Raw genomic sequence first — 236,939 nt, forward strand, 5'->3', positions numbered from 1 at the left:
CAGATCTTCCTGACTGCAGGTACAGAACCCTATTCACTGTGCCACCTAGTTGCCTGAGAGATCACCTAGCAAGTTTATTTAATAATATAATGTTTCAACCTAGCATAATGAGGTCATCAAACTTCCAGTAACATCAAGTACAGGTGTGATGGTCGCTGGCTGATGTGTTTGGTCACACGCCAACCTCTAAGGTCTAAAGACCACTGTGAAGGAGTCACATTGAGTGAGGAGAGGAGGGGTTAGGGATAGAATAGACAGCTGGGGCTGTAAATAAGTGTAGAAACAGCAGCTGTGCTCAAGACCTGCTCATGAATTCCAGCCCCAAGAATTTCTGACATTATGAATTTCTGCTTGTTGTAAGTGCTAGGGCACTATGTTTGTGTCACAGGCTATACACAGTATTACAGAGGAACCAACAGAAATCTCCAGTCTCCACTGGGACCCTACTGCCATGCAAGGATGTCAATGAGAAAGTCTGTTCTCTTCTGTAAAGGTTATCAATTTTTAATGGCACTGAATGAGCATCAGAAGGAAAAAATGGACACGGTGAATAAACTGAGTCTGTGAAAGGGTATTTTTTTCTCTTATGCAACCCCAAAAGACCTTGGCTTAGAGAACAGACTATACACAGCATCATGGGAAATACAGCAACACAGCCCAATCTCACACTAGCCCTGGCTATTAGGAGCACCATGTTGCTGTGGAAAAGAGACACAGGAATCAGAAGTTGTGGGTTCAAATCCTAGCTTTTCCTCTCGGGTAAACCTAGACCTCTATTTACTCTCCAATAAAATGAAGAGATTGGACCAAATGCCCCTCCGTGTTCTAAATTTAGGATCTCTATTGGTTTTCACCTGATTAGACCTGCTATTGAGAATCCCCAGGCTAGTCTCCATGTGTAAACAATGAAAGACTGTTTCCTCTCTTGCCCTCAGAGCAATTTACTTTGTGGCTGCATCAATCCACAGGTTATTAGATCTGGAGTGGACACTTTGTTAAGGGTAATACTTTCACTAGAGGGCTGAGGGTAGCTATGGTAGCGCATCATTTTTAAGAAGCCATAAGGAGTGGTTTTATGGGAAGAATTTTTGAACCACCCTGTTAAGAAACTTTTAAACTGCTACTCACCCTTTTGTCATCAATGATGAGGCAAAGGCAGGGAGGGCTGAGCAGTTCAACCATGCCTTGAAATCAAAGAGACAATGACCCTTTATAGCTTGCATAGCTCATAGATGTAGAGGTATAGGGGACACTATTTCAATAGACTAGGTGTGTGTAAGGTCAGTGCTACCGAAAGCCAGTTTGTAAGTTAATACTAACAGCTAACATTTACACAGCACTTTAAAGTTGGCAAAGCATTTTACAAATATTCTCATTTTATCTTCCCAACAACCCAGAGAGGTAGATGGTATTATTGTACCCTTTCTACAGATGAGGAGGCTGAGGCTGAGAGGTTAAGTGATTTGCTCAGCATCACACAACTGGCAAGTATCTGAGGTCAAATCTGAACTCAGGTCTTCCTCCCTTCAGACCCAGACCACTACACCACCTATTTGCCTCTGTAGTTACCTATAAATATCTACACTCCTGGAAATTTGGAAATCTCTCTACAGATCAAGCCTCCAAAGTGAAAAACAATCGATTTATCTATGTAAAAGACAGCCATGTAACGATGTCTAAGACAAAAGAGGAAATAATTCACTCACAAGCATTTATTAAGCATCTACCATGAGGTACTTCTGGGCAGTTAAGCAGCTGATAAAAACCCTGAATACCAACTGCTTATGGTACTAATGATTGAAGGAAATGGTGCTTCCCAAATCACTTGGATCAATATTAACTACTCCAACTGACCAACAAATATTTGTTGAGCTCTGTAGGGTAGGTAGGGCAACCAGGTGTGGTAGTGGATAGGGGACCTGGATCGGAGTCAGGAAGACTCACCTTCCTGAGCTCAAATCTGGCCTCAGATACTTACTAGCCATGTGACCCTGGGCAAGTTGCTTAACCCTATTTGCCTCAGTTTCCTCATCTATAAAATGAGCGGAAAAGGAAGTGGCAAACCATTCCAGTATCTTTTGCCAAGAAAACTCCAAATGGAGTCACAAAGAGTCAGAGATGACTGAAGAAATACTGAACATCTCTCTTATCCAGCTACTAGACTATAAACTGCATGAAGGTAGGGACTTTATCTTATATAAACTGTGTATCTCCCTAAGCACCTAGCTCTGGACTTTGCACGCAATCAGTAGGCACTTAAAATGTTTGTTGAATATTAGAAAACTGGTGCTATTACTTAATTTAATTATCATCATTCGTAAACATGTGGGTATGTATAAAACTCCCCCTAGGCAAGGGAATCTTAGCTTGTTATAACATCAAAGCCTGATTTTTTTAAAAAGACAGTGAGACCAATTACAAATGCAAAAGATCAAATCATCTTTTGCTTCAGTCTTTTCCTTGGACAAGTAGGGGAATACAACTGCAGAATGTTTCCTATGTTGGAACTACGTTGCCTGGTTTCATTTAAGTGTTTTTCTTTGTCACAATGGAAGGTTCTATAGGAGGAATTGTGGTGTTGAATATCAGGAAATGATTGTTTTTAAAAGGAACAAAAAAGCATCAATACAGCTTTTTTTTAAGTTCACAGTTCTGCCCCTAAGGGGGAAAAATAGCTACCTTGTTCAAGGAGAAACTTCAAGACCCCTTAACCTTTTGGGTTCCCCTAAAAATTCCAGACCATTACACAAGTAGCCTGTTCCTGGTGGGAGCCTTTCATTTTGCCTGTCTGACGCTGTTGGGCACATTGCACACAGAAAATCCGAGAAGCTAAAATGTCAGGTCTGGAAATCACAGAGACATCAGGTGCCCCAAAGTTGTTGCTCCGGTTCTAAATATTGACACAAGTAATCAGGGTGTGGAGTTGCAAAAGCCTTAGGCATCTGCACTGTCTATGATTTTCCTATTACCAGTGATTTTCCTTAAAGCAATTCTCATGATCACAGAGGGACCCTAAAGATCACCAGGTCTAACTATCCCAGCAGATTAGTAGAACAGCTTCTGGATCCCAGTCCTTCTGACTCCTTCCTCCAGTATTCTTCTAAAGGATGGATGATTTAGAACTGGAAGAGATCACCAAAGGCCCTTTAACCCAAATCTTTCATTTTACAAATGAGGAAACTGAGGCTCAGGAAAGCTATGGGACTTGTTGGATCTAAAGTTAGGATGGCCTGAGTTCAAATCCAGCCTTGGATACTTACTGTGTGACCTTGAGCAAGTCACTTAACCTCTGTTTCCTCAACTGTAAAATGGGGATAATAATAGGACCTACCTCCTGAGGTTATTATGAGGATCATGTGAGATAATATTTGTAAAGCATCTGACATATAGTTGGCACTACACATGTGTGTATGCCCAAAGCCATGAGTTGATTTGCCCAAGAACAAACAAAGAGTAAATAGTAACCAAGACACAAACCCAGGTCCTTTTACTCCAAATTCACTCTTTCCATTATACTGTGCTTCTTCTACTTATTTTATTAAAATAGTTACAAGAAATTGATTCCAGAAGATCAATAGAAATGGAGACCAGGACCCTTGGATACCGTCCAAGTCAACAGGCATTGATTAAACACCTACTATGTACAAAGCATTGAACTGGGTGCTGAGGATCCAAAGACAAAAATGAGACAGTTGCTACCCTCAAAGAGCTTACATTCTCCTTTGAAGATGTAAGACCATTCTCATTTCTTTGTTTCTGTATTTGCCATCTAATCCCAATATGACTGTCCTTCCACATTAGGTGAAGTTACACTAAGTCGGCAAATTAAGTTAGTGTCATAGGAGAGCATCTATTTTATTCAGTCAAGGCTAGTTGCTCCTTAAAAGGTAATGAAACTATCCTCAAGACTTAATGGTGGGGCAGCTAGGTGGCACAGTGGATAGACCTCAGGCCTGGAGTCAGAAGGACAAGAGTTCAAATCAGGCCTCAAACCCTTACTACCTGTGTGACCCTGGACAAGTCACTTAACACCTATTGTCTCTCAAAAAAAGGACATAATTAACGTCCCAAAGAACCAATTAATTGGTTCTTAATTAATAATAGTTGATGGAGGCCTCGGTTATTTAAATACAAAAGTCAGTGCATGAGAAGCCAGGGGATCCTCAGGCTTGATACAGGCAAATGCAGAGGCAGAGAAGTGGGGCCTAAATGGATTGATCTTGTACTTGCTTGTTATCCTTCCCTTGTTACTGTTAAGTAAATTTCTCTTGTTGAATGTTATTTAGAAGTTCTATAAGTGTCTCATTTCACTCCAATCCAAAATGAGCCAGGCCTGACCAAGAATGCACAGTTAGTCATTTGTATTATATTGACTCAGCCCAACCATGAACAGTGAGCATCCCTCCAATCATTTGTCTTCTGCTAACTTTCTATGAACCAGAAATGACTCATGTGTTCACAGGTTTAGAGTTAGAAGAAACTTCAGTTATTGTCTAATAGCATTTCTTATCATTTTAAATTATTTTGTCTATTTTTTTAAATGGGACTGCACTCAATGGTTCAGACGAATTAAACAAGTTGATGTCCTTCACATGCAACATGCCATCTCCCACTCCCATGCCTCTTTATAGGCTGTCCTTTCTATCCAGAATAAACTACCTTCTGACTTCTGAATATTAGAATTCCTAGCCTCCTTCAAAGCATGCCTCAGATTCCATTTCCTACATGAGGCCTTTCCTGACAATCCCACCCTCCCCAGCACTAGTGCTATTTATATTTTTGCGTACATTTGGAAAGGTATTGTTGTTTCCCCCTATTTGAATACAAACTCCTTTCAGGGCAGAAACTATTTCATTTGTCTTTATATCCCCATTACCTAGCACAGTGCCTGGAACACAGCATAGCTTGATTGAATAATTGATTGACTGATGTGCTATGGTGTTCTTTAGGATTCCCTAACATAATGAAAACATGTAGAAACCATAATTCCAAATCTTGGCACTTCTATTTCTGTGCCCACCCTCCTCTCTTAGTCAATAGTTTGAGCTACTTGATTTGAGTACAAGTTCTATTTATTTTCATCTGTGGCTCATTGATGTGTGGGTAGATGCCTCTGCTACGTAGGAATTTCATCATAAAGTTCATATTTATTGAAATCAAAGTTCACAACATTCCCCATCTCCCTCTTCTTTCCATCTTCTCCCCAGTCCTTATCTTTACATAATGCTGCATTTCTCTTTGTCCTCAATCCTCTTAAAATTTGCTTCTTTCAAGGCTTAGTTTCTTAAGTATCTACCTTTGATGGAATAAAGCTGTTTCCTCTGAACTGAGGCTTTAGATATTGTCTGGCATAGTTCAATTCACCTTGGTCAAGACGCAGAACCTTAGATAATGTCCAGGATCTATTTTTTCTAATCCTACCAATTACATTATTTGCACAAAAATTAGATGTCATTTATGTGGTAATATTTATTCATAACTGGTAGCAACAGCACAGCCATAACTAGGCATTTTTGCAGCCAGGATAAGAACCACATATTGTACTTAGGGTGAGAAGCATAAGGTTTGCCTTCATTTGGAGAGGAGGATATGCAGCACAGTGGCTTTGGGGAAGTCCCGGCATGGTGGGAGGGGATCTCATACTAGTTGTTCATCAATCAACCAACAAGCATTTAGTCTACTGTGTGCCAGATACTGTAATAACAATGCTGCTTGCTGCTACTGTGGCTGTGTAAGATGAACAACACCAGCATACAGGAGGGCTGCTAGCACAGGTCCTTTGATCTGTTTTTCTAAGGACAGTAACTTTAACAGGTTAACAATTTCAGTTTAGTTAAACATATATATTATATATACATATAATTCACTTAGTTCAGGGGGAAAATCCAGCATCCTGAACTTTGGAGAGAATACAAACAGAAATTACAAACAGATCAACAGACAGGCTTTGTCTGATCAAGATATCACATACATAGTTGCCAAAAAAAGAAGCACCAGCATATGGGTTTTCAAAGCTAGGGGGCTCTTAGCAATGGCTACCCAGAGTCTCATCTGGTCAAATCACATGACACTCTTCCAGTGAGTGAGAGCCCCAAAACAAAACTCCAGCCTCAGGGTCAGAGAGCATAACAACCATGAGACTCAAACCTATGTGAACTAGGTTTTCTTGTTTCTTAAGCAGGTCAAAGACTCTTGATTCAATCAAAGAAACAAAAGACAACAAAAAGTCCACTTTGCTTGCATTACATTTGAAGGGCAAAACTCATCAAAGGTACTTGATTACCTTACCATTCTAAAAGAGAAAACAAAAGTCCCACCTTAATTACCATAACAAACACTGTAAATACAATAAAAACAGTTTCTGTCCTCAGGAAGCAGAGAAAAGTCAAAAGAAGATAACACAATAAATGGATCTTTGATCTCATAAACTTGGATGCTCCTTCAAGTGTTACAGACAGCAATACATCCAGACCTGTCCAACTCTTATCCATCCTGATTCTTGACCATATCTTTCCAGAAATTCATAGGACATGTGTTTTAGGGATATCAATTTGGCAGCAGTGTGGAGGATGTATGGGAAACAGGAGAGATTAAAAACAAGGAGACCAATGAGGAGGCTGTTCTAATTGCCCATGAGAGGGAAGATAAGGGTCTGAACAATGATGATGGCTATGTAAGTAGAGAGTAGGGGCCAGATGTGAGACAAGGAGCAGAGGTAAAGTCCACAAGACTTCCATCTGATTGGATATGTGAGTGAAAGGGTGGGATAAGCTGAAGAGGAGATGACCACCAGGGGGTGAACCTGGTTGGCCAAAAGGATGGTGGTGCCTTTGACAGAAATGAAGAAGGAGACAGGGGTTTAGGGGGAAAGATGGTGAGTTGGATTTTGGACAAGTTGAGTTCAAGATGTTTACACAACACCCCAGTGTCCCATAAATGTCTGTTGTTTGACTCAGGATATTCTTCCTTTTGACATTAATCAATCAACAAGCATTTATTAATCACTTGCTCTTCATCAGGCATTGTTAAGGTAGTAGGGAGATAAAGGCAAAAAGGAAAGAAAGAAAGGAAGGAAGGAAGAAAGGGAGAAAGAAAGAAAGAAAGAAAGAAAGAAAGAAAGAAAGAAAGAAAGAAAGAAAGAAAGGAAGGAAGAAAGGAAGAAAGGAAGAAAGGAAGAAAGGAAGGAAGGAAGGAAGGAAGGAAGAAAGGAAGAAAGAAAGAAAGAAAGAAAGAAAGAAAGAAAGAAAGAAAGAAAGAAAGAAAGAAAGAAAGAAAGAAAGAAAGGAAGAAGGAAAGAAAGAAAGAAAGAAAGAAAGAAAGAAAGAAAGAAAGAAAGAAAGAAAAAAGAAAAGAAAGAAAGGAAGGAAGAAAGGAAGGAAGGAAGAAAGAAAAAAGAAAAGAAAGAAAGGAAGGAAGAAAGGAAGGAAGGAAGAAAGAAAGAGAGAGAGAAAGAAGCAAAGAAACAAAGAAACAATCTCTACTCTCGAAGAACTTACATTCTATAGGGAGTCAACATATGTATATAAAAGCATATATACATAAATACAAGCATATTAAGTATTAGGTAGTTGGGGAGCAGGGTTGTAGCAAATAATAAGACTGTAGGATGTAGACCGGAAAGGACTCTACAGATGGTCACACTCTAGACCTTACCATTACATACAAGTGGTCCACCTATTTAGAAGTTCTTACCTTCCTCAATCTGACCTCCTATCAATCCACCTCTCCCTGTGACTCATAAGGAGTCATAAACCTATTCTAAACAGACTTTTCACTTAGGATCTCCCTTCCCTCTATCCTTTAGTACCTTGACAGGCTCTAACTTCATTTTCCTACCTTTCCATGGAAAGTTAGACATTTCAACTCCACATTTTCCCCTGTTCTTGGATCCTTTGACCCTTTCCCTATGGTTGCTTATCTCCTGCCAAACCTTAGCCCTGGATTAGTTCCACCCTCAACATCCTCTGCTCCTAATCATGAACTTCTGAACGAAGTTGGAGGAAGTCTCACAACCATGCCAGTCTTAACTGGGCCCTTTTTACACCAAGGAAGTCCTTTTATTTCTCCCTAATTGATTCCTTATTCTCCAAGAACTTAAGAAATCCTGCTGCACAGAAGCTATTCCAGACTTTCCTTCCTTCTACAAGCTCCTTATACTTGTTCCTTTTTTCCCTCTCAGCTAAAGACTTTGCCTCTTACTTTACTGAAAAAAACATCAGGACATTTGACATGAATTTCCTTTTTCCCCATTCTCTTCATCAAAAAGTCCTTTGACTCCCACTCTTTCCTCCTTTCCCTCAGGCTCTGACAGAAAGGTGACTCTTCTCCTTATCAAGGCCAACATCCTTGCTTGATCCATGTTTGCACTAGATCTCATCTCTTCCGGTCTTCTCCAGAAGACTGTGTCCTCAATCATTCCCCTCCCCTTCAAATTGTCAACAGGTCCCTATCAAAATTCCTTCCCTACTGACTTCAAACATGACCAAATGTCTCCATCCTTTATAAAAAAACCTTTACTTAACACTTTGTTGTTGTTGTTCAGTCATGTCTGACTCTTCATCACCCCATTTGGGGTTTTCTTGGCAAAGATACTGGAATGGTTTGCCATTTCCTTCTTCAGCTCATTTTACAGATGAGGAAACTGAGGCAAACAGGGTTAGGTGACTTGCCCAGGATCACATAGCCTGCAAGTGTCTGAGGTCAGATTTGAACTCAGGTCTTCCTGACTCCGGCCTAATGGACACCTAGTTAGTAAACCTACCATCCCCTCAAGCTGTTGTCCTATATCTCTCCCTTTCTCAGCTAGCATCCTTTTTTCCCCCTATACTTACTACTTCCACTTCCTCTCTCACTTCTCAATCCTTTGCAATCTGCCTTTTTCTGACTTTGTCACTCAACTAAAACTGCTCTCTCCAAAGTTATTAAATGCCAAAATAACTTTTCTCACTTTTAATTCTCCTCCATCTATCTGCTGTGTTTGACACTACTGACTACCTTCTCCTCCTGGATACTCTTTGTAACTTCTGTGACACTACACAGGTTTGTCTCCAACCTGTCTGACTGCTCCTTCTCAGTCTCCTTTGTTGGCTCACCAGAGACATTCTTCAGCCCTGAAACTTTCCTTGTCCCTGAATTGTGGGTATTCCTTAAGGTTCTGTCCTGGGATCCCTCATCTTCTCCCTCCAAACTCTCTCAGTAATCTCATAGCACCCATCTCTCTGCAGATGCCACCAACTACTACGTACCAATCTCTCCTCTGAGCTTCAGCCTCATATCACACTTTGTCTGTTGGACATTTTGAACTAGATGTCCTGGAGAAATCTTCATCTCAACATGTCTAAAACTGAACTCATTATCTTTCCCCCAAACCTCCCTTTCTTCCAAATTGCCTTATTTCTGTCAAAGACACACTATCCCTCCAGTGTCTTAAGTTCACAATGTCAGCATTATCCTGGAATCTGCACTCCCCCTCATCCCACATATCCCCTTGCTTTTCCTACCCATCTCTCACATCCAATCCTTTCTTTCCATTCACACAGGTCCTACCTTAGTTCAGGCCCTCATCACCTCTCACCTAAGTTACGGTAACAACCTGCTGACTGGTCTCCCTGTCTCAAGTCTCTCCCTGCCTCCCCCACTCCATCCTACATACCACTAACAAAATCATGTCCCTTAAATGCAGATGTGACTCTATGTCCCCCTTACTCCACAGACTCCATGTGGCTCAGTGGATAGAGTGCTTGGCCTGGAGTCAGGAATACCTGAGTTCAAATTCAACCCTAGCTGTTGGACTCTGGGCAAGTCACTTAGCCACTATTTGTCTCAGTTTCCTCAGCTGTAAAATGGGCAGAATAAAAGCATCTAACTTCCAGGGTTGTTGTGAGGATCCAATGAGATAGTGAAGTGCTTCATACAGCGCCTGGCACATCATAAGCGCTATAGCTATTATTATTACCTTTAGGATACAATAAAAACTCCTCTTTTTAGTTTTTTAAAACCCTTCATAATCTGGCCCCATCCTATCTTTCCGCCCTCACTGGATATTACTCCCTCTCTCTGATATCAACCAAGGTGTGCCTCTCTCTGTTCCTGCCCCCAGATACACCGTCTCCCAGCTCAGTGTCCGCACTAGCCATCCCCCAGGTGGGGGGAAAAGTGCTTCTTTCCTCTTCAAAGAGTACCTTTAAAATGCAACCCGGGCTTCATCTTCTGCATGGTCTTTCCTGATTCCCACAGCTGCTAGTGCACTCACTCACAAGCTACTTTGGGGTGGAGGGAGGACAAAAGTCTTAGTAGAGGTTTTTAAAGATTTAATAGCTTAAGACTCAACTAAGATTTTGAAGGTACCTTGTATTTGACTACTTTGTATGTATTTGTATCTGTTATACACATATGTATATGTGTCGGTGTGTGTTCTCACATTGCAAGAATGGATTGTTTTGTTTTTTGTACTTGGATCCCCTAGCGCAGTGCTTTGCACATAGTAGGTGCTTAATAAATACTCGACTGATTGACCAGAAATTTGTCAAGCATTTGTCCGAGGACACCAAGCTAAAGCAGAGAAAGGTCCAGAGTTTGAATGCAGTCCATAGGCTCCAGATCCACGGTTCACAAGGTTAAAGGAGGGTGCGCAGCCTAAAGTGACAGCCTCCCTTCCCACTCCCCCGCAACTACAAGGCAGACACTCTGCCGAATCTCAGGCCTCCCCAGGTGTGGCCCTCTTCTAGCTCGCCGAGCGGGAGCCGAGAGGGAAGGACTTGGAGTTGGCCCAGCTCGGCTCATTGCGTGGGGCGGGCCTCGACTACGTTCCAGTTTCTCTACAGGCTGGGAAGCTGGGGATCGAATCCTCCTTACCTGTAGGTTCAGCCTCCAGTCACCAGAGCTGCTAGAGGCGGAGACACGTGAGGGCGCCGGGCCACCTGCTGAGACTGAACCGCCGGGGACTCGCCCCCAGCGCCCGGGACTCCTCCCGCTCCAGGAAGCGCCTGGGAGTCCACCCGATCAGCGGAAGGGATTCCGCAGCGAGCCCGCCGCGAGCGCCCCGCAGCCCGGGCGCCCGTCCCGTCCGGGAGCAGCAGGTTTCGCCAGAGAGCGCGGCTGAGCGGCTGCCAGCTGGCTGACCCCGGGATCGAGAGCCCAGGCTCCCAGCCCCCGCGAGCCAGACTAATTTTGAGAGGAGAAGTGGGGGGCGTCAGCGACAAAGCCCGGGATCCCCATCAGGCCTGGCAGAAACCGGAGGGCGGCTCCGGTGCATGTGTCCGTGGCTCCAGGTACCGTAGAGATGGGCTGTGGGGGGCCGCGACCGTGGAGCTAGGGACCGGGAGGAGAGGGAGGCCTGGAGTTTGGAAAGTGAGCCTCGGTAACCCAGGAGACCTGCTATGGGGATGGGGGCGGGGGAAGGGAGGATCTGAGGTTTGGAACTGGGGTGTCTATAAATCCTGGGGATGAGAACGGGGCTGGGGGGAGGGGGTCTGAACAGGAGCTTCGGGGGCGGGAGCCGTGGGGAATGGGGGCGCGGGGCGGTAAATGGAGCTTCAGTAACCCAGGTGATTGGGAGAGATTCGGGGTGGGTGGTGGAGGGACTTGGGGCTGGAGTTTGGAATCGGCCCTTCCTTAACCAGGGGGAAGGCGATGGGGTTGGAGGTGGGGGGTGGGGGTGGGGAGAGAGTTCTGGAACTGGAGTTTTAGTAGCCGCGACGATGGGTACCGGGGCTGCCTTGGAAACCCGGACGGTGGGAAGGGTTGGGGGTGGGGTCCGAAGTTTGGAGTCGGAGCTTCTTTAATCCTGGGGCGGGGGAAGAGTTTGCGGTATTGAACTGGATCCTCTGTCACTTGGGCCGGGGGCGCACGTTAGGTTCCACACGAAGTGGCTTATGTCGGAAAAAGGCGACTTTTAACCTGTCCTTCCGGAGAGAAACTTACCAGGGGGCCATCTCTACGCCTTGAGGCGGAGAGGTGAGCGGTAGGGTGGGGCTGGGGGCCGAGACTGGAACCCTAGCTTCTTGTTTCCCGCTTGCCTCGGGTGGCGGCGGGGGAGCTGGGCTTGGCCGGGAGGGGTGCGCTCCGTGGCCCAGAGTTACCGGTTACCCCGCAGCCACTCCTTGGGGGCGCCTAGGGCTTCCCAAGAAGTGACTGGAGGTTTGATGGTGGGTGTAGAGGGACTGGCATCTACCGAGAATGCCCTGGGGGAAGGTGGGTGGCAGGGTGCCCCAAGAGAGCCTCCGCAGCGACTGTGCCGGGGTATGCGGACCGGCCGGAACGGCCTGAAAACTGGTTTGGGACTGCTCTGCATCTGCGGGTGCTGCTTGGAGGCTCAAGAGGAGAGCGGTTGTAAATGTACCTCTTTTATTCGACAGATGCCAGACTATGTTTGAACTTTTGGTTCTGCTCAGCACTCTGCCTGCTGGTACTTTTGCGTTTCCTCCTTGCCCAAGAAGTCTCCACGAGTCCACGCATGCAGGAAAAAACGGTAATCATCTCTTACTTTTAGAGAAAAAAAAAAAGCCGTCCTGAAATTATAGTCACATCTTATAGTTTTTTTTTTCTGTCAAAAATGAAAAATCTGATGTTTGAATTAAAACACCACGTTTAGGAGAATAATCAGCCAATAGAAGCACTTTGAATTCATATAATAATAATAATTTCTATAATTTGCAAAGCGCTTAACATGTTATCTCATTTGACCCTAACCCTGGGAGGCGGGCTATTTATCTCCATTTTAGATGAAGAAACTGAGGCTGAGAGGTTAAGTAACTTGCCCAAGGTCACACAGCTAGGAAGTGTCTGAGGCAAGTTCGAAGCTCACATCTTCCTGACTACAAGTCCAATACTGTATCCACTATGGCAACCTAGTTTGTTTTTGTTTTGCTTTTTAATTCAAATCAAAGGCTTTTCCCCATGGATTCTAATATGATAAATGTACATTTAAATCCTAGTGAGCATTTGTGATTAATAAAATACAAAATCTCCCTAACTATTGCAAATAGGTTTGTGACATTTCTTTAAGTCAGGTCTATGTGGTAATCATAATGTCAGTCAATAAATATCTATTAAGTACCCACTATGTGCCAAGTACTGTGCTAAGCAATGAGGAGACAAAGGCAAAAGACTCTCAGGGAGCTCCCGTCTAGTTAGGGAGACAACATGCAAACAGCATGTACAAACTGGATATATACAGGATAAATGGGAGGAGGGTTTTCGAAGCTTCTTACTGTAGGTGAGGAAGAAGAGCATTCTGGGCATAGGGGACAAAGGATAGCCATTGAAAATGTCTGGAGTCAGGAGGTATAACTAATAGTTCTTGTTTTAGAACAATTGCAAACTGTTACATGGAAAATTAGGAGATCTGGGTTCTAGTCAGGGCCTGTCTTAATAAATCAGCAAACATATGTTAGGTACCTCCAGTATGTAGAACACTGTATGGGGGGTTAAGGAAGATACTAAGGAAGGAAACGTTTCTGCCCTCAAGGGAAAACGGGGTTCATACCTGGAAAGAGCTTCAGAGGCCATGATGCCTAATCCTCTCATTTTATAGAGGCTTGCAGTATAAATGGCCATAAGTGTCCGAGGTACATGACCTTGGACACACAAACACACACACACACACACACACACACACACATCTTCACCCTTCTAGCCCTCGGCTTCCTCATCTATAAAACTCAAGCATCTGGCAAGATCTCCAAGACATCCTTCCAGATCTAAAATGATGTGGTTACTCTGGTAAACGTGGAGAGTGAAGAAGAAAGCTAGGTTAAGAGATCGATAACTCAGAAGTCTGACATAAATTCTAGGTCCCTAGGAGCATCTGATGCTCATACCTCTGATGGGTGCCCTGAACTAAGACTGACCCTAGGCAAAGTTGAGAAGTAGGTAAAGTTTGTCTGGTGCCTTGCAGTCTCCCACCTAGTCCTGTCCTCTTTGGGTAGTACCTAGGATCTGGACCTGTCTCTTTCTTCTTTCCCTCATCCCTCCATCTAAACTTGTTAGCTAGCCATCATTTGGAAAGAATCCATTGAATGAATCCACACTAACTTTTTAGTAACTGATAAGCTTCTGCCAGAGAGCATAAGCTCCAGAAGGGCCTCCTGCCCAAACTGGAAAGGTATCAAGGAGAGGCATGGAGGTGGAATTATGTCTTTTATTTGGGACTCAACCTAGCTAAATTTGGAGAGACTTAGTGCCAGGAGGTGTATTCTTTTGACTACAGCAACACATGAGCCGTCTACGGAGATGAAGGAGTTGGGAGACGCCTGGGGACAGTGGAAAGAGCACTAGCAATAAAGGCAAAGGACTTTTGTTCATCTCCTTACTCAGACACTGGCTATGTGACCTGGGGCACTTTACTTTGGGTTTTCATTTCCTCAACCATAAAATGAGATTGAACTTAATGGCTTCTGTGAATCCTTCTAGCTCCCACACCAATGAAATTATGACTCCTTCAAAGAGTGGTTCAATACATTACCTTTCCCAGGGCTGTTTCCATTTTAACTGGAGAAGATGCCTTATCTCATGGGAATGTCATTTCAGGTGTTAGAGTGGGAAGTTTTCCTGGCACTGATACAAATCATACCATATAGGCAGCTGAATATGCATAAAGCCGACCAACCCCACCTATAGCCCGTGTAGTAAAATATCTTCTCTTTCTGAGTTTAGGGCTGAGCTCCCCACTCCCTCCTCCCCATACCAAAGGAGGGATCCCTGTCGATGTGATGTTAATCCTTGAATGGCGATACTATAAAGAGAAATATGACGAAAGAAAGAGAAACCTTAGTTGGGCCAGGGGTAGGGGTGAGGGGAAGAAAAGTGTTATGATCCTGGAGGAGTGGAGTTGTTAATCAGCCAATCAATCTGCAAGCATTTATTAAGCACCCGCTCTGTGCCAGGCATTGGGAAAAATTGAATGGAGTTTGTTAGAAGGGAAGGGCAGACAGGAAAGAGAGGAATAGAGGGTCCCAAATTATACATTTCAAGTGTAGGGCTTGGAGACAAAGCTGACTATATAATAACCTAAGGTAATATAAATGTAAACTGAATAGGGAAGGAATTCTGGTTGGGGGATCAAAAGTCTGGTCCAGGGTCATGCTATTAACAATAGCTAATAGTTAAATGAGGCAGCTAGGTGGCTCAGTGGATAGAGAGGTATGGGTCTGGAGTCAGGAGGACCTGAGTTCAAATCCAGCCTCAGAGACTTACTAGCTATGTGATCCTGGGCAAGTCACTTAGCCTCTGTTTGCCTTAATCCACTGGAGAAGGAAATGGCAAACCACTCCAGTATCTTTGCCAAGAAAACCCCATGAACAGTGTGGTCCCCAGGGTCACAAAGAATTGGACACAACTGAACAATAATAGTTGTGTAGCTATATATATATAATCTTATTTATCCTCACAAGAACCCTGTGAGCTAGGTACTGTTCCCTTTTTACAGTTGAGGGACAGGAGGTGAATGGAGATTAAGCGACTTGTCCAAGGTCACATAGCTAGTAAAAGTCTGAGGCTGGATTTGACCTTAGATCTTCTGGACTCCACCTCCAGTACTCTATCCACTGAGCCACCTAGCTACTTGTAAGCCAGAGAGGTTAAAAAAAAGTCTTAAGAGAAGATAGAGGCATTGCTAGTTGAGTTGCTCAGGGACGTTGCCTTCAAATGAGCTCTGTTTCAATCAGAAGCTCAAAACCGGTAGACTGAAGGTTTAAACAAAAAATGACTGTATTCCCTTAGAGACCCCCAAGAGGGATAAAAGGACTAACAATTTGGGCATTTACATATCCCTCTAAAATTCAAAAATGGTTTACTGACATTATCTCATCAGAATGTCATAATAGCCCTGTGAGCCATGTGTTGTAGATATCGGCATCTCATCCCTGTTTTACAAATCAAGTCACTTAATGACTCTGTCCAAGGCAGAATTTGAACCCAGTTCTTCCTGCTGCTGGAACAGAAGAAGTCAGGTAGCCAACATCCAATCTCTGTTCTAGCCTGAGCCACCTTCCATCCTCTGTAGTTTTGTTTAGGAAAAATTAACAAGGAGAAAACCAAGCATTTTAACATCCTATTTCCTGAATATTCTCAATGGATCAGCTGCTCATCTGGTCCTTTCACTGTCACAGGTTTTCTAATCTGGAACAAAATCACTCAACTTTGTCTACCTGACAATAAAAAAAAACAGTTGGGAAAAAATCCAGCTATTTTGTATTTCTCCTCTGGTCCGTTTTACCCTCTGAAAAGTGATTTTGTATGATGCTGTCTCAGAAGTAAAGTGTCGTTATGGATAGAGTACTGGACCAGGAGCCAAGAAGACCAGGCAGCAAACTACCTCTGACACGTACTAACTTTATGGCTGTGGGCAAATCACTTTACCTCTGTGAGCTTTAGTTTCTTCATCTGTAAAATGGGCACATAGTACTCACCTCATGAAGTTGTCGTGTAGCTCAAATGAAATAATATATGTGAAGGTTTTGCTATCCTTGAAGTTTTCTATAAATGACAGCTGTTATTCTCTGCCACATGGGGCCCTCTGTGATGGACTTTATGTCTGTCATCCTCCCAATCAGCCTCCCAGAGAAGTTCGAAGAGATTCCTGGCCAGAAGATTGGCCACAGCTAAGAAAAACCATTTCCTTAGGGGAAGAGATGTTGTGATGGGCACCAGTAGAGGGAGCATTCGCACTGACAAAATCATGGGTCCTCACTATTAACTAGTAATACAGTCTGTAAAAAAACACACACACACACACACACACACACACACACACACACACACACACACGAGAGGGTGATTGGTGCAAAACAAAGAGCTCTGGTCTAAGCCTGGAACCTGAGAAGAGACGAGAAAATGCACCCAGAGGCAGGTGATTGAGTGTAACACTTAATATCATGACTCGGTTGATCTGTTGGTTAGTTCTATTGAACTGAGCTTTTGTTTCTCGTTATTTTTTGTTCCTTTGATTTTGTTCTTTGATAGCTTTCTGGGTATCGAGGGACATATTCGGAGATAAAGATTAGGTGAAAACAAAAAATACCATAAAAATTTTAAAAGAAAAGAAAGAGTAGCCTCTCCTGCTGCTCAAGGAGCCAGCCACCGCCATGAATGACCCTGTAACCATCAGAAGCAGGAAGTTCATGACAAACAGATTTCTTCAGCGTAAACAAATGGTTATAGATGTCCTTCATCCTGGAAAAGCCACAGTGCCCAAGACTGAAATTTGAGAAAAACTGGCCGTGATGTACAAGACAGCTCCAGACATCATTTTTGTCTTTGGATTCAGAACCCATTTTGGTGGTGGCAGAACAACAGACTTTAGCATGATTTATTATTCCCTTGACTATGCAAAGAAAAATGAACCAAAGCACAGATTTGCAAGACATGGCCTATATGAGAAGAAAAAGACATTAAGAAAGCAGCGAAAGGAACACAAGAACAGAATGAAGAAAATCAGGGGCACTGCAAAGGCAAATGCTGGTGCTGGCAAAAAGAAGGAATAAAAGGCATCAGGGATGATGTTTATCCATGAAGATAATAAATTTTCATCAGAGCATAAATATACTATGTAAAAACTTCAAAGAAGAAAAGAAAGAGTATTGGGTCTTAAGAGTCAGAAGAGCTAAGTTCTAGTACTGTTACTAGATACTAGCTTTTTGCCCCTGGTCAATCATTCAACCATTCTATGCTTCAGTTTCCTCATCAGTAAAAATGGAGATAGTATTACCTCCTTTACTTCATAGGATGGTTGTACAGAATGGGGGGAGGATCTCTGCTGTGGAAATTCCAGTAGATTAGTTCTAGGGAGTTGCCTTATGAGATTATATGGTCACGAAGCTATTAAGTACAGTTTAAACTACTAAAACTTGAAGCTTCATTAAGACTTTGGGAAACTGTTAGTTGCAGAATTTGAATTCCCAACTCATAGCCTAGCCCTCTATCCACTATAACATTCCGCTTCCTAATGTGAGAAAGCATTCATAAAAACTTACATAAGATTATTAAGCCCTATCGTATTTGTTAGTCACCATTTCAATGAAGATTCATGGAGAAATTGACTAATAAAATCCTTTGGAAACATCATCCTTTTTTAGGTAGAAGGAGGGGCTGGAATTTCCTGCAAAAATTATTGAAGTTTTGAATTGGAAGAGACCTTAAGGACCCTCTCATCTGACCCTCTCATACTTAGAGATGAGGAAATTGAGACCCAAGGAGATTGTGAGTTTCCCAAGAACACATAGTTGACTGGTGGCAGATCCCAGATCTCCTGACTCTCATTTTAATGATCTTTTATCATGCCACAGTCTAACTTAGTTCTCAATCAAGAAAATGGTGGGGGGGAGGGAGGGAAGGTTTTACCTGTGAACTTCACACCCTTTTGGGTTTGTTTAATTAAATAAGCATCTAAAAACAAAGAATAGGTCTTTAAAACAACTTGCTGGGTTATACAAATGACCAGGGTTGTGCAGGTATGTGTTTACCAACTGGCTCTCAAAAGAAAAGAAAAGAAAAATGTGGACAACATACTTTTAAGTTTATCTGTATTATTAATGTTTACTCCATCACTTTCTTAAGTGAACAGTCAAAAAATAGATCAAGTCTTGATTTATAGCATTTCCTGATTTCTGTAAATGTTCACAATGAAAATTTAACAGTGGACTTTCGGCGGTATGAGCTGGCCCCAGCATACCCCAGCTAGCAAAGTTTGTGTGTATTTGGGGGCAGGGGAAGGACCTCTGTGTACCGAGCAAATTCCCATATATAACCTTCCTCCAGATACAAATGAATGTCTTTCAAATTATTAGTATTTTACCTTTTTGGCTGAAAATATTTTACCACAACAATTCCCTTTTGTCAGAAGTTAGACATCATTTAGCCACAACAAAAATGTTTTTCCCCACTGTGAAACAAAGGTTACCCTAGCTCTGTGACCATGGACAAGTAAGTCACTGAGCTGCTCTGAGCCTTCGCTTCTCTATCTGTAGAGGGGACATAATGATAACTGCACTAATGTTAACTTTTTCTGAAGGGGGAAGGGAGTTTATTCTATAGTTGATTTTAAATGGTCCTCATTTAAAACCTTTTGTTGCTTCACTAGTCTTTACATCGAAAGAAGAAGCCAGTGTCTTCATCCGTAGACGTCTGCTCCACAACAGATTTGACTTGGAACTCTTCACTCCTGGAGATCTGGAAAGAGAGTGTAATGAGGAACTGTGCAACTATGAGGAAGCTAGGGAGATCTTTGGGGATGAAGATAAAACGGTAACGTAGCTGTTTCACGAATTGCTTGGAAGCATTAAGTGGTTAGAACAGGAAAGTCTCTTTTCTCTGGAAATTGTATACATTCTTATCATAAGTCTTAAAATGCTTTTAAACCATCAGCTTGATGTATTTCAATCCCACCTAATATTTTTAGGTACTGGGTCTGTACTAATTACCAAAGTATTGACTCATATGTTTAGGTGGGTTTAACATTTCTTTTACTTAAGGACAATTATGGAATAGAAAGTTGAAAAAATATTTCAGGAGATAACTTGGTCTAGTTGAAGCACATAGGTCTCAGAATGGATAGAACACCTGGGTCTGGAGTCAGGAAGACTGGAGTTCAAATCTGAGCTCAGACATTTACTAGCTGTGTGATCCTGGGCAAGCTATTTAACTTCTGTCTGCCTCAGTTTCTTCAACTGCAAAGTGGGGGGATATTAATAGCACCTACCTCCCAGGGTTGTCTTGAGGATCAAATATTTGTAAAGCACTTAGCACAGAGCCTAGAACGTAGTAGGTACTATACAAATGCTTCTTCCCTTCCCTTAGCCCCGACTAAAGGACATCTCTATTTTAGCATGTGTCGACTTGTGATACTGGTTTTAAAGATTTCCTAGGATTGAGTGGACATTCCCTTGTGCCTCTTATTACCTATATTACCATTCAGTTCCTCATTATAAAAGTTCTTACATCTAATTAAATTATTTCTTGCCCAACCTCTATCCTGTTTGGAAATGAACAACCAGTGAGGGCTCTCCCTGTGCTAATGCATCCCATACCTGACAAGTGTTTTTTACCCTGTAACCTTCTATTTTGCAGATTAATCACATTTCCTTTAATAATTTTGCCTCATGTGATTCTGTTTTTTTCATGAGTCAGGAGTCTTTCTAAATATTCTTGTGCATATGTGGAGACCAGGGACCCCTATCTCTCTGTCTGCCATGATTGTACTTAACCACCATCACTTAGGATTCGTAGCCTGGTTGGGGACACAAAGGTTATATTCTATACTCGTACAATCTTTTCTAATCTTATCCTGGTCATTTGAAGTCCTAGTTCTTTCTTCCAAATAATAATAATCTTAGGAATGCCTTTAAGATATACCTTTCTTGAGTGACCCAGAGGTCCTGATGGCTTCTGTCCGGTTGCAAACCCACTTAGAGCAAATTAGCCTATACTAGGTATAGACCATCCTTCATCAGTCACCTCACCTCTTTTCATTACCTTGGATTAGGATAGTACATAACCACTGCTCCAACCACTAGGTACTTACTGCTTCCTTGCTTCAAGTCTCTCCCTACACCAATCCATCCTTCTAAAAGCCATTAAAATGGTTTTCCTCCTAAAATTCATGTGTAACTATGTCACTCTCTGACTTAATAAATTCCATTGGTTCCTTATTGCCTTTAGGATCAATTGTAAACTACTCTTTGTCTTTTAAAAGCATTTTCACCTCATCCCAATCTTCCTTTCCACCTGTCTTGTACATTACTTCCATTTCCTCATACTGGTCTGTTCTCCATCTCTGTGTCTTTACCCAGGCTCTCCCCCATGTCTGAAATAGACTCTGTCTTCACGTTCTTTTAGAATGTATTTCCTCAAAAACTCAATTCAAGCACCAGCCTCTCTATGAGGGCTTGCTCATTCCTTCTCAGCTGCTGGTAGGCCCTTCTCCCCCAGCTACTTCCTATTCATTTTGGATTTGTCCTATATAAGCTTATATAGGTACATGATGTCTCCCACCAAAGTATATAAGCTCCTTGAAGGCAGGATCTGTTTCATTTGGTTTTTGTATCTCCAGCACCTACAAAGTGCCAGACACATAGTAGGTGCTTAACAAATACCTTTTAATCAATTACATTGGTTATCACTAATGCTTACTCTCCCAAACTGGAGTCAGGGGTGAATGAGAGAAAGGCAGCAGAGGGTGACAGGGGCAGCTCCCACCTGGCCAACAGATGTTAGATTTAGCCCTTAGTTTTTTATGCCATATCTTTCTCCTTGGTTAGTGAGAACGCTAGGCAGCACCAAATAAAATCATTAGCAAATACCTCCCTCACTAAACTTCAACTTACTTTTACAGATGGCATTTTGGCAGGATTATTCAGTGCAAGGACCAAGAACAAGATCAGGTGAGTCAACAACTAATTTAATAGTATTTGTTTTCTCCTTTCTCTTCTTATAATAAACTTCAGTTTTGTGACTAATGATCTATACATTAAGTTTGCTTGTTGCTCAGCGATTTTAGTCTATAGTAGACTTGCCAATTATTTACCCAGATAGCTGAGACAAACAGAGGTAAAGCTCCAATGCCCAGATATTGAAAATCGAGTTTGGTGAGATACTAGGGGTATGAAATAATAGACTTCCTCCCAGCTGGCACCATGTTTCTAAGTGACTCTTGAAGACTACAGAAGGGAAATAGGCAATGTCTAGACTTGTATTAGTACAAATTGAATACTCTCTGCCAGGGTCAAGTGGCTAAATATTTTAATTTTTTTTAACTGCTGCATGCCAGCAAGCTGGATAAAGTAAGATCGTTAGGCTTAGTCTAGAGCCTTTCAGAGAGGGTGATCCTCTTTCTTATCTCAGCTGATTATCTCCAGCTGTTGTTCTCGCCAGGTTTTCTTTCAGTTCCCCTAGGTAGGGCCCCAGACACCTCGTGGACTCTGTTACATTGGCCCCACCCAGAGGGGAATGATCACATTTACCCAAGTCCTTGCTACCCAGTGAAACTGAGCAGGGAAGAAGATGTTTCTATGATTTTCTTCCTCTTTGGGTCACATATTATTGATATACAAGTTGCAGAAGGGTTACGAAACTGCATCAGAAGAGAAAGTTTCCTCACCGATGAAACAGGTCCTATATCAGTGAAATCTTAGACCAAAAAGGCAAAACCAAATTCAAAAAAGATATCTAAATGATAGCTGGGGCTCTGGAGATGCCATTTTAAAATAAATTAAATGTTATGCTAGTAACCAGACCAAGTAGATAGATAGATTTGCCTTTACTAGATTTTTAATAATAATAATAATAGCATTTTTATAGCACTTTAAGGTTTGCAAAGCACTTTACAAATATCATCTTATTCGATCCACACAATGGTATAAGTTCAGACCAGCCTCTGGCCCTTACTAGCTGTGTGACCCTGGACAAGTCACTTAACCCTGTTTGCCGCAGTTTCCTTATCTGCAAAATGAGCTGGAGAAAGAAATGGTGAACCGCTTCAGGATCTTTGCCAAGAAAACCCCAATGGGGTCACAAAGAGTCATACATGACCGAACAGCAACAACCTTGGGAAGTGGATGATATTCTCCCTATTTTTACAGATGAGGAAACTGAGGCAGCAGATATTAATTGATTTGCCCAGGCTCACACAGCTAGTAAATATGCCTGAGGCAGGATTTCAATTTAGGTCTTCCTGACCACTTAGCTGCCTACCTTCAGAAAGACTTACTGTCTAGGTGACTCTGAGCAAATCAGTTTGCCTCTGTGTAGTTTCTTCACCTGTAAACATGGGGATAATAATAGCACCTAACTTACCTGGTTGTTTTGAAGATCAAATAAGGACATTTTTATAAATAGTTGCTACGTGCAAGGCACTGTGTTTGGTGTTGACATTTTTTAATAATATACAGAGTGCAGGCCTGTGCTTAGATTCAGGAGACATTCAAGATTATAGATGTGCTTTGTGGTTGCTATAGGGATATTGACAAAAGCTGATTGAATAATTTCCCTTAAGATGGTGAGAGAGAGAAGATCGATGTTATGGGACTTCTGACTGGATTAATTGCAGCTGGAGTGTTCTTGGTTATCACTGGATTAGTTGGTTACTATCTCTGCATTACCAAGTGCACAAGAAGAAGACAGCCATGGTATGTATCACCAAGAATTTGTTCTCAATAGAACATGACACCGGGTGTATTGTTAGCTGTAGATCGTGTCTCCAATGGCTTGGGATGTGAGACCAGATCACATTATAATACCTGATATTTATATCGCACTTTACAGTTTGTGTGTGGAAGAGGAATTCATACTAATAGCTAGCTTTTCTATAGTGCTTTAAGGCATATGGTCAGCATATAAAAAATGAGTGTCTGGTGAATTACCTTGGATGATGCAGCACATCTGGATGTGCTGTTAATGTGATACAGAGCAAATGGCATCCCTTCTCTGATAACAAGGCACTTGGCTTATCCTATCCCATGTGATCCTGGGAGGTAGGGGCCGTCATCATTCTCGTTTTATAGATGAAGCTGAGTGAGATTCAATGACTTCCTCAGGGACAAGTAATAGTAACCTGAAGCACGATTTGAACCCAGCTCTTCCTGACTCCAAACCCAACATTCTATGCACCATGCCCCGCAGCTCCCTATAAGATTTGTCCCTCTTGGTTCCAGAGGGCAAAACCAGCAGCAGTGAATGGAAGGTGCAAAGAGGCAGATTCAGGTTTGATTGTCAGGAAAAATGGCCTATTAGAGCTGTCCAAGAATGGAATGAACCACCTTGGGAGGTATTGAGTTCCCCTTCATTGGAGGTTTTACAGCTGAGATGGGACAGACGCTTGTCAGGTATGTTGTAGTGGGGATTGCTTTTCAGATATTGATTAGACTAGATGGCTAAAGTCCCTACAAACTTGAAAAAAAATCTTTTTTATTAAGCTTCTGCTGTATGCATGGCACAATGCTAGGTAATAGGAATAAATACAAAGATGAAAAAGTGCCCAGTCCTTGCTTCCGAGGTGCTTACAATCAGAGAAGTGAAGCTCTGTGTCCCATTAACAGCTGATCCAGACCTGCTCTCATCCCAATTAATTCACCAGATATTCAATATATTTAGTGCCTACTACATGCTGATGCAGCTGAGGTCTAAAGACAAAAATGGAGCAGGCCCTGACCTCAGAGAGCTTAAATTCTCAGGGAAAGGGTGATTACAACAAAAAGGAAGTTATGTAAATACAAGAAAATTCCAGGAGAAGGAATTTAATTAACTAACCTCGAGGGGACCAAGAGAGGCTTTGGATCCAGGGGGTCATCGAGAGCTGAGCCTTGAAGGGAGCCAGGGCTACTTTTAGGAGACAGAGGTAAAGAAAAGGAATTTATTCTGGGCATCTGGGGTCAGCCTTAGCAAAGGCTTAGAGAAGAAAGATGGAAGTTCAAGGTCAGGGAATAAATGAGTCAACTTGTTTGGTTAAAAGATAGAGTTTGTGAGGAGAGTAAAATGAAATAAATCTGGAAAGTCAATCAACATTTATTAAGCACCTATTATGTGCCAGTCACTGTGCTAAGTGCTGGGGATACAAAAAGGGGGAAAATTTGGTCCCTGCCCTCAAGGAGCTTACAGTCTAATGGAAAGGTATATGGGAATCTAGACTGGGGAGGGCTTTCAACGTCAGGCTGAGACATTTATGTTTTATACTAGAAGTGATAAGAAGCCAATGAAGATAGAAATCACATTTATTGTATATGAAATGGACTTTTTATAGTGTTATACTTATTGTATGGTATAGAAGCACGTTGTAATGCAGAAGGGTCAAACATGTAGCCTCCTAAGTATGAACCCGCAACCAGATGAAAATGTAATTGGGAAATATTTCTTAGATATACAATAGAATGTAGAGAACATCACATTTTAAAACTAAGTCAACATGTGGCCTGCTAGGATCCTTCTTTGTAGCTGAGTGGCCCCCATGTCTGTTTGAGCTCAACAACACTGGTGAAGTGGACATGGGTTCAAATTCTGTCTATGCTACATTCTAGCTATGTGGCCTGGGGAAGTCAGTTAACCTCTTTGCATCAGATGACTCTCTCAGACTGTAAATTACTGAAAAAGCATTTGGTCCTCATTGGTAGAGTGTCCTTCTCCGGGAACTTCCCTCCTGGAATATATAATATAATATATTTATATTTTATATTATTTATTAATTATATATTATATTTATAATATAAATGTAATATAATAAATATAATAATAATAAATACTCATTGACAAAGTGACATAGCATTTAATGTGCAATATTTACTGCTATCTTCAAAGTCACAGGGCATCATAAAATTAAATGACTACTTAAAATAGACAATAGAAATCCAATGACGAATGCCCACCTGGAGATTCTTGATGGCAGTAATTACTATAGCATGATTCAATCTTCCAAGTGGCATACTCTTGTGAGAACAAATAGGTTCATTTTCATGCTAGTTATTATAGGTTCCTGGAATGACAGTGGATAAGGAGATATCGAACCTTAGTCAAAAGATAGCATGAATTAAATGCACTATGGGAAATTCATTTTTATCCATCCCAGCTCTGATATAAATTGGCTAACAGAGATGACCAGTCAGGCTGTCCTTTTAGGATAGCTTGGAGTCATTTAATCTTAGTGCATTTTGTTTTCAGTTCATTGCAATTAACACTTATTAAGTATCTACGGTGGGGGTGAGGGTGGGGCATAGCTAAGTGCTGGGAATATGAAGGTAAAAAAATGACAGTCTAGATTTGGAGGGATAAGAAGCAGATAACAAATACACAGATATCTATAAAACAATTTATTGAATGAATTGGGGCCTAGAAAAGGAAGACACCAGAGCTTGGCATTTCATATGTCACTGGGTAAAATTACCAGCTTTTCCTCGCTTGTCTCCTCTCTCCCCACTCCAATCCACTGGCTTCTCATCATATGACTTTGGCTTTCTTTCCTCTTTGGTACCCTTTACCCATTAACTTTTTCAACAAAACAAGGACATAATAAATGTTTGTTGAATTAAGTCAACTTACATGAACTTGGTAAATATAAAAAAGGGTCAAGTTTTATCCCAAAGCATAATAATAATAATATTCTTAAGTAAGTAAAATTATCTTTTCTTTCTGTCAGGGAAAGCATTTTTCCCTTTAGGAGATATTTTGGATTTTTATCTCTTTTACCACCTTACATATCAGTATCTTTCTGGTGTCATAGAAGAGATTGCTAAGAGCTTCCTCTTTATAAAAGGCGTAAGTTTTAATAAATCAAATTAATTTCAAATTTACTGTGAATAGCCTAATTAACTTTCCTATTCCATTGAACCTGTTAGAACTTTTAAAAAATAATGATAATCAATATAGAAAGACATGTCTTTTTTAAATGGCCTGAAAAGTTCATGGACCCCAGGTGAAGAATCTCATTAACAGGTCAAGGATTCAGTTTATTCCTATTTCACCGACACAGGAAAGAGAAGCAGAGAGAAAGTAAACAATTCCCCTCCTTGATGTTTCACTCTCTGCCTCAATAGTGCTGTAATCCATTGTTTCCATTAAATTTTGGGTCTAGGAGTAGGAAGATATGGGATGGCCTTCGATAGTTCACATAAATCCCATTCCAAATAATTACAAAATCTATAGAGTGTCTGGGGATCAATCTACTAAAGCATACAAAATATTTGTAGAGATGTAATTACAAAGTCTGAATTCAGATCAAAGTATACTTTTTTTAAAAAATTCTTTATTTTTCTTGGTTTTTTTCCCCTATGGTCTGTTTTCTTTCATAACATGATTAATATGGAAATATGTTTTGCATGACTGCACGTGTATACCCTGTATCAAATTGCTTGCCTTCCCATTGAAAGGGGAGGGGAGGGACGGGAGGATTTGAAACACAAAATTTTTAAAAATGAAATATTAAGAATTGTTTTTACATGTAATTGGAAAAAATAAAATATTTGAAAATAAAACAAAAACGAAGTATGCCTTAAAGAAAGAGAACAATGTAAAGGGCTAGAGGAATGTTCTGTGCTTGTGGCTGGGTCGTGCTATGCCAGTATAATGAAAGGAGTCCATGTAGAGGAAAAGTCAGAAGGATATATCCAGCAAATAAGTTTCTTTCCGCTTACGTGTACCCCCAGACCTGCAGACCTTCAACAGTTTTCTTCAGTCTGTGAAGTTTCCATTGGCCCCCATTTGATAGTCAGCCAACCACCGCTGCCAATAACGCCACTAAGCTGCTATGTTCCTGCCCCGTGTATCGTCTGTCCTACCAGATACAGCCTCGTCGCCAACTTGAGGCATCTTGGCCATAGCAGAACGTCAGCTTCTTTAGGGCAGGGAGCTTTTGTTAGGGGCTTTTTTATCCCTTGAACCCCTGCCCAGGGCTTTGCTAGGAGTGGAGCCTGATAAATGTGTGGCGAACTGAATTGAATGGTATGGCTATTCTAGAAATAGAATGAGATATGGGAGACGTATGGGGAATGGGGAAGTAAACAGCATTCAGAACCTCTTTACTTCATCCTGTCCTTTTTTTTTACGGTATTCTTCTATCCTCATTCATCAAAGTACCTACAATGTTTAATGTTAGATGCTGGGGGAGGGGGAGGGTGACTTCTGTCCTCGTGGAGCTTCCTATCTAGCAAGGAGAACATGGAATATGTCTATGTCCCTCCTTCTTTTCTTCCCTCCTTACTCTTATAAGAAGAAAATATTCTTGTTTTATTTTTTTTTTTGGTTTTTGGAGGGGGGAAGGCAGGGCAATTGGGGTTAAGTAACTTGCCCAAGGTCACACAGCTAGTAAGTGTGTCAAGTGTCTGACAGTGGATTTGAACTCAGGTCCTCCTGAATCCAGGGCCAGTGCTCTACTCACTGCACCCTCTAGCTGCCCTGTGTTTCACTTCTAAAAGCCATACTAGCACATATGGTTCTGTTTCCAACATTTACAATTATTTGAGTCAGATGGTCTAGCTCTGGTTTAATTTGCTACTGCTCATACTCATGCCTGTTATTTTCTTCTTCATTTTACACTTTTTTTCTATTTTCTTCCCTTTTTATCTTTCCCCTTTCTTTTCTTTTCTTTCCTCACTTTTTTTTCCTGAAGTACTCCTTTCCCTTTGCCCCCATATAGGCCAAGAGAGGAAATATGGTACAGTGGTCATGGGTACCTTTATTTCATGTAGATTATAGGATGCATCTGATTAGATGTTTCATCTATCTCGAAAATTATATCCTTTGAGCTTCTGCAGTGTTAGAGTAACTAGATATCTCATTATTCGGGTGGGGTAGTAAGGTGGTTGGATTTGGCATACCAAGGGGCTAGTGCCAACTCTGTACCAGTCGCAGGACCATAGGCAGGTCCCTAAAGCTTTCTAAGCCTCAGGGTCTTCATCTCATCTGTAGACCTCAGGTTAAGAACACCGCCTCCCCCCCAACCTCCAATCTAGAGGAACCTACACTGGTGAAACCGTAGCCCTTTTGTGTTATTAAAGTGTTTGTGTGTGCTAATGGGAGAGAGCCAGAGGAAAGACAGGCAGCCCTCCCTCCTTCTTGGTAACACATGTATTTCGGTCGTGGCCTTCAGGAAACAATGCCCTACTTTGTGTTATCTAACCCAGAGGAGCAACTCAACAGGCCAGACTTTTGACCCAAGGAAGGGGCTGGCCCTAGACCAGGTCTTTGGAAAGCTATGTTAGGAGCCAGTGGTTGTGCTGTTACATTCCTTAAATTAAATCTGAATTTGTCCTGCTTGTTTCTTTGAAGCCTGGCAAGGGACAACCCTGCCTATACCCCCTTTCCTGGGACTGTGGTCAGATATCTGGAGAGGCCTCTGTGTCATTGCACCCAGGCAGGTCCTGCCCCACTCTCTCAATGTGCAGTAATATCCCGCAAGCTCCTATCACCCCAGCTGGGGCTGCAGCCTCCCAACAGGATCTGGGTTTTTGTGGGGTTTCCCAGGGCTGGGGAGATATCGACAGTTTGAGGCTAGAGGCTGAGGTTCTCCAGCTGTCTCTCAGTGGTTTGTTGTGAATGGGTAACGGCCAATATAAATTTTAAGTCCTAACTCCTTCCTGGGTCCCCAGTTAAACTGTTCATTCTTTCATTGCAATCCTGTTTGTGTAGAGTTAGGGCAGAGGATTGCTGTGATATAAAGATTGCCCTGACTTTGAAATCTAAATGTAGGCAAAGTTTAAGGATTAAAAAAAACCCAGAGAGGATAATTGGCAGAAAAGTTTGGGGAAAACTATGGTATTCAATGTCTACTTTTTTTTTTTTCGAAAGTTGAAATCGGAGCATTATTCTTGGCAATAAACACATTCCAGATAAATGGATGATATAAGATCATTTCATTTCTCAGTTGTGTTGGGAAGAAAGTGTCTAATGTGATGTTCTTCATTTCAAGATAGGGTAACTATGAATTCATTTAAATGAGCCCATAATGGTGTTTCTAGAAAATAATATTTAGAATGTTTTTTTTCCCTTCTACTCACAATGGAGATGTGACATTGTACAGAACACTGCAGCCATTCACTGACTTTCTCATATAATTGCTCCCTTGTTCTCACAATGAAAAGGCAGATTGCTTTAAGATGACTTGTAATTAAAGCACAACCTGGAATGTGTTTATGATAAGGACTTGTCACTTGCTTGATCCAGCAGCTTAGGGCAAAGAAGTTCCATTTGTTTGCCTTATCTGACATACCTGAGCCTTGTGGGCAAACAGAGGGCTTGTCTCTCTCCCAAACTGAGGGCAGTTCAGCTCCATTGAGCAGAGGATGAGTATTTATCATCAAGACATTCCAGATTTCCGACAGAAGGGGAACTGTGTGCTAAGCCTTCTCGAACACACTTGTGCTAGCCTCACCGGCCGTCCATTATCAGCTATTCCAGAGAGGATTAGCCAAGCCTTTGCCTCTCTTCTCTGTCTGTCTGTCTCTGTCTCAGTCTCTCTGTTTCCTTCTTCCTCTCCCCATATTTCCCCCTTCTCTCTCCCTCTCCATCTCCTCCTGCTCCTTTTCCCTCTTCTTTTCCCTCCCTCCCTCTTTCTTTTCCTCCTTCCATTCCATCTCTGCATCTCCCCTTTAACAACAGCACTCATCAATTCCTCCCAAAGAAGAATAGCTGATGGTAGATAATGTTTAAGAATTTCCAAAGTGCTTTCCTCACACTATCCTACAGTAGATCTGATACAACTTGTAGTATCTTCATGTTATAGGTGGAGAAAGTGAGACTCACTGAAGTCTAGGACTTGCCTGGGAAGTGGTCAAAAAGGGCTTGAGACCTCAATCATTTTCCTCTGTGTCCACTATTATTTCTTTCCACAATGTCCCCCTGCCTCTCTTGCACTTCAAAGGCAAGAGAAAAAAAACACGTCAGTGAATGTCTTCCTTATTAGATCTAAGAGGAAATTGTACTCATCAGCTGATGTGAGGATTAGAGATTTTCAGTATCCAGTTTCAATAACCATAGTTATGTCATTGATTAGTCCGTAAACATTTATCGGTCAGTCAACAAACTGTACCTACTATGTGCCTACTATTATAGTTCCTACTATGTGCCGGGCAAGGTGCTAAGAACTGGAAATACAAAAAGAGGCAAAAGACATTCCCTGTTCTCAAGGAGCTTACAATCTAATCATTAAATGGAATTATTTTATTTATAAGTAGTTGGGAAGGAGGCTTGAGAGGGAGTGCATGCCCCAGCATTCAGCAAACCACTCATTATGAACTATAAATTGTATGTTTAAAATGTGTACATCAGAATGACTGAGAAAAAATAATTATAATCATAATAATAGCTGATGATAGTTTAGAACACCAGGGCCATGTTTCATATCAACCACTCAATAAGTGCTAATTGCATACCCAATGCATGGCCGAACCCTTTGCTACATACCGGGGGTGGGGCTGGGGCAGATATGAATAAAGATCTCACAGTTTAGACAAAGCTGACACAAGAAACAATAGAAAGTCAAGTGTAAAACTGTATGCTAGTGAAGTCATCCCTGACTACTTCAGACCTTATTTTCCTCTCTTTTCTTTTTATTTTTTTAATTAAATCTCCACCCTGACACATTCTGCTTATGTGCCCTTGGGCAAATCATTAACCCGCATTGGCAGAGGAAGGTTTTTCATTGGGTGGACCCTCTACTAGGCAGCTAAGGTGGTGCAGTGGATAGAGCAGTTGACTTGGAATCAGGAAGACTCATGTTCATGAGTTCAAATCCAGTTTCAGAAACTTATTAGCTGTGTGACTCTGAGCAAGTCACTTAAACCTATCTAATGCAGTTTCCTCATTTGTAAAATGAGCTGGAGAAGGAGATGGCAAACCACTCCAGTATCTTTGCCAAGAAAACCCCAAATGGGATCACAAAGACTCAGATATGGCTGAAAATGACTAAACAAGAACAAATTAACTAATGAAATCATAATTTTGGCCCCAGAATAGTATGATACAAATTATAAGTTCTGTAGGAATTGAAAAGAGGAAGAAAGGAATAAAGAGAGAAGAGATTTTTTTTTATTCATTAAAAATTTTTTAATTTAAAAAAGAAAAGAAGGAGGAAAAATAAAGACTGAAATCATCAAGGAAGACTTCAGGAAGGGGGAGAGACTTGAGGCAGGCTTGAATGGACAGGATTTGGTTTAAGTGGAGTAAGTCTGCAACCAACAATAGTAAATCAAGGAAGGGTTCTTCACTGACAGTGAGAGGACTGACCTGAATTAGAAGGTCTTTCCATTTTAGGGAAGAGAGGGAAATAACTAGGTAGGATGACTGATGTTAGATTATGGAAGGCCTTGAAGGCCAAAGAGTGGAGCTGGAAAAGAGGTTTTGAGAAGGGGAATGACATTCTACAAAGATCTGTAAGAGAGATAGTCCAGGAGCAGTTTACAGATTGAATAAAAGTTGAAAGAAACCAGAGGCAGAGATCTGAGTTGTAAGACCTTTCATCAAGACAGGATTGAGAGTCACTGAGTGATAACAATGGTTGTAGAGGGACTGAATAAAATGAAAGGTTGGTGGAAAAATTATTAAAATTATAGCTAGAGCTGAAAGAGACCTTAGATATCATCTCATCATAGCATCAACATTTGCAGCTAAAATACAACCTTCTCATTTTATAGATGAGGCAACTGTAGCCCAGATAAATTAAGTGACTGGCCCAAAGTTATAAAGCTATTAATTATTCAATATTATATAACTAATTATCATGAATAGTTATAATATTGTTGATATTAGAACTAATTATATTGCAACTAGTTATAAGTAATTAGAATATGAATATTATAATTTATTGTATAAATATTATAATTCATTATAATTAATATTCTATTCATAATTATTATTATAATATTGTTGATATTAGAACTAATTACATTGCAACTAGTTATGTGTAATTATGATATGAATATTATAATTCACTATAATAAATATTGTAATTATAATGATAACGAAACAATAGCTAGCATTTATATAGCACTATGAGGTTTGCAAAGCACTTTACAAATATTTTCTCATTTTATCTTCACAATATCCTGGAAGGTAGGTGTATTATTCTATTTATATATGGGGAAACTGAGGTAGCCTGAGGCTAAGGGACTTGCCCAGGCGCATGCTAATAAATGTCTGGGACAGGACTCAAATTCAGGGGCATTCCCATCTCCAAATCCAATGCTCTATCTATTGTACCTCTGAGCTATCTCCATCTTTTACTATAAAAAACACACTCTTTAATATGAGAGCTAGGTGGCTCAGTGGATAGAACATTGGATTTGGAGTCAGGAGGACCTGCATCCAAATCTGTCCTCAGACACCTAGTAGCTATATAACCCTGGGCAAGTCACTTAAACCTGTTTGCCTCAGTTTCCTCATTCATAAAATGAGCTGGAGGAGAAAATGGCAAACTGCTCCAGTATCTTTGCCAAGAAAACTCCAAATGGAGTCATGAAGAGTCGGACACAACTGAACAATTAAACGAACAAATTGATATTAAAGGACACCCCCAATCCACACTTTCTTGGAAGTGAGCGGTCCACAGCTGTTATACATTGTACATGCTTTCAGACTTTCAATGTATCAATTGGTTGTGCTGGATTTTTTTTCCTTTTTAAAAATACTATTTGTTGTATGGAATGGCTCTCTGGGAAAGAGAAGGGAGCTGGGGATAGCTATGAGGACATAAAAAACAGAAGACATCAATAGAAACTTTTTTAACAGAACATACTCTTTAACCTGTAAATATCATCAACAGTGTCTATTATTATCATGAAAATGAAATCAGTGCTATTGATGTGTCTCTGTTTAGTTCCTCAGCTGTTCATGTAAGAACTGGTCGACATCATCCAACTATTATCTTTAGAAGACAAGAGGAATCTGCCTTAAGCCCATCACCTCTTCCCTTGGAGGACTCAGGACTGCCTTCTTATGAACAAGCTGTGGCATTGACTGGAAAATATGATGTTCCCCCTCCTCCTTATCCTGGGCCAGCAAGAGGGTTTAAGGTGTTTAAAAAGTCTATGTCGCTACCTTCTCACTGAACCCAGCATCAATGTGGGAGATGGACATTTATTTGAAGAAGGCGCCATGACTCGGTTCTCCAGTAGTTTAAAGGGCTGGCTGTTTCACTTCTGTGAAGGTATTAAGAACACATGGTTTTCATGATGACTGTTCATTTGCTCCAGATATCCAGACTTTTGTCTCTGACATCAGAATAATGAGTGAATTGGCTTCATTTTTTTGTGCAGTTAGGAGACAGGCACTAATTTAAACTTAGGAGTCTCCAGATAATCAGCCCAGCTAGATTAGGCAAAAGCTTACTAATTATAATGTTCTGAAGGAAGAGCAACATACCCACCATCACAGAAAGGGTTCTAGACTGGTTGTGTTGAGAACTGAACTAGTGTAATAGAAGAATTTCTTTTGCTCTGAGTCATCTTGGGTCAAGAAACTAAATATTTTGTCCCCTGTGTATTTTAACTCTCCAGAAAAGGAGACCTCAAAAAAGTTTTTAAATCTCATGATGAACCAGTGGCCTTTAAAACATAAAAAGAATCCTGATGACTATTCTACATGAAATAGCACCCAATGTTCTTTCTAGGTATTTGTATTTAGAGATTATCTCAGCTATAAATTAGTTGGGAGAAGGGGAAAACACCTTTTTTCTTCTGATCTTCTGATCAGGCTGCTGCTGTTGGAACTTGGAGGGCAAGGTTACAGTTGAAGATTTGTTGGCTGGCTACTATAATTCTAGTTCCTTCCTATCACCAAAACAAGGCACTATGACCCAGAATCTCTAGATTCTATATGAATCTGCCTGTCCCATGAGGAAATAGATGGATTCTAACTACAGAACTGTATGCTTGGTTCATATGGGATTACTCAGGTTGGAAGTTTTATTCTAGCTCATAATTAATAGTTTAATCCAAAAGGGATAATTTATTTATCCTCTTATCATCTATGTTCCGGTTGAAGATATGTACAATTTTGTCACCAGTGACCCTTTGCATCTCTATGGTATGTTTTCTCAGGCATTAAGTCACACTTAAAATTCTCATTCTGCTCAGTTTCCCTACAATCTTCTGTTGTTACTCTTTCTTTAAAGACTTAAAGGAACTTGGATTCTCTCTATATAGATGTATAGATGTACATATTTTCCCCCTGTGGGGTGAGATCAAATAATAGCATATCCCTGAGATGAGAAATATAAGATTCTATTCCTTAAATATTTGTCAGTTGTTACATTATTTTTTTGTTTTATATGATAATTTACAGTTTTTTAATGGGGGGAGGCTGCAGTCCCTGTCAATTTGATGGTGCATGCTAAACCAAAGTGGTACAGTTAGTTTAGACAATATAAATCACACATAAGTTGGAGGGTTTTGTACTCTTGAATAATAAGACCTTATTCAACATAGGCTAAAGTAAGGTCTTTGCCATTCTCAACTTCACAAGGCTTTGTACTCTAGGCGCCCTTTTCAGCGTCCTTTCCATTTTATGGCCCATTTGTCACTAACCTAGTTACAAACTCACAGAATGTCAGAGGTAGATGTCTCACATCCTTGTTGTACAGGGAAGGAAACCGAGACCTCCAGAAGGGAAAGCACCTGCCTAACATCATCCAACTCATAAGTGACAGAACCAGGAACTTCACATTTAATTTGAGAAAAGTAGCCTTTTCTTTTGACCACACACCGAAAATACCATAAATAATTATGTACTAATTTTACATAACACTTTTTCTTGCTTTAGTATAAAGACTTTTTGTAAAACTTATTTCTCTCCCACAACCTCTGATTTTCTGCCTTTGACAATGGATAAGCTAAGACAAGAGATATCCTGCAGGGAGTTTGTGGCAGGACTGAAATTGTAGCTTTTCTCCAATCCCTCATCTTGCTCACACATTACCCAATAGTATATTAGTGAAAGTGTGTCCTCATCTGAAATTGATGATTAAAAGATGCCTTTCCCCTAAGTGACAGTAGGAGTTTTTCTTCTGAAATTTTTGTGAGTCTTGCCCACTGACACACAAGCTCTAAGTACAAATTAGCTTCAGAGCCTCTAACTCCCTCCCTGCTGTATACAGTTGGAACTTATCATTTATCATAAAACTGAAATTTATTGATATTTAATATGAAATATGAAATAATATGAAATAATCTCTGATTCATCCTCAGAGGAACTGTGAAATCCACGGTGTTTGTAGAGTATCTCTACAATTCATCATAAGGGGGAAGACCCTAATTGACAAATGGCTATAGTAAATGTAACATTTCAACAGTAACTTATAATTTTTAAAATAGTACCCTATTGCTTATTTTTATTCCTTTTTGTTGGAGTTTTTGAGGGGGGAAAGTTAAGGCAATTGGGGTTAACTGACTTGTCCAAGGTTACATAGCTAGTTAATGTCAAGTGTCCGAGGCTGCATTTGAACTCAGGTCCTCCTGACGCCAGGGCCAGTGCTCTATTCACTGCGCCACCTAGCTGCCCTTTTCCTTTTTGTTGTTGCTGTTCTTGGTTAATAATAACTCTGAGATCTCTGTTGTTTCAAAGTACTATCTCCTAGAGCTCCACTGAGCACAAGATTTCACAAATAATTGGGGCTGGGATTTTTTGTTTTGTTTTTCATTTTAAATTAGAGGTTGGATGCAATGAAGACTTTATATCAGTCTGATCTGAAAGAGGCTGATAAATCATAGCAGCATGATAGCTTCAATGTGATGATTCTACCTGGCCAGCCAAGTTTAGGAGATGAGACTTTCATTTTCAGAAAGAAAAACTCTTTAAAAAAAAAGAATTCAATCTAATGTGTATTGGCTTTTCCCAGCTGTCTGTAAATTTCTAATAGAGAGTATAAGAAACTCAAGCTTATTTAGAAAAGTTGAAATGAATAATTGTTGTATCTTCATTGTGTTATTGTTGGTCTAAACTACTGCTGTATATGGGGCTAGGGGAGGGTATGTGAGCTGGAAGGGTCTTGTCCCTTACTTGGGGTTCCTTCAGCCTATCTTGTCTTTGACATCTGCAACAATGTATTCCCCTGCAATAAATTATGAGTGTGTATGCTTTTTTATTTGTGTAGGAAATTGAGTTATTTATTGTTCTAGGTGCTGCACCAGCAGAACTAAAAACACTAACTCCTTGAATTGTTCCCCAGAACTTGTTTCCAGAATTCCATTCCAACTCATTCTTGCATTTTTGACATAGGGCATTAATTTATGGGATAAGAAGCGTGGAAGAAAAACTTATTTCTATGATGGTTTTTACATCTTCATTGAATGTGAACTTATCTATTGTACCAAGCCATTAACTAGATATGAAACAATTTAGAAATACGTGTTTATGTCCGTGTAGAACCATGTATATATATGACGTGTAGTTGGTTCATTTTCTGAGGGATGTTTGTCATTTCTGTGGATAAAAATTCTTTATGATATTTGGCTAAATTGGGTAGTGCGATCTAGATGCTGCTGGATGAGTGGGCAAAAGTCCATCTCTTCTGGGCACTAAGTCAGCCAGTTAAATAATATTTTAAGTGCCTGCCATGTACAAAACCTTGGATCAGACAGTTCTGTTGGATGACAGCACTCCCGTTATACTGTCATAACATGAAACAATAGAGAGAAAGACTGGACCTGTGATTTCATTGATGAGAGACAACTCCCACATGAGGAAAAACAGGAAACAGTAGGTTTACAAAAATTGGTTACGAGGGGGAGGGTGAGCAAAGAATTACAATGAATTTGAAAGTTTTCCAAATGGTTTATTTTAAAAATATGACCCAAAGTGTTACCAATTTTTTCTTCCAGAGACTGTGGGTACTACATATTCAGATACTTTAATGAGGGTATTGAGTAATGCCCATATTACAGGTCAATTGTGTCAATAGAAAACTGAAGACTGACCTTAATTATTGACTCTGCCTCCTCTGTTCCCAGGGGAGTCAATTATTTTCTGGCAGGATTTTGTTTCTACTTTTCAGTGTGTCTATTATTAGAAGAGAGAACCTAGGATGGGGGGAAGGGGAGGGACTAAGGATGGAAAAGCTTCACTTTTGGTGACAATTATATTCAGTTTTTTAAAGGCAGAGATTTCCTTTGCTGGACCTTTTTCAAAACCAGCCTCATGTTCTAAAGACTTCATTCAGGAGAAGGAAAGGGGGGAGAAGATTTAAATATCATGTACTTAAAAATAAAATGTGTAAAATGGTGACAAACCACAAAATCAACTGTTAATAAGAACATTTTAGTTCTCAACTCCTTTAGAACGGATCCATTTGCTATGTTTTCTATTCAGTTGCATTTTGAAAGACTGGATTTCCACATTAGTGTAATCTGATACTATAGAAATTTAATTTTTATACTTTTTTCTAATGTAATGATGTGTTGTGCTGTGTACTTTCCTCAGAAATTTCTGATCATTTTTAAATGTTTCTCTTTGGTTATGTAAGGCAGTCTGCCCAATGTGCAATGTTATTTTTATCCACTAGAACAATCAACTTTTTTAAAAGCATGCCTTCCTTCAAGTCTTCATTGTATCATAAATCACCATTTCTTATTGTGTACATTTTTGTACCTGTACAATAAATTTGATTTGTAATGGCATTTTATACTAAGTAAATATTTATTACTTATTGTAGTATTTTAGTAGCTTTAATTTACTATTCTATCCTTTGCTATTTAAAAAAATTTATTTGGTACAAGTTGTCACTTAAGTTTGAATATTGGGCTCATATTGGACTGTCTGCCACGTACAGCTTCAAATCAGCCTGTGGGGACCAACATGGTGAACACAACTGACTGAGAAGAAGGGATTTAGGAAAAAGGTCTCTTTGAATGGTTTCAAAATTGAATATTGATGCATCATGCATGGAGTACAGGACTTGACATAGAAAGACCTAGATTCAAATCTTTGTTCTGATACATACTAGCTGTGTGACCCAGGGCAAGTCACCTAGCCTCTATGTACTTTTAGCAACTATCAAGTAATAGGCAGGCTGCAATCTGCACGAAAGTTGGTGTTCCCATACTGAGAACTGTCCATGCTGGTAAAATCACAGATTCTCTCCATATTCACGGTATGTTTTAAGATACCACTTCGTTACATCGTTTTTCTTCTGAAAACAGGATTCTTATTCGTAGCCTGCAACTGGGTTTAATTCAATGACAGAGAAAAACACAACAGAACCACATTGCATTCCAATCCACATCTTGTTTATACTTGGAGACTTGGATAAATGCATTTATCATAGTTATAGCAATGCAATGTGCATAAATTCAGGAATGCTGGTCATATTACACATTGATTTGTATACACGTTAAATATTTACTACTTGGAAACGGCTCGTGAGTGGCTTGGGGACGTCAGCTGCAAACAGGAAAATGAGTCCAGTCCCTTCACCTTCCAAATTCTATCAGCATGTCTCTATTAGTACAATCCAAATTCTCTACAACATGAAACAGGCTGATCATCCTGACAGATTTGATGAGTCAAGTAAGTAAAACAAAACATCACAGTTTAGCTAAGCCCCCAAAAGATACTAACCTACTCTCTAAATTTAAAATATTGATTTTTTTTAAATTAAACTGCGGTTAACATATAAATTCTATTTCTATAATGGCCTGTACAAGTCTGCCCTCTCCATGTGGTGGTGGAAAAGATGGTAGAGGCAACTAGCATTGGACCTGGAATAAGGAAGACCTCAATTTGAATCTTGCTTCATACAATAGCCACATGACCCTTGGCAAGTATCTTCCCTTTCCTCATCTGTAAAATGAGTACAATAATGGCATCTACCACGGAAGGGTTTTTTTTTTGGGGGGGGGGAATAATGGCATCTACCACGGGAGGGTTTTTTTGGGGGGGAGGGATTGGAAAAAGTAGGTTATGGAAGGTGCTTTACAAATCTGTCTTTATAAATGCTAGCTATTATTATAAGAGGGGTAGAAAGAAGAGTCTGCCAAAGACAAGACAGACTTCACCACCTTCACATATTTGTCTCAGTTGGCCCTATTCCAAGCCTCCCTTTCTTCACATGTTCCTTGAACTCAAACCCCAAACCTTAACATCATTCATCACATGAAATTTGGAGGAATAGAGAAAAAAATTTTCCCACCCCTGAAAGTAAATTGTATATGACAATTCGTTTTGGAGGATTATTCTTCAGACAGCAAATATTCTAGACACAATTGACATAATGCCTAGCATTTGTGTAGATTTAAAGTTTACAAAGCACTTTACAGATGTGATTTCATTTGATGCTCACAAAAACCCTGGGAGTTAGGAGCTATTATTGTCCCCAGTTTACCAGTGAGGACACTAAGGCAGGCAGGAGTTAGATAATTTGCCCAGAGTCATACAGCTAACGAAGGCTTGATTTGGTCTACCCACTGGACCACTTAGCTGCCTAAATGTATACATAGTTAGAAGAGACCTCAGGTGATCTCATAGTTAATTCCTAAATTAGTTCCTAATGCAGTTGACTTATAAAATTTATCAGCATTGAGATTAAAAACAAATTCTAAGGAATGTCAACAATCTAGTTAATTTACCTCAAAAAGAAAATTACTTCTGCACATAACTTCTTAACACAATTGAACCAAATGATTTGTTAATTTATACAATAATGAATTGTTTTACATGGTCAAAAAAAACCCTGACTTTTTAAAATCTATAACTCTAATGTTTGATATTGTGTAGATAAACCCTAAAACAACTCTTGTTTTAGAGGAAAAAGGAGTTAATGGCATTATGTTAAAGGGCAAGCATAATTAAGAGGTACAGATTTTGAATTGCTTGGTAAAATATTGTATTCAAATGCCAGAGTCGTGTTGATTAGTGTTGGTTAGTGGTTGGTTAGTTGGTTAATGATTAAAGAGACAGGAGAGAGGGAGACAGAGAGAAAGAGAGAGACAGAGAGACAGAGAAATACAAAGAGAGGGAGGAGGGAGAAGGGAGGAAGGGAGAGGGAGGAAGAGAGAGAGAGAGAGAGAGAGAGAGAGAGAGCGCATGTTAGTCTTGTAATCTCAAGGCCTAAATTGGAATCCCCCAATTTCAACTTTAACTCTATTGGCAGGGTGATATTGACAGAGACTACTAGTAGATCCCAAGGCCCCAGCTTTGTATCCCAGCTCTATCATTTATTTCTGTGTGACTGGGGCAAGTCACTTTGGACCTCGGCTACAAAATGAGGGAATGTACTAGACTTCTAAGGTCTCTTTCAGCTTCACTTTTCTGTGCCTCAGTTTCCTTATCTGTAAACCTGAGGGAATTTCCTGAACTTGCAGTCTGGTGACAAGGCCTGTGGAATCTCCAGTGTTACTTCCCATACCACAATAAGGCATCAGAGAATGTCATTAGTGGAGAATTTTCTCATTTGGAATGTAGAAACAAGTCACATAAGCTACAAAGCAGAACACTTTTCAGGAATTATATATGGCTGGTGTAGTAGAAGTACTAGGTGGAACCAGAAGATCTTGTTCCATCTCTACCACTAACTAATCATTTTAATAATTATTATTATAGCTAGAATTTATATAGCACTTTAAGGTTTGCAAAACACTTTACAAGTGTCATCTCATTTGATCCTCACAACAACCCTGGGAGGTAGGTGCTATTATTATCATCCCCATTTTACAGATGACAAAACTAAGACAAACAGAGGATAGATGACTTACCCAAGGGACGCACAGCTAATGTCTGAGACAAGAATTGAACTCAGGTCTTCCTGACTCCAGGTTTAGTGCTTTCAAAAGCTGTGTGGCCTTGAATAGATCACTTAACTTCCCTGGGCATGGGTTTCCTCATCTGTAAAAATGAGAAAAGGGAGTTGACTTAGGTTCTTTCTACCTCTATCAGTCTAACATTAAAAATCTATGTCTAAAGAGTCAAGTGACTTAGAGAATTGTATGTTGGATCAAAGAAGACAATCTGCATGATTAAGACAAATATTATTTAGATCAATAATAGTAATAATAAGTATGAGAAGAAACATGACATGGGGAATTGGAGTCAAGAAATCCCTGCCTCTGGCACATACTAACTCTATGGCCATGGGCTAATTACTTCTCCTCTCAGTGTCCTTAGTCAGATCTTTGATTATACATTACAGATGAGCTTTCCATTTGCAATGGTGGAGGGCATTTCATCCCAGGATGTAGGAGGTCCCTACATTTATGACATTATAATTGTAGACAGAAATTTATAGAGCCCTTTAAAGTTTACAAAGTACTTTTATATACATTAACTATCTTCTTTGATTCTGGGGGGCAGAGGGGGAGGGGAACACATCCTGAGATAGAGGGGAACCTATGATCCCAGAATCATAGATTTGGAGGTTTGAGAAACCATAGAGGCCACCTAGACTAGTTTCAAATAGAAACAGGGCCACTAATCTATACATAAGGATCCCTGGCCACATACTCACTTAGCTTTTAAATGTAATATTATCTATATTTATTGTTTTTTTATTTATTTTGTTAAATATTTTCCAATTACATTTTGATGTGGTTCAGATCTGCACTTGGGCTCTTATCTAGACCCATCTTTTCATTTTTACATTTGGAGAAACTGAGGCCTAGAGAGAGGAAGTGACTTGTCCAAGGTCACCCAGGTAGTAAGCAGCAAAGCTGAGATTAGAACCCAGGTTCTCTGTATATAAATCTAGTATTCTTTCTCTTGTGCTACACTACAGGAAAGGTATGATCCACATTTTTGATAAATATTCATTTTACAGATTAAGGAACATGCTCAATTTTTCAAAATTTTTCTATTCTACTATATTATGGAAATGCTTATCTTATTTCTTAACTTCAGAATAAAGTAAATAAAATTGAAAAAAGTGCTCAAAAGAGTTGAGTTACCCAAGGTCCCATTGCTAATAAGTAGTAGAGCAGTCCCCCGCAAGGGATAATATATGAGGGCAGAAAGAGACCATGAACCCAGACCCTCATGCTCCACAAATTTTTATGTACAACACTCACTATTCACCTTCTTGGCCATTCATCAGTCTTTGCCTGAACTTATTTCCAAATTTCTGTGCTTATCTTTGCTACCATGCTACTCAGTTGCTATTGTTGCAGTGCCACTAGATGCTAATGTTACATAGTATATTACATACATAGAATGTAACAATATTTAGAACAACAAATTGGTTGTGGCCAAACAAGTCTTAGCCGCCATTTGAGATCCCTGAGGAGAGGGATTTATGCTAGAAGTCAATCTGACTAAATAAACTTAGGGGTTTGATCCAGTTTCTAAACCACATATGGAATTCAAAATGAGCTTCAAATTTTTGCCCTCATCTCAGCTAGACCTTCAAACCTCCTTAGTCCTCACATCCACCACACTCTGTCTTCCTCCTCCCTTGTCTCTTCTTTCTCTTGCAAAATTGCCTATGAAAATATGGAAATGGCTTGCTGAAGGTCCTGGGTTGGATCCAATCAGTACAACTCTTTTGGACAGACACTGCAGCCAGGCCTAGAATGGAAGGGGAGGAGCAAAATAGTCTGGATTGCCTTTGGGAAATTGCGGAGGGCCTTTAATAACCCCCAAGTTCCTCCCTGAAATAAAATCCCATCTTTTCCATACCAGTGTTCTTACAGTGATGCACTCTGGCTATAAATTATGAAATACCAGATTCTAAACAATAAAAGTTGTAGGTCACCTAAATGGCAAGAGGGAGATGCGTGTGGGGATGAGGCTGGGAGAGGGAGTTAAATAGGCTGCAGAATATTATCAACAAAGAACAGCCCTCCAGAAGTGGTTGCTAACATATGACAACAACAACATTTATATGCTACCCTGACTCTAGAACAGAGAATCTGGAACCCGGGGATTCCGAGGCACCCCAGGGACCTTTAGAACTCATAAGGTTATGGAGGATCCACTCTCCTCATCTAAAAATGAAAATAACATATGTGGAGTCAAGGATCCAGGATTACCCTTTTACAGGGTCATGTGGCCTCAGAAGGGAGAAGGCTACATTGTGTCTCTCCCTTAAAGTGTTGTTTTTCCTGGACATTGGAAGCTAAAGAGTCCCTAAAGGAAGCCATAAGGGTGTGGCTGAAGCTGAAAGGCCATTTTGAATGCTTCAACAGAAAATCATGATCTTCCTCTTCAGTGAGGAGTCAGCTGACTACAACCAGTTACAGAACGGCTATACATGCCATACTGTCTTGCTGATGCAATGCAATGCCCAGCTGCCATTCCAGAGAACTGATAATGACACTTGACATAGAGGTGATAGACTCAAGATGCAGAAGAAGACATATATTTCTGGATACAGTCACTATAGGAATTTGTTTTTGCTTGACTGTGAGTATTTATTAAAAGGGCTTTTTTAGTTCATTATTATTTTTGTTCTCCCAACAGAAGGGTGGGAGAGTGAAGGATAAAAGGGATAGGATGGCAAAAAAAAAGAAAAGAGGGTCATTGAAGCATTTTTTTTAATGCAGAGAACAGGAAAAAAAAAAGCATGAACAAGCAAGACAGCTTTGAAAGATATAGTTTAAATTTATTATATAGTTCAAAAGAAAAACTAGCTGTGCACATATTGCATACTTAATACACAATCCTCCATATCCTAGCACAGCTCATGCCTTCCTCTGAGATTAACTCTCATTTAGATTTGTATATACTTTGCACACAATAATTATTTGCGTTTTGTTGTGTTCCTTGAGGGTAGGGATGATGTTTTTTTTACTTTCTTTGTAACCTCAGAACTTAGCACAGTGCCTGATACACAGTAAGTGCCTAATAAATGTTTGTTTTATTGCTTATGTTCTATTATGTACATGGAAATGTCCATATTATTTGGTGTTTGTTGAGTTCAGAATAAAAATTTTTTTAAAAGAGAAGGGCCAACCACCACCTCTCACCACTAATAAATGAATTAAACTGAATCGAATTCTCTCATGCTGAGCTGAAGATGGCTGATAAATCAAGATCACTTTCATCTTGGGATGGCCTGATGAAGAGGAGGAATGAGGTTGGAAGATATGGCCATTGTCATCACCCAAATCATGCTTTTCCCAAAGCATAGGTTCTTCCCCCACCAAGTCCTCCTAAATTCAGTAATCTAAACACTCATAATGTTTACACACTATCCTTGTTAAGGACTTGCCCCATTCTCCCTGAGGTTCTAAGAAGATACCCCTTCAACAAAACAGATGTGAGAAGGGGTCAGCCAGTGCACACAAACGCATGCCTGTTTTCCCCATCCAGACTTGTCTACCCGTGGGGATTTACGTTTTCCAGATTCGTCATTGTTCTATGAAACTTTCCTTTTCCCTTGATGAGCCAGTGCAGGGGTGGGGGTCCTCTGACCTGGGGGTAAGGACCTGAAATTCAATGCTTAGGTCACTTTTCTAGTAGTATGAAGTACTAGCTGGTATAGCGGATAAAGTACTGGACATGGAGTCAGAAAAAGCAGGATTCAAAAAGCTGAGCAAATCACTTAGTCCCTCTCAATTTCTTCATCTATAAAACGGGAGTAATAATAAGCTCTAATACCTGCCTTTGAGGGCTCAATGAGGTAATGTGCATTAAGTATTTTGCAAACTGTAAAACAGTATGTAAATATCAGTTATTATTACTAAAAGTTGTTCCTGATGCCTTGTCTCTTAGGGGTTGGTGCAGGAGATTGGGAGGTCAAAGAAGAGGTTAGCAAACATCACCCACTTCGTTTTGCCTGAAATTACTATTTACCTTTATCCGTGGCTATAGCTGGGCAGAGGTATTTTTTTCTGCTTGGCGCGCCACCTTCACTAAAATCCCATTTTGATGCCTTATTGTGGCTTCGGAAAGGTTATGCAATCAGGTGCCAAGCCCTAGTAGGACCTGCAAGAAATTTTAGTGACAGTGTAAGAAAAGGCTGGAGAGGAGAATAGCAGACTTAATAAGCTGGATAGATGTCAAGAGTGGGTTTAGGGATGGACTATATTGTCTGTTGTCTGAAGACCAATTTGACTAGGCTTGGAGGAGCTCATTACTAAGTTGGCCACTGGAAGGATGAATTTTTTATTTACAACTCTCCTAGACTGTCTTTTATAATAGAAGTTTTGCAGTTAGCAACACTGACCAAAAAACACATTAAGTAGAAATCTTGAAGTACAGGTTCTTCACCAACTTTTCAGGGCAGGTGCCTGATACCTGGTCACTGTCATTCTCAAAGTCCTGCTTTTCCCAAAGCACAGACTGCCTGGAGGGAATGGTGCTGGAACTCTGGTCACAAGTTGGCATGTGTCTGAGTGACAAATCAGCGGACCATATGACAGTTGCTAAAAGTTCACAGGAAGGAGGTAATTCACTATGGGATGAAGTGATCAAGGAAGAGGTGAGACTTTAGCTTGTCTTTGAAGTCCACTTGACTTGGTCAAGTGGAAAGGAATGGGAAGACATTCCAGATAGAGAAACAGCAGTCCAGAAAAAGAAATAGGATAACCAAAACATGGAATTTGGGGTATACATGGGGATGACAGCAACCAAATTAATGCAGTCTGGAACAGAATTCATACAGATAAATTCTCTTCATTGATGTTAGAAAGGCAAATTGGGAAGAATATTGTAGATGCCTTGAAGAGCAAAGTTAAAGAATTTGGATTGTATCCTACAGATAATGAGGACTCAGTGAGTATTTTCAGTGTAATAAACACATGTTTTAGGAAGATCCTTCTGCCAATTTTGTGCACAATGAGTAGGAATGGAGAAATCAATTAGGAGGATAGAGCAGCATATAAGATGACGAATGCCTAATCTAAGTTCGTGGAATTGGAAATGGAAAGGACAGATGCCACATACAATAAGTGACTGATTAGATATAAAGAACGAGAAATCAAAGATGAATAACCATGTTGAACCTGGGCAACTAAAATGATGGGACTATGACAGAAACAGGAAAGGCAAGAGCATGAGCCAATTTTATGTTTGTATTTGAACTTAGCTCCTGGCCCATACCCCAAGAAAGACTGAAATCAGGGTTGGTCTTTAGAATTTTGAGATCCAGAGAAAGAGATTACTAATAGGACTGCTTGTATTTCTATTTTATTTTATTTTTTTATGTTTCAGTTTTCTCATGGCAGAGGGAGAAAAGAGGAAATAAATAGAGATCTGCTGCTCTTCATCACATACTGTAGGCTTTCAGCCCAAACCCCTACAGCCTTCCTGATATGTTCAACCACAACAAAGACAAAGCACCTGCACTTTGCCAGATTCTGGGAGAGAGATTTCAGTCGTTTTCAGGGTAGGGCCATATGTTGTTCAAGTTACATTTGGAGAGATTCAGGTTTTAATGAAAAACTAAATATTATGGGGCAGCTATGGGGTGCTGTAGTGGATAGAGTACTGGGCCTAAGTTCAGATCTGGCCTCAGTAACTTACTAGCTGTGTGACCCATGGCAAGTCACAGCCTGTTTGCCTCAGTTTTCTCATCTGTGAATCAGAGATAATAATAACACCTACCTCCCAGGGTGGTTGTGAGGATCAAATGAGATAAATAGCACCTGACACAAAGTAAGTACTATATAAATGCTGGCTATTAGTATTATTATTAGTCCAGTGCCTTGAATATACATAGTAGGAAGTCAATAAATGCTTGTGGGTTGATTAATTGGCTCATTAGGTTGGCCTCAGGATATTGAATTTTGGGGCCATACCAACTTTCAAACACCTTCTACTAAGTCATAGAAGAAATACAATCTGTATCTACTGAGCAGGAAGAGGCAGGGACCCATATTGACAAAATCTCTGTTCTTTGAAGTGTTGAATTATTAAAAGATGGGTAAAATTTCAACAGGTGTTATTGGTCAAAACAAGAAGAGAGAGCATTTAAGACATAGGAGAGAGATGGGGCCAGAGCAACAGGGAATAGCAAGTCATTCAGGTTGAGGGCAATGTAGAGGCTTGGTGGCATATCACGGAGGGCCTAGAAATCCAGGCACGCCAAGGAGTTTGAACTTCATTCAGTAGACAATGAGGAGCTACTGAAGAATTTTGAGTGAAAGAATGACATTACCAGATCTTTGCATAGTAAATATTAATCTGGCAGCCATATAAATGATGGATTAGAAAGGGGAGAATCAAGAGGCTATTATAATAGTCCAGGTGCAGAGCCTGAATGAGAGGGTGTAGCAGTGGGGATGTAAAGGAGGTGATAAATGCAAGAAATGTTATATAATGGAGAGGTGAGTAATTGGTTATGATCAGTGAAGGAGAGGGAAAAATCAAAGAGAATGTCCATAGAAACAGGGAAGTTAGAAGAAAAAGCAGGTTTTAGGGAAAGACAAGATGTTCATTTTGGGAAATACTGAGAATTGGGCAGTTTGACATATAGGATACCTTCAATAAAATCACTAATCTTTTAGCCCAATTCAACTACACCCGCTACATGCACGGAACTGATTATAGAGCTACATAAAGCATAAATTCTAAGGTACATTTTTGTTGAGGGGTAAGATGTTCTCCCCTTGTCCCTTGTCCTAGTCAGAACACAGTAAATTTGAACCCATTTTTTTACTTCACCCAAACCAGAGGCAAGAAGTGCCATGCTGCCAACAGATCCTGTACCATTTAACTCCCATACAAACCTAAACCAGAGGTTTGAGTTCTTGTGCCCCTCCCAAGAGTCCCAGTGACTCACTCTGAATGTCCATGCCTCATCTAATCCTGGCCTCCTTGAATGGCCAAGAACCAAGTGCACATTACATGTATAGGGTATTTTCTCAGTGTACGTCATACTCTACCATCAAGTGAAGCTATGAAGCTAGCACCAATCTAAAGAACCACATCAACAGATACTTACTCACTGAAACATTTGGCCTAAATGCCCTGCCACCTTTGCTCAAGGTAGTTGTGTTTAGAAACAGGAAACACCTGAAGGTGCTGTCCCAATACTGACATGGCACTCCATCATTGTAGGACCCTAAGGGCTCCCATTTGTTCTCTGGTTAACAAACTTCTACATTCTACTTCCTATCCCTAAGTTCATAAAATCATCAATTTAGAGCTGGAAGGAATCTTGGCCATCATTGAGTCCAAGCCCCTCATCTTACAGATAAAGAAATTGAGGCTCAGAGAGATTATGAGATTTGCCCAATCGTACCAGTTCTCAATAATAACCCTTCTTTGTTCTCCTTTTCCATAATGCCTTGTGCTTTCTCATTAACAAACTCTTTATCACAGATCTCTTCTTCCACTTTTCATTTTCTTATGTTCATAGAAACATGGCTCCCTCCGGAAAATACCAGCTTCCCCATTACCCTCTCCAGTACAGGGAGCCCCTTCTCTCTTGCTTTCAATACGTGGCCAGAAGGAGGGGTCTACATAGTCTTGCTCCTCACTGCCATTTCCAGACCTCCCTCTGCCATCATTGTTCTGCACCCTCTTCAGCTTTGAGGCTTATCCCATTTATCTATATCACCCAGTCTAGATCCTTGTTACTGCCATCTGCCAGCTTCCAGTTCATTCTCCCTCCTTTTTTGAGAATTTCAGACGTGGCTCAAAGTCTTTTCCACTATTCCAATACCTGCTCATACTTAAAGATTTCATCAAGGTCCCCCCAAACATAGTGGCTTCTCAGTTGATCAACCTCCTCTGCTCCCATACTTCCATCTTTACTCTGCTTCAGCCACTGTTGCAACAATTAGGCTAGCAGCTACTGCGGGGTGAAAAACCAACATGAGCCCAACCACAAGAATGCTGCAAGCCCGGGTTCTTTTGATCTGCTTTACTAAGGAAAGCAACATTAAGGGATTAAAAATTTTACTTTAATCCAACATACAAATATCATTCAGTCAGCTCAGGGGGAAAAGCCAGCACCCTGAACTTCAGAGCAAATACAAACAAATTACAAACATACATTTATGAACAGACCAAATACAATTCAGCTCGACAAGGCTGGCTCAGAGTCACTCGCCACTCCTGCTGCGGCTGAGAGCTCCAAAAAAAGAAAGCCAACCCCTGGTTTTATATATCTTGTTCAGGGTCAAAGGTGAGTCACCCATGTGACTCACCCATGTGACCTAAAATCATCACAAAAATACAACTTAAACCCACGTGGTCTAAAAGCCTCTGATGTCATAAACATGTCACTCAAACCCATGTAAACTAGGCTTTCCCTTGAGGCAAGGATGTCATCAAAGACTTCTAATTTAATCAAGGAAACGAAGTCCAAACTCTTCAAGGGCACTTGGTTGAATAAGTGCTAAGAGCCCATCTTGATTCCCAATACAGCCACCCCCAGGGATGACCATCATATGTTACTTCCATGATATAGAACTCTGTAGGTAGACTCCCTCTCTCTCTGTCTCTCTCTCTGTCTCTCTCTTTCTCTCTCTCTGTCTCAGTCTCTCTGTCTCTGTCTCTCTCTGTCTCTGTCTCTCTGTCTCTCTCTCTCTGTCTCAGTCTCTCTCTCTGTCTCTCTCTCTCTGTCTCTGTCTCTCTCTTTCTCTCTCTCTGTCTCTGTCTCTCTCTGTCTCTGTGTCTCTGTCTTTGTCTCTCTGTCTCTCTCTCTCTCTCTCTCTTTCACTCCACCCCTCTCCCCAGCCCCACCTCACTGGTTCTAAACCTCTTCTCCTCCTAAATCTCATTATATCCTCTGGATTTGCCATATCTCCTTTTTCTCATAGTCCATCACCCCTGTCTTTGCCTCTGTTTCCCATCTTCACAGCCTTGACCTGTTGCCAAACTATACACCACTTCCCACCCTAGAGTCCCATTTTCCCTTGGCTTATTGCCATTGAGGCTCCTCCAATGTTCATTTTTAAGGTACTTCGCCATTCACCTTCTCAACTACTTAATCCTACTGAACACAGCTAGAAGAAGTAATATTCCCAAGACAAGTGAGGATATATGAAGAGGGCACCTAGCTGCCCGTAATGAATTCAAGTCACCTGGCCCATACAACTATGTCCTCTGATATTCAAAGAACTGGCAGATAGGACTGCTGATCAATTGACAGTGATCTTTAAAAGATCCTGGTGAGTTGGAAAGGTACCTCAGGACTGGAGAAATGCAAATATCCCAATTTTCACAAAAAAAGGAGAGAAAATAGAGTCTGCAGCACATAAGCCAGTGAGTTCAAGTTCGGGAACAATTTTAGAATAGATCTTTGAAGACAGTGAATATGTAAAAATGGAAGTATATGTGACAAAGAGCTAATAAGGTGTCATCCCAGACTAACTTTGCTTCTTTTTTTCTTGTCTCTAACCTAGAAGCAACTAGGGCATGCAGTGAATAGATCACTGGACATGGAGTCAGGAAGACCTGAATTCAAATCCAGCTTTTAGATACATACTAGCTGGGTAACTCTGGGCAAATCACTAAGCATTTCTATATCTCAGTTTCCCCATCTGTAAAAAGGGGCTAATAATAACCCCTACATCCCTGGGTTGTTATGAAGATAAAATGAGATAATATTTGCAAAGTACTTTGCAAATATTAAAGCACGATATAATACTAGCTATTTTTTGGCAGTTACTAAATTGGTCAGTCAGGGGATTACTTAGACTTTAGCAAAGCCCTTGCTATATAGTATTACATGCTATGTTGTGGCAAAGATGGAGAGGCGTTGGCTAGATAATAATACAATTAAGATTTGGAACTGTTTGAATGAACAGACTCAAATGAGTGGTTTGATGTCAGTTTGGCAGGAGGACTCTAGGGGCATGCCCCAGGGACTTCTGTGGGTTCTTTGCTGTTTGACATTTTATCAATGAGTAGGCTAAAGATGCTGTGGCATGCTTATCAGATGTGCAGATGACACCAGACTGGAAGGGCCAGCTAACACCCTGGACAGCAGAGCCAGGATCCAATTATTTTTTGACAGGTTGGAGTACTGAGCTGAATCTAAGAAGATGAAATTCAGAAAGAATAAATAGAAAATTCTCCACAAATGTAGAATGAGAGAGACATTGTTAGACAGCTATTGTCTGAAAAAGATCTGGGGTTTTAATCACATGGAAGCTCAATACAAATCAGCAGTGTGATGTAGCAGTGAAAAAAAGAGCTAATGTTAAGAGAGGTATAGCCTCCAGGAATAAGCCAGTAGTATTCTTAAAGCCTGCCCTGGTCTGGCCACCTCTGGAGGATTAGGTTCAGCTCCAAGGAAGGATGCGGAGAAACCCCAAGGGTATTTGGAAGAAGGGAACCAAGATGTTGAAACACTTTATAAATAATATCATGTAAAGAAAGGAAGGAAACAAGCACTTATCAAGTACTTACTATGTGCCAGGAACTTTGCTAAGCACTTTACAAATATTATCTAATTTTATTCTCACAACTATGGGAGGTGGGTGATATTTTTTTTTCCAATTCAACTGAGGCAGATAGAGATTAAGTGACTTGTCCAGGGTCACACAGGGAGTAAATATCTGAGGCCAGATTTAAACTCAAGTCTTTCTGACTCCTCTATCCACTGTGCTACCAAACTGCCTCCAGCTCTCATATGCAAATTGGTTAAAATAACACAGAAAGAATAAATAATTTCATTAAAGAGAATGACAACAATGTGACAACATGCTAAAATTTATAGGATGCAGCCAAAGCAGTACTTAGGGAAATTTTATATCTCTAAATGCTTATATCAATAAAATAGAGAAAATGCAGATCAACAAACTGGGTACTCAACTAAAAAAGCTAGAAGAAGAACAAACTAAAAATTCCCAAATAAACACCAAATTGAAAATCCTGAAGATCAAAGGAGAGAGTAATGATTTGAAAGTAAGAAAACCATTGAACTAATTAATAAATAAAAATAAGAGCTTATTTTATGGCGGAGGGGACAAAAAAATAGATAAACCATTGGTTAATTTGAATTAAAAAAGAAGAAAACCAAATTACCAATATCAAAAATGAAAAGAGTGAATTTACCACCAATGAAAATGAAATTAAAGCAATTATTAGGAGCTATTTTGCCCAATTATATAGCAATAAATCTGACAATTTAATGACAATGTATATTCACAAAAATATAAATTGTCCACACTAATAGAAGAGGAAATAGAATTCCTAAATAATCTCATCTTTGGAAAAAAAAATTGAACAAGCCATCGATGAGCTCCCAAAAAATAATTCTCCAGAACCAGGTGGATTCATGAACGAATTCTATCAAACATTTAAAGACCAATTAATTCCAATACTATATATAAACTATTAGGAAAAATAAGCAAAGAGTCCTATCAAATTCCTTTTATGAAGCAACTATGAGACAAATATATAATGTTTGCTGAAAGAGCAAAAACAGAGAAAGAAAACTATATACCAATTTCCCTAATGAATATTAATGTAAAAGTTTTAAATAAAATACTAGCAAGGACATTACAGCAATAAATCACAAAGATCATACATTATGATCAGGCAGCATTTATACCAGGAATGCAGGGCTGGTTCAATATTAAGAAAACTCTAGGCATAATTGACCATATCGGTAATAAAAAGAATAAAAATCATATGATTATATCAAGAGATGCAGAAAAAATCTTTTTACAAAATACAACACTCATTCCTACTAAAAACACTAGAAAGCATAGAAATAAATAACGCTTTCCTTAAAATAAGTAGTACCTATCTAAAACCATCAAACAAGCATTATCTGCAATGATAAGCTAGAAGTCTTTCCAATAAGTTCGGGGTGAAGCAAAGATGCCCATTATTACCACTTGTATTCAATATTATACTAGGAATGCTAACTATAGCAATAAGAGAAGAAAAAGAAATTGAAGGAATTAGAATAGGCAATAAGGAAACAAAATTATCACTTTTTTGCTAAAAAAAAAACTAGTTAAAATAATTAACAACTTCAGTAAAATTGCAGGATATAAAATAAACCCAAATAAATCATTAGCATTTCTATATATTATCAACAAAGTTCAGCAGGAAGAAATAGAAAGAGAAATTCCATTTTAAACTACTGCAGACAATATAAAACACTTGGAAGTCTACCCCCTCAGCGGCAGCTAGGTGGTGCAGTGGGTAGAGTACTGGGTTGGTTGGTTGTTGTCTTCCTTTCTCGAAGAGAACCAAAATGACATCACTATGCTTGAGTCAAGATTCAGTGTGTCCGACTGTGGCTGATCAGGCCTGGAATGCTCTATCACAGTGTGGCCAGAGTGGCCTTTGTTTTTCTTGAGTGACTCAGCTTACCTCATTGAGCCTTGCTGGTTGCTGCTGCTTCTCTTCCCAGAAGTGGAGAACTTCCTGTGTGATGAGTCATGGGGCTGGCTGAGGGGAGGTGTTAACTCCAGAGCTACACCCTATTGGGTGTTAACCTGGTCTACGCTAGGGGCAGGGGCCAAGTCAAGAACCAATCGGCCCTGGTCATTCAGGCGGAGCTTGAGGATATCGAAAATTCTATAAGAGGAGAGAGGACAGCTTCAAGCTTCCTTTATTATATTATATTTTATTATATTATTTATTATATTTATTATATTATTATATTTATTTTTATTTTTTATTATTATTCCTTTATTATATTATTCCTTAATATTCTTCAAGATTCCTTTTTTTTCCTTTTCCGGTTGGAGCCAGAGATGCCTATAGTCGAAGCTGAGCTGCCGGTAGCAGAGCTGACCCACGTGGAGCAAGGAGTGCTGAGTGAGGACTGGAGGCCAGTGGGTAATCTTCTTACCGTAGAGGGGAAGCATGTATACCATATTGCGTTATACCATCTCACTTCTCTGTGGCCTCCTGGTTACTCTTGTGAGGCGGACTTATTGGGCCTGGAAGCTTTTGATCAAAATATCAAAATGGGGATGCTGGTTTGTGGGCCTGTTACTGTGGAATGTAAATACATGCTTTAGTTCTCCTGCCTTCTGCCTAGAGAATTCCTTATATCCTGTGGTTCTGAACCTTTCAGGCACATATGAGATTCTCTTTGAAATCATAAATTCTGCCTTCCTAATATACACAGGTTGAGCACAAATAGTCCATGTGAATATTTGGGGTGGATACTCCAAACTTGCACATCCTGTGTTGCCTTCGAGCCGTTTCAATTCTGCTTTGCTCATAGAGCACAGCACCTTCTGTGATGTGGGTATGCCATGCTGAGCAGTCCTGTGCCCATGTCACACAATCAATTCCAGAGTCCTTGAGAGAGACCTTGAGAGTGTCCTTGTATTCTGAGCATCATGTGAACTCTTGCCCTGTGTGAGTTCTCGATAAAATAGTCTCTTTGTCAAGAGTATGTTTTGCATTCAGATAACGTGGCCAGTCCATCAGAGTTGCACTCTCTGAAGCAGAGTTTGAATGCTTGGCAGTTTAGTTCACGTAAGGACCTCAGTGTCTGGTACCTTATCCTGCCAGGTGATCTTCAGAATCTTCCTAAGACAATTCAAATGGAAGTGATTCAGTTTCCTGGCATGGCGCTGGTAGACTGTCCAGGTTTCACAGGCATACACAATGAGGTCAGCATCACAGCTCTGTAGATCTTCAGTCTGGTAATCAGTCTAATACATCTTCTCTCCCATACTTTCCTTTGGAGTCTCCCCAACACTGAGCCAGCTGTAGCATGTGTACATCCATCTCATTATCAATGTGTATATCCCTGGAAAGTACACTACCAAGGTAAGTAAACTTATCCAAAGCCTTCAAAATGCCTCCATTTACTGTAACTGATGGTTCCATGTATGGATGGTGTGGTGGTGGCTGATGGAGTACCTGTGTTTTCTTGGTGTTAATTGTTAGGCCAAAATTAGCACAAGCAGGAGAGAATTGATCCATACTTAGTTGCATTTCAGCTTCAGAGGCTGCATTGAGTACACAATCATCTGCAAATAGAAAATCATGTGCCAACACTCCCTCCTCTTTGCTCTTGGCTTGTAGCCTTTTCAAGTTGAAGAATTTACCAGAAGTGCAGTAGCTGACCTTGATGCTGTGTTCATACTCATTGAAAGCATTTGACAATATGGCTGAAAACATCATGCTAAAAAGCATGGCAGTGAGTACACATACTTGTTTCACTCCATTGGTGACTGGAAAGGCACGAGAGTATTGTCCATTATCTAAAACCCAGGAAAGCATGCCATCATGAAATTGATGTACAATGCTGCCTGGAGTCAGGAATACTCATCCTTATTAGTTCAAATCTAGCCTTAGACACTTACTAGCTGTGTGACCCTGGGCAAGTCATTTAACCCTATTTTCTCAGTTTACTTATCTGAAAAATGAGCTAGAAGTGGAAATGGCAAACCACTCTAGTATCATTGCCAAAAAAAAAACTCAAATGGGGTCACAAAGTGTTGGACGTGACTGAACAACAATAGCAACAAAAACTATCTCCCAAGACAAATCCAGGAACTATATGAATGTAATTACAAAATACTTTTCACCCAAATGAAGTCAGCTCTAAGCAACTAGAGAAATATCCATTGTTCATGGGTGGGCTGCGCTAATATAATAGAAATGACAATTCTAAATTAATTAATTTACCTATTCAGTGTCATGCCACTTAAACTACCAAAATTATTTTATAAAGCTAGAAAAAATAACAAAATTCATCTGGAAGAACAAAAAGTCAAGAATATCAAAGGAAGGTCAAAATGGGTACACAATTTAGACATAAAGGGAGATATCATAAATAAATTAGGGGAACATTACATAAATTAGAGAGCATAACAGGATGTAAAAAGGATAAATTTGATTACATTAAATGTAAAAGTTTTTGCAAAAACAAAACCAATGATACCAAGGTTAGAAGGAAAGCAGGAAACTGGGGAAAAATTTTACAGCAAGTTTCTCTGATAAAGGCTACATTCCTCAAATATACAAAGAATTGAGTCAAATTTATAATAGAAATCATTCCCTGATTGATAAATGATTAAAGGATGTGAACAGGCAGTTTTCAGATAAAGAAATAATAGCAATCTATAGTCTGAAAATTGCTCTAAATCATTATTGATTAGAGAAATGCAAATTAAAACAAGTCTGAGATACCACTTCATACATATCAGATTGGCTAATATTATGGAAAAGGAAAGTGACAAATCTTGGAGGATGTTTCAACTATCCGGCTAGCAGCTTCTGTGGGGGCATAAGATCCTCCCACAGCCAGCACCCAGGAGGCTGCCAGGTATGCCGGGAAAGCACAGGTTCTTTTTATCTGCTTAAACAAGGAAAGCATGGTGAAGGGGTTGACCAGCTTACTTTAATCCAGCATTCAGTTAGTTCAGGGGAGCATACAGGCAACATTCATTTAGTTCAGGGGAAAAAAAAACCAGCACCCTGAACTTCAGACCAAAATGCAAACAAATTACAAGCATAAACAGACAGACCAAATACAGATTCATTCACTTACTTCAAGGGGAAAAGCCAGCACCCTGAAGTTCAGAACATTCATTTAGTTCGGGGGAAAGACCAGCACCCCGAACTTCAGAACAGAATACAAACAAATTACAAATATCAACAGACAGACCCAATATAATTCATAGTTACCAACATCTGGGCTCAGCCCAAGAGCAAGGGCTGGCCCAGAGTCACGCTCGCCACTGCTCCCACGCCAACCAGAAAAGGAAAGAGGAATCTTCAAGCCGTCTTCTCCCCTCTTATAGAGTTTTTAACATCATTAAGTGCCGCCTGAATGACCACGACCAATTGGTTCTTGAGTTGGCCCCTCCCCCTGGCGTAGACTAGGTTAACACCCAATAGGGCATGGCTCTGGAGTCAACACCTCCCCTCAGCCAGCCGCATGAATCATCACACAGGAAGTTCTCTGCTCCCAGGCATGGGCCTCTGGGCTTCCTGCCCCGGAAGAGGTCACACGGGAAGTTCTCTGCTCCCAGGCATGGTCTCTGGGCTTCCTGCCCCGGAAGAGAAGCCGCAGACCCAGCACCCAGCAAGGCTCAATGAGATAAACTGAGTCGCTCAAAGAAAACAAAGGCCACTCTGGCCACAGAGGGGATGTGGGAAAATTGGAAGAGTAATGCACTATTGGTGGAGTTGTGAACTGATCCAACTATTTGGGAGAACAATTTGGAACTATGCCCAAAGGGCTGTAAAACTGCATACCCTTTGACCTAGAAATGCCACTATTAGGTCTGTATCCCACAGAGATTAAAAGAAAAGAAAAGGACCTATAGGTACAAAAAATATTTATAGCAGCTCTTTTTGTGGTAGCAAAGAATTGTAAATTAAGGAGATACCTATCAACTGGGGAATGGTTGAACAAGTTGTGGTATATGATTGTGATGGAAAACTATTGTACTATGAGAAATGATGAGCAGGATACTTTCAGAAAAACCTGGAAAGACTTACATGAACTGATGCAAAGTGAAGTGAGCAAAACCAGAAGAACATTGTACACAGTAACAGCAATCCTGTATTATGATCAACTTTGAATGACTTAGTTATTCTCAGCAATACAGCCATCAAAGACAATTCCAAACGACTTTTGATGAAAAATGCTATCCACCTCCAAAGAAAGAACTGATGGAATCTGAATATAGATGGAAGCATACTTTCTTTAAACTTTATTTATTTTTCTTGGTTTTTTTGGGGGGGGTCTATTTTCTTTTGCAACATGACTAATATGGAAATGTTTTGCATGACTACACATGTATAGCCTGCATCAAATTGTTTTTCTTCTCAATGGGAAGAGAGAATTTGGAATTCAAAATTTTAAAAAACGAATGTTAATGTTTTTGCATGTAATTGAGATAAATAAAATAAATAAATAAGCAACAACCAAAAATTGGGGATATTTACCCCTGAGAATTGAAGATTTCAGAGCTAGTGAAAAATGATAATTGTCTCCAAGTATTTTAAGGGCTGTCCTGTGAAAGAGGGATCAGACTCATCTTATTAGGCCCCAGAGGAGAGAACTGAAAGCAATGGGTGGAAACTGTAAATAAACAAACTTGGACTTGATGTCACGATAAACTTCTGGACATTCCATAAGTGGAATGGGCAGCTGCCTCAGGAGGTAAATGGCTTCCCTTCTGTACAGATACTCAATCAGAGGCTGTATGGAGCTTTGTTGAGTATATAGGAAATGGAAGCTCTTTGAAGTCGGGGCTATCTTTTTTTTTGCTTGTCACTTTGTCATAGAGAGCATATCTGATGATGTCACCTCCATATCTAATAAACTTTAGTGGTTCTCTATTCCCTCCAGGATCAAATGTAAAATCCTCTGTTTGGCTTTTAAAGTCCTCCATAACCTGACCTCTCCTACCTTTCCAGTCTTCTTGCATCTGTTTTCTTCAATGCCATTTCTACTTTGTTTTATAGCACATCTCGGACTGTAATGCTGGTGTCCAAATGGGATGGTTCCATTGCTCTTGATGGTGAATAGACTGTTATAAAAGTCTCTACATTTTTTCACATTTTGTCTGTCTGTTGGGCTTCTCCTAGTTTTATCCTTGCACACTCTAGAGGTGACAGTTTAGTTGGGTCTCCTGCCAAGCTTTCTCTAAATTTGTTTTCCTTTCTACTGCTTCTTGCTATTTCTTTATATGATATTGATCATAATTTTTCAGTATTAGAAGGATTTTTTTTCAAATGAGTTTACATTCTAAACTGGTGTTGGCCTGGAAAGGTCAAGTGTTTATTGGCCAAGGTTGTTTCTGAAGTTGTTGCTTTTTCTGGTCTCCTTTTTATGGATATTAATTTACATTGGTTGAATTTTAGGAAATTTTTATAGGAAATTGTTATAACCATATTAATGTCCTTTTCTCCATCTATTTCATACTTCTTACCCAATATGTTTAGATCAGGCAGAGGTTTTTTTTTAATTGCACACCATTTCTTTTTCTCATTTCATTATTCTGGTTTTGTATTGATTTTTATCTTTACTTTAACACTTCAGTTATCTGGCATAGTTCATTCAGGAATGACTCACAAATCAAAAAATGAGTTGTTTCATGTCAGGAAAATCATTATCAATTGCACTGGAAACAAAGCAGGTAGCCATCAGCTGGGGAAGAGGAATAGCTGAATAAATTATGGTATATGGATGTAATGAAATATCATTTCACTGTAAGAAATAACTAAAGTGATAGATGCAGAGAAATGGAGGGGGGAACTTGTATGAACTGATGCCAAGTAAAATAGAAGCAGGGAAACAATTTATACAATAATAATGCAAAGGAAAACAATTTTGAAAGATTAAAAAATGTTGATTAATGCAATGAACAACCACAACTCCAGAAGAGGCATGTTACGTACATTCTGACAGAGATATAATGGACTAAAGGTATATAGAATGAGACATACATATTCTAACATGTCAAATTTTTGTTTTACCATATTTACTTGTTACAAGTAAGGTTGCTTACTTCTTGTTTATTGGTTTGGTAGGGGATGTATTAACAATAATTATCATTTACATAGTGATTTAAGGTTTGTAAAACATTTTGTATATGTATCTCATTTGATGCTCACAACAACCCCATGAGATAGGTGCTATAATTATCCCCATTTTACAGTTGTAGAAACTGAATCAGAGAGAAGTTAAGTAACTTGCTCAGGACCACACATATCTAAGGTAGGATTCAAACTCAATTCTTCCTCACTCCAAGTCCAGAAACTGTACCACCTAACTGCCCTAATAGTGATGCCAAAAAAGAAGAAAAGAAATAAAAGAGTATTAACAAAACATTTATAACATACACAGGAGAGAGCATAAGTTCAGAGAGACAGAAAATAGTAGGACAGTACTGGAATTACTATGTCAATATCATTTGAAATATTACTAAGTTAAAATTCATTTTTTAAAAAAGCTATAGATGCAATTCTCTTTCTGTTCTTTTTTGTATAAGGAATGATGATGTTTATTGATGTTTGTCAAGTTAATAATTTTTTAAATGGAGTAAAAAACAACCCCATGATCCTTAACCCTTATGGGTTGGTCAAGTTTGGGATAAATATGCATGTATACTGCCATCAATTTCATTTTTTCTGAGGTTATTTGACTACCTTGAACTTTGTCATGTCCAGTATTCCTTGACTTGATTCTAGGGGAAATTATTTATGGTATGAGGGTTCTGTGTGGTCTAAAAGTCTCTGGCCTCTCTCAATTGTTGTTCCTGAACCAAATTTTCCAGTACATGCACGCACATGTGTGCACACACATACATACATATATACACACATTTATTGTCCTCTTCCATGTCCACTTTTGTAGGGCATGGCATAGTCACTGATCATCAAAGTATATGTCGTTTTAATTTGGAGGGTCCCATCAAGTTATTCACAGACTTTCTCTACCTCCCCACTCTTTGAAGCCAATGCTTGGATGTAAGTTGCAATTACTTCTGTAGTAGTCTTTTTGCAAATACTTTTCATGAGTCCTGCTATACAAAATGATAAAATATTCCATTAAATGAGTCCTGCTTGCAAGATGATAAAGCATTCCATTAGATGATGCTTTTTTGTTACCTTTGTATGTATAATAAAACCACCCCACAGCACCTTTATTTCTCCAATGAACTATAATTTCCTGTTGTCTCCCAGTTTCATTTATAGAGAAAATACCAATATTGATACAGTTCAGTTTCTCCAATAGAATACCTGCTCATTGGTCTTTGGATATAGATCTCACATTTGGAACACTAACAGATAATCTAATGTTTGTAGAGGATATAAAGAGTCAGTGATTCTTAACACCCTCTATCTCCTTTTTTCCCCTCAATTCACAAATATTTGTAGTGGATAGAGAAGCTGAACTTGAAGCTAGGAAGAACAGGGTTCAAGTTTTGCCTCTGATATACCCTGGCCATGTGACCCTGGGCAAGTCACTTAACCCCTCTGTTCTCTAAGCTGCTCTCTAATTCTATAAGTTATAGGAAAGCTGCCAACTTGCATCAGTTAGCTGAGTTTTTACACCCTGGAGTTCCCTGTACCAAGGAAATCATAGATCTAGTCCCTGTCCCTATCAAACTATGTGCTAGACACTGTGCTTGGTGCTAGAGATACAAAAACAAAAATGAAAACAGTCTCTGCCTTCCATGAGTTAACGTTCTAATGGGAAAGACAAAACACACACGTATGTGTGTGTGTGTGTGTATGTATGTATATAGCAAGTAGGTAGTGCAGTAGATGGAGCATTGAGCCTGGAGTCAGGAAGATCTGAGTTCAAATCTAGTCTCAGATACTTACTTAGCTAGGTGACCACGGGCAAGCCACTTAACCTTTTTTTTTTGTCTCCACTGTAAAATTTTGATAATAATAACACCTATCTCACAAGGTTGTTGTAAAGAGCAAATAACATAATATTTGTAAAGTTCTTAGCACAGTGCTCCTAGAGTAGGCACTATATAAACGCTTATTCTTCCTCTTCCTTCCCTTTCCCTTCCTCCCTATTAGTTAACCTCAGGGGCAATGCTTCAGAATCTGGGGAGATCAGAAAAGGCCTTGTGCAGAAAGTGGTGCTTAAACTGAGTCTTGATGGAAATTAGGGATTCCAAAAAATGATGGGGGAGAGGGAGAGTGTTTCAGGTATGGAAGCCAAAAAGGACAAATGTATGGCAAAAGAAGATGGAATGCTACGTGTGAGGAATGGAAAGAAGGCCAGAATGGCTGAAGTGTAGAATATACTAAGGTGAGTAATTTTTTTGTTCTAACTTTAAATGAGAGAGACAGAGAGACAGAGAGATAGAGAGACAAAGAAAGAGAATTTTCGCATACAAATTACAAGGATTATATCATATGCAAGTTAGAATGTAAGCAATTTATCCTTGTTTAGCCTTTGCAATTGTTCATTCTGGTTTACCTTTTTATATTTCTCTTGAACCCTGTGTTTGCATTTCAGAGCTTCTACTCAGCTCTGGTCCTTTCATTAGGAATGATTGAAAATCCTCTATTTCATTAAACATCCATTTTCTCACCTACAGGATTATGCTCAATCTTGCTGGGTAAGTTATTCTTGGCAATGCGCCTATATCTTTTACCTTCTGGAATATTGTATTCTAAGCTCTCCCCTCCTTTTAGAGATGATTGCCAAATAGCATGGGATTCTGACTGTGTTTCCTCGGTATTTGAAATCTTTCTCTCTGGATACTTGAAGTGTATTTCTTTGACCTAGAACCTCTAAATTTTGGCTCTGGAAACTCCTGGGAGTTTTTACTTTGGAATTTCTTTCAGGACATGACCAGTGGATTCTTTCTATTTCCACTTTGCCCTCCTCTGGTTCTAAGGATCTGGGCAGTACTCTTTCAAGATTTATTGAACCATCATTTCTGGGTTCTTCTTTGGTTGTAGCTTTCAGCTAGTCTAATCATTCTTAAATTTTCTCTCTTAGATCTGTTTTCCAAGTCAGTTGCTTTAAATATAAGATAGCTTATATTTTCTTCTATTTTCCCAATCATTTAACTTTGTTGTAGTGTTTTTTGTTATCTCATAGAGTCATTGGCTTTTATTTGGTGTATTCTAACTTTCTAGGAGTTTGTTGCTTGGGCAAGATTTTGTACCTCTTATACCATTCCCTTTCCAATTTTTAAAAATTCTCATTTCTTTACCTTTTATTTTTTTGTCACAGTGTTCTCTTCATTTGTAAAAAGTTTTAATTCTTTTTTTAACTCTTGCTTCATTTCTTCTAGGAATTCTAGTTGACTTTGTGTCCAAGTGATGTTTTCTTTTGAGGTTTTGCTTGTAGATGTTCTGGAATCTTTCTCTTCTTCTGGGTTTTTGTCTTAAGCACCTTTGTCACCATAATAGATTTAATGGTAGAGATATTTTTTGTTTGCTCCCGTTTCCAGTCTATTTCCTGACTTCAGATGTTGTTAGGGCCAGGTTCCACACACTTGTGAAGATTGAATATCTAGACTGGTCCTGCTACTGTTTTCTTGGGTACCCAGTACCGGGTTATTCCAGTTATATCTCAAAGATAGCTCAGCTCTAGATTATACAAGATTTTAGTACTCCCAGAAGAGTCTGATCCAGGGCAAAGTCTGATTGCTGTTCTCCTGGTCTGAGCTCTGCAAGTTCTTGACATGAGTTTGGGTCTGAGCACCTGGCCTCTGGGCTTGGTTGCTTGGAGTTCCAGTACACAAGACTACTTCACTCAGACATTATGAGCTAGTTAGAAAATTTTGCTGGTTCAGATGGATAGAACTGTAGGCTTCCCTTTAGTCTGGGATTCCTGCCTTGGTTTTCCTCTGGAGGCTTCAGACTGAGCTGGAGTCTGGAACTGAGATGCCACTCTGCTTCTAGGCTCTAAGCCACATAGCTGCTGCTTATTTCTGAACTTGCCCAACTCATACATAGCCTAGGGCCCATGACTGCCTCCCACCCTGGTGATTAGTGCAGGCCCTCATCATCTCAAGCCCAAGCAACTGCAGTAGTTGCTGGTGGGTTTGCCTGCCTCTGATTCTCTCTCCCCTTCAATCCATCTTCCGTTCAGCTGCTAAAGTGATTTTCCTAAAGCCATCCTCCTACTCAATAAACTCTAGTAGCTGCTTGATGCCTCCAAGATCAAATACAAAGTCCTCTGATTGGCATTCAAAGCCTTTCATAAACTAGCCCTCTCCTATCTTTCCAGTCTTCTTATATCTTACTCCCCAACGTGTACTCTTCAATCCAATGACAGTGGGTTCCTGGCTGCTCCACAAACAGGACACTTCATCTTTTAGCTCTGGTCATGTACTCTAGAACATTGTACCTTCTCAACTCTGACTACTGACCTCTCTGGCTTCCTTTAAATCACATTAAAATATTACCTTCTAAAGGAAGCTTTCCCTCACCTCTCAATTCCAGTGCCTTCCTTCTGTTAATTATTTTCTATTTATCCTGTACATTGCTTGCTTGGTATATATTTGTGTGAGGGGTCCCTTATTAGATTGTAAGCTCCTTGAGGGCAGGGATTATCTTTTGCCTTTTTTTGTATCCCTGGTGCTTTGCACAGTGCCTGGCACATAGCAGGTACTTAATCAATGTTTCCAAAGAAGAAAATAGCAAACTACTCCAGTATCTTTGCCAAGAAAACCCCAAAAAGGGTCACGAAGAGTCAGACATGACTGAAAATGATTAAACACACAATAAATGTTTATTGATTGGACCCTGTCCTCAGTGTCCTCAGAACTATCTTTCCCCATATACCAAATCGGTTAGAAATATGACTCATTGGGACTTTTTTCCTTGTTTTTCCCAATTAGGATTTTCTGGCACCTTTGCTAGGTTTGTTTGTTTACTTGCTTTTTTGAGGGGGGCGCGGAGCTCACTGTACTTCTTCCTGCTATTCCACCATTTTAATGTTAAACGTCCAATGCCTGGCACTGTACTATGCACAGAATAGTATCCATTTAATTGTATTAAATTGAATTTTCATGATACTTCCCTGCTTTAGAACTTATTAAAATCTTCTTTTTTTTTTTTGCCAACTATCCATATAGCCTCCTTACCCCATTTAGCAGAGATAGAGATGGGATAGGGAGTGTTGGGAGAAAACAGGCCCTCACCTCCAAGCCATAGTGCCCCTTCCCAACACACTTCCATCTCACACACCTATCCACATTTCTGGACAGGGCCCTTTCATTCCCTTTCCTCTTTCAACACCCAGAATCATGGTAAGTGCCTTGCAGGAGAGAAGAGTTCTGAGCCGCGGTCGGGAGGGGAGTTAGCGAGTGAGCAAGTGAGAGAGGGTCTGTTTGTGCGTCTGTCAGTCGGGACTGCGGCACGTGCGCTCCTCCAAGCCCGGGCTGCGGTGCAACAAGGTCATGGCCACCCAGGAGCTTGCCCTGAAGCTGCAGCTGCGGCTGAGGCTGGAGCAGGAGTCCGAGGCCGTCCAAGGGCCGCAACAGAACGGCCCGGACGGGGAGGACTGCAGAGTGCGGTCGGAGCCCGCGCGAGGCCAGAGCCCGGGCCGCTCGACCTCCGGGGAGGAGCAGCCGGTCAAGGAACTCACGGCCAACGCTGACTGGGAGCTGAAGGCTCAGCTGAGCCGCAACGAAAGCATCCACGAGGGCACGGCGCGGCGCAGGCCCACCAAGGTCTTCAAACCCTACACCGAGTTCCCGGAGTTCAGCCGCCAGCAGAACAAGGACATGGAGAGCCTCTTCCGACCGTATGATTCTGGTAAGGTTGGCTACATCGATCTGATGCAACTGAAACTGATGATGGAGAAGCTGGGAGCCCACCAGACCCACCTGGGGCTTAAGAACATGATCGAGGAGGTGGATGAGGACCTAGACAGCAAGCTGAGCTTTCAAGAGTTTCTGCTGGTTTTCCACAAGGCCGCCGCAGGGGAACTGGGGGACAGTGGCTTGATGATTCTGGCAAAGCTCTCGGAGATCAATGTGGCCATGGAAGGAGTGAAAAGGGCCAAGAACTTTTTCGAAGCCAAGGTCCATGCCTTGTCTGTGACCAGCAGATTTGAAGCTGAGCAGATGGCCAGAAAACAGGAGAAGCAGAGGAAACACCGGAGGGCTCTTTTCCGAGAGTACCAAGCGTCCTTCTCTCAGTAACCCCTGCCAGGCCGACTGTGCCTAAGTGTGGTCAGAGACTTGCCTTAATGTCCACCAGCTGTGCCTTACAAGTTGGCCTGGGAGGAACGCCCAGCACCTTGTCCCCCAAAGGAGGACCCATCTCTCTAAAGCATCCTTGTCATCTCCAGTTATGATGACCTTTCTTCTTAAGTTTCCTGTGTTTTGTGCCCAGAGGGTAACTGGTTCCTCCCCCCCCAAGACCCTGGGAGACAGAGTAAGCAAGGTCAAAATTGGGGATGGGAGGAATTGATTCTTGCAAAAAGAGGAGAAATAGTCCCTTTCTTGCCTAACCCCTGTTCCTCCACCCACCAAAAGTTTCTGGGACTTTGCCTTTTTCTTGGTGGCTTTTACTTTCCCTCTGTCCCCTTCATTTTAGCCAAGCCTTTCAAGGGGGGAATAATGTATGGTTATTTAACCAAAGAAAGGTACAACTCTTCCATTCTTCTGTGTTCTGTTCCCATGTTCAGGCTGATTGCCTTCTCAGAGTGTACTCACCAGAGGTATACTACTGTTGGCTTCCTTGTAGATTCTTCCCTCATTCTTCCGTCAAATCCTCAAAGGCAAGGCTGTTCAACCATCCTTCCCCCTTGCCCAGTGTTCGAGGTAGGGGGAGGATTCCAAGAGGTGCTGAGTGGCCCCCAAAAAGCTCATGGTGTTTGGGGGGTGGGTTGGCAGTTCTAAAAGCCCCTCTTGTATTCTGCCACTCCAGTCCCATGAATGGTTTTAAATGGATGAAAAGAAGCTGCATGCCCCAGGACCCTTTTCCCAACAGCCTTTACCTCCACATAGTAATATTTTGTCAGATTGCCAATTTGGATTGGAGGCTTCATGCAGCACACCTGAACCTAACCAGAACACCTTGTCATGGTTCTGGAACTTTTAATGTACAGATGGGTGGGTCTGGGCCCACCCTCCCATTCCAAGACCTCTGTGCCCCAAACCTTCTGGGAGTACATGAGGCTTCCTAATTGCTTCTTCTTGTCTTCTCCTTTGTAATCATCCATGGGGGAGCAACCCTTTTTCACCCTCAAGAGTTTTTCCCTTTTGACCTTTTTATTTAAAAAAAAATCATGCTATTAAAATTGGGCATGGAAGAGTAATTAAAAGAAAGGAATTTTTAATAGATTGCAGCATGACAAGTACTTGGAGCTCTTTTTATCAATAAAAATAGAATGTTTATTAAGGTCACTCTTAACAGCTCCATATCTATTAAGATCTGAGGGTTTTTAGATCTCTCTTTTGTAGCTGTCCTTTTTCCAAGAAATCAGTGTTCTTCAGCCTTCTTAGTTTTCTTTGACAAATGAAGTATGCAAATAAAATATATTATCTCAAAAAAAATGCCTTGCAGGAGGGGACTCAGGTGCAGAGGTTTTTGTATTTTTGCAAATCTGACTCCTTTTGTTGTCATTGCTGAGAAATGGGGTATGGCTGCCGTTCTTTATCTGAGTATAGTGACCCAGGAGGGACAAGCAATAGTTATTTTGTTATTTAATTTCATGTGAAAAAGTGAGAATTTGGTTGGGTATTTCCAAAATGGTATGTATAGGGAATGGACTGCTTATTGATTTAAATGAAGACCTAGATTTTTGATGTTGTATAGGGCATGCCCCAGAAGGGATTGTTTGGATCACTCTGATCATGAAACTAGAGTCGAGAGTGGTAGGGCATACTTTGGCAAATTTTTGTAAAGTTTTTTTTTTTTTTGGTTAATCTACTGATGCTGTTAGTTCTCTGTGGGTGCCTCTGTGTTGATGATCTAATGTATGGTTGTGCTTCTTTTGTGGAAAATAAGTACATCTAATTTAACAGGCAAAAAGTAAAATCAAGTCAATGAGCATGTATTAAGCACCTACTATGTACCAAGAGAAAGGCAAAAACAGTCCCTGCTCTTAAAGAGTTAATAATCTAACAGGGAAGATGACTTGTAAACAACAATGTACAAACAAGATAACAAAACATATATCAAACATAATCTGAAAGGGATGGCACTAACATTAAGGGGGACCAGGAAACCCTTCTAAAATATATAGAAAGTAAGGCTAGATTTATAGAGCTAGAAAAAAATAATATCATAATTCACCTGGAAGAACAAAAGTCCAGAATATCAATAATAAAAAGAAATTCTAGGGAAAGTGGTCTAGCCATACCAGATCTTAAATTGTATTATAAAGCAGCTATCATCAAAACCACTTGGTACTGGCTAAGAAATAGAGGAGTAGATCAGTGGAATAAGTTAGGCACACAAGACACAATAGTCAATTTTATAGCAATCTACTGTTTGATAAACCCAAAGACCCCAGCTTCTGGGATAATAACTCACTGTTTGACAAAAACTGCTGGGAAAACTAGAAAATAGTATGGCAGAAACTGGGCACAGACCAATGTCTGACACTGTATATCAGAATAAAGTCCAAACAGGTACACAATCTACGTATAAAGGCTGATACTATAAACAAATTAGTTGAGCAAGGAATAGTTTATCTGCCAGATTTATGGGAAATGGAGAAATTTTTGACCAAACAAGAGATAGAGAATATTATGAAATGCAAACTAGATAATTTTGATTACATTAAATTGAAAAGGTTTTCCATAGACAAAGCCAATACAACCAAGATTAGGAGGGAAGCAGAAAACTGGGAAAGAATTTTTACAACTAGTGTCTCTGATAAAGGCCTCATTTGTAAAATATATAGAGAGCTGAGTCAAATTTACAAGAATACAAGTCATTCCCCAATTGATAAATGGTCAAAGGATATGAACACGTAGTTTTCAGAGGAAGAAATTAAAGCTATCTATAGTTATATGAAAAAATGCTCCAAATCACTATTGATTAGAGAGGTGCAAATCAAAACAACTCTGAGGTACCACATTACACCTACCAGATTGGCAAAGATGACAAAACAGGAAAGTGATAAATGCTGGAGAAGATGTGGGAAAGTTTGAACACTAATTCATTATTGGTGGAGCTGTGAGCTGATCCAACCATTCTGGAGAGCAATTTGTAACTATGCCCAAAGGGCTATAAAAATATGCATACCCTTTTGACCCAGCAATAGTGCTTCTAGGGCTGTATTCCAAAGAGATCATAAAAATGGGGAAAGAACCCACATGCACAAAAATATTTATAGCAGCTCTTTTTGTTGTGGCCAAGAACTGGAAATCAAGGGGATGCCCATCAGTTGGGGAATGGCTGAACAAGTTGTGGTATATAAATGTAATGGAATACTATTGTGCTTTAAGAAATGATGAGCAGGCAGACTTCAGGAAAACCTGAAAAGACTTATATGAACTGATGCTGAGTGAAGTGAGCAGAACCAGGGAAACATTGTACACAGTAACAGCCACACTGTGTGAGGACTGATTTTGTTACACTTAGCCCTTCTCAGCAATGCAAGGACCTAAAACTTTTCCAAAGGACTCAGAATGGAAAATTCCACCCACATCCAGAGAAAGAGCTCTGGAGTTGGAATGCAGAGGGAAGCACTCTTTTCTCTTTTGTTTTCTTCCTCATGGTTTCTCCCATTTGTTATAATTCTTCTATGCAATATGAAATGTGAAAATGTGTTGAATAGGAATGTATGTGTAGAGCACATATTGGATTGCATGCGGTCTTGAGGAGGGAGGGGGAGAAAATTTTAAACTTGTGGAAGTGAATGTTGAAAACTGAAAATAAATAAATTTCAAAAATAAAATAAAGCTAAAGACTGGACTTGGGATTTGACTGGTCTAAGGAACTTCCATGCTAGAAAACGAGAGATCCCTAGAACACCGAGGCTAAACGGTTTGCCCATGGTCACTAAGCTAGTATGTGTCAGAGGCAGTATATGAATGAACCCAGCCCCAGGGTTCTGGACTGGCTTTCTGTAGCCTACTATGTCACACTTCCTCTATCAAGATACTAAAAAAGAAATTTCTTCAAAGTGTCTCCCCCCCTTTTTAAAAAAAATTAATTTAGGGGGTCATAAACAATATAGCCACGTGAAAGCTTTATAGTAATTTGTTATTGCCCGCATAACTATCAGCTGCGGGCATCCCAAACTCAGTGTAATAAAATACTTAGGAACTCCACCACTACCACCATTACCAACACGTACGTTTATGTTACCAAAAAGTGTTTTAGAATATAACTGCTGTCAGTGAGAGCATTTAAAATATATTTCAAAAGTCTGCAAGAAGCATGCTATAATATTGTAATGGAGATTTCTTTTCCTTCGCCCTAGGATCTGGTAAATTCCTCCCCATGGAAATGCTACTTTTCAAAGGCATCCACTGTAAATGTACATGGGAATTAGCATAAAACTGGCAGGGTCACCAGTGTCTCCACACGTCGGGATTCATTTGTAAATAGCAATCACTCTCTTCCTTCAGCGATCCTTCTCCCAGACCATAACCAGGTTCTAATCAATCCAGGTGCAAATAGACTTGCAAAAAGGGGGTGAACAGGAACAAAAGGATGTAGGCGCCAGGAAGAGAATAGGCTGAACCCGGACCAAACAAAGTATTTTCGGGGGAGTTGTAAATGCCTCGTTTTTTAAGGCAACAAAATTACTGGGTGGGCGTGGAGGGGGAAAACCCAGAGTAAAAATTACGGACAATAGGATGAGGGTGACGTCTGAATGGGTCATTTATAATCAATTTTCCTATTATCCAAAGTCTTAAGATGATTCTTCAAATCAGTAGTCGGCGATACTGTACCAAGTTTACGCTGTCTCCTGGAAGGGTTCCCAGATTTATTCAATTTTCACTTTCTCCAAGGGATTAGGGCTGGCCACCTAAGAGATGCTCCATTGATTGACTGGTGGGAGAGTATCCTTTAGAACTAATGGCATTCATTTACCACATCTTAATTGTAAATTTTTCTCAACTTTCCGTTAGGCTTAAGTGCCCAAATGTACAGCTGCCGGAGTTGTGTCCTTCGGCTGGTGGGTGCGGGGGCCTTCGAGAGACAAAGCAGCGTCTCCCTGGCCCCAGTAAGGGTCTCCCGGAGTCACACAAAGGGAGGGCAGCGCCCCCGGAGTCAGAGCTAGGGGCAGGGTAGCCTCACACACCGCCGCTGCGGGCAGTCCCGGGGCTTCCAGCCTCGGGGGAGGACTCCCCCGCCCCCCGTGCTCACCACCCCCACGACGGCCTCCGGGGTCTGGAGACTCCCGGGGGGAGAGGAGGCGGTGACAGCTGAGGGCTGGCGAGGGGGAGGGGCGCACTGGGGGAGGGTTCTCGCGGGCGTCGCCGACCCCTGGGGCGGGGAGCGGGGACGCCCGAGGGCGGATGGGCAGGACCGCGCCGGCGGGCGGCGGGGCGGCCATAGGGCCCAGGCCAGCGCCGCTCACACCCCCGCCCCGCCCCCGCCGCGGTCACTCGCGGGGCTCCCTAGACTGAATGCGCACCCCCGGGGCGCCTCGGACTGCCCACCCCGCCCCTCGCCCGGTCCGGGCCCGCGAAGCTAGAGGGCGGCCCGCTGCCGTTAGGCTAAGCGGAGGCGTCGCTTAGCCCCCCGAGGCCCGGAGAGCCCAGCCAGAGGCGAGAGCTGCGGTGGGGCGGGGCGGCGTGAGGGGGCGTGCGCGCGTGCGCGCGTGTGGGCTAGGAAGCAGGCGGGGCTGGGGCGGGCACGGGGGCGGGGGCGCGGGCGGGCGGGCGCGCGAGGGGGCGGTGCATCCTGGGAAATCCAGCAACATGGGGAGAAGCGGCGGCTCCTGCTCCTCCTGCTGCCGCCGCCGCCGCCGCCGCCGCGGGTCCGGGCCGCCGCCGCTGCCGCTCCCGCCGCCCCCGCCGCCTCCGCCGTCGCCGCGCCCCTGAGCGAGCCGGGCCGGGCCCGGCGCCGCCGCCCGCGCCCCTGGGCCCGGCGAGCATGTGAGGGCAGCCCCCGGCCCCCGCCGCCTCGCCTCGCCTCGCCTCTCCTCCCCGTGCGGGCCGCGGGCCGCCCCGCCGCCCGCCTGTCTGCGCCCTCCGCGGCCCCGGCATGGACAGGACCTACCCGAGCCCGGGCTTCGCGGAGCCGCTGCCGCTCGGGCCGCCCGCGCCCGCCGCACCCGCGCCCCCCGTCTCCGCTGCGGCTCAGCCCCCCGCCCCCGCCCCAGCCCCGGCCTGGGCCTACGAGCCGCGGGGTCCCGCGGGGGGCGGCGGCGGTGGCAACGGGGGCGGGGGCGGCGGGGGCAGCGGCGGCGGCGGGGGTAGCCCCAGCCCGGGCCGCAGCCACAGCAGCAGCGGCGGCAGCCTCAAGGCCAGGTAAGGGAGACGCGACGTCCGGCCCGGCTCGGGGCCCATTGTTGTAAGGAGCCCGGCGGGCCTGGGCAGCGGCCGGGCCCGCCCTTTAAACGCCCGGCCCGGCGCGTCGCCTGTGCGCCTAGGTCCCCGCAGCGCGGCCCCTGCAAGAAGGGGCGGCCCGGCGGGGTCCGGGGGCTCCGGGAGAGGCCACCGCCCCAACCGCGCTCCTCGGCCGGGTCAGCCGGCCGGGCTCCGCCTTGGAGGACATTAGTCCGGGGACTAAGGCGGCCACCACGGGCAGCCTCCCGACCGGCCCCCCGGGACCCCGAGGACGCGCTTTAGCGTTGGGGTCAGAGGGGATGGGACCCAGCGTCCGCCGCCGGAGCCTTTCGAGGGGCTTGGTGCGAGGCACCGGGATTCCGCTTCTTCCTCATGTCCCGGTTTGCATAGAGATGAGGCATATGTGGCAGGACCAGTTAAGGAGCTGTTGCTTTGTGTGCCTTTAATGTACAAAGTTAAATTAGTTTCTTTTCACCGAATATTAGGAAAAAATTTTGTGATGCCTTTATGTATTACAAGTTTTTCTGACTATGCAAGATTAGGCTGAAATGTTAACTGTTACTGCCCTTTTTCATTTTAACTGAATCATTCTTTGAAGCCTCAGACTAAAGTCTACTCTTGACATTTGCCCATGGAAGTTTTTTTTAAATGCACAAACATACACATAGGCTGGGTTGGTCTAGCTGCAAATCTGTTTTTTAAAGGTTTTCTGCTTAATTTTTTTTAAATGCCCTTTCCCTTTGTGTGTGTGCGTGGGGAGGGGAGTGTTTTGGTTTTGGGTTTTTGGGGTTTTTATATATATATATATATATATATATATATATATATATATATATATATATATTTTGGTCTACAGAGTTATAGCATTCTATGATAGTGCAGCCTTTTTTTTTTTCCTTGCTTTGTTAATGTCTCATGTTAGGATCAGGCCATCTGTATAGGGCTCTGCATCCTTCTTAATTGTACCTTATTACATCCTTTTTTTGTACCCCTAACTCCTGGATAGTGTTATGTTTTGGATTTACTATGACTTAATTTCAGAAATTAAATTTATATCCTGTCTAACAATACACACCCGCACAAGATTAGTCTTTTTGTGCTTCCTTATTACTTAGTTTTAAAAGCCTGTGTCCTGTTTGACATAAGGGCTATGTATGTGTTGAATCCCTTTGTGAAGATTTCTGTGGAGAGTGCAAATTAGCAGCAGTTGTAATGATGTAACATGGATACTTATCCACAAGGAATTAGATTGTCTATCACCTAGCTCACAAAAAAGCTGACAGATGGTAATGATAGACAATTGTTATCAATCTAGGGTATAACAACTTTACTTATGTCATTGAACAATCCTGAAATGTGCCGTTTTTAGGCAGCTTGGGAAACAGTGGAGCATAAAATTATATTTTGTCTAAAATAGCTGCATCAAACATAAAATGCTTCATATTTTAATAGTGGAAAATTGAAAGTCTAATGGAGGAGCCAACCTTTTTTTAAAAAATGGGGGCATTACGGGGAGCTTTGTTATTAAGTCCAGTGCACCCTACCTGAAAAGTTCAGGGATAAGACTTGGCCACATGATATCTACCCAGTTGAGTTGGAACTAGCTAATTTTAGGTACTAGAATTGAAATTTTAGATCAGTTCACAACACTGCATTTCCTACACTCACAATATTGAAATATTAGTGTATTGGGAATTTTTAGTGCCTTAGCGTTTTTAGAGGCAAAGTATGTGTTGAACCAGCTGCATGCAGGATTTCTCTTCACTTCTATACCTGATATTTGTATTTTGTGTAGATCAGGAAGTGACAAGTCAAGTTTGCTAATAGTAATGAAAGATGATGCATTTTTATTTGAATGTATTCTAGAGAGTGGTTGAATGGAAATGATTCGTTTCATATCTGATTTACGTTTCCTGCCTCCCTAAACTGAAAAATGTTCCTACCCATCCTTTTTGATGCTAGAGAGGATTTATTAATTTTTTTAAAAGTCCACTGTGATAATAATTTGAATGCGTAATATGTTTAAAAAAATCAGAAATCCTCCATTGTATGAAGTTTATAATTCAGGTCTCTAAGCCTTGTGAAAAGGGGCTGATTTTTCATACTTACCATAAGTATAACAGTTCCTAACTTATGGGTTCTGTTCTAACGTTTAATTTAGTTGTTTGTAAGTAATTTTCCCCCACAGAAAGTTTGTAAGTGGTGATTTAAGTTTCCAGGAAAGCTTACAAATGCCCATTTAACCCATAATGTACACAGACTAGTAGTATCTACTGACCATTTATGATATCACTTAGACAGGAAAATGTTCTAAGTACCAGCTTGAGACCCCGAAGACCACGTTTCTTGATACTGTTCTCATTGTAGATACAGGAACTACTTCTTTTTCTTTACTCAGTAACAGGCATTCAGAATTTGGGACTGGAATTCAAGAGAGGTCTATGAGTTATTTTTGCAGAGGAGCAGTATTGTTAAATTAGTGATAGTAAGTAAAATGAGGCAACAGGAATTCAGTCAGCACAGAGGGGAGAATCCAAGAGGATTGAGTGTACCTAAGTGCGGTAGGAAGGGAAGAAAAGGGCCTAAGTAAGGTCTTGGGGGTTTTACTGGAGACTGGGATCTTGGGTATCTATAGTAGCAGCAGCAAGGAGTTCCTTAGGGATGTGAGTTTCAAGCATTTCTATGAAAGGTGCTTAAGTGAGGGTTGATGTGAAAGATGAAGGTAACAGGCTTGTCTCTGCAAATTCTTGTCTACTGGCTCCTTCCCTGTTGCACAGTGACCCTGTCTCCCCTAGTCTTTAAAAGCCTTTACATGACCCTACCATCTCCTCAAGCTGTATCTTTTTCCTTTTCTTGGCTAACATGGTAGAAAATACTTTCACTTCTCAATCTGACTACCAGACTTATCACTCAGCTGAAATTGCTCATCAAAGTTATCAGTGATCCTTTAATTGCCAGATCAACTGACCTGTTCATGGTCCTCATCCTTCTTGACTTTTCTGCAGCATTTGACATTACTGACCCCTTTCTCCTGCATATGGATCTCTCCTGACTGTTCTCATGCCTGTCTAGCCCCTCCTCAGTCTTCTTTGCTGACCCATCAGCCATCATCCATATCCTGCCCCCAGGCTCTCTCATAGGGCTTATTTCTCCCCTCCTCGATTCTTTAGGTGACCTCATCAGCTCCCCTGGGTCCAATTATCATCTTTATGCAGATGAGTTCTACCTTTATATATGCAGCCCTAAGTTCTCTGTAGAGATGCAAACGCTGCATCCCCAATTGCTTATTGGACATTTTCCAATTGAATGTCTTGTAGGCATCTTCAACTCAACATGTCCAAAGCAGAACTTGTTATATTTTCTTCAGAAGCCTCCCCTTTTCCCTAACTCCTTTATTTCTGATTAAGGCACCACTATTCTTCCGGTCACAACTTTGCAGTCATCCTCAACTCTTTTCTCTCACCTTCCCCCAATCCAGTTAGTTGCTAGACCTTGTCAATTCTACTTCCTCTACGTTTCTTGCTTTGTCCTCTTTTGTTCACTTATAGCTGCCCCTCTAGTACAGGCTCTTCTTATCTCTCTCCTGGACTGTAGCTGCCTGATTGTTTTCTATTTCCTTTCCAATCCATATTACTGCCAAATTGATTTTCTTAAAGCACAGAGTGGACCATGTTATTCCCCAGTGCAAGAGGCTCCAGTGGCTTCCTATTACCTTTGTGATAAAATACAAATTTCTCTGGTTTCTAAAATCCTTCACATTCTGCCCGCCCGGCTGCTTTTCTAGGCTTAATGAACATTTCTCTACATACTGACCATACTAGACAGCTTACTCCCACTCTATGACCATCTGTCTCCTTTTTCTTATCTACCATGTTAGAGATGAACTTCCTCTTCACCTATTGCCATATAGAACTCCTACTCCCCACTCCCTCCTCGCCAAGCTTAACTCCAGTGCCATCTCTTCTACCAGGTCCTCAATGGCCAGTGTCTTCTTCCTTGTGTGATTCCCCCACCCCCTTACTTGGTATTTACTTATGTGTGTTAATGTTGGAGCATAAATGATTCAGGTAGGGACTATTTCATTTTTGTCTTTGAATCCAGAGCAGCTAGTACTGTCCCAAACACATGACAGGCACTTGTTTAAAAAGACAAAACTTAAACTTGAAGAGCATTGGTGATGGTCCCTGGAGAAGAGAAGGTGGGTGAAATCATGGCATTTCCTGAGCATGCTTTTTAGGCACAATGTTATAGAGCATTGACACATGCTCCAAGTTCAGATAATAGGATCTAGAGCTGGACGTCCCAGAAGCGATCTATACCAACACCTTGATTTTACAAATGAGAAAATCAAAGCTTCGGAGGTTTAAATGGCTTGCCCAAAGTCAGGCAGTCTGTCACAAGCATTTTAAAAAGCACTTTTAACTATGTGCCAGGCACTGTGTTGAGTCCTGGGGCAAATATTTCCTGTCCTTTATGTTCAATAATGATGTACACAGAAGAGTTGGTGGAAAGTAATCTCAGAAGGGAAGACACTGGTAGCTGGGAGGACCAGGAAAAATTGACTCTTGAAGGGAGGAGGGAAACTACAGGGAGATATTGTAGGCATGGAGGACAACCATGGTGGAGCGTCTTGTGTGACCAGTAGCAAGGAGGCTTTTTACAGGGGAATAAAGAGTAAGAAGATTCGGAAGATAGGAAGGGACAAGATTGTGAAGGGCTTTAAAAGTCAAACCGAATTTGATATTTGATCCTGAAAATGTAGGAAGCCACTGGAGATGGCCAGACCTAAGCTTTGGAAAAATCACCTTGATACTCTTAGCACTCACTTGATGGGTCCATCCCTGGAGCTATCATCCTATAGTTAGTTCTCCCCTTTTTGGTGACTAAACTTGTTGAGAAAGCCGTCTGTAATTGTGCCTCCACTTCCTCTCCTCAGCTCTGCAGTCTTGCTTCCCTCCTCTTCATTCAGCTAAAATTGCTCTCTTCAAAGTTACTGATGATCTCTTAATTACCAAATCCAGTGACTTTTTTCCTAATCCTTATTCTTTTTGACCCCTCTCCAGTACTTGACACTTTAATCACCTTCTTCTTGATATTCTTTTCTCTTGCTTTGAGGTTTGGTTTTGTTTGGTTTTTAACATTGCAACTCTTTCCATTCTCCTCTTGTCGGACTGCTTCTCAGTTTCCTAGATCTTCATCCAGGTCTGTTTATCCAATCCTAACCTCTCTCCTGACCTTTAATGTCACAGCACAAATTGCCTTATACATCTTCAACTTAATATTCCCCTTCTAAACCCTTCACTCACAGAGCCATCACTCTGGGGCAGGGCTTCTTTATTTCATGCCTGGACTTTTGAATTGGTAGTATTATTGATCTCCCTGCCTTAGGGCTCACCCCAGTCCAGGCTGTCTTTCACTCAGCTGCTAAAGTGATCTTCCTGAAGTTCAGGTCTGACTGTCACCTTTTCATCTCAGCTTCCTGATTTCCTTCAAGATTCATCTCAAATCTTGCTTGCTGCAGGAGGCCTTTCCACGTCTCCCATTTATACTGTATATATCTTGCCTGTATATAGTTGTTTACATGTTGCCTCTCTTGTTAGAATGTACACTCCTTGAGGGCGGGGACTTTTTTTGCTTTTCTTTGTATCCCCCAGTTCTTAGCACAGTGTTTGGCACATAGTAAGGGCTTAATAAATGCTTGTGACTTGGCAGCCTAGTAGAGAATCAAGTAGAATGGGGAGAGACTTGAAGCAGGGAGATTAACCAGAAGGCTGTTACTGTAGCTTACGGTGATGGTTCTGTAAATGGAACCACAATGTATTAGAGAGATATTGTGAAGGTAGAAATGACAAAGATTTGGTAATGTATTGGATATGTGGAATAAGTGTGAGAGAGGGATCAAGGACGATGCCTAGGTTGCTAGTCTGGGTGATTGGTAGTGTGATGATGTCTTTGTTAATAGGGAATCTTGGAAGAGGTAAGGATTGAGGGTGGGGGGAAGATAATGAGTTTTGTTTTGAACAGGTTGAGTTTGAGGTGTCTAAGGCAATTTGTGGTATGAGCCTGGAGGTCTGGAGAGACAGGTCTGGGGATCATCTGCATAGAGGTGATAACTCATGGGAGCTAACGAGGTCACCATGAGATAGAATGTACAAAGAGGAGAGAAGAGGGCCAAGGACAACCTCAGTTAACAGGGATGTGACCTGGATGAAGAATTGGCAAAGAACACTGATATGGAATGGTCAGACAGGTAGGGGACGCAGGAAAGAGTGTCATGAAAACCTAGAACAGACCGTCCAGGAGAAGAGTGCTCAACAGTATTGATTGCTACTGAGGTCAAGAATGATAAGGATAGAGAAAAAGATGTTTGATTTGGCAAATAAGATATCATTTGTGATTATGGAAGAGCAGTTTCAGTTGAATGAAGAGGTCAGTGGAGTAGAAGTGAAGACTGTAGACAGTTTGCTCAAGTATAGTTGCAAAGAGATATAGGACGATAGCTAGCAGAAATGGTAGGGCCAAATGAGAGCTTTTTGCAGATGGAGGAGACGTGACTGTGTTTGTAAGTAATAGGGAAAGAACCAGTGGATAAGGAGGGAGAAATGGAAGATTAGTGAAAGAGCAGGGAAAATAGGACAGTCTGCTGGAGAAAAGATAGGATGGGATGAAGGATGCATGTCAAGGGGTTTGCCTTGGCAAGGAGAAGGTCCACCTCTTCATGAGAGGCATAGGTGAAGGAGACCATAGTGGAGGAACATGTTTGAGTGATGTGAAGTGAGGAGGAGGAAGAAGAGGGAATTCTTGGTGAAAAGCTTCAGTTTTTTCAGTGAAGTGTGAGTGGAGGTTCTTCCCTGAGGGGATGCAGAAGGTAATGCCCTTGAAAGCTTGAGAGGAGGGATGAGTAGCCTCTGGGGTGAGTGGGAGATTGCCTTTCTGCAATCTAGGGCCCGATTGAGATTATGTCCCATTAATTTATGAGAGTCAGCACAATTTCATCACTTTCCCCAGAAATATTCAGCCCCCATAAATAGTGGAGATCAGATAGGTAGAAAGCATCAAGGGAAGGATTTGAACTGAAGGCCCTTTAACTCCAGAGCCAGAAGGTCTTAGAAGTGCCAAAGTGCTAATAGATTGTACATAATTAGAAACATTTTGTTAAATACTAACTTTAAATCACTAAATCAGTCAATAATTTTTTGATTTCTTGTTTCTTACCGACTTATTATAAGCTCCCTTCCTCATGCCACAGATATTATGAGGGTTACCTGGCCAGAATTTACACCTCAGCTGTTTCATTTAAGCATGTTTACAAGAATTTTAGGTGAGTTCTAAAATGAACTTGTGTCATATCTCACTGTGGTTTTCGTGAATTCAAGGATTGATTGTAGTCTTGTGTATATTTGTTTTTGTATATGGATATGAGATTTTTTAGCCATTCTTTCTTAATCTGAATGTCCATATTTGGGGCAGCTAAATTTGGGGAACATCCTGGGTATCACATGTGTTAATTTTTTAAAAGTAGCAGCAGATGACATAGCACTGAAAGCTCTGGGATGTTACAGTGACCCTCGGTTCTTGAAATTTATATCCACAGAGTGCAAGCTCGAGTGGTCCTAACCAGCCTGGAGAGGCTTTGAGTGCAGGCCCAGCATTGGACTCTGTCATCTGTGGACCAACCTCGCTAAAATCCAGGAGACCCATCTCCAGAAGGTTGGCCAACAAGGAATGTTTGTTTCTGGCCAAAGCAACTAACCATCGTTGTCATCCTAGATCTTGTGAATATTCATATTAAGTATGGTGTTACACTGTATTCTCTTTGGAATGGCTGAGAGGAAACATTAGGTGATCAGTTGGCACCCAAAGTGCAGGCTGTTTTTGCCTTAGATAACTAAAAACTTAATTGTAAAAAGAAGGTTCTTTTCCTTTTGCCTGAAAGTCCTACTAATTGGGAATTCAGGTGTCACTGATTTCTCCCTCCTGACCTTCAGTACTAGGAAATTGCCTAGATCCAGGATGATGCAGATTTAGGGTAGGAAAGAGTTTTTTCATCATATACTTATGGGTAGCAATCAAGTTAACTTTGACATGGTCTTCAAGTATTTTAAGCTTTGCAGTTGTTAAAAAAAATTGTCAGGCCTATAAGCAATGTTCAGTTCTGCTTCTTGTCTAGTCTTTTTGTGGGGAGGGAGTATGCTATTTCTTCTTCATACCAGTGTTACTCCATCTCTTGGGTCTGGGCATTTTCTCTGGCTGTTCCCAATGCCTGGAATTTCATTCCACCTCATTTCTGCCTCCTGGCTTCCCTTGCTTCTTTTAAGTCCCAGCTAAAAACTTACCTTTTGCAGGAAGCTCTCAATTCTGATTCCTTCCCCTGTTCGTTATTTTCTGTTTATCCTGTATATAGCTTGTTTGTAAGTATTTGTTGTCTTTTCCATTAGATTGTGAACTTTTCAAGGGCAGTGACTATCTTGCCTCTCTTTATGTCCCCTAGAGTTTAGCACAGTGCCTAGCAGATAGTAAGTACTTAACAAATGTTTAATGACTGACTATTCATGAAACTAATATAAAAAGAATATTATACTAGAATATCCTCATAGAGAAACATTTAGTTAGGCTATTTTAGCAAATATTAAACACCTGCTGTGTATTAGTCACTGAGATAGACAAAAATGAAATAATCCCAGCTTTTGATTTTATATTATATTCATTTTTTTTAGTAAAATCTGAATTACTATGGAAAGCAAGCCCCAAATTAGTAAGTAGAGGCATTGCTTGCTGACTTATTTTTAGACCTGGCCTGATAATGGATTTTTCTGAATGTTTATTAATTAGGCAGGGAAGATGAAGAATTTGCCTTGATTTATCGAATTTGAGGTGGTAGGATATTTATTATACCTTCAGAACTTGAAACTGATATTCAGGAGATGTGTAAATTTGGCAGTTATTTTTACAAAATGTGATATGGTCGAATCAGTGAGAGTAGATATGATTTTCAAGAAAGAGAATGTAAAGAGAAAAGAGCCAGAGGGCTACAAGGACTATGCTTTTGAATAAGGATTCTTAACTTTTTTTGTCTCACAGACCCCTTTGGCAGTTTGGTGAATCCCATGTACCCTTCTCAGAATAATACTTTTAGATGCATGAAATAAAATTCAAAAGAAACTTATGATATTGAAATGAATATTTGATTTTTTTTTCCATTCAAGTTCTTAGAGTTCCTGAAATCCTCAGTTAAGAACTTTAGGGACTACCCTCGAAATGGAGACAGTAGGAAGAGAAGAAAGTAGTGCCACTTGAAAAGAATTCTGAAGGATGACTTAGGTGGGAAGAGAAAAAGGCTCTAGATGCCAATGGAAAGAATTTCAAAAATATGACTTGAAAAATTTGAAATACAGTTCTCATATGTGGTATATATAGTACGCATTTGAACTAGCATCATTATTCTTTCCTTGGCCAAGAGGCAACTGTGCCATAGGAGATAGAGAGCAGACTTCATCTCCAGGAAGACTGGACTTAAAGTGTCACCTCTGATACAGCCTGGCTGTGAGTTCCTGGGGGAGTCACCCCCCTTCTCTACTCTAGGACAGGGCTTCTTAAACTGTGGGTGCAGAAAAATTTGACAACAGTAAAACTGTTTCTTGAACGCACAATGACCAAAAATTAATTAAAAATCAAACAAGTAATGAATCCAAGGTGTTTCTGGCAACGCTTGCCCATATTGCATCGGGCAACTTCACTGCAGCCTTGGTTCTGAACACAAAGCATCCCTTTTATACTTCGAATGCCCTCAGGCCACGTAATGCGGAACAAAAGGTACTGAAAGGAGAAAATGGGTCTGGAGTGGAAAAAGTTTAAGAAGCCCTGCTCTAGGAGACTAGAAAACTGCAGTGGAAGGTGCTAATGTGCATCGGTAGAAGGAGGAGTATTGCTTTTTGGATGTTTCCTGTACCCATGAAATGACAGGTCCGGTCCCTATCTTGATAGCTATTCTTTTTTTTTTTTTTTTTTTTTGGTAATGATACGATTTCTCTAATTTTTGGAGTTAGCTTGGGTCTGCGAACCTGTGCCAAATTGCCTGTTGGCCTCAAGATTTAGGAAAGTTCAGAAAATGTACAGTGGTATTTCACATTTATTTCCTATTCTTAAGCGAAATGAGAAAATGCTGAGTGTCCATAGAAGAACCTATGTTTGCATTCTTGTAAAAGCCTTATTTTGCTATTGTTAGAAATGACAGATAACAAGATTTCAAGCTAGATATTTGACATACCTTTGAACAGTTTTCATATAATCTTTTTAACTAGACAACTGCTTTACTAATGTGCAGTTGCTTTCACACATACCAACTCACCCTCATTTCCATAATCTTGGACTAACCTAGGCCTTGCCAGAGAGGCGTGTGCTTGCCTCCTACTTACTTCCAGGGCAACAGTAAGAATCTCATATGTGCTGGCAAAAAAGTAAGTGTGCTTTCAATATAAGTGTGATGTGGCCAGATAGATGGAAAGTGTTAGGAGGAATCTAACCACTCATTTATCAAAATCATATAATATTAGAGTCAGAAGGGACCCTAGAGGTCATTTATCCTAACCTCCTACCCAGTTTGCAAAGTACTGTCTGTGATATCCTTGACAGCACAGAGACTACTGCCAAAGAAAACAGCCGATTTAATTTTTAACAGCTCTCATTTGTTAAAAAAGATTTCTTTTTTCCTTTTCTGACTCACAATCTGTCTCCCTATGACCAATAGTTATTAGTCTTAACCTTTCCTTCTGGAGAAATATTTAAAAGTTCCTCTTTGACTTAATTATTTCAGATAGTTGTCTTCAAGGAGCACACCCCTTTATATCTTTTGCTTTGCAGGATAAAGTGCTCCATTTCTTTTCTTGTTCTTCATGTGACAGGGTTTCCATATCTCCCAATGGCCTGGTCACCCTCCTCTGGGTGCATTTGAGTTTGTGAGTATCCCTCTTAAGATATGACACATAGAACTATACAGTGATATATTGCTGGTGTGATCTGACCAGTGCAGAATTTAGTGGGCTTATTGTTGCTCGTTCAGGACATTGTACTTACGTTAATGTAGCCTGAGGTTAAATTCTTTTTTGGGCTAGATTGTTTAACACTTCTCGTTTTGATTCTACTAGATAAATAATACTCTTGTAAAGCAGGTAATATTTTAACTTAAATATGTATTGACCTATGTAAGAAAGGGTTTGCCTTGACTAGAGCCATAAAGGCAAAGTATTGGATTGGAACCAGATAAAAAATATAAGCCATTACCAGGAGTGGGGATTTAGCAGACGGAGAGCTCTTAAGTACTATAGATAGGGCTTGCTGGTTAGTTTCTTTGAAGTATTTCAGAATAGTTTCAATGTTTCAGTCTGAAGTAAAATAATGTTTTCTTACTGTTAGAATTAGCTGTAAGATTTACCTTTAATTTGAATATGACATAGATATGTGTGTAGTATGTATATACACACATATATGTATATGTGTGTGTATACATGTGTGTATAAATACTGTTTCCTCTTTCACGTGACAATTCCTAAATAATGGGACGTCAGCTCCCATGCTGTACTTACGTCATTGCTCTCCCTCCTTCGGTTGAAACTCATTCAGAAATCTCATGAACTGGAGATCTGTAATCGTCCTGGTTTACTTTCATGTATAAGTACAAGTTAAGGGACCTTTTCTTCTTGCCGTACTCAAAGGCAAATCTGACAACTAATTCTAATAGCTTAATGTAGCTACTTGTAACAGCTGATGTGTTTGCGTGTGTGTGTGTGTGTGTGTGTGTGTGTGTGTGTGTGTTTCTATAGGCATATATACACATACACTTGGCCATGGGATATAGGACTTCTTGACAGTAATTGTGTGCTTATGCCACTTGGAAGCATGTCTTGGTCCACAGGACTGAAAGCTGGCAGCTGAAATTGTAAAAGTCCATTTATGAACATTTACAAACACTATTTTCTTGATAATGTTTCATTGCTTTAGGACTTACACTTTTTCCAAAGTTCATGTCTCCTTTTACTCTGCCTTTATTATGAATTACTTCTGTAGAATGTGGAACAGCTATGTCATAATTAATTATCTGAAACATTTTAAGACAATTTTGAATCTGTAGTTATCCTACCAGCTTTACCATTTAAAGTTCATTCTAATGTAGCAGTGATTCCACTGTATAACCATTATTCAGGGGCTTGTTTCTGAGCATTTTAATTGAAACTCAATATTTTCAGACCCCCCTCTCCCCACTTCCTCCATATTTCCCTCTTTCCATTTTGGGTACTATTAAGTTGACCAACTTCAATGCTTTCTTCCTTCTTTCCCTTCCCTACAAATACAATCAGTAGCAAATCATGGCAGTTCTACTCCTTTAATACTTTGTATTTGTCTCCTTTTTGCCACTATCCTAATTGAGGCCTTTATTACCACTTGCTTAGATTGTTTCAATAGAAAGATCTCCCTTCTTCTCCTCTCAGCTTTCTCCAGTCTCTTCTTTGCATTACTGGTGTTAAATCCGGATAGAAACAGTCTGTACATAAGGATCCCTGTGGCAGCATATCAACTTAGTTTTAAAATGTAATATTATCTCTGTTTTATTGTGGGGTTTTTTTTTTGTGTAGTTGTTCAATATTTCCCAATTACATTTTAATCTGGTTCAGGTACACTGGGAAATGTTGCAGCTAGGGACATGTCTGACACCTCCTGCAGGTGTCCAGCAATGCTACTCCTCTATTCACAAACCTTCAGTGATTTCCTATAGCCTCTGGACTCAAAAACAAACTCCTCAGCCTGGTATTTAAGACCTTTTGCACCTGGTACCATCCTACTGTTACAGCTTAATTTTACATTGCCTCCCTTTGTTATTCTTTCCAACCAAATTGGAATTTCAGAGCAATTAGAAGGGGACTTCAGTGGCCCTCAATTCAAACTCCTACCTGAACAAGAACCTACCTCTGCAAAATATGTAGGCATCCAAACTTGAGGAGGAATACCAGACAGCCCATTCTAGTTTTGGAAAGCTCTCCTCATTAGGAATTGTTTGCATTAAACCTAAATTTGTTTATTGGCAACTTCTGCCCATTTTTCTCGGCTCTGCCCCATAGGACCAAGAATAACAAATCTATTCTCACTTTCATATAGCAGATCTTAAATTATATGAGGTCAGTACTCATATTCCACTTAAATCTCTTATCTATGCTAAACATTTCTTTTCCATGTTGTCCTCCCCCTCCACGCACACCCCCATCTCTCCCCACCCCCACTTACCTTCACAGCACAATCTCATGGCATGAATTTGAGGTCCTTAATTGTACTGGTTGTGTTTCTCTTGACACTCTCTAGCTCATTAACACTTTTCCTAAATTGTGACTCCTAAAACTGAATGCATTCAATATGCCAGCAAATTTAAAAAATTCAACAGTGAATGAAATAAATAAATTTTTTTTAAAAAATCAATAGCGACCACTGGATTGGAAAAGATCAGTTTACTGAACAATTGTGCTCATTTCACACATCAGCAAGGTTATGCTTAACATTCTGCAAGCTAGGCTTCAGCAATATGTGAACTGAGAATTACCAAAGGAGCCAGCTGGTTTTTGAAGAGGCAGAGGAACTAGAGACCAAATTGCCAACATTCTCAAAATTATGGAGAAAGCAGTGGAGTTCCAGAAAAACATTTACTTCAGCTTCATTGACTACATTAAAGCCTTTGACTGTATGGATCACCATAAAATGTGGCAAATCCTCAAAGAGGTGGAGTACCAGATCATCTTTCTTGTCTCCTGAGGAGCCTATATGTGGGCCCAGAAGCATCAGTTAGAACTAAACATGAAACAACTTGATTTAAGATTGAGAGAGGAGTATGACAAGGTTGTATATTGTCACCTTATTTCTTTAGCTTATATGCAGAGCACATCATGCAAAATGCTAAGCTGTACAAATCAAAAGCCAGAATTAAGGTTGCCAGGAGAAATTTCAACAATCTCAGAAATGCAGATGATGCTGCTCTGATGGCAGAAAGTGAAGAAGAATAAAGAAGCCTCTTGATAGAGGTGAAAGAGGAGAATATAAAAGCTGGCTGGAAACTTAACATAAAAAACCCAAAAATCTAAGATCTTAGCAACTGGTCCCATCACTTCCTGGCAAATAGAGGGAAAAGAAATGGAAGCATTGTCAGATTTTATATCCTTAGGCTCAAAGATGGTTGTAGATGGCAACAGCAGCCATGAAATTAAAAGACACTCTTTGGAAGGAAAGCAATGGCAAATCTGTTCAGCCTTCTAAAAAGCAGAAGCATCACCTTGCCAACAAAGGTCGAAGCTATGGTTTTTCCAGTAGCAATGAATGGCTATGAGAGTTGGACTATAAGGAAAACTGAACACTGCGGAATTGATGCTTGTGAATGTGGTGCTAGAGAAGACCTTTGAGACTCCCTTGGACAACACGGAGATCAAATCAGTCAATACTTAAATTAATTCAAACTATTCATTGGAAGGTCAAATACTGAAGCAGACGTTCAGATACTTTGGCCATATAACAAGAAAGCAGGACTCATTGGAAAAGACAGTGATGTTGGGAAAGATCGAAGATAAAAGGAAAAGGGGATGGCAGAGGATGAAATGGATCGTGTCATGGAAACAGCGAACATAAACTTGGACAGACTTTGAGAGACAGAGAAGGATAGAAGGGCCTGGTGTGCTATGGTACGTGAGGTCATGAAGAGTCGGACCAAGCTGAATAACAAAACTTAAAGTATCCTGAGGCCATTCCACCAGGGTCAAGTACAACAAGGCTATCACCTAGCCATGCCTCTCCCATTTTGTACTTGAGAAGTTTTTTTATATACACACGTATAAGACTTTAAATGAATCTACAGTAAACTAAATTTTATTTGGCTCAGTGTTTTAGCTTGTTTTGTTCTTTTTGAATCCTGTCATCTAGTGTGCCAGCTGTTCTTATAAGCATTCCATCTGTCTTATCCAAGTCATTGATGTAACTGTTAAGTAGAAAAATCCCTGGGACATTCTGCTTGAGACATCATTCCACATTGAAATCAAGCCATTAATGACTATTCTTTAGGTTGAACTATTTAAACAGTTTCTCATCTTCTAACTGTAGAATATCTTGCCCATATCATTCCATCTTTTCTCTAAGAATAGTTTCAAAGACGTAAAATATTTTGCTCAGATCTTGGAAAACTGTATTTACAGCATTCACACAATCTGCCAGCTTAGTAACCTTGTCCAAAAAGTAAAGACGATTAGTCTGGCATAACTGACTCTCTCTTCAACTCTATCTGTTCTGTCTTTATATTCGTTCATGGTTCAGCTCAGGTGCTACCTCCCCTTTTAATTCTTCCCTGAAGGTTTTTGAGCAAGGTGACTTATTGGTCATACTGGTAGAAGAGCCAGGAAAAAGATCTCCCCAAAGCTGAGGAGTAGCATGGTTCAATGAATGAAAAAGCATTTATTAAGAGCTTATTATGTGCTAAGCCTGAGGATGCAAAAACAAAGCCAGTCCCCTACCCTCAAGTAGTTTTTTACATTATAATGGGGGACACCATACCCATGGAGAGTGGGGGGTTTGGAGAAGCTTACTGGGAGCTGCAAGTGGGAATGGTGGCAGAGTTGAATCGATCATGGTTCACCCAATTCCAGAACTGGAGAAGATGGAGGATGTGCTACAAGGTGATAGGAGAGTCTGTGGGGGGAAAAAGTTTGGGGAATAGGAAATGAAATGGCCCTCGAACATACAACATCCTATGCCTTTTCACTGGATACTCCTCAATCCTCGAATGTTTTCCCTCCCAACCTATTCATAAGAGTCCTTGTCTTCTTTAAGACACACCTTCAGCCCTCCTTCCAGGAGGGCTTTCCTTCTCCCCCTAGCTGTTAATGCCATCCCATCTAAGATTACCTTCCATCTGCTCTATATTTATCTTATAGGTTCTGATTTATTCTTACCAGCTGTGTGACCTATGGCAAATCACATGATCTCTCTCAGCCTCAGTTTCCTCATCTATAAAATAAGGATAATACAAGCATTTGCCTCACAGGATTGTTGTGAGAATCAGATGAGTTAATCTGTAAAGTGCATTGCAAACCTTTTGTTATTGTTCAGATGTGTCCAACTCTTTGTGACCCCATTTGGGGTTTGTTCTTTGTTTTTTTTTGGCAAAGATCCTGGAGTGGTTTGCCATTTCCTTCTCCAGCTCATTTAACAGATGAAGAAACTGAGGCAAACAAGGTTAAGTGACTTGCCTAGGTTCATATACCTAGTAAGGGTCTGAGGTCAGATTTAAACTCAGGAAGATGGGTCTTCCTGACTCTAGGCCTGGTGCTCTATCCACTGCACCACTTAGCTGCCCATTGGTAGTGCTATGTAAATGCTTCCCCCCTCCTTCCCCCCCCCCCTTTAGAATGTAAGTTCTTTGTAGGCAGGGATTGTTTTTTGCTTTCTTTTCATTCCTGATACTTAGCATGGTGTCTTAGTAGAGATGCTTACTTATTATGGCTGGACCTTATTGAAATAAGAGGCCCAGGGCTTGGGGCCAGGCTGCAGAGAAGAGTGGGAAATTTTGTGAAAAGAGCAGTGGATTTGGAGCCAGAGAACCTGGGTTCAGCTCCCACCTCTGACAGTTACCACCTGTTTGACTTGGGACAAGTGACTGAACCTCTTCTTTCTCATCTGTAAAATGAGGAGGTGGATTAGTGGCCTTTCCAGATCTGAATCATCATGATCTCTGAGATAATTGTGTCCAGGAGGAGAGGCTTGTGAGATGTTGGCGTGGCTCTCCGGTGGAATACCCTATGAAGTTGTGTTCTGACCATTCGCTGCTTAACTTTGTTATCTGTGACTTGGATAAAGGAATAGAGGGCATGCAGATCAAATTTTAGAGCTATAGATAGATAACGTACTAGTAACAAGGCAGGATCCAAACATCTTGATGGACTAGAGCATGGGGCTGAGTCTAATAAGATGATATTTAGTGCGGATTAAATTTACTTGTATTCCAAAAATCAACCTTACAAGTACAAGGTGGAGGAGGCATGGTTAGACAGCAGTTTGTCTTAAAATAATCTCGAGGTCTTAGTGGGACTGCAAACTCAGTGTGGATCGGCAGCATGATGTAGCAGCCTTGCATCATGAAAAGCATAGCTTCCAGAAATCAGGACCAGTCTCATTGTACTGTGCCTTAATGAGATCCTGCCCAGAGTCTTGTGCGCAGTTCTGGGTGCCACTGTTTAAGAAGGACAGCGATAAATTGGAGAGTGTCCATAAGTCACTATCATAGAAAGTGTGGTTGAAGGAACTGCCCATGCCTAGCCTGCAGAATAGAAAATTGGGGGTAGGGGGAGTTGATACCTGTCTTCTAGGGTTTGATAGCCTCTGTTTGGCCTCAGGGGCTGAACCTAGAGCAGTTGGGGGCTGGGGGAATTGCAGAGACCACTTTGGACTTGAGATTGGGAAATTTCCTTAACTATTCAAGCTGTCCCCAAGTGGAATGGGCTATCTCTAGAGGTGACTGCTTACCCCTCCTGAGATATCTTTAGGCAGATGCTAGGCAGCCACACTTAATGAGTATGTTATCCTGGGATTTAGTACAGGCATTCTTAACCTTCTTTGTGTCAAAGATTCCTTCTCAGAATGTTTTTTAAGGGCATAAAATAAAATTCGTAAGATTGCAAAGAAAACTGCTTATAATAAAATAGAATTACCAAAATATCTTTTAAAAAACAAGTTTATGGATCTTAACCCCAAAGTTGAGTGTATGGGTTGGGTTAGATGGCTGCTGAGGGCTTTTCCAACTCTCAAATTATGTGATTTTTGTGCTTTTCTCCTGCCCCCAGTTTGCTTATTTGTATCTATATTATATCCCTCTCTCCTTTGAGCAGAAAGTAATCTCCATAAGTAGTCATGCCACAATCTTCTCTCACCCTCATTTCATGTGTCCAGTCACTTGTCATTCCTATTAGTTCTATCCCCACAGCATTTCTCCAGTCTCCTTTTTCCACTCACAAGGCCATGTTTTTTTGTTTTTAACATTTTAATTCACAAGCATGTCTTTGCATTTCATTGCAACATTTACTGAATACATTAGCATTTTATGTATTTCTGTATAACATTTTAGTTGTCTAAATGCATTTTATCTGTCGAAAATATCGATACATACTTTTATTAGGTGAGACTTGAACAGATTTAAAAACACTTATTTCAAGAATCAAACTGGTATGGTAGACCTACGTTTGAATCATGGCTTCAGCAGTTTATAGCTGTGGACCATTTGCAAATCACTTAGACTCCTTGAGGGATGTAGATACCTACCTACTTCCCGGGGTTGTTGTGAGGAATGTTGTGAGTAATCTTAAAAGCACTACATAAATCTGAGTTTTATAAATTCATAGAAGAATACATTCAGATTCCTAGCACAGCAGAAAGACTTTAACAATACATACAGCATTCTGTACCTGTGGTCCCTCATCCATCTTGAGACTGAGGAAGTATTTGTCATATGTTCTCATTAGTCATATCATTTTTTCATAACCACTTAAAATTTTCTGCAGAAGATATTATAATTTTTTTTGAAAAATATCCCAGGAGCCATTGTGTTAAAAACAGATTTGTAAATAATTTTAGTGATAAATTTATATGATAAAAGCCTCCATTCATGAATTATAGATTGTATTATAAATATTTTGAAGCCATAGTTTTGAAAGTTACAAGTAAGCAGCACCTAAATTGACCACAATAATTTTTTCCTTACAACATTTTAGAAGAGACAAATGATAGTAAAACAAGCTCAGTAGGGATTTTTAGTAATTTATAATGAATGCCCAGAGATTAGCATGGACGTTACTTATTCTCTTGTACTTTCCATATTTTGTAGCGCCAAACATTGAGTTGGTGATTCTTGAAAAATAACAAGATACAGAACATTGGTTCTGTCTCTCTGGTTTGAGAGAGGAGCAAAAAAAAAAAATACTGCTCCCAAAGTCTCTCTTTTTAAAGGGAGAAGGCCCCTAAGTTCTGACAGCTCTTTATACCATCTAGCTGTACTCTTTGGCTTCTACTTCACCACCATCATGTACCCTCTGTATCTTACTCCCTTTTATAGCTTCCTTTGTGTGTCAGCTTCCCCCATTAGACCAGAAGCTCCTTGAGAGCAGGGATTGTCTTTTTCTTATTTGTATCCCCAGCAATAGACATAAGTGCCTGACACATAGTAGGCACTTAATAAATGTTTATTGAATTTGGTGGCATCGGAGGACCCAGGTTCAGATTCCGACTCTTAGTATTTGATAGCTGGGTAATCCTGGGTGAATTATTTCACCTCCATTTCCTTATGAAGGTATTGGGCTAGCCAATTTCTAAGGCTTCTTCCAGCTCTGAATTCTATGATTCATTTGCGTTCAGTATACTATATAGTATATTGTATTTTTGAAAAAAGTAAGATACATTTTACCTGTATTTGCAAAAGGTCTGCAACAAAACTTTTGGTTAAATGTCTTTTTTTGACCACTTGGTATAAGTGAAACATTGTTGTACAAAATGTCTAAATGTTGATATTCTTATTTGTCTTTTCTCAGTATATTTTTAGTGTCTTCCCTTTAAATTGCCTGTGTAAAAATTTTAATAAACTTTTTCTTAAGAGTTGAATTGAAGGTACTGAAGATAAAAAAAGTTCTCATTTTACCTTTTGATAGTATTAATCTATTCAAAATAAGCAGGGGAACATCAGCTATTCATTGACAGTATGTATCTACTTGTATCGCTGCCTTAATTTTAATCCAACTGGAGTCAGTAATTGTTCCCCTTCTCCTTGTGAATCAGTCTGCTAAAAAACAAACCAAAAGACCCCACCACCACCACCACACAAAAACCAAAAAACCTCTTCCCCTGAAATCTTGAGCTATACTCTTTCCTCTGCCCACCCCATAGTCCATGTTCTCATCACCCCTTTGAGCATCTAGTTCTTTGCCATCCTTCTGGTCATGCACTCTCCTTTCTCTAGGAATTCAGCATGTTGCTCCCATGCTTCCTTTCTGCTTCCACGCTTGCCCTCTCTCCTCCTCAGAGACATGTGTCTACCTCTTCACTTCTCCTCAAGCACCTTGCCTTCCAGTTTGACTTCCTCACCTCCCATCATCATGCAGAATTGTAAATTCCTTTGATCTTAGGTTTTTAGAAATACTGATCCTTCCATTTCTCTCTTTTCCTCATTTCTACTATTCCTTGTTCTCCTCCATAACTTCTTTCTAGTCTAGTTGCTCTGTTTTCTCATAGCCTCACATTCTTGACCTGGTCAATGATTGACCAATTAGGCTGCATACCATCCTCAACCCTTGCCTCCTAGTCCTGACTGCTCATGTCTGGCCAAACACCAGCCCTGGGTCACTCCTATCACCAGAATTTTTTTGCTTCTACTTATAAATAATTCTGTTGGAGGAAATTATTCTGTGATACCAATTAGGCCTACCACAAATTAGTTAGCTAAATCTCGGCTGGACCTTCAGTGCTTGCTGCATTGCAGTCCTTTGATTTATTTGTCCCTTGATGCTCAAGGATTATTCAAGTTTTTGTTTTTGTATCCCCTGCACCTAGCACAGTGCCTTGCACATGGTAGGTGCTCAATAAAGGCTTGTGAGCTGATCTGTCTCACTCTCTACTGGAAGTATAGGAAGCTTTCTCTGTAAGCCTGCCAAACTATTCTTCCCTCCCTCACAGCAGAGAACTTTGCCTACTCTGCTAATAAAGTTTTAAGGCATCTCTAATGAGCTCTTTTTTCTTCCCTATTCAGAACCTCAGGACTCTTCTAAATTATCCATATTCTCCTTGCAACTTCCGCCCTCCCATCCCCATTCTCTCCTCTGCTCTAAGCTGAGGAGTAGATGGCCATTTCCCTTAAATCACAGGACCAGGAACCAGAAGGGAGCTTGCAGAAACTATCACCTTCTTTCCCTCAGAGTTTGTCTCCTTGATCATTCTCTTTCTTAAGTCTTCAGTCTCTCCTTATGCGTTGATTTCTTCCTGGCTGCCTAAATGTGGCTAGTTCTTGCTCTTCCTTAAAACCTTGACCACTATTCCTACAAACTGTTCTTCTGTTTATCTTTGCACTTTCATAGCCAAACTCCCCAAAAGAATTTTATGGTCGTTGTTGTCATCTGATATCCTACTCTCACCTTGCAAGTTTGGCTTCTAACCCCACCATATACTAAAACTCTTCTCTCCAAGATAGCTAATGATCTCTTACCTGCTAGACATGATGGCAGTTTGTCGTTGCTCATCCTGTTGTTCTTTGTAGCTTCTGACCCGAGTCCACCACCCCTCCTAGAGATGCTTTCTTCCTCTGGCTTCTGTGACCCTGCTCTCTTGATTTTCTTGCATATTCTATCTTCTGTCTTACAGGTTCCTCTGACTACTGACCCCACCCCCCCCTTCCTTTAAGTCTAATTTGCAATCCTACTTTCTATAGGAAATTTTCCCCAACCTCTCTTAATTCCTATGCTTTCCCTCTTTTAGTTATTTCCTATTTATCCTCTGTATAGATGGCTTGCTTTGTATATATTTGTTTGCATATTATCCTCCCCCATTATAGTGTAAGCTCCTTGAAGACGGGGACTGTCTTTTGTCTCTCTTTATGTCCCCAGTGCTTAGCATAGTGCCTGGGATATAATAGGTGCTTAATAAATGGTTATTGATTTAATAGATCATCAACAATCAACCAGCATTTATTAAGCACCTACTATGTTCTAGGTACTATTCTGGGCAGTGGGGAATACAGCGACAAAATAGTTTGCCCTCAAGTAGCTTATATTCCACCAAGGCGGGGGCAGTGTGTACACACACATACACACTATCAACAAAATAAATGCAAAGTAATTGGAGAGGGTGGAAGAATCTAGCTGGGGGATCAGGAAAAGCCTCACATAGGAAGTTTGAGTTTTGAAAGAAACAAGTGTTTCTTAGAGGTGGAGGTGAGGAGGGAGTGATTACAGGTATGAGGGACAGCTAGAGCAACAACCGAGAGATAGGAAAAAAGTCAAGTTCTTGGAACTGACAGATTCATAAAAGAGACTAATATTCTGGAAAGCTAGTTTGAACACTGATTGTGAAATGCTTCAAATACCAAATAAAGGAGTTTGTATTATAAAAGTATTAGAGAGGAACTGGAGTTTATTGAGGTGCAGGGTGAAATGGTCAGATGTGTTCTTGAACATTGTAACTGTGGAGTATGGATTGGAGAGAGAAGTTTCAGACAGGTAGGATACTAAATAGAAAATCATTCAAGTAGTCCAGTTGAGGGGTGATAAAGACCTGAATTAGGATGGTGGCTCTGTTGAGTTGAGAGAAGAGGATGGATTCAGGAGAAATGGAGGTAGAATTGAGAAGGCTTGACAACTTATGAGTATTCTGGGTGTGGGAGAGTGAGGTGTTGAGGACAATGCCAGCACTGTGAATGCTGTCTAGGATGGTGGTGCCCTCCACAGAAATGGGGAAAGAAGTTCAGAAGAAGAGTAAGTTGGATTTGCATTGTTTGGGGTATGACAAAGAAGGGGATCGTTTGGGAGAGGAGATTGTTGTTGTTGTCGTCGTCATCACCTGACATCACAGGTGATGTCTTGACTTGTGAGTGAATTAGATTTAATCAGGGTAGAGTTGTACAGAGTCTTCAGCCTCGCTCTCTCTTCCTGAGTCATCTAAGTCCAGTGGCAAGACAGAAGTCAAGATGACAGGTGATGGCTCTGAATGCAGCTGATGACATCTGACCACACTTCTAAGCACTCCACAGAGCCTGCTTCAGCTGCCTTCATGGGCCATTGGAACAAATTATTCTCATCTGCCTATTCCACTAGGGGAAGTCTGTTTACACGCTTGGAGTAGATGCCCTCCCCACCCCAACTCAACCCAGCCGAAGGGTTTGAGGCCTCTTGGTTATCCTCAGCCTGGTTTAGCACTGGGATGTGGTCACTGCACATGCCACAGCTTCTTGGAGCCATAGGTGAGAGTTGGGCCACGAAAGGTAAATGAGCAGTCCTGAAAAGGGCTTGGCAAGCCCTCACCCAGAGGTGCTAGTCCTCCCTGAACACCCCAAACAACCTTGGAGGGGAGGTAACGACCTCTGGTTTTATAAATGTTGAATTTGAGATGCCCTTGGGACTCATAGTTCAAAATGTCTACTAAGTAGTAGTTGGTAATATAGGACTGGGGCTCAGAATAGGATATAGAGATCCCAGCTGTCTGCACACAGATGATAATTAAGCCCATGGGTACTGAGGAGGTTACTAAGGCAGAATAAAAAGAGAGGGGTGTATGGGTGTTCCAGGAGGACTACCAGGGTCATCCACTGTATCCCAGGCCCCTTTTGTCTTGCCACTGTACTCAGGAAGAGAGAGCGAGGCTGATGACTTTGTAAGAGTGTCTCACTTAATCCAATTCACTCACAAGTCAAGATGTCACCTGTGAAGTCATGGGTTCTCTTCGAAAACAAAGGACAAACAATATAGAAAGAGAAGAGGGAGCCCAGTAAAAACTTGAGGCATTCTTGACGTTAAGGGTTATGATATGGATGATGATTCAACAAAGGAGACCAAGAAGGTATGATCCAATAGGTAGGAAAGACGAGAAAACAATGTCAAGAAAACTCACAACAGATCATCCAGTCAGGACGAGGAATGAGAAAAGGCCATTAGATTTGGCAGTTAAGAGATCATGATTAACTTTGGAGCGACAAGTTTAGTTTTGTGATGAGATCAGAAACCAGAATTGCAAGGAGATGAAAAGTTAATGAGATAAGTGGAAGCAATGAGAGTAGGCAGTTTTTTCCCTAGAAGTTTTAGTGGGGGGAAAGCTGTAGGATCATAGTTTGAGGATATGAATCTAGTGAGTTAATTTTTAAGGATAGAGAGACCTGAATGTTTTTGTAGACAGCAGGGAAGTAGAGATTGATGATTAGAAAATGAAGGGATGATTTTGAGGGCAGTGTGCTAGCGAAGGCTATGGGATCAAGGGTATATAGAGAGGTTGGTCTTGGTGAGAAGGGCCACTTCTCCTTCAAAGATGAGTAAAAGAGGAGATATGGGGAATAATATCAAGGAGTTTTACGTTGTAGAAAAAGGGAAAAGAAGGAGCTCATAGCGAAAGACCTCTATTTTCTCAGGAAAGTATAAAGTCAAGTCCAAGTCCTCTGTTGAGAGAGTGGGTGAAAAGGGAAGGTGAATCTTCATAATTAATCTTCTTGTTTCTAGTAGTCTTTCATCTCTCCATTTCATCCCTTGAACAGCTGCCTTATTAATATAACCTCAGACTATGTTGCTCATTTTTTGCCTCTAGGATAAAATAGATTCCTTAACCTGACATTTAACATCTCCATAATCTGGCTTCCACCTGCCTCTTCATACATTTAATAAATATTTCTCCACTTCCTGCACTCTGCTTTTTAGCTGGAGTGGCCTGTGGGCTGCTCCCTAAGATGCATATTCCCATCTCTCCTTCCTCCATACCTCACACAGATTGTTCTGCGTATATGCAGTACAATATTTCCTCACCTCAGCCTTTTAGAATCCCTCACTTCCTTCAAAGCCCTGAGTTCAGTTCTTGCTTCATTCAAGGCCTTTTCTGATGGTTTCCTCCCACCCTGTTGTTTTTAGTGTTCTTTCCTGCTTCAAAAAAAAAAGCATTTAAAAAAAATTTCTTATGGGTACATGTTAAATCTTCTTAGTGCAGGATTTTCTTAACACTTTTTGTGTAATGAATTTCTTTGCTAGTATCAAAGCATAGAGAAATAATAAAATATTGAAAATAATATTTTAATATAATCAAACCATTTTCCAAAAAGTTCACAAGACTCCAGGTTAAAAACCTTTTGTTTCAGTCATGTCTGAGTCTGTGACCCCTTTTGGGGTTTTCTTGGCAAAAAGATACTGGAGTGGTTTGTCATTTCCTTCTCCCTCTCATTTTACAGATGAGAAACTGAGGCAAACAGGGTTAAGTGACTTGCCCAGGGTCACACAGCTAGTATCTGAAGCTAGATTTCCTGACTTCAGCCCAGCATTCTGTCTATCCACTGCACCTCCTAACTGCCCTAGTAGAATAGAAGTTCCCTGAGAATACAGACTATTTTTCCTGTTTGTCTTTATATCTATCCTCGTTGCCTACAATAATGCCCTATACATAGAAGGCACTTCAATTCAATAGACAATTATTATGAATATACTATCATAACTTGTTTTGTAAAACTTGCTTCAAAATATAGTTGGTTCTTTTAACTTATATACATTAATTCTTGCTTTTAAAAAGAGTCCAGCAGAAATATTAGTGCTATCCTTTGGAGAACTGCAAAATGCTGACAAAACTGTGTATTTATTCAATAGGTGGGGCCTATAATACAAATAAGTGATGACCAGGAAGTGGAAAGATGATAAAATGCAGCGCTCTTTTGGAATTGTGCCTAAACCAGGCTTTGGTGGCTCTTGTGATCAGGGATATAGCCAAGCATATGCCACATCACCATCATATTTCATTTCTTTGCAGTGGAGCAACAGAAGAAAACATTTTGTCTGGGTAGTTGCTGAAAGTCTCCAGATCTGCTTACTTGGTGTTTGAGACTGACAGACTGATCTTTGTATAGCCTTTCCAACTCTGCTAGGTTGGAAATACGGCATCTTTCTCTACTTAATCTCCCTTGTTCAGTAGAAACTGGAGAAGCCAGCTAATTTATTTAGGTATTTAGTTCTGGAACCTCAAGACCATCATGTTTGTTATTAAAAAACATTAGAACTTTTGGTAAAGCATAATGACTGAGTGTAGGTATACGGACACTAAATAAGCTATTACTTTCCTTCAAGATAATGTGCTTAGAATCTGAAGACATATTCATTAGTAAATGATACTTTTATAGAAAATACCAAATATTTTTCATATGTTTGATAAGAAACATTAAGAACCTACTCTGTAATACTTAAAATTAGGGGCCAGAGCTTTGAGCTTAATGTCTGGATGATTAAGACTTTGTTAAATTTTTCATTTGGATGGGTTTTTGCTCCCTAAATTGGAGAAAGAAAATTTCCATATTGCAGCTTGAGGACCTATTCAATCAAACAGTCAGACAAGTCTTTTTAATCTTTTAGTTGGTGAAAACAGGCTTAGTAGGAGGTACAGGTAAGAAGAGAATTTAGTATGGCTGAATTCATAGTTATGCTTGTCAAGCAGTCTGGATTCCTTTTTACAGAATAAAACAGTGTTTCATTGATATCCTCTAGATACTTCAGTGATCTTGGAGAAGTTCCTTTCTTTTTCTTGGCCTCCATTTCCTCATATGTAAAATGACATTTGTTCTCCAATATCTATGAGGTCAGCTCTGCTGCTACATCCTATGGGTCATCACTAGTACTAAAAGAATCTATTAAAGGCAACAAATACTTAAGGGTCTACTCTATTAGGAATTGAAATGGAAAAAAAAATTTATATAAATCAAGGACTGGATTTGGAGTCAGACCTGGGTTCAAATGTTGGCTTTTCTCACTAATCTTTAAAATTGTCATCCCTGTTTGTATAGTAACTGGAGTATTCACCTTGGAGTCCAGAGAAACCTGGTTTCAAATTCCATTTGGACAAGCCATTAGGTTTCTTTACCTGCAAACTGGGGATAATATCAACAGGCTACTATTGTGAGGCTCAAATAAGAAAGTGTACTCTGTGTGAAGCATTTTGAAAAATTTTTAAGTGTCTAATAAATTTCTTAATTGATATTATGATGAAAAATGGCTTCTTCAGAGTTATCTAAGCAGTTACTATCCCTGTTAACTTTAATCTAGATTTCTTGAAGTGTCTTCCTTCAGTAATTCTTCAATAGCTGGAATGAAAGGCTTCAGTTGTTTGTGAGGTTCTAGTTAGATTGTAACGGAGAGCCAGTGAAGGGTAGTAGTAATTTGAAACAACACGGAAGAGGTAAATGAGAGCCAAATCATGGAGGACTCTTAAGTGCCTGAATGAGAAGTTTGTATTTTATCATAAAGGCAATTGGAAGCAATTTAAAGACTTTTGTGTAGGGAATTGACATGGGGAGCCCTGTGTTTGGGAATATCAATTGAGCAGTGTTGTGTAGATGTACAGTGAGGGGGTGTACTGGAAAGAAGAATAGCAATTAGGAAAATTTTGCAGTAATCAGACAAAAGGTGACGAGGGCTTGAACCAGGGTAGTGGTTATGTGAAGGAGGGAACAGATCTGAAAAAAGATGGCATAGAGTTGGAAAAGCTAAAACTTGGCAACTGATTGGATATGAAGAATGAGGCAGAGAGAATTGGGGAGGACTCCTTTCTAAGCATTCAAGTATGATTCCTTGAAAACCAGAAGGGCTACTTTGTCACCAGAAACTGGAGTAAAAGTGAGAATGGAGGCCGGGGAAGAGAGGTTTCCATTTAAGTTACAATTAGGGATTGTTTTATTCTTTGTATTTGTATCCTCAGCACCTAGCATGATTCCTGGAACATTGCAGACACAATAAATGCTTGTCGATTGTTTTTTTTTTCTTTATTTTAATTTTTAGTTTACGGCACTCAGTTCCACAAGTTTTTGAGTTCCAAATTTTCTCTCCCTCCCTTCCCCCCAAGATGGCATGTAATCTGACATAGGTTCTACACATACCTTCGCATTAAACTTATTTATGTAATAGACTGTAAAGAAGAATCATAACCAATGGAATGAATCATGAGAAAGAAGAAATGAAACCAAAAAAGAAGGGGGAAAAAAGAGCAAATAGTTTGCCTCAATCTTCATTCAGATGCTGTAATTCTTTCTCTGGGTGTGCATAACTTTTTCCATCGTGAGTCTTTTGGAGCTGTCTTTGAACCTTGCATTGATGAGAAGAGCCAAGTCTATCAAAGTCTATCAAAGATAGCATATGTCTGTGTTGATTGATTTAGATAAATCTTTTCTGACAACACAGTGATTTAGATAAATCTTTTCTGACAACACAGTGATTCAAAAGAGGATGAAGGATAATATATGTGGAGGGTGGGGTGGGGATAGGTAACCTTAATTCATTATGGAAACCTTTCTGTCACTGATTACATCTTTTAACCCTGAGATGAGGGAGCACTGAATATATTAGAATACATTAATAAGAAATGTTTTGTAGAACTATTATGAAAATATAGTAAATTTTTGCAAATTTACTCTAGATGAATAAAGTATTGTGCAAAATTTGGATTTTTGGTATGGGCCTCAATGGAATGTTAACACAGCTAGTTTGCACACAGTTCTGTGCCTTCTTCTTTATGTTACTCCATCCCATTTCTGATTTCATGTCTAGGAGACTACCTCTAGCTGTTTTTCCTTTCCTAGTTAGCCTCTACTTTGATCTGTTTAATAGAAATTCATGTTAGTTTTAAAAAATATAGGTAATTGAATTTTTGGGATATGACTTTTTGATACTTTATGCTTCTTATCTCTTCAAAATATCCCCTACTTAGTCTTTATGATTTATTTATGACCAAAGAAGCATTTTAAATGTAATAAAACTTCATTTAAAAATTTTAAAATGACAAATGATATAGTAAATTAGTTCTTAAATTTCAGAGGTTTTTTTTTTATTCTTTGGGTTTTAAGCATTGTAGAGAATAAACAAAGAGAAACCATAGTAAATTACTTCTTCCCTCTCAGAACTTCACAAAAAAGTGAGACAAAAGTCCATGCATAATAGTAAAGGGGTCTACCAGCAAGCAAAGCCAGGACGAGCATACATGAAGATAGCCTTCCAGTGGGACCAGAGACAGTGTAATCTGAGAGGCTCTATATCTAAGGGCATGAAGAACAGAAAGTTTCCTTAGAAGGTCTAAGAGTGGTCAGACATCCATAGCAGAAGGTCTTGGAAGCAATTGTAATGATTGCATTCAGACCAGGACACCTCAACCCCAGAGGCTCAAAGGTACTTAACTACTGGGAGAGAGCCTTAAAGATCTAGGGCACTGGAATTCAAAAATCCAGAAGGTTTATTCAGGCACCAAGGTTATGCAGGGCAACTACTACACCCAAAAGTACAGGAGGGGATTCTGCCTGGCCTTAGTCCAAAGCTCCCAGTTCAAGAGCTGGAAAGATGAGTAAACTAAAGAAGACAATAGGCAACATAAAGATTTATTGATTAAAAAGGGTCAGCTAGATGGCACGGTGGATAGTGTGCCAGTACTTGAAGTTGGGAAGACCTGAGTTCAAATGTGGCTTCAGACACTGGCTTTGTGAACCTGGGCAAGTCACTTAAGTCTGTTTGCCGAAGTTTCCTAATCTGTAAATTGGAGAAGGAAACGGCAAACCACTCCAGTATCTCTGCCAAGAAAACCCCAAATGGGATCATAAAGAATTGGACATGATAGAAATGACCGAACAACAACATAGATCCAAAAAAAAAAATCTCAGAGACACCCCCAAAATCCAGCCTAGAAGGAAAGGGTGATTTTATAACAACTTCAAGCAGAGACTCAAAGGAAAAAATGAATTTTCCACAAGAACTACATGGAAACCTAGAAGAGAGCAAATAAAGATAAATTAAAACTCTTATGGAAAGAATGAAGAGAATAAATAGCCTAGAAAAGATAGGATAGTGCTGAGCCTCACCCAAGTAAAAGACTCTCTGAAAATTAGACTAAACCACACAGAAATCAGTGATTCCATCAGAAATTGAAAAAAGAGGAAAAAAAATGTAAGATATCCCTATGAGAGACAGCTGACCTGGGAAACAGGTCAAGGAAAAAGAATTTAAGAATCATTAGACTCCTTGTAAACTATGATTTAAAAAAAAAGTCTGAATACTATAAAAAAATCATAAATGAAAATGGCCAAGATAAATTACAGTCAGAGGGCAAAGCAAAGATAGGAAGAATCCTGAATAAAACAACAAAAGGAAAAGTTTCAGGAATGTCAGAGTCCAAATCCAGAGCATCCACATTGAAGAAATACTGTAGGTATCGAGAAAGGAGTTCAAACACCAAAGAACCAGTCAGTCACGTAAGACTTGGATGCTTCTACTAAAAAGAAGAGCAGAACCTGGAATACAATATTCCAAAAGGTGGAAGATAAGGGTTTACAACTAAGAATGACTTACCTTCAAAGCTGAGTATAACCTGATGGGGAAAATAGACCCTTAGTGGCTTTTCTCATCATTAGGGTACGTGAGAAGTATATAAAACGTGACAGGGGGAGCAAGCATTAGATGAACTTTAACTGCACTAGGCAAAGGAGGCTTGGAGAAGAAAGAAAATACCAGGGTAAGAATAGTCTCAAGCCATACAAACTTCTTGATCCTGAAGGAGAGATTGTGAGTGCAAAGAAAAGAATTAGAACCTCTTAAGGGAGTGGTTGCCTGTCAGTTGAGGAATGGCTGAAAAAATGGTGGTATGTGAATAGAATATTATTGTGATGCAAGAAAAAGCAAAGAGATGATTTCAGAGAGTCTTGGGTAGTTTGGACTACTTTAGTACCATGTCTCACCTGTAGAACTTTGCTCAGGGTATGGGGCTTTCTTACCCTGAAACATCCTTCTGCCATGCTGGCCCCCTTCTTCCATTGGTAAGTTCCTCTATTTTGGGCAGGCCAGGTAATGTAATATTCCCTCCTGCTTTTCTTCTGCCTTTCCAGATTTCAGCACCATAGCTTCTTGTGGGTTTCTTTTCTTTATGTCCCTCCCTGCCCCTCCAACCAATGCTATTAGACTGTAAGTTCCTTGAAGAGAGGAGCTGTCTTGCTTTATCCTTGTATTTGTATCCCCAGCACATAGTACGGTGCCTGGCACATAGTAAACACTTAATAAATCTTCTTACCTTGCCTTGCCATGTAGAGTGAATTGAACAGAATCAGGAGACTGATTTATACAGTGACAACATTGTAAATAAATACAACTCTGAAAGACTTAAGAATGCTTGATGAATACAATGATCAGCCAGTCCAGAGGACCTGTAATAAAGCACAGGTGCCAGACGTGAAATGAATGCAAGGTGCAAATGAGCTGTACATTTTTGTACAGGCCCTCTCTGTATATTTGTTTTGTTTGACCATGCTTATTTGTTACATGCATGGGTTTTTTTCTGTTTTTAATTTGGGGGTGGTATTTTGGGTTGGGGAGAAGAGGTCTTAGCAAAAAGGAAAAAAAAAGGCCAACAGGCATTCAGAAGTGCATAGAGGAGAACAGAAGGAAGCACAGACAAAGCAGGGCAGTTTGAAACTGATACAGTGAGAATTGGAAACCAAGGTGACACTTCAAGTAGAAGAAAGCGGGAGAGCAGAGCTCCCCTCTGTGGAACATTACAAAGCACATCTAGAAAATGCACTGGGCTGAATCCTGACAGGAAACACAGAAAAAGGTACAGGAGTCATTGATCCAGACCAGCTAGCTATACCATGTGGGAGCACTCCAGCACCCAGGGAGGGTCTGTGCACCAGAGCAAGAGAAAGTCCCAGACATATCCCAGGGCATAGCAACAGGATCAGGTGTAAACTGGCAGTCTTGTTGTTCACTATCTAGTTTCAGGTCACTGATCCAGGGTAGCGTTCCTAGGAAGGGAGACCCTGGATGAGTATCAAGAAAGGAGGAAGTTCAGAAGCCAACAGCAGTGTGTGGCTCCGTCTCCAGGCGTAGAACAGGGTCTCAGTTCTAGAGTCTAGCCCAGCCTACAATAACTAGGGCATGAATCCTGGATCAAAGCGGAGCTCACAACTGGTGCTCTGAGCCAAAAGAGCTTTCTAAATGGCTGATAGGAGCTGAGTCCAGCAGCAGTCTTCTTTTGCTCAGACTCAAACCCAGGTCAGAAACTTGCAGAGCTTGGGGCAGCAATTAAAGTTAGCCCTGGATGAGATCACTTTTGGAGCACTGAAAGCTTGCAAGGTTGCCACTATGTCTTTGAGATCCTGGAATAGTAATACTCAGTACCCCAAGAGAGCAGCAATGGCACCAGGCCAGACTTTCCTTCCAGAAGTACAACAGACCTTGTCCCTAACATCAAGTTTGAAGTCAGGAAGTGTGCTGGAGGAATGGGCAAACAAAAAAAGAATCTCCCCATAAGGAGCTATTCTGGTGGCAGGGAAGGTCAAGACACAAACCCAGAAGAGAAATCACTCTAAGATATCTACAAGAAAGGAACAACACAGCTTGTCCACAAACAAGTAGAATTCCTGAAAGAGATGAAGCAAGAGTTTAAAAATGTTTTTATAAATGAAAAGAGATCACTTGAAGAAAAATATGGAAAAGAAATGAGAGCTATGGAAGAAAGCATTGGATAGGGAATTACAAGACTTGTGCAAAGTCTTGCCCAAGCAACAGACTTCCATAAAATTACAATACCAAAATAGAAGCTAGTGACAATGAAGAAAAACGTAAAAAGGTGAACATGAGTGAACAGTGATAAAAGACTAAACAAGGGTAAACTGCTTATATTCAGATGGGGAAGGTAATAGTACACATGCATTTCCTCTGCTCTCCATCATCGTCAGAGGTCATGGGGGAGTCTAATTAGACAAGGCCAAGGAATGGTTCTGTCATGGCCTGATGACACATAAAAAGGAAATGGAAAGAGAAGCAAAGAGGAATACACTGTGGGGTAAAGGGAAAGGAAGGTTGGGGGAAAACTCTCTCACGTAATCAGGGTATGCAAGTAGACATCTATACAAACAGAAGAAGGTGGGGGAAACCACTGGCACTTGAACCTCACTCTTATCTGATCAAAAGAAAGACACACACACACACACACACACACACACAGCATATCACTAAATAGGGAAAGGGAGGAAGGAGAATTAGAGGGAGGGCAGAGTAAGGGAGGGATTAGTCCTTAGCAAAACAAACTCAAAGGTTGTACAAAAATATATCTAGCTTCTTTTCAGGTACCAAAGAATGGGAATCTGAGGGGGTGCCCATTGATTGGAGAACGGTTGAACAAGTTAGGTTATATAAATGTGACAGAATGCCATTGTGCTGTCAGCACGAAGATTCCATTCCTAATTAGGAAACATGCCACCCGGAAGAGAGGTGAAGAACTCAGAATGAGACAATTTTTTTTTGGACTTGACCAATGAAAAAATTTGTTTTGATTGACTGTTTATGTTTATAATGGGTTTCATTTTCTTGTGTTCTCAGATGTGGTGAGCAGATGAGAAGATGGATTTCGGTTGATTAAAAAAAATCTCTTTTAAAAAAAGAACTTTATCCCGTTAAATTTAACATAAATATTCTTTTAAAGCAAGAAAGATGAAATGGAGATTCAGTTTCATATGCCATCCTCTTTTGTGTTCTGATGTGTATAGGAAAATGTTCTTAAATCCAGAATTTTTAAAGCAAATAAGATAATGCTTTCATGATGCTTTTTAAAGAATTAGGCAGTTTGAAAAGAGTAGCCTTATTTAAATAATTTGGTATGAACTAGATTAGCAAGAGTTAAATAATTATAGCCAGGTAACCTCTTTCTATTTCAGTTGAGGTCCATATAAATAAAATAATAAAATTTTTATTTAAAATTGTTTTTAAAAGATCACTTTATATGTTTCAGGGTTTGCAAAGTGCTTTATACTATTTTCAATTGAGATTTTTAAAAATTAGTTTGTATGGACTTTATTAGAGTTCATATGTGTGTGTGTGTCATTCTATTCATATTTTAAAATTAAGAACAGGAAACACAAAACTAGTCAACAAATAAAACAAAGAATTTTTAAAATGCATTTCAGAAGTTAGTTCTTTATCCTGGTCATTTAAAGGGGTGTTACCAAGGCTGTGTCCTGGGCCTGTTGTACCTCTGTACTATTTTACTTGTTTATTTCATTCCATGGTTTCAGGTGTCATTCTTATGTATATGATTCTCAGATTAATTTTCCAGCCTAATCTCTGTCCTGACCTCCAAAATCCTATCTCTGATTGCTTATTGGACACCTTGAACTGAATATACTGTAGATACCTTAAACTCAATGTGTCCAAAAATGATTCAGTATTTCCTTAAAAAACCCACTCTTCTTAACTTCCCCATCACTGTCAAGGGCACCACTATATTCTCAGTCCCCCAGGCTCACAACCTAGGAGTCATCCTCAACTCCTCACTTTCACCCCATCATATCCAAACTATTGCCATTCCTGTTGATTTTACCTTCAGAGTATTTCTCTTATACACTACCCTTCCTCCTTTATCACTGCTACCACCCTGATACAAAAATTTCATCTCCTCATGCCTGAATTTTTGAAATAGTCTCCCAGTAGTTTTCCCTGCCTCAGATCTCCATACTCCTGGCTATCCTCATCTCCATTCAGCTGTCAAATTGATCTTTCTAAAGCTCAAGTCTGACTATGTTACACTTCACCTCTTCCCATCCCAATTCAATCCAGTGGTTCCCTCTCACCTCCATAATCAAATATAAAATTCTGTTTTGCTTTTAAAGCCCTTTATAACCTGATCCCTTCATACTTTTACAGTTTTCTTACACCCTACTGACTCCCCCACCCCCTTCACTCCAGTGACTGTGGCCTATCTCCTAACAGAATTTTCATTGGCTGTTCCTCAGGCCTGGAATTCTCTTCCTTCTCATCTCTGCTTCACAGCTTCCCCAGCTTCCTTCAAGTCCCAGATTAAATCCCACTTCCTACAAAAAGCTTTTCCCAGCCCTTTAATCTTTGTGCCTTCCTTCTGAGATTGTCTCCAATTTATCCTGTATATGGCTTGTTTGCACATAAGTTGTTTGAGGGCAGGGACTATTTTTTCCATTTTCTTTGTATCCCTAGCTCTTAGCACAGCACCTGGCACACAGTCGGTACTTAAATGTTTATTGGCTTTACTTAAGTGTGAAAGACACCACTAATACAGACATGTTGAATTCAGCCGGTATTTATTTAGTCCTGGTTTGAAAGGAATGTACATTGTATATTTCCATCTTGTGATCTTTTAGGATATTGTCACTAAAGAATTAAAACATTATATTATTGCAACTATAGGTGTAAATAAGGTCTTCACTTATAAATACTTGACCAGAAGGATTGATAAAGTTAAGCCAAAGACTAGATTTGGCTGCTAGAGTAGATATTCCCTGCTTTTGCTTTATTGAATCAAGTAATCTGGCAAAATTAAAAATTGAGATTTTACCTTCAATTGAAGATCTGGCAGTGGAATAATAGAGCATTTTAACTGTAAAAATGTATCTGCTGCCAAAGTGGTGTTTTGTAGTGAAGTGTTTCAAAAAATTTACGTTGGAAGGGACCACTGACCATTTAGTCTGATTCTACCTGAACAAAAAGTCCTTTTATATGGTATCAGACGAGTGGTCACTAAGTCTCATTGTGAAGTAGAACTCACGAGCTCCCAAGGTAGCACATTTCACAGAATTTGAGTTAGCAGGGACCTCACAGACCAACCCTTACATTGAGTCCAAATCTGCCTCTGTAACTTCTACTTTGAGTTCTGCCCTTTGGGGGTGAGGAGAATATGGCTCTTCCACCTCGAAGTCCTTCAAAAACCTAAAGATAGTTATATTCTTCCTCAGTTTTCTCTAACCTTAACATCTGTATGCTTTACAGTTTGTAATCATTTTCTGGGCACATGGAGGGCATCTATAGCAGAGTGGACAGAGAATTGGCCTTGTCAGTAGAAAGACCTGGGTTCAAGTATGCTACAGTGGGGATTCCAGTTTCATTTGGGTTTGTGCTAGTTGGCCACTAAAGTCTCTTAGAATTCTCAAGTCCTACCTCTGACTTGGGTAAAATGCTCCCAGATATCTGCTTATTTTGAGTCATACTACCAGCCTCAAATTGTCAGTGCACCTTATTTTAGCTGAAAAAATTTCCACCTACGTTCAGATTTTCTGTTGCCAAATTTGAAACAGCCAGAAAGGAAAATTATATCATCTTGGTGTGCCACCTTTGTAGCTGTCCCACTAAAAGTTATCCCTGAGCTTTTGTGGAATGGAGTGTGGAGTATTGTAGCTATTTTATTGGCTAGTAGCTTGGCGGTGACCCAGGTAGGTAGTAGAAAGGCTTCTTCCTCTAATCTTCCCCTCCTTTATGCTCCCTTCTTTGGTGCTAATTTTTATTTAATTTTAACTAAATATATGAGTTGGCTGGGGAATGCATATGGCATGTTTTTCTCCATGTCAGTATTTCTTTAGCAAGTTAATGGATACTGGTGCATTCTAATGTGATTTGGCTTATTTAAGATAACTTTTCTGTCTTTAGAACTGGTCTCCCTTCCCTTCCCCATTCCCCTCAATTATATTCTGTATTTCTAGCATCATTTGTTCCCTCACCTTTTCTGATGCTAACATACAGAAAAGGCTGTTGTGTGTGAAAGCACTTGGAGGAAGAACATAATGTATTTACTGTTCTTATTTATACCTTTCTTTTGTTTTTGGACACTGTTTTCATGTAACAAGTAGTCTCAGTTATGCATATACATACATACATGTAGAGACACACATAAAGTGAATATTTAAAACACAAGTAGCTTCCATTGAAAATGAAAGCATTTAAGTTAGTAAGTATTCTTACTTTAAATTAATTCACCGATTTCTCTAGCTGAGCTTTCCCCTATTTATATGTTACTGCCCACTGTAGGAGGTTCATTTCTCCATGGTAGATGCAGTACCTTTTGTAGGACCTTGTTAGCAAAATGAGTTTGAGGCATGTATCTTTGGCTGGTACATTAAGTGACTTAAAGTGGTGGTGGTGGTATTGTTGTTTTGGTTTTGGTAGCAAGCAATTATTGGTTTGATTTGGGTGATCCCTGGGAGTCAGGAGAGACTTGGTTTAAATCCTGGCTCTGATGCTTAACAGGTATATGTCCAATGGTAATTTTCTTCCCCTTTGAGTTTCTTCATTTGGGTATTGTAGGGCAAATGCTTTATAAACTCTAAAGGGCTGTATAAATGTGTTTCCTAACCTCAATTTATTATTTATTTATTATGTATGTAAATATATTTATTATAATATATAAAATATATTTATTATTAATTACTGACTCAATTTTATAGCTACTTAATCTATCCCTAGCCCATTCTGACAATAGTAATTCTTATCTTGATAATGGGAATAATCGAGCAGATGATTAAATCTTTATAGCAGTAAGACAAATACTTAAGCAATAAAAAGATCGTTAAGCAACTAAGACATGCAAAGATGGACAACATAATTATTCAAACTAATCTAGGATTTGAATTTTCTTATTTGCAGTGGCATCTAAAACATTTCAGAGATTGATGGGTTAGCTCCTCATTTCTGGTTGTTGGCACTCATTTATACAAATATGATCAATGATTTTATGATGTACAGATAAGAATCTGGCCACAAATGAAATATGCTTTTATTCGATATATTATGCTAGTGAAACAAGTATTAACAAATTGTTTTATTTTTTGCAAGATTTTCATTTATTTTAATTGCATATCAAGGTAAAAGGCTCATTTTTTCCTGCCCCTTCAGTTGGACATAAGTGAAAGTTTAATAAAAGTTAAGATTAAATTTAAATCCCCCATACACTATGAATTTTGATTGTTTTGATCAAAATAGCTACATCCTTGGATTTGTAAGCATTCCACAAGGCTTTTCTGGGAAATTTATCATTATAGTCTATTACAGTTAGCTCTTGACATCTCACCAATTTCTCTAAAACAGAATTGAATCATGCCTATTTACTACAGTAGAAAGTATACATTTGGATTTGGTGTTCATTATGTTGAGCAAATAGGTTGTCTAGCCTTCTTTGTCTGTATTGTAAAATAAAAGGTTTGCAATACCTCTTAGGTCCCTTGCAATTCTTATTCCTATGGGAAGCTGTACTTGATTTTTGGAAAGGTTTTTTGACTCTAAAGTACAAGACCAAATTCTTTGTTAAGTAATTAAGAGACCAATGGTTCAGCTACCTACTTTCCATTCTTCCAACTGGATAGCTCCAGACTTTAGAACTGAGAGTGAAGTAATGAGTATTCTTTTCTCCCTTCCATGCCTTTCTTTAAAAAAAAAAATCAACATGTAACAAAATCACTCTAAGGCCCTTTGTCTTATTTGATTCCTTCTGTGACTCCTGTTATTAGGTGTCTGGGAGGGCACTTATTTCCGCCATTAGAGTGTATGTTTCATTCTTGTTTAGACCCTTCTGATTCTCTAATGATTGTATTTCAGAGTTTCTTCTTAGTTCTATTCTTTTCACCAATAATGTCTGTAAGTACTCTCTTCCATTAAAGTTCCATTTTTTCCCCTGTAGGTACGTTCAGTTTTATTGGATAACTCATTCTTTGTCTTAAGCCTGTATCTTTTGCTTTGTAGAATATCATGTTCCAAGTTCTGTTCCTTTATAGTGTCAGCTACTAAATCTTGTATGATCCTGACAATGGCTCTTTAGCATTTGAATTCTTTCATTCCAGTTGCTTGTAGTATTTTTTTTTTCTTTGATCTGGAAGCTCTGGATTTTGGCTGAAGCGTTCTTGAGAGTTTTTATTTGGAGGTTTCTTTCAGGAAATTACCAGTGGATTCTTTTTATTTTCTGTTTGCCCCCTGGGTCTAAGAAATCTGGGCAGTTTTCTTTCATGATTTTTCTTCTTTCAGGAGCTCTTGAGTGGAATATGACTGTGATGGAGTATGATTGTGCTATAAGAAATGATTGGGAGGGTGGTGTGAGGAAAACATGGCAAGAGCTATATAAACTGATGCAGAGTTAAATGAAAAGAACCAGAAGGGCATTGTACACAGTAACAGCAATGTTGTAATTATAATTAACTGTGAAATACTTGGCTCCTCTGATCAATACAGTGATCCAAGACAATTCCAAAGGACTCATGATGAAAAAATGCTATCTACCACCAGAGAGAGAAATGATGAACTCTGAGTGCAAATTGAAGTATAATTTTCTCACTTTCTTTATTTTTCTTGCTTTTTTTTGAAATATGACTGCTAAGGAAATATGTTTCATATGATTTCATATGTATAATCAATATATTGCTTGCCTTCTCAGTGGGTGGAGGGAGGAAGAGAGAGAGTTTAGAACTGAAAATTTAGAAAGAAAAGAATGTTAAAAATAAATAATAGATTAAGAAAAATACCAAGAGAGGGAAAAATCCAATGAGGTGGAAGAGTGGGTTTAGGAGAAGTTAATTATAGAAAAAGATGAAATAAGAAGAGGTTATGGCCCAACGAGAATATGAGATTTTGTAATCAAGGAAGTGTACACTGCTCAGACTGGCCATACTTGTAAGCTTTCCATGAACCCAAAGCTATCTAATCACTGCTCTCTGGGTTTGAGTTGTGCAAACTCCTAGCACTATGGACTTGCCCTTGGTTAGATCTTAATTAGATTATTGCTGGCCTCAAATACCATCTACCAGCTGGATATCTCTGCAGGTTTAGGATGACAAAATTGTAGGCCCCCTTGGGTCCTGAGCTCCTGACCTGGTTATTCATTTGTAGTTTTCAGACTGGGCTGAGGGCTGGATCTAAAATCCAAGGGTCAGAACCACACAGTGACTGCTTACTAATGTTCTGTTTCTGTTCTTTGCCCAGCATACAGTTTTAGGCTCCCAAACGTTCTCTGCCCTGGACTGTCGGGATGCAAGTCCCTTCCCAAGTCCATGCTGGATCTATAATTCAGCTCTAGGGTTTGACAGGCATGCCATTTGGCACCTGTTCCTATGCCCTGCACAGGTATAGGCTCTTCTGTACCAAATCTCAAACCTCTTATTGCCCTAGTATATATCCCCAAGCCCCATCTCGATCCCTAATGAAAGGTTCTTTTTTCTGACTTCCTAGCTAGACCCTGTCCCCAGCATCCTAAGACCTTGATTGACCTGGTCTGGAAAAATGACTCACTGTGAATTTTCCTTGTAATACTTGATCAGGACTTGGTTTAGTGTTTCCTAGGTCTTTGTACAGTAGTTTAGAGGGGTTTGGGCTATACTTCATCTTCTTCCTTGTCTATTATGTTTGGTCTCAAGACTGAGTTCTCGTCTCATCTTTTGCAGGAGGTCTTTCCTGGTCTTAGCTTCTAGCACCTTCTCTTCCAGTATTTCCTTCAGTTTGTCCTCTTTGTCTTGTACAGACCTAGTTATTCATATGTTGTTACCCCATTAGAATGGAAGCTCCTTGAGGGCAGGCATTGTTGACCTTTCAAGTTTAGGAAATTCTGAGAATGCCAAATATCTATATTCGAATAAGTACAAAAACATTCCTCAGTTTAGTCCATTGCTAAATGTTTATTGCACTTGTGTGTCAGACAATTGCCAGACTTTGGGGATAGATAATAGTGAAACAATTGCTGCCCTTAAGGAGCTTACATTGTGCTTATTTAAACAACATAATGGCATATCAGGAAAAAAAAAAGGTAATTTCTGGGTCCTCTAGAAGTTCGGGGAGGTGTTCAAGAGAGGCCTGGAAAATGTGGTGGGTTTTTTTTAACTTTTGCTTTGAATTAAACAAAACTTATTTATTTATGCAAATAATAAGAGTTTATAGAATCTCTGAAAGTACTTGAGTGCATTCTTGTACCCCTAGCACCCAGGACTAATAAATGCTTGTTAGTTAGAATATAACTGAAATGGCAGGGCTGGAAAAATGAAAAGAGTAGAAAGAAAAGTCTGTAAAATTGTATATACATGTATATACAGATGAAAATATTTTATTTTATTGTTAAAAACTGATTTGAGACTCTAAAGGTGGTATTTATTGAAATGTTTATCTAGCCTAAATCAGAAACATGTTCCTTATTATCTGACAGCATCCTGGGTTTGGAGTAAGGAATATTAGGTTCTGACTCTAGACTGCTTCAAGTAACTCCCTGTTTGGTGAGGAAGTTTCCTTACCAGGAATTTCCATTTCTACCTTCCATGGGAGAAAGTCACAGATCCTTTGTTTATTTTGATCAAACTAACTTTTGTTTCATTGATTTATATCTATAGTGGTGTTAATCAAATTATTGGTTAAAGCTTTTTGGCTTACCTAAGTTTTGTCTGTTTGTGGTGTGGGACATGTTATCTTTAGTCTCTACTTTTAATATTCTCTAGTTTAAACTATGGAGGAGGACATTCATCACAATCTGAAACGGATCTTCTTCACAGACAGAATTATGGCGCCTCTCATCAGCTTCCTGGATATGCTGCCACACATCATTCCACTGGTAACAGCTTTGTTGTCAAGTCTGTCATGACTCCCCCCAGATTTCAGAAGGGGGTGGGAATGCTGCATATATTCTGAGTTATGAATATGGATGAAAAGAGAGTCATACTAAAAGGAAACTCAAGTAAATAGAAGAATGAAAACTTTCTATCATACTGATGGATTAATAAAGACAATTATTAGATTAAAAATTTACATAATATTTAGAGAAATGAAGCTATAGGGTTTTATTTTGTTTGTTTTTGAGACCGGGTCTCCCTATCTTGCCCAGGCTGGAAGCACAGCAGCTCCTCCCAAGCCTGTCTCAATCCTGATCAGCACAGAAGTTTTCAGTCCTCCCTAGGAAGCCTGTTGGCTCCTATTCACTCGTCATGTTGGTGCTGGATTTAACAGTGGACACCTCCTAGGCTTTAACCCTGCTGCAGTTCAGAACTCCTGAACTCAGGTCATATATCAGCCTCAGCCTCTTCCACTAAGCAGGGATTACAGGTGGGCGACACGAAGCCCTAAGAGACTAGAATTTTTAAAGTAAATTTTAATTTAATTGAAACTCAGCATTATTGGGGAAGAATTTTCTTTATTTCAAATTAATTGTAAACTTCAGGAACTTGTCTTTGTAAATGTGGGTGGAAACAATATGTATATTTATTTTTATAATATATTTTATTTTAATATGTAGGTCTCTCTGGAATATTCGATACAAATATGAACAGTGCTGGCACTAATACTAAAGAATCTTCAGTGATGAATTTCCTATCTGCTATTGAATCCCAAACTACTCCAGCCACTTCTTCAGGAACTACTCTTTTACCACAATTCAGGGCTCCATCATGGCAGACAGGTAATATTTTCTAAATTTTGAGGTTTATCAGCAAACTAATAACTCGTGATTTAACATAATTTTAAAATAATGTATACACAAGATTTTTCTCTATGATGAAAACAAAAATTTGGTATGGCCCTTTAAGAATAGTGTTAGGACTAACTGTAACAGATCTCAAACTTTATTATAAACCAGCAATCACTGAAACCATCTGTTACTAGCTAAGAAATAGAGCGATGGATCAGTGGAATACATTAGGTGCACAAGACACAGTGATAAGTGACAGTAGTAATCTAGTGTTTGATAAATCCAAAGATCTAGCTTCTGGAACAAGAACTCACTATTAGACAAAAACTGTTGGGAAAACTGAAAAATGGTATGGCAGAAGCTACGTATAGACCAGCATTGTCCATTGTCAAAATGAATACATGATTTAGATATAAAGGGTGATACCATAAGCAGATTAGGAGAACATGGAATAGTTTACCTGACTGATCTATGGAGAAGGGAAGAATTTGTGACCAAACAAGAGATATAAAGAATTATGAGATATAAAATGAGTAATTTTGATTATGTTAAATTAAAAAGATTTTGCACAAACAAAACCAGTACAACCAAGATTAGAAGGAAAGCAGAAAGCTGGGAAAGTTTTTATAGCAAATGTCTCTGATAAGGCTTCATTTCTCAAATATATAGAGAACTGAGTCAATTTTATAAGAATACAAGTCATTCCCCAATTGATAAATGGTCAATGGATATGAACAGGAAGTTTCCAGATGAAGAAATCAAAGTTATTTATAATCATATGAAAAAATGCACTATTGATTAGAGAAATGCAACTAAAACAATTCTGAAGTACCACCTCACACTTAATCAGATTGGCCAATATGACCGAAAAGGAAAATGATAAATGTTGGAGAGGATGTGGGAAAATTGAAATGCTAATGCACAATCGATGGAGTTGTGAACTGATCCAACAATTCAGGAAAGCAATTTGGAACTATGTCCAAAGGACAATCAAACTGTGCACACATACCCTTTGATCCAGCAATACCACTACTAGGTCTGTATCCCAGAGATAAATATAAAGAGAAAAGGGCCTACTTGTGCAAAAAATATTTATAGCAATTCTTTTTGTGGTGGTAAAGAATTAGAAATTGAGGGGATGTCCATCAATTGGGGAATCACTGAACAAATTGTCACATATGATTGTAATGGAATACTGTTATGCTATAAGAAATTACGAGCAGACATTTCAGAAAAACCTTGAAAGTCTTACATGAGCTGATGCGAAGTGAAGCAAGAAGAACCAAGAGAACATCGTCCAAAATAACAGCAACATTGTACAATGACCAATTATGAATGACTTAGCTCTTCTCAGCAATACAATGATCCAAGACAGTTCCAAAGTACTCATGAGGAAAAATGCTATTCACATCCAGAGAAAGAACTGATGGAGCTGAATGCAGATTGAAACATACTGTTTTCACTTTCTTCATTTTTTTTCGTGGAATTTTCTTTTGGTCTCTTTCTTCTTTCACAACATGACTAATATGGGAATATGTTTTAATGATTGCACACATACAGCTTATATCAAATAACTTACCATCTTAGGGTAGGAAAGAGCTGAGGAAGGAAGGGAGAAAGTGTTGAACTCAAAATTTAAAATAAAATTAATGTTAAAATTTGTCTTTACATGTAACTGGAAAAAATAAGATTTTTTTTTTTAAAAGAATAGTGTTAGGAGTGCTAGAGCAAGGATATCAGGTGAGGCTGGAGAGACGAGCTCAAGATGGCAATAGAACTTTTTTGGGCTATATCAGTGGAAAAAAAAGATCAGAGAAGGAATAGGGCCACTGTGAAGGGCACATGGCACAATAACAGAGGACAAGAGGCAGAGCTACTCCTTCTGTTTTTTCTTCCAATGAGAAAACAATATTTGGATTAGGAAGTCCAAAAGAAAAATAGCTAATAAAGAAGTGAAGGAGTAAGGAGATAGCACCCAGTTGCTGTTTGTGAATTCAAGCCATCTGGTCCAAATGAACTGTGTACATTCTAAGGTATTGAAAATACTGGTAGGTAAGATTACTGAAACACTGTTATTATATTTGAAAGAAGGTGAAGAATGGTAGAGATACCCAATGACTAGAGAAGGGACTAGGTCTCAACTTTGAAAAGCAAGAGAGTATGGTCTTCAAATTTTAGGCCAACGAGCTTGACTTTGATTCCTGACAAAACCCTCTGATGCATCATTAGAAGGACAGTTAGTGAGGATCTAGAAAAGGAAGTAGTGATCACAGGCATCCAGTATGGCTTTATCAGCAATAGGTCATGTCCAATCAGTTTCATTTCCTTTTTGTTAGAATTACTGTAGTGGAGCATCAGATATGTTTTCCCCCCATCTCGGTGCTGTCATAGTCATTGAGGGGGTTCCTTTCACATATAGATTGAACTAGGTTGCTGTTGAGGTCCTTTCCAACTCTCAGGTCATGGAATTTTCATAGGATGACAAATTTAGAGTTGGGAGGACCTATCAAGGTCGTTTTACAAATGAGGAAACCAAGGCCCAAGAAGTTTCCCTGCCTCACACTAGCAGTAAATGGCAAAGCCGGGGCTTTCAACCCAGTCCTGACAAAGTTCAATGTTAATCCTCATGAGATATAGCTTTCAAAGGAAGAATGTAATTTTAGACTCTATTGAGAGGCTTATTGATTTCCAGGACTGTGATTTGTAGGAGAGACAGTGTGATATTGTGGAAAGAACACTGGATTTAGGATCAGAGGAGCTGAGTTCAGATGTCAGCTATGCCACGCTTACTAACTGTAGTATACCATTGGGCAAGACCCTTCATCTCAGATGGTCATAAGGTCCTTCCAGCTCTAAATTTATGAGCCTGTGAGGAAGGTGGGAGTCTTGCTGTAGTCTGCTTTGTTTTGACTTCAGTTAGAGAGTATGGTTGTCTGTTCTGAGTACCACATATTAGAAATGATGTTGATGAAACTACTGTGCATCCAGAGGGAGGCAGTAGACTGATGAATAGCCTGGAAGTTAGGCCATATAAGAATGAGTTTATGGAGTTAGGGATGTTTAGCCTGGAGAAAAGAAGGCTGTCTTCGGGTTCTTGTAGGTCTGTCATGTGGAAAAGTGATTAGGTTTATTCTACACCATGTAGAGGTGGAAGAATTGTTAAGAGTTCATCTAGTCTAACTACTCATTTTAAAGATGAAGAAACTGAGGCCTAAAGAGGCTAACTGATTTGTCTTGTGTCATGTAGGTACATCCATGGCAGAAATGAGATTCGTACCCTGGTTCTTTGATTCCAAAATTCCAGTATCCATAGTAGTGTCATGCTGGCTAATCAGAGTTATACAAAGGAAGATTTAGGTTTGATGTAAGGAAAAAATATTCCTAATAATTTTTTTTTAAGAAAATAGTTCAGGTATGGGTTAGATTAGAATGGTCTCTGTGCTGCCTTCTAACACTGAGATATGTTGGCAGAGTTAAATCTGTCCTCGGGTTTAATAGGTTCCGCCTGGAGTCAGTGAGTTCTCTCTTCATTAAGCATCTTTGAACAGAGGTTGAGTGAACACATACCACACTCATGGCCAAGGGGATTCTTGTTCTAGCAGGGATTTCATAGAAAATATGCCTTGAGAATATATAGATTATTAATACCATAAAAACCATAGAACATAGAATTTCTTATAGGCAGCATTCAGAGGTTTGTTGCATATAATTTAAAAGCTTAAATATTTTTGGCAATGATGAGGCATGACAAGTTTAAAATTATATAGATTTTCATGTATGTGTATGTATGTGTGTGTATATCTGATTTATATGAATACATAGAGATACATATGTGTTTGATTCTAGCTTCTTTCTCCCTTTAGGAGGAGCAGCAGTTTTCTAAGTAGAAAAGACTTGATCTAATTTATTTTTCTACTTGTGGGCTTCATGTGTAGCATAGCAAAAAGTTATAGAAGATTAATTTTTGTATGTTATACAAAATACTTGCCAAAATACAAAACAATCATTTTATTAAGCAAAGCTATCACAAGATGCTAGTCTAAAAATGAGTTCATTTCAAATTTATGATTTGTGTGACGTTTTTTATTCCCTCCTGTTTTATCTCATTTTTCTTAATAGTTCTACAAATATTTAGTATCTTTAAGGCTTTTTAAACTTGGCAACTAGATTATGAATGAGAAATTCTTAAAAGTAATAGTGCAAATATTGTCAAGTGATGAATAAAAGAAATATAGGCAAGTTCCTCAAATAAAATGTCTGAACTATAATATCTCATCATCTCATTAAACTAATACTGTAGAAAAGCTTTTTTTCCCTCTCCTAAAGTCTTTTCATGTTACAGATTTAAATTCAGGCTGTCAATCTGTAAAAAAAATTAGTTTGAAGCTTGTTATTCAGGCTTTAAGTAGAATTACATTTTCTTTTTGGGGGAAATAAGCTCTGCTTCAGTTGGGTGTTTGTGTGTATGTGTGTTTAAAAGGAACAGAAGACTTTTTCCACTTATTTCAAAAGATAATTGATACTTTCTTTGTAAATATCTGTATTTTGTTTGCATGAATTTTAAAAATTATACTATTATAAAGAATAAAATTCTTTTATTAAATTTTTTTTTTTTTTTTTTTTTTTTTTTTTTTTTTGCTTTTTGGCAGGGCAATCGGGGTTAAGTGATTTGCCCAAGGTCACACAGCTAGTACATGTGTCAAGTGTCTGAGGCCGGATTTGAACTCAGATCCTCCTGACTCCAGGGCCGGTGCTCTACTCACTGCGCCACCTAGCTGCCCCATAAATTTTTGATTTTAAAAATCATTGTTATAATCAGTATCAAGCTTATAATTGAATTGAATTCAGGTTCTAGGCCTTTGAATCCCACGATATAGGCATAGTGAGATTTTTTTTCAGTTATACTGTTACCTACCAGTGCCCAATCAGAGTGATTTTAATAGACTTTTCAAAGCATTAAACAGAATGGAGATGTTGTCTAAAATTCCTCATTGTGAAATAAAAGTGACCTTGGAGACGGAAAGAGGGAACAATGACTTCACAGTATCTTAGTACCTCCTTATAACCATGTATTATACACACATCCGCACTTTTCTTTTTACTATATTTGCTGGAGCCCCTAGATATTTATCTAGATTCACCTTTGAAATTCATCTGATTTAAAAAAAAAAGCCACAGTTCAGAGATAGGAAGAGGTATAGGGCACATAATAGTGTAATATTGTTAATAACCATATAGGCCCTGAAGTGCCTAAGAAAGACATCTGCCCAAGAAAACTTGAAAGAGAGCACTCTGATAATATCTGAAATCAAAAGAACACTTCAAAGTTTACAAAGCTCTTTCCTTGCTATAACCCTGTGAAAGAACTACATGTATCGAGGTTTAAACCCAGGTCTTTCCTGGCTCTCCAAATGCAGTATTCTCTGCACAAAATAGTATTGTAGGGCAGAGGTAAGTACTATCTCCAGTTGAGGGTGTCAGAGGCTACGTTGCGGCCAAGTGTCAACAACATTTACCACGTTTTCTATACTGAGATGAACTAGTTGGCCTTTAGAACTCCATTTACATACATCTGTACTGTTCATTTGGTGAGTGAGAGCTGAAGTATGGAACCAAGAAGGATTACCCATATCATGAGACCCCAGCTCTTCCCTAATCTTCTCAGTTATCTTTGGAAGTCAGCTGTTTACACCATACAGCACATGCCTATTAGGTCACTGCTGCCATTATTTTTGGTGAAGTTGGGGACTGGTATTAAATCTGGCTGGGGGATTAAATTTGAGCAGAGAAGGTGGTGGTGACTCTCCTATTAAAGCCTACAGGTTTGCTGTATAGCACTCCCCTTTTTCTCACACCTCTCTGCATTTCTATACAACACCTCTATCTAGAGAAAATGCAAAAGAATACACAAAAATTCTTTTGACATGGAGATCTCCTGCTGTGAGGATTCCCTCCACCTTCACTTCCTGTTTCACTAGATAAACTCTGGGGAGTTGCCTGCACTGCCTAATGGTTAAGGGACTTGCCCAGGTGTTAAAAAAAGAATATGAACTCTAGTCCTCTGACTCCAAAGCGCAGCATTCTCTTCACTGTGCCATGCTGCTTTGGTTTTAGGGCATTCTGTTATTAATGACAATATATCGATATGGTGAGACAGAATCACATAAGTATAATTTTAAATTAGGTTTCAATTATTGTTGTCTTACTGCGCAGCCTGTTTATACAGCTATCTTAATAATTAAAAACTAATTGTTAGAGTGCCTGCTGTTGCTAGTGCTGTACTAGACATTTTCTCATCTTTGTGAGAAGGAAACACTTTTTGACATTTAACAGAGGAAGGAGAATTGAAATAGAAGTAGAATCTACATATTAGGGCCGTGGAATATTTCCAAAGCATATGCTTTTAATATTTCCTCACATTTTTATAACTGTCATGCATCTCTTGTAATATCTTTGCTAAGTAATTTCAAATTTAAAATGTAAGAAAAACATGTATGTTTTGACAACAGAAACCTGTTAGTATTTTAAGCCTTAATATTTAAAATGTATTTGTCACTTAGACTGTGGGCAGCTTAATGTTAATTTGTAACTATTATAATTTTTGTGCTCATTTTAGTTAACTTTATAATTTTTTTGGCTAGATTCTTTTCGAAGATGAAAATGTGTACCAACATAATGTGTGCTTGCCTTTATAATGTTTTAATTACCCTGTTGTAAAAATAGGTGAATTCCAATTAAATACCCATTCACGTGAACTTCAAATAGCATGTATGATTTTTGGATTTAATAAAACTTTGTTAAGTACTTTTGGATAGTGAATTTTATAATTCACTAATTTTCAAGAGTTATTCCTATCAGTATTTTTTTTTCCTTATAGGCAGGAGGTGAGGTATATGTGAGAATTTTTCACTGCTACCAAATCTGTACTACATATTTGTTTGTACTATCTTTTTATAAATACTGGTTGTATTTTTTTCTCCTCATAGGTATGCATTCCTCAACAACAACTGAGCTGTTTGTTACTGGAGCTTTGCCAACCACTGGAACTTTTCCATCAACATCCACTCTTTCCACTTATCAGCATCCCAACACCTTCAGCAATAGAAACTTTGCTACCACCCCACCTCTGACACTTCAAGATTCAACTTTCAATAATACTTCAAATGGTATTTTAAATCCTCATGACCCTTTGCTACAGATCAAGACTTCACAGCACACAGCCTCTTTGGCATTTGAACGCCTGGGCAGTTCTGTGTTAAGTACCAGTATACCACCTCAGTCTTCTACATATCGTTCAGCTCAAGAGTCTGCACCCCACCTCTTACAACCTCAGTTTAGCTTGTTAACTTCACCCCTTGGAGGAGCCCAGCAAGCTTCTCAAGCCTACAGCTCATCAGTTTTTACTGGTTCTACTACATCCATTGAAAGAGTTCTTCGAGAATGTAGTGTTATTAAACACCATCAGCGGCCTTCAAATACTCAGTCTATTCAGACACAACTGACTGGTTCACAGCATTCCTTACCTAGTTATTTTTCAAATGCAAGTGTAGCTGATTTTCAGGATACAACCAGGCAGCCATCTTTATCTTGTAACTCAATTGGAGATTCTACTCAGGTGAGCAATGGAGGACCACAACAGAAGACCTCCCAGGTTTCAGTGGGACTGGCTCAGTCTTACCCATCTACAATTCCATCACCCAGCTATCTTCCTACTTCAAAAGTAAAAAACTGTTCTACAAAGCAACCACCAAGGTCAACTAAGACCCCCAAACCTCAAAGTGTGATGCCTCCTGTGCTAAAACAAAGCTATTCCAAATCTTTACACAACCAGGGTTCTGTGATGTCAGGCCAAGCACAAATTTATTCTACAGCTCAACTACCCAGCCTTTTGTCAGTTAGCCAGTCCCAAAATTATGCTTCCACACAGTCACACAATGTGCCATCTATTGTTCATTCACAGGTTTACACACACAGTAAAGCTGAGAAGTTGCCACCCTTGTATAAAACACTGACTTTTTCTAGTCAATCTCAAACAGTAACTTCTGAAAGTCAGACAATTAGTTACTCCCCTGATCAACAGCAGGTTTTATCTTCAGTTACAAATGAGAACTACTCTACTCAAACAAGAGATATTTCTTCAGTTAGCCAGTCTCAGAGCTATTCTTCTGGTCACTCTCAGGGTTTATCTACTGTCAGTCAATCACAGGTTAGTTTCTCATCTCAATCACAAGTTTTGTCAGCTGGTAGCCCTTCGGAAAACTATACTTCAGGTCAGTCTCTAACATTAACATCATCATCTCTTCCATTTTCTTCTTCACCTCAAGTCCAGAATTTGCCAGCTTCTAGTTCAACCCAGAATTATATTTCTATGCATTCTTCTCAAAGTGCTCAGACCCAAGGATCATCATCACCACAGTCGCATAAATTTTTGCCACCTGCCCAGTCATCTCCTTTTGCATCACCTGTTCATTCACAAACCTTACAAAATAATAGACCTCCCTCTGATGCAAAATCTTACACTAAAAGGAAACCTGATTCTACTATGTATACATCCTCAAAACAAGCAGATGATTTTCCAGTGCAAGATTTACAAGTGTTACAGCAGCCAGAATCTCTTGAATCACCAACCCAAAGGTTGCCTGATGGAGAAATTGATGCTCAAGATCCAGCCTACAGAATTTCAAAGGCAGATGATAGATATCCTCAGAGTGTAATTAGAAGTAATTCTTGCCTTGAAGATCAAGTTGTTGGTGTTAGTCTACAAGAGCAAGAAAAGGAGGAAAGAATGGTCAGCACTATGACACACCTTACCCAATCGATTGGGCCAATGCCTAATGTGTCAAGCCATGATATTAAGAAAGCATCAAATTTAATGCAGACTTCACAAGTAAATACAAATACAAAAGAATTAAACCAGCAACATCCTCTTCTGCCTAAGGTTCATGAAGTACAGGTCCAAGAACAACATAGTCAGGCCATTCACCCTTCACCACAGATTCATATTCAGACTAATGCTTTAAGACAAGTCCATCAACTGCCCTTGCCTAATTCACAGGTACTTTTAGAGTCTGGGTATGACTTGCAGATTTTTCAGCAATCAATTTTACAGGCAGGCTTAGGCCAAGCAAAGGTATCAACACAGATACAGCCTCTTCAGAGTTCTCAGCAAATAGTACCTCCATTCCTTCAAATGGATAGCCCTATTATTCAGAGCAGTGGTGGACATTCTCAGCAGCAACTTCATCCTCAAAATTCTGAAGTTATTAAAATGGATCTCTCAGAATCTTCTAAACCATTACAACAAAATCTGGCAACAAAAGGCATTTTTAATCAACCAAATCAACATGATTCAAAGAATCAGTTTGTTTCCCTTGGTTCCATGTGTTTTCCAGAGTCAATACTTCTCAGTGATGAGAGAAACATTTTATCAAATGATGATATTTTAGCAGCTACTGCTGCTGCTTGTGGGGTTACAGCATCTGATTTTGCCAAATCAACTACAAGTGAAACACTTCCAACGGTGGAGAATGGTGGTGACCCCAAATCCCATTTTCAGCAATCAGCAGATATTAGGCGTGTGACTCCAGACTTCAACTCCCTGACAGCCATGGTTGGAAAATCAGAACATCTCAATAATATTTCCTTAAATGGAGGCCAAATTACTATAAACCTTTCATCCATACCTGTAATTCATTCAAAGAATATGAACCTTGATCAAAAGCATCTGGAAACTCCTGATCAAAATATCACCCCCTCAGCAATAGAGGAACAGCAGCAATGCTGTGATACAGTGAATAAAACCTCTCATATCACTAATGAATCGGAAGAAGACAATGAAGTCCCCACTGATGGCCTGTTAAATAATAGAGACCAAGAGTTTGTTACTAGTAGTAAAAGTCTAAGTGGAGAAAGCGCTGTTTCAGAGAATGAATTTCATATGGCTAGTGACAGTAGTGCTACAGGGTCCCAGAATAAAGTCTCACTTCCTCTAATGGCTATGGCACAACCTGGGGATATGATCCGTGTCAAGACTGAAGAAAATGACCAAGATATACAATTCAACCTTCAGATAAAAAGACTTACAGGAAAAGGGCTAATGAAGGAGGATGATAACAATAGTAACCAGAAACAGGGAAAATGGCCCCCACAAAATAAACGTCAGAATTCCAGGGGCACAGATACATGCTTGCCATTTTCTTCTTCCAGTTCAGAATGTTGTCATGATGGTTATCAGCATCAAGAAAAGATGAGACAGAAGATCAGAGAAGTTGAAGAGAAGCAGCCAGAAGTGAAAACGGGATTTATTGCCTCTTTTTTAGACTTTCTGAAATCTGGACCCAAACAGCAGTTTTCAGCCCCTGCTGTACGAATGCCAAATCGGACTAGGCGGCCAGGGACCCAGGTTGTTCGTGCACCTTGCCACACCCAACTCCCAAAGACTTCATCTACTTCACCTGCAGTATCTGAAGCTGGGGGCTTTAGTCCTTCTAAAAAAATTGATGAACTCAAGAAAAACTTTGAAGCTTTACCTTCATTTTCCTCTGATGATGAAGATTCTGGAGGATGTGCTAATGATCTTCAAAAGAGCATCTCCACTGTTTTATCTACTTTGGATGATACCTCTGATAAAAAAAATAAATCAGGTAAAATTTTCCATCGGTAGTCATGATTGTAAGTTAGCACTAGCATAACAATTTCTAGTAGGATTATGAGTTTTAAGCTTTTTAAAAAATTAAAGTAGGTACAGAGAAGGGAATGGGATAGAAAATGCTGGTCTGTAGGTGATGTGTCTAAATTTAAATGGTTTTTTTCAGGAGGAAGTGGTTACTCTGCTGGAGTGGATGCTACATTGCCATTATCTTCCTTGAGGGTTGAGGGGAGTGGATGGTGGAGTGGGCTGGTCATAGCTAGCACTTTTTTTCTTAGTAGTTTCTGATAAATAATAGAAAAATAATTCTAGAAAAATTGGGAAATTCGTTTGAAGTACTTTGGAAAAGAACTTTGTCCTGTCTTAGGCAAGGCAGTTGGGGTCTAGGTTGAAGGGAAGACCTGGAACAAAGTGAAGGTTAAGAAAGTATAAATAGACAGGCCAGCAGGATTGCTAAACTCACCAACAGGACAGCAACTAAGAGTTTTCCTGGAGACAAGAGTTGAGGTCAAATCAGTTGATGTGATAAATGTGGTCACCGGAGTATAGGTGGCCACATGTGTGAACGTGCTCACATTCATTTGCATAAGACAGACTGAGGGTTGGTTAAGACTAGGACTGAACATTGAAGAGGAGATAGAATATAAAGTGACTTTAGAGAAAGCTGCAACTGAATCTTCTTATAAGAACGTACAGCAGTTGCTGCCTCTTTTTTTTTTAAAGCAGCTCAAGCATTTTCTTAGTCAGGCTTTGCCCCTAAAGTCCTTTGACTTTAAGGGATCTCAAGCTTGTAATCTTTCATAAAGCAAGCTCTCATTATCTACTTAGTCATTCTGCCTATTCCATTCCTGTCAGATGTCAGGATTTCTTTTATAAGATCAAATTTGTCCTTTGAATTTTTTTTTAGTACATTATGTATATTGTTTTCCTGGTTCCATAGATGTCTCTTTTTATCAGTTCAGGTCTTCTCTGTATTCTTCATATACATTGTTTCTTAAAGTGCAACAATATGCTTTTACATTCCTATATCACAATTTGTTTAGCCATTCTGCAGTCATTGAGTACTGGTTTTGTTTGCTGCTTTTTGCTATGATGCTGTAGATAGATACTTTGGTGTGTGGGGATCTGCCTTTGATATCCTTGAGTGTTTGCCCAGCACTGGGGTCCCTGAGTCAGAAAAGCCATGACAAATCTAAAGACCATCTACAAGGTCATGGAGGGTTTTGGGTGTCAATTCAGGGAGTACCTTGAGGAAAAGGAGCAGCAACACACCTGCTGTGTATTGGCTCTCAGCTGCAAAATTCCCCCAAAACTCCCAACTGCAAACCATATGAAAATGTAACTGGGAAATATTTAACAAAATAAATTTTAAAATGCAGTATAACGTAATGTTTTCTAAGTCAGTTTGCTGCATGGGATCCATTTCTTTTTGAGTCTGACGCCACTGCAGTACACAGTAATGGTCTAAAGAGGCAGTATGGGTCAGTGGAAAGAGCAATGACTGAAGTCAAAGGCCCAGGGTTCATATTGCATCTCTCATATTTGGTAGGCTAAGTGACCTTGGGCAAATCACTTAGTCTCCATGGACCTAGTTTACCTCTTCTATAAAATTAAGGGGTTGGATTAGATGGCTTACGAGGTTCATTACAAATTTAAATTTCTGATCTTAGAATTGTGGAAATTTTAATAAAGTCACCAAATTATTTACATTTCCAGCTTTCTTTTCAGATTTAGGGAGAAAATTATGTTAATAAAGTGTGAAAAAGCCAGTGATGTGGATTTATTATAAAAGTGGGTGTGAACTCCTTGTTTTTAAAATTCGATTGTTTTGGTTTTGCATCAGTTGTTGCTATATGTGCCTCTCTCCTTGGTTAGTCTTTCCTTTTAGCAAAGGGGAAAAAAAGTTAAGCAAAAAGGTGTCTGTACTTCTTAAAAGCAGAATTTCTAAAGATTCTTCTTTGATATTTTTAGTGTAGAATTAATGGAAGTTGTTTGTGCCTAATTGGATTCCTGAGACAGTATATGAAAAACACAGGTTTGAAATGATAGTTTCAAAGTGTTTTGAGTAATCTTGTGAGTGATCTCAACAAGGAATGATTATAATGAAAAGAACTGAGAAGAAAAATAGAACATCCATAGTATATACAATGAGGAGAATAGTTAGATTTTCCCTTCTTTAGGTTCTTCTTCCTGGTGTTCTGATTAGGGGTAGAGGTAAAATAGGCAGCCACCTAGAACAAAATATTGAAGGAGAATACAATAAGAGTGTAAAAATTGCTTTTTATGAATGCAGACATTTGGAATGCCAGAAAATTCTGGATCACACAGGTAGTTATTCTGTGGTGACATTTATTAGATAGAACAAAGAATCAAAGCCTTTGTTGCAGGATCTCCAAATTGGGGACTGTGCACTTCAGGGGCTAACACAGTTGGTAGGAATGTATGAAGAATATAAGTCCCTATTCCTACTCACTTTGTTTCAGCCAGAGGTCCTTTCACTTGAGTGAATGTTGTAGCAGTTCAACTGGGCTTCAGCAGTGGCACTGTAGACAGACTTGCAGTGAGCCAGGGACTTGGCAGTGGTAATGAGTACTCAGATGTGGCACATCAAGACTATCAGGGCAGCCTCATGTTTCTTCTGTTCCTCTCCATCTATTTTGAAGAATTTTGGTTGGTGGTGATGGTGATGATGGGAACAGATGAAAACTTAGCAAGAGGCTGTGGCAGCAGCAGTAGCAGTAGTAGAGGTGGGTTTGGAAGATGAATGGTAGGTGATCTATCAATCAGCAAACATTTATTAAGTGCCTATTATGTCCTGGACAGTATGCTAGTCTCTGGGAACACTAAGGCACTTACAGTCTAGCTGGAGAAAACAGTGATAGGGAGTAGGGGATGCCAATAGTACCTGAGCAGATCTTGAAGGGTTTTTTTAGAAGGCAGCACTGGAGCTGAGTCTTAAAGGAAGTGCTTGGAAGGTCACAAAGTTTTTACTTATAGGTATACACAATCAAGAGTATTTGGAAACCATTGTTTTAGGAGGTGATACAGATTGGGAAGTTTGCAAAGCCTACTTAGGGCACACACATGCCTTGTCCTAAATCTCTGGCATATCATACAATGCAAAAAAATTATGAGATTGTAATGTCTTTTACAGATATATTCTATCTTTGTTTTTTCCTCAGTACATTGCACAGCATGCATTGCTCACAGTGTGTGTAAATGAATGGTTAGTGTGGATCTTTCTCCTGAAAAGGTCTGCATATCAATGAAGAAGTCCTATTTGACTCATAGGTGAATGGCCTCTCTTATCCAGAATTACAGTCAATAAATCTCTTATTCCATGATTTAAGAGCCAAGAAATGGAATGTCTTGTTTGTGGAACAGTCAGGAGGCCATTGTCACTGGATCGAACTTGGCTGGGAGTAAGATGTAAGAAGACTGGAAAAGTAGGAGGGGGCTGAATTGTGAAGGACTTTGAATGCCAAACCGCATTTTGTATTTAATCCTAGAGACAGTAGGGAGCCATTAGAGTTTATTGAGTAAGGGAGGGGATGCTGAGGGACTGGGAGGATGGAATTGCTCTGTACAGTAATGGGGATTGATGGAGTGGGGAAGGGCTTAGGGAGAAAGATAATGAATTCTGTTTTGGGCATGAGGAGGTGAAGAGGTCTACTGGATATCCAATTCAAGGTGTCTGAAAAGCGGCTGGAGATGTGAGACTGAAGGTTAGCAAAGAGGCTGGGGCTGGATAGGTAGATTTGAAAATATATAAGGAAACTGAGACCACAGGTTACATAGGTAATATTTGGCAAAGCAAAGATTTAAATCTAGATCTTTTTTAAAAATATATTTTTTTAAATCTAGATCTTTTTACTCCAAATCTAGTGGGGTTTTTTTCCTACTGCTCAGGAGTACACATTCTTTAAATGTTTATTATGCATTCTTTACATAGGCAATGTATTCTTAAAGATGTGAGTCTACTGTGGAATGTCACTAGTGAAAACCTTCCTATTTCCCTCTCATCGAGGATGGCCTTTATGCAAGAGTAGATTACTCTCATAAAAAAATCAAGTATAGATGAGAAAGTAAGCATATGAGTTGGTAGTTATTAGTGATCTTTGCTACCGTTTTGGGTAACAAAGTCTGAGGGGGGGAGGTGTGTGCGTGCACTGTACACTTTACATGTCTTCTCCAGGCACCTTTGAGATTGTCCCTTGTGGTCCTCAAAATTGTTACCTCCAGCATGGAACTTCTATATATTTGGCCTAGTCTAACTGTTTTTTTCCATCTTTTTCTTATGTGCCAATTAATTGTTGGTTTTCATTGTTCCTCCAAGACATATGTACTTATAAATGAACGCCATAGGTTTTGTCAGCACATTCATTTTTTCTCTTCCTACTCTTCTCTGTGGTGGCTCCACTGCCCTGGATGTTGAAAAGAGTATATTTGAAAAGATCTGCAAAGATTTTTATTCCTTATATATATATATTTATTCTTCTTGTTTGACCTTTTAAATACCTTCAGAGTAACTTTGCTTAACTAGGTCTCTTGCTAAGCCTTCTTTAGTGTTTCTCTCCACTGCATCTCACTTTTTGAAATGGTGGCACTACTCATAATCTAACAATATCCTGCTTTTCTTTAAGGTTTTAAAAAAGAGTATATTCTAAACTGGTACTGCCCTTGGCTGCCATATTTCTTGTCAAGATGAGGTGTTAGCTGGCTGAGGTAGTTTCTAGGCTCTTTTGATCTCCTTGTTAGGGTTATTGATCTATATCAGTTAAATGTAAACAACCCGAACTTTTATTTTCATTAATGACTTCTTTTAAATCACATTTATGTCTGAGTAAATTAATATTTTATCCCTCTTTGGAATCTACTTCTTATTTCCAGGACTTTCTCCCTTATCACACCAGTGTTCTTACTCTAGAAATTCCCTTCACCAAAATCTTTAATCAACACTTTTTATTATAGCAAAGACATGGAAATAAAGTAGATGCCCATCAGTTGGGAATGGATAAATAAATTGTGGTACATTAATATAATGGGATATTTTATTTTGTTGTAAGAAAAAAAAAAGGCATGGTGAATACAGAGAGAACTCTTTCATGAATTGATGCAAATTCGAGTAAGCAGAGCCAGAACAATGTAAATGGAAAGTACAACTGCCACAAAATAATTTTGAAATTATAAAGAACAATTTTGGCTGAAAGATACAAGAAGACATCTCCCCTGCCTCTTTGCAGAAGTTGGGATCCACAGGTGTGGAACATTACAGCTAACAGACTTTTCTCCGTGTGTCATTCAGGTTTTTTTTAATAGTATTTTTTCTAATTACATGTAAAGACGAATTTTCACATTAATTTGAAAGTTTTGAGTTCCAAATTTTCTCTCTCCCTCCCAAGGTAAGCAATTTAATGAAGGTTATATATGTGCAATCATGTAAAACATTTCCATATTAGTAGTGTTGTGAAAGAAGAAACAGACCAAAAGAAAAAACCATGAAAAAATAAAGTGAAAATAGTATGCTTCAATGTGCATTCAGACTCCATCAGTTCTTTCTCGGGATGTGAATAGCATTTTTCCTCATGAGACCTTTGGAATTGTCTTAGATCACTGTATTGCTAGGAATAACTAAGTTATTTATAGTTGAACATTATACAGTGTTGCTATTACTGTATACAATGTTCTCCTGGTTCTGCTCACTTCACTTTGTAGCAGTTAATGTCTTTCCAGCTTTTTCTGAAATTTGTTTTCTAGTCATTTCTTATATTCTCGTATTTCTTCTATTCTATTACATTCATATATCACAACTTGTTCAGTCATTCCCCAATTGATAGGCATTCCCTCGATTTCCAATTCTTAGTCACTACAGAGTGACTCACTATAAATATTTTTGTACAAGTAGGTCTTTTCCCCTTTTATTTTTGGATCTCTTTGGGATACAGACCTAGTAGTGGTGTTGCTGGATCAAAGGCCATGTCATTCAGTTTTGTCGACTTTTTTTTCCTCTTCCTCCTCTTAATAAAAATTCATTATAAGGGGGAAAGCTACAGGGGGGAATCTAAGCCATATAAAAATAAAAGATAGCAGCATTTTAAAGAGACTATAACCGTAGAGGGGCCAATAGAAGGGTGAAGGCAAAGGGAGCCCAGTTTGATGATGCTCAGCACCAGAACTGAAGTCCTAGCTGAAGTTGTTGCTTCTTTCCCTCAAGGTCCTTACAAGAGAAAGAACCTCAGAACTAGCCTGGCCACCACTCTGAAGGAGCTAGGACCAGAATGCCTTTCCACAATGGCAGAATGTGAGCTACTGCCATTGGACTCTTACTGTTGGCCTCTGTGTGGTCCTGCCCATAGTCTTCACCATGGGCATGATCTGCCATTATATTATCTATCCATCCTGTTCCAGAGCAACAACAGATATCAGACAGTCAAGTCCTAATTCAGTGAAGAGTCCTGGGGTAGAGCCAAGATGGTGGAATGACAGTGAAAGTACAGCCAGGCTCCAAACACACCTAGAAAATACACCAGATGGAATCCTGATGGGGGAAGTTCAGAAGAGTCACAGTGAATCATTTGTCTAGCTCAGATCAGCATAAAGAGGCAAAAAGGTCTAAGACGCTTGGGAGTGGGATCGGGCCAAGCAAACACTGTGGGTGGAAGCTGTGTACCAGGGCATCAGGACTGGGACAGGTACCAACTGGAAGCTTTGTTGTCCACTACTCAGCCCCAGGTCACAAATCTAGAGCAGACCTGGGGAGTGTGGGGCAGGGTGGGGGCAAGGAGGGTGCCATTCCCAAGTAGGGAGGACTTGTGCCAAAAGAGGAAGTTTAGAAAGTAGCAGCTGTGTGTGGCTTTGACCCCAGGAGCAGACCAGGGTCTGTTTCAGCATCTAGTCCACCCTGCAGAGGAATAACTAGACCAGGACAGGAATGCTGGACCAAAGGTAGCCTACAAGTCTGTCATTCTGAATGAACAGAACTTTACAGCTGGTTGATAGGGACTAAGTCGAGCTCAGACCAAAATCATTGTCAGGAACTTGCAGAGCTCAGACGGGGTAGCAACAATTAAATTTTGCTCTGGTTGAAACCACTTCGAGAACACTGAAAATTTGCAGGTCTCCAGCCTTTTCCCTGAGATCCTGGAATCAGAGAACACTTAGTACCCCAAGAAAGCAGCAATAGGTCAAGGTGAGATCTTCCCCCCAGAAGTATGGCAAAGCCCAGCCTTACCTAACATCAAGCCTGAAGTTGAGAAGTATGCTGGAAAAATGAGCAAAAATAAAATAAAATCTAGAGCTGTTGTAGCGACAGGGAAGCTTAAAGACACAAACTCAGAAGAGAATGTCTCCAGTACATCTTAAAGCAAAGCCTCAGAGAAAAACACAGCTTGTTTACAAACTAAACTATAATTGCTAGAAGAGATAAAGCAAGAGTTTTTTTCCAAGAAAGTTAAATGTTTTTATAAATGAGATGAGGAGAGCAGCTGATCCCTCATCTTTCATCTGAACTGGTCAAAGGAAGGAAAACAAATGAGAATTTTTTTTATAGTGCCTGCTGCCACTTGGTAGGTGTTATATGAATGTTAATAATTATCCTTTTTATTGTGCTGCTTTGGGTATTGTATAACCCTATATATGCACCTGTTATTTCCCTGCTAGAACTGGAAGCTCCCTGAGGGGGAGCACTCCCAGAGCATAGCACAGTCCCTGGCACACTGGAGGGGCTGTATCATCCCCCACCCCCCCACAGGCCTAGGTTCATATTACTCATCCTCTGTGTTCTCTCTGGCTTCCTTGTCATCTAGGGAGTGCTTCATGCTTTTAGCGCTTCCCCAGACTCCTCTCCTTGAGTTGTCACAAGCCACAGACTAAAAATGAATGGTTTTAAATTATAAAGATAGTAGAAAGATATCACCCTTCATTACTGGTTTAGGCCCATTGCTATGCCTCATATTTATTTAACAGCAGGATAACATTGCTCAATATTAAAGCAGTTTACATGTGGCTCATTACAGTCACCTTGGTGCTTTTGTGTTTTTTTCTCTCCAAAGCTATCATAGAGGAGGATTTTCTTAAGCATAAAGTTCGACCCTTGTCCCTTCAGGCGCCCTTGTTCCCTGATGACTTTTTCAGTGGCTTTAGATTGTAATCTTGGAGTCAGAAAATTTTACCTTTGAAGGTACCATAGAGAGAATCTCACATGCTTTCTCCATTTTAGACACTAGCACATTGAGGTTCCCAGCAGTTCAGTGCCTTGGCCAGGATTCCAGACTATAAATCCAGCATTCTTGATGCTACCCTCTCAGATCAGCCACGTTATGCTTGGCTCCTACAGCATTGTCTTATAGACCAGACCTCTTTCCTTGCCTCTCCCTTCTATCCTGCCACCCTTTTTCCAGGTCTGTGGTGAGCTCCTGACTCCTCCATGCCAGGGGTTTATCTCTGGGTTACTCATCTAGCTAGACCTGCATTTCTCTGAGTCTCTGTCAACAAGAATAACTCATTTTAAATGAAGAGCACTTGGCCTCGAACACATAAGGGACTTGAGGCTGAGGACTGATTGTGTGTCTATACTTTGTTTAGTTCCAGAAGCTGTTAAGGCTGCTGCTGGTGCAACACCAACTCTTCCTCCTGCTACTGCTGCTGCTGCCACCAGCACTCCCAATGCTGCTGTGAAGCAAGAGTCTGTACACAAAGCTCTGTCCCCTGCAGTAAATGCTTCAGAAAACTCAAGCGCTGCAGATCCCCCAAAGCTCTTAGACTTTGACCTTGATGGCGTTTCTTCAGACCAGTTAGCAAAGGTCCAGGAAACGGCTGCATTAGAAGGATGTGCGGAAGAGAACAGCGACAGTGGAGGAGAAGGCCAGTACAGAGAACGGGATGAATTTGTTGTGAAGGTGGAAGACATTGATAACCTGAAGGTAATCACAGTCTAGGAGAACCTGGACATGCTCCCTTTTAACATAATTGTGATAACTTTAAACAAGATACTAAAATAGACCTCCAATTGGCCTCCCCACCTCCAGTGCTTGTCTCTCTGCCAAAATAACCTTCCTCCTACGTAGATAAGACTATGCTACTCCCCTGCTTACAAGCCTTTATGGCTCCCTGTTATTTTATCTTTATTATTTTTAATTTAATTATTTTTAGTTTTCAACATTCACTTCCATAAGGTTTTGAGTTCTAAATTTTCTCCCCCTTCCCAAGGTGGTGTGGAGTCTGATATAGGCTCTACATATACATTCATATTAAACATATTTTCACATTAGTCACATTGTAAAGAAGAATTAGAAGCAATGGGAGGAACCACGAGAAAGAAGAAACAAAACTAAAAAAGAGAGCAAGTAGCATGCTTCGATCTGCATTCAGACTCCATAGATGTGGACAGCATTTTCCACCATGAGTCTTTTGGAGTTGTTTTAGAGCCTTGCATTGCTGAGAAGAGCTAAGTCTATCAGAGTTGGTCATCGCACAATGTTGCTGTTACAGTGTACAATGTTCTCCTGGTTCTATGCTCCCTGTCATTTTAGAATAAACTCAGACTTCTTAGACTGGCATTGAATCCTTTCCAGTCCGACTTTAGGTTACTTTTCTGGCCTTACTTCACATTACTGACCATCACACATTCTATTCCAGCTAGTCTGGACTAGTAGTTAGGTCCCATAGTCTCTTCCTTTTTTCTCCCCTTATCTCCATTAAAATTTTTTTCCTTCAGTTTCCTTTCCTTCACCTTCCCCATGAAGCTTTCCCTGATTTCCTTCCTCCTCAGGTTTTCCTTAAGCACTTTGTAGCTTTCTTTTGCCCCTAACACAGAGCACCTTGAGTTGTACTTATTTGTGGTCTGTGCCCCACCCTCCCCTCCACATACATATTAGATTATAAGATTCTTGAAAAGAGACTCCATAGTTTTTCGTTTTTTTATCCTCAGCACCCAGCAGTCTCCAACACAAGGTGTCACTCAATAAATATTTGTTGACTTCAGTTGCATTTCTTCCGTATTTCCAGATATTCTAAATAATACAAAGGCTCATTTTTATCCCTTCAGCTAAATCTGTCATTTTATTCTTTGCAATGCTTTCCATTTTGTCAAAAATATAATCAAAATAATGAACTAAATGTCATTTAAAAATAAAAGCACTTAAATCTGAATTTTATCTTAGTTCCTTGCTAATTGTAGCTTGGCATAGTTTGGGTTACACAGTTATATTGTTGGATAAATTCCATTCTCAAAGTGATATGCGTTATGTGATATTATTAATATGATGGATTGTTTCGTTTAACTGTGCTTTGTAATATGGGAGAATTGGGGGGAGGGGAGTGGGAGGGATTGGGAAATAACCACAGTGGCTTTTTTTTAAGCATTAATAAAACTTTATAATTATTTTCTAATTATATATTTTATTTTTATAATTAATAAATACATTTTATATATTTATATATACTATATTAATATCTATAATATATAATTATTATTAATAAAACAAATACTGTTGTGAACATGTAAGACAATATGGTATAGCGGATAGAAGGCAGCATGATCTAGTGGATGGAGGGCCAGCCTGGGAGTCTGGAAGACCTGGAGGCATAACCAGGTATATGACCATGGATGAACATGTCACTTAGCCTCAATATGCTCCAGAGGGAGCTCCTTTAGCATGAGTTCCCTATACCAATGAAATCATAGCTTCCTGCTAGGTGGGAAAATATGTATTTATAAGTGATCAGAATTTGATAAAGTATTTATAAACTGTAAAATTCAGATAGAAATAACTATTGCATGGAAGAGAGATCCAAATAGTATTTGATTAGTGAGGTCTGTTAGCATCTAATATAATCTTCTGTCTCTAAATGTATGATGTTATTACATACCCCAAAGTAACACATTGTTGCTCCTTAAAGACCAGTGTGATGGAGGCTACAAGGCAAATTTCCACTAAGTACAGAGAACTTTGACGAGAACTTTGACAATTAGCTAAAAATTTAGTAGACTCCTTTTTGAAGTAATAAGCTCCCAAGCAGAAGCCAGATGACCTGTCTATAAAGAAAATGGTGGAGGGGTTTTCTGTATTGGGTGGGAGGCTAGACTACTTTATTCTTGAAGCTATTTTCCCAGTTCTTTGACACTGAAAATCAAATCATCCATTTTGATTTAATTCTGTGCCTTGCAGGTGGCTTTAAAAACAGGTAAAGAACCACCAGCCATCTGGAAAGTACAAAAAGCTTTATTGCAAAAGTTTGTTCCTGAAATTCGAGACGGGCACAGAGAGTTTGCTGCTACTAATAGTGTAAGTAGAATCAACATCTACCAATTTTGGATGGTCATCACTCAAAAGTTATGGATGAAACTCAAGAATATTTTCTACAGTTTGTATTTCTGAAGGAATTGTTTTAGGACATCCTGAGTTAAGATGGAATGAAAGCACCTTATACCTTTTTCCACTGAATGCATGAAGATAAGACTTAGACAAATAAACTTTTTTATTTATTTTATATTTTCTATATATTTTATATTTTATTTATTTTATATTTTCTTAAATATCTGAACAAGCAAGTGATAATGGCTCTCTGGGTGTTGTGTTATACAAGGGAACTCTGATGTTCTCTCTATTGGCTTGTAGAATAGTTAGTGTGTTCCTAGTAGTGTCTTCTTTCCTAGCCTGAAACAAACCTGACCAACTTTAATGACCCCTCTTGGTAAGTTGCATATGAGCTTTTAACTACTGAAAGGGAAAGATGCAGTTTTTAACATCTGATTAATGTTCATTGAAGTAATTTAACATTTTGTCATGAGTTTTAGTTTTTTACAAAGCAGTGAGTACAGTCATATAATTTGGAGTCTGTGTGTTTTTCCTTAGTATCTTGGATATTTTGGGGATGCAAAGAATAAATACAGACGGGTATATGTAAAGTTCATCGAAAATACCAACAAGAAGGAATATGTCAGAGTATGCTCAAAAAAGCCAAGAAGTCACCCTTTATCAACATCCAGGTACTTCTCTTCCTACTTTTGTATTGGGCAGGGCCTTTCATGATGGGGTGCAGAGAATGAAATCAGTGCAGAGAATGAAATCAGTGGAATACTGGACTTTTAAGTTTTAATTATTAAAGACTGAATAATCAGTACCTAATGCATATTGAATAAATTGATGCTGAGGGTACCATAACAGACACCAGTTTTCTGTAGTCTTATGGGCCCCACTGTGATATCGTGTGCCTTCTATTGGTGCCACCAAGTGGGGAGTCTGAATTCCAGGACACTAGTGTAATTCTAGGTTTTTAGAACTATTCTAGGTGTTAGGATTTGGAAAAGGACAGAACAAGATAAGCCTCACCTTGTCATCTAGAGAATTTTCCACAATCAATCCAGAGCAGAATTGTTCAGTAGCCATAGGCTCCATGACTTTTTCCCCAGCCTGTGGCCATCCAGGTTCTCATCCTCAAGCTCTCCATAAGCCAGGTATGACATGGCCTGTCCTTCTGTAGGCTTCTGGGAGTTAGGTGTACCCCAAAAGGAACTAGAGGATGAAAGAGCTGGAATCATTAGTCCCTTAACTGAATGCTAAATAGAAATGGTGAAAAGAGAACTATAATGAGGAAAGCTTTGGAATCATTGTTAGAGATATTTGGGTCTAGTTCAGATTCCTAAAGGTGCTCAAAAGGGAATGAAATCTGGCCTGCTCAGCACATTAAGATCACCTACAGGGATGTCTGAGTTTTCTTCTTAAGTCATTTGACAGAATCTCTGTTAACAAAATGTCATTGCTTCTAACATTGCAGAGCTGTTCATTCTAAGCCAAGCAGCAGCAGTAAAGTTCCTGATCTTCCAGCACCAAAAACAACAAAAGTCTCTTCTGTGAAATCCAAAGCTAAGCAGCCAAAGACGAAGGCCGAGCCGCCACCAAAGAAACGGAAGAAATGGAAACAAGAGCTGGAGTCTTCCCAGTCTGATTCCTCACCTGAAATCCGTATTAGTGGCAGTGAGGAGGAGGAGGAGGAGGGTGAGTGGGCAGGGGGTGTCCAGCCAACAGCACCTCAGAATCCCTTCTGCATCCATTGAAGCTGCAGCTCTTCCAAGGGTGTTTAAAAGGATCTATTCTAAGAGATTCTGCATCCAAATTAGAAGTTTTAGATTTTAGTAAAATGCATTTTCCTCCCATTGCTACTTAATATGGTGATTTAATTTATTATTAAATAGTGGAATATTTGTCATACTTGGCCCCAGGAAAGCTAGTTATGTACTTGTACTACTGATGACTAGAGAGCCAGACCTGCTGTAGAGAAGAAGGGAAGGGAATAAGCATTTGTGTAATAATAGTAGTTCTACTGTATGCCTTCACAAATATCTTGTTTGATCCTCCTCACAACCGCCCTGGGAGGTAGGCATATTATCATCTCCATTTGACATATGAATAAATTGAAGCAGAGAGATGTTGTGCCTTGCCTGGGGTCTTCGTGTCTGAGGTCTAATGTGAGCTCGGGTCTTCCTGACTCCAGGCTCTATTTACTAAGCCACCAAACTGCCCCCTAGAGACTATGAAAACCCTAAATGCATTAAATCCTTGCTTTCAGCTATGTTTAACTGATAAATATTACCGCAAGTCTTCATGACAAGGTCTTTTCACCTCCCTTCGTTTCTCAGATAGACACCAGTTGGAGTCTCTTTCCTGTCCTTGTCTGCTCACCTTGGCAGGCTGTTTCTCCTTTTCCCTTTGCAGCCTTTTACTCCCAGATTTATATCTTGTGCCCTTTCTTTTCTCCTTAATATAAACAAGCATCTACTTAAATGTCTTGGGACCTGCCCAAGCTCCACTTGATGGCTGTATTTTGGGCCCCCCTGCCTTAGAGTGAATCTTAGTGGTATCTGTTTCTCTTTGGAACAGCAACCCTGAGGGTCTTCCCCTCCAGCTTTTTTTTTTTCTTAATTAAAGGGGCCATCCCTTGACTCACTTCTTAAAGAGGCCTATTCACTGAATGGGCATTACCTCAGGGTCCCCCAATGCATCCTGATGAATAACTGGTCACTGGATTCAGATGGCTCTGGAGGAGAAAGTGAGGCTGGTGACCTTGCACAGCCCTCCCTCACTCAAATCCAAGTCAACTGCAAGTCATGTCATTATCCTAATGTCATGGTCCTCTTTGAGAATGAAGGACAAACACAACCAAGACCTGGGTTCAAATCCCATGCCTTATACAACCTATGGACATACACAGCCTTGGGCAAAGTACTTAATATTTAGAATTACCAGCATTTTATATACATTGTAAAGTTTGTAAAGTCCTTTACAAATATCTCATTTGATCCTGAACCGTTCTAAGAGGTCGGTGATATTATCATCCCTATTGGACAGTTAAGGAAGCTAAGACAGACAGAGGTGTTAAGTGACTTGCCCATGGTCCCAAATTCATAAAGTGTCTGAGACCAGATCTTCCTGACTGCAGACACTCCTAGTTCACCCATCCCATGAAGTGTTAGCCTCGATGGCCTCCAGTTTTAGAGCTTGTGCCTTTCTAAGGACCAGTGCGCAGCCCCTCCTTGCTAGTCTCCCAGGCCCCTCTGTAGTGCAGGCTCTCCTTCCCACCTGCCTTCCCTCACTGCCCTCTTGTTATGCTGGATTCTTGCACACTTAGAGCCGGCTGTGCCACTGCTCAGTGGCCAGCCCTCCGCAGGCTGATTCCCCGCTGCCTTTCTTAGTGTGTCTTTTCTTTGTCTTCTCATTGGCCTTTCACATACCATTTCTGCTACAGTGAGGGAACCTCATATGTGCTCCTGCTTTCCTGCCTTTGTACTTCTGCACACAGCCCTCTCGTCTCCTCCATTCTTAGGCCTCCCTGAGCCCACCTGCAATGCCTCTTCTTCTATGGAGTCTTTTCTGCGTCAGCCTCCCATGAAGTTGATAATGAATACATTTCCCTTGAGGAAAGCACATTTTAAAAGATTTTCCCCAGTTCTGTGTAAAAACAACTTTTTAACCCTCATTTTTAAAACTTTGAGTGAGGAAAGCACTTCCTACCTGTCTTATGTATGTGTATAATTTTGTATTGTATTGTATCCACCCAAAGGTCCATGGGAGCAGGGATCATGTCTTATCTATACTTATGTCCTCCAGTAGCGCCTAGGACCGTGTTCTGTAAATAGTAGGAGCTTAATAAACATTTACTGATTTGAATTCATGAGCTTCGTATAGCAGAGCCTTTGAATGAAATGAGTACCAAGAACAGGCACTAAAGATAGAATTTTTTTTTTACATCTTGGCAGCTATTGTTTATAATATGAAGATTTGGGTTTTGCAATCATCATTAAAGAATAAGTTTGTTTTTTTTTTCGTCCAGATGGTACAGTGAATAGAATGCTGAGCCTGGATGGAGTCAGGAAGATTCATCTCCCTGAGTTCAAATCTGGCCTCAAAACTTATTAGCCATGTGACCCTGGGCAAGTCAGTTGACCCTGTTTGCCTTAGTTCCCTCATCTGTAAAATGAGCTGGAAAAGCAAACAGCAAACCGCTCCAGTATCTTTGCCAAAAAAACCCAAATGACACAGCTGAAATGACTCAACAACAAACCCGATTGACCACTAGGTGTCGCCATTGGGTAACACTAAATTCCTTCCTCCTCCTTTTAGGAAGGAAGATGCTCATCTTAACCCTAAATTCCTAAGAAGTGATAGTAAAAATTTTATATCCTAATATAGACGTTCAAAGTTGCTACCAAAAATTTGTCTTTTGCCCCTTGAATTAGAGCATACTTTTCTAGGAAATACCATGTTACTTTTTCTTTCTTGTTTTTGTGTACTATGTGCTTATGCCAGAGTTCTATATAAAGGGATGGGGAAGGGACTGAGTCACTGGTCGGTGCGGACGTGTGTGTCTCTGCCGTTGGAGTTAAAGCTACAGAATTCCTGGAAGGTGGCAGAAGAGACTGCACAATGGCGATCTCCCAGGGTCACCCTGGTGGCCAGGGAAGCTCTGAGGAGCCAAAGTTGTGAGAAGTCTCCTGCAGGCTTTGTTCTGCTTTTTGTATTGGTGTTGTTTACTCTGAACAGTAACTATAGGATTTTTGAGATGAATAATAGTGTATTTCCATTTTTTTAAAACAATGTATCTGTTTTCTAGAATTTGACCCTCCTGCTCCTTCCGTCCCCCGTTTTCTGAACACAAGGGCTATGAAGGAAACCTTTAGGAGCTACGTGGAGCTGCTTGTGAGCATCGCCTTAGATGCAGACACGATGCAGGCCTTGGAGAAGAGCAATGGTATGTGCTGATGGTGGAGACTCCAGGCACCTGGTTGCTCTTCTTATCAAGGGCAGGATCTGCCTTCTCAGCCTGCATATTCCTTGTGCATGCCATTCTGTTGAACAGATCCAACCTTTGGATGGACTGAGTACTGCCCTCACAGTGGGAAGATGCAACAGTGCATTTTGACTGCTTTGTACTGTGGGTGATTTTATTACTGCAAACATTGAACAGCTCCATCCTAGGTTCTTCAACCCAAAGTTCTCCGAATATTCTTAGACTGAGAGGTATCATATACAAAAGAGAGATACAGCGTAGTATGTGTTAAAAATGAACAAATCACTCTAGAATTTTCAGCTAGAATTTTTTTTCATATACTTGTGTTGTTAAATATGCCATAGGTGACAGAATATTATTTCAAATAACTGAGCATGTCCTGATACTATCTACATAGGTATAATCATAAAAAACAAGAAAGAATCCAGGTTAATTGTAATGAAATGTAACTAGTATCTGATTATTGATACTTTTCTTCTCCCAACCCCCATTCTCCCCTTCCTTCTGTGGGCTATGTCTTTTCTTCCTCTTTTTTCCCCTCAGTGTATGCTAGTAAAATACATAACATCCAAAATTTGTAGAGAGCTATAATTATCTACTTTGAATATATCATAGATATCATCCAGTCTGGCTGAGGCCCAAGCCTAGCTAGTGACAAAGGTGGGGACTATAACCCAGGCTTTGGAAAACCCAGGCTGATGCTATTTCCCCAATGCATGAGTTTTGTTTGAACTCCAGCTTCCAAAGACAAATGTGAACTGACCATCACTTAAATGAATTCTAAAGTTACTTATTTACTTTTAAAAATTACTAAGTCTTTGAAGGTCTTTTTGCACTTGACAAAAAATGACTTATGTTCAGATGTCTTTTACTTTATCCCAGACAGATACCATAGATTCGATATCAAAAGAACTCGGTTTGAGGCCTGACTCTGTCACTGAATAGTTTTTGGGTATTAGACAAAGGACTTAACCTCTCCCAGCCTCAGCTTTGTCATCTGCAGCACAGAAGTAGTGCGCTTGTCTCCTTTTTAAGGTTGTTTTGAGCATCAAATAAAGATTGCTTATGAAAAGATGCTTTGAAAGCATACCATGCTTTATGATGTGAGCTATTGTGGCCACCTCAGAAAATGTGTAGTACTGATTCCTTTCATGACGTCAGTGATTAGGGCAAAAAGAGACCATAGAGATCTTCTTATTCAGCCCCCTTATTTTACAGATGATGTACCTGAGGCTGAGGAAGGTTGAATTACTTGCCCTAGGTCACACTTCTACTTAGTGGTGACTAGAACCCTGATTTCATGATTCCAAGTGAAGTAATCTTTCTGCCACACTCTGGTGCCTTGCATTTGCTTCATTATTAGAAATACTTCTAGAAGCTTTGTTTGAAAGTTTTCCTTCCATAGCTTTGACAGAAGTTGGACACTATGGGTATGGAACATTGCATATAATGTCCTTTGGATACGTTGGCTAATTCTACTTAATTTTTTTTCCTGTTTTTTATTATTGGATATAAGAGATAGCTCTCTGGGATGTGGAGAGGGAATGATACATTTGGTAACTAGTAATAGGGGAGATATAAAGGCAAGTAAGATGAAGAAAACCTGATTTTTTTTTTTAAGGTTTACATTCCATGTCCTGTAAGGATAGTCACTGTCAGTCCTTAATTCTGAATATTGGGAGTTGACTCATTTAATATTTTTTCCTTGAAGCTTGTATATTTTAAATATTTTAGTGTATTATGTGATTTAAAAATTGATTATTCAAATATTTCCTGCTTAATACATTTCTCCTTTAACTATATTAAATTTTTGTTCTGTTTCAGATGAGTTACTTTTGCCACATATGAAGAAAATTGACGGTATGCTCAATGACAACAGAAGACGACTTCTTCTGAAGCTCCATTTGGATCAATCACTTAAGGTATTCCTCTTGCCAAGATTGATCTATGCCTGTTGAGCAGATTTGTAATGGGCACTCTCTGCTGAGAAGCCAGCTTCTGCATTCACCAGAAGATTCATGTTCAGTTTTAATGATTTTCCTAAATGAACATTTCATGATGAAAATCTTTTATACATATATGTATACATACCCACCATCTAAATGAAATGCTGGTAGCTCCATAGTGTGTGCGCTTCTGTGTGAGTACATGTTGTGTGTCCATGCTGGATGGGGCACGTGTGTGTGTGATTTCATTGATGTAGGGAATGCCTATGGAGGATGCTCCCTATCCCAACATACATCAGTCCCCGTTCCACAGTTTGTCATCTTTGAGTTGCCTTTGCCATATGAAAACCAAGACGAGCCAGCATTGATGTGGGGCCTCCCAGTTTGCACAGCTCCCTGTGTGCTTTCTCACTGCATCCTCACAGCAGCCCTGGGAGGTGGGGGCTGTTACTATCCCACTGAGGCTCAGAGATGTTGAATGGTCTCTCCAGGGTCGTGCAGCAAGTGAGTGTCTGAGGTGGGATTTGAATTTGTCTTCCTGACTACAAACAGGCCAGACTGGGTCAGAGATGGGACTTGGGGCAAGGAAGTGGGCTTTTGAGGTCCCCCCTCTGCCCTCTGAACATTACTGCTCCTTTAATAGAGTGTCTGTGTCCTTTAACTGCTGTTCTGGTTTGACTGTAAACTCTACACCTTTGGTGAGATCCCTTTGAAAGGAAAGGAGTTATACAAATTTTCACAAAGGTCAGTGTTGCCTTCATTCTGCAGGTGCTTTTCCTGCATTCCCTGTTCCCTGGCTAGAGACAGCCCCATTATGGAGAGTAAGGGAGTTGGGTGCATTCCAACCAGCACAGGAGGCTGAGGCTTTTCCCCAGGGCATTGTTTCTCAGCTTTTTGGACCCTCACACAAACTCTCCTTTACCTTGTACTTCCCTGAAGTGCAGCCAGGTCTCCAAAGCCACGAATGGGAAGGTGCTGGCTGAGGAAGCTGCCAGGATACATGAAAAATCAGAACATGCTTATTGTTACATGATGCATTAATTAATATATCACATGATATTCACTTAACTAACACTTTAAAAACAAAAAGAGAAGTTTCTTTTAAGCTAAAATTACCTTGCAATGCAGTGGCATTTTCCAGAGATTCCACCACTCTTAAACAGGATCACTTGGACTAATCCTTTTTAGGGTTGATTGACCAGCACTGTCATCACTTGGCCAAGTGTGTTAAGTAGGTCTGGAAGTTCTTTTATTTTCATATTCAGTAGTTGAGTTGTGTATGTTAATTTCACAGAATGAAAAAAAATTGATTTTAAAAAATTTTAAAAGGAACCCATGGTGTAAGAAGCTGTAAAGATAGTTAAAATTTTTTAAATAGAAAGCTTCTAATTATTAGCTGAAATGGATGATTGTCTTCTAAGCTAGCTTTACAGACATAGTGTAAAAGTTAGTGTACTAGTTTGGCAGAATATTAAATTGCCTTTTAATTTTTAAAATACAGCTGCAATACCTATTTGATTTGCATTTGAAATAAATACTTATCACATCTTCCCAGGATAGTTTTGTTGAATGTTTGGGGAAATCAGTCCCATAGTCATTGTTTTCTGTGCCTCAGGAAATTTGTTTCAGATGTCTTTTGATATCCTGGATTTATAGAAAAGGTAATTTGGAAGTTGTCTTTTTGTCTCTATATAAGCCCAAAATTCATTGCTTCCAACTTTGTTTAGAATCAATGTTCAGTCTTTAAAAGTCTTTCATATATTGGTTGAAAGGAGTAATTGTGTTCAGAAATAAGACAGGGAATGCATATGAAAAATGAAAAGCAGTATGGTAATTCTTGATAAGAACACACTTTAAAAAATTAATAGGGACCAGGAATTATTAGTGGCTAACTCTGGGCAAAGAATGCTTTGTTTAGTGAAGAAGAAACTTTTAGTTTCCTCTTATATCAAGAGAAAATATGATTCATTTGTGAAAAAATACATGCCCATTGTGTTTTCAGGGGCACAGTTCTAGGTGTCTGGATAAGAGAGTCCTTGATTTCTAGAGTTGGTGTGGTGATGTGTAAGTACTAGGTTTATTGGACTAAATTGTGAATTGTACATGTATTTAATTGGAATATTTCATCCCTTTTCTCTGATAGGGGTAAACTTGATGGTGTGTAGTTTTGAGCTCATTAGCATAATTTCAGTCACACTGATTATCCTAGTGGGAAGGAAAAGGTGCAGAGTTGTGACTGTTCAGTGATCTCTCAGCAGTGATAAGGTGCTTCTGCCCCTTCACTTCTTACATTGATGTCCTTTTTTAAAGGTTTCTGCTCAGTAAGCCTGTGATATGTAGGTGGCATATGTATGTAGGAAGCAGGATTATAAAGCGAGATGATTTGGGCATGACCCTGGAAAGAAGCATGGCTCAGCCACAGGCCTAGCTCAGGGCACAACACCATGCTGCTGAAGGGTGAAGATGTTCTTTTTATGGCCCTTGGGAGGCCAACAAGGTGGTGGGGGGAGGGGAATCAAGAGATACCCCTTTATTCCCCACCAGGACCCAGTGGCCCTCTTCAGTACAAGGCTGCTTCAAGAATGAGGCATCACTCAGGTTACAGGGTACCAGGCCTTTCTGTATGTCAGAATGGCATGAGCCCTCCTCCCATAGGTCAGGCTGGTAGCTTGTAACTGAGCTATTAGCACAGAGGTGGTAAGAAAATCTGGAGGTTTGGCCTATTTGGATGGCTGTTGGTTGACTCATTTCTGATCTATGCACTGAAAATACTGATCAATTTGATGAAGGACAGAGGTCTGTGCAGCTGAACCAATAAATGGCTTTAAGATTGAACAACTAGTCAAAGAATTATATATGGATTTAATTATATTAGATGTATAAATATAGAGGAATTGAGTATATTAAGAGCATAGAATTTAGAGCTGGAAGGGAACTGAGACATCACCTAGTCTGCAGGTGAGACATGCCACTTACCCAAGATCCCACTGGGAAAAAGGAGCAGGGCTGGACATGAAACCAGGGCTTTCTGACTCCCTTTCTGGGGCTCTTCCCATTATACCACACTGCCTGGTATGTGCAAGGAGGGCCTAAAACATTTGCTGGTTGATTGTTGATTGTTTTCTAGAACATGTTTCCTTCTGAAAGTAACAAGAAACAACTTTTAATAATTACCAGCTAGATTCTCACCTCAGATATTAGATAAAAGCCTACATTGGAATTAATGTTCTGCATGTATCTGAAGCAACCTATTTTATTTTCTTTCCAGTGGAATTGGTCCTCTTGTGTCCCTGACCCTCTCATTTTAAAAACTATATATTCTGATGCTAGCCTTCAATTTCTGATGCATTTTAAATTGATTTTTTTTAAGTACTGATTGTTTTCTTTCAAACATTACTTATTTTGCCTTTCTCTTTTAAAGAATGCTTTGGAAAGTTTTCCTGAGCTAACAATAATTACTCGGGACTCTAAAGTAAAAAGTGGAGGGTCTGTTTCTAAAATCAAAATGAATGGCAAACCTTATAACAAGAAAACACTTAGGACTTCCAAATCAACCACTAAATCAACACAGGTGAGTGTCATGTGATTTTTAACTGTTTTCTCCTCTATCTCCACTGTAACTGCTCCCCCCCTCCCACTAATCCTAGTTACACCGTACATCTTGTCATCACCCAAAAACACTCCTTTCTTCCAAGATCCTTAATTCTGAAGTTCCCTTTTGTTGCCCCTCCTCTGTCCTACTGCTTCACTCTCCCCAAGTGTACTTATCACCATTGATACATACTTTTCTCCCAGCTTGACCAACCTGCCCTAGACTGACTTTTTAAATAAGCATTTATTTTCTCTCCCTCTCACCGAAGAATTTTTAAAAAGCAAACCTTATAACACATCCATCAAAAATTCCCACACTGGCCATGTCCTAAAAATGTAGGTCGCATTCTTCATTTTTTAAGTCCATCGGCTCCAGCAGAGGATAATAGGTTTCAACTTTAGTCCTTTGGAATCATGATTTGTCATTACATCGATCAAAGTTCTAAAGTCTTTCAAACTTGTTTCATAATTGTTTAGCCATTCCCCAAAGACAAGTGTTTGTTAGTCTCTAATTTTAAGCCACTCTCTTAAGGGCTGCTATGAGATGTGAGATGTTGGTTTCTGTCTGATTTCAGCTAGACTAATTCCAGTTCACCCCTGTGTTTGTCAGATAATAGGACTTCTCAATAATTAGGGTTTGGGGTTTATCAAACACTTGTATACTGCATTCATTTACTTCTTTAATTTACTTTCCTTCCTTCACAGTCTTAATAAGCCAGCCATTTCAGTAATGCCATCTTCCAAACATACATTTGTCCCTCTGGCAATATTCTTGCTCCCCTAGTCCTCAGACTGTGTCCTCTTCACCATCTACTTTCTTAGCAATTCCTCACACATTCTAGATACGAATAAGGAAGTCATGAAAATGTACTGTTTTCTACATGTTCCCCACGGGGACTGTTTCAAACTTTCTCACTCTCAGTTCTAACTTTACAGGTCCCTCTCTTTCACTGTTTGACAAATAGTCCTACTTTACCAAGAAAACTGAGGCCCCTTCTTGTGAGCTCTTTTCCTCCTCACTTCCCCTCTTCCACCCTCACTCTCCCCTGCTTTACTCCACTTCCAAAAAAATTAAGTGATTTCCTTCCTTGGCAAAGCAAACTATGGAGCATTTGTACCTGATCCTGAACTCTAAGCCCCTCTCATCTCCTTTGTGAGCTCACTTCATGGACCATGTCCTCCCTCTTTTGTAGCTAGCTACCAGAGGAAGGATTGGTATTCATTCTCAGTGTGAACTAGCAAGCAATGTTCTTAATTAGCCTTCTGCCAAATCTCCCCCAAATAAGTCAGTTCCATAATTGAAGTTGAGAGTTGGATTCAGCATTTTTGTAAAAGTATTCTTGTGTCAAGTGCTTAAGTGAAATATCATTAATATTTTTTATAGGAGTTTGCCGTAGATCCAGAAAAAATACAGTTGTATTCTTTATATCACTCTCTTCATCATTACAAATACCATATTTATCTGATATGTAAAGAGGAGGTAAGTACTTATTAATTTATTTCTATTATTATTAATTTATAAATTAAGCTTTTAAGAAACCATGTGTTTTAACTATGACTATAGCTAATAGTGGCATCTTTTAGTGTAAGTATGGCGAAAAAGCCAAAAAAACTTACTTTGGAATTGTCTTTGGATAATGGATTCTGGTAATTCTACCTTTTGCCTTTTTTGCTCAGACTTGAACCCCAGTATGTCTGATTACACCATTGTGAATCCTCATGCATGCCATTTCCAAGCTAGCAGGTGTTGTTGACTGCAATACGAATTATGCTTCACTTTTTTCTACTTACAAGTGATCATTTTGAAACTGTCTGTTGTAAACTGCTTTGCCAGTAGTCTTCCTTTTTTAATACTTAAACTAGCCTAGCTCAGGATAGTTATAATGAATATCATTTTATTGCCATGAAATGAATATGAATCAACTTTTATCAGCATTTAGATAGAGTACATTGAACTTGCTAAGAAATTACATATACAGTAGAAAGCTGAACCCAGCAGATGGGATGTTTTTAATACCTGTAACATACTAGTGAGTGATCCTAGAATAGCTTTCACTGATTTTATCAGATCTGGATATCTTTATCAAGTGTGTGAAGTATGGTAAAAGTCCAACAGTGATTTGAGGAAAAATGATACTTGGGGAATTTTTATACTAAGACTGGGTTTGAAATTGGCAGCTGACTTTACCATTGTGACTTAACACATTTAGGAGGAGATGAGGAATTTTGGAAGGGTCCTTGAAGAAACACTCATATTTCTCATGTAAAGCCCTATAAAAGGGAAACCGTTATTTTCCCTGGATTATGATAAAGCATTGCTCCTACAAGAATTAATGTCCTTGGCCAAGAATGTGACAGTCACTGATTATGGCAGGAACCTACTACTGCACACTTTCTATTGTCAGAGATTATTTGGGTGGGAAAGCCTGTAAGACTCAGAAGCCCTAGTAATAATACAGATAGGAAGATTGCCCCTTTCCATGGGGCCAAATGTAAATAGATTTGTCTTTTCTTTCAAGCTTGCCCAAAAGAATCACTGCTTGATGTTGGATCCTTTTTTTCCATTGACCAAATCTGGAATAGTCTGTGAATTTTCTCAATCTACCATTAGTTTAGGATACAAACATTCATTTTCAAATATTTGAGGAATAAACCTTGGAGATACTGTAGTATTCAAAGAATATAATAAAGCCGTGAATATAAACTAATGTGGCAATCTTTCTCCTTCAGATTTCATCTGTGCAAAAAAAAAATGAAGATTTAGGACAGGAAGAAATTGTACAGCTCTGTATGAAAAATGTAAACTGGGTGGAGGACCTTTTTGAAAAGTTTGGAGAACTTTTGAATTTTGTCCAGCAAAAATGTTCATAACATTTTCCAAAATACCATTTTTCTACATGCGGGAGGAAAAACAATTCAAAGAGAGTTTCCAGTTCTTCAGGCAATGCATACCTTCTTCGCTTAGGGAACTTGTACCTTGGTTCCTGCTGAGGAAATTAGTCCTTTGTGAATGGACCTATAACACATTTTTATCCTGATGAATAATTTTTCTATTTTGTAAACTATTGGGTAACAGTTATTTTCAGAAATGTTTTTTGAAAAACAAAAAAGCATGCACTAAATATAGTTCTTTATTGCTACAGAGAACACTTAAATACTTTAGTTTTTCTTGCCTCTGGCTAAAACAACAGCCAGGGATGAAAATAAGCATATATTTGCATTTACATCTGGCCACCAAAACGAGAGTATTGTACATTTTGTAAACAGCTAGTGTGTTGTGTCATTCTGTGAGAGAATATTGCCATCATCAAATTCAGAAACCACATTCTGCTGTATGGACTCCTTTTACTCGGAACATGTTCAGGAAACTGGATGTGGAATTGGTGCAATCCTTTGACTGCTTTTTGTGTCAAATTATATTGTAATGAAAAACAATGAACTATACTATTTTCCCTCTTTTGAAGAAAAGTATTTTCCTTTATACTCTGTTTTTCTTTGAAAAAATTTAATTGTACATTTTATCTCACTAATAGTTGTATTTTTCACAGAGAAAATATTGTGGTTATAATTGTTTCATATATCTTTGTAATACACTTTGCATTGTTTCCAGTAAACCTTATTCATTTATATGTTGACTTCTCCTATTATAAACTCTCTCTATCTTGAAGTAATTTCTTTGTTTATACAGATTTGCTTCAGTGTTAACCAGAACATTCATTCAGTACTAGACTAGTTGTGCATCATAAATGTAGTTGTGTTAGACACTGCAGTTATTTTCTGACATAGGAAAATAAATTTCTTACTAAAAGAGCATTTGATTAACTGATGTATTAGAATGAAAGCTTAACCATGGCTTACTTTCTGGTTAACAAATTGGTAAGTGACTTGATGATAATATGCAGTGTTGAACACAGCTTACATCATTCTTAGAACTGGAAGTGGTGGAGTTCTCCTTCTGGTGCCTTTTCAGCCTTTAGACATACTTGTGTAGCTTTCTTTAGTTTTAATAGCTGACATTTCAAATAGTTCTGCTCAGACAGTGAATGTATTAGGTTCAACATGATATTACTTTTTATTTTTGTTTGCCAACAGGATGCCTTATTTGTTTGGAAGAGATTTCCTAGTGTCACTCAGCTATCTCTTTTTTTAAGATTTTAAGAAATGGTCAACCACCATACTTCTGTTTATTTTACCACCATTTAGTGCCTTAACTCCTGCCAAGAAAGCAGTCCTACTGCTCAGTGCCCAAAAAAGACATGGTTGTGTAGCCATTGCTAGTGTCTTGATTTTGAATTTACAGGCTAACATATAATACTTAAAACCTCAGTAAATGTGGCTGAAAGTTGAAGATAAAAAGCAATTCGATTTGTGTCAAAACACCTGTAGCACTGGGGGGAAAATTCAGTATTTAGTCTTGAATATTTATTATGTTGTTTAAAGCAATAATACTTAAATGCTTATATACAATTGGATAGAAGATAGAAACAATGTGTTTCGTGACAAGGCAAATGTTCTCTTTCTGTAAGTTTCTTAAAACCTGCTTAGGTAGCTTATTACCATGAAAATAGTACACAGTATAAGTGCTTATTAGACTCATATCACCTGGACTCATATTTGAGAGTACAGAATGTCAGAGGCAGAAGCATCGTGAAACTAATTTATGCTAAGTGGAGAGGAACATACATATGTAGGAAGCAGCCATATTTCTCTCTTGTAGTGTTACTCTGGACAGAACTCATTAACAAAGTTCAAAGGAAATTATATTGAGATACTAAAAAGTAAAGATATATTATTAATATGCCATTATTCGTAAATGTAAACCTTTATATCATTCACCCCAATTAGCCACTTTTAGCATTTCTAGTCAAACTGTTTTCTAAATTTCTGCATTTTAGGTAACATTTGACTCAAAGTCATCAAAATTATTTCATGATGTGCCCTTGAAAAGTTAAAGTGAGATTTTTTTTTAGGTGAAATTAATCACATGCTTCCTACAAAGACATCCATTTCACTTACAGCCATATGCTTGCAGCTTAAGTTATTTCAGTAAAACAGGTGTACTATTTCCCATTACATGTAGAAAAAGAAGATTAGAGATTAGATCTCTTTTTCTGCAGTATGCTGCCTATGGGGGACCCAAGAATTTTACTTATGATAACATCTCAGTCCTCAAATGAGCTGAACAACACAGGCAACAACAACAAAGTTCCTCCTTTCAGATCCTAGGAAAAAGAACCACAAGTCAAACTTATAAGTGAATTCCCCCTTGCTAACCAACTATAAATATTATTGAGTACCAATTCCTAACTTTTCTGAAAAGAAGCTGATGACAAGACTTACGATGGCAGCTTGAGTTAAAGAGGAACGTGTTGCCACCACCACATTTTTAAAATGAGATTGTCCTGTCTACACAAACCTGAAAGGAAAGAGATTGCACAAAACATCATTTCTTTGTTGTTGTTTTTTTTTTAATTTCAGATATCTGGTTGGAGAAGAGGTGGTGCTCCCACACACGCCCCCTTCCCCTCATCCTAGCCCAGTCTCCTTTTTCTCGATCCTGCAGTGAAATCATAACATTTTAATGGTTTAGTAGTCATCGTGATATGGTGACAATAACAGTCGCTCATTTTCTTTTCATTGTAAGATCAAACACGGAAGTCCTGGGAAGAAGAAAAATCTTAAATATTTTTCCTAAATTTACAGATTCTCTTTTAAATTACAAAATCAAAAAGTGATAATAGATTAATTTTCTAAAGACCCTGTTTTCCTCAGCATGAAAAGTCTTCTGTGTTCAAGGAAAATAATGAGTTCTCAAAACATGCAAAAATTTTTTTTTTCTGAAAACGCTGTTCCATTTTGAGCTGTGACTTTGAAGTCAATGGAGCAGCAGGGTTTAAAGTGGTTGGTAATATCTTTGAAAGCTGCTTCAGGTGTTTAAGTTCTAGAATGTTTTATTGCGTCTGTATGTTTTAAAAAGCCGTTTCTGCCTCTTGTAGCAGAAAAGCTTGGCAAAAAGGCAGTTTGTTGAATAGAATGTAAAATCCCAGGATCATTGCTTCCAACTGTGTCAGTGGCACAAAAACAGTGCACCTAGCTGTGCATTATTGCATAATGTACACCTTGTTGCATCAATGTTAAATGCATGCTTTTGCATATCACCTTTTATTTATGTGACAATAACTGAAATTACAGATATTAAGGAACCTTATGCATTTTTAGTCCAGAGTTTCAAGTGGTCCAGATACTATGTATGGAAATGTGAAGGGACAATTTTGTATAATACACATTTGATGTTACTAATTCATTAAAATGAAAGTAATTTTTAAACAATAAAACTGAAAATGTTCTGGGTATTTGCTTTTTCTTTTAAGTGAATTAGAGTTTTATAAGCAGCCATCTTTTAGATTGCATTTGAAAAGTGAGTCTGATTTAAAATTTTAATTGTCTTGATTTCAATTTAATGGTTTACTAGTCATCAGTTTACTAATCAGAATAGTTACAGTTTTATCCTAGAAAAATTCACAACATTGACCTAATGTTGCTTTAAGTTAAAATGTCCTTCAAAATCCTAAGGCTTCTCCCTACCCCATGTATTTACCCCACAGGCATAATGAAACCCTGCTAAGTCTGCATTTTTTTTCACTTAAAATAGTACATAATTAAAGCAATAGCTATATCACTTTCTTTTCAAAAATGAAAATTTCAGCACTAAATCCATTTAATGGATTTTTTTTATGGTTCCTTGCTTTTCAAAGTAACGAGATATAATCCTCTTGTAGGGAATAAAAGGTCTATTGAGCCACTGATTTTAAATTTTCACTATTCACTCAAAGAAATACTTCCCTGTTTTAAAGGCCATTTTATACATTTGGAAAATAACATTGCTCCCATTAGCTGTAGCCATTTGATGAAAATGGACCAAAGAAATGTATTATGCAGTTCATCTGCTTAACTCTGTTCAGTTTTTTAGAAATCCTATGGTCTTAGGTTCCCTACCTCCCAAGATATTTTTAAATTGTCAGCTCTCATTTCTTAAGTGGATTAACCATCGTGGAGCTTCAGTTACTGCTAGCTCTTGCCAACTGCTTTGTTAGCATCTAGTTATGTTTCTTTTTTCCTTCAATTCCCATCTGAAAGCTCTTTTAGGAAAATCTCATAGGAAGACTCTAACAGACTATCAGAGCTACATGTCACCTGAGGAAAGTGAGCACCTTGGTGTCTGAAGAACCTTGGCCCAGGTCTCACAGGCTATAAGTAGCAGAGCCAAGATTCTAATTCAATTTTGATGTAGTCATCTGTCCACTGTGCCATGGAGTAAAATGTATTAACATGAGGAGTGAGCTGTGAACTGCCCAGGTGATGGCTTTACAATGAAACAGGATGAAGGTTGAGGTGTGGTCTTCCGAATGTGTTAGATACTATGCCTGTGATCGGGCATAAATCCAAAAACATTTTAATGCCAAATGCAGATGATTTAGGATGAGGGTGGCCTTCAGAATGAAGGAAACGTAATTACGTTAGGGTAACTAAGCACTAAGTAAAACAGACTGAATTTGGTAAACTGTGTGCTTGGTGAGTTATGAGTACTGTTACTGTCCTCTTGCTTTTAGTGGCCCAGCTTTTTCTGTAAAGGGCCCCCGGGTGAATGACTCTTAGTTTTGTGCCTTGAGCTTCCTATCTCCAGTTCACAGTATCTGAGCTGAAAAGGACATCAGGGCAGACATCTGGTGCACCCAGACCTAGCAAATCATCATCCAGGCTCTTTAGAAGACTGAAGTTTGCTTCGAGCCTCAAGTTGTCTCTTGCGGTTTCTAGTCATTATTACTAGTTCTGCCCTCTAATGCCAAGCAGAAGATCTCCAATTCCTCTTCTATATGGTAGTCCTTAAAATAACTAAAGACAAGTATGTTTCCCTCGATTATCCACTCCCTCCCCGCTCCACTGCAATCTCTTCTAAGCTAATTTTGATGTCTGCTTGCTTTTAAAATCTCTCTGGGCTTTATGCTTTTTTCCTCTCCCTCTCAGTTTCTATTTTTGTTTCTTAATATTAAAAATTCTCTCCCCCAATCTGTTTTTTCCCTTTCTTCCACTTATAATTCATCATAGTTACCTGCTTTGTGTCCTCATACAAAGTGCCACCTGGGGACATAGTCGTTTCATAAAATCTTAAAGAAGGCAGCATGATAGAGTCACAGGAAAGCACCAGGCTGAGAAATAGGGTTTCTCAAGACACTTCTCACTAGCTTTATGATTGTGGGCAAGTGACAACCTTTCTGTAAAAGGAGAGAGTCAGATCAGCTCTTTTGGGTCCCTTAAGAGGCTAAAGTTCTAAAAGTGTTCATTTAAGGAGCGACTAGGTGCCTAGTAACTGCTGTGTCTGATGGATACGAGAGAAGAAAGGACATGATCCCTGTACTTGGGAAACTGCAGTCTACTTGGGGAGAGCCAGACTAGAACCAATGAAATACTAGTAGAATAAATAAGTATATAATCAAAAGCTTCGTTCTGTTCTATGGATCATCATGGCATCAGGAGTTGAAGAAAAGAACATAGGATGGGTTTCATAACTCAAACAGTGAGTGTGCACAAGACTATTTCAGGGAGGTCTTGGCCCAGCATTTGAGCTGAGTCCTGAAGGATGGCTAGGAATTAAAGGTGGGGATGGGAAGGGAGTAAGCTACCAAAGGCTTTCCAAGGGGAACAAAGGCAATGTCCTGGAAAACCAGAGTGTGATCAAGTAACAGTAGCAGGAGGCTCGTGTGGCCAGATAGCGTGAGGAAGGGTAGCTGGAGGTCAGATTGGGAAGCTAGGTTGGGTCAAAATTGAGAAGGTCCTTGAATAACAAACTGGAGTTTGTACTGACGTTTCCTGGCTTTCAAGGTGTTAATGATTTGTTCTGTTGACATGAGTGGAAGTTTGCTGCTTCATTTACAGAGCTGGTTTCTGCACTGGAGTACTGTCAAAAGATGAATTGGGCCCAGAACTACTACAGGGCAGGCTTAGGGGGGAAATGTATTAATTAATTTTGTTTTTAATGGAACTTTATCAGTGACTTAAAACCTCTAGGACTAGTCAACAGGAGGCCCTCTCCACGCTAGCCTTCCATTGAGTTTTAATAATAAAATGTTTATTTGGCAAGAATGAGTCAGGAAGTCAGGGTTTTTCACAGCCTACACTAATACAAAGTGCATTAGCATTATCACTAGGTTTGGCATTATCACCGGGTTTGGCAAACAATTCACTATCAGAGAAGATAACATTAAAACATTAGCCATCAAGCATTGGAAATCAAAACCCAACTTTTAAAAGTCAGTTCTGATCATGGACAAACATTTTGGGTATTCCTATAAAATGAAAAATATGAGAAATGCTATTATTATTCTAAGTGAGTTCCAAGGATGTAAAGAATATATCTCTAAGGAGACAAATGTGCCTTAGCTGATAATCCTCTCAGCCCTACCTAAGAAACAATGCATTTCACTGGGGCCTACTCAGTCAACAAGCATTTAAGTGTTTACTACCGGCCAAGCACTGGGGCTGTAAAGAGGCCAAAAACCAGGAGCCCACACTCTAATGAGGAAAAGGAAAGCTTTCTGTGCAGAAGTAAAGGAGTGAATTCCAGGCAATGAAAAGGTGTAGTCAGGATGAATATGAGTATGTTGTATGATGAAGAGCAAGTTGGTCAATGAAGCTTATAGGAACAGAATGCCCAGAAGGAAGTACAAGAAGACTGGAAAGGTAGAAAGGGGCCAGGTTGGGGAGAGCTTTGAAAACCAAACTGGATTTTACATTTGATCCTAGAGTTAACAGAAAGCCACTGCAGTTTACTTGGAGCGGGGTGGGGAGACATGGTCAGACCTATGCTTTAGCAAAATTGCTTTGGCAGTTAAATGGAGGATGCGTGGGAGTAGGAAAGGACTTGAGATGGGGAGACCAGTTAGAAGGCTACTGTAACAGTCCAGGCTAGAAGTGAGGAGGGCCTGTCCTAAGGTAGCGGCCGTGTGAGTGGAGAGAAGAAAGGAATGTTGTGAAGGTAAACTACATGATTTGACAACAGAATAGACGTGGGGGATAAGTGCAAGTGAAGAGCTGATGATGACACTGAGGTTGGGAGCCTGGATGACTAGGGGCACTTTCAATCTTGGACATGTTGAGTTATGGGGCATCCATATCAAAGATGTCCAGAAGGCAGCTGGTGAAATAGGAATGGAGCTCAGGAGAGATGAGAGCTAGGTATGTGCACCTAGGAACCATCTGCATAGAGACTGAACCCATGGGAGCTAATGAGATCCCCTTGAGAGAGGGGGAAGAGGCCCGTGTGGGATCCCCACAATGACATCTGTCAAGAGACCAGGAAGCAGCATTCAGGCAGGGAGGAGAAAAACCAGGAGAGGGACGATCAGAGTCAAGAAAGATGAGGATGGAGAAAATTAAATTTGCCAATGAAGAGATCATCAGTCACTTGAGAGGGCTGTGCGGTCTTTTTCTGCATTCATGGTGAGATGACTTATTGATGACATATCCTTGGCAAGGCGATTGTTTCTTCTTAATCTCACAAGGCAACATTGCATCTTTTGTTTTTTCTTTCCTTTTAAAGGTGCTTCATGTAACATTTACACTAATGACATCAAAACAGTCCATAGGTTCCTCCAGGTTCTAAAGATCTAGTCCAACCCCTTCATTTTCCTTCAGAGCAGGAAACTGAAGCCCAAAGCCACCCAATTAAGTGCCAGAGCCAGACTGGATAGCCAGGTCCTCCGGCTAGGTGAAGTATCTTCTCCAGTAGCTTAGATATGGCTCTTATGTGACAGGCAGAGCTAGAGGTGCTGGGATTCCTGTCATTTTCTGTATCTGCAGGCTAGAGCCAAATTGTGCTAGTGGACCAGGCAGTAGCATCTTGGGTTTAGACATTTTAATGTATGGGCATATGTATTTTCAGTCAGAAACTGCAAAATAGTTTTACATTAAAATGCTCATCTGGATATCAATATATTTTTATAGCTTGATTTGTGTAAATATATGGTTTTTATTTCATAAAGATATGTGACTACCTGATTTTTAAGAATGAAAATTCACAGCTAGGCTTGAGAAGGAATTGTCAAGTGGCATAAAATACACTTTTTGAGGGGAGGAGCCAAGATGGCCAAGTTTGAGGAAGCAGTGCAGTGAGCCCTCTGCAAACACATCTAGAAAATGCACTAGGTTCATTCCTGATGGGGATGTCCAGAAAAAGGCACCAGAAGTCATGTGTCTAGCCCAGCACAGGGAGACAGACAAGGGAAATCTGTGGACACTGGGGACTGGGTCAGCCAGGAGAACACAGCAGAGCACCATGGGGCCCACAGAGAGGCTATAGACCAGGGCAAGAGGAGGTCCTAGATCCCCTGGGGGCACCATAATTACACCAGATGTAAACTGGCAGTTTTGTTACCCACTACCCAGTTCCAGGTCATAGATCTGCCAGGGTCTTCTGAGAAAGGGACTTGTTTAGGTCCCTATCGAGGTGCCACAGTGGATAGAACACTGGGCTTGGAATCAGGAAAACATCTTTCTAGTTGTATGACCCTTGGCAAGTCAATTAACCCTGTTTGCCTCAGTTTCCTCATCTCTAAAATGAGCTGGAGAAATGGCAAACCACTCCAGTGCCTTTCCCAAGAAAACCCCAAATGGGGTCACAAAGAGTTGGACATGACCGAACAACAAGAAGATTCTTCTTATCCTTTATAGTTAAATGACTTGAGTACAAATGATACCAAAACTGAACTCTCTTCGAACTATATCCTATTAGATATAATTATCCAAAATAGACATAATAATGGAGAAAGCAAGACTGGCTCAAGGCTTATTGGCACCACAGGCAAAGTAAACATTTATGCCTTTAATATTTGCCATTTGGGGCACCCTTTAACATATACTACTTAGGGACCTTATGGCCTGGTATTGGAAGAAAATGAGGCATTTTAGCTCTCTGCTGAATCCTCAAATTTTCCAGACTTAACAAAATAACCCGTCACTAAAATAAAAACCCAAAGCCCCAACAAAGCAAAAAGCACTTGGTTCAAGAGAGAGGGAAAGAACACAAGTTTATTAAATTTCTCCTTAAGGGACAACCAATAAGTCTGATTTCTGAGCTCTAACAAGCCAAAATTCAGTCATCTTTCCAAATGCCATACTCTTTAGGAGAGTGGACACCATCAGAACCAGGGTTACCTGCATTTCAGCCCTGCCTCTAACTCATCTCAGCCATGTTATCTCAGATAGGTCACTTAGCCGCCTCATTGACCCTGGTGAAAGGCAATTTCAGAAAAGCTGCTTGATTGCCTCAGAGGACGGAAATGCCCTCACCAGAAATTCCCTACTTTCATGACATCACAGATTCAATTTTTTTAATCCAATATACCAGACCCTCAGCATTATATATTTTTACTATTGAACAAGGTTTAGTATGAATCAATTTCATCTGGACACAATTTAAAAGATTTAGTTAATGAAATACAGGATCATTTTGGCAGCATTAGGACTGAAGTTCTTTTACCAAAGTTGTGAAAACATTAACTTGGATATTTCCACTGGTTAGTTTATTGATATCCACCAATATTAGGATACCCTTGTAACAAGTCCTTGGAACATGTTCAGTAGGCTCCAACCGCTGCCAACCCATATGGAGGGGGATGGGCGGATGAGGATAGGTGAACCTGCTTCTCCAAGTAAGGGACTATGGGTAATGGACGGGAACCGTTCCCTGGAGCAGAGCATGCACAGAATTCCGTGACTCCTGCTGTTTACTGAGTGATGAGGAAAAGTCTCCTTTTCTTGGCTACTGAGTGGGAACTGAGTATATTGACAAAAGTCTCTGACTAGCCAAATCAAATGTTCCTTCCTGCTGGCCATGAGTTGTAGGGACAACTCTTTGAGCTCCCCTGGGACAGGGGGAGGGGCTGGCTGGCTGGTGAGCTCATGGCCTTTTAGGTAAGCCTATGTCCAGGCTCCCACTGTTTGTGCCTTCTTCCCTTTGGTACAGGGAAGATCTCAAAAGGTCAGAAGAACCAGCAGAGGTCTAATGGTGCCATCTGAGAATGAGCCATCTCTGACAACGGACCTGCTTAACTCAGCCAAGATGCCTGGTCCTATGAGCCAGGCAGCAATGTGTCTACTGGTTATGCAATTTCCAGAAGTGACCTTGGGGGAGGGGGAGGAAGAATGTTTATAGATAATTCCTTTAAGTTAAAGCCTACTCTCTGTAAGGTTCAGAGGAGAGGATACCCCAGTCGGGGGAGGGAGGAACTTCTTCTATTTCAGGTATTATGATATCTTCTCAATAAATATAATCTTTGTAAGAGCTAATTGATGCTAATCGGTGATCCTGGGGAGACACTAATTGGCACTAGTAAATGGTAATGGGGCAGTGATCACTGGTGATTGATACTAGGGAAAACACCAGAATGGTGGCTGGAACCAAATGCATTAAAAACCTATTATTCCTCAGGGGTGCCCCTAAGCCTCAAAGGGGAGATAATAGCCAGCCAAGCTCTGGAGACAAGTCCTGCCAATAGAACTGCTCTTAGGAGAATGAGCCCAGAGCCTATACATGTTACATACATCCTGTTTAATTTTTACTTGATTTTGATATTATTTCATTACAACTGTGCACAACTGCAAAGACATTGCTAAGAGAACTGCCTGAACTTACATCTCCAAACTGATCTCTTGTCCTGATAAAGTTATGAGTTTGGTCAAGTCAATGCACCAAAGAAATGTAAAATGGTAGTCACACAGGTTCAAATACCAGGAAAAAGCTAAATCTGTGCTTCTCCAAATACAAACAGAAGTTTAAGAAATTGCCACCAAAACAATACCAGTGTGGGTCAAAATTTTACACAGTCTTTGACCTCCTATTCCCCTAATCCCTGTGATTTGGATTCCCCATCTGTCAAAATGAAAACCCACATTCCCTGCTCTCTCTCCTCTTTTTCTTATCCTCATCTAGCTCAGCTCTAGCCCACTGGAGTCCTTTTCCTCTTCTGCCCTGTCCTTGGTGGCCTCTGATCTCTCTATTCTGTTTTAATAAATTCCCCATTATGGTTGCTTTCCTCCTCTGACAGTTTTCATTTTCTGGCATTCACAGAAATGTGGCTCTCCCCAGATGTGGGCCTACAAAGGGCACAGAGGATTATGTTTACCTTAAGTTTTGCAAATTTAATCTAAAAGGCTATAAACTAAGAAGTAGATTTGGAAGATGAAAAGTGCTGCTACATGTCTACCGCACAGGAATCAGAGAGGATAGTGATACTGAGAACAATGGACAAAATACATACATATATACATATATATTCAAAAAATTATAGCAGTCTTTATGATAGTAAAAAAATAAAACAAAACTGGAAATAAAGCAGAGGCCCATTAATTAGGGAGGAGGGTAACAACAAATCATCACATATGAAAGTAATTGGACATTACTGTAACATAAAAAAATGATATCCAGGCACTGGGCAAAATGCTGGGGATACAAATACAAGCAAGCAAGACAGTCCCTTCCTCTAACAAGGGAAAGCAAAACGTAAAAGGGAGCCAGAAACGGTAGGGATGTGAGAGCATGGCATGGAGATAGCCTTGAAGCTACTAGATTGAGATAAGGTGAAAGTTCAACAGAGCCCAGAGTGGCTTGTTGAATTTAATTTATTTTAGAGGAAGTTGGATTCCATTAGTTGCAAGAGATGAGTGTAAAAAGAGAACATTATATTAATTTTGTAGACAGACCAGACAAGATGATGTTTTAAATTTTCTCAATAAAGCAGTATTTCAATCTGACACAGTCATTTTGTATTACAGTGTTCATAATTATTTGAAAATAGACTGTGACCCATTGTTTGAAATATCTTGAATTCTTCAGAACACATGCCACATCCAGACAAAACAACAATAATAACATTAGCAAGTGACTTATCAAAAACAGTGCAGCGAATGAGCAGATACAACTAAAGACAGAACTTAACTGTGATTCATTCATAATTGTAAAGTAATTTTGGGAATTTTGTTTTAAATTTCCTCCACTGGAAAAAAATTCACTCGATTCCCAAGAAGTCAGTCATCTCTACCTTACCAGGAAGTAGCAGGTACTAAAACCGATATTCTCTCTGTAGCCTACCTAGTATGCTGCTTTGGTCTTTTTAACTAATGCTTGCTTGACAACAGAAACTTTAGGTAATTCCCCAATAGTTAATTCGACTGTTTTTCCAAGCTAGAGAACTAGACCCTAAAATTTTACAGACTGAAGACTAAATGGTCTGGGTTTTTTTTTTCTTTTTTTAAAAAAATTAATTTATTTATTTTTAGTTTACAACATTCAATTCCACAAGCTTTTGAGTTTCAAATTCTCTCCCCCTCCCTCCCTAAGTGGGCATACAATCTGATATAGGCTCTACATATACATTCACAGTAAACATATTTTCCCATTAGTCATGTTGCAAAGAAAAATTATAACCAATGGAATGAACCACGAGACAGAAGAAACAAAACAAGAGAAAGAGCAAATAGTCTGCTTCAATCTGCATTCAGATGCCATAATTCTTTCTCTGGATGTGGATAGCATTTTCCATCATGAGCCTTTTGGGGTTGACTTAGAACCTTGCATTGCTGAGAAGAGCCAAGTCTATCGAAGTTAGTCATCGCACAATGTGGCTGTAATTGTACCATGTTCTCCCAGTTCTGCTCCCCTCCAGATTTTTCTGAAGTCCACCTGCTCATCATTTCTTATATCACAATAGTATTCCATTACATTTATATACCACAACTTGTTCAGCCATCAATTTCCAGTTCTTGGCCACCACAAAAAGAGCTGCTATAAATATTTTTGTACGTGTGGGTCCTTTTCTCATTTGTATGATCTCTTTGGGATACAGCCCTAGAAGTGGTATGTACTAAATGGTCTGTTTATAAAAGACGAAATAGCTGCCTAATCAATTTAGACCAAAATTCCTGGGATCTAAATTTAATTAGGGCAACAATGATTCTGTTTATTACTTTAAACTACTAGAATATCATCCTACTACTCGGGTTTCATTCTAGAATTGTTATCATAGGATTATAGATTTGGAGTTGAAGTGACCTTAGAGGTCTAGTCCTTATTTTGCAGATGAGGAAACTGAGGCCCAGAGAAGCATCTTGCCCAAGGTCACGCTAGGATTCCACCTCAGGTCTTGTGCTTCTTTCTATTGTACCACACTGCTTCCCTATAGCGCTAATATTTGTAGATTTTTGTTAATTAAACATTGGAACAGTATTGTTTTAATTAGTTATGTTGCAAAAAAAATTACAAAATAAAAATAAAACAGCCCCTTAATGTATTTCTTTACCCCATGAAAAGGGTTATTGTTACTTTATGACATATAAAGGACAAAGGGGGATGACTGTGAATAACTGGAATATTTTTATGAAATATTTACAGTAAACAGGATTTGCTCTAATTCCTTCACAGCAATGGAGCTTTCTTTCCTCTTCAACCCTTTCCCCCACCCCCCTATTACCAACTAACAAGAAAACTTTTATGTAAGTTTTGAATTTGAAATTAAGCCATGGGCAAACTCATTAAACTACTTTAGCTCTTACGTTATGTTTAAGGCTTTGAATTTAAATGGAAACCATGTTAGAATTTTTAACGTGTTTATTTCCTTAATTTTTGTTTAAAAAAGTTCATGATATGAAATTCATTAAAAGAAAATTCACAAATGCCTTTAAAGCGAATTTTAATTATAGATACAGTAAGAAATAATTCTATTTTAGTTCAGCTTAAGGATCAATATTCATTATTTCCAAATAATTTTTTGAAGATTACATTAAAGGAAATATTATTACATATTTCATGATGTTTAAAATCCATACAAAACAGTAAAGACAGCTTCTCTGATCCCCTCTTCAATGCTACAGTAATAAATATACAATTTGATTCATTACATTCATGTATTCATTTGACAAACATTTATTATTGCCTGCTATGTGTAGGTCATTGTTGTGCTAAGCATTCGGAAGTAAGAAAAGTTAGCAGCAATCCTACTGAGGCTTATCCAAGATAAAATCATATCATAATATAAAAAATGTTGAAAAGGCCCTTAACAAAATGCATATTTCTGTTAAAAAAAATAAAAAGCATAACTATGAATGGATCTTTCCTTAAGGTAATCTAAAACCAAGAACAAGTATTATATGTAATAGAGAGCGGCTGGAGGCCTTTCCAATAAAATCAGGGGTAAAGTAAGGATATCTATTACCACTACTATTTGACATAGTTCTAGAAGTGCTTGCTATAGCAATAAGTTAAGAAAAAGAGATTGAATGAATAAGAACAGGCGACAAAGAAACAAAATTATCCCTGTCTGCATATGACATGTTGGTCCACATAAAAAACCCTAGAGACTGAACTAGAAATTAATTGAAATAATAACTTCAGCAAAGTAGCAGGAAATAAATCAATACAAATCATCAGCCTTCCCTGTATTTTCCCAACTAAAATTAGAGGTAGAAACAAAAATTTCATTCAAAATAACTACTGAATTACAAAATACTTGGGTATCTACACACATGGAAATTATATGTATACAACTACAAAGCATTCTCTACAGAAATTAAGAGCATCCAAAATAATTGAAGAAGTATTCACTGCTCATGGATAGATATGTCAATATAATAAAAATTTTTATATTACCTACATTAATTTACTTATTCTGCACCATAACAAACTACCAAGAGGTTACTTTATAGAACTAGAAAATTAGTAACAAAATTCATCTGGAGGAACAAAAGATCAAAAACCTCAAAGGTAATAATGAAAAAAAGTGGGAAGGAAGGGGGCTCAGCATTGTTGGATGTCAAATTATACTACAGAGCAGTAATCATCAAAATTATTTGACACTGGTTAGAAAAACAGAAATATCTCAACCATATACCCCAACAAGTTACTTACAGATAGCTACATGCCAGAGGCGTAAAAGGTCACATCATAAACAAATTAGAGCAGTAAGGAAGAAGATGCCTTTTGCAACTACTTATAAGAAGAGTTTTCCAGCAAATCAGAGAGTTAGGGATTCATAAAATAGGCAATTTTGATTACCTAAAATTGAAAAGCTTTTGCATAAATACAGTTAAAATGAGAAGGGAAACTGTTACCTAGGAAAAGAAATCTTTGTAATGAACTTCTCTGATAAAGGTCTAATATCCAAGATACGTAAGGAAATGATTCAAATATATTACAACAAGAACTGTTCTCCAATAGATAAATGGTGAAAGAATATGAAGAGGCAGTTCTCAAAAGAAAAAAAATAGGCCATCAATAACAATATAATGAAATCAATAATAATATAAAGAAAATACTCCAAGTCACTAGTAAGAAGGAAAATGCAAATTAAAACAACTCTGGAGCTTCTACCTGACACCCATCGTGTTGGCAAGAAAAACAGAATTGTTGGTAGGGATGTGGAAGAAAAGACACACTGATGCATTGTTGGTGGAGCTGTGAACTGGCACTGCCAGTCTGGAAAACAATTTGGAACTATACCTCCAAAGTCACTGTTATGCATACCTTTGATCCACTAATACTATTACTATGTTTATACCCAAGGGAGTTAAAAAAAAAAAAAAGGAAGGAGAGACACACACACAAACACACAAATTCACCGCAGCAATTTGCAAAGAAGTGGAAACTACAGAGGTGTCCATCACCTGGAGAATAAGTGAACAAATTGTGAACAAATTATATATGAATGTAATGACGTCATTGTGGATAAGAAATGATGACAGGGACAGAATTAGAAAAATCTGAGAGGAATTATATAAACTGATAGTGAAATGAGCAGAACCAGAAGAATAATTTATACCATAACTATAACACTGTTAAACAACAATGAAAGATTTAAAAACTCTGATTAATACACGATAGAATCGAGGTGAAGAATGACCCTGACGTTTTTGGACGCAGCCAATACGTTGATTTGTTTTGCTTAACTATTGGTAACAAGAGAAGGTGGCTGCTGTTTTTTTAATTTTTGTGTGAACAGAATTCTGTACAAGAGGGAAGACAACGAAGGACATGCAAAGGAATGACAAAAAATGATTATCAATGAGATACTTAAGTCCTATTTCATAATAATAACGCAAACCGTCTCTGAAAAATAGGTTACATTTCGGTAGCCTGTTGGAACCGTGCATTGCACCGTAACCTTCCCAACGAGATCGGGAGGGCAAATGTTTTACAAATGAGAACACCGAAGCGTAATTCCATTCAACCATGTGGGAAGGGCCTACTATAGGAAAGGGACCACGCCGGGTCGGGGAAGACCAAACAAAGCAGTCTGTCCATTCGAGGAGGCCAACGTTGTGGGACGGGAACGGGACCGACACACAGATAACCTGCAAGACAACTCAAGAAGGAGGAGAAAGGGTTACCTAGCGAGTGGGGAAGGTTTCATACAGGGGGATGCCCGAGACTGAGAACTGGTCGAGGAGGGGCCATTCTAGACACGACTTTTTGAAAGCATACAAGACATAGACAGCAGTTCCAAAGCTCCGCCCTTGTCAGGTTTCTGCCCATTTCCTCCTACGTGCCCAGCCCTAGGACAGGTGCGCCGAGGAATGCAGGCTTACAACGGAAAAGTTGAGAAATGCACGCGGGGCAGATGATCCGTGCTGTCTGGAAAGGCCTGAGCTGTCACTTAGAGGGCAGATGGGGGCAGGACTGGGGGCTTTCGGGCCCCGCCCCGAGCAGACCTGCACTGTCCCATCCGCGCTCCGAGCCGTGGCAGCGATGGAGGGCGGGGCCTCCCGGGCTCAGGTGGGGGCGGGCGGGCGCCCCCGCCTCATGCCGCGCCTTCCCCCAGCGCACGGGGGCAGCACGAGCGGCCGCGAGGAGGCGGGGCCCTAGGGGGCGGGGCCTGCTGGAATCCCACCCCCCGCGGCCCCAACAGCCCCGGCTTGGGGAACTCGCCGGCAGAGTTCTCATTGCCGTCGGGGGAGCCACGGCGGCCGGGAGTAGTCATGTCCGCGGTGCGGGAGAAGGCGGCGGCACTGCGCATCTCCGCGCTCTACAATCCTGAGCACAAGCCCCCGGGTGAGTGCGCAGGGGCAGAGGGCTGGCCGCAGGAGCGACCCACCGAGCGAGCGGGCAAGGGCGGGCTGCCACCTGGAATCGCTCACCGGCTGCCGCTGGCGGCGAGGCTCGCTGCTCCCCGCCGTTAGGCGCTGCTCCGGCCGCCCGCCAGCCCGCGCGCTGGCAGCGCTCCGGCCGCCGCGCAGCAGGGGGTCCTTGCCTGCCCGAGGCCAGTGCAGCCGCCACTGCCAGGGGTTCGCGCTGTGCCCCCCCCGCCCACGCTCCTTCCCCCCTCCGCTTCTCCAGGCTCGCGCCGCCGCCTCCGCGCCCCCCCCCCCCCCCGCCTCTGGGCTCGCGCTCCTCTTCCCCCCCACCCCGGGCTCGCACTCTTTGCCACCACCCCCCTCCCCGAGCTCGCGACGCCGCCTCCCCCGCCCTGAGATAGCGCTCTTTGCCCCCTCGGAGCTCGCGCTCTCTCGCTTCGGTTCCCCGCCCCCTCCCCGGGGCCGGGCTCGTCCTGCAGCCCAGAGGAGTGAGACAAATTAGGCGTCGCGTCCCCGCGAAGGAGTCCGGGCAGGGAGCAGGAGGCACTGACCCCTGCCCCTCTCCGGCTGCGCCTGCTCAGCGGCTTCACCTGAGCTCCCCTTCCCTGGCTGGGACCTCCTGGGGCGCCCCGCCCCCGCCGGGACCTCCCGGGGCGCCCCGCAGAACGATCTCCACCCGTTCTAGGACGCGGGGGCGCCGGCCGGGACTGGGCTGGAGGGGCCCCGGGCCACCCTGGCTGGCCTGGCCACGTTGACCAGCCTTTCGGGCCAAACGAGCTCAGCCACGGACCTCGGGCAGATTCTCCTGCACCTTAGCAACGGCCGCCCCCACCCACCTCCCTAGAACACCCCCCCCACTCCTTTCTGGCCGCCACCCAACCTCCCTCCTGGGCTGGGGTGCAGCTTAGGAGCCACCCCCCCCTTGCAGGCGTCCTTCCTTCCACGAATTGACCTATGCCTTGATAATAATTGCGGGGTTTCGATAGGGTTCTGGGGTTTGCAAAGGACTTTATTAACTTCTTAGTTCAGTTGAATAGATTTTTTTTTTAATGTTTGTCTCTAAAAGGAATGCGAATTCCTAACCCTTAGGAATAGTTTTATTCTATTTTCAGAGCCTCACTGGCAGTAGGTGCTTAACAAATACTTGATTGATCGATGAGTAAACTGAAGGCCAAAAGTCAGTGCTCTTTCTGCTATGCCAAACAGCCTCATTATTTCAAAAACATTTTGTACTAAGCTATTCTTGCCTTGAATCAATGGGTATCCACCAGCACGCGGAAATACCCCGGTATCCCACAAGAGAGAACGTAAGCTCTTGTTGGGCAGGGACTTTTTGGTTTTTGTCTTCATATACTTAGTGCTCATGGAACTGAATCAAATCGAAGATCCCAATAACCTATTGGCTGGCTGTTTGCCTTGGTCAAGTGACTTTGTATTTCCTCATTTTGGGGGGAAGAAAAAATAATACTTAGCTAGATGTTCTTGAATGAACTTTCTCCTGCCTTGTTATAGCGAAAATAATGCCAGTTATTCTGTACAGCATCGAATAAATTGGGATTCAGGTGCCTCAGTTGCAGAAATATGGTGTTTCCAAATAGTAAAGAAATAAAATCACCACTTTCCTTTTGACCAGGGGAACCGATTTTTCTTTTCTGTCTCCCACCTGGTTTAACCACTAATTGATCTCTATCCTTAAATAAGTCTCTCATTTGCAAAATACTCATTAAGCTGAGGTTTTCATGAGGTTTGTTCCTTCTTATGGAAGTTATGGCCCTACAAGCCTATCTCTTGGACCCTAATCTGATATGTGGCCCTTAATATTTGTTCAAATACTAATAAAGTCATTACAGAAAAAAAGGAATGTTTTCCGAGTCTTTATTTTCTAAGAAATGTCTTTAATAAGGCATTCCCCCTGTATTTTAAGGAGATTCAGCTGCTGTGAATGATAGGATTTAGTTACTGAAACACTTCTGCTGCATTCTATGCCTTAAAACTAATGTGCTGTTTGGAAAGTTGTGAGAAATCTTCATGTTCATTTCCCTCCAATGGAGGAAGGATGGTATGCTAATCAAATCTTAACCTGATTTGAAAAATGATGGGTCACTCCATTTGCTATACGTAGTACAGGAACTGGGTTTGGGGATGGTAGATAAGAGAAAATGTGTTATTTGGGTAGGTTTTTTTAGGCTCCCTCAGAAGTGCCTAAAGGTTGAGTCTTTGGAAGACAGTATAGCACCTGAAGACCAGGTGCAGTGGGCCCATGCTCAGGACTGGGGGGGGGGGGGGTGAGTGCTTTCTTGTGCCTGGCTTGTGCTATGTCTCATGGGGCAATCATTGGCTTGTAGAGTGTGTTAATCACATTTCTACTATTTGGTACATAACAAAACTTCAGTCTGTGACTTGAGCAAAGCAATGGGAGCCAGCAATTCTTGGTCTCTTGCCATTGGTTCACTGAGCAAGCATCTCTTTGCCTTTGTTTCTTCACCCCTTTAGAAAGAAAAGAAAGACTAGTAGCCACTCTAGTCTAGAGGGCCACCGAGGGGCTCCTTCCTTGACTTCTCATAGACTTTTTGATTAGCACACTCAAGGAAAGTTCTTGTGTTTTAGATGAAACAGAACTCTCATTTTTTAAGGGACTGAGAAATTATAATTTGTAATTATATTTATGTATGCTTTAATATGATATGAAGTATGTTACAATATACTCTATAAATTAGAATGTCTCTCATTTCCTTTGCTAGTTATGTTTTTCAAGTTCATTTTCTTCTGATTGTGTGCCTATGGGTTTCTGCTTTTTTGGAGCGGAGGGGGCTGGAAGGACCTGTAAAAATGCCGATATTGGACTATCTCTAAGTGTAGGCAGAATCTGTGAAAAGATGGCATGTTACCCATTAATGCAGTAATGTCATTCCTTGAATTTGAACAGTCTTCTCTTTCTTGGGAACCCAGAAGGCTTCCCATGTGCTCTTTCTTCCCCGAGTAAGGTGAGGACCAGGGCTTGCCTTTGTTGTGATTTCTGTGTGATGTGAACATGTTTAAATGGCTGTCCTTCCTAGCCACAAGTGCTCTTTTCTCAAGTCTTTCTTTCAGAGCTATTACATTTATATGTAGTATCCCAGTCTTTACCACAAACACCCCCAAATGCACACCCCTTTGTTGGCAGGGGCGATTGGTGAGTGCCCAGCAAAGGCTTTCATCCTCTCTTCCTAGTTAGGACTGGTACTCCACAGCATTTCTAGCTTTGTATAAGCTGTTGTATGGTCAGTGCTGCCAGAGTAACCCCTTTACCGAGGGGACCACTTTTTTCAAACCACCCAGTTTCTGTGGTCTGTGGGATTGTAGAAAAGGAAACCTTCAGACTGAATTTGAGTCAGACCAGCCTCCTTTCCTGTTGCATTTCCCATTTTGGGCATTGATTTCACGGCTTATGTTGAGGTTCTCTGTGAGGCTTTTGTTTGATATAATGCTTTTCTGAGCTCCAGGATGGAAGAAGCAACATGGAATATTAGGAAGATCCCAGGACTTTGGAGTCAGAAGACCTGGTTTCAAAATCTGGCCCTGTTCCTTCTACCCTTTATGACCTTGGGCAAGACATTTCAATTCCCTGGAACTCATTTTCCTTGTCTAGAATTTGTACTACACTGTATCCAATATTACTTCCAGCTCTAAGCCCTAGGAAATGCTAAACAGGAGAGAAGTATTTAGTTATAGCTGGCTTTGACCCTTGGTTTTGGCCATATTTATAATGCAGTGGAGGTTTTTTTTAATGTACCGTGGTATATATACTCATTAAAATGAGTACCTTGATTGTCTGAGGCCCCCAGTGTCTGTTTTGGTATAATGAGGTTTGGAACATAGCGGTAATGTTAATGTTTTGGTTAGAGAGGTATGTGGTTATGACTCAGGTGTTACCAACGACAGTGCCCACATCAGTCCCTCTATCTCTGGAGCTTGGGTAGAAGGAGCACTGACTCAAGAAGGCCTCAGAGTCAAGAGGATTACATGAGTGTCTGAATGAGGAGCTGTCATTTCTGTGTGACACAGCTTGGGTGAGTTACTTAGCCTCTGGACCTCAGGTTTCTCGTCCGCAGAATGAAGGGATTGGCCAAAAGGCTTCTTTAGTCCATTCCAGCTCCAGATCTATGATCTGGTGAGCTGGTAGGACCTGCTGGAAGGTGTCCTCTCTGGCCCAGAGGGTTCTGGGGAGTTGAAACCAGGCAGAGCTCCATATGGAGAGTAGAGGGAGCTGGAAGTCCAATTGCTGACCTCTCTAAAGGAAGGCTTTGGGAGGAGTTTAGTACTTCCCCCTCTGGCCTCTAGTCAGAGGGGAGAGGAAGCTGAGGGAGGTGGTATATAGGCTAGAGATTAGGAGTGTTGAGCTTATCCTAAAAGGGCATCTTATTCCCTGGCGTTGAAACCAAGGAGAGCAGCAGCTGGAAAGGGGAGAATACATAATACAAAATTATATAGAAACCTGTCTTGTGACATGTTTAAATTTTTGCCTGCTTCCCATCTTGTGCTGTAGGCATGCCTTAAATTTCCTGGGAGTGAAATCCTCAAATCATATAGAAAGTACATGTTATGTACCACACTGAATTGTAAAACCCTTGGCTAGTATGTATTTAATATGACAAAGACTGGGATTGGAATTTTGATAGTAAATGTTCTTCTCCTTTATGCCTTGTTTCTGGCCTCCTTTCAGTCCTGTTTGATGTGGGATATATCACACTAAGGTGCATTTTAGCCAAATGTGGGTTAATTTTTATTTGGTATTAGACGATAAACAAGAGGAAAGTTAAGTAAGTTTGTGGATGGGGTGTCTGTGCTCACCTATTGATGTCAGTGTTGAGAAAACAGGTTATCCTGGTGTGGGTTTGGGCATCTCCATTGGCCAGATCCGTTGTGCATTAGGTATGAAAATATCTGCATGAACATGACCTAGTTTGGGTCTGTAGGTGGTAGTGCTTGAGGGGAAACATGCCAGAATGCATTTGTTAGGAATTGTGGTCTAAGTGGGAGATGATCTGAAGGGACTGGACTGTTTTATTCCTAGGGGACTAAGGAAAAGCTTTTCTTCACAAGTGTATGTCTTGCCCTAACCTGTTCCTTAATCTTATGTCCATCTAGCTAGCTAGCTAGCTATCCCACAGAAAATCCTGCTTTCTCACCTTTAAGGAACAGATTGTGAATAAATGGGGTTTATCCTTTGCCTGTTCCATTGTACAGATTGGGCCGTAAAGTAGACCCTGCCCTTTCCCCTCTCTGTTTTCTCACCAACCTCAGATTGGTAACTGTGTGCACTGCATTCCCTGGTCCAGCCCAAAGATCCCTGGAGAAGTGTTGCCCTGGGGTTACCATCCCTAAGGAGAGTGCTGCCTCTAGAGTCTATTTCAGTAGAAGCCAAAAATAAAGTGCTTTAAAAGCCTGGATTTGGGGAAGATTGAAGGAAGTGAAGTGGCTTGCCTGATGGTTTAGAACCCAGGTTCTTTTTCCAGTCTTCCTCCACCTCAGAGTGCCTTCACAATTCTGTCATATGTGTCAGGTTGGGGAGCTGTTCTCCTAAAGGAAGTTAAATTCTCTTAAATAAAGGAGGCTGTATGGCCTTGTCCCCAAAGTGATACAGTTGCCATTTACATTGTTTCAAAAAAAGATGTAACAGATGAATGACTTGTGCTACATTGATACCCTTGAACCTACTACTTTCTTCATCTTGTTTATGGAGGGTTTATAGGAGGACATGAGCAACAAATTACAAAAATATGTTAAGATCAGAAGCCATGGGTGGGTTGCAGTCTACACCATTGGACATATTGATGTCATTGCCAATGAGGCAGTTCCTCAAGTGCTACCCTTTGACTGAATCCAAACTTCACAGAACAAATCCCCTTAAAAAAAGGATTTGTTCTGTAAAATTTGGACTCAGTCAAAAGGCCACACCCGAGAACCTAGAAGGCACAAGTGGCCTAGAGGGCACAGGGCCCCCACCCCTGGATTAGAGTCATTGAAGCATTCTCCAGAATTCATACTGGAAACTGCTAGAAATAGTTTTTTTGTTTTGTTTTGTTTTGCTTTTTTGCTAGACATAGTTATTCAGGTATTCATGGCAAATGTTTATTTGGTATGGCTTTGTGGAGTGTTTTCAGACTTTAAATGCGGTTTTGATTCTTGAAAACAATCTTCCCAATCATTTCAGGATGTGAGGTTAGCCTTTCATTGGGGTGAGGATTCTTAACAAAACAAGGAGATCACAAAAGAAAATAAAAATTCCAATTAAAAAGTTTTTGTATTAGTAAAATCAGAGCTTCATGGATAAGAACAGAGACCACCAATTGGAGGAAAAAAACTTGGCATCTTATGTCTTTGATAAAGGCCTGATATGCAAGGGAATGATTTGCAATGTTTGATATATAGGGAATTGATACAAATGTAGAAGACCAAGCAACATTCCTCAATGGATAAGTGGTCAAAAGATACTGAACAAGCATTTCTAAAAAAAAAAAATTACAAGCTATAACAAGCATATGAAACATTGCTATAAATCATTAAAAAGAGAAATACAAATCAAAATAGTGAAGTCTCATTAGTAAGTTAGTAAAGCTGACAAAAGATGAGAATGGTCAGTATTGGGAATTTTGGAAAATCAGCCACATTAATACTCTGGTGAGGCCATAGGCCAGTCTGAGTAATTTGGAATTATGCTTAAAAGGGACTTCAAGGGACTAAAAAGGGGACTAAAATCCCCCTAGAAGGCCCCTGCCCTGAGGAGTCAAAAGACACAAAAAAAGGCCCCACATCCACTGGAAGATTCATTGGAGATAAGGGCTAGAGCTCCTTTCATGGATATGGGAAAGTGCCCCTACCAATGCATTTTCTCTGCAGGATAGTCATAGTCATGCTTTTCTGTGGTAGCAAAGAACTAGAAACAAAGTAGGTGCCCATTGATTGGAGGAAGGCTGCACAAGTTGTGGTACATGGATGTGCTGTGAATAAGGAGGAAATTCAGAGAGGCACTGGAAAACTTCAACTGAAGCAAAGGGGAATCAGCAGAACCTGGAAAATAGCATGTGCCATAACTCCAGCAGTGGGAAAAACAAACCAACCCACTCAGACACAGTGACCTGTCATCCATCCTAATGACCAATCTGAAGGAAGTCCCCTTCACTCTTTTATTTTGGGGGGCGGTCAGAGGTCAGCAACTATAGACGTGAAATAGTGAGGTGAATATGCTGTCAGACACAAGTGATGGTTTCATGGAATTTTTTTCATCTTATTCTTTGTTTTAAAGGGATGGCCCCTGGGGTAGGGAGAGGAGGATGTGATAGGAAAACAAAGGCATCAAAAAGAATGAGATTTTTTAATATAAATAGCTACAAAAGTTAGTATTTTGTTGCTTGAAGTGTTCAAAATAACGTTAGCTCTGGGTATGTGAAAAGTTTATAGGTAAAGGGGTGTGTGTGTGTGTGTGTGTGTGTACACATTGTGTGTGTGTACACATGTACACAGCATCAAGCTTCTTATGCAGGGCCAGTAATTGTCTCTAGGTTTGGCTGTCCTTTCTTTCCTGAACTACAGAGCAATGTACTACTTCTTCAGAACTGAGCCTCAGACAGACAATTCAAACACAGTATGTCCAAAGCTGAGCCTCTACTACATCTCCCAGCCATCTCTTCCTTCTGATTTCCTTCTGCCTATCAAGACAAGAGTACCTGTTCTCCAACATTTATAGGCTTGTTGTTGGTTCTAATTCTCCTTTACTTCAGAATTAGAGTCACAAACATTTCTTAAGCACCTTTTCTATGCCACTCATAGATAATGAGGACAGAGTCCTGGTCCACCACTACATTTAATATCTGCCCTATCTCTTAGACTCTGACAGCTTCTCTCTGCTCCCTCTAGCCTCCTCTTTGTGCAGCCATGGGACTAATCTTGAAGCACTGAGCCAGTCTTGTTCTTGTGGTCAGAGATATTCAGTGGCTCCCTATTACTTACCAAGTCAAATCTAAGCCCCTTTACCTGGCATCGAAGATCTTCCAGTTTGGCATCCTTGAACTTTTCTTCCTTTACTCTCTACTGTAACCAAACTGGATAATGGTCTGTGTATGCACACCCAACACTTTCCAGCCTCAGTCCTGTGCTAACCCTCTTCCATGCCTGGAGTACCTTCCCTTTCATCCAGTTTACCTGTTTAATTCCTCCATTTAAAAATGTTTTTATGAGATTTCTTTTTATTTTTTAAAAAAAATTTATTTGTTTTTAGTTTACAACATTCATTTCCACAAGCTTTTGAATTTTAAATTTTCTCCCTTTCCCTCCCCTTCCCCTCTCCCCAAGATGGTGTGCAATCTGATGTAGGCTCTCTATATACATTCATATTAAACATATTTTCACATTAGTCATGTTGTAAAGGAGAATTATAACCAAAGGAATGAACCATGAAAAAGAAGAAACAAAAGAGAGAACAAATAGTATGCTTTGATCTGCATGCAGACTCCGTAATTCTTTCTCTGGATGTGGATAGCACTTTCCATCATGAGCCTTTTGGAGTCGTCTTAGAACCTTGCATTGCTGAGAAGAGCTAAGTCTATCAAAGTCAGTCATCGCACAATGTGGCTGTAACTATGTACAATGTTCTCCTGGTTCTCTGCTCCCCTCACTTAGCATCAGTTTATATAAGTCTTTCCAGGTTTTTTTGAAGTCTGCCTGCTCATCATTTCTATATCACAATAGTATTCCATTACATTCACATAGCACAACTTGTTCAGCCATTCCCTACTTGATGGGCATCCCCTTGATTTCCAGTTCTTGGCCACCACAAAAAGAGCTGCTAGAAATATTTTTGTATGTGTCGGTCCCTTTCCCATTTGTATGATCTCTTTGGGATACAACCCTAGAAGTCCTCCATGTTTATTAAAGGCTAACTCACATGCTACCTGCTGTATGCCTTTCCTTTTTCCTTCCCACTACCAACCTTCTCTTTCCAACTTCCATAGAGTGTTCTCCATAGTGTATTATATGCTGGACTTAAAGTTAAGATGATCTGATTTCAAATTCTACTTCAGACACTTACTAGCTTTGTGGCTCAGAGCAAGTCTCTGAGACTCAGTTTCCTCATATGTTAAGCAAGGATGATAATAGCACCTACTCTTGAGGCTGCTGTAAGGATGATAAACCAAGACTCAGTGTTATAAAAATGTTAGTTATTATTATTGTTAGTACTCTTATCCTGTCTAACATAATTAGGTCAGCTAGGTGGCACAATGGATAGGACACAGGGCCTGGAGTCAGGAAGACTCATCTTCCTGAGTTCATATCTGGCCTTAGACATTTACTAGCTGTGTGACCCTGGGCAAGTCACTTCATCTGTTTGCCTCAGTTGCTTATCTATAAAATGAGCTGGAGAAAGAAATGGCAAACCACTCCAGGATCTCCGTCAAGAACACCCCAAATGGGGTCATGAAGTGTCAAGATCAGATTGAAATGACTGAACAACATCTAATATAATTGTTGTGTATTGTCCCTTCTCTCAAGTTGGCAGACTTCCCCAAAGGAACCAAAGGAAAAGAAGGTCAAAGAGGAAAAAAAAAGAGAACAAAAAGGAAGATGTGGCTTAAAAGGTGGTGAAAAAGCCTTGAAAGCATTGCAGTCGGAACCCAGTCCTGGCCCAAGGGATTGGTAGATACTCCAGGTCTGCAATGTATTCCCGGAGAGCCATATACAAGCGGAAATATGCTGCACCAAAAACCTGGATTGAAAGGAAAAAGAAAGAGAAGGTGCCTGCTACTATCTCAAAGCCAGTTGGTGGTGATAAGAATGGAGGAACCTGTGTGGTAAAGATTCGCAAAATGCCTTGGTATTACCCTACTGAGGATGTACCTAGAGAACTGCTAAATCATGGCAAAAAGCCCTTCAGCCAGCATGTGAGGAGACTTCGAGCTGTCATCAAGCCAGGCACCGTTCTGATCATGCTCACTGGCCGCCACAGGGGCAAGCGAGTGGTTTTCCTGAAGCAGCTAGCTAGTGGCTTGCTACTGGTGACTGGACCTCTGACCATCAACCGTGTTCCTCTGAGAAAGACCCATCAGAAATTTGTCATTGCCACCTCTACCAGGGTTAACCTTTCAGGCGTAAAAATTCCAAATCATCTTACTGATGCTTACATCAAGAAGAGGCTCCGTAAACCTAGACACCAAGAAGGAGAGATTTTTGACACAGAAAAAGAGAAATACAAGATTACAGAGCAGCGCAAGGCCGATCAGAAAACAGTGGACTCTCAGATCCTGCCCCAAATCAAGAAAATTCCTCAGCTCCGTGGCTACCTGCGTTCTGTATTCTCTCTGTCCAATGGAGTTTATCCACACAAACTGGTGTTTTAAGTGCTTTCCAGAGAACTCTTATTAAAATATTTGGAGTAGCTAAAAAAAAAAAAAGAAAAAAATTGTTGTGTATTATAGGTATCTTCAGTTGTGTCTCATCCTACTAAGCTCCATAAGGGCAGGGACTGTTATCTAAACTATGTATTTAGAACATTGCTCTGCATGTTGTAGGTGCTTAAATGTTTCAATGATTGTTCCTAGCACAGAATCATAATCTCAGAACTACAAGTCAGAGATAACAGAGATCACCTAGTCCATCATCAAGTTTTGCGGCCTTGAGATCACATGTGACTTTTTAGGTCCTTGGGTGCAGCTTTTTGACTGAGTCCAAGTTTTACAGAGCAAATCCTTTTATTAAGAGGATTTGTTCTGTGAAGTTTGGATTCAGTCAAAGGGCTGCACTTGAGGACCTAGAAGGCTACCTGTGGCCTTCAGGCCACAGGTTCCCCACCCCTGACTAGTCTAATACTCATTTTTATAGATGAATAAATTAAGATGCAGTGAAGTGACTTAGCCAGGGTCTCCCAGCCTTTGGCAGGTCTAATGACTGTTCAGTATTCTTCCCATGATATACTAGGTCTTCATCTTCCTTGTTGAAGTCCAAGCTAAGAACTAATCTGTCCTCGAAGCTGGTCCTGAAAGGTGACTTTGCAGTTGTCATTGGTTGTGTGCCCTGAATCTTAGTTGCTGTGTTCTTTTCACTGCCAGGTTTCAGCGTGGCTCAGAAGCCTTTTGGGGCCACGTATATTTGGAGCAGCATTATAAACACCCTTCAAACAGAAGTGGAAGTCAAGAAACGAAGGCACCACTTAAAACGGCATAATGACTGTTTTGTTGGTTCAGATGCTGTGGACGTTGTCTTCTCTCATCTAATTCAGAATAAGTTTTTTGGAGATGTAGATATTCCTCGTGCCAAAGTTGTGAGAGTATGTCAAGCATTAATGGACTACAAAGTGTTTGAAGCAGTCCCGACGAAAGTCTTTGGAAGAGACAAACGGCCAGTGTTTGAAGACAGTAGCTGTAGCCTTTACAGGTTCACGGCTGTGCCTGACCAAGAGGGTGTTCAGTCAGGAAAAGAGAATAGACTGTGTTCACCTTCCAGGTTTGTGGCAAGTTCCTCAGTCAATTGGGGAGTGGGGTTGGGGGGGGGTTAGACTTTATCTCTCTTTTTATAAAAGGGGGGTAGTTGTCTTTTTGCTCCTTTTGATTAAAATCTTGGGCCTCTGAGTAGTCTCTTAATACAATAGACTCATTGAACTCTGTATGTAATAAGCATAATGTTTAAGGAAAAAAGTTTATGAAAAGTATTTAAAAAGCAAAATTATTTTTCATAAAATGTGTTTGGCTTTGGAAGGAGTTGAAATTTTACTGGGTAAGTAAAGCCTAAATTTGAATCTTCAGTAGGATGAGTGAAGTAGGGAATCTTAAGTATTTTCAACTGCTAAAATATATAACAGTAACAAATGTATTAGAAACTTTTTTCATTAGATCACATCGTTTATCTTGGTAGCTTCCAAAGCTGCCAGCTTGAGAACTAAGATGCCAAAGAAAGAACTTGGGAGGTGGGTTAGGGGAGAAGCACACTTTTCTCTGGGGTACTTAGAGAGTGCTCAGCCCTGGCTCAATCAAGGCAGCTTAGAAATTGGGCTAATGAGGTGATTGCTTTAAGCTTGGGGCCACTGCCCATTCCACCATTCTTGTACTAGAAGCTGGCAGTTCAGTTCTCAAATGAATAAAAACCCAAAAGACCAGTGAGCAGAGCAGGATGCAGTCAGTGCAGTTTGGACAATTGATGAAGGTAGTTGGATTCAGTTTGTAAGTACTGATTTCTGAAATTAGATCTCTTGCTTTAAGGTATGAGAAGACACCATTATTTAATTCATCTGCTTTGAAATCAACAAGTTTAGAGGATCTGTGGGAAAATCTGAGTTTAAAGCCTGCTAACTCCCCCCATGTAAATATCTCTGCAAATTTGTCTCCTCAAGGTAAGCTAAGATGATACATGCTGAGAAATCGAAAATGTCTTTAAATAGGATTAGAGTTATTTTTTCCTTATTAATGTCATCTGATATTTTCCTAGTCTTTTATGAGAAATAGCTCAGAGGGAACATTGTGTTGAAGTTGTTTGTATTTTTCAGTTCTAATAGAAGTCTATTATCTCTTTAAAAGCATAAATCAGTGAAGCCATTCTTGAAGAATACTGGCTGCTGTTATATTGGCTGGCAGAGAGTCAAAACTGAAGTCTATTTTGCACGCATCTTTGTTAATTGTAACTTAATGACACCAGTTAGTTATAACTTAAGTGCTTTCTCAAATGTAAATATTTTCTTTTCAAATTCCAATAGGTGTAAGATCAACTAAAAACACGTATCACAATCCTATCCCAGTATTTAGATTCTTATTCTCTGGCTTACTTGTTTACTTGTCTGTCAGTGGAATGCTGCATAATGACTTTTCCTCCCTCTAGCAGAGTTGTAGAAACCCTGAGTGGAATAATCTGTAGCCAGTAGTTCAGAGCTATTTTTTAGTTTCAATGAATCATTCTTTCATCCAAAGTCCTTATTAGCATGAGTTATGTGACTTGATCTCTTATCTGACAGACTGGACAACTGGAATTCTTTACATTCTTTGTACAGTAGAAAGCAAAGTCTATTCTCCTACATGTTAAACAAACCATTAATTGTTCCCCTTCTTAGAAGAGAGCATCTTGTAAAGTTTATATATCTTTTAATGGCCACTAACTTATTGACTTAAGTCTGCCAAGGAAATATTGGGGTGACCATTTGAATTAATAATCATTGGTTGTTGCTGTTTTCCCTGTGTAGTTATTAATGAAGTATGGCGAGAAGAAACCATTGGGCGCCTGCTACAGCTTATAGACCTCCCCCTCCTTGACTCCTTGCTTCAGCATCAAGAGATGTCACCTAAGGTTCCGCATCCTGAGGCACAACCAGACGTGATCAACACCAGTAACTATTTGGACCGAGGGATTCTCAAGGCCTATAGTGACTCACAGTATGTAGAAATGTTGATCATTTTAAGAGTATTTTTAAGTCATACGTAGAACTCCAAATAGTTATAGCAGCTTACCCACTCCTTAGCATAGTGACAGGTCGTTGGGCATTTATCTGTAATTTGATTTCCTCCCATTGTCACCAACTTGCTTTGTAACTTCAGGTAACTAATACTCAGAGTTCTAAATTTCCCCAAGTTCTCACGTTCTGATTTCTGTTCCACATATAGATAACAGTGATGCTCTGAAGCCAATGAACTACATTGGCTGAATTTTTAAAAAATTATTTCTACAGTCACGGTTCAGTTTTACCAAGATTCTTAAAGTTAAACTTGAACTAAGAGAATTTCATAAATTCCTAACAAGTGTGACATTTTATTCCAGGATTCAATTGAAATTAAGTTCTTAGGTTTATAGTATTCAACAAACTTATTAAAGTGCTTGATACCTGCAAGGTGCGTTGCTAGGTGAATCAGGCATGAAGGTAGCCCTTGCCCTCAAACAGCCTACTCTATTTTACTGGAATGTCAGTCAATTCTTAACTTTTTTTAGCCCGGTTAGGAAGGAGGAATCTGACAGTTTGTAGTCAACCCTTTGAATGCCATATATCAATGAATTTATTAAGTTGAATAGCAAGAGATAGTTGACCTTGGTCAATTAGTTTAACTCTAACTTTATACACCCTTTTAATTAACAGTATAGGGATTGTTAATAATTAAAATGTATAATTGAAGTCTTAATCAGAGTAACTTTCTGTATTTGTCCTATTTGGATATAGATGTTAGTATATAATTTTGGAGTGATCTAGGACAGTGCTGTCAAACTCAAAGAAAGCCACAAATTTACATTATCTATAATGTATTGTATTTTTATTTATTTCATTAAACATTTCCCAGTTACATTTTAATCTGGTTCAATCCTACTTAGAAAGTTTTACCTTCCCCTTGAATTCAACAGATAGCTCCAAAGATTAATCCTTTCAATTTCATAGACATTACAATAGAGGCCCTAAAGTTAAGTGACTTTTCTAGGACTCAACAAATTTACACTGAAATCAAGAAACATTTATTGAGTGCTTACTATATTCATGGCCCTATTCTAGGCTCTGGGGGCATAGACACAAAAATGAAAATTGCCTTTTAGGACCTTGAATTCTACAAAGGTTACAAACCATATTAATGTCAGAACCCAGATTTCTTCACCCATGGTCCTTTTTCTCCTACTGAATTTAACAACTAAAAAATTCGAATGTACAGGAATCATATTTTACTTTTCCTGCTAGTGCTTTTAAAAAAATTAATTTCTATTTCTGTCTGAAGTTAACATTTTGAATAATAATTTGACAATTAGCTTTAAAGAACACTTTACCTCTCTTCCTAGCAAAAATAAGAGACCATAAATTGTACCATAAGCTCTAGAAAGAAGCAGCCTGACACCATGGAAAGAATACTGTACTTGGACTCAGTGTCAGGAAAATCTAGTCATAGCTCTAGACTTCGTGGTTACTATGTGTGACCTCACTTTTTGGGCCTCAGTTTCCTCATCTATAAAATGAGAAAGTTGGCTTGTGACTTGTAAGGTCCTTTCCAGCTGCAGAATGTTGGGAATTTTCTTTGTGTTGCCATCTCTTAGCATGGGTGGGAGTATCCTGATCTAGCCTAAAGGCCTTGTCTGTCCTAGGAGGCACACAAGTTTTCTGACAGAAGTGTACAGTGGAAGCTTGTAGAATATATGAGCTTTTTCACTGTCTCGGTGGGTCCATGATGTCACCAACAGAGCCAACCTCAGCCCGGCCATCTTAGTCTGTCCACACCATTTGTGCCCGCGTGCTATAGACACTTGTGGAGCATGGGGCTGTCGCTGGTCACATTACTGGTCATCGTTGCAGTGTGGCCTGATCTGTATTTCCTCAGTCCCACAGCCCTCTGGGTACAAGAAATGCTGTAAGCAGTAACCTGTTGCTGCCTGTGTATGTTGGCCATCCATCTCTCCATTGCTCCTCGGGTCACCCGCAGTTTTGATTCTTTGGAGGCTGTGATTCAGCACCAATAGAAAAATACCGATATTTTTTAAAAACAGGTTTGGGCTTTCGAGAGTAAGTCGGCGTTGTTAAATCATTGCACATTTCCCAGATTCAATCTAACCTACTCTTTTCCTCCTTTTGATTTTGGGTAAAATTCATTATCCACCTGTGGGGTCTGTCTGAGACGGATGTTCTGGCAGACCGGCTCAGCAAGCTTTCCATAGAACTGCATCTCACGGGCTCGACCATAAGCATTCTTGGTTCACCTGTTTTTTCTTTTGTAGATTGTTCAGAGCAGTGGTTGTTAAAAACCTAATTTCAGAGGCTTTGTAGGGTTCCAGGGACTGATGAAATCAGCATGATGTCATTCACTGGACCCTTAGGAGAACACGTTCTCTTGCGGAGAATCCTTCTTCCATTTGTGTTCAGACATTTTCCATGAAACTGGCCCACGTCTTCTGAGTCTTGTTTTGCTTTGTATTGGTATTACTTTGCTTGGTATTAATATTCAGTATAGTAGTTACTTAACAAATGCTTGTGTTATTTTTTTTAATAGCCACAGTGGGATCTCAAGTCTTTCGTCCTTTTCAGTCAGTTATATGCCCAATAGGATCTCAGGTTTAGAGCTGGAAAGGACCGTTGAGATAATCTTGGTACTCTCACCTAATCCTCTCTTGTGGTAGACTTGGTAGACTAGGAAGTGGAGTGACTTGTCCCTGTGCTCTTCTGTAGAGTGTTGAGAGGACCTCCCTGTTCCTCTCTTCTTCATCAGGATATGCCCGAGTTCCTGATGTCTGGAGTATTCTTTAAGTTCTTAGAGAGTTGTTAATGTAGGCATGTGGTCATTAGCTATTGGCGTCTTCTTGATTTCCTATTTGGATGAATGCTGGCTATGATTTTCTCCTGGCAGCCTCCCAGTGCCCCCAGAGCATGGATTTGCTCTTCCTTTAATCAGGGGGATCCTATGCACTTTCTTTCTCTTTCTTGATATTTCTGCTTCCTCAGGCTGCTCATAAAATACCATCCTGCTCCTCCAGCTATGGTAGGCCCATTGTCATCGATGAACAGATGTTTGTTACGTTATAAAGATGTTGTCAGAGCTTCCGTATTTTTATCAGTGTTTTGCCCTCATTATATTTTTAAATGCTTATGGTCTCATCTGGTTTAGCCAGACCTCTGGCCAACTTCCCTGCAAGCTCGCTTCATTCCGCCATGGCTTCCTTTTCTCATCTCCCACCATTCTCTTCTGTAAATTCTTCTAGTGGGTTTAGTTGCTGACCTCGTGCTGCACACTGCTGCCCCATTTGCTTAGCTCAGGCAGTCCTTGGGCTTGGTCCTCTTCCTCATGGCAAACTTTATTTGAACTTGCACAGAAGGATTCAGTGATAGTCTTTCTCAGAAATTTTTTTAATAAAAATTTGTTTTCCCCTTTGAGGGGAAAGGAGCATGATTAGCTTGTTCAAGCCAGATTACAACTTTAAACTGCATGCTATGCTTTTTCATCTTACCCTTTTAATTTGGCAGGTTTTAATCTTTGCTCTAGCCAGTTGAAGAAGTTTGACTGTCCATCAGCAATGAGGTCAGAAATGATCCCACACTGCTAACCAGTTGTTTTCTGTCAAGGTATACGCAATTCCTGTTCTCTCTGATGTTCAGTGTGCTCTGACTCTCTTCGAATAAAATATTCATAACATAAAACCAACATTTTTGATCATCTCCCATTATATTTACCTTTTGCCTTGATGTCACCATCTAAAAATATATCAATTTAATTTTGGAGGTCTTATAGAGTTCTTCATAGGTTCATTCTTCCTAGTTCATTCACTTTTCTCCTTTTTATGACAGATGAAGTTAGTATTTAAGCTACATTTATCTTTATGGTAGATTTTTTTTTGCTTATTTTCATAAGTACTTCAAAGCAAAATGGCCAAGTGCCCTATAAAATGGCTGTTGCTATTTGAAAGATGATAAAGCTACCTCTTTATGTGCCTTTCCAAGAACTGTGAACATCCTTCCACTGAGCTCTCTCTTCTTTATTTTCTGACTTCAGTCATAGTAAGACTATCAGTATTAATAGGATCCGACCCCTTCTGTAGCATGTTGACTTTAGAGACCTCACACTTGGAAGACCAACAGTGAAAATGTTTCTTGAGAAGGTCAGAATGGTGCAGTTCTTGGCATCCTTTTTGGGCTTTTTAGCTTCTCTGCTGCCAACCTTACAGAAGCGGAAGAGGGCGGCAGCCTCTAGGACCCTTTGCACTTTCCTTTGGCTGTCCAGCAATGCACCAATCAATGATTTATCATTCAGTGGCATGGCTGTTGGTGAACCTCTCTGAACTTGGCCAGGCTGGTTCCCAGACAGCAGCCAGTCTGCATCAAGAGCAGATGGCCATCCTTCCAACAAGAGCCTGAGCTCTGCTGGCGTAGCAGCCTGCCATGAGGTGGTCTCAGGAGGAGAAAACTCTCGTGTGCTTACTTAGTCTTGTAGTTTTTAACAATATCTGCTTTTTTAGGGATGATGAATGGCTCTCTGCAGCAACTGACTGCTTAGAATACCTTCCAGACCAGATGGTGGTGGAGCTGAGCAGAAATTTTCCTGAGCTACCAGGGAAAGGAGATGTGTGGAAAGCACTCTTATTTGAGACCATTAGTAAATACTACAACAATAGGGAACCTCTGTTAAACCACTTATTTGAAATCCACACGGGGATTACAGAACTCCTAGGTAAGCAAAAACTTGATAATCCTTGTATTTTCGTCTTTTACAGGAAAAAAATCAGTTTCTGGATGAATGGTTTTTACTTAAACTCTAAAGCTGACATTGTAGATAGACTTAAATCCACTTAGAAAACTGCCCATTAAAATTCCTACATTTTAATAAGTAACTCCTATAAATTTTGGTGACTGAATTAGGGGAGATTCAAAATAATCTAGATATTGAACAGCCCATGATGAAGTAGAAAGCACATTTGATATGGCAAAGGTAGCTCATTCTACAGTTGTAACTTCCAACCATAGTTAGTAGTGGCTGGGTACCATTCATTCTGTGTTTTTGAACATGCAACATAAGTTGGTATTGCCTTCTTATGGATAATGGATTTATGCAATGTATTTAAGTAGGGAAAGAAGGTCGGACAGAAATCTGGAGACCCAAGTTGGAATTTTAGCTGTTACTGTGTGGCATGGGATAAGTCATTTGGTGTTTGTAAACCTCAGATTCCTCATCTGTAAAAGGGAAATGATATTTCGACAGGGTTGTTATAGTACTTTCGTAAAAAACCTTTTGTAGTACTTTGGTAAAATTGTAAAAATAGTACTGTAGGAATGTGAGGAGTTATTTACATAATGCATAATGTCTGAAACTATTTTATTCTAAAGGTAGTAACCCCCCCCCAGAAAGACCCAACTCATGCATTTAGATAAAAACATAAAAATGATAAGCTCCAAATTATTCCTACCTCATTTTTAAAGGTACATATTGAATAACCAAAAAAAATCCTGTGTGCTTTTATGTTTTGCAGGTGATCTTTTTCTTTTAGAATGTGGTTGCCAGTGTTTTTATATCGTTGGTACAGGGTATTTAAAAGTTGTTGGTCACATTTGCCTAAGCTTGGGTGACATAACACTCACCATCTGGCTTTCCATCCTTGAGTGCTGCTGGATGGAGTAATCTCAACTAAACTCTCTTTTCAGTTATCCCTCCCAAATTAATTCTATGTCATTTCCCACCTTCTCTCCTCAAGCCTGTCCCCACCACCCTTCCCTCTACCCTGAGCTGGAGAAAATAAAAAGCCATTCACTTTGAGTCCCCTTCTTTCCCCTTTGCTGTCTTAGCCCTAATTTCACTTTCCTTTAGTCCAGGGTTCTTCAAACTAAAGCTAGCAACCCCTGGATCCCATTGCCTCCTGCCTCCTCCAGCCCCCAACCTTCAGTCTCTCCCTTTTTACTAGTGCCTTCCCTAAAACATACCCAACCTCCCTCACCCTTTAAAGACCCTCATATGACTCTGCCATTTCCCTCAAGCTGGCATTCTAGAGCTGTCCTCCCTTTCACAGTGGAACTTGGGAAAAATGCCCCAGTTTTGTCTCCTCTTGCTGTTCTGCCCTTCTGTTCGTACCACTCTCCCCAGTGGTCTCCTCACCTCCTTGACCTCTCTGTCTATCACTACCTTTAGGCTTTTGAGGCTCTTCTCCCAAGCTTCACTGTGACATCACCCAGTCCCTCCTGAACTTAAAAACATATTTTTTTACGTAAACATGAACCCTGCAGCAGAACACAAAAAGAAAGCTCAATATGAAACCTACATCTTAATTTCATACAGCTTCTTCAAAGTATACAAGGAATTCTATATGTTCCCTTCAGATTTATCTTGCTTGTTCATGCTCTCTTCTAGACTCTTTTGTGCATTTTTAAAATGGTACAATGGCTTTCATTTTGTGGTGTCATTGCTACTAACCCCAGGTCCCTTGGCCAGTCCCCTCTATTAAAAATGTAGGAGAGAAAGGGGAAAACAAAACAAAACCCTGTGACAAATAAGCCAAGTGAATCCACACCATAGCAGCTGTGGCCAGAAGTGTGTCTCTGGACCTCTCTGCTTGTGGACATTTCTGCCTGGACATCCGGGAGGCATCTCAAACCCTACATACCCCCACAGAAGAGAACTCATTCTCATCCCCCATCCCCCTTTCCCTGCAAAGTTCTTTGTTTCGAAGGCTCCGTCCTCCAGTTGCCCTGGGACTCATCCTCTCCTCATCTCTTCCCCTTCAGTTGTCACATCTGGTTGCTTCTACCTCAAGACCATCCTAGCCCAGGGGTCTTCCCTCCTCCATGACATCTTAGACACAGCTGCTGAAGGGATTTTTGTCAGCATAGGCCCGGCCATCTCATTCCCTACTCTGGCCTATCTTTGGAGCCTTATTATATGTTAGTCCCCTTCCTACATGCCATGGCCCAGCCAAAGTGGCCCCTGGCTAACCTTCCCTGTAAAACCCTGTCTCCCACCTCTGTACCTTAGCACCAGATAGCCTCCCCATTTGGATGGCACACATGATGGCACATTTCCCTCTCCCTCCTAGAACCCCTAGCTTCCTTCCAAATTCAGTTCGAGTACCACCTTCAAAAAGCTTCTCCTAATTCCACCCTTGGCACTCTAAGATTTCTAGCACTTTTCTCTAAAAAATTATTTTAGGTTTATTTCATATGTTTTAATATGTAAATGCTATATCTCTTGAGAGAATATAGGGTCTGTATGAGGGCAGGGAATTATTTCACTTTTGTCTTTGTATTTTCAGTGCCTAGCAGTACCTGGCACATAGTAGGTGCTTAATAAATGCTTGTTAATTGATTAAATGATTACAGTTTCAGCGACTAAAAGGTTTTCTTTTTTCTCTTGAGGGAGAAATATCTAGCATGATAAAATTCCCAATCACAGAAAATGCTTTTAAAAATCTGATATAAGCTAAATAAATGTAACTTTAGTAGTGGTAAGTTTTTCCCTGGTACATATCATTCTTCAAACTTTACCTTAACTATACACATGCATTCTTTCCTTTTGCATCACTTGGTTTCAGAATATAGACTTGGTTTTCTGCAATAATTATTTTCCAAAAGAATACATAACAAAATAATTCTATTTATGCTATATATAGCTCAGGGTAGACTAGTCATTGTGTTATTGAATCCAAAATTATGGGACCAGCCCCCACTTGGTTACATGAGCACAGATGCTACCGCAAAGTATGAATTGTAAATTGCAACCATGGGGTCACTGGAAGGAGGGACTATTATAAATCTATCATTTCTTGGAAAAATAAAATATATCCTTTACTGACAGTAAATTAATAGCCTCCTCTTCATATATTAAGTATCCTCTGGTAGACTGGGAAAAGTATGTCAATTTGGATTTTAAGTTTAGAGTACAGTAAAGTACTTTTAAATTTCATTTGGATTAACTGAGAAAAACTGATTAAGCAAGCTCTCTAAAGGGGGGTTAGTACCATTGCCAGAGCCACAGAATCAAACTACTTTAAGTCTGTTTTTTCATGGGGGTTGATTAAGGAGCCATAACTCTGTTGTCCTCAGCCCCATGGACACTCTCTTAAGGTGACTCACTGGACTTACCCTTTTATCCCAGAGTTCCTTGATTTGATTGGGAAGAAGCTGTAGAGACAAGATGGATGTGAAACCTGTGGGTTCACAGGTCAGCCTAGCTTGGTGCCCACAGAAGGCTGACTGGGAACTTGGGCTCAGAGCAGGCTATATCTGCCAACCGTCCTGCACACCAAAAGAGCCCAGGTCCTTAGTATGAACAGCCAAGAGCACACAGAGGATTCTTGGAGAAGGAGGAGGCCGAGAACACCAGTGCTTGGGCATTGGGAGGATTCTGTGAATATTTGCTGAGTCAAGGACAGACACCGTTGTGAGATTGACAGTGCCTTGGTCCTTTTTTGCCATTCCATCTCAGTGATCTTTTTTACTTCTCTCCCTCTCCTTCTCTCAGAATTTAGGTAAGCAATATCACAGTGTCAGGCATAACATGTAATTAAAAACTTAGTTTCACTTCACTCCGTCAGAGATTTAGAACTGCTTTGCTTTGATAGCATGGCAGCCTGAGGGGACCAAGCCCCTTGAGTGTCGGTCCCGGTGAGGCTGGGAAGCCTGTTAGTGTTGTGACATGGGACAGATCATTTTGCCTGTCTAAGCCAGTTTGGCGTGTACGCTGGAAAGAGTCCTGGTCCTGGCGTCTAATGATGATGATAACAATAAACAATAACAGCCCCCATTTACACAGCGATTACTCTGTGCCAGGCACTGTGCTCAGCTCCTCATGACAACTCTGGGTGGCAGGTGCTTTTATCATCCTATTGTACAGATGGGATCTAGGTTCCAAGCCTGACTCTGGTGTTTACTACTCACATGACCTTGAACAAGCCCCTTAACTTCTCAGAGCCTCAGTTTCCCCATCTGTACAACGAGGGTGTTGGGCGAGATGGCCTCAGAGGTCCCTTGTGCAGATCTTTGTTTCATTCTGCCCCTGGATAGTGGTGTGAGTGGGGCTACCAATGATCATGACTCCTGTAGAGAGCAGTTGTGAACGACAACCTTTGTACTCCAAAAAGGAACTTCTGGTTGTTGAAGGCATTGCTTTTTATGGGTAAACATAGTACTTTCATTTAGGAGACAACTTGGCTTTCTTCTCGCCTTTCTGTAGTGTGTAAAACTAATCTTCTGCCTTGGTTAAAGTGAATGGGAAGACAGACAAAGCATTGGAAGCCACGCAGCTCTGCCTGAAGCTGTTGGATTCCAGCAGGAGAGAGGAGTTTAGAAGACTGTTGTACTTGATGGCTGTGGCAGCTCGTCCTTCTGAATTTAAGTTACAGAAAGAGGTAAGTCGGGGCCTGTGGGTGCGTCTGGGCCTCCACCTTCTTCACCAAGTGAGAGGAAGGCAGCTATTTCAGTGAGCATGAATGCAGAGCCAGGAGGCACTAATCTTCTTCTCTCTGTGTCCTTGGGTTTTTTTTGTAGAGTGAGAATCGGATGGTCGTGAAAAGGGTGTTTTCTAAAGCGATTGTAAACAACAAAAATTTATCTAAAGGCAAAACGGACCTTTTGGTGCTGTTTTTAGTGGATCATCAAAAAGATGTTTTTAAGGTAAGCTCTGAAAGTGGCTGGGCTGAGCTGAACCTTGCGAGAGAGTCGAGATGACAGGCTTGAATGCTATCCATTCTGTCTCTTAAGATCCCAGGAACGCTACACAAAATCGTCAGTGACAAGCTCATGGCCTTACAGAGAGGAAGAGATCCAGATAGAGACACAGGTAATTTGGAGGTGACTTTCTTTGTGGGGCATTAGAAGCTGAGACACTGCACCAAAAGAAAGTGACTTGCTGTGGAGAGGTTTGCATTTATTGAATTGTAAGTTTCAGATATTTACTCCGTCAACATTTAATAAGTACCTTTCATGTACCAGGCACTGTGCTAAACACTGTACATATAAAGAGAGTCCCTCCCCTCAAGGAACTCACAATCAAATGGGGGAGACAGTATGCAAAATAAATCTGTACAGACAAGCTGCATGCAAGAATAAATAGGAAATAATTAACAGAGGGAAGGACCTGGAATTAGGAGGGATTGGGGAAGGTTTTTTCATGAAGGAGAGATTTTAGTCAGGCCTTAAAGGAAGCCAGGGAGGTAGGTCAGTAGTCAGAGCAGAGGAGGGATAGCCTTTCATGGACAGGAAGACAGCCAGAGAGAATAACCAGAACCAAGAGATGGCCTTGTTTGTGGAACAGCCAGGAGGCCAGTGTCGTTGGATTGAAAAGCAAGGAGCAAGGTGTAAGAAGACTGGAAAGGTGGCTGGAGGGGGCTAGGTATGAAGGGCTTTGAATGACAACTAGAGTATTTTGTGTTTGATCCTGGAGGTAATAGGGAGCCACTGGAGTTTATTGAGTAAGGGGAGGATCTGGTCAGACTTGCTTTAGGAAAATCACTTTGGTGGCTGAATAGGGGATGGATTGGAGTGGGGAGAGATGAGGGAGGGAGACAGACCTACCAGCAGCAATTGCAGTAGTCCAGGTATGAGGTGATGAAGGTCTGTACCAGGGTGGGGGCAGTGTCGGAGGAGAGAAGGGGGCATCTTCAAGAGATGCCATAGAAGTGAAATCAACAGGCCTTGGCAACAGCTTGGATATTTTGGGGGAGTGTGGGGTGAGATAGTGAGGAGTCCAGGATGACACCTAGTTTGTGAGCCTGAGGGGCCTGGAGGATGGGTTTTCCCTCTACAGGAATAGGAGAGGTGGGGGTGGGCACTTAAGGGGAAAGGTAATAAGTTCTGCTTTGGTCATACTGCGTTTAAGATGTCTACTGGAAATCCATTTTTGAAATGTCTGAAAGGCAATTGGAGATGTGAGATTGCAGGTCAGCAGAGAAATTGGGTCAGGATAGATAGAGTTGAGAGTCAGCAGTATAGATGGTAATTAAATATATAACAGCTGATGAGATCACCACAGGAAGTGTAGTGCAGAGGGAGAAGAGGGCTCAGGACAGAAGGGTTCTGTGGGACACCTGGGGTTATGGGGAGTGGTCTAGATGAGGATCCAGCCAAGGAGAGGGAAGAGAACCAGGAGGAGTGTCCCAAAACCCTAGAGAGAGAGTGTCAAGAGAGGGTGATTCAGGGAGAGTTCAAGGAGAATGAGGATTAAGAAAAGCCCATTGGATTTGGCTCTTAGAGATCATTGGTGACTTGACAGTTTGGGTGGGATCATAAGATCGGGAGCCGGATTGTTAAGGGGTTAAAAAGTTCAAGAGGACAAAAAGTGGGGCATCTATTGTAGGTGGCCTTTTTGAGGAATTTAGCCACAAAAGGCCTAAAGAAATGTGATGAGAGTTGGGTGGGGGAAGGATTGAGTGAAGGTGTTTTTTAGAATGAGGGAGACATGGGCATGTTTGTAGGGAATCAGCCAGTAGACAGTACACATATTGAAAATAAGTGAAAGAGTTGGGAGGAAGAGAGCAGTTTGTTGGAGGAGATGGGATGGGATGGGATGGCTTGAGCAGGTAGACGGAGCCTTGGTGAGGAGTAAGGCCACCTCACCATGTGGGACAAGGGTAAAGGAGGAGATGGCGACAGAAGGTACTCAACTGATCACAGATGAGGAAAAGGGGAGAAGGGGGAGCCCCTGGGGACTGATCTCAGTTTTGTCTGTCAAACATGAGGGGAGGTTCTCAGCTGGGGTGAGGGGGAGCTGGAGCCATGGGTGGTTTGAGTAGGGATGAAAAGGTTTAGAAGAGCCGCTGTGGAGAGCTTGTCTAGTCGGGAGGGCACAGCCCCAGCCCCACCCCCAGGAGAAATGACTCAACCAGAGCCAGTAAATCAAGGCACAAGTTCAGGATTTGATGGCTGAAGGCTTAACTTGTTTTTAATGAGATGAGAGAAGTTTGCACATTGTTTTATGAAATATGGCCTGAATGGCATATTTCTATAGATAAAAAAAAATCTGAACTTTACTGAAAATTTGTCCCTTTTGTTTAAGGTTATGTTTTCTGCCAGAGACATGACCAAAGTGAGTATTACAGCAGTGCCCAGAAAACCACCAAGGAAGAGCTTTTATCTTTGCTAAAAACGATTGATGAGAACTCCAAATTATCTGCCAAAGAAAAGAAGAAATTGCTGGGTCAGTTTTATGAGAGTCACCCAAACATCTTTGTTGAATATTTTGGAGATAGAGTTTCAAATATTTTTATATAATTTGTGCATATGAGAGTGATTGTGTAAATCTGAAAATAAAATGTATGATCTGTATTGTGAGTTTTTAAATGTTGCTTTTTTAAAACATGAAACTGATAAATAAAATACTTGCTTCTATATATACACCTTTCGTGTGTCTGAAACTTTACATGAAGTCTGGAAGTGATAAGCAGGATGTTTTTGTCCATAACTTTTTAAGGTGAATTGATTTAGAATTACAGCTCCCCAAACGGAAGATAAAATAGCCAAGACATCCCCCTAGCTGATCAGTGGTAAGGAAGCTCATGGGAATGGCCTCCTAAGAACTCAGGCCAAGACACATCTTAACAAGGTGCACAGAATCGAGAATGGAAAAGTATGGGATCCAAGTTCACATCTTCAAGACATCTTGGAGGGTGCAAAGTGCTTCGTTCACAGGGTATTTGTGAGTGTCATAATCACATCTTCCAGTATTTATTGACTCCTTTTTGCTAGACACTCCTGCCTGGAGCCAGAAGTACCGAAGTGCCCTGGTCCCCAATATCAAGCAGCCTGAATTCTGTAGGGGTGGGGACAGCCACGTGATCACAGACAAGTAAATACAAGATATCAAATGTGTGTACATATACATACAAAATAAATACAATTTGGAGGAAATGAGAAAAGGCCTCTTGAAAGAGGTGGCATTTAAAGTAAGGCTTGAAAGATTCCAGGGGAGGGAGAGCTTACCCAACATGGGCTTGTGCCAAAGCACCAGTGTGGGAGGGAGAATGTCATCTTCCAGCTGAAGGAGGCCAATCTGGCTGGAATATAGCATCCAATTAGCCTGGAAGGACAAGCCGGAGTTGGATTGTGAGGAGCTCTCAAGGCCGGATGAAGGCATTTCATTTTCTCTTGGAGGCAATGGACAGCAACCTAGTCAGATAGGAACAGTTAGGTGGTTTGTCAGAGGTGGAGAACAGATGGTCTGAAGAGGGGAGGACTGGAGGCAGAGAACTGAAGTAGGGGGCTATGGCAGGCATCCAGGTAAGTGATAAGAGCCTGCACCAGGGTGGTTTGGGTGTAAGATGGCCAAGGCTTGGCCACTTACTGCTTATGGGGAGTGAGGGTGACTTGTATACAGAACCAGGGAATTTAGGAGGGAAAAGATGGGTTCTCTTTGGGACATCCAGGCAAAGAGGGCTAGCCAACATAGGAGCTGCTGATACCAGCCAGTATAATCCCCTTTTTTGACAAATGAGAGATGACCTTGGGCAAATTATTTCAGAGTTGGGACTCAAAGCCAAGTTTCTTTATTCCTCGTCCAGTCCTTTACCTCTTTTTCTAGTACTCTTACTTACTCTTCCTAGTATTGCCCATTTTTAACTTGCTGCTTACACCACTTAGGAAATTGTGGGCCTGGGCCTAGAACCCAGGTGTTCTGACTGACAGTAGAGTTCTTATCCCTGCCCCAGGCTGTAGAGTTCTTTCAAAGAAACCTAAACCAGAGGCAAGTACAAAAATGAAACATGCTAATGGGACTTTTCAAAAATTCTCTTTGATTTTTTTCAAAGAAGCTGTTGCTAAAATACTCATATGTCAGCATTATGAAAATGGAATACTCAATTGCCAGTCTTGTTGCATTCTTAAGATTCCAATTAATTATAAAAATAACTAAAAATCTGCTAAGATTCCAGAAAGCAGATGTAAAAAAGGTGACAAACTGTTTTAAAATGTCAACCTTAAATTTTTTTTAAAAGACAAATCAAGACTTTTCTCTATGAAATAAAAAAAGAAAAAAGGAACTGAAATTAAGAAGGGAAAACATCATTTTCTTCCTTCTTAGGACACATGGAATATGTCTCCTTTGATCTTGATGATGCCACCTTCTATAGTTGTGGGAACAGCCTGGTGCCCTCAAGGGACCTTCCTGTCACTGAAATACAGTTAGTCCAGATTCAGACTTGGGTCTGGCCCGATTGTCATTCTTATCCCTCTATATACCACCTCACCTCCCTGACAGGGCATGATGACAGTGCCCGACGTCGAGCTCTCCTTTAGTCCTTACGGATCTGAGGCTTGGACTTTATATTAAAATCCAACAAGGTACATCAGTGCCCCTTCTTTAAAAGGTATCATGAACTCGTCTATTGAAATGTAGATGTTTACAAAGAAGAAATGCTTGTACACTGTTAGGTAGTTCCCTCCGCTGCCAATGGACTTTTCATTTAAGACAGTAACTGCCGTGCTTGCCCATGTGCCCTCCTGAACTTCGTCAGCCATCACCAAAAACCGGCTAGTCCTCAAATGTCTCGGGTCATAAGCAATCTGGGGAGACCCAGGCGTGGGACAAGAAGGCAGGGATAACTTAGGTGTAAAGAGAACCATTCTTTACAGATCCTCGTGAAATAGGGTCCTCTAAAAGCCCTAGTGGGAGGATATAGGTGACTGAAGAGTCATTCAGCAAACAGGTGACTAAACGACACCTTCCCTTGGGGAAGTTTGTGAGGCTATGGCCAAACCGCTGCAGGATCTCTGCCAAGAAAACCCCCGGTGGGGTCACGAAGAGTCGGACACGAGTGAAAACCACTCAGCAGCCGCGTCCACCTGCCCGACCCTCCTGTTAGGAGGAGGAAGGTCGTGAGCGACGCGATCATGGTCACTGGGCTACGGGGCTAGGTGGGATGTGCAGAGGAGATGCTCAGAACGTCCTTACGAAGAGGTGCATGACAGGGAGAGGGGCTCAGTCTGGAAGGAAAAGGTCATGCGGGGTTGAGGTGGCTGTAGCCCCCCCACCGCTCAGCCGGACAGCCCCTCCCATACCTGATAAGCCCAAGGGAAACTTACCTGGGGACTCCAAGCTACTCTCGGTTGTTTCTTTAAAGAGGGGAATGATGGGGTAGCATGAAAACAAGGGAAGAGTGAGTGCCAGATTCGGGGGGCGGCTTTGGATGGGGTTCAAATGTTTTCTTTGCTGTTGATTTCTTGTGTGACCAGGAGCCGTGGTTTAATTGAACTTCTCTCAACTATATAATTTAGGATGTTGGTCTCTATCTCCAAGGTGTTTTCCAGCACCAAATTCTGCAGTCCCTTTATAGGTCAGCTACCACTTGTTCTTCCTCTTCTCTATGCCCCCCTCCCCAATCTAGAGAAGGCTAGAAAGAAAGGCTAGGGGAGGAGGGTGCCCACAGAGGACAGGCTGGAACCCGAAGCTGCAACTGCGTGCTAAAGCGGGCCTCGAAGTTCTGCTCCCAAAGAGATAAAGAGGAGCCCGCGGGCAGGAAGCCCTCGGACCAAGTACTGAGGCAGTTTCAGCCCCGACGCCGCCTGCGCTGACGTCATTCACAAGTAAGCGATGCCAAGCGAGGTTTGTGGTATTCGCGGTTAAGGTTCTCGTTTCTGTTAATAACTGTGATTTAAAAGAAGGGCTGGCAGCCTGGAGGCCTGAGAGTTGTTGTGGCCTTTGTCCCCGAGCCGCGGTGGGGAGCGCGGGGCGGGGCGGGGCGGAGCGGGGCGGAGCTAGCGGCTCCAGCTCCCGCGCGTGCGCGCTCCCTCGCGCTTCCGTACAACAAGATGGCGGCGCCCTGAGCTCTTCTGGCAGCGGCGCCGCGCTCCCGCGCTCCCCGCCCCCAGTCCGCCGAGGACCGCTGGGCGGCTTCCCAGCCAGAGGCTCGCGGGGCTCGGCTGCTCTGGGCCCGCCCCCTGCCCGCTGCCGCCCCTGCTCCCGCTCCAGCGTCCGCCTGAGTCACGGTGGTGCGTGCTCCCGAGCCTTTGGGCCCCGGCGCGGCTCGCGGTAAGCCAGGGGACCGGGAGGGGGGGGAGGGGGAGGGGCGGGGAGGCTGCGGCCTCCGAAGAGCATCCTCGGGCCGGAGGAGCCGCCCGGGCGTCGCGCCGGCCCGGTGCTGCAGGACAGGGGCGGGGGCCTAGTTGGGGGGCAGAGCACGGGTGCTGGGGGTGCAGGAAAAAGGGCAAAGTCATCCGCGCCCCCCACCACGTGCGCCCACTGTGTGCGGGGCACTGTGCCAGACGTTCTATATCCATTATCTCGACCCTGCGAGGCAGCTGCCCGTGTGATCCCCATCATACAGATGGGGAAATTGAGGCAAGCCAAGGCGAAGTGACGCAGCCCAGGGACCCTCAGCTAGGAAGTGTATGCAGCCGGATTTGAACTCGGGTCTTCCTGACCCCCTGATAGACCCTCGGCTCTTTTCCAGTGCTTCCACTTTGCCCCTACTGGGGTTTCTCCCAAGATCCCGCTTGATCTTGAGACAAAGCGCCCCAGCCCCCGAGGTCAATTCCTATTACACGAATCTGAAAATACTCATTGTCTCCGAGGCATTTCAAAGACCGTGTTGTCGGGAACCTGGGAAGATGAAGAGGGTAACTGCCCGTTAGATGCACATTACGTAAATGTCAATGCCTAGAGCCAATCAGAGCCTCAGGAGCCCAGATGGGCGAGGCTCTGAAGAGATGGAGCTTGCACTGGGGCCACGATTGATTTACCCACTATGAGATCGAAAGCTCATGTTCAGGTTGGCCATAAGTGAGGGGATGAATGGGAAAACTGCGCTTATTAAGCGTCGGCTGTGTCCCAGCATCGGCCAGAGGGCTGGGAGTACAAGCAGGAAGAGCCCCTGCTGTCGGGGAGCTCGCACTTTGGTGGGAGGATTCAGCACCTAACACACAGTTCACCTCCAGGGCTGATGGAGAGTCCGGGAAGTCCTAAGGGTGGAACGGTGGAGTGAGGTGGATGAGTATGGAGTGAGAGGGGACTTTGGGGCGTAGAAACTGGGCAAGTTATAAGGTCTACAGGGTCTCAGGAGATGGTGGTGGGCAGATGATGGGGGAACAGAGCTGTCCAGCAGCCCAGCCTCTGGGGGAGGGGGAAGCGTGGCTGTCCCCTTGGGATGGATGCTAGCCACCCCCAGAAGGATGAAGAGGGGGAGGGGAGGTTAGGGATATGGTGAACTTTAGGGCTACGACAACTTTTCTTTAAATTAAAAAAAAAAAAAGAAATTTGTAAACTAATGACTCAGCAAATACAATCTGCTATGCAAAATAATGAATTAAATGTTTACAAAAAGCCTTAGCATTTAACAAGGTAGAACCAAATAAATTAACAAATAGACAAAGTTTTTGCTTAGTGTCCTTTTCTGTGCCTGTTAGAAATTCTGCTACTTCTGGCTTTCTCTTACTTCTTCCCTTTTTCTTTTTTTATCTAGTTGTCAATGTGTGTGCAGTTCCGGGTCTGCCGCTTTCAGTTTTCATTATTTCTTTGTAGGTCTTCCCATATTTCCATGTTTGCTTCATATTTGTCATTTTTATGGAACCATGATCTTCCATTCCATTAATATCTTGGGGACAGAGGGGTACAGATCCAGACCTAGGATTTCATTGGTGTAAACTGTCTCCATTAATACAAACATCTTAAGGTGTTGTAGAGTTGCTTGGGGCACTTAATAGGATTATAAGTTTAGTGATCCAACCTCCTCATTTTATAGATGAGAAAAACTAAGGCTCAGAAACTTGTCCAAGGTCATACAGGTATGCCTATGAACACATTAGTGGATATCTGTCAGAGACAGGACTTGAACCCAGGTCTTCCTAACTTCAAAGCTGCCCTTCTATTCAAAGCATCTTACTGTTTCTCATAATTTATTTAGTGATTCTCAAATTGTTGGATGTATAGGTTGTTTTAATTATATATGTGTATGTATGTATATGTGTATTTAGAGAGAGAGAGTAGCTATGTATATTTTTATACAAATAGGTCCCTTCACCCTTTTGTCATGTTTTACAATAAAGTCTTAATAGAATCCACTGGGTCAAGGTCAAAACTCTGATTGTGTATTGCCTTCCCAAAATGTTTATGCCAGTCCAGCAACAATGTATACAAGTGTTTGTTTCCCAACAGCCCCATCAATGTGGAGTTTTAGAAATATATGTGAAACAAGGTTGCAGAAATAGGAAGTTCTAGCTTCAAGGCCCTGTGAAACATACTGATTTAATGACCTGGGCAAGAAACTTAATCTTTTAGTCTCTATGACTATAAAATGTAGATCTGAATTGGAAGAGGAAGTTTCCTCATCTGGGAGTTCTTTATACCAATGAAATGACTAGATCTGTCCAGTCGTTATCTATCTATCTATCTATCTATCTATGGATACATTTTATTATTTTGTGTGTTTGTGTATATTATATATAATATATACACAATTGTTTATATATATGTGTGTGTATATGTATGTATATGTATGTGTGTGTATATATATACATATATATATGTATATATATATATACAATAGTATGTAGTTATCTCTTCCACATCTTGGGGGTTTTTGTAAAATTTTTTGGCCCTGCCTTTGTACCAGAGGAGAAATCTGAATTATTATGGTATTAAAAGATAAAATATATTGATATTATATAATACTATATATTTATATTTCATGCATTTCTGAATTTCCAAACTTTTTTATGTCATCTGCTGCACCTTCCACAAAACTCTCCCAAAATTCCCATTTAATTTCCCATACTGACCCGCGACGTATCAAAACCTCAGTTGAAAAAAACATGATGTCCTGTTCCCCACACACCTCTCCCTCAGTTGTGGTTGTTAACATCCCACAACAGAAAGGGACCTGGGGAAAAAAACCAAATGTCACCTGTACAACCATAAGCACCAAATTATATACAATTTGGATTTTTAAAATTATGTATCTTAATACAATGGTGACAGTGATATCTTTCTTGCCTCCATGCCCCCTTCCAATGTCTTTTCATTCTGTAGCATTTCCCCGTTGGATTTCATTATTGCTTATTGATGAGGGTACCATTTTTACATGGTTGTAGCCAGCGTGTGGATGGTGGTTGTTAGTCTGTTGCCTCCCCTCTGCCTGACTTAGGATCATAGATAAAGACTTAGAAGGCACCTCTGAGATCATCATAATATGAGCTTCTCATAAAAAGTTGAAATGTGCATGGGATAATTGTATAATGAATATAGACAATATGACATATATACCTATATAATATAGTATATGCATATACACACACATATACACACACACACATATAAATAAAAGGTTTTCTAGTTAGTGTAAAGTGGACACAGCAGCTATTGAATGCCTTCCCCTCAAAGATGATCTGCCATCTATTCTGTATGTCTTATATACTTATTTATATACATATTGTCTCCCCATTAGAAAGCAAGCTCCCTGACGACAGACTATTTTTTTTTTTTTGCTTTTTCTTTGTAGCCTCAGCTTTTAGCACAGTGCCTGGCACATAGTAATGGCTTAATAAATGTTGATCGGTTGATTGATTGTGCTCTATCTCCATGGAGGTATGACTGGCAAAATTCCAAGTCCTTGAAGCAGAGATATGAGTTGTGAAGAAGAAACCTAGGTCTTGGTTCTGCTTACTGTGCAGAGTACTGGTGTTATGGACTGTTAAGGGGTCCCCTGGTCCTGTTGACAGTGGACAGAGTGCTGGGAATTTGGAATCAGGAGAGCTTGGGTTTAAATCCCGATTCCCATTCTAACAGTGTGACCCTGACCAAGCTTCTTGATCTCTCTACGTCTGAGTTTCTACAACTGTAAAATGATGGAGGGGTTGGACTCAGTGGCCTCTTAGTCTGGGCCCTGGATTTCTCAAATCAAATGTTTTCGCTTTCTCACATAAAACATCCTGGTAATGTTTCCAGGCTTCTTAGCCTGGAGAACTGGTCTTATTACTTCAGTTACTATTTCCACATAATTAGTTTCTTTTGTAATCCTGTGTATTTTGTTTTATGCTTTTAAAAACACTTCATAAGAGGGGGTCACCATAGTGCCATTGCCTGAGGGTCCAGGGCACAAAAAAGGTTAAGGATCCCATGGTGATGGAACCTTGACCAAAACAACCCCCACCACCACCACTACAAAGTTAGGGCATTTCAGATCCTGTTTAGGGTCGGGCACGAGGGATGAGGAAGCATCCGAGAGTTTCAGTACCTTTTTTCCCACCCAGAGAGAAAGGGGAAAGGTGCAGTCGTCAAACTCTCATGTTATTGATGCAGGCCTGGAAAATTCCACTTCCATTGCCACCCCCTCCATTCTCTTGCCTGGAGTTTCTCCTCAGGTCTCAGATGAATATGATATGGTCTCCTTTTCTCTGCCCTGCTGAGCACAGGCTGCTAGGAAGCCTCCCTAAAGCCGCAGCACCTTGCTTTGATCACCTTCCAGCTGGGGGGATAGCATCTAATTAGTGTTTATGGAGATGCTCTTTGTTATTCCATGACTTAAGACAGTCCAAGTGCCAATTATTTTCAGCAATGGACATCCCTGTTGAAAAAAAAAAAAACCACTGCAACCTGTTCCCCACATACCTCTCCTTCAATTGCGGTTGTTAACATCCCACAACAGCAAGGGACCTGGGGGAAAAAACTAAATATCACAAAACCTCTTAGAATCCATTAGAAGCTCCTATGACAGCCGGGTTTAGGATTTACCTCAATCCAAACGAAAGTGTGGAGTGTTAGACCTGGTTTACTTAGCCCCAAACCCCAGCCACCCCACACCCCACTCTGGTCCGCGGTTTCCCACTTCACTCTCCAGCCTGCTGCCCTAGAGGAGAGGCTGGGATTCCTTTTTAATGTGTTCATTTCATCTGCATTATTGTTAACAATAATCATCCACAAAACAAAACAATCACCTGAACAGCCATAAGCACCAAATGATACAGTTTGGTTTTTTAAAATTAGGTGTCTTAACACACACAATGGTGACAGTGATATCCTTCCTGCCTCCGCGCCCCCTTCCAATGTCTTTTCATTCTGTAGTGTTTCCCCCATGGATTTCATTATTGCTTGTTGATGAGGGTACCATTTTTATCTAGTTGTAGCCAGTGTGTGGATGGTGGTCGTTAGTCTGCTGCCTCCCCTCTGCCTGACTTAGGATCACAGATAAAGACTTGGAAGGCACCTCTGAGATCGTCATAATATGAGCTCCTCAGTTTACAGATGAAGAAACTGAGTCTCAGATGAAATGATACAGGTAGAAGGTGGCAGTGCTGTGAATCAAGCTCATACACCAGTCTTCCCATGTTTTTCTGTGTTCCTCTTTTCTTTGAATGTATAAGCATTTTTCCAAGATATTTCTTGCAAAGATTTCCTAGGAACATGGTTCCTAAGCTGTTTGCTGCAGTTCAGCAAACATTTATCCAGTGCTTATTAAATGGAAGGCATCATGCAGGCCCTGCCGTCAAGAAGCTCATAGTCTAACAGAGATTGGAACAAGAACAGGTCACTACTAGGATGATAAAGAGTGGGGTAAGGGGCCAAGGAGACACCTAGGCAGCCACCCAATGTGGGGAGGACCTGGCCCTGCTCTTGCGCTGTGTAATTTCATTAGGTGGTCTCATCACCGCCCACCATTTGTTCTCTCTCTTCTAATCTCTCCCCAACTCTCTGTTCCAGTTTCCAGTCTCTAATCTTCGACTGCCTATTAGACATCTCAAATTGGATGTCCTGCAGACATCTTAAACTCAGTGTGTCCAAAGCTGAACTCGTTATCTTTTCCCCAAAACCCTTCCCTCTTCCTAACCTACCCATTATTGTCAAGGGTCCCACTATGCTCCCAGTCACCCCAGCTCAAAATCTAGGTATCATCATCTACTCACTCTTACCCCCCACCATAGGCCATCAGCTGTAAAGGTACCTTGATGACATCTCCTATAGATGCATTCTTTCCTCAGACACTGCCACCACCCAGGGGCAGGCCCCTATCTGCTCTTGCCTGGCCTATCAAAATAGCCACCAGTGGGGCTGCCTGCCTCAGCTCTCTTTCCTCATTAATTCCATCCTCCATTCAGCTGCCAAAGTGATTTTCTTCATGCACAGGTCTGATCATGTCCCCCGCATCCAATAAACTCCAGTGGCTCCTTATTATCTCTTAATAAAGGGCTTTCAAATCCTCTGTTTAGCTTTTTAAAAAAAATATATATATATATATAATTTTTAATTTTCAACATTTACTTCCATAAGATTTTGAGTTTTAAATTTTTCCCCCTCCCTCCTCTCCCCTCTCCCCATTGCAATCTGATATAGGCTCTTCTTATACATTCATAGTAAATATATTTTCATATTAGTCATGATGTAAAGAAGAATTAGAACTAATGGGAGGAACCATGAGAGAGAAGAAACAAAACAACAAAAGAAAAGGAGAGCACATGATAAGCTTCCATCTGCTTTCTCTGGATGTGGACACCATTTTCCATTGTGAGTCTTTTGGAGTTGTCTTAGATCCTCGCATTGATGAGAAGAGCTAAGTCTATCAAAGACAGTCATTGCACAATGTGGCTGTTATTGTGTACAATATTCTCCTGGTTCTGCTCACTTTACTCAACATCAGTTCATATAAGTCTTTCCAGGTTTTTCTGAAGTCTGCTTGCTCATGATTTCTTATAGTATAATAGTATTCCATTTCATTCATATACCACAACTTGTTCAGCCATTCTCCAGTTGAGGAACATCCCCTCAGTTTCCAATTCTTTGCCACCACAAAAAGAGCTGCTATAAATATTTTTGTATATGTGGGTCCTTTTCTCTTTTTTATGATCCTTTTGGAATACAGCCCTAGAAGTGGTATTGCTGGGTCAGAGGTTATGCACAATTTTATAGCCCTTTGGACATAGTTCCAAATTGCTCTCCAGAATAGTTGGATCAGTCCACAACTCCACCAACAATGCTTTAGTGTTCCAATTTTCCCACATCTTCTCCAACATTTATCATTTTCCTATTTTGTGATGTTTGCCAATCTGGTAGGTGTAATATGGTACCTCAGAATCATTTTGATTGGCATTTCTCTAATCAATAGTGATTTAGAGCATTTTTTCATGACTATAGATAGCTTTAATTTCTTCCTCTGAAAACTGACTGTTTATATCCTTTGGCCACTTATCGATTGGGGAATGGTTTGTATTCTTATAAATTTGATTCAGTTCTCTATATATTTTAGAAATGAGAACTTTGTCAGAGACGCTGGCTGTAAAAAATTGTTTCCCAGCTTTCTTCTTCCTTTCTAATCTTGGTTGCACTGGTTTTGTTTGTGAAAAACTTTGCAATTTAATGTAATCAAAATCATCTATTTTGCATTTCATAATGTTCTCTATATTTTGTTTGGTCATATGTTTAACTTTTAAACCCCTTCCTAGCCTAGCCCCTTCCTACCTTTCCTGTGGCCTTATGCCTTAGTCCCCTCCCTGTTCTCTGTGATCCAATGACATGGTCCCCTGACTCATGCATTTTCCCTGGATGTCTCTGTTACCTGGAACTCTCTCTCCCTTCATCTCCACCTTCTGACTTCCCTGGTTTCCTTCAAGTCTCACCTTCTTCTACAAGAAGCCTCCTTTCCATCTTCCCCAGTCTTAGTGCTTTCCCTCAGGGACACCCCCCCCCCCCGCCTCCCATTTATCCTGTGTGTATCTTGTTTGGACATAGATTTTTGTGTGTTGTCTCCCCATCAGATTGGGAGTTCCTTGAGAGAAAGGACTGGATTATTTTTTGCTTTTCTTTTTATCCCTACTGCTTAGCACAGTGTCTGGCACATAGTAGGTACTTAAAAACATGCTAGTTGACTGACTGACTGGCTTCATGGAGGAGGCATCATTTAAATTGGGTCTTAAAGGAAGAGAATTACTTCAGTAGGGAGGAAGGAAACTAGTATTAAGTGCCTACTATGTGCCAGGCTCTGGGCTAAGCACTTTACAGATATTATCTCATTAGAATCTCTACCTATTAACTTGGGGTCATGGGATTCTAGAGTCCAGCACCCTCACTTTGAAGAAGAGACAGAGATAAATGGGAAGTGATTCCAGGTACGAGTGATGGTGAGATCAAAGGCACCAAGATGGGAGGAGAAGACAGGGTGAGAGAAGCGGGGAAGTCCATTTGGGCTGGAACGTAGAGTATGTGAAGGGATCATGGGAGGTAGGGTCATAGGATAAGGGCAGCCAGGTGGCCCAGGGGCTAGAGCTCAGAACTTGGAGTCAGGAAGACCCGAATTCAAATCCAGTTGCAGACATCTCCTAGCTGCGAAACCCTGGGCAAGTCAACCTCTGTCTGCCTCAAACTTCCTCATCTGCAAAACGAGGATAATAATGGCACCTACCTGCCAGGGTTGTTGTAAGGCACAAGTGGATCAATAGGGAGCGTCCCAGGAGCGTCAGTGCTGACCTTTGGGACCCCCTGTGTTAATTCAGTTGATCTTCACAACCCTGAAAGGTAGGTGCTATTATTACTTAAACTTAAAACTGCACCGAGACTTTTGGGACACCCTGTATGGGTAAAGCATTTTGCGAACCTTGAAGCTCTTTACAAGTGTCAGCAGCTGTGATGAAAGTTAGAGCTGGACCGTGGAGGGCCTTGAATGCCAGAACCAGTACTAGAGACTTCACTTGGTATAGAGTAGGTCACCACAGCAGGCATTTGAGTAGAGGGTGTCCTGATCAGAAGGGAGATTTCTTTCCAGTTTCAGCTTGGAAGGTATGGAAGAGAGAGACTGCAGGTAGTCTAGATGAGAAGGGCAAGGAAGGGCCTGACCTGGGGTGGTTATAAATCTACTTAAACAGCATGGAAACGGCCTGTTGTCCTTTGGAAACCATGACCCAGATTCATTCCTCCACTTGTTAAGGCTGTTTAGTGACTTGTGCAAGGTTCTATATTCAGTAATTGGCAGTGTCAGAATCTGAACTCTATCCTGTGACTCCAAATTCAAATCTTTGTTCTGTCCTTATTGTAGTTCTTATTCCTTGAGGGTGGGTCAATGTGTCCCAACCATGGGACCCTTTTAGAAGTGGTGATGCACAGGGGTCTAGAGCATCTGCTCATGTAGAACCCACAGGTGTTAATGGGCTATATCGGGCAACGTCATCTTGTCTTTGTCCTCATTTTACCGAGAGGAATGGGACTGGCCCCGAGTCCCAGGAACAAAACAGTGACTCCATTGTTGTGGTTGTTGTTGTGGTGGTTGTTTTCTCCTTTCCTAGGAAATCGGATAAACCCATTGAGAATGTCCGAGAACCGTGATGACAAGCCTCACCCAAGCGATTCAGAGCAAACCCTGGAAGATGGTGTAGACAGGGCTGATGAATCGGTCCGGAAGAGGATCCGGCAGAGCACTCCCAGCCCGCAGAGACTGCCACGGCCTCAGTGTAAGCATATGAGCCCCTTTCCCATGTCACCAGCAGCAGAGGGGCAGGCCTGGTCACCAAAGGCCAGGCACATTAGCCTGTGCCCGTGTCCCTGTTTGAGGTGACTGGCACACACACTGCATGTACTGAGCAGCACGTGATTTAAGGGTACAAATGTGGCCAGTAATTAACATTGGAGAAAAGCTGCTTGTCCTTGTCCAGCAGGACTTGGCTCATTGCCTCATCAGGGTGAGTCCTGCAGGCTTTCACTTACGTAGGGAAATGAATATTTTAGAATGATCGGATTGGCTGTCCTTCCTCTGTCCTCCTGGGCAGTGTAGCTTCTCTGCACGTCTTGGTAGAACTGGACAAAAATGATGATAATAGCTAACATTTATATGCTTCTGTTTTTTTTTCTCCCCAAATTGGTATCCCATGACCTTTTATTTTTAAAACATCGAAGCATAGCATCACAGGTTTAGAGCTGCGAAGGATCTCAGAGGCCATCAACCCCCTCATGCTAAGGAGGAGGAGCCCCAGAGGAGTTAGGTACATGACTTGCCTAAGGTCATGCTGGTACCACACATTCAAGGTAGAATTTGAACCCAGGTCCTTCAACTCCAAAGCCAGAACGCGTTCCTCTCTTTCATGACTTCCCGATGTACTTCATCATATTCTAACTTTTCTTTTATCTATTTAGTGCCTCTGGGAGGGTTTTACGTCAGTCGTTTCTCCATGTACGCTTTCATTCACCTCCACTGAACTCTCCACTTTGATAAATAGCAAATTGAACAAAACCAACCAACAAAGCAGCCACATCCAACAGTGGTATCCATAGTCCCCTAGCAGTCCTGAGAGGAGAGGCTAACTGACATTTATATAGTACTTTCAGTGCAACTCCAGCCCATAGCATTGCTGCCATTTTGTGGCTCAGTGAACTTAACCCACTTGCCTGTGGTTGTGTGACGAATAGATTTTGAAGGTGGGATTTGAGCTCCGGTCTCTCCTGCCACTAGGTCCAGGGCTCTTTCTCCTGCTCCATTCTGCCTCTCTGCCTACTTTTTTTTTAAACAATTTACATGATGCTTTGCATGCATCCTCCCCCTTGATCCTCGCAGCAGTTCTTTCAGGTCAGTCCTGTGAGTCTGAGACTCCTCATTTTACAGATGAGAAAACTCCTGCGGGGTGTGTGAAATGTGCCCTTCTCACTGAGAGTCTGACTTTTTTGTTTCCCTCCAGGGTTGAGCAGGTGACCGTGTGTGTGTTGGTTTGTGCATGGCTGTGAATTTACCACATCCTACCCCCGGTGCCCCAGGGCTTGGCTCCCATGAGTATGAGAGGACTTCTTTGTATGAGCCTGTCACATTCAGTGCTGAGGCTGGATCAGAGGGTGGTTTCCATGTGCCCCACTAGAAGCTGCCCCAACCTGTGATTTTTTTTTTGTGGGCTACTAAAAAATTGGTAAATGTGCCAGAAACTGAGGTGGTTATTTTTTTTTGAAGGCCTGTCATAGTTTAGGTATGTCAGAGTGATGGTATCTCTTTAAAATGCAGTTGGCAGAGAGTTAGAATAAGTACAGACATTCCCGGCACTTGTGGTGCTCTTTTGAATTGTTCGGAGCACTTCCCAGGTGATTATTCTGCCCTTCCTCCAAGCGTCTCTTTAGTGAGTAGAGGAAGGCCCTCTTGTAATGTAGTTCATCTTGGAATTAATGAATTCACTCATTCATTCATATTCATGAATGAATTTATCATTCCTTATTAGACACTGATGCTGGTGTGCCACCGGTCGCAGGAGGCCAGCTTCAGATGATCCCATGGGTGATTCATCAGTTTAGATGTTTCATCCCTGAGGAGAATGTAAGCCCCTTGAGGGCAGGAGCTATTTTTCTTTTGTCTTTGTATCCTCAGGAGCTAGCACAGGGATTGCTGGAACCAAGGATTAGCTGCCCTGATGCTCTTCCTGGCTCTCATCTCCAGCGCATGTGGTTAGGAAAGCATGGCATGGTGCATCCCAGCCTTTTCTCTCCTGGCTGCCCTTAGTGCGGAGTCAGCAGATGAGGGTCAGTCGAAGGAACTGGAAGACATTTACCCTGGAAAAGATGAGGAGGAGACTGTGATAGTTCTGTGTGAAGTATTTGAAGGAGTGCCATGGGAAACTGGGATCAGATTGGTCCTGTAGCCCCAGAGGGCAGAACTGGGAATAAGAAGCTGGAGAGACAAGTTCATGCTTGATGTCAGGAGAACCTCACTAAAAATGAGAACTTTTCACAAGTAGAGGGGACGCTTCTGGAAGAAGCAGACCCTGCCCCCGCATCCCGTCATGGCAATCTTTGAGTAAAGGCTGGGTACCAACGTGTCTGGTCTAAAGGAGGTTCTTTTGGGGATGCAGGTATGTGCTGCATGCCACAGAAGTCCCTTCCAATTCTGAGGTTCTGTGACTCAGTGAAAAGTGATTTGTGACTGTGAGTTCTCATTAAAAGACAATTCTTTGGTCTGTGACTATAGTCATTCTTTGTCCTATTACTGGCTGCCCTTGCCCTGCCAGGGAAATCAGAATTCTTTCATCTGTTCCCATTTCTCTTTGCTGGGTAGCCCCTGGCATTTGGCTGGGGCTGCCGTGTCTCAGCCCACTCTGTGAGCTAATCTGTGCAGCTCACAAAAGAGATTTGACACAGAAGAGACTTAACAAATCATCGAGTCCGATGCCCTCATTTCACAGCTTAGGAAATAGGCCTCAGAGAAGAAAAGGTTTCCCAAGGTCTCCCAGCCAATGTGGGGGCAGGTCAAGGCTCAGAGGCCAGGGCTCCTGCCCCTGCTGGGTCCTACCTGGTCTCTAAAACTCTCCTTTGGGCCTCCTTAGCTACAGCATTCCGTATCCTTTCTCCATTCTAAGTGAACAGAGGATTTATAGACCTCAAGGTCAGGAAGTATGAGCACCCTCTGAGTCGAGGATTACAAAAAGGAAAAACATGGATGTGATGAGCCATCTCCTGGAACCTTTCCAGAAGGAGCTGACCTCAGGGCGTGGATTGTAGCAGTCAGAAAACTGAGATTTAGGGGTCTGGGGCAGCTGGGCCTGGAGTCAGGAAGACCCGAGTTCAAATTCAGGCTCAGACACCTACTGCTCGTGGGACCCCATGCAAGTTTGCCTCAATCTCCTTAGCAGTAAAATGGGGATAGTAACACTGCTTGCCTCCCAGGGTTGTCATGAGGACCAAATGAGATAATAGTTGTTGAAGTGCTTAGCACAAGGCCTGGCTCATAGGAGGACTTATTTAATATAAATGCTTATTCCCTGCCCCCCCCCCCAAAAAAAAACCTCAGGGAGCTTCCCATTTAAAAAGTGACTCATGAAAGATAAATTGTAATTTTGGAACATGGAACACAAGGCAGTGTTGTAAAGACAGGAGTTTTTAGTGACTGATAAGGAATCTTGAAACCAGAATCTCACAGTTTTTCCAGCACTGATTCATTAGGCAGAACTCTCCCTAGAATGGAGCATGAGATAGCGTGGTATAAAAAATGAAAAGAAATTTGGATCTGGAAGCAAGAGACCTGGGTTCTAATCCTGCTTCTCACACTTAACTAGCCATGTGACTTTGGGCTCTGAGCCTCAGTTTCACCATTTTTAGACTGGAGATGGTGATGCCTGCCCCCACCTACACCCACACGAGCATCTCTGTGCAGAAAGCCCTTTAGAAACCTCAGGAAGCTTGCTCCGTCAGTGTGAGTCACTGACTGCCATTCTAGTTTTGTGCTCACCAAGCCAATGCCAGGTCCATTATCGTGTGACCTTGGGTGAATCCTTTGTCTCCTCTGTTCCTCATCTGCAGCATGAGGGAGGTGGACCAGATGGTCCTTGGAGGTCCCTCTCCATCCTGAATCTGTCATTCGCTACACCTCAGTCCACCAGGATAGCCTGTCCTGTGCAGATGACAAGGAGTAGATCTGCCAGGTGACTCTTCTGTCAGAAGTCACCAAATTATATGTGAACCAATCTCTTATTCATTTGGTTAGTGAATCATCATTCCCAAGCTGACAAAGTTGAGTTTGTGAAACTGCAAAGCCAACGATCAGCCCCTGTACAATGATGTTTCCACCAAGGTGGCAAGGCCCTGCCAGAGATGGCCACTGGCTTTGTCCATAGTGCTGCTGTGCCTCCTCCATGGGCCACCCCATCATGTTGCTTGGAGCCTCCATCTTGGCATGTATGCCGCCATCTTCCAGGCCCTCACTGCAGAGGAGATTGGTCATCATCCCTTCTCGGGTCCTTCTGTTTGGCCCAGAATTTGATGCCTGTTGGTGCTATGCTTTGCTTGCTGGTCTCCCCAAGAACATACTGATTCAATTGGGTTTCCAGCTCGTCAAGGTACTGTGTAAGTGGACCAGACTTAGGGTGGGACATCTGGGGGCAGGCTGATCTCCATGCAGGTTTAAAGCACCGAACTTTATCACAGTCTGTGCTTCTGCCTCTGGCTCTACTTTCCCTAAAAAGCTAGACTGAATTCCCCTTGTTTCGTCTTGGTAGGTTTTTTTGGGCTGTTCTCTTGTCATGTCTGCAAGCTCCAGAGCTATTAGATGACAGAATCTTAAGTCCAGGCAGTACCTGGACAGGAATCCCCTCAACAGCCTAGCCAACAGGTGGTGAGCTAGCCAGCCTTCCACTGCAGACCTCAGCCTCCGTCCCCTCTGGGACAGCTCCAGGTGCTGGCAAATTCAGTCCTAAAGGCAGCACAGCAGAGTGGAGAGAGGGCCAGCCCTGGAGTCAGGAAGAGCCAGCTTCATGTCCTGCCTCTGACCCAGGCTGGGGGATCCCAGGCAATCACTTAACCCCTCAATATTGCTGGGCAACTGCTTAGAACTAGCAGGCTCCGAACAGCTACTGACAGCTGCATTAGTAAGGAAATTTCAAATGTATTTTAATCAAATGTATTTTAAATTGAAAAGAAAAATCCCACTACCGTTGAATAACTAGAGGAAAATGAAGCTATTCTAGTGGACCTTTCTCTAGTGAGTAGCCAAGAATCGAAAGGAGGCTATTTTTGTGGGCTCTGATTGTCAATATAAAATAATAATAATCCAATAGTAATAACATTTATATAGTGCTCTCAGGTATGCAGAGTGCCTTACACTTCAGCATCTGACCCGTTGCAGACTCACTTTGATCAGCTCACCTGGCTTACTGGATTCACTAACCAAATTAACAAGACATTGACCTAAAGCAGAATGAAAAGTCTTCCTTTAGAGAGGGGAAGCCATTTAACAGGAGAGTAAATACTCTCTACAATGAAATCAGATGGTTCAGTCGAAAAAAAGAAAAACAATCCATTTGCTTAAGGGCATTGACTCTTAGTGTAGTAGAAAGAACCCTGCGCTTAAAGTCAGGAGACCTGCCTGGGTTCATATCCTGGTTCTGACAGACCTTTCACTCCTCCAGAATCATGAAAGCTACTTAGTAAGAATGCTTGACCTAGAAGGCTGCCAGGTGGCACATTTCCATCCCTTCCTTCGCCTCTTCCCCCCAGGGGCCACACACCTGGTGAGCTCCTGCTCACCCCCTTCATTTTATTACTCCCATATGTGGCGTCCCCAGCTGTAGCTTCCACGTGTCTTAAGCGCCCATCTTCTCTCTCCCCTGATGCCCCGAAGGGTTAGGGTCCGTCTCCCTTCCTTTCCACCATGAGGGTTTGAAAGTACATTTGGGATAATGGCCTTCCCATGTATGTCTCTAAAAGCAGCCAGCTGTAGTGCAAGCAGTATCCTGTTTCTCTTTGATACAGATAAACCCCATGCGATGAGACTCCAGGTTATATTTGCAGACTCATGTTACAGCAAAACCTAGGGGCTCCAGTGTCGCTGGCCTCTGAGAAATTTCCAAGAATTAACCCCCAAGGAACTTCAGCTTTTCCTGCTGTCTTGAGTTTTAGCCACCCCCCTGCGGAAGCCTTCTTCCATGTAACCCTGGTTCTTGAAATCCGTGCCAGACTCTGGTGGGTCCTGCCAAGCTGGAAAGGCATTGAGTTTGGGCCTGGGGATGGGCAGCACCCTGGTGGCCTCTTTGGGTCCTGGGAGCAGCCTTGCCAGTTTGAAGACTCATCCCTAGGTTTGCCATCAGGGGACAGAATTTTTTTCAGCCTTAGAATCTCATAAATTGGTTTATTAACCACAGCACAAATGCAGCTGTTGTAGGTGACTCACAAGGCATTTGTGGGACTGAATCTCCTCACTGTCATACAACAGGTGGCCAGGGTTATCTTAATCACTGTGTAAGGGAGACTTTGGTCGTTTCCTCCTGTTTACTGCTACCTGAAAATGCTGGCAGACGTTTAGTTAACCCTGTGACCAAATAAAGGTTTAAATCAGGCTGGTTCCTTTTGTCTGAGTATAGTGGAGGGGGGCAGGGCAAAGGCCTTAAAAAAAAAAAAGACTAGGAAGTCACCTTTGACCCACTTCAGAAGATCCAGACCTTTAAAGACCATTCTAGCCTTGGACAAAACAGTGTGCTGGACTAATGGCTCAATTTTATAACTAGATCTTATCACTTGCCTGTGAGATAAGGATTAGGCATCCCGGCTTCACTGGGAACTTCTCTTCTGTCGGACCTGCTGTCCCCTCGCCCCAGACCCTCTTCTGCTTTGTTTCCCAGTTCATAGCACCTGGAGAGTTACTGACCCAGAGAGTTACCTCCTTAGGGAAATGGGGAATGAATAAGTTACTGACGTCATGGAACGTCTACCCTGCCCCCAATTCTGAAAGTCCTGGACCTTCTCCCTTCTGCCCCAGCTGCTGCTGGTCCTCCTGCCAGCCCAGGGGTTCAGAATTTCAAAACTGGGAAAGGCTGTAGAGGTAGATGATCTCCTTCAGGTTCCTCCTTTTTACTACTAAGAAAACTGAGACCCGGAGAACCTGGAGTCTTGCTCCAGGTCAATGGCTGGGCTCTGACCAAACTCCTAGGTCCATGCTCAGGCCAGGCCTCTTGATTGGGAATTCACTGAGAATCCCAAAGAACTTAGAATGTCCCTTAGAAACAAATGTTTTGGTGCTGGGCTCTATGCTGTTGGTCAGACACCATTCCCTCCTAGGCTTTTGTGGGGCTGTAGTTCAGGGCCTTCTCTTGTCTTATTGGTGCCCTTCTCCCACCTCACAAATGTGGATGTCCCTCCAGCTTTGGACCATGAGCCCTTCTCTCCACTCTCTCCCGTTGGTGGTCTCATGGATTCTTGTTGCCCCTTGGGCACATGACTTCAGAATCCTTTACCATCCCCAGTCTTTCCCCAGTCTTTCTCCCATCCCAACTTTCCAGCTGACTTCGAGAATCTCTACTTGGACATCCTGCTGGCATCTCTAACTCATCAAGTACAGACACTTAACATGGTGATTTGCCCTTCTTTCTGTCTTCTCTTTACACCTTCCCAAAAAGTCTTATACCCCTGGAGTCATTTTTTCTCCTGTCCCATACACATCAACTCAACTGCCAAACACTGTTAATGTTCCCTCCCCTAGATGTCTTCTCCTTTGCAGGCGTGCACCCAGCCTTGTCCAGACCCTCACCCCTATCAGCTTCCTGCCTTAGGCTCTCTGTTTCCTCTCTCCAGTCCTTCCTCCATGCTGCTGATTTCATTTTTCACGCATTCCTCTATTCACAAATCTTCAATTGCTCCCCATTGCTGACCAAATAAAGCATTCTGCCATTCGTGGTCCTGTAGCATCTAACACCAGCCTACATTTCTCACCTTATTTCATACTGTTCCTCTTCATGAACTCCGTATTCCAGCCGAATTGGAGTTCTTCGGGTTCCTTGTTCTCATCCTGCCTTCCATCTCTGTTCCTTTGTTTATGTCATCTCTCTCTGCTAACGTCCTTTCCTTCAATGCCCAACTCAGTTACCAGCTCCTCTTTGAAGCCTTCCCTGACTGTCCAGGTGAAAGTTATTTCCGTTTTTCATGCCAAATGTGGAAATATATTTTGTATGACTTTATATGTGTAATGGGCACCATACTTCTTGCCTTCTCGATGGGTAAGGGAGAGAGAGAATTCAGAACTGAAAATAAAACTTTTGAAAAACTTACCTCCACATCGACTTTGTCATAATACACATCTAGACTTTCCTTTTTCATGTGCCCTTATACTGTGTCGACTTCCCTCTACCCCCTCCAATTATAACCTTTTCCCAGAAGTCTCTTGTCTGTATCTTTTAGCCTCAGGACCTATGGTGATCATACTCTTTTTGCACTTTTGGTGATGTTTTTTGTTGGAGTGGAACAGGTCAGGATTCACCCAGATTTCAGTTTGTTGATTCTCCCTGGTACTGTAGACCAAATTCTACTTGGTATTCCATTTGGTTGCTTCTGTATATCTGTTATTCCACTCTATGGGAAGCCCTCCACTGAGAACACCACATCTCATCCCTCTTTGGGCTGTGGACAGCTCCCGGCACAAGGCTTTGTGTGTGATCAGGAAGAGCTTTAACTGTGTTTGTTAAATTGACTTTGACTGGGGTAGGGTTAGAGTTGAAGGAGGGAAAAGAGAGGCTCCCTAATCTGGTGCTGGTGAACGAGAAGGGGAAGCCATCTGGAATGGACTTTCCAGGTTTTTGAAAGAGAGGAGAATTCTGTGTTCTTTATATCTTAATTCTCAAGTCCCAGTTTGTCATGAACAGAAGAAACAAGTCATTTTGAATAACACGCATTTTTGCCTACAAGAATAAATAACAATAACATAGGATTCTGCTTAAAAGATTAATTGATGAAAATGGGTGAGAAATTCAAGGCTATAATTAATCCTCTAGGTTGTCAGGAAAGATAGTGTTCAATGTGCATAAGGATTAGTTCTGTTTTATTTTGTAGAAAGGCTGACCTGGGAGAACTAATGTCTTACAGTGGATTTTTGTTGCAGCTAGCCCTCCTCGCTTTGTGTCTGTGGATGAACTCATGGAGACTGTCAAAGGAGTTACTAATATGGCGTTGGCCCACGAAATTGTCGTGAATGGGGACTTCCAGATAAAACCAACAGAACTTCCAGAAGACAGGTAAGGAAGTTGTGGAATCATGGTTTTGTGGTAGCTGCTGTTGTTTTTTATCAAAGGTACTGCAGTTTCTTCCATTTCTACAGAGGTCATTTATATTATATTTAATTATATTAAATATTATATTTATTTAAATACTATGCTTATGTCCATTTGTAACATACATCAATATTTTCCTCTTCTTTTGCCTCTTTGGTTTTGTGTGTGTGAGAGGGATGATTTGCATCATTCTTGTATTACTAAAACATTTCTAAATTAGGGTTCATTGGAATTCAGAAGTGGTTCTGGGAAATAGTCCTTCCTTCTACATACCCATACACATGTATCCCACCTCTGACCTATCCTGGCTGTATGACCCTGGCAACCATTCAGTGGTGACAACACTCTTAAACTATTGAGTTATAGAAAAATGGCTGATCTGTGTTGATAAAGGGGACTTTCTTATCTGGGAATTCTCCATCCCAATGAAATCACAGATCCATTTCTTTTGTCCATGTAGGATGTGTGTGTGTGTGTGTGTGTGTGTGTGTGTGTGTGTGTGAGAGAGAGAGAGAGAGAGAGAGAGAGACAGAGACAGACAGACAGACAGACAGACAGAGACAGAGAGAGAGAGATGACTCAATTACTAATATCATTCATTATCCTTCTCTTTGTTCTTTAGGCAAAGACACTAATTAAGGACCAGCATGTGCCTTCATTAGAGAGATATTAGTTAGTAAAGGAGAATGTATTTGAATTTCATAAGTATGTTTGAATTTCACATATCTTGCATTTCTTTCCAAAGAGCCCAACCTAGCCAGCTCTTTCACATGTCAACACAGGGTGAAGGCACAGAACATTAATTAAACAAATAAACATTTAACTTTTTGAGTGAAAATTTAAAAATAAGAGTAAATTATGAAATTAAAAGTTAAGTTCTGTACAGCTGAAAGTCTTCACACCTCTGGCTCTTCTCAGCTCTGGATGTCTTGAGACATATTGTGCTCTGGGGCCCAGATCCCAGAATAGAGAATCAGAATGTTTGTACTGAACTTTATTGTGCCCTTGCTTTGTGCTGCCCTCTCAACCAGCAGCTATTGTCAAGCTGTTTGGAGACTTGTCCTCCTCAGTGTTGCCTTCGATGCCTCAGGGATCTGTGGCCGCCTCAGTGTTGGTGCTTACTTCAGTTGTCTAGCCCAGAGCATGAGGCCCAAGGCCCACGTGTGACCCACAGTAGTCCTGAGTGCATCCCAGTCCAAATCAAAATGTAGTTAAGAAATATTTAACAATAAATTAAAAAATTGTAAAGCATAGATAATATTATGTGGTTTTCTAAGTCAGTATACAGCTAGCAGGCATCCAACTTCAGTTTAGTGGCCCTGACTCTAATTGAGTTTGTCCTGCTGGCCTGGAGCACAGCTCATCATTTCCTTCTTATCCTGGGGGATTTTTGACCATGTCCTCTGTCAAAGAGTCACCTGATGCCTGGAGGATTTCTTCTAGGTCTGGTGTAGCATTTGGACTGACCACCACCCTGGATCCTTGGCTGGCTGACCTCCTCTTTGGATCTTGCATTTCCATGGTGGTGTCATTGATACCACTTCTGGTGTGCTAGTCATCACTGGTAACACTCTGCAGCTTTAAATTCACTTTGGCTCCTGCCATTTTCCTTTGGATCGCCTATAGTGGAGATTCATCAGACCTTGGGATGTTCTATGATTTGCAATTATATAGCATCCCTGGAAGAATATCATTCTTAAAAGATGTGTTTTGTGTCCAAGAGCCCTTGTGATCTTTGAAAGTGCTAAATGGCTTCCAAATGCTACATAGCCATCCCTCTTCCCCTTGGTCAATTCTGAGTACAATGCATTGTCCATCTGCAATGTCTTTCCTAGATAGGTAAATAAATGAGGGAGTAACCCAATGGGCAGCTCATCCAGCTGCATGTCCCAGGTAAATTTTATCTCTTTAGTTTTTTCCTATGTGAATTATCAGTATTTGCTGGCTCAAGTATTTATTGGCTGAGGCAATTTCTGTCCTCTTTTGGTCTCCTAGTGTCAATTGTTCTTATATGAGGTAAACTTTGTTAGGTTGGTCTTTTTTGAGCAGTTATGGATCTCATCAAGGAGTCCTGGTATTCTTCTGGGGTTTGCAGTCCACAAAATCTCACCCATAAATAGGAATATCTAGAAACCGCGCCCCCCATCTATAGAGATAGATTCCGAGAGGACATCTCTCAAGGCAGTGGAGGATGGCTTGAGCTCACATCCATCATCTTGTTTATGCCTGGCTCAGTGCAGGGGCAACACCTTGTTAGAGGGGATCCTGTAAGGCAGAATTCTCCTCTAAATCTCTGAACCTTTGAGCCTACTGAATTAAGTGCCTTTTTCCATAATCAAGAGACAGTAAACACATTGAGCTCTTGTGTGTGAGCCGAAGGATGGAATCTGCTATAGAAGATAAGTTGCGGAAGGACATCTGGTCTCTGCTCACATTTCTAGCAAGTCTACCCTTGTCGTGCATAAATCATGTTCATAAAAACCAATCGAGAAAGCAGCCATGTGAATTGGTAGTTTGTGATTTCCTTTTGGTCACCTTTTTCGGAGTACTCAGATGAATCTGTCATTTTTTTCTAATGGCTCAGTATCTTCCCCTTTATTCATAGTTTTCAAATCCTTCAGTGCTTTCAAAACTGTATCCCTCCCAGGATGGAGTTTATCCATATTTACTTGGTCTGATATTGGAGTCTCTTTCTTTTTTGGTTTCTCATCTCTAGTAGCACATCAGAGCCTGAGGTGGTAAGTGCCTACCTAGCACAGAGCCTAGGGCCGTACTAGGTGTTCAGTAAGTACTTTTGTTGATTGATTCCAGTCCAGATAGCATTACATTGTTTTCAGTGATGAAAATAGGTCTATCATAGAAATACTAACAGTTATGTTCCATTTTTTTTGTCTGTGTGTCCTCATTCAAGTTCTATCTATAAATGCTTTTTTGTGTGCAGCTTAGTTGAGACTCACTCCAAATTTGTGAGGCCTCATTTCCCTTATACTGAGCTTCACTGCTTTGGGGGACAATGCTCCTTGTAATCTTATGCCTCTATAAACTTTTAAAAACGAGTCTATATTTTAAACCAGCATTGCCCTGAGCTGCCATGTCTGCCTAACAAAGAGCTCAAGTATTTCCTAGCTGAGACACTTTCTGTCCTCTTTTGGTCTTGTAGTGGTAGTTGGTTTTCTGTGATCCAAACTTCTTCAGGGAATGGTATTTGTCCATGTCTTTTCCTTTATCCACTTCCCATTTGGGGGCCCTCAATAACTTCTTTGAATAGGTCAGGTGGAACAGCTATAATTGTACACAGTACCCTCCTAGCTTAATCCCTCTCTAGTAAAGTGTGTTGATGTTGACCTTTGCTTTAAGGAGATGAGGAGTGCCCACAGTCAGCTGATGCTGAAATGACTCACACATTGTTAGCCAATCATTTCCTATCAAAATGGAGCCAGATTGTTGTTGTTGTTGCACGCTGTTGCATGCTCACTTTCCATCTCTTCTGTCATGATGTAGAGGTTGATGCTTCTGGGTAGTCTACAGGTCTTTAGCCTCTTTTGTTTCTTAATCTTGAGCCATAATTTCCAGCATTTATTTCATCATTCTCCCCTGTGCTGGTCCCATAGCCTGGAGCCTTCCCAACTTGGTAAGACAAGAATTTGAGGTCACATCCATGATGAAGCATCAGAGAAGATTGTTCCCAGAGGATAGAGAAAATTTTCTCTGTCATTAGTCTAGTTATACCTGGAATTGGCCTGTTTTATCCTGAACTTGTTTGGGTTTTCCCACTTTCATATCTGATAACTACTAAATTATTTAGCTCTCTTAGTTTACTAATTACTTACATTTAGAGTTCTTGAAATCCAAATGATTTCTGTTCTTGGGTCTGTGATTTGGGGTTCAGAAGTTTTGCATTTTGTGTTTGCTCACAGCTTGGAGAAGAGAGTCAGGGAGATTGTCCATAAAGCCTTCTGGGATTGCTTAAGTGTCCAACTAAGTGAAAATCCACCAACTTATGACCATGCCATCAAGCTTGTTGGGGAGATCAGAGAGGTAAGGAGGAAGAAGAGAAGAGAAGTTCATCCACAGCTCATCAAATATCAGATATGATGTTTTCCCACGGGGTTAGCCCTCACTGAATCCCTGGACCAAAGGTTTTATTATGCCCATTTTACATCTAGAAAGAGAAAAGGACCATGATAAAAGTTTTTTCCATTGGATCATGCTGCCATGGTGGTCTCAGTGATAGAAATATTTGCTAAAGCCATAACTGTGACAGCAAATTAAGAAAAGCATTAGTGTGAAAGTAACTGAAATACAGTTATTTTATTATTTTATTGTGGTTATTTATATTTTTGGTCATTTATAGGGTGCCCTAGCAATACAGCAAGAGTAAACACATCTTCAAATCCTGGCTTTGGGGTGACTGAGAGAAGAGGTGAAGGAGGGACTGTTTCTTGCTCTACTTTTCACCACAATCACCAAGAAAATAACTTTTTTTATTATAGAATCTTAGTGTAAGAAGGGACCTCACAGGTTATTTAGGTCCAACCTTCTTATAACGTATGATCAAAGGAATATAGATTTAAGAGCCAGAGATTTAATCTAATTCCTTCATTCTACAGATGTGGAAACTGAGGCCCAGAGAGGTTGTGACTTGGCCAAGGTTATGTCTCTAACAAGTGTCGAAGGCAAGATTCGGACTTGGGATTCCCTGCTTCCAAGTCCAGCTTTCTGTGCTGGCTGGAGTCTTTAAAGTTAAGCAGATGAAATCTGATCTCTTCCATTGCTCCCCACAGTGGTTTATCTATTCCTGCATGGAATCAGGGCTTAAATTACAAAGTGTTTCACAGTCTAGTTCCCAGTTAGTCATTATGTGGATCATGGCGGAATTCCTCTGTAGGTCCGTATCCAGTGCACTGAGAAAAGCTGATTAAGCTTCACTCTGCTTTCTTTTAGACCCTCTTATCTTTTCTGCTGCCTGGTCACAGTAGATTGAGAAACCAGATCAGAGAAGTCCTCGATCTGGACCTGATAAAGCAGGAGGCGGAGAATGGAGCCCTGGACATTTCCAGACTGGCTGAATTCATCATTGGGATGATGGGAACGCTCTGTGCCCCAGCTAGAGATGAGGAGATTAAGAAACTGAAGGACATTAAGGAAATAGTTCCCCTTTTCAGGTACAAAAATTGCCTTAAATGAGGTGTTTGTGAATGATGGATCGTGTCTTTGAAGCTGGACTTGGAGAAAGGCAAAAGGAATCCTCTTTCCCTTTGCAGAGTAGCTATGCCAGAAAATGCCCTCTGTGCCCTTTGGGGTAGCCGTCTAATCTCTTCCCCTCTCGTCAGGTGGAGTGAAAGCTCCTTGAGGGCAGGAAATTATTTTTGCATTTTGTCTGTGTATTCTCAGAGCCTAGCACAGAGCCTCGCTCACAATGAGTGCTTAATAATTGCCCATCTAATCAGATCAAATTGGGCTGAGCTGATGAAATCATTCTGTAAGGCTTTTTCCTCCCCCTCACCACTCATTTTTGAGCACTAACCTTTGCTCACTTCCTGTTTATTTCCAACCTGCTCATTGGCCATCATAAAAAAGGAATCATATCCCTCTATCTGTCAGGAGGGATACCAATCCATGAGTATGGGTCCCTCCACCATGAGATTTGGGATCTTAACCATGTGGGTGGAGATCTCAAACCACACCTTCTTATCCTATATCAAGAGACATAGTTTCTTTGGCAAAAAGTGTTTTTTTGCGATTTGACAGTGACTCTATAGATAGCAACAATGATAGTGCCTTTATGTATACTTTAAAGTTTGTGGAGGGCATTACTGTATCTATTTGAGCCTCTCGACAACCTTGTCATATGCTTCTTAAAAGTCTTTTACCCATTTAACATATGAAGATACTGAGGTTAAGTGAAGTGAGTTCTCCGGGGTCACACAGCTGTTGTGATAAGCTTATCAGAGTGGGATATAGAGGCTTTTCTCTGGGACTCATGCCAAATCGATTGCCATCCTCAAAGGAAGCCATTTTAAAATGATGAGGTTCCCTGGGCAAGGAATGAATTTCTCAGTGGAGATTCCTCCGGAGAAATTGAAGATCAGCGTCTGATTCCTTGGAAGTGGGTTATGGGAACGTTCTGGCAGGAATGTCCCAGTGGTAACAAGAGTGCACATTCTTTGGGGTTTCCAAAACAACCCCGTGAAGTAGGTGATAGAGTTGTATGGCTGTTATTAAGAGCCCCATTTTCCAGGCTTAGGGAGCTTAATTGATTTGCCTACCAGGCTCATACAGCTTACAAGGATCAGGGACTGAATTTGGACCTAGGGCTCTCCTGATTGCCCAGACCTGAGTCATGATGATGGTGTATTACAACACAGGTTGCCAGGTCTGTTTACATTTTGATGAAAACCTTGAAGTCGTGACCTGCCAGTTACAAAGATCAACGGCTTCTTTGTAGAACATTAAACATTTGTGCCAGTCCCATAGGAAACCCTCCCCCATCTCCTCCAGCCATAGCTGAAGCCCGGGAGCCAGGCTGCAAGAGCATTGAAGGTGTGCCTGGTCCAGAAGCATTTGTCTCCTTTCCATGTCTGCCAGGACAGCAACAGGCCCTGGCCTGGTTCAGGGTCTCAGGACCGGATTGATCAGTGCCCCCAGGGCCTCCTCAGCTGCACCTGGTATAGAGAAAGAAACAAGTAAAGGGTTTGCTTTTCATCTTGGGCACTTTAGGAAGCAGAGAGAGAATATTATTCCTAAAACATCCTATCTGTCCCTGTAACTCTTTGTAGTGTGGGAGGAAGGGTCTGTTAATGTGTCATCACGTCTAGTATAATCATAATCACAGGACTTAGTGGGACTTAAGAGGACATTTACTGCTGTCCCCTCCCCTGGGCAGGGCCAGGCCTAATTGGCATACCAACACCACCTGATGTCCCCAAGTTCCTTAATTGGTACTTCGGGTACTCTATGATTGGAGCTGGCAGAGGCTTTAGAGGTCATCCAGTCCCTTCCTCCCATTTTACAGATGTGGAAGGTCACACCATGTCTCTTGGGAATCTGCCCAGAGTCCTCATGGCGCCATCCATCCTCAAGGCTTAGGAAATGTTCTCAGAACCAAACAAGAATTAGTTGTGGTTAATTACAGGGGAGGGGGGCTTCTTCATGGGGGTGTTGCTGGATGGCCTGTATCCCAACCAGAGTTGAGGCTTGGAGCCAGCTTGTCTCTAATTTTAGCATCACCTTGAAGATACTCTGCTCCCCCTCCCTCAGCAGTAGGACTGGAAACAGCTGTGTGTGGACAGATGTAAATGGATCCCTCTCCTCATATCCACTGCTGTTCACCAAGTCCTGGGGATGTACAAGGCCCTACAGACAAGGACAGACACAAAAAATGCCTTTTTCCTTCCCCTTCATCCGTAGCTATCCAATTCCTGTTGGTCCTCTCTGGAGAGGCTCTGAAGGACAGTTGTCCATTTGAGCAGTTATGAATCCCTGCCTGGGGACTAAGAAAATGTGATTCAAAAGGGAATGGGATCGTAGCATTTAATCCTGAACAAGGCTTTAGATAGAGATTCTTTACCCAGGCTCCAGAAACCTTTTTTTAAAAGGTATGTTGATAATTGTATTTCAGGATAATTGGTTTACTTTGTAGTCTTATGTGTTTTATGTATTTAAAAGCATTCTTCTGAGAATGGTTCCGTGGGCTTCACCAGACAACCCAAGGCCCATAGGTCCACCTGTGACCCAGAAAAGTTGAAGAATCCCATGCCTTAGAGAATGCCCAGTCATTTTACAGATTTGGAAACTGTGTCCCAGAGAAGGGAAGGGATTTGCCCAAGGCCATGCAGGGGGGTAACTGTAATAGGACCTGGTCTCAAACCCGGGTCCTCAGGCTCCAAATCCTGTGCTCCTTCCCCTTTGCTACCCTGGTCTAAACCCGCCCTCCCCAAACCCTTGATAGGTGATGAATGAGCTGCCATTCCTGAGGGCACCTTCCCCAAGGTGTTTAAAGACTGAAGGGCTTCTCTCTTTGACTGCCACCGTTTGGGACATCTTCATGCTTTAAAATGAAACAACCAGGCTGTGAATGTCGTGAGGAGTTGAGAGAACCACAGGAAAGTTTTTATTAATTGATACAGAGCCAAAAAGCGTCCCCCAAAGATCGGGGTACTAAATGACTCTCACAATTTAAATGAAAACTCCCTCCAAGGAAGTTGTGTTTGGAGTAATCAAAAAGCCGGGGAAGCCCACCCACAGTCACTGGGCTGGCCTCGGACTTTTTTGCTCAATTGTTCCTTTGTTGAAGGAAGTGTTTCCTCTGGGGTTGGGAGGGGTGAGGTTCCCCCCAGAAACGGCATGAGGGTCAGCGAGACACTCCAGGAGGTTATGTGCAGTAAGGTGAGCAACCAGGGGCCCGAGCTCAGGCCGGTCTGCTTGTCACGTGGGCGTAGCACTAAAAAGTCTTCTCCTTCTGCCTTGCAGGGCAATGTTTTCCGTGCTAGACCTAATGAAGGTAGACATGGCTAACTTTGCTGTTACTAGCATTAGGCCGCATCTCATGCACCAGTCAGTTGAATATGAAAGGAAGAAGTTTCAAGACTTTTTCGAGAAACAACCAAGTACGTTTCAGCAGCTTTCCGTGGTGTTCTTGCGCTTTCTCGATCTTGGTTGGAGTCCTCTCCCCTCCCTTTTCCCCCTGATCATCTCTCCTTTTCGCTTGGCCCTTAGGCCCCTCCCAGGCAGGCTGCAGCCCCTCCACCGACTTCCTTAAAGGTTCAGCTGATGCCATGTGTAAGAGGAAGCCTCCCCTGACCCTTAGCCTCTCCACCTGCCATGTTTCTTGTTCCTATTTATGTACATGCTGTATACCTGTAGAGCATATGCTTCCTGAGGGTTGGGACTGTTTCTTTCTAGTCCTTGTAGGAGCCATGAACCTTAGGAATGGAAGTGTGTGTGTGTCTCTCTTCCACACTATATGCCCCTTGAGGAGAGGGAATCTTATTTTTCTGTTTTCTACTAAGGCCTTGCGTGGGGCGTAGTATACTACAGGCACTCAGCGCATGTTTATGAAATCAAACTGGAAAAAACTTTGGACATGCTAAAAAGTGTCAGACCTTCTCCCCCAAATGTTAGCCTAGATGTAGGAGTTGAAGACCCTTCTGCTTTTTTTTTCTTTCTTACTCACAGAATAGACCATATATGCATTCAAAAACATTTGTTTGAATTGTCTTGGGCAAAGACAGTTGTAGTAGCCACAACCATGCATTCCAACAAACATTTACTAAATGCCTATGTGTGCAAGGTAATGGGGACAAAAGCAAAAATGAAATTGTTCTAGTCCTCAGGGAGCTTACCTTCTATCTTCAGGATATAAGTGCACACGGATGAATAAATAAAAAAATATTTACCAAGTCATATCATGAGGGAAAGAACAAAATCCAGAAAGGCTTCCTAGAGGAGGTAGCCCCTGAGCTATTCTTCGAAGGAAGGTAGAGATTCTAAGGTGGACAAGGCAGTGTGTCGTAGCCATGGAATGCCCCCTGTGCAAAGGCAGGCAATGAAATGTCCAAGACCGCAGATGTAGAGCTGGAAGGTACCTTGGAGATCACCTAGCCGAGCCCCTTCATTTGACAGATGAGGAAACAGAGGCGAGGAGGCTTGCCCACGGTCACACAGGTACTAAGTGGCCCCCTCCTCCCCCCCCCACCCCGCCTCGATGAAGCCCTGGGGCCGGCATCTTATGCTCTGCAGCTTGATGGAAACAGAGAGTGTGTGAAGGAGAAAGTAGAAAGGATGGGTGAGAGTAGCATTTCAGCCAAGAACAGCCGGTCAGCCCAAGGGCATGGCCGGTCCTAGAGTTTTGCTTGTTTACTGTTGCTGGGAGGGCATTTGTCTTTCTTCCAAGGGAGTGTCTTAGCAAGGGAGCCTCCCTCAGGTCTCCCTCCTGCCCTGAGTAGAGGGGGCTGAAAGACATCTTTGCTTAACACAGTCCCCAGAGTCTTCCCCCCTAACTCTGCTGTCTCCTTCACAGATGCCCTTGACTTTGTCACCCAGTGGCTAGAAGAGGCCTCCGAAGACCTCATTAATCAGAGGAACAAAAATTCCCTGATGGCCGGGGTGGGGGCCCCGGGCTCAGAAGAGATGGCCCCACCATGCCCTCTGAGTGTCCAGAACCACGCCTACATGAAGCTGCTGAAGTGGGACCATCTGCACAGACCCTTCCCCGAAGTACGTCCCAGGGAGGGGGGCAGCCGCCCTGCCTGGCCTCCATTTCTGTCTGTCCCATTGACCAGCCTGTCCCCTGGGTTTCTAGCCACAGGCATCACCTTGGTGAGGCTTTCTGTACAAATGGTATTATTTCAAGAAGCTTCCCCTTCCTGCCACTGTTGACTTTTTTATTAGTGCGGGATTACCTGTTTGCCAGGCAAATAGCTGTTATCTAGAAAATGCATTGTTTGTTTGGAGTGAGCTCAAAGCCTCCTTCTCGCCAGTGTTAGCCGCGCCCCGCCCCCCCCCCCCCCCCAACCCTGGTCTTCTGAATGTCCTCTAATCTTGGGTTTTTAAATGCTGTCAGGAACTTTTTGAAAGCCATGGGAACTTGAGTTTTCTACTCTTGTCTTTAAGTTTCTAAGTAAGTGAGGCCCCTAGGAGACAGCCTGAAGGAAAGAAGGGGACTGGCCTCCCCCGAAACCGTAGAAGCCCCTGGAAGGACACAGAGGTAGAAGTGGAGCAGGTCCTGGGAAGAGCTTTCTTACTCCCCTAATTTCTAGGCTCTCATGTCTCAAGCTGAACCCAACTGTGACAGACATGGAGGTCTGTTTCAGGGAAAGATATCTATTCCCTATACAAGGTAATCACAACTTATTGTGAAGATGGATACGGAAAAGCCAAGGGTATTATCTTTCTATAAGGTTAAAATCAAGAGACAGGGAAGAATCCACCCTTAGCTTTAAGCATCTCACCAGACCCTTGAAGAGCAGGTTCTTAACTTCTTAAACATAATGGAGAAGAGTTCTGGCACCATTTTGGAGCTGTAGGCTCTTTAGAGGCTTTGGGGGTGTTTGGAGATCAGAGCTAGAAGGAACCTTAAAACAGGATATCAGAGCTGGAAGGGGACCTCGTCCAGCCTTCTCATTGACAAAGGAGGAGACAGACTCCCAGAGGTTAAGCAGCGGGGTCGGGACCAGCACTGAGAACTCACTTGTGGACATTTGCAGTCTTTCCACTATCCCACCCCATATGCAGTCTGTTGCTTCTGTCTTTGTAACCTCTGTCTTACATGCGCCCTTCTCTCCCCTGATCCTGCCACCCCTCCATCCCCACCTCCCACCTATATTATTGTTCTAGCCTGCTGGGCCATCTGCCTGCTTCCAGGCTCTCCCACTCCAGGCCATCCTTCATTCAGCTGTCAGAGTAGTAAGCCTAAAGCCCAGGTCTGGCCATATTTAGTCAACTCCAGTGGCTCCTCATTGTCTCTGGGATCCAGCCTCCTTTGGCTTTTAAAGCCCCATCCCCCCTTTCAGATCTTCTTACATCTCACTCCCCCTGTGTCCTCCACTGTGCAGTGACGCTGACTGCCCCCCAGGCTTGGAGGTAGGTGCTGTTATTATCCTCATTTTATACGTGAAGAAATTGAGGCAGAGGGGCTAGCTTGTCCATACTCACATAGGATTTGAGCTCAAGTCCTCCTCGCTCACACACTGTGCCACCAGATTTACTGAGTTCCCCTACTTTGTTCAGGGCACTTCAGTGGGTACAGAGATGCCAAAATTAACTTGTTTTTCTCCTGCTTTAAAGGCTGCCAAGCACTTCCTCATAGCGCTGATGGGAGGTAGGTAGTGCCGGCATCATTGTTTCAGTTTTAAAGATGAGGAAACCAAGGCGGGCACCATTGCTGATTTGCCCAGAATCACACAGCTAGTAAATGCTGGGCGTGGGCTTTGGACTCAGGTGCTGTTTGTCCTGTCCTGCTGTCTCCCCTTCCCTCCCCCCATCTAGGAGCTTCCAACCCCCTCTCCCATGCCTCCTTTTTCTTTCTAAGCATGAAGGTCCTCTAGAGCAATGAGAGTGGAAGAGTCATGTGGCAAGAAGTGCCCAAGTCAACCCATCCATGTTGGTGGCCATTACCCAGAGCCCTGCCTGTAACTTCCATGCCCTCTGCTGGCCAGATCCCAGTCAGGTATTATCGGTGGCTACTCTGTTAGGTTTTACGCTGTCCTGAAGGGCCAGCCCTAAGTCAGGGCATTGGCGGCTGCCTTGTTGAGTTGTAAACTGTCCTGATGGACCAGCCCTAGGTCAGGTGTTGATGGCCACCCTGTTGAGTTGTAGACTGTCCTGATGGACCAGCCCTAGGCCAGGTGTTGATGGCCACCCTTTTGAGTTGTAGACTGTCCTGATGGACCAGCCCTAGGTCAGGTATTGATGGCTGCACTGTTGTATTGTAGACTGTCCTGATAGACCAGCCCCGCTTCCAAGAGATGCAGCAGGAACTCGAGAAGCTCAGTGTGGTGGGAGCGACCTTGCTGGTCACTTATAGCGCCTCGGCCCCAGGGGTGTCCAGCCTAGCAGGCTTTGCTGAGAAACTCAAGATGGTTGTGCAGGTCCTGCTGACAGATATGCATCTGCCGTAAGTAGCCAGGGAGCTGTGGGGTGGCACCAGGGACAGCTCAGCCTTTCTTTATGAACACTTGTCAGGAGGTTGAGAGTAATGAAGCCCTGAAGATGCATCCTTCTGGGAACCTGGTCAGGAAGCTGACCTCTGGGAATCAGAGGATGACTCATATTCGTTTTATTTCCTCTGCCGTTCCCCCTCCCTCTTTTTTCCTCCCTCCTTCTCTCTCTCCCTCTCTCCTTCTCCCTTTTGTCCCCTCCCCTCCACTCCCCTCTGGCCCACTGGGCATCCAGCCTTCCACTCATGGCTTTTCCAGACCTTCTTCCAGCTTTGTGGTTGGGTACATTCCACAGGGCCAATAAAGAGGGTGTGTGACTCCATAAAGGACTCACACCTGCACTTTTAACTGCTGCTGGTGAGTTCAAATTGGTGACTGGATAGAAACAAATGAAACCATCTTTTCCTTCTGAATGTCCTGCCCTTTAGCCCCTGTGGCCCCTGATGACAGAAAGCAGAAGCCAAGCACAGTGTGGGGATATCCCCCACTGGGTGTTCCAGATGCTACTGGAAACCCTGGAGAGAAAAGAGAAGTTTTAGGTTCCATTTAAAACCTGGCTTATGACACGGATCATAGTAACAGGCCCCAGCCTCTTTTTGTAGAATCTAACACTGCCAGACCCTCCCCTTCCTCCTGATTTTGGGAAGAGGAGGATGAACAAGAATGTTCTCAGTGGGTCACGAGTTCACTAAGACAGGCCTGGGAGTGAGAGAGGTGACTAAGCAAATTCTGGTAGCACTGATCAAAGTAATTAGGTAACGGCTCTCTTCGGAGGCATGGGCCTTGTGGCTTTGGTGTCTGTGTGTTTGGTGGCATGTCTGTGCCCTCCCCGGCCCGCCGCTGATTCTTTCTCATCCAATTTCTTCTCTAGATCCTTTAATCTGAATGAAGCCCTTGCCACCATTGGCGAGAAGGTGTGTGCGGAGGTGGCTGGCTGCCTGGCCCAGTGTGGATTCACCCCTTTCAGTGCCGACAAGGAGACTGCCCTCAAAGGACAGATCCAAGCAATTGCCAGCCCTGATGACCCCATTCGCAAGCTTGTGGGTATGTTGGGAGAGTCCTGACAACAGCGGGGTATGTTTCCTACAGAGAGCTTGCTAACTGACAGGATCATGATCACAGGGGTGGGAGGCAGAGAAGGGACCCACTCCGAAGGATCATGGGGCTTAGAGCTGGCAGGCCATCCAGGCCAAGGGGTCTTAATCTTTTTGTATGTCATGGGCCCTTTGGCAGTCTGGAGATCCCTATGGACCCCTTCTATGAATAATGTTTTTAAAGGAATGGAATAAAATACATAGGATTACAAAAGAAACCAATTGTATTGAAATATAGTTATAAAATTATTTTTTAAAAAGTTTACAGATTCCATGTTAAGGACCCCTAAGTTAGGCTAAGCCCCTTTTTAACTGATGACACTGAGGGCCCAAGAGGGGCAGAGTTGTCCAGAGGCAAGCCAGGCTGTGACCCTGGGACCTTGGACTATATATACCAAGCTCTTTGCCCTCCACTGGGCAGATTTTTTGGTGGAAATAAAGAGCATCAGGGTGGCCATCCTACCTTAAGGCTGGGGGAGTGACAATACATGATAAATACTTTTCACTGGGGTGGCTTAGGAGTAGGGGGTATTTTGATTAGTTTTGTAGTTTTTAATACCATAGTTAATTGAGAGTTTCCCATTTTTGGAGGATTGGAATCTCATAAAGCATGCTTGCCATGGAATTCTGATGATTCAGAAGGCACTTCAGGAACAGTGATTAAGAACTTTATTGGCAATTGGTGGCAAAGGGCAGCCATGACAGCTAGTCATCATTTCCAACACTGGGCCTGTCTGACAGTAGGCTGTGGACCATGCTTGTGTTTTGAATGGTAATCATGGGGTCATTTAGAGTAGGGTCATTCAGCAAAGACTGAGCTGAATGCCAGTGTCTCCTGTTCCAAGGTTGAGGTGAACATCCTTATGGGCCTCAGAAGACCGAGAATAAACAGAGTGTGGTTTCCTGAAGCCGGAGCTTTTGAGGCACTTGTCATTGAAGTATTAGGTATAGGGTCAGAGGATCTGGGTTAAAATCCAGCTTGTCACTTCCTGTGTGACTTGGGGCAGTTCCGTGAATGTTCTGTGTCTCTAAAATGAGGGGTTTGGTCTTGGTGATTTCTGAGGTCCTTTCTGCCTCTCACTCTATGAATATCAATCATAATGATGGCGCCATAGACCTTAAGGCTTGTGCCAAGGAAGTGCAACCTGGCCAAAGAGCTGTATTTACATCACTTTATTCTGCCTCAGTTTATCCAAGCCTTCACAGTCCTGAGTATCACATGCATAGTCATGATTTCTTATGGGGCAGTGATCTTCCATGCCCATCATGTGCCACCTTTTGTTTAGCTATTACCTCATAGATGGTCCCCCAGGATTTGGCCTCTTCATATTTAGTTTCTGTCAACATTTCAGTGTGTGTTAGACTTTCCCTCTGCCTATGGCCTGCCTGGGATGTGTGTCCATTAGGGACATCACTGGGTCAAAGGGCGGTGAACCACTTAATCACTTTTTTAGCATCATTCCCAATTGATTTCTGGAATGACCAGACTGATTCACTTTATCAGTGTTCCTGCCTGCCTGCCCTTAAGTATCTAACACCGTTAGTATCTTTTAGCAACTCCAAGGTGGAGTCTTATCCATTTCCCTTATTCTTTGTGGCTTCACATATGAGGCATTGGGACTGATGGAGAAAGCCTCTGCTGTTTGTGTTCTGACCTCCTGGGTAGGTGACTGCCCGGAGACTGTCTCTCCTTCTGTGAAGCAAACAGCATTGCCTGGTGGTGTGGTCCAGAAGCATTACTTTGAGGAAAGGTCGAAGGGTGGGTTTGGATGTCCGCGCAATGCCTGGCTCTTAATAATAGGCAGGCGCTCGATGTCTGTCAATGACAGTCCCTCCGTCCTCCCATGTCATGATCACTTCTCTTTTGTTTCCATCTCAGATGCCAGAATCCAGGCCTTTTTGGAGGCTTACCTTGCTTCTGGTCTCCAGAAGTCCCTCCCTGCAATTCCTGGGGGCTTAGGGCCCATCCAAAAGGAATTGGAAGAAGTGGCCGTGAAGTTTGCTCGTCTGGTCAACTACAACAGGATGGTTTTCAGTCCTTACTATGACACCATTCTCAGTAAGATATTGAAGCCCGAGGGCTCTCGAGTCTCAGTCAGCTTGTAGAGGGTCCCACCCCTGCCAGCAGCAGCAGCAGCATTTATTTAGTTGGCTACCAACCCCTGTTCTCTACTGTAATGTTGCTTTGGAAAATGGCTTCCTCTTTAATACATTCCTCTTTCTCAGCATTGACTAAAAGGGAAAACGTGTCACCATAGGACAGCAACAACAAAAAAGATGGAACCACGCACTGAATTCCATTTTGGGGGGCTGTACGCATTGACGAGTGGATGTTTACAAGCTGAAGGGCCTTCCATTCCTGTGGGCTCTCAGGAGGACGCTGGGCTCAGAAGGAGCTGAGCTAGCCCCACCACTCCTGTGGCAGGATGTTCCTTTGCAGCTCGAAGGCTCACAGTCTTTCCTGGGGGGCAGGGTAGCTTCTCTTCTAGACACTCGGTGGGTATGGGCAGGAAAAGGTCGAATGAGTTTGCTGCAAGTTCCTGAAGCTTGGCCCTGGAGAGCCCTGGGGTGGAGCTGGACTACAGAGAAAAGTACCTCTAGCCTTGCTGCTTCTCCTGCATTTCCTTCTGGGAATTGCTCCCTGCCAGGCCCTCCCTCTGGGCAATGGAAGGATTCTCATTTTTCTAGAAATTTTTTTTCTGGTTATCAGGGACTCACTCTTTGCCATAGAATGAACCCCAAGCCTGGATTGAGGCAACTCAGACCCTTGGGGCCTGGAGAAGTTAAGTTTCTTTGACTCTTTTGAGTGATTGGAATTGGGGGGTTCATTTTTAGGAGGGGAAGGTGTAAACTTGGTATCACTCTGAAGATGCACAGAAGATGTGTGATTTCCCCCGATTGAGATCTTACTTTCTAGTACAAGGGACAGGATGAGAGTGAGGAGTTCTGGTGTCTGGGGGTGAGGGCTGAATTTTCTGAGCTCTCTAAATGCTCTTCAATTCCCGCAGATGAGGTTATATGGGATGTGGTAAACAAGGTACCACACTAGCTTTATAGACTGTCCTTTGAATCTGCTCCTGGGCAGTAAATGGGCACCATGGACAATAAGAAGGCTTCTCTTTGCTTGGGATGCTGCACTGTCTCATGGGCTCAACATTTTAAATACACGCACTTCATTGCGCAGCATCGGTGTTGCTGGTTGGGACCCACCTGGCCTGAGACCTTGAAACAGGACTAGCCTCACTGTCCCCAGGTGTAGGCTGTGATGGTGTAATCAGGGGCAGGCCTCCAGTGCCCTTTGTATCTGGGGTTAGGTTCAGCTCTGTAACGAGGGCAGTAATGGGGCTGTCCTCTGGGCTCCAAGTACAAAACTCCCCCGAATTGCTCAGGTCAGAAGGCAGCCTTGGAAGACCTTATTCAAGGCAACTTTTAAATAACTTTTTGTGGAATTATTGGGGAAAATACAAAAAGGATAGGATTTCAGGGCTAAATCAGACCATTGACCAGCAGGAGGGGAACCCTGCCCTGGACCCCAGAGCTTTGGGAAAGACTCGGAAATGGTTCCAGGAAGGCCCAGACGCTGGACGGTGGGGGCTGAGGAGGGGCCAGGCCTAGTCAAGGGCTTTAGAGAAGCAGCCAGTTTGAGCTCTGGGAGGGAGTAGGCAGTTGGGTGCTGCAGGAAGGAAGCCAGGAGAAGCAAATACCCAAGGGGATGGACACCCAAGCCGCTGGATCAGCATAAATCCTTCCCCTTGGCACGCAGAGATTTTAGAAGTTCCCAGGGTTTGCACAAAGGACTCAGGTGAAGCCCCAGGAACAGAGGTGGAAATAGACAAAGGTAGCAGGTGACAGCTTTAAAACAGGAAATCCAGACAAACAGGGCTGTCTTTTAGCTCCTGTTTCTTGTTGGAAGAGGGAGGGGGAAAAAAGAGCCAACTCAGCATCAGTGGATTGAAGTGACTGGGAATGAGAGCTGAATAACAGGACCCTTTCAGCAATGAGGCCGTCTGTCCCCTGCCCTCTTGAGGCTTAGACAGCGCCTCTAGCAGACCCAGCGATGTGTATGTCTGCCTTTTCTAGCAAAGCAGATCTTTGCCTTATTTTGTCTCAGGCTCCTGTGGCAGCGCAGTGAAGCCAGCTCTTCTCACAATGCTGTTTTTATCTGCACAAAGTAAAAGAAATAGGATTATAAAGAAGCCGATTACAAATGGTACTATCAAAACAGTTTTTAAAAACTAAATTTGAGGACTCCAGGTGGACCATCTGGATGTTGTTCGAGGTAGCATCCAGGTGACAGAGAATGGGAATCCTGCATGGGGGATCTGGGAGGGAAAAGGGGCCTGTGAAATCCTCATTCAGGCTGACCAGACCATGGAGGTCATCTGCTTCAACTTCTTCATTATATAGAAGAAACAGGCCCAGAGAAGGGCATGATTTGTGCAGGGTCACAGGAGCCATTATGCAGCAGTCTGGAGTCCAACCAGGTCCTTCGACTCCAAATCTCACCCAGCTGCCTCAAAAACCTCTAAATCCCCAAATGAAATTACCCGTGTGATAAAGAGGCACGGAAAGTCTGGGCACTGCTTCTGACAGTGTAGCCTGGGATGGCAGCTTAGGGTGAGGGGATATTTTTAAAAAGCCAGAGAGGTGGGGGGCTAGTGCTTTTGAATAATAAACACAGAGGGAGACCAGGCAAAGCAATGTTATGGAAGAAAGAGGTCAGGAGCCTTTCTTTTCTGGTTCTGGTGACTCCCTCCAGTAAAAAGGAGAACTACCCTATAGAGCAGCCTTCTGGGCCTCTGTTCCTGGTGGGTAATTCTTCCTCCTGATGGTTAAGGCCCTAACCTTCTCCCCTCCCGCCCCCAAAATTAATAAAGCCACCAGAACAATGTACATGACTTTTCCCCTATGGTTCTAGTTGAGTGTAGGGGCAAAAAAGATTCTGTTTTTACCTTCCTAAAATATTTTGAGTCTTCGTTCATTGCTAGTGATTCCTCAGGGGGACGTGGGGTGGTTTGGAGTGTGGATGCCTAGGGGATCACAGGAAATTGGGGAGGCTGGCCGACCCCCCGGTAGCTTGAAACAGAGGCTGCCTGGGGGCACTAGAGTCATTTCCTGTGCCAGGATGAGTCAGACTAGATGGTTGCTGTGGTCTCTCCCAGTATGGAGGATCCACAATTCTCTGATGAACAGTTAAGAATCCAAATGTCTATGGGGTTTCCTGATGCCTTTTCTTCGGTGGTTTTGAAGGAAGATCTGTGAATTAGCTTTCTTCCAGAATTCTCACGGAGTTAACATTGAGATAGGGTGATATTACAAACCCTTTAACCGTGAAGGGTCTTTGGTTGCCAGAAGAAAAGCATCATTTAGCTGGAGTGGGTCATTGCACAGTAACAACCAATGCCAAGATGGGGAGAAGTGGAGGAAGCTGAATTCTTTTGTCTTTTAGCCCTTTCCGGAGATGGCCAACTTCAGCGTGGCAGGGACAGAGACTGGTCATGTGGAAAGAACATTGGCTTTGGAGTCAAAGGACCTGGGTTCATATCCCACCCATGATACTTCCTACCTCTGAGACCCCAGGCCAGCCACTTGGCTTTCATGGGCCGCTTCCCTGGAAAACACTGGCCTTGGGCCAGATGACCTCCAGAGTCCCTAGCTCTGGGATCCTGGGATCAGTGGGAATGTTGCTGGCATCTGAGGTTTTGTTTCAGAATCTGTAGAAATGGAGTGAGAGTTACAAGAATCAGGCCCCCCAGTGGGCAATAAAGGCCAGCAGCTCCAGACCTTGGAGTCATGTGGAAGAATAACTCCTAACCCTGCAGCATCTTAAGGTTTGCAACACACTTCCTCCCGCCACAGGGTTCAGAGGTGGGTGATACCAATATTCTTGCTCCCATTGCTGATGAGACTTAGGGAGGAAAAATGACTTGTCCAAGGTTAACACATCTAAAAAAAGGGTCAAGGCTGGGACTCACAGCCTCAGAACTTCAGGCTCTATGTCTGGTTTTTTCTCCACTCTGCCATACGCATAGTAGTAGCTTGTGATCTCATTTTATTTGTTTTTTAATTTGATTTTGTGAGTTAGCAAAATTTTATTTTTTCTCCCCTCCAACCCCTCAAGAAAGACAGGCAGAGAAACCAAGCTACTTGAACAAATATGCATAGTCAAGCAGAGTGAATTCCTCCATCGGCCATGACCAAAAAATCCCTGTTATCTCATCCTGTGCCCTGAGCCCATCGCTTGTCTGTCGGCAGGTGGGCCACAGAGCTCCTTTCTTTTGAAGAGTACTGCAATCCCATAGACAGGATTCTTTGTGTAAGTTTAAAACCCAAGTGGGAATGTCAATGTAAAGACAGTTACTGAAGCATTGGCGTGGGTCAGTGTAAAAACCATACAAGATTCACCATGGAGGTACGACAGTCTATGTCCAGTGACACAGGCATCTGACGAGCATGTCTGTCCCTGGTTCACTATTAGAGATTCCAGGGGTCCCCAACCTTTGCGGGCAAGGAACCCCTTTGAATTTATCCAAAGCCTCAGCCTTCCTGGGGGTAGGAGAATGTTCTAGCAGTTGGTAACAAAGTCACCATAGAATCTTGGCATCTGTCGAATCTTCATTTTTACATAGTGAATGCCTGAAGCCCAGAAAGGTGAAGGGATGTTTGCTCAGGACTGCCAGAGTAGTAAGAGTGGCCATGTGAAGGTGTTGAGTAGGGAGGGGACACTACTGTGGGGTAGCACCTGGAGAGGCAGGGAGGCCAGGCCCACTGCTGCTGGCTGCAGACTCAGCCAGGATGCTTCAGAAGGCACAGAGTTGGACCCTTCATTATGGGACAACCCAGTCTCAAGCCACTGGCTGGAGAATTGGGAAACCTGGGTTTTGGTTTTGGGCTTTGTACATTGACTTTGCTGAAGCCAGTCACTTGAGTTTTACCATCTGTCAAGAGAAGGAACCGTGTGACCTCCAAGTCTGGTGGAGCTCAGGCACACATGCTCCATGTGTGATTGGTTCTGTTATTTGAGTTACCCTCTTCCGTCTGCTATCTGCTTGATCTGCTCCTCACTCCAGAGGTGTAGCTGACCCTATTCCCTTTGCCTCAGTCTCTCCTTAGGCCCCCTCCTCTACCCAATTCCCTCTTGTCAACAAAGGGCCACATTAACTGCATCACACTGGCCTAACCCAGTTAACTGCCTTGGCCAAAGACAATGGTGCAGGCCTTTAGACATGGTGTTTAGGCCTGCACATTAAGTGCCCATGGGGCTGGGTTCAAAGATGCCCGTTTCAGAGGATGGTCTGAGTAACAGAATTTTCAATGAGGTCTTACACTGTCATGGAAGGGTTTGGTTGTACTGCATACCTTGAAGTGATTGCCAAAGCTCCTGCACCAGGGACATTCATTCTGTGGGGCACACCTGCTCTGGACTTGAAGGATTGTTGGCTTGAGTTGTGGTCTGTGTATAGGAAGCCATGGAAACTCCCATTGAAGACCATTCCATATAGGTAAAAACCAACAATACTCCTATGGGCTCTGACACCCCATTAGTACTATTGTGTAGTCGTGTGATGGTCTCTGGAGGATCCTCACCAACATGTGGAGAAGAATGGCCCCACAGGGTGGATGGCTTTCTGTCTACACTGGTAGAACAGGTACCCGCACCAGTGAGATCATGGACCCATCTGACCTGGGAGTATTTAAATACAAGTTCTTTTCTTATAATTATTGGCAGTTAAGCAATCTTGTGGGGTTCTAAAAAATCTTTTGGAATATCAGCTTCACTGAGCTGCAGAATTTTGACCATGGGATCTCCTATTAATTAGGTTTCTAGAAAATAAGTAAACGTTAAGTGAACATTAACTGCCTGAAGAAATAGATATTAGGTGTTATAATTCTCAGGTATTCATTGTCATCATTTAGTATGTTACCGTAATGGAATTCAGTAAATATTTACTAAATTAAATGTGTTTTTACTATTTATGAAATACACTTCAGGGCTGCTTTAGATATGTTAGTTCCTGGATCTAAATGCCAGAGCTAATCTGACTAGCTGGTTAGAAAGCAGATGAACAAAATGATGGTTGAGGTTCATTGCCAAGAAGGAAATAGTTTTTAATTTAGTACTCTGAAATCCCAACCACCATTTCATTTGCTATTTAAACAAATTGTTCACTTTAGGAATATAGTCGTAATCAGGGCTAATTTGTGAACTTAATTGTTCTTTGTCATCTGATTTATAGTTGTGACATCTAAACAGGTATAGAAAAAAAATGAAAGGCTCCTGATCATCACACCGAGACTAATCCTGACGGAAGTGAACGAGAATATTGTCTGTCTTATTGTTGGAACCATTACGAATTGGCTGAGTAGCTTACAAAGTCCTTTATTTTGGCTGGAAATTAGTTGTGTTAGTCTTGTGAATGCTTTGTTTGGGTGTTTGGAAAAATTTCGTTTCTTTGGCACTTTTTCAGGTCTGTAACCCATGTGAAAAAGCTTCTATCCATAAGATGGCTAATGTGATGGCACTATGGGGGACTGAGGGTTAAGCTTTTAAAGAGAAGTTTTGAGTTACTAACTTGCTGAGAAATCTTTAATGTTAATTGTAAAATCAATTTGCATTTACATAAAAATTCATTTTATCTAA

At 41.2% G+C, this 236,939-nt stretch overlaps 7 protein-coding genes and 1 pseudogene across 7 annotated transcripts; 7 read left to right on the forward strand and 1 right to left on the reverse strand.

Moving 5' to 3' along the window:
* Positions 1-11,041: 11,041 nt before the first annotated feature.
* Positions 11,042-35,540, forward strand: PRRG4 (proline rich and Gla domain 4). Its single transcript, XM_036762434.1, has 6 exons — positions 11,042-11,270; positions 12,357-12,469; positions 19,079-19,242; positions 21,329-21,377; positions 22,988-23,120; positions 33,287-35,540. The coding sequence occupies exons 2-6, from the start codon at positions 12,367-12,369 to the stop codon at positions 33,516-33,518; spliced, it is 681 nt and encodes a 226-aa protein (XP_036618329.1). The 5' UTR covers positions 11,042-11,270; positions 12,357-12,366; the 3' UTR covers positions 33,519-35,540.
* LOC118854953 (extensin-like) lies at positions 11,192-12,292 on the reverse strand. The gene is made up of 2 exons (XM_036765124.1): positions 12,081-12,292; positions 11,192-11,777 (listed from the first exon to the last, which is right to left on the reverse strand). The coding sequence occupies exons 1-2, from the start codon at positions 12,290-12,292 to the stop codon at positions 11,192-11,194; spliced, it is 798 nt and encodes a 265-aa protein (XP_036621019.1).
* On the forward strand, positions 17,085-17,483 carry LOC118852751 (annotated as a pseudogene).
* A 29,571-nt stretch (positions 35,541-65,111) lies between the features above and the next one.
* LOC118855493 (EF-hand domain-containing protein D1-like) lies at positions 65,112-65,858 on the forward strand. The gene has a single exon (XM_036765596.1). The coding sequence runs from the start codon at positions 65,112-65,114 to the stop codon at positions 65,856-65,858; it is 747 nt and encodes a 248-aa protein (XP_036621491.1).
* Positions 65,859-79,818: 13,960 nt separating this feature from the next.
* Positions 79,819-152,933, forward strand: QSER1 (glutamine and serine rich 1). Its single transcript, XM_036762583.1, has 13 exons — positions 79,819-79,850; positions 113,149-113,261; positions 113,940-114,101; positions 121,097-124,753; positions 133,342-133,679; positions 135,927-136,043; positions 136,614-136,747; positions 137,536-137,756; positions 140,869-141,006; positions 142,870-142,967; positions 146,413-146,562; positions 147,967-148,062; positions 149,313-152,933. Exons 3-13 carry the CDS (start codon positions 113,966-113,968, stop codon positions 149,451-149,453), a joined length of 5,226 nt encoding a protein of 1,741 aa, XP_036618478.1. The 5' UTR covers positions 79,819-79,850; positions 113,149-113,261; positions 113,940-113,965; the 3' UTR covers positions 149,454-152,933.
* Positions 152,934-166,458: 13,525 nt separating this feature from the next.
* On the forward strand, positions 166,459-192,479 carry DEPDC7 (DEP domain containing 7). Its single transcript, XM_036763256.1, has 9 exons — positions 166,459-166,677; positions 177,782-178,175; positions 178,928-179,058; positions 179,899-180,088; positions 184,623-184,834; positions 189,352-189,494; positions 189,634-189,759; positions 189,847-189,925; positions 192,140-192,479. Exons 1-9 carry the CDS (start codon positions 166,605-166,607, stop codon positions 192,352-192,354), a joined length of 1,563 nt encoding a protein of 520 aa, XP_036619151.1. The 5' UTR covers positions 166,459-166,604; the 3' UTR covers positions 192,355-192,479.
* Positions 176,316-177,073, forward strand: LOC118853259 (60S ribosomal protein L6-like). Its single transcript, XM_036763257.1, has one exon. It carries the CDS (start codon positions 176,393-176,395, stop codon positions 177,071-177,073), a length of 681 nt encoding a protein of 226 aa, XP_036619152.1. The 5' UTR covers positions 176,316-176,392.
* A 3,602-nt stretch (positions 192,480-196,081) lies between the features above and the next one.
* TCP11L1 (t-complex 11 like 1) lies at positions 196,082-230,530 on the forward strand. Its single transcript, XM_036763142.1, has 10 exons — positions 196,082-196,105; positions 205,336-205,500; positions 214,377-214,509; positions 218,463-218,583; positions 219,490-219,710; positions 223,018-223,154; positions 224,567-224,763; positions 226,980-227,161; positions 228,076-228,248; positions 230,178-230,530. The coding sequence occupies exons 2-10, from the start codon at positions 205,359-205,361 to the stop codon at positions 230,402-230,404; spliced, it is 1,533 nt and encodes a 510-aa protein (XP_036619037.1). The 5' UTR covers positions 196,082-196,105; positions 205,336-205,358; the 3' UTR covers positions 230,405-230,530.
* The last annotated feature ends 6,409 nt before the right edge of the window (positions 230,531-236,939 follow it).

This window comes from Trichosurus vulpecula, chromosome 6 (genome assembly GCF_011100635.1).
Source record: "Trichosurus vulpecula isolate mTriVul1 chromosome 6, mTriVul1.pri, whole genome shotgun sequence".
Classification (NCBI taxonomy): domain Eukaryota; kingdom Metazoa; phylum Chordata; class Mammalia; order Diprotodontia; family Phalangeridae; genus Trichosurus; species Trichosurus vulpecula.

Excerpts from the sequence above, each read along its gene's own strand:
- LOC118853259 (XM_036763257.1), top strand. The coding sequence starts at position 176,393 with ATGTATTCCCGGAGAGCCATATACAAGCGGAAATATGCTGCACCAAAA.
- DEPDC7 (XM_036763256.1), top strand. The coding sequence starts at position 166,605 with ATGTCCGCGGTGCGGGAGAAGGCGGCGGCACTGCGCATCTCCGCGCTC. Across the intron at positions 178,176-178,927 it reads AGACTGTGTTCACCTTCCAG|GTATGAGAAGACACCATTAT; the intron begins GTTTGTGGCAAG and ends TCTTGCTTTAAG. Across the intron at positions 184,835-189,351 it reads GGGGATTACAGAACTCCTAG|TGAATGGGAAGACAGACAAA; the intron begins GTAAGCAAAAAC and ends CCTTGGTTAAAG.
- PRRG4 (XM_036762434.1), top strand. The coding sequence starts at position 12,367 with ATGTTTGAACTTTTGGTTCTGCTCAGCACTCTGCCTGCTGGTACTTTT. Across the intron at positions 12,470-19,078 it reads CACGCATGCAGGAAAAAACG|TCTTTACATCGAAAGAAGAA; the intron begins GTAATCATCTCT and ends TTGCTTCACTAG. Across the intron at positions 21,378-22,987 it reads AGGACCAAGAACAAGATCAG|ATGGTGAGAGAGAGAAGATC; the intron begins GTGAGTCAACAA and ends ATTTCCCTTAAG.
- TCP11L1 (XM_036763142.1), top strand. The coding sequence starts at position 205,359 with ATGTCCGAGAACCGTGATGACAAGCCTCACCCAAGCGATTCAGAGCAA. Across the intron at positions 214,510-218,462 it reads ACAGAACTTCCAGAAGACAG|CTTGGAGAAGAGAGTCAGGG; the intron begins GTAAGGAAGTTG and ends GTTTGCTCACAG. Across the intron at positions 218,584-219,489 it reads TTGTTGGGGAGATCAGAGAG|ACCCTCTTATCTTTTCTGCT; the intron begins GTAAGGAGGAAG and ends GCTTTCTTTTAG.
- LOC118855493 (XM_036765596.1), top strand. The coding sequence starts at position 65,112 with ATGGCCACCCAGGAGCTTGCCCTGAAGCTGCAGCTGCGGCTGAGGCTG.
- LOC118854953 (XM_036765124.1), bottom strand. The coding sequence starts at position 12,292 with ATGCAGAGCAGTCCCAAACCAGTTTTCAGGCCGTTCCGGCCGGTCCGC. Across the intron at positions 11,778-12,080 it reads GAGTGGCTGCGGGGTAACCG|AAGCTCCGACTCCAAACTTC; the intron begins GTAACTCTGGGC and ends CCAGGATTAAAG.
- QSER1 (XM_036762583.1), top strand. The coding sequence starts at position 113,966 with ATGAACAGTGCTGGCACTAATACTAAAGAATCTTCAGTGATGAATTTC. Across the intron at positions 136,748-137,535 it reads CACCCTTTATCAACATCCAG|AGCTGTTCATTCTAAGCCAA; the intron begins GTACTTCTCTTC and ends CTAACATTGCAG. Across the intron at positions 142,968-146,412 it reads ATTTGGATCAATCACTTAAG|AATGCTTTGGAAAGTTTTCC; the intron begins GTATTCCTCTTG and ends TCTCTTTTAAAG.